The 243,793-nt window shown below is 42.3% G+C and overlaps 5 protein-coding genes and 2 non-coding genes across 20 annotated transcripts in view; 6 read left to right on the top strand and 1 right to left on the bottom strand.

The window, feature by feature from the left end:
- The first annotated feature begins 363 nt into the window (after positions 1 to 363).
- LOC140912617 (tumor necrosis factor receptor superfamily member 10B-like) lies at positions 364 to 14,332 on the top strand. 3 transcript variants are annotated; one of them, XM_073347290.1, is made up of 11 exons: positions 395 to 488; positions 1,017 to 1,730; positions 2,716 to 2,821; positions 4,330 to 4,461; positions 4,689 to 4,800; positions 5,458 to 5,531; positions 6,196 to 6,315; positions 7,809 to 7,834; positions 10,040 to 10,369; positions 10,889 to 10,943; positions 12,789 to 14,332. In XM_073347290.1, exons 2-11 carry the CDS (start codon positions 1,728 to 1,730, stop codon positions 13,085 to 13,087), a joined length of 1,257 nt encoding a protein of 418 aa, XP_073203391.1. In that variant the 5' UTR covers positions 395 to 488; positions 1,017 to 1,727; the 3' UTR covers positions 13,088 to 14,332. The 3 variants fall into 3 exon arrangements, with proteins under 3 accessions (XP_073203389.1, XP_073203391.1, XP_073203390.1); XM_073347288.1 differs by lacking the exon at positions 1,017 to 1,730 and having other exon boundaries at positions 364 to 488; XM_073347289.1 differs by lacking the exon at positions 395 to 488 and having other exon boundaries at positions 784 to 1,730.
- A 3,633-nt stretch (positions 14,333 to 17,965) lies between these two features.
- Positions 17,966 to 67,463, top strand: CARS1 (cysteinyl-tRNA synthetase 1). Of its 2 annotated transcripts, XM_073347286.1 has the most exons (23): positions 17,966 to 18,100; positions 25,868 to 26,113; positions 35,263 to 35,354; positions 36,225 to 36,313; positions 36,681 to 36,777; positions 37,773 to 37,871; positions 39,062 to 39,211; positions 40,387 to 40,527; positions 41,387 to 41,475; positions 42,964 to 43,085; positions 44,472 to 44,584; positions 45,440 to 45,568; positions 46,457 to 46,586; positions 47,304 to 47,407; positions 48,838 to 48,935; positions 51,268 to 51,457; positions 51,912 to 51,980; positions 54,950 to 55,031; positions 62,520 to 62,600; positions 62,962 to 63,029; positions 64,540 to 64,599; positions 66,004 to 66,087; positions 67,138 to 67,463. In XM_073347286.1, exons 1-23 carry the CDS (start codon positions 18,076 to 18,078, stop codon positions 67,270 to 67,272), a joined length of 2,493 nt encoding a protein of 830 aa, XP_073203387.1. In that variant the 5' UTR covers positions 17,966 to 18,075; the 3' UTR covers positions 67,273 to 67,463. The 2 variants fall into 2 exon arrangements, with proteins under 2 accessions (XP_073203387.1, XP_073203388.1); XM_073347287.1 differs by lacking the exon at positions 25,868 to 26,113 and having other exon boundaries at positions 17,967 to 18,100.
- Positions 67,464 to 80,594: 13,131 nt separating this feature from the next.
- On the top strand, positions 80,595 to 137,021 carry NAP1L4 (nucleosome assembly protein 1 like 4). Of its 6 annotated transcripts, XM_073347272.1 has the most exons (16): positions 80,710 to 80,797; positions 87,935 to 87,966; positions 91,664 to 91,725; positions 95,713 to 95,812; positions 101,686 to 101,827; positions 104,195 to 104,281; positions 107,622 to 107,756; positions 108,594 to 108,665; positions 113,907 to 114,046; positions 116,917 to 117,062; positions 124,263 to 124,285; positions 124,660 to 124,779; positions 126,135 to 126,164; positions 127,617 to 127,673; positions 128,931 to 128,968; positions 135,706 to 137,021. In XM_073347272.1, exons 2-15 carry the CDS (start codon positions 87,953 to 87,955, stop codon positions 128,934 to 128,936), a joined length of 1,134 nt encoding a protein of 377 aa, XP_073203373.1. In that variant the 5' UTR covers positions 80,710 to 80,797; positions 87,935 to 87,952; the 3' UTR covers positions 128,937 to 128,968; positions 135,706 to 137,021. The 6 variants fall into 6 exon arrangements, with proteins under 6 accessions (XP_073203374.1, XP_073203373.1, XP_073203372.1 ...); XM_073347273.1 differs by lacking the exon at positions 128,931 to 128,968 and having other exon boundaries at positions 80,595 to 80,793; XM_073347271.1 differs by lacking the exon at positions 128,931 to 128,968.
- Positions 105,592 to 105,717, top strand: LOC140913961 (small nucleolar RNA SNORA54). Its single transcript, XR_012159722.1, has one exon. It is a non-coding gene; the product is annotated as a small nucleolar RNA SNORA54 (small nucleolar RNA).
- Positions 112,218 to 112,337, top strand: LOC140913960 (small nucleolar RNA SNORA54). Its single transcript, XR_012159721.1, has one exon. It is a non-coding gene; the product is annotated as a small nucleolar RNA SNORA54 (small nucleolar RNA).
- Positions 137,022 to 176,158: 39,137 nt separating the features above from the next.
- On the top strand, positions 176,159 to 178,558 carry PHLDA2 (pleckstrin homology like domain family A member 2). Of its 2 annotated transcripts, none has more exons than XM_073347284.1 (2): positions 176,159 to 176,694; positions 178,133 to 178,558. In XM_073347284.1, exon 1 carries the CDS (start codon positions 176,274 to 176,276, stop codon positions 176,670 to 176,672), a length of 399 nt encoding a protein of 132 aa, XP_073203385.1. In that variant the 5' UTR covers positions 176,159 to 176,273; the 3' UTR covers positions 176,673 to 176,694; positions 178,133 to 178,558. The 2 variants fall into 2 exon arrangements, with proteins under 2 accessions (XP_073203385.1, XP_073203384.1); XM_073347283.1 differs by having other exon boundaries at positions 176,159 to 176,706.
- A 1,833-nt stretch (positions 178,559 to 180,391) lies between these two features.
- The window catches only part of SLC67A1 (solute carrier family 67 member 1), a 141,098-nt gene continuing 77,696 nt past the window's right edge, over positions 180,392 to 243,793 (bottom strand). For all 5 annotated transcript variants that reach the window (XM_073347278.1, XM_073347279.1, XM_073347275.1 and 2 more), the window contains 6 exons: positions 219,647 to 219,762; positions 217,384 to 217,494; positions 213,326 to 213,426; positions 192,259 to 192,360; positions 187,312 to 187,432; positions 180,392 to 180,704 (listed from right to left, as the gene is read on the bottom strand). In XM_073347278.1, coding sequence (XP_073203379.1) covers positions 180,517 to 180,704; positions 187,312 to 187,432; positions 192,259 to 192,360; positions 213,326 to 213,426; positions 217,384 to 217,494; positions 219,647 to 219,762 — 739 coding nt within the window. In that variant the 3' untranslated portion in view covers positions 180,392 to 180,516. The remainder of the gene's footprint in view (positions 180,705 to 187,311; positions 187,433 to 192,258; positions 192,361 to 213,325; positions 213,427 to 217,383; positions 217,495 to 219,646; positions 219,763 to 243,793) is intronic.

Genomic DNA, 243,793 nt, shown 5'->3' with positions numbered 1-243,793 from the left:
GAATTCATCATATTAGCCAGGCTACTTATAATGGAAAAAGGGAAGGCAATTTTAAGTTAAGACCCTCCGCTCAGGGAGTGGGAGGGGGGCTGTCTATAAATTAAGGAAAGCAGGGAGGGGCGAGTGGATCCTTAATTTTGCCTGTTTGATGCAGTTACAAGGGGAGGGGGGGGCGCCAAAGAAAATCACTCAGAACTGTGTTCCCTTATTTATGCAGAGAAAAGCAGGGGTGGAAGCCGGGGTCCCTGGTGCTCGCGGCGGCAGCCGGGGAAGGGGAGCGGGCGGGACAGGCTCCCTCCGGCGCCCTGGCTCAGCGCCCTTCCGGCGGGGTGGTTCTCGGGTGACTAATTACATCGGGGGCAGCAGCCGGAGAGGCGCAGGCTCCGCCCAGGACGTGAGAGCCGGGTCCTGTGGTTCCGGGCCCCGCGAGCCGCTCCCCGGGACGCGCCATGGGAGCCGGGAGCTTCTTGCTGCTCCTGCTGCTGGGGGTGAGTGCGGGGGGGCAGCGGGCCGTGCTGATCGCCGGGCACCGGAGCACTGCAGGGGGGCTGCCCGCGCCCCTGCAAGCGGCGGCAGCCGGGGAACGCCCAGCCCCGCCCGCCGGCTGCCCGCGCCCTGCCTCGGCCCACGGTCGGGCTGGCTGAACTCCCGGCATCGTTCCCTCCGCCTGCCTGCGGGCTCCGGGCGCGTCTCTGGGCGCCGGGGGCGCGACACCGCTTGGGGGGCGGAAAAGGGTTTGGGGGAGGGGGAGGCGGAATCCGCTGCGGCCAGGTGTTTCCCGGCAGCCGGTGCAATCTCCCCTGCGTTTGGGGGACGGGAGTGTGTGTGTGTGTGTGGGGGGGGGAGATGGGTCTCTCTGGCTTTAAGAAAAACTTTTCAAACAACAGACACTAACCCCCTGAAATGCGGCTCTGAGCCGTAAGGAGGGTGGCCAATTTTGGTTGGACCTCTTCCCCGAGGTTTCATCACATGACCTAATCTGTAACTAAAGATGAATCATTAATTTCTGGTTTCAGAGGAACAGCCGTGTTAGTCTGTATTCGCAAAAAGAAAAGGAGGACTTGTGGCACCTTAGAGACTAACCAATTTATTTGAGCATGAGCTTTCGTGAGCTACAGCTCACTTCATCAGATGTTTACCGTGGAAACTGCAGCAGACTTTATATACACACAGAAATCATGAACCAATACCTCCTCCCACCCCACTGTCCTGCTGGTAATAGCTTATCTAAAGTGATCAACAGGTGGGCCATTTCCAGCACTTTCCAGATTCCAGGACTATTCTGGAGTATTGGTTGGTAACCTTAGTCATGAGGCACGTGGGCTTGGTTTTATAGGGGATTAGGAGAGAATATCAAAGTTTTCGTTTTTTTTCTGCATCAGAGCAAAGGTGTGTCTGGAGCTGGCTTGATTGCTAATCAGTGGAGATGAAACAACCGAAGTGTGTATTTATTATTTATTTTATTTAGTAGCAGTTTTTCTTTTGCTAGGGATCCAGTTTCTGAGTGTGTGTTATGGGCCTGAGATGTGGGTGTACTGTATATTTAGTACAAAAAGGCAGGGAGAAGTATTATAGGTCACCTGTAAAGAGAGGGAAGTTGGGGGGGGGGTTGCCCCTTTTTGCTTCTGTATGTTGTGTGAAAGTTGTGATACTTTTTTTTCCCCTCTTGTTTTTTCATACTGGAAATTGAGGTCCTTGGTAGGCTGGAAGACTGCGGAACTAAAGCAATGGTAATGAGAGCTAATAGTGAAAGAGATGTGGAGTTCTAGTCACACCATCAAACACTTTCATGTTGCTTTTGTTCGTTTGTTTTAACATTTATTTAACTTGAGTTAACACTGTTGCTCCTTCTGCTGAGGTACTAGATCACACAATCGACCTGCTCTCAAGCCTTCCCTGTGGGTCCTTCTGCAAAATCAAGAAAGACCAAACTTGATATTCCTGACTCTTCCACAGTTGTGGGAGGGGAGAAAATCTTAAAACCCCAAAACTCCTTTCAGGCTTCCTTTATACGCTGGAAAGGGAACAGGCCTTATCTTAAAAAAAAAAAAAAAAAAAAAAATCTTTAAGCATTCTTGCAAAAACAAAGCCCACCTTGAGATTATAGTGTGATGGGTTTTGGTGGTGGTTTTGTTTTTTTTTAAATTGCTCATGCCCCTATCATGCTGTTTTACCCTTACTGAACTGTTGCAGTTACTTGTGACTTGAAAGCTTAACAAGAGGGAATTTGTGTTTCCTCTATTTCTTGTTGAAGTCTTTAGAATAACCCAATATGTCCATAGGCCTCTCACTGAGAATGGCAGAGAATCCTGTGGCACCTTATAGACTAACAGACATATTGGAGCGTAAACTTTCGTGGGTGAATACCCACTTTGTCAGATGCATGTAGTGGAAATTTCCAGAAGCAGGTATAAATATGCAAGCAAGAATCAGGCTAGGGATAACAAGGTCAGTTCAATCAGGGAGGATGAGGCCTCCTTCTAGCAGTTGAGGTGTGAACACCAAGGGAGGAGAAACTGCTTTTGCAGTTGGCGAGCCATTCACAGTCTTTGTTTAATCCTGAGCTGATGGTGTCAAATTTACAAATGAACTGACGCTCAGCAGTTTCTCTTTGAAGTCTGATCCTGAAGGTTTTTTTTTTGCTGCAGGATGTTCAATGTCATGGAGGCGGGTGGGGGGTTGTTGATTCGACACATTGCAGTGTATTTTCCATAGGTTCAATCATCAGCAATATCTGAGAGTAGAGCCGAGCCCAGCAGCCACAACTGTGGTGATGGAGAATATCTGCATCAAGACTGCTGCTGTAAATACTGTCCTGCTGGTAAGCACTTAGTGATCTGTAGTTCACTTGGCTAACAAAGCGTTTTTCAGAGATGATGATTGTACTGGTTGGTTTTTGTGCTGTAAGATAAAACCAATGAGAGAACAATACATGTTTGCAAAAGCCAGAGAGGGCCATTTTATGCTGTTCCTCCTCCTCTTCAGCGGTGCAGCTCACTTCGGAATGGTGTCCAACCTTCCACTAAATAGGGTGTGCCTGGGTGACCTTGGCAGTCGGTCAAGAAACGTGGGCATGCTATAAAAGGCAGAGTCTACGTCAGTACTGAAGGAAGCTGTTCAAAGTTAAACAGCTTTGTTTGAACTCTTGAAAACTGAACCAATGCCCTGACCACTCGTTTTATTCCCCCAGCATCACCTAATCGTAATAATGCTTTGTCAGATACAAACACTCGGTACCGATAGTCAGCAGAAATTTTATGTATTTTAAATCAACATGCAAAACTTTTCTTTATTTTGTAAACTATATGCATGTCCATCTTGGAGATGGGTGTAAAATTCATTCATTCTTTATAGGGCCCTTTGCTCCTTGGCACAAAGCTAAGCGAATTCTATCCTCAATTTGTTATAATCTCATCAGGTTTGCCCTGTGGATTTTCTAAACCTTGTGAGTGAATTTAGTACTCAAGTGTCAAATTTGCCTTTGCACAGAGACCTTGAACAAGGCATATACATTATTTGAATGTGACTTGAGCCCTGTTTTAAGGACTTAGGCCCTGACTGTGCAATTGATAGCAGATGGGCACAGAGGCCTATCTGAGCGCTCTCAACAGTTCACCCATGTGGTATGAACTGCAAGAGTGGAGCCACAAGTAAGATTTAAGTGCAGTGTAGGCCTCATGTGGGGTGGATTTCACTCAAAGTGAGGAGCTAATGGCACTGGTTTCAGAGAGAGAGAGCGTTAGCTAGAGCTGTATGAGCTCCCCTATACTTTATTTACCACATCAGTCTCACCTGAGGCACTTTCACTAATCTATTCCTAGCCTGTTCTGAGCGCAAACTGTTAGTGGTGCTGAACTATGACAAACTGCTTATTAATAAATAGGGACGTGAATACGTGTCCAAATAGAACTAAGAAAAACATTGAAACAATTATTTTATTGCTAAAACCTTCCTTTTGGAGAAGAAAAATACAGGCATCTTTATTAGTAGAATATTTCAGAAAAATTACAAAAAAACAGGGAATTATTATTGATGGGAATTTTTGTAAAACATTTTCCCCTCTATCTATAGAGGAGGAAAACCCGCAAGCCTATTGGCCTCTTATTACTAGTTATTTATGTGTTTTTTCTAATGTTATCTGGCCACTGACGTCTAAGTGTTCTTCCTGGTTTTGTTGTGTATACTTAAACTCATTCAGCTCCACTCCTTGCAAGGAGAGTGGCTGAAAGGAGTCATGTTGCAGTATGCTTGAATAACAGTTAACTGTATCCTAATACTACCCGAGATATACAGCTTTAGTGTTGAATTTCTTCTTCTCCCTTTATACAGGCACTTATGTTAGTAAACACTGCAAGGTTCCACATACAGAAGGAATTTGTTACCCTTGCACAGATGGAGAGGATTATACTGCTCATGCAAATGGCCTAGATGAATGCCTTCGATGTAAACTGTGCAAAGAAGGTATAGTACAAAGCTTGGGCTGATCTGTAAATACAGTTGGGTTGTTTTGGGCAAAAGCTTTGGTGGTCTTTGTTCCGCAGAAAAATCTGTTGTCTTAATCCCCTTTCTTATTTTCATAGATTTAAAAACACTTACGCTTTTTTAAATAACTGATGCTTGGTAGAAAAGGAATCACAAATTCAGCTGGATTACATTTGTAATTTATATGATTAACTTACTTTTCTCAGATCAAGTAACTGTGAACACCTGCACTTCGATGAGTGATACTGAATGTCAGTGCAAGCCAGGCTATTTCTGTCCGACTCAGGACTGTGAGATGTGTTACAGGTGCAAGTCAAAGTACGTATAAGATCCGATTTAGGCAGTTGCCTTCCATATAGTACAGTCAAAAGTAGAACCTAGCTCCTGTAAATGCTTACCCACATGTTTACCTTTCGACACGTGAATAATCCCATTGAAGTCAACGGGGCTGCTCGTGCGTTTGAAGTTAAACCTATGCCTGAGTGTTTGCAGGATCAGCGCCTAGAACTGAACGTACTGCTGTCCTGTTTGAGGCTTCTGCCTGTACACAAACATTTCCTGATTCCTTCACCTGCCACATTTGAATAGGCTTTGGACAGCTACCAGTCAGGACAGCTAATGTCAGTTGAGCTACCCAGAATTTTATAACAAGGGGCCAACTGTTGAAGGAGACTAATTAAGTACGTGATTAGTTAACACTTCTTCTCAGTATTTTTTCCCTTTGAATAAATATTTGTGTACGTTAATCTCTCCCCGTGGGCGTCTGTGTTTTTGCTGTGCTGCCACATAATCTTCTAGCATCCTTTTTTCTTCTGTTTTTCAAGCATTCTTTCTTAGTGACTGGTGAGAAAAGACAGTTTGTTTTTTTTTAATTTGCACATTCTGTCCATGTATATAAATTATTCCTTGAGAGTAGGAGTGAGCACGAGTACAGATTTGATTGCGTAACCATTATATTTTTATCATCAATTTTAGGTGCCCAGAAGGGAAAGAAATTGTACAAAAATGCAATGCTACAGTTGACCTGGAGTGTGGCCATCCTCCCATAGGTACAGTATAAATTATGCTAAGGGAGGTCTGATGACTTTCTGACTCTGTAGGTAATTCAGAAGCAGAGTATAAAAGTGAGGCTTTGAAATCCTACTGTTAAGTGTTTGACGAGCCCACGTAATTCACACTAGCAGCCGCTAGATGGAGACAAAGACTTTCCAAGTGTGAGTTGTGTAACCAACCAATATTTGTGGTGATATTTAAACTAGCACAGGGGACTTGTCTTGGTGGAAAGGATTACATAGTGGACACGCCTTTCCAAAGTGTCACGTTCACACAGTTTAAAGCTATAGGTAGCATGCCTTTCAAATACTCAGTTAAGTATTAAAACGTGAAAAATATCTGTATTGTGGCATAAATCTGAAAAGATATAAAATGTATTGAATTTCTTTTCCCCTGTAGAGCCTGTAGATGCCCTTCTACTAGCTTTTAATTTGTACCGACACACACCAGCACCTAGATACCCTAATGGTGTATTAATATCTGAGAGATGGTGGCGTTCTTGGGGCAGAGACTAGGGGTGTCACTGTAACAAACTGCTGAATTTCACAGGTGTTGGTCTCCGTTTTTATCTGCAGCATCAACATTCTTACACTGCAAAAACAACTGTCTTATGAGTGGCTTTAGTATTTCAAGCTTGCTTGCTTTTTTTTTTTTTTGCAGGGACTGCGAATGCTGCAGGTTGGATTGGTGGGGTCATCGTTATGTTCGTTCTTTTTGTGGTTGGGTGCCTTCTTTTTCTTTTCCTTAAGAAAAGGATATCCTATAATAAAACAAATAAAGGTAATTAAAATTCCTTTCCATGGATAACCTGAGATACACAAAGACTCAAGTTTCCAAAGCTAAACAAAGTAAAAGCTGAGGTTGTCCTTATGGTTTCTGTCCGCCCTCGCTCCGAGCTGCTGCACTGCTTCCGGAAAAAGCTGGCATGTCCCCGTGGTCCCTGGGGAGGGGGTTGCCACACGCTGCCCCCACTCCAAGCACTGACTCTGCAGCTCCCGTTGGTTGGGAACTGTGGCCAATAGGAGCTGCGGGGGCGGTCCCTGTGGGCAGCGGCGCATGGAGACCCACTGGGCCCCCTGCCTAGGAGCCACTGCCAGGGGGGTGTGCCAGTCGCTTTCAGGAGCCGCCCAAGGAAATACTGACACCCTCTTGCACCCCTGCCCCACCAAGCGCCTGCACCCCACACCCAAACTCCCTCCCAGATCCCAACTCCACACCCCATCCTGCACCCCTGCCCCAGCCTAGAGCCCACACCCAAACTCCCTCCCAGAGCATGCACCCCCTCCTGCATTCCAACCCCCAGCCTAGAGCCCGCACCCCAACTCCCTCCCAGAGCCTGACCCCACACCTCCTCCTGTACCCCAACCCCCTGCCACAGCCTGGTGAAAGTGAGTGAGGCTGGCAGAGAGCAAGCAATGGAGGGAGGGGGGATGGAGTGAGCAGGGGGCAGGGCCTTGGAGAAGGGGCAGTACAGGGGCATGGTTTCAGGAGGGAGGCAGGGCAAGGATCTTTGGGTTTGTGCAATTAGAGAGTTAGCAACCCTGCTGGGCAGGCATGTGAAAGCCCTGGCCATGCCAGAAGAGCATGTCTGGCCAGCACAGCCGGCAGCTCGCTGGGCACCAGCCAGCACAGGTGCAGCACTGCCCAAATGTCGGGCAGACGTGTCCGCGCAGGCGTGGCTTGTGTGTGCTTGGAGGCCCATTGACTGTTCTGCCCTTGGGCCCGGAATTGCTGTCAGTGGGCCTGCTTCCATCCTAGCTGTGTCTACAGCAGGAGTTTTGGTTGATCTAATTATTTTGCACAGGGCATGACGTTTTTCACAGCCTTGAGTGATATAGCGTGGTGACCTAAGTTTCAGGTGTAAACCAGGTCTCTGACTAGCTTTTGGAACTGAGGCCTAAAACATTTTAAAGATCATAGAATCTCAATAGATTACTACAATTAACAGAAAAGATAATGTTTATTTGTTGGAAAGTGGAATTTGGCTGGACTTATTAGGTGGAACTAGACCCCAAATAGAACTCTGTTAATATCTATCTAGTACGTACAGTATGCCCCAACCATTTGTGCTCCAGTAGATTTGGCCAGAAGGAAGTCATTCAGTTCCTTGAACTTGTCAGCCTGCTCTACAGGTTACCTACATTTAAACTTCTGGTTGAGATTGAGAATCTGTGTCAGAGAGTTCTGCAATGTAACCAATATACTAATTCAGCTATATTTAAACAATGTAACTTAGTAGAGAGATTTTAATTTATATTCTTCATACGTTTCAGAAAACAAAGATGCAGAAAAAGATGTGGTAAGTTTCCTTTGGACACATGCCACTTTTCTTTTACCTGTATGTTTATTGCATAAAAGTTCTTTTAAATTAAATTGAAACTGTTTAACTATAGATGATGCACCCCTTTAGTCACTTTCTCTGCCCTGCTTGCTGTTGTGTATTAGGACACTTTTCTTCACTTCATACAAAAACCCAAAACTTTTATGTCATCTAGTTCACTTCCTATTAATGTTGGATTGTTCTCTACCATATAATGTATTCTTTAGTGTCTTGTTTAGTTTTAAATGCCCGATATGATGGAGCTTCCAGTACCTCCCTTGGAAGAATATTTTAGAGCTCTAATATGTCTGTCAGGAAGCCTTTCCTGATAACCTAACTTTTTCATTCATTTCATTAACTACATACCATTATTTCTAGTTATATCCTCTTGCAATGTCTTAAATAGTTCCGCTTACATATTAGGGGTTTACACTCTTCAAATGTATATCAATAGTTATATCCTCCCTCAGCACCCAACCATTAGTAAATGCTTAGCTTCTTTCTCTCACTTTAAATATAACTGGTGTTCTTACACGAGTAGTTCCATTTGAGGTTGTTAGAACTCATAAAGTGACCAAGATTTTTACCCTTAATCTCTGCTTGTGAGTCAGTCTCTGTATGGGGTCCTGATCCATGCTTGGTGTTTGGAACACTGTCACAATACAGATAAATAATAGCCCCATCATTTTTGCTGCTCTGCTTGGAATACTGCAGCTGTAAATATCACTGTGATATTGACATGCCAAGAACTGCACATCTTACTTAAAGACAACCTGCTTAAGGAAAATTGTAATTTGTAGGGAATTTTGGCAAAATCTTCAGTTTCTCCATTAGGTATGTAAGGAGCTTCAATTTTTATATTTGGGTTAAAGTTTAATACTAGATATCATTGGAAGGCACAGATAAGACTGTCTTAGTTACCTTTTTAATACAGACTTTTACTTAAATAAAAGTAAGAGACACAGTTCAAAGGCATTTGTTTATTAACTGCTGTTCTAAGACAAATTTAAAAAAAAACACCCCCACCTCAATTCTGCAAGATGCCTTAGGGAAGTCGGTCACTTTAAACTGTGTGTGACAGTTGAGGTCCATCGTAAGTGCCTCAACTATCTAAGCACCCAGCTGTGTTTTGTCATTGTTTTTGTTCTGAACTTGCAGGGTTATTTTGTGTGTTCTGTAAAGGCTTAGCAAAGTAATAGGTTACGATAAAGATGCAGAGAGAGGGTTAAACTGGGGTAGTGGTAAGAGCTGTGGAAGTATTCTGCTCAGGTTCTCACAGGCCCAGAGCAGATCTCTCTGTTAAAATGATCAGTAGTGAAATAGTTAATATTTACATTTTAAAATGCAATTGTTAAACTTCAGAGTTAATACCAAATGTGGCTAGCTCACCTCCCTGCCCCTCAGCCCACTTGGCATGGGGTTGGTTACGTGGTTGGAGAGTGTAGTTTAGTGATAAGGGAGTTATTGTAGCCTTTTTTCCTAAACAAAAGAAAAATAAAAAAAATCCTATTTTCAACAGATGTGGCTCTCTCCTTGCCTAACTACAGAAGCTCACATGTAACTTCTTTGCCATTCTGTAAAGGTCTAGTGATTAAAGCTGCTCCTGTTTGTCACTTGTTAACACTGTAGCTTCTGAATTTTTATGTGGGATGTCTTGCTCACAATGAGGCATTAAGTATGAAATGTTCTTCCACTGCAACAGGGGTAGCCAACCTGAGCCTGAGAAGGAGCCAGAATTTACCACTGTACGTTGCCAAAGAGCCACAGTAATATGTCAGCAGCCCTGCTGATCAGTGCCTCCCCCTCCCTCCCTGCACCTCCCAATCAGCTGTTTCGTGGTTTTCAGGAGGTGTGGGGTGGGGGGAGAGGAGCGAGGGCACTGCAGGCTCAGGGGAGGGGGCGGGAAGGGGTGGAGTGGGGGCAGGGCCTGTGGCAGAGCCAGGGGTTGAGCAGTGAGCACCCCCCGGCACATTGGAAAGTTGGCGCCTGTAGCTCCAGCCCCGTAGTTGGTGCCGGTACAAGGAGCCGCGTATTAACTTCTGAAGAGCCGCATGTGGCTCCGGAGCCACAGGTTGGCCATTCCTGCACTGCAAGGTTCTTGAGAGCTTGCCTACAAAGCTATGTATGCTTTAATAAAGCACTCTTAATTAGCACTCTCTAATAAGTCACTCTTATTCCTTACAGGAGTCGGAGGATAGCACTGAAATTTTCTTTGCACCAGAAATGGAGAATGCTAATGCTAGTGCACCCATTTTAGAGATCCAAAACTCTGTTCAGAGTCCACCAGTTTTAGCAGTTAATAGTCCTGATTCTCTACTAAGAAATGAATTGCCTGAGGATACCAGTGTTGCATTTTCTGAGAGAAGTGGCCTACTTCTAAATGGTGAAAACAACTCATGGGAAGAGTCTTTCCACAGGACTGCAGGATATTCAGCACCAAACAAGCGTCCAGACAAGCCCAATTTTGTCTCCCACCCTGGACAGTCAAATGGTGGGATGTCCGTATCTCAGACGGTAAGTGGGAAATGCTCAGTGTGTCATGAAATCTGTTGTGTAATTTCATGGAAGAAAGGTAATAGCTTCTTCTTTTAACATCTAGAGCTCCCTGGCTTGCAGAATGAATTGGTAATAAAATAGACCCCCATCACCCCCCAAAAGGATATGAAATATGCTTTTGCATTATCTTAAATTTGGATATTTGTTTGAGGTGGTATCAGAAATTTCCATCACTCATCCAGTCAACCTAGAAACATTGTTTAATTAAGTGACTGCTATGCTCTTCTTTCCACTGCTTAGTACCAACAGGGAAGACACTTTTCTTGTTAAGGGATTATTAGCTAGTGGCAGAGCTGGATTTTCTGGCTGGGCAGTTTTATTCAGGTGTTTGAACTTGAGTTTATTCTGTGAAACTTTTTTGAATTCTCAGACCTACCTTATAGATACTGTGAAATCAAATCACCAGATCAAGGATAGTGATTATAAATAAGCAAAAAATGTTTTCTGTTTGAATAAACATGGGTGTTTATATTGCAGGTCAGGGATTCTGAAGCCAGGCCTCCTATAAAAGTTAAAGAGCTTTCTCGAGAAGGTGAGTAGTTCAAGTAGCCCACCTTATTAGGGATCTAAAATTGGTCATAGTCAGCAGAGTACTGGGCAAAATGTGACTGTCTGAATTCATTGTACATAGCTGAATGAGAAAATAGATATTTGTATAAATGTTTACAAAAATTTTGTCCTGCTTACTGTATTAGCACTTCTAAACTGCAGATTGTTTGCTGCATTTTAATTATTTTTGTACTTCTAAAAAACTGCTTCAAAAACAAAACAAAAAAAACCTCATCGCACCCCCCCACATACATTTCATAGCAAATAACTATTTATACAGAAGGACATCTCTTTTGCATAATGTATTCATAGGGACATGAGACATAGGACTAGAAGTTACATTTTGGGTCGCAGCGTCCAGTTTCCTGCTATCACAGGCCACCCCCATCATATACTCTGAATAGTGATCTTTAACAACATGAATGTGTGTCAATAACCTTAGGAACAGTAGCTTTTTAGAGCTAATCATGCTCTAGTAAAAGGTCCATTTATGTACCAGCAGTGTAATCCGTAGCATGCCATGTAAGGACACAGAGGGGTGTGTTTTGTGGTTTTTTTTTTTGTACTGCAGCTTTACCATTCAAACAAATAAAATGCCAGGGTGTATCAGATACCAGTGAACTAGTATAGTGTATGGCACTGAAGGAAGTAAACCATGTTCTGATGGAGGGTACTGGTGATATCAGTCTTACCTTGGCAAACTATATCATACTGATAGTTGTGTAGATGGGTGGGTAAAATTAATTGCTAAGAGTGATCAGAAAGCCATCAAAAGTGAACAAGGACCTTAAAACTACAGTGAAATCTGTACAAAGGGCATCTTCAATAGACAAGCTCCCATCTTAAAAGACCACTTTGAAGTATGCATAATGACATCTTTGACCTTTTAAAAAGATGGTTTTGAATAGGAAACCAATTGGTTACCTGTTCCTTGGGTGTTAACTTAGGACAGGCTTCACCACTTTTGTTGAACTGAATCTTTTTATTGTATTGACTTTCAATAGTATACATGAGTTTTTGTTTTTAATGTAAAACAGTTCAGGTCATGCTAATCAGATTCCATAAAATATATGGGTACAACTTGATTTTAAAATCATACTCTCTGCTCCTGTCTTACACTTGGGGCCTGTTTACATGGTAAAGCAATGTGCACCAGAGGGGTGTGAGTTCTAAAGTGAACCTGTTTCACACTAACTCGCCCATGTAGACCCCCTTGGCACACACTAAAAGTCCCTAATGCACGTTAACATAGTGCAATTTGACCCACATTAAGGAACTTTTAGCACGTGCCAGCAGTATCTACGTGGGCCAGTTACCATGCAATACGGTGGTGCGCATAAGAATTCATACCCCATTGCTGCACAGTGCCATACTATGTAGACAAGACCTAAATTGTATATTAAAGGAATAAAATGACTACATTTAGAACAAATCAGTTATGATTTTATTACAGCATAAGAAAATTTCAGGTTTAGATGTTTTCTGAAGTCTATGTAATGGTGATTTTCATCTTCTACAGATAGCTGCCATGCAAAGTAAAACATACCTCTCTATTTGTATTCCCAATTTATCAGTAGCTGGTTGAACAGATACCGTATAGGCCAACAATGCAGTGTGGGAGGAAATGGAGTATATTGCTGAAATACTCTCAAGGGTTTATTTAAGCCCTTAAATCAAATTATGTGCCAAGGAATGTTAAACTACAAAGGGGAAAGGTAGTAAAATGGCAAGTGACCTGGATTTATCTGAGAACCTATACAAGTGTACATAGGCATCTATAGAAATGGTCATTTTAAAATATTCAATGCTTTTTTTTTTTTTCCCCCAGCACTAAGTGACAGTTTTTATTATTTTATGAAAGAAGTGCCATCACGGAACTGGAACATGTTTATGAGAACTCATCTAACAGATAATGAAATATATAACACAACTTTTGAACATCCAACAAATATTGAAGAGCAATATTATCAGATGTTAATCATTTGGAGAAACAAATTTGGAAATGAGGCTTCCATTATTAAATTATTAGATAGCCTATGGAATATAGGACTTAGAAGGTCTCATGAAAACATAGTAAACCATTTAATAAGTAAGGATATTATAACTATACTAGAGGCCGAAGACTAATGAGTATACTATTATCAACAAAAAAACCAAAGCCAAAAGGATCTGTAAACTCTATAGATATGTTTCTATGCACAACCTTGCTTTAGTGCATATTGCCATTTTTTTTTTATTGTTGGTTTAAGAAAACTTGAAAATATCAACATAAAAACTACTGGTAAAACAAATAGAGAAATGAGTTCAGGTATCTTCACTGCAACTCGTGTCCTCTAGAATAGCGGAGTCTCAGAAATGTATCTTACAGGACTCTACTTGACATTTGTTAAACGAGACAAGGATTCAAGTTGCTGTGTTCACTGAGAATGTGTCCTGAGTTGTAATACATTAAATAAACTTGGGTACCCTTTTCATGTTCAGCTGAGGAAAGAACATAAGTGTATGTTAAACTATATAATAAACTTTGAACACTGTTATGTCTTGGGAAATGAGAACTGTAAGGGTAACCTCACAGTGACTGGATGGAGTGATTTGTTGTCATTGAAGGTTTTGAAGCATATTGTCATTTTATTATCTGCACTGATAAACTGGACCAAACAACATCCAGAATCTTAATTTATTTTTTATATGCAGTGAAGAATGTACTTATGAGAACACTGTAATATGAAGAGATTTGTAGTTTTAGGCCAGAATGGAGCATTAGACCATCAAGTTTGATCTCCTCTATAATTCAGGTCATTAAATTTCACCCAGTTACCTTTGTACTGAGCCAATAACTTATGTTCAGTTAAAGCTTATCTTCCAAAAAAGCATCCAGTCTTGAAATAAAGACATCAGGAGATGAAGAATTCACCACATCCCTTGATAATTTGTTCCAAAGGCTAATTGCGCTCACTGTAAGGAATTTATGCCTTATTTCTGATTGGAATTTATCTAGCTTTAGCTTCTAGCCATGATTCATCTAGCAGAGAAAGGAAAAATACGAAAGAGCCCTTTAGTACCTGGTATTTTCTCCCCATGAAGGCGACTTGGATACTGATCCAAGTACCTCATCTTTTTGATAAGAAGAAAGAGCTCTTTAAGTCTTCCACTGTAAAGCATTTTCTCTAGCCCGTGAATCATTTTTGTGGCTCTCTTCTGTAACTTTTCCAATTTTTCAACATCCTTTTTCAAGTGTGCACACCAGAACTGTATGCAGTATTCCAGTCTCACCAGTGCTGTATACAGAGGTAAAATCACCCCGCTACTCTACTCACTATCCTGTTTATAAAAAGAAAAGGAGGACTTGTGGCACCTTAGAGACTAACCAATTTATTAGAGCATAAGCTTTCGTGAGCTACAGCTCACTTCTTCAGATGCATATCGTGGAAACTGCAGCATCTGAAGAAGTGAGCTGTAGCTCACGAAAGCTTATGCTCTAATAAATTGGTTAGTCTCTAAGGTGCCACAAGTCCTCCTTTTCTTTTTGCGAATACAGACTAACACGGCTGTTACTCTGAAACCTATCCTGTTTATGCATCCAAAGATTACATTGGCCCTTTGCCACAGCATCACACAGGAAGCTAATGTTCAGCTGTTTCTTTAAATCCTTTTCATAGTCACTGATTTCCAGGAGACAGTTCCCCATTCTGTAGGTATGGTCTGCATTTCTTGTTCCTAGATGTATAACTTTGCATTGGGCTTTGTTTGAATGGGCTCAGCTTACCAATAAACAGCCTATACATCTGTTTTTAACAGTACTCTTAAATGCTGTATTTTTATTGTCCAATCTTAAAATTATGCAAATGGAATTTCTACTTCATACCTATTATGATGTACTTTATATTTTGCTATTAAAAGATTTTTCACTCTTTTAAATGTGCTGTCATTTATGAATAAATATTCGGTCTCATTCTCTCTCTAATTTTGAAGATTTTTTTAGTAATTGGGCACTGTGCTTTTTAAAATAATAATAGTAGTACTGGAGCAATTCTGTTTTAGGGAGTTAAATACATTGAGCTAGCCAGATTAATAGTCTGCTTTTTCCTGTCCTTGGACTGAATTGAAGAAGTGATTAGTGACTATTCGTGGTGGTTATGGGATTGTGTATAATATCCCACACCCTTCAGGGGTGGCTTGTTGATTAAATTCACAATTTGTTTACCACGGCCTCTTTTAGGCCTGTGTGCATTAAGGTTTTAGCTGCACTAATGTATCTGTACCAGCTGTGTATCTGATTACCAAGGCAGACAAGCATAGATAAGGAAGGGAAAGCAATTTTAATAATGTTGGCTAGGAATCATCCCCACTTCTTAGATAAAACAAACTAAACTAGATTCCTTGTGAGATGTGTTTGGTCACAGGGACCCCCTTGGGACTGTCACCTGACGTGCTGGAATTCTCTCTGAGCCCGTTTTCCCTGCTAGCTTGGGACTCCAGAGTCCTGCCCTTTGAGCCAGACATGCTAGCCTGCTGTAACCTGGTCTGGTTCATGCCCCCAAAGCTGTAGCCTTTAACTAAAAACTGCTCAGCAGCTTACTTGCCTCCAGCACTCAGATACCCAGCTCCCAATGGGATCCAAACCCCAAATAAATCCACCTTACTCTGTATAAAGCTTAGACAAGGTAAATTCATAAATTGTCCGCCCTCTATATCGCCGAGAGAGAGAGATGCATGGCTGTTTGCTCCCCCAGGTATTAATCACTTTTGTTTATTAATGAACCCCAAGTAAGTGATTAAGGATGAAAAAGTAGGATTTAAGTGGTTTCAAGTAATAACAGACAGAACAAAATAAGTCACCAAGCAAAATAAAGCAAAAACCTGCAACTCTAAGCCTAATACATTAAGAAACTGATTACAGGTAAAATCATCACCTTCAGAGATGGTCCAATAAGCTTCTTTCACAGACTAGACTCCTTCCTAGTCTGAGCCCAATCCTTTCCCCTGATACAGTCCTTGTTTGTTCCAGCAGACATCTTAGGTGGAAAGCAGAGGTGTTCTCATGACTGGCAGCCACCTTTGTTCTGTTCCACCCCCTTTTACAGCTTTGGCATAAGGCAGGAATCTTTTGTCTCTCTGGGTACCGACCCTCCTTCTTAATGGAAAAGTACCAGATTTAAGATGGATTCCAGTATCCTGTGATGTGGTCACATGTCCTGTGAGACCTCATTCTTCATTACCCATGGACTGGCCCACAGGTACATAGGAAAGCTTGCAGGTAAATAAACCCATTCACAACTAATTATCCTAATCAATGGGAGCCATCAAGATTCTAAGCCACCATTAATGGCCTACACTTTGCATAATTACAATAGGACCTCAGAGTTATACTTCATATTTCTAGCTTCAGATACAAGAACCATACATACATACATACAAATAGGAATAGATTCAGTAGGTTATAACCTTTGATACCTTACAAGAGACCTTTTGCATAAAGCATATTCCAGTTACATTATATTCACATTCATAAGCATATTTTCATAAAACATGGAGTGCAACATCAGACCTCATGCATGTTTTCTTGATGAGCTGGAAGAAGAGAGCAGATAAGTACAAATCTGGATTTGAATAAACTTTTCACAAAAAAATGGGGAAACTGTCATACTTGAACAGAGCATTGCCTTATCTTCCTAGCAATGACCCTGGCATGCTAGATCCCTCAGAATGTGGCAAAACCTGCTGCACTGCATCTAACTCCTCTGTATTTTAATTAAGGTGCATCTGTCTATTTGACTTCTATCTGTATTAATTTTCAGCTATGTAATATGAACCCAGGCTTTCAGCTTGGATTTGCAGAGTTGAAGTATTCCCACAGTGCTAGGGCTGCCTACAACAGTTCTCTTCTGCACACAGAATATCTATAGTCAGCCAAGTGCCTTCTACAATTCAGCCTCCACCAGCTCTTACCTTAAACACCTTAAGCAGCTGTGTCATTATTATAGCAACCATGATGGCATGGGTCAATTGGATGAATAGAAATTAGAATTCTCTGTGGTGTCAACTCTTGTGTGATTTTATCCTGACTCTTATGATAGTTGATGTTTTCCTTAAAGCCCCCGCTCCTGGAGTCATCTGATGAAAGGGTTTTCTCCCCCCCCCCCAATCTCCTGCTGGTAATAGCTCATCTTAAGTGATCACTCTTCTTACAGTGTGCATGATAAACACCCATTGTTTCATGTTCTGTGTGTATATAAATCTCCCCACTGTATTTTCCACTGAATGCATCCGATGAAGTGAGCTGTAGCTCACGAAAGCTTATGCTCAAATAAATGGGTTAGTCTCTAAGGTGCCACAAGTCCTCCTTTTCTTTTTGCGAATACAGACTAACACGGCTGCTACTCTGAAACCTGATTCAGAGAGACTCCCACCTTCCGTTTTAAAATAAATGCACGTTTCTAGCCTTTGTGGTTGTGGCGAGAAGCTGCCTTGCACATGTGACCTGAGGGTGCCCTAAAGGCTTAGCAGCCAGAAGGCAAATATAAAGAACCCATGATTTTATTATTTATAACTCATTATTTTATGCCAATATCAAGTTTTTTGGGGGGAGAAGGGAGTCTGACTCATGGGGTTCAGCATGCTGGGGGTGGCAGCACTCCCCACCCTGCAGAGAACATGGCCTCCTGGCTTGGGGTGTGTGCAGGGCCTTCCCACATTGGCTCAGTGGGGAGGGGCAGCAGGGCAGGGGAAGCTCCCAGGCTCTAACTCTTGCAGGGACAGGGGAGCTCAGCCTCCCTTGCCAGCCCCTCCTCCTCTTTGCAGGGACCAAGCTGATCGAGGGGGCGGAACCTCACAAGCCCCGCCTCCCAGAGCTGCAGGCAAGGCCAGAGAAGACCAGTGAATCCCATTCGCGCACGCGCACCAAGCGCTAGTACCGGCGTCTCAGCCCCCCCCTCCGTCACGTGACTCCGTTGGCCCCCGAGGTGCGTTTCTCCCCGTTGCCCGGTTACCCTGCGGTCACCGGAAGTGTCGTAGAGAGGCGGAGTGAGGGTTTTCCATCCGGACGCGGTCTTGCATCAGCCTGTGAGAAGAGTCGGCTAGACGCGGCAGAACGAAGGAGGAGGAGGAGGAGCAGGATGGCGACAGCCGGCGGGGAGCCCAGTAAGTGCCAGGTTCCGGGCTCGGGCGGGCGCGGCCCCTTTAAGGCCGCTCAAGGTGCAGGGCCGGTGGGGGTCCCGTCGGGCAGGTGCGCCGTGCCATGGCAACGGGTCGCCGCGTCCTCGCGCCTGGTGCCCTGCCAGAGCCGAGCGCCCCGGCGTCCTCGCCGCCCGGCGCAGGGGCTGCGCAGTGATGTCATAGCGCCCTGCTGCTGCTGCAACGTGCCGTGAGGTCATTGCACCCGTAGCCGTGGGTAGTGATGTCACCGCCACCCGCCGTCACCGTGGCTCATGAGGTCACAGTGGGGGAGCGTGATGTCACCGCACCCTGGTGCAGCGGGGTGTCATGATGTGCCACCGTCCGGCTCCGGCTCATCCCGAGGGGTCGCTCTGCCCGCATGTGGCCTGGCAGCTCTCTGTTATCCTAGCACTGAACCAAACCGGTGCTGTGCTGCAGGACCTGGGATGCCCTGTTCTAAGCTGCGGTGAGCCTGCAAAGGCCAGGTCCGTGTGTTCTAGCCATGGTTTGTGGCATCAGATGTTTCCTTTTTTTCTGATATGTCTGGAAGGGGCAGTATGAATTCTGTGCGGTTTCGGGAGCTCCGCGACCTAGTTTAGCTCATGTGAAGGTCACTCGGGTATGTTTCTGCCCTATAAATCAGCAGTAGTAGGACACACAGGCTTGTCAGTTGTTGGGACTGAGAAATTTAAAGATATTGGATTTAAAGATTCAGCTTTCAAAGGCACAAATGCCATTTAGTTACCTAACTACCCTAGGTGCCTAGCTGTTGTTTGTGCCTTTGAAACGACACCCTGGAGGGTTAGAAAAGATGCTATCCTGTAACAAGTCATATGGATCCCAAGCTTCTGAGGCAACTGTGTTGGGTTAGTGGTAGCACAGTGAGATGACTTACTACTGTACGAGGCAAAACTTGGGGTACCAGCAATACAAGCCTGAAGTACCATTACTGATATGTAAGTGGCTGTCATATAGGTTAAATATCCTTAAATTTCCATGTTGTCCCTTTTTCTTTGTCTCTTAAAGTTGCTTTTTTTCCTGTTCGTTAATCATAGTACTGTATGTCAGTAGGACAGACTCTTCTAATGATGGGCTCTACAAATTATAAGAATCAGTGCAGTACAGGGTTTGTTTCCGAGGGATAAACTTGGCACACGTGGTTGTGTTTAAAAGCGAAGGAGTGACAGTCTGCATTCCAGACCCCTGACATAAGACCTGTTCTACAGAATAGCTCCTACAATCTCCCCATGTGAGCCATATAGTGGTACATTTTGTGTGCTCCTTCCTTCTGTCTCTTACGATTCAGGAAGCCTCCTCTCCAGGGGAAGGTTTTTAAATAAAAATGTTTGGTTTTGTAAGAAGAGTTCTTTTATCCAACATCACCAAAAAGTCTCGCACAGTAGGATTGTCTATGCTTAAATATGGGGCATGGATATGCAGGACATTGTTAATTAATATGAGAGCAACAGCTCAGGTGCTGCTGGAGTAATTGACAGTGTTCTATCTGGGAGCATCTGGTGTCCTTCCAATCTTCTAAAAACACCAAGTTTTTAAAAAATCAGGGTTTATTTTAGTAGAACAGTTCAGAGTTTTGCGCTTTTAAGTTATTATTTACTATATATATATATATATATATATATATATATATCACATCCGATGAAGTGAGCTGTAGCTCACGAAAGCTTATGCTCAAATAAATTGGTTAGTCTCTAAGGTGCCACAAGTTCTCCTTTTCTTTTTATATATATTATAGTGCAGCCCCATTGTGCAAGGCACTGTACAGACATAAAACAAAGTGATGGCCCCTCCACACTTAGTGAAAATATTACTGGTAGTTCTGTTTTACAAGTAAGAATAATATTCTTATATTTATGAAGTGGCTGCTAGTACACCTTTTCGTTTTCTGATTTATTTTCAATAGCTTAAATAAGATTAATTGAAATATCAAGGCATGAGCTTTCTTGAAAACTTTTGGTTAAGTTTATTATAAGGGCTACCAGTATTACTTATTGCTTAAAAGTCCACTGTTTAGTTCTTTAAAATTTAAGTTTATTTTACTTAAAAATATATATTTGCATAGTCTAATCACATTAAACATTTTTTCATGAATTTTTGTTTTGAATTTAAGTATTCTCCTCCAGTGTTCCACCAAAGTACTGTAACTTTAGGTAAGTCTACACTGCACATGCAGTGTCTAGAATACATACACTACTTGCCCTCCTAGCGCGGGTATTAATAGCAGTGTAGATGGTGAGGCACTGCTTAGGCAAATAGAGTACAGGCATGACTGAACGCTCTGGGACGTACTCAGCTCTATCCCTACATGGCTCTCTACAGCCCAAGCAGTGCCTCTCTATTTATGGGGCTATTTTTAGTGATGTCGTGTCCCGCTACCTCCCCACTGCTGGAGCCCTTTTCTGCTGCAGGAAGCTGCAGAGACTTTCCACCGCAGGGAAAGGCGCATGGAGTGAGGGAGCTGCTGGAGGTTTTCTTCACAGCCTCCCCTCTGCCAGAACCTTTCATCGATGCATGTAACTACACACCACAGTGTGTACACAGTCTGCTTTTCACTGTGGCATGTAACTGCACATATCCTACAGGCTGCTGTAAGTGGTGTGCAGTGTAGACCTAACCTTTGTATTAGTTAAGGAGAATTTGAAAGTGAAAATGACTAAAAAAAACAAAAATGAAACTGACGACAATAGCTCCTGCTTTATTTGAGCCTCCCATCTTACAATCCTTATTGCCAGAAAACAGTTTATGCCCCCAATATACATCATTTGCATTGAAATATCATCTATTTATCTGAATGAATTTCTGTGCCCTCCATTCTATTTGTGTACATTCTTTCATCCAGCTGTTGCAAAATTGTTATGAAAATGTAGTAAGCCAGACACCAAATCTACTCATCCACCTTTACTATGTGGCTGAGGATAATGGGCGGGGGAATGACTCCTCTCGGATGAGCAGAATTTTTGCAAGGCTCCTGTAATCTTTTCAGTGACCAAGATGAGTAATCTACAAAATGTAAACAGGCAGCAGAAATGGTGAACAAGTAATCTGAAGTGGTGTGAGTAATACAGCACATTATACTTTTATAAGTACTATTTTTAAAGTGCAGATCACCCAAAAGAATGCAGAAGAGAACCAGACCTTTAAAGTGTCTTTTTTTTTGTATATAAAATAAGAGTGTTATGAATTGGTATGAATATTTGTAATCGTTTCCGATTGCCAAAGCCTTTGCAGACAGCAATCTTCTCTGCTGCAGAGATTCCCAAACTGTGCCCATTTGGCTTGTACAAATCACTAACAATGTTAGAGGAACTCCACTGAATGTGTTGAGCCCAAAATATCTGGTACCCCTCTGAAGTAAGGGATTCCCATATATTTGTGTGTGGGTATCCTCTTCCTGTCTAATGTCCTTTCTATCCCTGCTGTGCTGACAATGTTTTTGACAGCATAAAGGCCTTACACTTTGTTTGTGGGATTCTTGTCTTACAAAAGTGACACACTGATGACATTGGTATCATTTAAGTCAAGCTATCTAACTGATGTATTGCATAACAAGATTTCAAGGTTGTTTTTCTTTTTTAATCTTTCATGTAAATGGTATGTAGAAACTAATATGTCTTAATCATCAGCTTTGTGTCTTATTTCAACATTCCATACAAGGCCACAATGTCATATAGCATTAGGTGTTATAATTTTCCATATATGGAAAGTAGAACATGTTGACAATTATATCACATGGAGGGTTCATACACCTATATTAATTAGCATACCAAAAAGTAGCACCGTATTAGTCTCTGCAGTGAAGCTAAGTGGTGCTAACCTTTTTAACACTGGGGAAATTTCAGATTTGCTGCATGTTAATAGGTTTCAGAGTAGCAGCCGTGTTAGTCTGTATTCGCAAAAAGAAAAGGAGTACTTGTTAGAGTACTAACAAATTTATTTGAGCATAAGCTTTCATGAGCTACAGCTCACTTGTGTTGCATCTCAACTACTGATGTTCAAAGTGTATATTTAAAAAGAGAGAGCTGCCATTGAGTGATTTAATAATTGCCAATGGATCATTCCAATCAGATGAGTTTTAATCCTGTGTTCAGTGCTTCTACAGCATTCTTGTTCTTCTGTAGAGAAGAAGCTGCCTATCTTGTTGAATACTAATAGATTATTTTATATATTTTTTTCAGCATGGACATTAATACAGTGAGAAATAGGATGGTGGGCTTTTTTTCATTGTGGTATAAATCAGATTTGAACTTGGTACACCAATTTTTTTTTTTTAATTAAAATAGTTCAGGCTTTAAATGGGTGTGGTGGTTGGTTTTTGTGCTTGAGAAGTTCTGATCACTCCAATCTGAAGTGTTCTATCTGTACAAAAGATATGGCATGAAAACTAGCAGTGCAATCATTCCCATTCTGCCTACTAATATGCTTCAACCTTGTTCTGGAAGGATCACATCTGAGTTTGAGAGGGGGATGTTTTATTCTTTGTGTTAATTCACTTGTACTTGGGACTGCCACCAAGAATAGTAAATGTGGAGGTGACTTCTGGTATAGCTGTTGACCATCAGGATGAACCGGACAGAAACTAGTGTATTTTACATGTATTTTACAATCATTAGATTGTAATGACTGTTGAGTTTTGGCTGAGTTTGAGCAAGTAACCTAACAGTAAAAGACCATATCTTATTAACAGTCCTCTGAGCCATCTAGATTCCCTTGCATTCAGAAGGACACATGTGCTTTTGTATCTCTCAGTTAGTTGATGGGTTTGTGTAAACAGGAGACACAGGATACTATACAACTTCCCTTTCCAAATGGTTTCAGGGTGTGGAGGAAAAAGATCATTACTCAGACATACGAAGTCTCCTTAAATCAGTTAAAGTTCACACCTGCAATAATACTTGTCAAAAAGAGTGGTGCCGCCTCCTTAAGAGTTTTTTTTGAGACTTATGTGTTGTGATATGAATCTTTCTCCTAGGGAGTATGTTGTTTTCCTGATCTTTCATACACACAATATATCATGGAGCTCATCTGGCCATTCAGATTTCAAACTGATCAACCAGTTTACATCTTACATTAATGAATGTTTCAGTTTGTAAACATCTACTAGAGATAAGAATAAATTTCCAATATTTACAAACATGAACCATTTAGATAGAAATTAAGTTCATGGGCCAATCTTAATCCCATTTATAAGATTGCACATATTGTCTAGTTAAAACTACACCCATCCATTTTTCTTTTTACTTCTTATCCACCATGGATAATACTGCATTGACTTAAATTTGAGGGAGATTTTTAGTGCATTGAGCTGACTCTTTGATTTGTGTGTGTGTGTGTTAAGTATGCAAAGCAACTATTGTGACTATGATTTTTCTGTGACTGGTTCTGTTCATTGCAGAACTTGAAACATCTGGCATTACATCCTGTGTATATTTTAAAGGGTCAAATACACTTGTTATCTCACTAGCATTTATACATCATCTCTCTATATTACTGTCTTCTCAAAAGGTTGCTTGATGTAAATAGACAATACATGCAGTATTAGATATGATTTTAGAAGTGTAATTGACTAATATTTTCCTCTTTGTTTTATAATTCTAACTGCCACTATTCTGCATTGCTTCCAATGATTTGCAGGAACCAAATGAGCCGCTGAAATATTCCATTAAAGCGAAACAATTATTTTGTTCCCCATAGGAAATGGGCCGCACACAAAATCTCAGTCTCAGCTGATAATACCTACACACATCTGGAAGAATCCCCCCACCTTCAGAGTTCCCACACCCACTTGTAGCTATTGTTTTTCCTTTCAATAAGCTTAGTGCTACGGAAGCTATATGGAAACTTCCCTTGTAGAACAAGATTACCATATTGTCTGAGAAATAAAAACTTGGTTTAGTGGCCTGGAACATGGGATTTGGAGACAAGAACTCATGTTCTAATCCTGGCACTGACACCAACTTTTTGTATGATCCTAAGTACATATTAATTTTTCCTTTTCACTTATGTGCCTCACGAGACAGTTCGTTAATGTTTGTACAGTGTTTTGAACATGGAAAGCACTCTAAAGTGCTAAATTGTTAGGGAAAGATTTAAGGCTGTGTGGACTTAATGTGAGTGCTAGCACAGATTTTATAACTGCCACTGAGAGCAAATCACAATGCTTTCTATACAGCTGTGGTTCTCAAATTCCACCCCCCCCCCCCCAAGGACCACTTGAAAATTGCTGAGGGTCGCAGCGAATCACTTAATGATCTTTCCAAATGTTGTTTGTACCATTAGCTAACTATTGTGAAGCGCTTTGGATAAAAGCGCTATATAAAAATAACGTAATAATAAATGTGATTTTGTTCTATAAATAAAAGCAAACAACTCACATTTTAATATCCGTAGTCTTCCCTTTCTAATACAATGGATGTGCCCTCTTTCTCCTGCCATGGCAGCCCCGAGCTGGGGCTGGGAAGCAAGGGGGGTCTCTCCCCTGCCATAGCAGCCACAGAGCTGAGGCTGGGGAGGAGGGCTATCTTTTCCCAGCAGCCGCAGCCCTGGAGCTGAGAAAAGTTGCCTCTTTCTGTGGCCACCGCAGTCCTGCACATCCCAAATTCCCCGTACCCCCTCTTCTAACCCCACTGCCCCCTACCACTCTATTTCCCCCAAGGCCACCACCTCACTTTACATGTGAGCCTGCACAGCTCCACTAATGAGGTGGGTGGCCCTTCATTTTCTTGTGTGCAGCCGCCCAGACATGCAACTTAGAGGGAACTATCTGCAAACCACCTAAATGGAGCTCGCAGACCACTGGTGGCCCATGGACCACAGTTTGGTACTCTGCTATACAGTACCTTATTGTGAGTGTGCCTCCCAAACCACAGAACTTCTCCCTTTGTAAATGTGCTATGCTCTTTTAATTATAAAAAAGTTACTTAGTGCTTGTAAAATAAACTGTATAAAATAAAGCCTGTTTTACATATGCATGATGGAAAATGAGCTGAGTAAGTCAGAGGAAAGAATGGGGGTACATGTGAGGTAGTCTGCCATCTCTTCTGTCCATTAATATAACTCCTGTTCATTTTAATGCATATTACATACACATTTGAGGAAAGAAACTGATGCAGGGGACATGCAGGTAGTAGCACCGATGGCTGTAATTTAACATTCTGCAAACATCTGTGAGTCAGAGCAAGTAAGGGAAAGTGGGCATCAAATTAGGACCCCACACTTAAGCCCCAGTCCTGCAAAGATTTAAGTACAACCTGTATATGTTGTGAGTAATTCCATTGACGTTAATATGACTACTCACAGTGCATAAAGTTAATCATAAATGTGTACATCTTTGTGGGACGAGGGCTTTAGTGGACTAAGAGAGTGAAGTGCTGATTAAACCCACTAGGCATGGAAGATCCTTTATAACTGTTATACATTGTAGTTTTGTTTTCATGCAAAAGACCTGGGTCTGTGCCTTTGTCTCTGAGCCATGATTTCCCCCTGAAATTTACCATGTAAAAAAATTGTCCTAATATTTAAAAAAAAAAAAAAAAGAGACCATTTAGAACAGCCTTTTATGGTTGTTCATTACATTTGACAAAATATTTTTCGCTCAAATTTGCTGTCAATTTCTAGTATACATCTGGTTGTTTCAATGATATTATTTGCCCTAATAGCTTTGGGATATATTTTTGGTCATAAGATGCCTTTTTTACTTTAGTTCTGACCATATGTCCTGTACCTCTGTCTTTGCAGCTTCCAACTACAGTTTCATTCTGAGCATTAGTGAAGAGGAAGCCAGGCTGAAGGCTTTGGACAAGTACCTCAGCACTCGTAGTTATATCCAGGGGTTCACATTTTCACATGCAGATGTGGAGGTATTCAGACAGTTTTCGAGGCCACCTATGGACCAGCATTTCCATGTTGTTCGGTGGTACAGGCATATAGAAGCAATCTATGGTGGCAGCAATGAAAAAATTGAACCTTGTAAACTTCTGACAAGTGAGTAGTGACATGGAATTGGTGGGCAAGTTACAGATTAGTAGACATTTTGTTTGTTTGTTTATTTTGATTGCAGAGAACCTCAACAATTGCCCACCTATCCTATCGGTGATTTTACACAATATTAAATTTCACAATATCAAAACAATATTTAAATCCCATATAACCGACCGCAGACACTCTAATAATCAAACCAGCAGCAAGTATAAATATAAACCCTTCAATATCCCCTCATCCTCAAATGGCCAAGGAAGAAAAGGGTGGCCTTTGGAGATTGTCCAGAAGTATGACAAATCTGGGCTCTGGCAGAGTAAGGGGGAAAGCAAATTCCAGAATTAGAATCATAGGACTGGAAGGGACCTCTAGAGGTCATCTAGTCCAGTCCCCTGCACTCATGGCAGGACTAAGTATTATCTAGACCATCCCTGACAGGTGTTTGGAGATTATTAAGAGCAGGTTAGACAATGATCTTTTTGGGTTCAGAAGTTAAGCTGACTGGTCTGCAATTCCCTGGGTTGTCCTTATTTTCCTTTTTATAGATTGGCACTATATTTGCCTTTTCCCAGTCTTCTGGAATCTCTCCAGTTTTCCAAGACTTTTCAAAGATATTCGCTAATGGCTCAGATATCTCCTCAGTCAGCTCCTTGAGTATTCTAGGATGCATTTCATCAGACCCTGGTGATTTGAAGACATCTAACTTGTCAAAGTAATTTTTAACTTATTTTTTTCCTATTTTAGCCTCTAATCCTAACTCATTTTCACTGGCATTCACTATGTTAGACATCCAATCACCACCAACCTTCTTGGTGAAAACCGAAACAAAGAAGTCATTAAGCACGTCTACATTTTCTGTTATTGTTTTTCCCCCTCATTGAGTAGCAGGTCTACCCTGTCCTTGGTCTTCCTCTTACTTCTAATGTATTTGTAGAATGTTTTCTTGTTATCCTTTATGCCTCTAGCTAGTTGAGAGCACCTTGCTAACAGTTTCCCCCACCTTAATACCACGGAAGTTAGGTGTCTCTGCAGATCACAACTGTGGAAGAGGTGGTTCCTTGGGTAACGCGATCCCATAGAGTTTAGGAGTTAAAAGGGGAAACCAGCATCTTGAACTCCACCTGGAAACCCACAGCCAATTAGTACAGTTCCAGTGACACTACATTATGTGCTTCTGATATGAGGCTTCACTTAAACAGATGCTATGTTCATTCTGCATTAGCTGAAGTTTCCAGATGTTCTCAAGGTGTAACTCCATGTAGAAAGTATTACAGTAACTTAGTTTCAAGGTGGCAAAATCATGTATAACTGTGCCAAGGTCGATGGTAGGATAAATGTGGCTGTTTCTATCAGATGAACAGAAAGCTGGGTGCCATTAGTGTACTGAAGATATCATAGCACTTGGCTCCTTATGAAATCTCCTAGTAACCTTATGCTCACATAAATAAGAGAGGGAACAGAATGGAACCCATCACACCTCATGTAACAGGGCTCTTGGAGCTCACAATTGCTATCACTACCCTCTGAGTCCTTCCAAATTAAAAGGAGTAAAAACACTGCAGAGTGACTCCATCTGTTCCTGCTCGGTGATCGGAAATATGTCACTAGCAGTGTAACACACACTCCAGATTACATCATTAGCAAATTACCACAAAGTTCTACACTGGGGTGTAGCTAGTAATGTGGCATAATTGATGGATTCAGAGGTATTTGAAATAGTGAAGCTATTTCCTTATTTGTTTTATTTGATATTTTCTCCGCTTACAGAAATTAATTATCAGTGTTTTTAATAATAATAAAAAAACTAACCGTTGGGTATAAGACATTTGTCATAGATCCACAGGAGCAGTCTCTTGGAGGAGCCTCTTCAATGTGCTATCCCCCAGGGGGTCTCACTCTTCCTGAAGGGTAGGCCATACAGTCTCACCATCTCCTGAGAATGAACTGCTGGGGCTTCAGCGCTTCTGCATCACACCATAAGCCCGACTGAATAAGTCCAACTGAGATAGACTCCAGGTTAGGGACTTGTACACTTTTCAGGGTCTAATGCACGTCACACAGTATTTGCAGTGACACTCAAACAGTGGTTTCAAAACAGCAGGGTTTATTAGTCAACTGGATGCACAGCACTGAAAGTCTTTAGGTTTGCATTGTGATATAAAGGCTAAACCATAGTCCATTCTCGTCAGCCCAGAGCAATTCACCAGTCAAGCTGTAGTGAACTCCATTTTCAGGCTCTGTGTTTCTCTCTGACTTCCTTCCTTAGTCTGTTCCCAGATGAGCGAGCTCCCAAACTTCTTCCAGAGCCCACACTTATCCTTCCCCCATCACACCTCTTAGTCCTTTGTTCTTGAGCTGGGGCTCTGCTCAGCTTCCCTGCTGAGAAGTGGGGAAACCCTCTTAGAATCATAGAATATCAGGGTTGGAAGGGACCTCAGGAGGTCATCTAGTCCAACCCCCGGCTCAAAGCAGGACCAATCCCCAACTAAATCATCCAGCCCTGCCTGGCGAACCCTTGAAGCCTGCTCGCGGCCCCGCAGTGTGCCCCAGATACCTGGTTGAGAACCACTGGTCTACACTACAGGGTTAGGTCAATGTAAGCTGCCTTGCGTCAACTTAGCTGTGGAGGCATCTTCACTTGCATTTGGCTCCTGCTGACGTAAGTGCCTCTCTATGCCAATTTAGTAACACCACCTCCCCAAGTGGCATATTCACAGTCGATGTAATTAGGTTGACGCAGTGTCAGTTCAGATGTTGTGTTGCTTATATCGACTGTTACTGGCCTTCAGAAGCCATCCCACAATGCCCCACACTGATAATACAATCGATACAAGAGCTCCACCAACACAAGGAACCAAGTGTGCACACACACATAAGTGATTTAATAACTGCGGTGGCTGTATGTCAACAAAAGTTAGGTTGACATAATTTTGTAGTGCAGATATGACCTAAGAGTGTCAGAGCTAAATACGAGATTGAACAGATAATTTAACTTAAGTAATTAACACAGGATCACTCAAGGTAAAATGCTCCTTTAATACATCTGTAGTCAAAGGACAGAAACGGGGTGTCAAGGTTCCTTCCCCACTCTGAACTCTAGGGTACAGCTGAGGGGACCTGCATGAAAACCTCCTAAGCTTACTTTTACCAGCTTAGGTTAAAACTTCCCCAAGGTACAAACTATTTTACCTTTTGCCCTTGGACTTTATCGCTGCCACCACCAAACATCTAACAGGTATATAACTGGGAAGGAGCCCGTTTGGAAACGTCTTTCCCCCCAAAATCCTCCCAATTTCCTGGGGAAGGTTTGATAAAAATCCTCACCAATTTGCATAGGTGAACACAGACCCAAACCCTTGGATCTTAAGAACAATGAAAAAGCATTCAGATTCTTAAAAGAAGAATTTTAATAGAAGAAAAAGTAAAAAGAATCACCCCCATAAAATCAGGATGGTAAATACCTTACAGGGTAATCCAGATTCAAAACAGAGAATCCCTCTAGGCAAAACCGTAAGTTACAAAAAGACACAAAAACAGGAATCTACATGCCATTCAGTACAGCTTATTTTCTCAGCCATTTAAAGAAATCAGAATCTAACGCATATCTAGCTAGATTACTTACTAAGTTCTAAGACTCCATTCCTGTTCTGTCCCTGGCAAAAGCATCACACAGACAGAGAGAGCCTTTGTTTCTCCCCCCTCCAGCTTTTGAAAGTATCTTGTCTCCTCATTGGTCATTTTGGTCAGGTGCCAGCGAGGTTATCCTAGCTTCTTAACCCTTTACAGGTTAAAGGGTTTTTCCTCTGGCCAGGAGGGATTTTAAAGGTGTTTACCCTTCCCTTTATATTTATGACAGGGGGGCTAGTAGGTTACAGATTGTGGTAACAAGCCATAAATTCAATGTCTTTATTAAGACCATGATTTCTAGGGTATAGCAAAGTTATGAACTACAACAGACTAGTGTCCATCCAGAGAGCAGGACAGACCAGGCTGGGACAACAAGGAAGATGAGTTTACAAATTTCTCAGACAAAACCAACACTGAATCTGTTATTATTTGGTACAAGTGAAAGTTCTGTCCTAAGCAAAATAATGGGGCAATTTTACCATTTGCCTGTTTTTCACTATTTAGTCCTATGAACGCTAGAAGCACAAGCAGCCAAAAATAGGAGAAATTCAATCTGAAAGAAAATAATGAATATGGCAATTCACTGCACTAGACATTTGAAAACTCCAGGTTTGGGGACAGATGAGAGTTCATACAAAAAACACTTTGACCTATCCCAAGAGCACTTCTGAAGAAAGCTAAAAATACCTCCCATCCCAAGACAAGAATATGCAGAGACTCCCACAGAAGGTAATGATGAAAGAGAACAAAACAAAAGATTGGTGGTGCTAAAAGAGGAGACAATCTTTGGATTATTGTGGCATGCTTGTAGCACAGTACCTGGTGTGCAAACAAGAATACAGACTTATAGTTACAGTTAATACAAATTTAGAATCTTATTGAAATGTTGCATCTTTAAAACAAGAGACTGGGAGGAAAATATATGTCTTTAAAGGTGACTGCTGTTTAAATCTAATTGCTATAATCCACAGTTTTACGACAATAAAATTGCTCCTAAGAATGCAGAGTTCTATTTTGAGTGACTAACCGATGTTTTCACTAAGGACTTAGGACAGAAAGAATATAAATGCAATGACAATGGCAGACTAATGAAGTTTAGTCTTTAATTAATTCAAACGTCCAATTAATACTATCCCCAAAGAAGACTATTACCAAGACAAAAAATCTTTTTGTTGATCATGAGGGTCAGTTCCAGGCAAAACATCTAACTCAGACATGTGCATTTTAATTCTTTATTAAGAAGTAGTAAATATCTCTATTAGAGGATTACATTTCTTCTATAAACAACTCAGTAACACAGTATGCAGGAACTTAGCACTGTGATCTGAATAAGAGTGATCATCACTAGTCACTGTCTTGCTCCTAAGTGGGTGAGTCACTCTGTTCAGTTTTCTGTTAAGATGGATCATTTTTATTTAAGACTCATCAGAAGAACAGCCGGCTAGTGAATTTTCAGTGTGTGTCTCTTAAATTGTTAAGTCCTAAAATAAAATATTTCAGCAAGAAAAAAAAAACTGCTTTCCAGTACACACACGCGCGCACACACACAAAATTTTACTTGGACTTACATCCACATTCCATTGGCAAATATGAAATTTTAGCTAACAAGAGGAAGCCTAAAACAGCAGATCTTGCAGAACTTAAACTATCATTTACGTACATTTCTCAGGATTGCAAAGAAATCTTACTGAATGTGAACCAGCTGAAGGCTTCCTGAATCTGCAGACAGCTCCAGTGTCTCTGCTGCAGCCTATAACTTTCCCAAGCAGAAGCTAACTGAAATTGATAAGACAGATCAGTTTTACAAATTAAATCAAGAACCCCTTAGGCCAGAAGTGGGCAAACTATGACCCATGGGCCAGATCTGGCCCACCAGCCGTTTTAAGCTGGCCCTTGAGTCCTGCTGGGGAGCGGGGTCTAGGTTGATGGTTGCTGGGTGTCAGTGTGTTGGTGATTGGGTTTTCCATTGTTTTTTGCGGGTTGTCCATGGATGTCAATCAGCGTTGACCAATATTTGTAATTACCCTTTCAGTCCGCTTAGACAGCTAAGCAACACTCCACCTGCTCCCCGTGTCTCCTGGTCTGCCTTGAGAGCAAACATAATCCTTTTCCCACCCCCAGTGCAAAGTAAGGGGGAAACAGGTTCACATAAGAGTCATAAAAAATATTACCAAAAAATCCTATTCTGTCACAGATGTATACAGTTTTTGTTTTGACACTGTGAGGGTCCAGTCAATTGGAGCCATTCAGTTTTTTTGCAAAGGGTTACAGAAATACAGATTTTGTATACTGTACAAGTTTATAGTAATGTAAACTGTGTTATTAACAGGGTAAATTAACATTTCTGAAAAGAATGTAGCTTTTCCTTGGTAATTAAACAATTACTGTTCACGTGAGGAAATGTGAACTGGTTAATCTAGGTTATTTTGTAACCTCTTGGGAGTTTGTCATTCTTCTCTGATGCTTTCCTATGCGCCAGCTGCCCTGAAACAAATGCTTTATAGTGAGGTCCCTGCTCAAGAAGTCCTGTAATAGTTATTATATTATTTATAGTACTTAGCTCTTGTACAATGCTTTTCAATAGCTGCATGTTAACACCCAATCTTTTTTGATCAAGGTTATTGAGAAGGTGGTGCTGCATTAACCCCAGTAGCATCCTGTCATCATACATGTTGTGAATGCCTACCAGTCTGGTGTTAATTGTTAGTCTGGCACGGACAGGTTTGGTTTTGTTGACTGACTACACCTACCAACAGACACCGTGAAGGTTCCCGGGCTGATTTGTTGGCTCTGGCAGTAGTCTTTGATAGCACTAACTATAAGTGTTTGTTGATCCACCCACAGAGTTTCATGGGTGGCGATAGGATAGCCCATCTGTAGGTTTGTGCCTTTCTGTCTGAGAAATCTTACAGGGCGGTAATTAATCTGCCTTCTCCCAAGGTCTCCTTTTTAAGATATCTGTCTGGCTGCTGGTAAAGATTGTGAGATACTATGTCTTACAGTGTCCAGTAGGCAGATGATATGCAGCGCTGCAGTGCCTTTTCATAGAACTTGCATATTGCTCTTTGTATTGTCTTAGTATCTAACAGTGCTAGGGATGTGGATGAGAACAAACTCGCTTAGGCTTAACCTAGAGAAGACCAAAGTGATGGGAAGAAGCATATAGATGAATGGGCTGGAACTGTACGTTGATCTTTTATTGGAAGTTGTATGTTTGAACTTTACCATTATAGTCTATATATCATTGCTCCTGGATTGTGAGCTGACAGCTTTGGCACATAGGATCTTTTTTCTTCTGTGATTAATTTGGCTGTTGCCTTCATCACAGTAATCCATGTCATTGTAACCTTTGTAAATCTAAGAGTAAACATTTGTCTTCTGGTATTTGGACTCCTTTAGGGATAGGCTGGTTTTGTACTTGAGGTATGTGTTAACTTACATCTCATTTACAGTAAAATACTTAGAACTAATGATACAGCTCCGTGTACAGTATACCAATATAATATTTTATCCTTGTCTGGGTCAGGATATTACATTAAGCCTCTCTTTTCCAGTTACCCAATTGTTCAAAAGGATAGTGGGAATTATATATGAACTGATTATATATAATCACTTTTTGCAATTGATTATTGTGGTTCTCAGTTGCAATACACAAAGGAAGATATTTCCAGGGAAACTGAGTGAATGATGGGCATGCTGAGAGACAAAACATGAAAGCCATTTTGACAATACAAGTTACAAACAATTGGATAATATTTTAGTTGCAGGTAAATTGCATCCCATATAAATTCTTAACAACAATACTGAAATAAATGGGGAGGGAAAACTTGTTGTATTTCTCAGTTTTCTGTCTTGCTGTTAATCTTCCAGTTTTGATGTAAGTTAATGTGTTAACTTAATATTCACACATCACATCACTGAAATACAGCCACAGGTGGTATGGAGCGTGGAGGCCAGATGCACAGCACACAGCAGCTTCTTGGAGGAGATGATACTCTGTTGCTACTTGTTTTTTAAGCACATCAGAGGTGTAATACCTAATGGAAGCATAATGGAAAAGAGAGAGTCCAGTTCTGCTCAGTGCTTATGTGCAGGTGGGCAAGGAAAAGGGAGTATATGAAGCCTTTTAATCCCTCCAGTTCCTCAGCGCAAGCAGCAGGGCACCCTTCCTGCCTTACAAATGCTGAGAGTTGTGCCCAGCTATTACCCCAGCACTCCAGCGGGCTCACACTGCATCCTCAAAGAATCATGTTTAGAGGTGTGTCCACGCCTCCCATTTGGCACGCTGTAAGCTAGGACATATGATATGCTCCTTTTTAAAGGGGTCTTAAATATTGCCTGGCAATGCATTACAGTGCTTTGGCCTGAACCATCCTGCTATCTAAAAGCAGGGTAGCTCTGTATTAGGGCTGTTCAGAAAAATTTCTACAGAATTTTTCTGTTGGGAAATTCAAGTTCATTGAAATTGAAATGATTCATGAGAACATGTCAATTTCAATTGGAATTTTGTTGTGTTTCTACTTTTTTGTTTCATTTTCATTTTGTTTTGACTTTTATACTTATACTTTTATATATTTGAATATCCTACTTAATATTTTGTATTTTGACATTATTGAAATGTTTCATTGTTTTCATTGTACTAGAAATTTCAAATTTTCATTCTGATTTGAAATGAAAACAGATTACTCAAAGTTGGAAATTCCCACAGTATGGAAATTCCATTTTCTGATCTGCTCTACACAATGTTAGAACTATAGCTAGTACTACACTGATCTTCATCCTCTCTCTGGCCCCTTGCTCCTTCCTCAGAACAGTACCCTCAGATAAGGGCTGGATTTTGTCCCACAATTTATCATACTTCTTCTTTTACCATAATGATTCTGCTACCTGCAATAAATAAATCAAAGACTAGATTGTGCCTTCTATTGAATGTGCTCCACTTAGATATGGATTTGTAGGAAATGAAGATGTTCAGAGAAGCTGTGTGTGATAAAAGGAAGAAGTACTTTCTGAGCTATGCTGTCTGCCCTTTTCTCTTTCTCCCACTAAATATGTGTTCTTCAATACTGACTCTGGACTTTGTGGAAATTTTTCTAGGTATTACCTGAGTTTTAAGATATGCAGTCTTATTAGGGTCAATGGTTTTACAAAGATAAATTGTTACAGATCTTTTTGAAAACCTAATTACCTCAATGATTGACTAAATTTCAAAATCTTTGTACATGCTTTAATGTACACTGTATTGCAGTTTTTTTCTATGTTTTAGATTTATAATTTGAAAAGGGATATAAACTGATGGCAAGCAAGAGAGTAGAAAATAAACTTGTACTAGCTTCATGGGAAGGTCTACGTAATATAATTAGTTTGGGCTACTTTGAATGGAGCTGTTTCTGTACATCCTATAAAAACATTTTTTCCTTTTGAAATAATTTAAGGCAGTAACGTGGAAAATCCTTTATTATAAATCCATATGTCTGTTATAATGATCTTTAGAAGTTTCTTGAGGTTGTCTTTACGTTCTTTTCTAGGTAAAGGCAAACGTACGCAGCCCCATTGGTCTTCCCCAGAAGGAACAAAACAGTCTAAACTCTGCCTCTACAACAGCCTCACGCGCAACAAGGTGAATGAATGAAAAAAAACTGCAGGGTTTTCTGTAGAGATGCAAATATAATTGACCAGTGACATTTTTTTAAATGGCTTTCATATCTATTCGCAAGCTTCTGTGACATACTAAATAGATGTATTACTTTGCTGAATCTTATTAAATATGTGTCAAAGATACCTAGTTTAGTCAAATATGTTTGTAAACATAGAAAGTGGTATTATATTCCAGGTATAGTATATGACTGCAGCCTTCCATCACCCAAGAGCCCATAACATAATACAACATCATATACACAACCAAATCAGAATTTGTCTTGTTAGGGCTTGTCTACATGAGAGAGTTTTACCAGTGTTGGTATAACAGCTCCATGTGGACATTGTTGTTCTAGTATGAGTACCTTTTTTGTTTGTTAGGTTTCAAGCTAAATAAACATTCTTAAGCACCATAAGCTAAATCCAAAAAAGCCATTCTTTTATATGGGAATAAGAGCATCCAAACTGAGAGTTATACTATTGTAACTATATTGATTTAAATTCTCACCTCAGGTTATACCGAAAAAATGTCTCCTTGTAAACTAGGCCTCACTCTTCCCTTTGCATGCATGGGTAATATTGGCTAAGGGTTAAATGAAGATCTGACCCATCTGGCTGTCTACACTTTGATATCACATTTTGTAGACTGCAGCTAATGGAAAAAAAATGAACTATGTTATCTCTTTTAGGTCGTGAAGTTAGCATTTTTTTCTTACAGTAAAATTGAGAGTGTAATTGTTGTGTGTTAATCCATAATCATATTTGCTTGACATGCCTGTGCTCCTGATGTTGCTGCTCCGAGACCTTATGTCTTCAATTTCTTCTGCTCACTGTACCTTCCTTTCCATTTAAGGATGTATTTCAGCCCCAGAGTGGCAAAAAAGTGACATGGTATTGCTGTGGCCCAACAGTATATGATGCTTCTCACATGGGACATGCCAGGTACCACAGAGTTTCTTCCTTGGATAAAAAGCGAACAGTTTATATTGTAAGCAACTAAATAACAAAGCTGAAAACCTCTAGGAATATGTCAAGCCAAGTACAGTGAGTTAGACATATTGCTGGATGACAACTCGGGTACTCTAAGATGGAAAAAGAAAATTACCATTTATAGTTGTTATGCAATGAAAAGCCTGTTTGTAGTGGGGGGAAAGTTAATATTGTTATGGGAACTTCAGTTGGGAATTTACTGACTTTGGGATTTAAAATCTCGTTCAGTGCTGCATTAACATAGTTCTTGCATATAATAGATGTGTATATGAAGTATTTGCTAAGTAAAAGTAAGTTCTGTCTTTTGAATTTTTTTTAGGTCATACATCTCATTTGATATCCTGAGAAGAGTGTTGAGGGATTACTTTAAATACGATGTCTTCTATTGTATAAATATTACAGATATTGATGATAAGGTAAGGTGTCTTTAAAGGTGCATCTAAATGACAATAAGTTGACCAAGCCCAGGGATTCGGAATCAGTATTCATATAGTGTGTTTTATCAATTTGGTAAGGCTAGACATCTAGACTAGTAACTTTAATTGCACTATGTAGCCTGATTCTAATATCTGTCACAAAGACATTGATTTTCAGTCACTGGATCTCATTCAGGTTTAGTATACTGTCTAGACTTTAGCAAAGCATCTAGTAATTTAGATCCATGCTGCTTTTGTGTACAAGTAGGCTTGGCAGAATTCAATTTTTGTATATAATTTCAGTGAATAGTATCTGTTTATTTTTAAAATTTTCCCCTTTTTAATCAAATTTTAAATTTTCACAGTTGTACAGAATTGTGAGTTAGAAGCATTTCTAATTTTCAGTTGTGGGAGGGGCCGAGCCAGACAATGCGGGGTGGTCAGGCAAGAATTACTGACAGTAATGATAGTAAATGTTGAAATTCAGAAAGTTGAAGCTTTATAGCTATTAAAACCAAAATTGTCAACTTCAGATATCAAAGTATACAAAGGTAAATACTCTTAAATCAAACTCTTAAGTTCTCAAGCAGCACTTTTCTTACTTGCCTGTGTTTAAAAAACTTTGATTATCATGGCTGGAAATATTTTGTGTCCGTTTCTGTGTGCATGATGAAATCAACCAGTACCAACATCTACCAATTTAAAAATCTAATCCTTCCAAGCTGATGTATAAGTGAATGCGGTTATAGACAATGAAGATTAACTGTCCTTTTTACAAAGGTAACTTATTTTACTGGCCTGCTTCATTATTGGTTATTAATGCATTTAATTTCATGATTACTTTATTTGATGTGCTTCAGTGGTGCTAATTAGATATGTAATTTTTGTAGCTTGTTGAATTTAGAGGGGTCCTGCTAAAGTGTGTAGTAGCAAAATACATTGGTATTTGGACTTTGCCCTTTTTAGAAATATGTTTTAATATTCTTGCCTTGTAGATCATTAAGAGAGCAAGACAAAATTATCTTTTTGAACAATATAGAGAGAAGAAGCCACCTGCAGTCCAGCTATTTGAAGATGTTCAAATTGCTTCAAAGGTGAGCTCATAGTTTTCCTCTGCTCATAACTTAGGCTCTGATTCAGTAAGGTACTTTAAGCATTTGGGGAGTTCCACTGATTATGTAGGACTGCTCATGTGCTTAAAATTAGACATTTGCTTAGAGTACCTTGCTGAATCAGGACCATCCACAGGAAAACTTGTGATGCTATATTACTGGAAATAAACAGCCATCTTCACATCCTGTAGAATTTTTGACTATTTTTTAAATCTGCGCCAGACTTTTCTGATGCTTTAGGCATAGAATTGCATGTGCAAAATGCATGCTTAATTTTGTCCCCAAACATGTAACCTGTATGTATGTGTGTACTATTTTGAGGAAAATTCAGATGTTGGCTGCAATATTACTTGAGCTTCTGACAAATAAAAACACAAATTTAAGGAAAGGCCATGTATGAAAAGTATTTATGTAGACTTTCTTTATGGAGTAAGTTTGAATATGAATTATACGGCCTACTGTGCCATTGACATCATTGAGCTTTTGGTGCTACAGTTTAGGGGATGCACTGGGTTGAGGATGAGTTTTTGGCCTTTTTATGCTTCATGAATTGAAAAAAAATTAGTGATTCTCAACCTTATGAGTTGAAGCACAGAGCTGGGAGCTAGGGGGCTTGCGTTTTATGTCTGTCACCAACGTGTCACTTAACTTTTCTGTGCTTGGAAATTTATCCCATCTATAAAATGGGGATTATCATGCTTATTCACTTTTGTAGAGAGCATTGAGATTAAGGGAAAGTACTAAATAGTTATAATGTTGTAAAGGTTAAAAACAACCACTATCTACAAGGAACACGTATTGTGATGTAGCTGTTTAATTCAGATTTAGACAGTCAAATGTGGATGGCATTTTATATTCCCATATCCTTTTGGACCGTTAAAACTAGTGGCTGCCTTATTGCTCCTTTACTGATGTTGAGCAGTACATTATTCTCTGAGTAGTCTGATAGATTTCAATCTGACTGCATGTGGGGAAACATACTACTCATCTCAAGTAAGGAATTATGTGCTCAGAACATATTTTACATGAGGAATATACAGCCATTGAATAAGCTGTGCTTGTAACACACCAGACCATGAAGAAAGTGCCAATAATTCTGTTATCCAGTTAAAGTTCTTGGCTTGATTTTTTTTTTTCACTGTACATTATTTCATGAACATTTCTTAATGTAGCCTTTTTCAGCTATGTTAAATGACACCACTGATCCAGATAAAAAGCAGATGCTGGAAAGAATTCAGAATGCAGTGAAGTCTGCTGTGGAACATCTAGAAGAAGCTGTGCAAAAGAAACTTACTGGAGAAGAGATCAACAAACATGCTGAGGTCAATATGAATGGATTTTAGATCTCATTGGCTTGTAACAGTTTTCTGAAACATATTTTATAAATGGTCTGAGAATTTCCCAATACTTAACATTCAATGCGATAAAATTGTATCACTGAGCTCAATTAAATAGCTTTTGTATGCCACTCAGACCAGCTTCGGACCTCCTCATAATCTTCTTTTTTGATAGCTGCTATTTCCAGTTTTCTGTAAAGGATTTTCTCCCCCACAAAAAGACTCGTATCTTTCCCCTTCTTTCATGGAATTTCTGTCTTGGGGAGGGATTCATGCCATAACTTGTTGTACATACAGCTCTGTCCACAGCGCACGTGCAAATATCTTTGACAGTTTTATTGCTGTGCTGCTCAAGTATTTTATGCCTCTTGTTCACCGAATTGATGTTTCCAAATTATTTCAGAAATATCTTTCCTCTGGATGAGGGCCTGAGCAAAATAAATGGAAAGATTCCTATTGACTTCATTGTCCTTTGGATAAGCCCCAGTAAACACAACAGATATTGTAACTAATTTCTCTTGGTAATTAGAATCCTGGATGGTACTGCCTCTCTTTCAAGCTGTTTGGTGCAATAACTGCTGGGGGCACAGACTGTGTGCTCCCTGCCTTTGTGAAATGCATCCTTTTTGGTCCAACTTATGTAAAGTTCATCCAACTACTAAAAGATGGGTGCCTTTATAAATGTTTTTGTTTTTAAAAATAAATCTATTACGTCACCAAAGTAGTTCTTTTTAGGCTGATTCTATATATCTGTCTTCAGAATGTATGGTGTAATTGTTAATGGAGTGTTAATGGAAAACTAAAGAGAAAATAGGCTGATATTTAGGGAGCACTTTTTTTTACTGAACTATCTGTATTCATTTGCATGATATTTCTCTTCAGCAAAATGCAAATCCCTCAGCACTTCTCTGTATCTTTTATCAGAACACCGTTAAGACTCTCCAGATGTAAATTATGTACCCATCTTCTGTTCACTCCAAGCACATGGAAGGCTACATGGCTGCAAAGAATGATAGGTGCAGGAATATTCATGCCCAGGCGAATTAAGTGTGAAAACATATTTTCTATGAAAAGGCATTACAGTCTAGGCTCATAAATAAGACTTTTTCTAGATTTGTATTGCACTGAACGGTTATATGTATATAATTTTCTTTTCATAGAAATTGTTGGAAGAAGCAAAAGATGTGCTGTCCGAGTGGCTAGACTCCAAGTTTGGCAGTCAGGTGACTGACAACTCCATATTCTCTAATCTCCCCAAATTCTGGGAAGAGGAGTATCATAAAGATATGGAAGCCCTCAATGTAAGTAAACAAGCTGTTCCATTTTTATGAACGTTGTATGTGCCAGACATGTGTATTGCTGGCTGCACCCTCAGAAGGCACTGAAAAAAAATTCAGCAACTCGATTGTGATCGAAGGCCTTAGCCCACCGCCTTATTGATGATCTTTAACCTGCAATGAACTGGTAGTTATTAAATCAGCATATTAAGACCCTGCTGTACTCTTCTCACCAGTGTAGCCACCCTGCAACTGATCATGTTAACAATAGTTCCTGCCATGTGGAGATCAGGCACTTCGTACTGCATATCTACACCCCATCCCTTCCCCTTGACATGAACTGGGCAAACTCATCAGGGTGGGTGTCTCATTCCCTTACCCATTAATAAGGTCCATTTTCCTTCCTCAAATGTTGCTAATTTCTGCCTTTCCCCATCCTGTTGTCCCAGGCTGAGTCTGGAATTTGAGATACATGGCTGGGGTCACTAACTGCATCACCAGGGGCCCTGCCAACGAACATCAGCATTTAGCATGAGTAGCTCAGAAACATGGTAGGGAATAATTCCTGCCCAGCCAGAGATGCCACAAATTGAACAACTTTCATCTCCTGCAGCAGCCAGACCTTTAGTAACTTGGCTGATGGGATAAGAAGTTTAGAAAAGAGGTCCAGTTGGAAACTAGGAATTAGAACACCTAAGTTCTATTTCTGACTGCCACTTGCTGTGTTCCTTTGAGCAAGTCATTTAACTCTGCCTCAGTTTTTCCATCTTTATAAAATAGTTATTACCTACCTCACAAGGAGGACGAGGTTTAATTGAGATTCTGGCATGAAAAGTGGTGTGAAATGCAGTATATATAAATGCCCTTTTATCTTTATCCATAGGTGTTACCTCCTGATGTCTTAACTCGGGTCAGCGAATATGTACCGGAAATTGTGGCATTTGTTCAAAAGATTGTGGATAATGGTTATGGGTAAGCGCCTTTATGGGTTGTGTGCAACATTACAGAATTATCTCTGCAATTATTGTGTAACAAAGCAAAGCTCTAATACTGAAATAATAGTTCTGCAATATACAGTGGAGCCATCTTACTTTGTTTCTATAAGCAGTGGTACAAAAGACTACATTCAAGCAGTGTTTCTTTGGGATAAAACTAATCAGCTTGTTCCTTCACACCCAAGCAATATTCTCAAACCTGATTTAAAAAAAATTTTGTTACTGTGGTTTTCATGTTCTTTTACAAACGGAGACTTCAGATCATAAAAATATAGGGTGAAATTACAGCCCCATTTAATCAATGGTAAAACTCTGATTGACTTTAACAGGACCAGGATTTTACCCATAGTGTTAGGCAACAATTTTTAGAAATGGAAGTGTAAAATAGGCCACTAAATCTTTATTTAGGCACTTAAGTAGAAGTGGTTTCGTTTTTTTCACATGTGCAGATCTGCTTCTCCCATCGACTTCCCCAACTCTTGCTGTTGCTTAGTACCTTTGAAAATCAAGCTGCTTCTATGTAGGTGCCTAAATATCCAGGCATCCTGACTTAAAAGCTTTTTCTGTTTGTAGCTTAAGCGGGTACAGATTTACTGTATGAAAAGATTTTCATCACAAAAACATCTTACTCTAAACAGTTTAAAAAGCAAATTGTTTTTTCTAGAACAGCAGAGAAATTCATACACTATGGCTCAAACTGCCATTGGGTGTCTAATATACATGTGCTGAAAAACTTCCATTTATGCCTGTGCTCAAGCCATAGGAAAATTGACCCTGTGCTCTGAGTGGTGCACACTGCTGGTGGTTTTGAAACAGAGAAGGAGGGGGGGAAATCCCAAGGATGACCCATTAAAACCATGACAAAATAAATTGGCCAAATAGAGGAGGACAAAATTGATTGGAAAATAAATGAGAGACACAAGGTAGGTAAGCTAATGTCTTTTAATGGACCCGAAGAGCTCAGTGTAGCTTGAAAGCTTGTCTCTGTCTCTTCTGCCAACAGAAGTTGGTCCAATAAAAGGAATCTCACCCACGTTCTCTGTCATATAATCTGGGACCAACACAGCTATAACAACACTGCAAACAACCTGGAAAATAAATGTAACTTGTAATTGTTATGTTATTGCAGACAATCAAAAGATGGGAGGAAATGTTAACATTTATAAAGGAGAAATATCTAATAGTATCCTTTTTATATCTTGCTAAAATATTTATTTAACAAATTTAATTTTAATTGGCTTTCCTAGGACATATTTACCTTGGCTTTTTACAGTTTTTACCTAAAGTTTTTACCATGCACTTTAACAACTTAGGACCAAATTCTGTCACCCTTACTCATGTTGAACAGTACAATACTCTTCAAGTAGTCCTGCTGAGGATCTTATATAGGATGGATAGAGATACTTATTGCTGAGTTTTAGTTTTATATTGATAAAGGTTTTGTTAAATTCTTTTAACCTTCTAGTTATGTATCAAATGGGTCTGTCTACTTTGATACAATGAAGTTTGATGCCACTGAGAAACACTCCTATGCTAAGTTGGTTCCTGAAGCTGTAGGTGATCAGAGAGCTCTTCAGGAGGGTGAAGGTAATAAAATCAATATTCACTTAAGTTGCTATCAGCATGCACAACGTCAGATATTCCCATTGACTTGGTTCAGGCCCATTAGAAGAATGGAAAAGTTTTGTAGTCTCCACATTGCACTTCCTTTATTTTTGGAGTCACAAATGAGTAGAGTTGGGCAGGAAACAGTTTTCCTGTCTTGCAAACAATTTTAAGATTTTGAAACAAATTTCTGTCCCAAGTCAGGACAAGACATCAATCTCAAAAAATGTTATGAACCAAAAATCTGAAAGGGGAAAAAAAAAAATCTGTTCGCATCAGTCAAAACATTTCAATTTCGACCATTTTTTATATTTAAAAAAAATTATTCTAGCTTAAATTTTGAAACAAAAAGTCATTTTGAACTGGGAAACCAGAATCTTTCATTCTATGTTGAAATAGGGTGTTTCAACAACTATGAAACTTTCTTCTAACAATTTTGAGTCTTAAAAATTTGTCAAAATTGACCCTTTCCTGCAAAAGGTTTTGGTTTCAATTAATCAGCCTTTGATATAAAAACATTTGGTTGAACAATTCCCAATCAGCTCTACAAATTAGCTGTTTTCCTGAAATCAGTGACCAGCACTGGGATTGGATCAGCTCTTGTTACAACTTGCCGGCTTCAAATGTAAATTACTTTTATATATTGAGAACTGTTCTTCACATTGTAAATATTCATGTTACTGTGCTGAGCTAAATGGGTGCAGCCCTCTTTTAATTAAAACTTGTAGTAGAGGGTGATGCTAAAATTTGCAACAAAGCACGATGCCCATGAGGAAATTAATAATTCTATATTCAGTGCAAGGTTTGAATGGTCTGCAATAAATAGTACATGGGGTCACGTGTTGAATGATAAGGATAAAAAGAAATAGTGAATAGCTACACGTTCAGTGATTACCATCCATCCTGTGTCATCTCCTGAATGAGACAGAGATGCTATGGAAAAAATAGTATGTGATCATGTAATTAAAGAACAGATCATAATGCATATGCAAAAGGGACCTGAATTAAGGTTGCACAGGCAACCTTTATTCTGGCATTTTCTAACTTCTGACTTCTTGAATTTGCAACCTTAACATTTGGGGGGCCACGGGAGGTTGTAATGCTGTAATTATGAATGCTGAGAGAGAGTAGCAGTTGAATCACATATTTCAGGGCTTAAGAAGCTTCACAACTAACACTTTTGTTGGTAGTCTCAGAAGAGGCCATGGATTAATCAAGAAGCAAAGGATTGCTCTTTTCAGTTGTAAATTTTTAGTGTGGTTTTTTTTTGTTTGTTTTTTTGCATTGAAAGTTACAGCAGAAACAGGAGTAGGTAACGCTAATGTTTAAAGACAGTATAAATATATACAAAGTTTTCTCCATTGACAGGTGACCTCAGTATCTCAGTTGATCGTTTGAGTGAGAAACGTTCCCCGAATGATTTTGCTTTGTGGAAATCTTCCAAACCAGGAGAGCCCTCATGGGACTCCCCTTGGGGAAAGGTAAGGATCAGTGTGTTCAAACCACACACATAATACAGAAGCTAATCTTTCTACAGCTTATGAATATCATCTGTACTAGCCTGTACAACAAATGATCCAGCCTCATCTTTCATTTAATGAAGTCGAGATTGCAATAATATTTTGTTCAGTAGCATTGCTGTGTTCATTTAATATCCTATACAGTGTAGTTAGCCAGTTATTAGCCACTTCTCAAATAGAAGTCTGTGTGCAGAAATGTTGTCCATTAAATCAATATTACCAATGTACCTCTAAACATGGGGATCGGTCTACCTTGTCCACTTTCCCATTATTAACCTCCCAAAGTTTCAGTTCAGTATTCTGTGCTCAAATCAAAATGCCTGTTGGAATGAGTGGGGAGAAGGTTCCACTCATCTGAAAGTAGTTTGCATAAGAACGAATGCCTCACTTTAAGGCAAGGGTTCCAAGACTTATAACCCCGAGAATAAATGCAGCTTTCCCTTGTGATGTTAAGAGAGACAAAACCATTACTTGAATGCAATACTTTATTTTGAAAGTATTAGAGGGGCCAGGACTGTGTTCTGTATATTCATCTGCTCATAGATACATTTGGCATGTATGATTTATTACAGTATGGGAGATCTTGAAGTTCAACACTATTCTTATATCAAGGATGATGATGATTAAAAATCTGTTCTCCCTCATACTTCTATGTCATATTAATTTATTTGTATTTATTAGTGGACAAACCAATGAGGGAATGATACAGACAAAGGTGTGGATAGAAAGTAGTTTCTCCTAAGAAGGGTTTCTGTAAAAAACCAATAACAAAGAATATTTAATCTGTACTGAAATCACTTGTTTATCTCTAAACAGGGCCGTCCAGGTTGGCATATTGAATGCTCTGCTATGGCTGGATCCATTCTGGGAGAGTCGATGGACATTCATGGAGGGGGCTTTGATCTTCGATTCCCTCACCATGACAATGAATTGGCACAGTCTGAGGTAGGTGACATGTTCACCATCTGTCTTTAGTTTCTATTATACAAAAATTATACCATTTTTAGATTTGACTGAGACTTAAAAAAAAAAAAAGCCCAGAAACCCCAAACTCTTAAAGTGTAGTTTCTCTTAGCTGGTGACTGTCAACAGAATAGTGAAGTTGATCATATCCAGTGTGGTGATGAATGCACAAAGGAAAAAAACTGAAAAACAGAATTTTTTTTTTCCTCCTTTTTTCTTTGGTTACTGTAATCTTGGGTATTTGTAACTACAGTAGGTACAAATGTTTCAGGCAGAAATTATTTTTAAAGCTGATAATATCCCTTTAATGAAAAGAATAAAACTTTTTCAAAATAAAAGGCAGAAATAATCTAAATAAAAGGGAGACTTCATTAAACTAATGTGAAATTATATTTTGTCGCTGTCTAATGAGGTTTTATCAACTCCAGCACGTCATCAGATTCTCTTAATTTAAATCCTGCTTCTTTTTTTTCCTTTTATTTAAAACTATGCTCAGGTAAAATACTCATGTGGTACCTGCACGGAATCCAGTGCTGCAGCTGGATCTGCACAAGTGAGAGTCTGCATCTATGTGGAGTCCACTGAAGTCAGTGGAGCTCCGGGCAGATGCATGTGTCATTGCACATCCAATTGTAGAATTGGGGGCATAATCTGAACAGTATTTTCGCTCTTAAAAGAGTAACATTTTGTGATTCCTGATCATGTTTAGGAAATGTGCCTTCAGAAAATCCTTTTTGTATCATCATGGTGGTTTTGTTTTGTTACATTTTTTTCCTGTTCAGAAACCTTATGTGTGTGGACGTGTGCTGTTGTTTTTAAAAAAACAAAAAAACAAAAAACTTATCCTTTCTATTTGTGGTTTTGCTGCAGGCATACTTTGAAAATGATCACTGGGTTCGATATTTTTTGCACACTGGTCATTTAACAATTGCTGGCTGTAAAATGTCTAAATCTTTAAAAAACTTCATTACTATCAAAGATGCACTGAAGAAACATACAGGTAAAATCTTATTTGTGGCAGAAACACTTTTTAAGAAGCTTGTAAAATGTATTTTTTAAGAAAATTTAAGCCAAGAAAAATAGCCATTTAAAAAAAAGCCATAAATTGAACATTATTTCTTGTATAAGTTTCCTGATTAAAATGGGAATTGGCAAGTTTGGGTTCTTCAGTATTTTTTTTTTTTTGGTAACTGAATTTGTGCTTAACGATTCTTTTTCGTTCATATTACAGTAGTTTAGGAATATAGAGCATTGGAATCAATTTCAAGCTAAGTCAATTTTGTGGGTAAGAGAGGATGGTTAAGGCACTAGCCTAGGTCTTAGGAGACCTGGGTTCAAGTCCATACTCCACCACATATTTCCCATGTGATCTTGAGCAAGTCTCTGAGGTCCAGATTTTTCAAAGGCATTTAACCTCTTAAAAATGGAAATAGACATGGAGTGGATTTTAAAAAGTGCCTTTGAAAATCCCACTAGGCACCTATCTGCTTCTTTCAGCAGCGAAATACTTCTACAAATCTGGCTATTTGCTTCTCTGTGCCTTCATTCTACATCTATAAAGTGGAGACAATAGTATTTCCATACCTCACAGCAACATTGTGAGGATAAGTACATTAAAGATGATGAGGTGCTCAGATATTATCATTTTGGAGTCATATAAATATATTCGATAATGATGATTTTCCATCTGCATCTTAAAATTCCTAATTCCTAATAGCACGGCAGTTACGGCTGGCTTTCCTGATGCACTCTTGGAAGGATACGCTGGATTATTCAAAAAACACCATGGAATCAGCTATTCAGTATGAGAAATTCCTGAATGTAAGCAAGCTTTCCTCTCTTCTTCTTTATTCTTTAAACTTTGTGCTATCCTATCCCCCAGTAATGTAAACCAATCCCAAAAGGAGCTAACTGCACTCAACTCCACTGAGCTCAGTGGAAACTCAGAGCTCAGAACACTTCTCAGGGCTGGGCCCATTTTTCTACGACTATGGTGAATACGATGACATTTTTTGTGTATTGTGGAAAATCAAATAAAAATTGATTTTAAGAGAGGTAGCACATTATCCAGTATAACTACATTTAAAATTATAAATTATTTACGGTTTTTTGAGTTAAGGCTGCTACTCTCTATTTATAATTCTTCATGCAGCAATCTGAGACCCTTCGCAATTGTGTGGGCAGGAAAACGAGCCCAACCTAACAGCTTCCAGAAATGCTGTCTTAGTGAAATACATATTTCCTTTTATGCCAATAATACCTAAAGTGGTGAGAAAAATATGAAGAGATAATTAGCTATCCAGGTGGCACAAGAATCACACACATTCTGCTGAATATATCTGGTGTCTTTCATTTAAAAAAAATATTTTTAGTATCACTGCCAGTATCTGCTCCTTTTCCCTACTTACACACATCTGAAAACCACCACACAGTTCTGCACAACAGAAATATCTTCTTAAGTGAGGCCTCTTCCTGGAATAAAAAGACTGGTGCATGTCAGGGCTGAGGTGCATTTGCCGAGCTGTCTGGAAAAACTTGCATGGGTCCTGTGCACTGCGAGCAACTCAGATTGCTCCAGCTAAGCCTTGCCTTTTCATGAGCGGTAACTTGACGCACTGTTTTTTGTTTTTTTAAAGTGTGCTGTGTAATTAGTTTTGGTCTGTCAGTTACTGCTAATGATAGTCGGTTTATTGTGGTGATAGTAAAAGCATTAAGCAATACACATTACTAACTGCATCAACACTAGAATGAATTGTTGCTTTAGGGAAATACACAAGTCTAATGAAGGAAAGTCATTATGTACTAGAATCAGAAACACAACAAAAAGACTTTTCTTCCAGACAACACAATTCATATTTTCACAACCTGAAATACAGTAAGCAAAGGAGAGATTCATAATCAATGTAAGTTATCATTACCTCATTTTGTCCACAACTGACAAGATTGTTACAGGGACTCCAAACTAAAAGATCATAGTTCAAAGAAATTAAATTGCAGTGGTTTGTTGTTAATGTCTAATATGTTGTGTTAGGTCACAACCTTGACAAAGAGCAGCTTAACGCTCATAATATAATACAGTGGGTAATGCAAAATAAGTGTATTTTTCTTATTTTGGGAGGTCTGTAGCAGATCTTTGCTTAAATTGTATCTAGGCACAAGTATTAAAATGGCTAACTGAAAATTTACTTTGGTATAGTAAACACAGGTTTGTCTGAGTTATGCTGATTTCAAACTGCATCCTTCTTTTTTAGGAGTTCTTTTTAAATGTAAAGGATATCCTTCGGGCTCCTAGTGATTTGATAGGCCAGTTTCAAAAATGGGAATTTAGAGAAACAGAGCTGAGTAAAAGGTGAGTGAGCTACTTTTAATTTCTGCATTAATAGCCGTTTATATATGCACACTTAAGATTCCCATTTTTCTAACTGGCATTTCCTTTTCTTGAAAAAGGATCTAATAATACTTTACGCTCTTACAGCAACCTTCCACTGAGAATCTCAAAGTACTTTACAAGCTGATGCGTTTAACCTTGCAACAGTTTTATTAGGTATTTTTCAGCATACAATACATGGAATTAATCACATCACTTCTATTGACATTCATGTGACTTGGGTGCCTAATTTTTGAATGTCACTCTGTATATGTGTGCTGAAAGGGAACTTCTTTCTGTTTTGAATCTCCTCTAGGTTATGTGACTATCAGGTGTATACTTAAGAAACTATCTGAGAAGGGGCAGATCACGCTAATGTAATGTGTTTCGACTGTACTAATAAAATAATACTTGGCACTTACAACATTTTGAAAATGCAAAGTGCTGTGGGGAAACTGAGACAAATGGAAGTTAAGTGACTTGCCCAAAATCAGAGAGCAACGATAAGAACTCAGAAGTTTCTGACTTTTGACCTTACCCTCAATCCAGTAAAACAAAATAGTGATATTGACATTATGGTCTCTTTCCATTTAGATGATAATCCTTCACATTTTAATGAAATCCCACTTCAGTGGCTGTAATTTAAACAGTGCATGATTTGATTCTTCTTTTTAAAGTCAAAGCAACATATAGTTAAGTGTGTCCTTGGGAATTACCAGAGTCATTGTGTCCGCAGTGCTGGAAAGACGGGTACCTGTTTCTTAGTAGCAGATAATGCTGCTTCTGGATTTTCAACTTTGAATAGCAGGCAGGTGGGGCAAATTGACTGTTAAAGGGGAAAAAAATCAAAGCATAGAAAACATTGAGTAAAGGAGAGTGAGAAAGGAGAGAACTAGATACAGGAGGGAGAAAGAGGATAGGAACAGGAAAAAGAGAAGTATTGGGGGAAGAGAGCATTTCCTTCCTCCTTTTACTTGTCTTTCCCCACCTCCTTGTCTTTCTCCTTTCCCTTCTCTTTCAAGTAGATAATGCCCTTTTGGATCTTAAATAAAAAAACTACTTCCTTAAATCTCTATTTTGCCTGAAGAAATGGGGGACACATACCATATGTATTACAAATCAATTCATGAACAGTTTAAACAGTGTTTCCATGGAAATGTTCATGATTAAGGCTGTGTGTCTGTCACAGAGGTTGCAGAAGTCACGGATTCCATGACATACCACTACCTCCGTGACCTCTGACCCCAGGGCCGCCCAAGCAGCAGGCCCTGGGGTCAGCCACACTGGCTCCTGCTGGAGCAGCCCCACAGCCAGACATTCCAGCTGCACCAGCCGCTGCTCGGGCAGCTGGCCCTGGGGGCCACCCGAGTAGTGGCCCTGGGGGCGGCCAGAGCAGCCCCTACTTGGCTGCTCCTGGACCCAGGGGCTACCCAAGCAGTTGCCGGTGCGGCTGGACCCGGGGGCAGCTGCACCAGCTCCTGCTCAGCGGCCCCCGATTGCTGGCCCCAGCAACCACCTGAGCAGTGGCTAGTGCCACTGGCCCTGCGGATGGCCTGAGCAGCAGCCAGAGGGGCTGGCCCCAGGGGCCCCCCCAGAGGTCCTGCAGAGCAGCAGCGCTCCAGGGCCCCCCAGGTAAGATTTAGTTGGGTATTTATAGAAAAGGTCATGGACAGGTCACGGGCTGTGGATTTTTGTTTATTACCCATGACCTGTCCATGACTTTTCTAAAAATACACATGACTAAATCGTAGCCTTATTCATGATACCTGCTTGGAGTGGCTTCATAACATGTAGCTTCAGAACAAGTTTCCTTAAATCGTGGCATTGTGTAGGAATTTATGTAACAGAACACTCAGCTGGCACACAGTGAGAGTAAGCAGCACTAAAATGAAGCAGTGAAGAAGGGAAGAGACTGAACAAGCGAATTGTACTGCTTCTGCAAACATACAGAAAAGTGAGCTCTGAAGATATGCTAGGTCTGGTTTGTCCTGTCACTATTACCTGTCAGATAACCCACCCTCTCTGAGACTTTGGCAGCAGTATAGAATCAATATTTTATTATGCAGGTAAAATATTTTAACAAAATCACCTATATCATGGACACCAACACCTGTCTCTTAATCATCTTTTTTTTCCTTCTTCAGATATCAACTATGACCAAAGAAAGGGAAATCCTCCCCCTCCCCCCCCCACCTCCCCCACTTTTGCTCCTCTTATGGAAGCACTCCAGTGTACTGATGGAGCACACGAATTTTGACATTAATGTTATAATGATAATATCAATTGTGAACTTGTCTGCTTTTCTCTGATTTAGTTTTTACGACAAGAAGGCAGCCATTCATGAAGCACTGTGTGACAACATTGACACTCGCACTGTCTTGGAAGAAATGCGATCTTTAGTCAGTCAGAGCAATTCCTATATTGCTGCTAAGAAAACTGCCAGGCAAATGCCAAACAGACTGCTGCTAGAAAGTATTAGTTCTTTTCTCACTCAGATGTTAAAGGTAAGTGGTAGTGAGATTTTACATTAAATTAAAAAAGAATAGCTGCCATCACACTACGCAGCTGCTACGGCAATATTTTCCAGACATGTATGGATCAGTACAGTCATTCTGTAGATCTTGCCGGATTCTAAAGAGCCAGTTGCTTAAAAACAAAATCGTTACATTTTATGTATGGGGGGGAATACAGTTCTTTATAATTTTGTTTTACATTAATTTGCATTTGGTGGATGGATAGTTGACAGTGAAGTTGTGCAATCAACATCACCTAAGGCAACATTTGACTGTCAACTATTTAGGTTGCTTTAAGAAGAAAGAGCAATCTCCTAGTAGGATGCTGGAATATGGATTAGATGAGCCTTGTGGCCTCTTCAAACACCAGTATGTCTGATTTCGGTTAGCCTCCAGATATCTTCTATCATATGAATGTGTCTTTAATTTCCTTTTCCTTGACTAGATCTTTGGTGCCATAGAAAGTGATGAAGCACTTGGATTCCCTGTTGGAGGAAATGGCCAAAACATAAATGTAAGTGGAGAACAGAGTACATTCTACTAACTTATTCTGACTACATATAGACAGGTTTCAGAGTAGCAGCCGTGTTAGTCTGTATTCGCAAAAAGAAAAGGAGTACTTGTGGCACCTTAGAGACTAACCAATTTATTTCAGCATAAGCTTTTGTGAGCTACAGCTCACTTCATCGGATGCTATAGCTCACGAAAGCTTATGCTCAAATAAATTGGTTAGTCTCGAAGGTGCCACAAGTACTCCTTTTTTTTTTTTTTTTTTTTTTGACTACATATAGTACTTGCTAAAATAAGTCTCATTACAAGTAACTACATGTATTAATATTATTTATACAAATAAAAACACAAAATTACACTGATTAGGACTCATTGAAGCATACCAAAAACTAGCAGGGAGGCAGTTGGATTTTGATTTCAGTCTCACTTTCTGATCGCTTTGTAACCCATAATAGTTAGTTAATGGATAGTTAAAAGAACAACATTTGTCTGGCGTCTATAGGCAGCCTTGTTCTGTTCATCCAGCAGTACTACTGCAGTGAGGTATTTCTGCTGAGAGCAATTAAGACACACCTTCTGGGGGATGCTGATAAAGTTCTGTCATGTAGGAGCAATCTTTGGCGGGGAATAGGAGTGTAATGCTCCAGAGTGAGGGGAGGCCAATGATTATGGTCTTTGTACTGGAGCAAAATCTAACCTGAAAAATGGCACTATATCTTTAAAGTGTTTTCCTTTAGCACGACATCTGATGCCAGCATTTCGAAACATGGTCACATGAGACCATTCAGATTTAAGTGAAGTACATTTAGAAAAATATTTTCTGTTTCCTGTAAAGAATAGCAATGAAAACATTCACAGAATATCCTATCTTTGTATAGAATAACAAAACAAAACTACACCGCCCATTTTAACTCACCAAGAAAAAGAACTTCCTGTGTTGGAGTCGAGGCAAATGAATGAACACCCAGACTCTGTCTCTGTCTAGCTAGGTATTCATATGGTCCCCATTGCTGTAGCACTGAGTGCTATAGCAGTGGACTAAACAAACATTTACTAGGAGGTCTGTACCTTTTTCTCTTTTCCAAGACTGTATGGGAGAGAGGGCTGTGTGAAGAAAATGGTGCTGTTCCATATCAGAAATCATGAATATTGGATTTCTAATTTAGGTCAGCATTAGCAAACACTATTATCTCAGATTCCAGCAGAAAAGCCAGGACCTTGTTAGTAATCTTTCATAGGTGAGATTAAAAATTTATTTTTTAAACAGTCCTCACAATGCTAAAAGCAAATGTGCCTTGCAGAAGGACTGGCATTAGTGCGGAACAACAAACAAAGCCTTTCACTTTTAAATACCGCCAAGGATAGGAGGCATCAAAATGAGCTGATCTTGGAGGGGGTTTTAACATCTGTTTGTAAAATCCATGTAATTCTTTATATCTCGTCCTTTGTAAACAAACACTCTGGCAATTTTAAATATGAAAAATGAATGTCATCAGCCAAGCACATATGAACAAGCCTATAGTTTTGTTTTTTAAAGAAATAGGCTTTCATTTCCAGCATCCATTACAGTATATTACTAATTATTTGATTTTTGACAGTGTCCTCCTTAAATTTGCTACTTTCCTTGAATCTTTTGGCAGCTTTCCTTCAAGGTTTTCTTCGTCTTAGTCGTCTTCTTCTTAGCAAAGTTATCCAGTTGAATGTCCAATTACTTCATTTGGGACCTGATCCATAGCCTCTTGAAGTCACTGGGAGTCTTTCCATTGATTTCAGTGGGCTTTTGTTCATGCCCACATTTTCTTGTCCATGACTGAACATGAGGGGATGAGTAAAAACTGAAACAGGCACTCTCTCAACAAAAGCATAGTCTTTGTTTGAAAACTTTAAAAATAATGACTAGTATATATCCAATGCTAACCCCTTGCGGTTCAGTAATTCATTCAAAATCCATTCTTGTCACCTTGCAATCTGAAAAACCCAGATTCTAGAAGACTTAGGTTTTCAAGTGAATTTAGTGATGTTGCGAGGTTCGCTACTCTGGAAAGCAAACTCCTCCATCTGTATCCACAGAACAGAATACAGCAAAGGTAGTGGCAGTGCATGGTTCCCCATGCCACCCTGCTCATGTACCACAAGCTAACTTCAGTGAGAAAAAGAGAGTGAGAACAAGAGTGTTGTTCATTCTCTATGGCTTGCACCATTCTTGGTCTTTCTGCTGAGACTGCCAGCAGTTGTGATAGTGGTTTTTGTAGTGTGGATTCTTATTCATGACGATCTGGACTGAGCCCATCAACTCATTTCATGTAGGCATTTCCACCTTTTAACTGGGTAGGAGCCCTAACACACAGATGTTGGGGCTCCCCCAAGACCTTTTCCACTCATTTCCAAGAACTCTGTTCACCTCCAGTCTCACACAGGTGCGGTGCTGTTGTGTGAACAGCAACAGTTCCTGTTCCCCAGACAAAGCACTGGTCTTCACTAGCCTTGCAAGCAGGAGTCTTCCTGTGTTGTGGTGGTTTTTTTTTTTTTTTGTATTATCTGAGTTTATTTAACATTACTTTATTGCCATAGCAGAGCCTAATGATGCAAATCATCTCTCTCTCCTTGGAGACACTGAAAGGAAATAAATACTGTACTAGTAACCGAAGGTTCGAGGAAAAACTTCAGCCCAAGTGCATAGTGAACATTGTGTGTGTGTGTGTCTTACAACAGTGATACAGAATGTTAAACATGAAATGCAGTTCCTCAACTGATTTAAATAGTCATAGCTCTGTTGAAGTCAGTGGAACTATGTCAGTTTTCGCCAGTTGAGGATCTACCGTGAAGAGTTAGCTTCTACTTTATACTATATCCCTTTTAGCTCCAGAGAAGAACAGAGCGGAGTTTGACCCCATAAGTGCATACATATGAAACAGTTTTTGAATGGTTTGAATCTAAATTATTAACTAATCATAGAAATGTTTTGTTCGACAGCTTGAGTCTACAGTGATGCCATACCTACAAGTATTGTCTGATTTCAGAGAAGGAGTGCGACAAATTGCCAGAGAAAAGAAAGGTAAGGGTTAACTTTTTTCAAACATTATTGTAACTGATTTTAAGAGGGGGGGAGAAAAAATTAAATGTCGTTTTTTGATTATCTGATTAACATAAATAGCATCTCTGCTTTGAGAATAAAAATGGCATATTTATCTGTACCTATACACATTTCTCTGTGTATACAAAAGTAAACCAGAGTTGGTTTAAATCTTTGCCAGGTGTCCTTTTAATTATGATTATCTTTTCTGATGCTTCTAGATATGTTCATGTTAACCTGTTAAAGTATTCAGAATTTCCTATCATTGAGAGAGGGAACACGAGGAGTATGAATGTTCTGTTTCCTGTAGTGCCCACAGTGTGCTAATTGATTGCAAACATAAAAGAAGATGTAGTTCCTGTCCTGAAGGGCGTGCACATTTTAAAAATTGTAAATTGTAATTATTCCTTTTATTGGAACCTTCAACCACTTTGAGTACAAACAGGCTGAGTTGTTTCTTCGTGGTTTGATAGCATAGTCTGATCACAAAACCCCAGATAGTATTTTGTGATCTCTTTGGAGTATTCATAGGGGAGTTTGCTGAAGGTTGTTGTGGACTTTTTTCTTCTCCTTGGAAGCTTTAATGCTGCTTCGTGATTTGGCAACAGAACTGTATTGTGTTACAAATGGTGTTCTATTAATCTCTTTTTGCTTTTGCTTGTTGATGAGCTCCTACTGGATTTCTTGTTGTTCTGCCTACTATTCCCCTTGGGTTTTTATGCATCTTCAACGTATATTTGATACTGTTTTTTTTTTTAAACTAATGTCATGACTGAGAGAGAGTCAAAGTAGGAAATATTGATTTTTTTTTAAAATAAAAAGCCTTTGATTGAGTAGATTGATAATAGCTAGCAAGCAATTCTAATTCTGTTACCATATTGAAACGTACTAGCCAGAACAAACAGAATAAATATCTTACAAACACAAAAATGCTTCCAATGATGTGATCATTCAGATATAATCAACAAACTTATTTTGGCGTAGTTGATCTTACAAAATAGTCTTACTGGTTTCAAATTTTATGTATTTTAATTTTGATTTTTTTTTTTTAAAGTTCTTCAGCTCACAAGATGAGTGAGTGCCTTTTACTATTTGAAACATACATAAAATTTATTTTTTCTTTATGCAAAAAAACCTCAGCAGTTGAGATCAGCTGATTCACACTCTAATAGTTGAGGTTTGAATATCTAGGGGCTGATGGTAGTATATTTTCAGGAGAAGAAACCCAGCTCTGGAACTCATTTACCCTGTTGATCCAACAGAACTCAGATTTGTTAATTTTATAGGGCTTCTACCTGAAATTGAACTTTTAAAATGGTTTTGATTAGTGGTTGGGAATATTGCCTCTGAGTTTATACTTTCTTTTTAATTAGGGTTGTTGTAAATTAAGGGGATTTCTTCTTTTTTTTATAGCTAATTGCTGGCAGGATAATGTTAAATATGAATAATAGTGTTTTAATTTTGTAAATGCACCCAGACTCTTAATGTTAATAGGTATGAGTCTTTTATAAAACTAACTATAAAAATAAATGCAACTTTTTTGCCAATAAGGCAATCCACAAAGCATTCCACAACTCAGGCACCTGTGATCTGGGAATCTTGTCAGAGGACCAGAGGGAGCTATAACCAAAGTGTGTATTCAAACATTATTGAATAAACTCTGTCTTCAGCCAGAATGCCCTAATTGTAGGACATTCAAACATCATGTGAAAAAAAGTCTTTATCCATTTACAAGACTGGCAGACATCTGAATCGGAAACCTGCATTATTCATTCTTAGTAGAGTCTTGATTAACTGTGAATGTTTCTATTGATGATGATAAATGGGGGAAAGAAAAATACCAATGGTGTTTGCTAGGTGTACAGTGGGCAGAAATGGCTCTAAATAAAATGCTTTTAATAATATCCAGGAAAAGTGGTGAGTTTTTAACTCATCCCATTGTGTCAAGTAACTTCACATCATGTGCCTTTAGGTTTTGTTTCAGTACTTGGGCAACTGCAAAGTTCCTGTATCTCTGCCTCTTAAAGCATACACATTATAGCAGATTTTCTGATCTGTCACAGGCGTTCTTAATGCGAGAGAATAATTCTGTTAAAGCTAAACATCTATTCAAATGTTTTCAAACACCATTGACTCCTTTTTTGCTTGTCCTCTATATTTCTAACTTCATTCTTATTTCTTGGATCCCAGCTAAGTCTATTACCTTACTGTAAAGTCTTCCATTACTGAAATCTTGGTATTAAGGAATCTGTCGCAGTGTTTTATTAGATGGTGGGTCTCTCCCTATTCTACAGCCAGAACAGAGTTGGGAGAACCTACTCATATTTTCCTAATATATCAGATAGACTAAAAGTAGAACTACGCCTCCATCTTTTTTACTGTGCATCCTCTGTCTTCACTGTTGGCTATAATGTATATTGCTCATTTAATCTTTCAGGGTGACTTATGAATTAATGCTCTTTCTCCCCCCTACCCTCCCCCCCCCACACAAAAAAACAAACAAACAATTGATTTTACTAGTTCCTGCCCCCAGCTCTTTTTGGCTTCTGAAACCCACTACCTTGAAGTTCACAGCGGATGTGAAGAATGGGCTAGGAGCATCCACAGGACTGTTGCCTGGCAGCTGGTTCACTCCTAATCAACAATGTGCACCTGGACAGTGTCACTGAGACCGCACCAAATCTGGTTTTCCTATCCATTCCCTTCTGTGGACAACATCAATCTTTGGTGAGAGTGACAACTTACAGTTGGTGCAACTGAGATCCAAAAACAAGTTCCCCACTGTCAGTTAAAGCCTCTTGCTGGGATGGTGCTAACATAGAGAATTGGCACAGTTCAGCCCTAAGGCAGTGCATGAAGCCATTATGCTGACACTTCTATAGGCACCAGTTGATAACCTTCTCTTATAAATTAAGAATTTCTCATGTATAAATTCCTCATTCTCCTCTACCCTGAAGAATTTCTCCTGCTTCTTATATTTAATTATTCATAGGTTCAGACTGGTAAATATTTATAACTCAAGCAGATACTGCTTTTGTTATACATTCAGTAGATCTATCATATTAATTCCATGCACGAGATATTGTCAACACCTTCTAGTATTAACAGATAATGGGCTAAACTCATCTGTGGTTTCACTCGTTGACTTTGTTAGACTTACACCAAGGATGAATTTGGCCGGCTGTGCCCACCTAGCCAGGATACAGAAAAACAAATAATTCACTGGAGATAGACTGCAGACTAAAGCAAACAGTTCTTCTTAAAATGGAACATTTTCATATACACACAAAGGCCAGGGTTGATTCCAGCTCCTCAAGAAAGGAACAGATGAGACACAAGTTCATAACACCAAGCAAAGGCAAGGACTCTGATTTTAGTAGTTTAGACAGTGAGGAGGTGTGTATCTGCACTTATATGTGCCAGTGAATAACTGAAGAAAATAGACCCTCTAAAATAATAGCTTACATTATCCCAATTACATACTTTGATTCCCGTATCTAAGCCTCATAATTGATGCTGAAGACTTTCCCTGGTATGTGCAAGGTATTGAGAATTATCATCAAATGTTAGTGTTTCTTATACAACATATCCACCAAGAACTACTTGGAAGTGTTGTTTAGTATATTGAACCTACTGAAACATGGGTGCAAGAACAATTTACTTGGGGGGGGAAGAATCTACTTATTAAAAACTCATGATATAAGTTGACCCAAGTAATCTTGTCACCATCAGCCTCCTCTAGGAAAAAATACTTACTGTGAATCAAACAAGGATACTAAATTTGGATTGACAGCAACATAAATACATCCAGAAGCTCTAATGTTTGTATTTGCTCTTGGTGTGTGAACCACTTCTGTTTGTTCTCAAGTAACCAATGTATTTCCTCTTTTCATCACTTTCTTTTATTTCTGAGTAAATACATGTAGTTTTTTCCTCTCTTTACTTCTATTTTTGCATGAATAATAAATCTGAGACCCTGATTGCTTGTGATCATTAACATCCAATGGCACTTCTGCAAGAAAAGAGATTTTAGCTGTGCTGTCCTAGCCAATTTCCAATTCAGCTAAGTCACATTCTCCTAAAATCAGTCAGTGCTTCTGCAAGTGACTGACTTGGAGAAGGCTAGAGTGAAATGGATAATGAACAGAAAAGCACTTTGGGAAAGATTTTCCATAGAAATGGCCCGTGCCTTTATTAGCACAGCTTTGAAAATGTGTGATATTGGAAGGATACCGGAAAATAGCTTCTCCACTGTCCTGTTGTGTGTAGGTGGGATAGATGTGATTCAGTAGGGCAGTGGTTCCTGATTTCACCTGTTAGAAAACCTCAGGCAACAGGTAGGTGGATTGGCACTTCCCTACATACTCTCATGCCATGTCTTGGCAGAGTTCACAGGATTTAAGGCCAAAAAGGACCATTCTGATCATTTAGTCTGACCTTCTGCATAACACAGGATAGGAGTCCACCCAGTAGTTTCTGCATCAAGCCCATACCTTCTGTTTGAGCCATTGTTTACCTTTAAAAAAGATAACCAGTCTTGATTTAAAGACTTCAAATGATGGAGAAGCTATCAAATCTCTAGATACATTGTTCTAACGGTCAATTATCCTCACTGTTAAAAAATGTGCACCTTATTCCTACTCTGAATTTGTTTAGCTTCAGCTTCCTTGCTGTGTCCCTTCTAATTTCTGTCTACTTTCTCTTTTCCTCATCTCTCTCTTCCCCTCGTCCCCTTCTTTCTTGTGATGTCCTTTTCTTTACTTCTTCCAATTTTATTCACTTTTACTTTTTTTTTCCTTGGGGGAAGTTTTAGTGTATTTTTCCCTTCCAACTCATTCTGCCACTCATCAGCAGGCTACAAACTAATTGGGGCATGAGGCATCTTTTGATAGCTTTCTGTTGCTGGGACACCTGCTTTTGCAGCAGAGCTATGTTATGAGAGCGAAGACAAACACAATGCTTAGTGTGACAGACCGCTTCCTATATCTACAGTACTATACACAACCTACTCCTGTGGCTATTTTTATTAGGGGACCACACATCACAGGAGCAGAGAGGCTCAAGTATTTTCCTAGAGCATTAATCACAGCAATAAACTCACAAAGAGCAGTCAAGTGGCTCCAGGCAGGGTGGTTCTGCTGCCTTGAACCCTTTCTTGTCCACTCCACTCTGCCCCACACCATCTTAGACTAGGTTAGGAAATGCTGCTTTAGGGAACACTGCTGTGAGAAATTCTGAAACCGCAATTCAGTATGGGAAATAGAGCTACTAAGAAATGCTACCATGAAATAAGGCCATGTTTTCATTCATTTAGCAATCAGCCTGAAAGAGAGAGTAGAGAGGAAACAGTAATAATGGAAAAAGGCACTTAAATATCTAGAGATTTTTAATATATAAAAAGCTAAAATAAAGCTCTGTGTAGTTGCATTCGTTCTGGTCAGCTCTGGTTTCTTTCAGTAGTGTTTGCACTTTCCTGTTTTGCGAGCCAAAACTAAAACTCAGGCAGTCCTGCCAGAAAAAACATGCTTTTAATTTAACCTCCAAAATGTTGTGCTAGAAACTAAATGTCTATAAAGATTTGCTAAATATTTATCTGAATTAGTGATTCAATATTAAACATTAAGCTGCCTGTCTTTGAAATTTCTCTTCCCCCTTCATTTCTAGATTCTTCAGCAGGGTTTAGAGGATTTGACTAAGGCACTTGGAAGTGGACATTAGCAGAGCCTTAATATATGTTTGATTAGGCGGGGCTGGAGATTCAAAATATATTTGAACAAAAATGTTATTTCAAGCTCCAGCAATTAAGATTTCTTGATTAAAAATCTCTTTAATTAAAACTAAAGCATGTTAAATTATTTCCCCTGACTGACATGATCAACTGATAGCTACATAGGTGATGTGCTTCAAGTCTTTAGAACGTATATTACTATTAACCCATCCTTCCTTGCTCACCTGTATATTTCATTCATCCATCTGTTGCATCACATCATTAATGTATAATGTAAACTCTTTGGGGTTGGGACTGTCGTTTTATTGCATGTATGCTGCACCTAGTAAAACAGAGCCCCGATCCTTGATTGGGGCTTTGCTGCATTACAAATAATAATGGTAGTAAACATTTAGGCAAAATATATCCTCAGTTTCACCATGTGTAGTTGAGTTAGCCGTCTGTGAAAGAGACTTACGGTCATGACAACCAGTTTTTTTACATAACTTGCAGTGATTTTTTAAATTATACTTATTAGTGACATCCTGGAAGATAACTAGATGTAGCTGGCAAAAAATAGTGAGTATAGCTTTTTGTGTATAAAATATTCAAATTATAGCTCCACTTTTACAAAATTGTTTAAATAGTTAATCAAGTGAAGGAAGAAATGGTTTTGATAATTTTAATGAGAAAGGAAATGAGGGGACATGATCAAAATATATACAGTACTGAAAGGTACAGAGGAAGTCTCTTGAGTTCTGAACTCAAGAGTAAGGAGACATTCAATGCAATTAAAAGATGGCAAATTCAAAACTAATAAAATGATTATATTTTTTACACAATGAATAATTAGACTGTAGAACTCGTTGCCACAAGAAGTCATAGAGGCCAACAGTTTAGCAAGATTTAAAAAGGGACTGGGCAATTATATGGATATCCAGAAGATCTAAAGTCATTACAACATCATCATTTTGGAAAGGATATTAAACTTCATGCTTCAGAGCTTAAGTCAGTCTAACTATTAGAGACCTGGATGAGACCTAATGTGAGAGGGCAGATTTTTTCACATCTGACTACCGTGAGGTTCTTACATATTTCTCTGAAACATCTGGTTTTGGCCACTGTTTGAGACCGTATACTGGACTAGATGGACCTCAGATCTATAGTATGGCAATTCCTAGGCTCGTTCTTAGAGGAACTATTTGGACACCAAAAGTTGCTATTTTTCATTGTTGTATGGAATGGTGAAGAAGTCATTAGTAGGGTGCTAAAGTACTTTTAATATACAAATTCACAAGGTACAAAAGGCTAACTTCACAAAATGTCTTTTCTTTAAATGCTGAGATGAGGAATTCTATTTAGGGCTAGAAATCATGCATTGTAATGCCACATGACTGGAGGTCTGTTTAACAGCAACTGCGAGACTCTTGAGACTCTTGAGCCTCTGAGCAGTTACATCACAGAGCTGAGGTATCTTGTTGTTTTTTGGAGTAGTAGCAGCATCTTGACAAATTCCAGGTCTATCTAGCAGAAACATGCTTCTCTGTCTCACAGGGTCAAGAGATTACACTGATCCAGAGGAAGAAGGAACTTGTAACCTTACTTACATCTATCACTTAAATAAACAAACTAGTAAAGAAATAAAAGAAACTGGTCTAACTGTAGTAATATTTTACTTGCATTAAATTACTTGCAGCGTGGAAGAGAACTAAATTTTCATTTTAAACTAATATCAGAACTTCTAATTTTTCTGTGCCTTGTAGTAACTGAAGTACTGCAGTTGAGTGATGCTCTTAGAGATGACATTCTTCCTGAGCTTGGAGTTCGATTTGAAGATCATGAAGGTAACAAACTGTCTGCCTGTATTGTAAATTGTAGCTATTGCTAAAATTTGGTGAATTCTTTTCTTAAGATATTGAAAAATGTCAATATGATCAAGAATAATCAGGAATCCTTGTCAATCTTACTGAATGCACAGAGCTTTAACAAATTTAGTTTTTAAACTTTCAAAAGCATTCAGATAAAATGTACGTTTGCATCTCCTTGTATGGTGCTTAGCTCCTCAGTCATTTCTAAATGGTCATTTTGGTGGCATTTGCATTTAACTTAGTAATACAATTTGAAAAGACTATTGCAGGATGTGTTTCAAGAAACGTTTGTGGTACCAGACATATAAGTGTTTATTTTTCTTTGTTGTTTCTCCAGGACTCCCAACTGTGGTCAAGTTGGTGGACAGGGAGACCTTACTGAAAGAAAGAGAAGAAAAGAAAAAGGTTTTAAATTATTTTAATTCTTTCATGTTAAACTAGTTTGTGTATTATATTATTTTGCACATGTAAAGTAAAACACACATTCTTATTGACATTACATATTTCCTTGCTGATTTGTGAGAGAAATGGCAATTTTAACACAAACAAAATGGAAAATAGCACACCCAAATTGATAGCAGAACTCAAGTGGCACTGGAGAAAAGGAATTTGAGATAATTGCTTGAAAGTATGCTATGGGGGATTTAAATATCTTTTCAAGTTTCAAAAGGCTTTATACAATTATGATGTGCTGGGTATGACGTATTTATTCTTTTGTCTCCCTGGTAGAGTAATGCCTATGAGTAAAGTATTCTTATTTATTTGTCAATACAAAACAAAGGTAAATATTTCCATACAGTTAGCAGTACTGATTTGACATCTGCTGATAAAAACAGAATGAAATTGCTAAGTCTTCATTAATGTAGCACTGAATGAGGCAGGATTCCTGTGGAAAAAATAGCATGTGATCATGTAATTAAAGACTGAATCATAATGCACACCCCCAAGGTGACTGAATTAATGCTGCACAGGAATCTTAATTCTAGGATTTCCTGACTTTTGAGTGTTTGACTTTGCAACCTTAATAGTCTTTTAATGTAATTTTTTGTGTATACATTCTCTGTTTTAAAATAAAGTGAAAAAATGGCAATTCCATCATTTGGAGTCATACTGACTAGAGCTAGTTTGGAAAATTTTGTTGTGTTTTTTCCATGGAAAGTTTTTGACTCTTTGGCAAAAAATCAGAAACGGAAAGTTTTTAGCCAAAAACATTAATATATTGATTAGGAAATGTCATAGTGCTGCATGGGAGTTGCAGTTCAGGTCCTTGTGCTCTCATTCTTTTCTGTGGCCTGGGCTCCCTGGCTAGACTATACATCTCCCCTGCTGAAGTATGCTCAGTACTGAAAGAATCTTTGGAGAATTTAGCTGTCAGACTCTAACAAGTCTGAGCATGTGTAAACTGAGACTTTCCAGAGATTCATAACTTGGCCAAATTTGGACAGCTTTTTCCCATAGGAATAGCAAAAGGCTCATCCTGTTACAAAGATGACCTTCCTCCCAAATTTCAAACCCTTTTTTCAAAGCATGGAGGACCATGGTGCACTAGAGCGTCTCAATTACAATTGTAAGGATTTTTTAATGTGGGCCTAATAATGCATTGATCCCTAATCTCTTTCTGAGTAATGGCTGAAACACTTCTGTTGAAACTTCCCAAAAATATTCCGGCTGAGGCAGACACCAGGCAGGGAAAATTTCAGTGTGAAGAGTTGGTTTGGCAAAGGTATAAGCGACTGAAAACAGGGTCTTATAATAGACGCATTGAGCAACAATAATTATAGGTGTCATTACCAGTTTTGTCTATAATCAGATATCTAAAACATAGAGCTACTTAGCTGACATTAGTAAGAAATAACCTACTGCAATGGTTTAATTTTGATTAAGTAATGCTGTTTTTCAATTTGACTTTTTATAGATTGAAGAGGAGAAAAAAAGAAAGAAAGAAGAAGCATATAGGAAAAAACAAGAACAGGAGGTAAATATTCAAATATCTTTTTAACATACATTAAAATGGGCATTATGTTTTTGAAGATGTGCGTTAATGGCTATATTCTTATTCAGGCAAAAATACACTGTGGGCTGAATTTTCAGTCCAGCCTCAGCTGGCCCTCCATTTTTAAATTGTGTTGTTTTTGTTTTTGGTGAGTGAAAATTAATGGGGTGGGCAGTTTTTTGTTCACAATTATTTGTGCTTACAAGTTAGGTCACTTAAATGTTCAGGTCTTTGTTCAGATTTTGTGGTAAGTTTTTTTTTGTTTTGTTTTGATGTGGCCATCAGAGATGGTACGTGCTTCTTAAAATACCTTGTAGCACATTTTTTAGTGAATAGCTGTGAGTAGGATACAGCATGCACAACAGTTTTAGAGCTCTGGCAATTCAGGAACATTTAACTTAGAGAGGCTTCTGTCTGTGTCAATTATATTTTCTTCCCTCTCTTTATTATTGTATAGATATGCATGAAAACAGCATCTTTTTCCTTAAGAGTCCATCTGTTCCTGCTACTTATGCTTCACCTGAGTCTAATTTTCTGTGAAGACACATTCATCTCCATAGCATCTAATTGTGATTAGCACAAAGGTTTAAGACTCCAGGTGAGGAATAAGCACCAGAAGCCAGATGCTCTCTTGAAGAGCAAAGATCCTATTTCCATGCAAATTGCACTAGTAATGCAATACAGGAAAATAAACCTTCAAAGTATGATCTACAGGGAAAATTGTCTTTAAATAGGATGTTTCCTTTTCATGAATCTCCAAACAGCTTTATCCATTCTTTTTAAAATTGTTTATGATTTCATTGCTTTTAATGATCTTGAGAAGCCACCATTTTCAATAAAACCAAAGTTTAATTTTCCTTTAATATGGTTTAGTTATTTTGGGCCCTGATCCTGCTATGACCTGCATGGAGCCCTATTCAAATCAATAGGATTTCTGCTTGGACATAGGGAAACATCTGCAATGAGCTCATTGCCAAATAGCTTACTTTTTATGTTTGTACCTAAAATACAACAAGAGCTCAAATTAAACAAAAAGTACATCTGGCTTCTGCACCACATAAGCTGACTATTTTGAGCTGTAGCAGGGTTGTTTTTTTTTGTCTTAATTGGATTCTAACTGATTAACTGTTGCAACAAAGTACTAAATTAATTACTTATTCCCCCAGACAGATATGTTCAAGATTCATATAGAGTTGTCCCTCACTGATGATTCCTTTCTCTCCACATAATGGAAAAGTGTGATGTGGGTCTCCTTGATTTGCAATTTAGATGTTCCATGCATCAATTAATGTACACCCAGGGACAGCTTTTCAGAAAAGGACAAGTGACAGTGTAATTCGTTAGGATGCTAATTAACTGTAATATAATGCATATTTTATATTGCAGGCAGCAAAACTGGCAAAGATGAAGATTCCACCACATGCAATGTTTAAATCAGAGCTTGACAAATACTCCAAGTTTGATGAAAATGTAAGAAACATGGGGAAATTTTCTTTATGCCAATTGAAAAATAAGAACTTAATAACTGACTAAAATGCCTGATCATTTCCTCACTGAAGTCAATAGTGCATTACCAGTTAATTTGATGGGAGCAGGTTCATGCTCTTAAGTGTTCACTGAATTGTACCACATTGATGCCCTGTGTAAGGGTGTATGTAAGAGCCATAACTTTTAGGGGGTTTCCATAACATGGCCATCCTGCTACTGGGCAAGACTTCTATGACTTTTGGGATAGAAATCTTCTTAAAGATTAAATTGCAGAAACTTCCTGTTGGGAGGCAAAGATTGCGCACACACCCTGTCTCCCCCCTCCTCTCACTCCAAAACCTGGCAGATTCAGGGGATCTGTTGGAGACCCAGACCATTTGCATGGAGACTCTGTCCACTGTGCCTCCTCTCCCTCTCCCTGACAGCACAGCTCCATTGGACCATGCTAACAGGTTCTCTCTGTCCATTCCCTGGAGGGTGAAGGCTGGTGCTATCTGGGAAAGGTAATTGTATTACCTTTTCTGAGTAACAGCTGCTATACCAGCACTAAACCAACATACATTGCCCCCCAGTCTCCTTCCCCAATGTGAACCCTTGAGTGCCCTCTGCAGGTGAGCAGGAATGGTGCTATGTAGGCAGCTGAGCCCCTGCCGTGCAGAAGTGGTAATGAGCACATGGATGACCCTCTGTGCACAAATCATGGGGAGATAAGATCTGGGCTGAAAAGAGCAGTCTCAGTATGACCTAGAATATTTTATTGCATTTGCTTTAAAATCTGGAGCTTAATAATAAGCTGATATGTCTTGAATAGTGGCCTAAAGCTCCTGATTTACACAAGCCCTCTACTATGGTGCTATGTTCATTCATTTAGAATGTTTTATATTAATTATGCTGTTACTCCCTTCTATCAGTAATGCATGATTCTGGTGGAAAGAGGTGATAAAATTTAGCCACGAATTTATCAGATTGACCAAAGTCAAACAAAGTATCTGGACGAAAATTTCTAAGATATTAGTGTTCTTAATATTCCAGGGATTTCCTACCCATGATACAGAAGGCAAAGAACTCAGCAAAGGACAAATGAAGAAACTGAAGAAACTTTATGAAGCACAGGAAAAACTTTACAAGGAGTATCTACAAATGGTTCAGAATGGAACTGGAAATTGAGAACAAAACCAGGACATTCTTCTTTTTTAAAATAAAGGCGAGAGCTGGGTTATTATAGGAACAGTAAAGAGCATATATTGATGCTCATATTGTGTTTACATGTTCTACTGTGGTCAAGCTAAAAATACTTGTTTACCTGGATTAATATATCATCAAGTTTAGAGTGTCAATAAAATTTTATTATTAAAAATAAAAAGAGCCTGTAGGATGTTTGTGTCACAATCATTATATATTGAACACTTCTCTTGGGGAAGACAGTGTTCAGTCAAGAAACCTATGTGGATTTGCTGCTTGTTATAACTTCTTCAGGCCCCTGGGTAATTTCTCATGCATGTCGCTCTTTAGCCAACTAATATCCAGTGTAGCTTGTGCTTTGGAATAGTTAATGTCACAACAGGTAGAACTTACTGAGACCTACAGCAAAGCTAATCAATTTGTCCCACAGTAAGAACCATAAATATTTCTCAAATTATTTCAATGACATTACACAGGCAGAAAGTACCATAAATAGTTCAAGTAGGATGAATCTGTTGCAGTTTTTCAAAACCCCAAATATAGACAAATAAATCTATGGTATAAGCAACAGTCATTTCCATAAGCTGGACTGTCACAGCCCTCACTTGGCCAAACAGAGCAAGAAGGTTCCTCCCTGCTTGGCCCAGCTCAGCTTTTAACTTCAGTCATGGAGATGAGTGCAGGGGCGAATCATCTGCTCTGAACTGTGGGTGGGGAGAGAATGGTCAGGTCTAGACAGTGGGAAGAGGCCTGCTCTTCCTCGCCCACCCCTCACTGTCCAGAGGAACAAAGGTGCTCCACATAAGAGTGAAATAACTTAACCTCCTCTGAGCAAGATGGAAGCAAGGGAAAAATTGTGAATGTTAAAATTCACTGTCCGGACTGCTCCGAGAAAAGGAGTACTCCTTTCCTTTTTGCGGACACAGACCAACACAACTGCTACTCTGAAATCTGGTCTGCTCCTGGGACAGTGCAGTTTTGCACTCTAATGAACTAAAGCCATCTAACATTAGAATTTGCAGTGTTTAAACAAACAGATGACTGCGTCTTTAAAGACCCAGCATGTTGTTTGCTTTCAGTCCCGTGTTCCATCTTATGTGAATTCTATAGCTCAAACAAGATGTTCAAAAGTAACTAGTGATTAGATGCCTCAATTTTTGGGTGCTCAACCTGAGACATCTTAAAGGGTTCCGATTTTCAGAGATTGAGAATTTAGCATTCTGAGAACGCAAATTTCAAGTTGTGTATGCCTGAATCACTGGACACTTCTAAAACCTTGTCCTTGGTGTCTGGCGATAATCTACATTGCAAGAGGGGTATATGTTAAAACACAACTACTTCAAATTCAGGTGACCTTAATAAAAAAGGTTTCAGAGTAGCAGCTGTGTTAGTCTGTATTCGCAAAAAGAAAAGGAGGACTTGTGGCACCTTAGAGACTAACCAATTTATTTGAGCATAAGCTTTCGTGAGCTACAGCTCACTTCATCAGATGCATTCAGTGGAAAATACAATGGGGAGATTTACATACATAGAGATCATGAAACAATGGGTGTTACACACTGTAAGGAGAGTGATCACTTAAGGTGAGCTATAACCGGGGGGCGGGGAGAGGGGAGAGACTGAAGTGTTCTCCAACTGGTTTTTGAATGTTATAATTCTTGACGTCTGATTTGTGTCCATTTGTTCTTTTACATAGAGACTGTCCAGTTTGACCAATGTACATAGCAGAGGGGCATTGCTGGCACATGATGGCATGTATCACATTGGTAGATGTGCAGGTGAACGAGCCTCTGATAGTGTGGCTGATGTGATTAGACCCTATGATGGTGTCCCTTGAATAGATATGTGGACACAGCTGGCAACGGGCTTTGTTGCAAGGATAGGTTCCTGGGTTAGTGGTTCTGTTGTGTGGTGTGTGGTTGCTGGTGAGTATTTGCTTCAGGTTGGGAGGCTGTCTGTAAGCAAGGACTGGCCTGTCTCCCAAGATCTGTGAGAGTGATGGGTCATCTTCAGGATAGGTTGTAGATCCATGATGATGTGTTGGAGAGGTTTTAGTTGGGGGCTGAAGGTGATGGCTAGTGGCGTTCTGTTATTTTCTTTGTTGGGCCTGTCCTGTAATCAGGAGGTTTATTCCCCCACCCCCACCATTCCTCAGACATTCTTGTCAACTGCTGGAAATGGCTCACCTTGATTATCACTACAAAAGGTTGTCCCTCCTGTTCCCACCCCCCCCCCGCTCTCCTGCTGGTAATAGCTCACCTTAAGTGATCGCTCTCCTTACAGTGTGTATGGTAACACCCATTGTTTCATGTTCTCTATGTATATAAATATCCCCACTGTATTTTCCGCTGAATGCATCCGATGAAGAGAGCTATAGCTCACGAAAGCTTATGCTCAAATAAATTTGTTAGTCTCTAAGGTGCCACAAGTACTCCTTTTCTTAATAAAAAAGAAACTGCAGAATGGATGGCCTAAATAGAAAATTTAAATAGTGGTTTTCCTGTGGGACATTATCTAACTTACCAGAATGCCTAATGTCTAAACATTTAACAACAAGGAAAAAAAGGGGGGGGGGGGGCATTTAATATTGTTTGTCTAAAGCATTGTCATCTCAATGAACATTAAGGCCTTCCTTACTACCATTTGGTGGGCAATGAGAAACAAACATAAAATGCTTTCATAAATAATGTTAAAGGGGTAATGTTAGAGTACAGACGTTTCTAACAGTGTACACTGTTATAAGGACAATAGGTTTCTCAGCAAGATATGTTTAACAATGCATGACGCGGTGTCTCTCATCATGCTTATCTACATATGATAGAATAAATTTAAGGTAACCCCATACTCTCGTTGACATTTGTTTCCTGTGCATAAACTAGGCAACACCTGTTTAGATTCACCTTTCTTTGCTGGGAACCCCTAAAACCAGTTCTCTTGCTGGGCTTCTGCCATTGCTGCTGGAAACCTGTAAAACCCAGCACCCTTCACAAGCGATGACCCCATGATGATGGCCTAGGACCATTACCTTGTATGGTAGAGATTAATTTTCTGGCAGCATGAATGATATGATGGTTGTAAATAGCAGCCAGTCACATAGAGCTTCTCAGCAAAATTTGACACAATGAACCATGCATAAGATATTGTAGCAGTGACTAAGGGATGTTGCTGAAATGTCTGGCACTGCCTTTCAATAGTACAAGGCATTCCTAGAAGATAGAATCAATCAATAATAGTGGACATGTGCCTCAAGATACTGGAAATTCAGCATCCCTCAAGCTATCCTGTAATCTATGTAATTTAACATAGGAGGTTTACCAAGATGATGTCTGAGCAGGAAGGAGCTCTCCTGAGATACACAGACGCAAATGTTCACGGTGAGCCTTCTGGCCCCAGTGTGGATGTGAGTGGTGAGGAGATGTCTGATCTTCCAGTTAGAGTGCAGGTGACCTGGCAGCTACTTCAGCATCCATATCTCCATCTCAAATGGATGTAACCATGCACATTCCTGAAGAAAAGTGTAGATCAGAGAAGAGTATGGTGGAGGCGCAAGAAACAGCTGCTGCTGAGTTTAGTTTCTTAAGTCTAGATGATCCAAGACTGTAGCCTGAGGGACTTCCTTGTACTGCATGGGGCACAGCAAGTGAAAAACTTCATGTTCCCCAAAGACAATGAAAATAGAAGTTTCCATCCAACAGTTTACTGGTGTGAAATCCCCAGTGGTGACAAAGTGGAGAGGCCATGGCTTATGTACTCAAAAACCCAGAATAGTGCATACTGTTTTTGTTGCAAACTCTTCCAGTCTAATGTTCCAGCCACATTGGATTCTACAGGAACAAAGGACTGGAAAAATCTGGCTAGAAATCTGTCATGCCATGAGAAGGCAGCAAATCACCAGAGAGCATTCCATAGGTGGAAAGAGTTTGAGATGAGACTAAGGTTAAAGGCCACCATAGATGATCAGCATCAAGAGACGATTGCATCAGAGTGTTGCAGAGCAAAATGTTCTGAAAAGGCTCATTGCCATTGTGAGAGTGCTTGCTACCCAAAACCTAGCACTGCATGGCACTTCAGATAAGCTCTATGTGCCAAACAATGGAAACTTCCTTAAAATTGTGGAGCTGATGGCTGAGTTTGATGCTGTATTCCAGGAGCATCTAAGAAGAGTCACCACCCAAGAAATGTACACACACCACTACCTTGGAAAAACAACTCAAAATGAGATCATACAGTTACTGGCAACAAAAGTCAAACAGAAGATGGTGGCAGATCTGAAGTCAGCAAGATATTACCTTGTTATTCTAGACTGCGCAACTGACATCAGCCATACGGAGTAGTGCATATCATTTCATGGTGCATTTTGTAACAACAACAGAATCTAGTGAAAATGTCCCTGCAATGGTGACTGTCAGAGCATTTTCTAGAATTTATTGACACTGATGATACTACAGGAGGTGGTATGACAAATGTGCTTCTGAAAAAGCTGGAAGATACGGGAATTGCGATAGCTGACATGAGAGGTCAGGGCTACGATAATGGTGCCACCATGAGAGGAAAGAACAGAGGAGTCCAGACATGGATCCGAGAGTTAAACCCTTGAGCTTTTTTTGTCCCATACAGTTCTCATTCATTGAACTTGGTGATCAGTGATGCAGCATCAGCTTCTAGTGAGGCTGCTGAATTTTTTAATGTAATTCAAAGCATCTATGTATTTTTCTCTACACCAACTCATCGATGGCAAATTTTGAAGCAACATCTGAGAACATCCTTTCTGAGTGCCACATAATGGGAAAGTCGCGTGGAGGCGATAAAGCCTACCAAACACCAAATTGGGAAGATAGATGATGCCATAGTTGCCCTTATGGAGGATAATGCTATGACAGGAACTGTTCGTGGGAGAACAGTGGCAGAAGGAAATGGAATCACCAGAAACATACATAACTTCAAATTTCTGTGTGGTTTAGTGTTGTGGCATGACATACTGTTTGAAATAAATGTTGTAAGCAAGAGACTCCAAGGTGTTGACCTTGATACGTGGAGTAATGGAACAACTAGACAAAGTAAAGTCATACCTACAGTCTTACCAGTCAGATAGTGGATTTCAAAACATTCTGAAGAGTGCACAGAAGTTGGCAGAGGAACTTCACACTGAAGCTATTTTCCCACCCATTCAAGAACACAAGAATCACCAAAGAAGACATTTTGATTACAAGGCACGGGATAATCCCATAAGAGACCCCAAACAATAATTCAAAGTTGAATTCTTTAACGAGGTGCTAGACTGTGCAATACAGTCAGTTAAACGTTTCATGCAGCTCAAGGAACACAGCAGTATATTTGGGATGATGTATGATATTCCAAAACGCCTCACTATACCTGAGGAAGACCTACACCAGCAATGCAGGGCACTAGAGACTGTGTTGACACATGATGACATGCGTGATATTGATGCGAGTGATTTAGGTGATGAACTGAAAGCCCTTTCAATATACATTTCAGCAGGATCAACTCCAAAGGCTGTTCTGGAATATATGTGCACAAATAAGATGACCACCCTCTTTCCAAATGCCCTAACACTTTCTGTAACAGTTGCCAGTGGAGAAAGCAGCTTCTCCAAGCTGAAGTTAATAAAAACACATCTACGCTCCACAATGACACAGGAGAGGCTGGTCGGCCTTGCAACAATCTCAACAGAGCATGAGCTGGCCCAGACTGTGGACCTTCAACAGGAAGCAGTTCAAATCTTCGCAACCACGAAGGCACGGAAAGCACCACTCTGCATAGTAAACACTGGCATTTTTATCTGTTTGAATAATCAGACAAAAGTGACATTTGCTGTTCAGGCATTTGAAAGTTAAGTGTTACTTAAAATTTTTGAACAAGGCATTTTAAGTTGTTAGGTCCCCTTTATTGAGGTAGGTAGCAGAGCAGTACCATGAGAGGAGTAGAACAGTAAGAAGGCAGAATTGAGACTTTTCAAAGTTTTTGGCCCAAGCGAGGGGGCATAGGGGCATCATTTGAGCTCCCCACCTCTGGTGCCAAAATGTTGTGGGCTGGCCCTGATTGCTATCCAAAAAAAGCCTGAGTTCCCAATGTCTGGGGCTGTACTAGTATAGCTGATAGGTAGTAACACACGTTGCTTTCCCATTTCTCCAGAGTATACAGACACTGTACTCAAAATCCAAACGTAATGGTTTCCTACAGTTTGGCTTTACTGATAACTGAAATACAAAAAGACTCAGCCCGAGCTTTCCCTCTCCGCTTGGCTGTTGCTAGTGTTCCCCTGCAAGACCACTGTCCCTTCTTCATCAAAGAAATGCTCCTACTCCTCATATATATCTAAACCGGACGCATCTGTTCCAGCCCCAAGGTGACTCTGCAAGATATCTCTAATGTTTATGCAGGATCACTTGAAGGAAGGACCCTGCTTCCCCATGCAGAGTCCTAGAATGTGCCAGTATGTTACAAAAGGTTAGGCAACTGTCAGTACAATAATTCATATATCCTGGGGTCTCAACCTGAGGGAGAGGACTGAACAACCACCCAAGGAGACAGAGTACTAGAAATGTACTAGTTTACTTAACATTTGTAGAAGAGAGAATAAGTATTACAAGATTGTGTCCTCCTCAATACTTTGGCTGTTACACATTCTGTCCACAGCCTATTTAAAGTAGGGGTAGTAGCGTTTACAGTAGTAACTGCTTTATTGTTAAATACACCCTTGCACATCCATCAAATTAATTCTTTCCCCAAGGAATGCCATGTTAGAACAAAATCTGATTAACAGCAATAGACATGTTTTTGAAATAAAAATAAACAGCCTGGTTCTGCACTCACTAAAGCCTATGTGGTAAGACTCCTATTGACTTCAATGGGAACAAGCTCTGGCACAAAATAATTTATTTGAAAAATACTTTTAGCAGAGTATTGGGGATACTTCTACAGAACTTTTATGAATAACAGCCATAAAGATCTAGAAGAATCCAAAACAGCCCTGAGTCATAAAACAACTGAACAGAAATTTTAAATGGGAATGCCTGAACACCTTCTGGGACCTCTGCAGATCCTCCTTTCTCTACAGTACTGTATTATTTGAGATTTGCAGGGAGTCAGAGAAACATGTGGCCTCGTTCTGTTTTTACTTATACCAGTGAGAACTGAGAGAAAATCAACTGACATGAATGGAATTACCCTGGAGTAAAGCCAGTGAAATTGAGAAGAGAATTAGGCCCATATACTTGTTAGTGACTGGAAAGGGTCAGTTTGGGTGAACAGGAAGAGGATGTAAGCAAATGCTATATCTATATACACATACACACACGCACACTAGTGACTGACTGTGTCCATGTTAAATTGAATTCTCTTTACCAAACTTACAGGATTGATGCAGTAGTTCAGCTCTTTGAATTTTATTTCCTCATTAGCCTCATTTCTCTAACTAAAGTATTAATACTTAATGTAACTGTTGTTTCATCACTTATTGCTGTATCTTTAAATCCCTGGAGCAACTGAATTCATCCAAGATACCTATCTAATCAGTAATTATATTATGTGGTAACTGACTCTGGAGATTAATTACTAAAACCTCAGGCTTAATCAGGAGGATTGAGTGATTGAATCAGTTCTTTTTGTAAAAGAAGTGCCCAGTGAGAGGCCCACAGATGTTTAAGGTTTAAATATTTTTGCCACACAATGAAAACACCCCCCGCCCCCCGAGCACGGCAAGTTTCAGCGCTGTAAAGTGGCAGTGTAGACAGTGCACCTGCTCTGGGAGCTGTACTCCCCTCATGGGGGTGGGTTTTTTATAGCGCCGGGAGAGCTCTCTTCCCAGCTCTGGTGCCATGGCTAGGGAAGACATACCCTTACTTTTACTTTTAGCACTTTAAGCTTGCAAAGCACTGTACAAACACGAGTCAATTAATTTTCACAATGGGAAAGAATCATACCTGTTTTTACAGATTGAGAAACAAAGACACAAAGTTTGAAGCCTAAATTTTCAAGTGACTATTGATTTTAGGTGCCCAACTTGAAACACCTTAAAGAAGATTCCTTTTCAGAGATTGGGAGCTCAGCACTTTCTGAAAATTGGACACATGTAGGATGTTTTAAGTTGCTTTAGATGCCTTTAATTTTGAATGTTCAATTTTTAGACTCTTAGGGCCTGATCTTCAGAGCTGCTGATCACTGACCGCACCTAATGAAATCAATGAAGGTACAGGTATACGGCACCTCTAAAAAGCAGGTGCAAACTGTTCAATACTTGACACTCAGGGCTTGGCTACACTTGCTAGTTAGAGCGCATTACAGTAGGTCCAGGTGCCCTAACTCACGACCAATCCACACGGGCAAGGCACACACAGTGCCTGAACTCTGCAGCTGGAGTGTTCCTGGTAATCTACCTCCACGAGAAGCATAACACTTGTTGCAACTCGGCTGAAATGCCCCAGCGCCAGTATGAAGGAGGTGTTGCATTACTGCGCTTTGATCAGCCTCCCCAAACGTCCCATAATCCCCTTAAATCAAATGGCCACTGAATATGCCCTTTCAAAGCTCTGTTTCTGATAGCTCTTACCCGGGACAAAGCAAGCCATTAGTGTGGAATGTTGCTTGCTGTGAGTGAGAGAGAGAGAGAGGTGGGGGGGAGAGGGGTCTGAACTTACAAGACAGCATGCTGACACACTCTCAGCACCCCAAAAACACACATACACACAACACACTCCACCTCACCCCCCACATTTGAAAAGCATGTTGCTGCCACTTGAATGCTGGGATACCTACCACAATGCACTGCTCTTTGTGACATTGCAAGAGCTGCTGATGTAGCCATACCAGTATGCTTCCAGCTGAGAGTGTAAACACTCAGCAGCGTTTTCCCTGCTGCGGTCTCCGAAGGCTGGTTTAACCCCCAGCGCGCTACATCTGCAAATGTAGCCATGCCTTCAGTGTGTCACATTCAGGCCTTCTGGACTGATTTCCAACATGGCTCCCCCTCCCTTAAACTAAAGCTGTGGATCATCAGCACTTCTGACAGGCGCACCCTTAGTGAGCTCACCATGCTCATACAGGAAGCCTGCAACAGAGCTTGCCTTAACCATTATCCTTCCCATCTATCTTTATGATCATACACATTCAGGCGGTGCAGCAAAAGGCAGGTGTCTATTTATATAAGGAATTCATTTGCAAATTGGATACAATTAACTTAGGCTTGAATAGAGACTGGGAGTGGCTAAGTCATTATGCAAGGTAACCTATTCCTCCTTGTTTTTTCCTACCCCCCCCCCCCCAGACATTCTTGTTAAACCCTGGATTTGTGCTGGAAATGGCCCAACTTGATTATCATACACATTGTAAGGAGAGTGATCACTTTAGATAAGCTATTACCAGCAGGAGAGTGGGGTGGGGGGAGGTATTTTTTCATGCTTTGTGGGTATAAAAAGATCTTCTGCACTTTCCACAGTATGCATCTGATGAAGTGAGCTGTAGCTCACGAAAGCTTGTGCTCAAATAAATTGGTTAGTCTCTAAGGTGCCACGAGTCCTCCTTTTCTTTTTGCGAATACAGACTAACACGGCTGTTACTCTGAAACCTGTCATTATGCAAGGCACTGCATTTAGCCGTATGGAGTGGAAATCTATCAACTGCATGAAAAAACTTGCACAGATACAGACAGACATCATCTTCCTTTCCAAATGCAAACAGATGGACATCGTACCAAAAGGACTGAAGGTAAAAAATCCATTACAATCTACATACTACACAGACTATGTTGACAGCTTGTGCCACACGCTCTCAAAGAAACTGCGGAACCACCTGATCAACATCCTCTACAGCAAACAGGGAAAGATTAAGCATGAGCTCTCAAAAATGGATACTCTCATAAAAAAACAACCTTCCATACAAACTTCCTCGTGGCTGGACTTTACTAAAACTAGACAAGCCATTTACAACACACACTTTGCTTCTCTACAAAAGAAAAAGGACACTAAACTTTCTAAACTATTACATGCCACAAGGGGCCATAGCAATGGTTCCCTCAACCCACCCAGCAATATTGTTAACCTATCCAACTATACTCTTAGCCCAGCAGAAGCAGCTGTCCTATCTCGGGGCCTCTCCTTCTGCCCCTCCACCCCCACGAACATGATACAGTTCTGTGGTGACCTAGAATCCTATTTTCGACGTCTCCGACTCAAGGAATATTTCCAACATATCTCTGAACAACATACTAATCCACAGAGACCTCCCTACCAACACTACAAAAAGAAGGATTCTAGGTGGACTCCTCCTGAAGGTCGAAACAGCAGACTAGACTTCTACATAGAGTGCTTCCGCCGACGTGCACGGGCTGAAATTGTGGAAAAGCAGCATCACTTGCCCCATAACCTCAGCTGTGTGGAACACAATGCCATCCACAGCCTCAGAAACAACTCTGACATCATAATCAAAAAGGCTGACAAACGAGGTGCTGTCGTCATCATGAATAGGTCGGAATATGAACAAGAGGCTGCTCGGCAGCTCTCCAACACCACTTTCTACAAGCCATTACCCTCTGATCCCACTGCGGGTTACCAAAAGAAACTACAGCATTTGCTCAAGAAACTCTCTGAAAAAGCACAAGATCAAATCCGCACAGACACACCCCTGGAACCCCGACCTGGGATATTCTATCTACTACCCAAGATCCATAAACCTGGAAATCCTGGACACCCCATCATCTCAGGCATTGGCACCCTGACAGCAGGATTGTCTGGCTATGTAGACTCCCTCCTCAGGCCCTATGCTACCAGCACTCCCAGCTACCTTCGAGACACCACTGACTTCCTGAGGAAACTACAATCCATCGGTGATCTTCCTGATAACACCATCCTGGCCACTATGGATGCAGAAGCCCTCTACACCAACATTCCACACAAAGATGGACTACAAGCCGTCAAGAACACTATCCCCGATAATGTCACGGCTAACTTGGTGGCTGAACTTTGTGACTTTGTCCTTACCCATAACTATTTTACATTTGGGGACAATGTATACCTTCGAATCAGCGGCACTGCTATGAGTACCCGCATGGCCCCTCAGTATGCCAACATTTTTATGGCTGACTTAGGGGACGAGAGCTGAGGAAGCGTTGTTCTAATGCCCCTACTCTACTTGCGCTATATTGATGACATCTTCATCATCTGGACCCATGGAAAAGAAGCCCTTGAGGAATTCCACCATGATTTCAACAATTTCCATCCCACCATCAACCTCAGCCTGGTCCAGTCCACACAAGAGATCCACTTCCTGGTCACTACAGTGCTAATAAATGATGGTCACATAAACACCGCCCTATACCGGAAACCTACTGACCGCTATTTCTACCTACATGCCTCCAGCTTTCACCCTGACCACACCACACGATCCATCGTCTACAGCCAAGCTCTATGATACAACCGCATTTGCTCCAACCCCTCAGACAGAGACAAACACCTACAAGATCTCTATCAAGCATTCTTACAACTACAATACCCACCTGCAGAAGTGAAGAAACAAATGGATAGAGCCAGAAGAGTTCCCAGAAGTCACCTACTACAGGACAGGCCTAACAAAGAAAATAACAGAACGCCACTAGCCGTCACCTTCAGCCCCCAACTAAAACCCCTCCAACGCATTATTAAGTATCTACAACCTATCCTGAAGGATGACCCAACACTCTCACAAGTCTTGGGAGACAGGCCAGTCCTTGCCTACAGACAGCCCCCCAACCTGAAGCAAATACTCACCAGCAACCACATACCGCACAACAGAACCACTAATCCAGGAACTTATCCTTGCAACAAAGCCCGTTGCCAACTGTGCCCACATATCTATTCAGGGGACACCATCACAGGGCCTAATAACATCAGCCACACTATCAGAGGCTCCTTCACCTGCACATCCACCAATGTGATATATGCCATCATGTGCCAGCAATGCCCCTCTGCCATATACATTGGTCAAACTGGACAGTCTCTACGTAAAAGAATAAATGGACACAAATCAGATGTCAAGAATTATAACATTCATAAACCAGTTGGAGAACACTTCAATCTCTCTGGTCACGCAATTACAGACATGAAAGTTGCGATATTACAACAAAAAAACTTCAAATCCAGACTCCAGAGAGAGATTGTTGAATTGGAATTCATTTGCAAATTGGATACAATTAACTTAGGTTACCTTGCATAATGACTTAGCCACTCCCAGTCTCTATTCAAGCCTATTTCCCCTTGTTTTTTCCTACCCGCCCCCCCCCCCCCCCGACGGTCTTTTAAACCCTGGATTTGTGCTGGAAATGGCTCAACTTGATTATCATACACATTGTAAGGAGAGTGGTCACTTTAGATAAGCTATTACCAGCAGGAGAGTGGGGTGGGGGGAGGTATTTTTTCATGCTTTGTGTGTATAAAAAGATCTTTTACACTTTCCACAGTATGCATCCGATGAAGTGAGCTGTAGCTCACAGAAGCTTATGCTCAAATAAATTGATTAGTCTCTAAGGTGCCACAAGTACTCCTTTTCTTTTTATTTATATAAGGTTATCTTAACACTTGCCTTAACAGAAATGGATCACTAAAATGCATTGAAATTGCACTAAAAACAAGTAAGGTCCAAATTTTAGATACCTGATCCTGCAGGCTCTAAGTCAGATAATTTTAATCCCATAGGAATCTATGCTCTCACTGGGGCACTGTATATGTGCCACTCACTACAGGGTAGGGCCACTAGCAGGACTAAGGGTTTACAGCATCAACCTCAGAAGCTGTGGTAACTAAATCCTACTGATTCACTATACTATTGTAGGTTTCAGAGTAGCAGCCGTGTTAGTCTGTCTTCGCAAAAAGAAAAGGAGGACTTGTGGCACCTTAGAGACTAACCAATTTATTTGAGCATGAGCTTTCGTGGGCTACACCTCACTTCATCAGATGCATACCGATGAAGTGAGCTGTAGCTCACGAAAGCTCATGCTCAAATAAATTGGTTAGTCTCTAAGGTGCCACAAGTCCTCCTTTTCTTTATACTATTGTATTTTTCCTAGTTAAAAAAACAAACAAGGAGTTGTTGTGGCACCTTAGAGATTAACCAATTTATTTGGACATAAGCTTTCGTGGGCTAAAACCGACTTCACCAGATGTATGAAGTACAAGACACAGGAGCAGCTATAAGCCCATGCTCCCGCCCCTTATGACCGGGACGCGCGCGGAGCCGCGAGCGCGCGCCCCTCCCTGCCCCTTTCTCCCGCCCACACCGAGCTGCCCTCGCGCCTTGATTGGCTAAGCGCTCCTGCGCCGGATAGTCAACATGGCCCGCGTGCACAGCTGTGGCTGTAGCTCCTTGCCGGCCAATCGAGGTGGGCTTTACTGTGCGGGTTGCCTGAGCGTCGCCCAATGGGAAGCGGCCTTCTTGACGGCAGCGCAGCCCGAGAGAGAGAGTCTGCCTGAGAGGAGCTTGAGCGCCGCTGGTGGGGCCGTGAGGAGACGCGAGGCCCGGGCAGGTGAGGGTCGCTGGGGCCGGGCCGGGCGCCTTGTCCTTTCCCAGCCGTAGCTGGGAGGGAGGCTGAGGGGAGCGTTAGCCGCGGGAGGCCCCCTGTCTGGGAGCGAGGCCCGCCCGTCCTCCCTGTTCGCGGTTGGGCCGGGCGGAAGCGGCCTCCCTAGCCTGGGGTGGGGCTCCGGGAGTGGCGTGGGAGGCCCGGGGCTCCCTACTGGAGCGGGGCGGGCCTAACTCAGAGCGGGCATCGCTGCGCGGAGCTTCTTTCGCTGTGCCGGGAAAGTTCGGCTTCGCGGGGCGGATGTGGGGGGCGCCTGAGTGATCGGTAGGCCTGGGGTGAAGCTCCCCGGCCCCGCGTGCTTCCGCTCTGCTCCCTTGCGGGGAGGCCGGGGCCCGGGGGCGCTCCTTCCCCACCGCTCTGTTCCCCTCCTTGCCACCCCGTCTCTTCTCCGCGTGCCCTGGACAGGGGGTTCGCTTCTTCTACGCCCCTTCCCCCGTGCGCGCTGCTGCCTCTCCCCGGGCATGCTGAGCGAGTGCGGAAGAGTCTGATTACCCTACTCGGTTGCTAGCCGCATTGAATAGCCTCAGGCGGGCTGGGCGTTGCTCTTTGAGACGTTCACAGCAGAAGGGCAGAGGAACAAGTATAGAGACACGAGGGGAAGGAGAAAACAGCTAAATTATACAAGTCACCTTGACTTATTGCCTGCTGTGTGGCAAGAGTAGACCTTTAAAAGGAGTTTAAATATGGCCAAAGAAGAGGTCATGTGAACCAGCTTAAGGAATTTCTGTCCAGTCCCTATTTTTAGTCCTCTTAAGTTTCCCCAGTAGGAATATAAAGTTGATACTTGGTTGCTGCCTACAGTTATGTATAAAATGTTTAACACAGAAGTTGTAACTTTTCTCTGTGGTTTGGTTTATCCATGAGTTGGGCCCTACCAAATTCACAATCCATTTTGGTCAATTTCACGGTCTTACTATTTTAAAAATTCTATATTTTATGATTTCAGTTATTTAAATCTGAAATTTCATGGTATTGTAATTGTAGGGGTCCTGACCCAAAAAGTTGCAGGGGGAGGCTGTGACAAGGTTATTGTAGCAGGGGTTGTGGTACTGCTACCCTTATTTCTGCACTGCTTCAGGTGGTGGCACTGCCTTCAGAGCTGGGCGACTGCTGGCCGGGAGCCCAACTCTGAAGGCAGAGCTGCCACCAGCAGCAGAGTAGAAGTAAAGAGGGCATGGTATGGAATTGCCACCCTTACTTCTGCGCTGCTGCCTGCAGAGCTGGGCCCTCAGTCAGCAGCCGCCACTCTCCAGCCGCTCAGCTCTGAAGGTAGTAGCACAGACGTAAGGGTGGCATGGGTATGGCATTGCCATCCTTACTTCTGCATTGCTGCTGGCGGGGCACTGCTAGCCCACAGCCACCACTCTCCAGCTGCTCAGCTCTGAAGGCAGCACAGAAGTAAGGGCAGCTATACCATGATCCCCTTTAAAATAACCTTGTGACCCCCCCTGCAACTCCTTTTTGGGTCAGGACCCTCTCTCTCAGTTTGAGACACTCTAGTCTCCCCCATGAGATTGGTATAGTATAGGCTAAAAGCACACAAGACCAGATTTCATGGTCTGTGATGTGTGTTTTGTTTTTGGGGGAGGTGGTGCCAGCCTGTGGGGACCTGGAGCGGTTGCCCCAATTTGCTGTCCCCTAGGGGTAGCTCTGATGCCTAAGGGCCAACCAAGACTGGGGGCTTATTGAGCTAGGTGCTGTAGAAACAATAGATGGTACCTGCTTACAAAAATGCTTACAGTCTAATTCAACAAGACCTGCATGCACATGTGGGTATAAAACAAGTAGAGTGATCGAGGGGGGAGGGATAGCTCAGTGGTTTGAGCATTGGCCTGCTAAACCCAGGGTTCTGAGCTCAATCCTTGAGGGGGCCATTTGGGATCTGGGGCAAAAATTGGGGATTGGTCCTGCTTTGAGCAGGGGGTTGGACTAGATGACCTCCTGAGGTCTCTTCTAACCCTGATATTCTATGATTCTATGGCATTAGACATGGTGGTTATGCTGTTTGTTTCCTTTTTGAGGGTGTGTGTTTGCTTAAGAAGGGATAATCTAAATGGAAATAAGAGGGAAGGGAGGAGAGGGGGCAGGGGAGTAAAGGGGTAAGAAATTAGATAGGTGTGGATTGAGGTTTAGGTGAAGAGACTGTGAGAATGGGGGGTGGGGATTAGGAGGTAGGAGGGTTAGAATAAACAGCCAATGAACTCAGGGGTGGAGCAAGTCCAGACAGAACTACAGAAAGTTCTCTGAGTTAGCAGCCGTGTTAGTCTGTATCTGTAAAAAGAAAAGGAGTACTTGTGGCACCTTAGAGACAAACAAATTTATTAGAGCATGTGCAAAGGTCCAAAGGTATGCTTTGGCTTTTTGGCTGCTTCTTCCCCTACTGGCTGGAGTCTCTGGGCTGACTCTTACAGAACCCCCATGATGAGGTGGGAGACGGGAGGTACCACCTGAGTCCTAGTGCACCCAGAATGGGAGGATTCTCCCCTGCACAATTCTGGATCCAGGGGCTAACTGAGTGGAGGGGTGGTCTGGTCGTGACTGGGCCTCATTTTACCACTCTTCCCAGTGCAGAAGGCTCAGCTTCTTCCTCTGTGCATTGGTTTACATGCAACTGTAAGGACTAGAAAACCTTTATTTAAACAAAATGAAAGCTTTCTTTTTCAAAATGCATTTCCTCTTGTGGGGTGGTGCCTCCTGACGTTAAGCTTGCAGGACCTTTTTCAAAGCTGTGCCCATTAGGGGTGAACAAGCCCTCCCTTCTGTAGCTGACTTTTGTTTTGGGGCCCTACATGGGATGAGACCCTCCCCTACCCCCCAATCATTTCCATTCCTATGCTGCTTCAACTAACCTGTATTGTGTCTGGTTTGCACCAGGCAGACTTTAATTGCAGCGATGTTTCCTAGGACTAGTGAGGTGGGGTTTTTTTGTTTTGTTCTTCTTTGTTTTAATATTCTGTCACTAATGACCGTAACTTGTCCTGCAAAGTTTATTGGTGGTGATGCCCAAGAAATAACTCTCTTGATTCTAAGTTCCAATATCTGAGTGGCAACTGTTACAAAACTGTAAACTGAGCTTGCTTATCATGGAAATAATTATGGCAGTAAACATGGAGACTCCGTGATATCACTTAATTTCTCATTGAAATGCACTCTGATTGGTTGTCTGACTTGCATTTGAAAACACCTGATTCTATCATACTTAACTCTTCAAGAACATTCTTTTAATATTTGTCCCTTCAACACCTAAGACAATCACAGGCAATTCTGTGATCTTTGTAGGAAGAGCTTTTTTTAAAAGTTGTACTATTTTTTTGATTCCTGTGCATCTCAAGTTTTCTCTAACTGGAAGAGCTCTGTTTGAAAGTCCCTTTTCAATAAGTTTTGAAACACTGGGTAAGTTCCAGAAGACTAGAATAAAGCTAATGTTGTGCCAGATTTTAAATAGGATAAACAGGGTGACCTGGGTAACTATAGGCAGGGCAGTGAGTCTGTCACATAGGTCACGGATTCCGTGACTTTTCGTGACCTCCATGACTTCTGTAGCAGCCGGTGCTGGCTCAGAAGCACAGCAGTTTGGGTGTGTGGGAGGGGCAGAGGGTTGGGGAGGTGCGGTTCCCGGCCAATGGGAGCTGCGCAGCTAGTGCTTGTGGCAGGAGCAGTGTGTGGAGCCCCATGGCCCATCTGCCGCCTAGGAGCTGCAGCACCTGGAGCTGGGTAGGAAGCCCCCGCTAACCACCTCCAGCACCAGTGGGGTCCTGGGCCAGCGCCCCCGGACTGTCTCCTTCCCCCCCCCGAGCACCCGCAGCCCCCCGTGCGAGTTTTAGTTAGGGGTATATAGTAAAAGTCATGGACAGGTCATGGGCCATGAATTTTTGTTTACTGCCCGTGACTTGTCCATGACTTTTACTAAAAATACCATGACTAAAACATAGCCTTAATTACAGGCCAGTCAGCCTGACATTGATCCCTGGGAAGATAATGGAGCAGCTGATATAAAATTCAGTTAATGAAGAATTATATGGGGGTAATGTAATTAATGCAAATCAACATGGATTTATGGAAAATAGATTCTATCAAACTCACTTGATATCTTTTTCTAATGAGATTGCAAGTTTGGTTGATAAAGATAATAGTATTGATCTAATATACTTAGACTTAGGACCCCATAACACTTTGATTTAAAAATTAGAATGATATAAAATTAACATACACATGTTAAATGAATTTGGAGATGGCTAACTAATAGGTCTCAAAATATCCATTTCATGATATTTCCCATTTATAATTATATGTTTCTATTGGGTCCTGCAGGAATCTGTACTTGGCCCTACACTATTTAACTCTTTTATTAATGACCTGGAAGAAAACATAAAATCACTGATGAAGTGTGCAGATAAGACACACACTGCGGGAGTGGTAAATAATGAAGAGGAAAGGTCACTGATACGGAGCCATCTGGATTGTTTCAGAAGCTGTGCTCAAGCAAACGATGTCTAATATGGCTAAAAGTCAGTATAGCCTATATTCTTTGTTCCTAGACATATATATTGACAGGATGGAATGCTCTATCCTGGGAAGCAGTGACTCTGAAAAAGATTTGGGGGTTTTGGTAGATAATTAGCTTAACATGACCTCCTGCAATGTTTGGAGGCATAGACATGGGAATCTCGAATAGGAATAAAGAGGTTATTTTACATCTGTTTGGCACTGGTACAACTGATGCTGGAATATTGTGTCCTGCTCTGGTGCTTGAAATTCAAGAAGGAGGTTGATAAACTGGAGAGAGTTCAGAGAAGAGCCATGAGAATGGTTAAAGGATTAGAAATCACACCTTATAGTGACTGAGCTCTTGAGTCTGTCTATTTAGCTTAACAAAGACAAGGTTAAGGGGTGACTTGATTGTAGTCTGAGTATCTAAACAGAAAATAAGTATTTAATGATGGACTCTTCAGTCTACCATAGCGGTTCTCAACCTGTGGGTTGGGACCCCATAGTGGGTCACAACCCCGTTTTAATGGGCTTGGCAGGGCTGGCGTTAGACTTGCTGGGGCCTGGGACTGAAGCCCGAGGGCTTCAGCCATGGGCAGAAGGTTCAGGTTACAGGCCCCCCCACCTGAGGCTGAAGCCCTTTGGCTTTGGACACCTCCTTCCCCCGCTCTGGGTGGTGCGGCTCAGGCTAGCTCAGGCTTTGGTCCCTCTTCCTGGGGTCATTAGTAATTTTTGATGTCAGAAGAGGGTTGCAGTGCAATTAAGTTTGAGAACCCCTGGGAGCAGAGAAAGGTATAATGCAATGCAATGGCTGGAATTTGAAACTAGACCAAGTCAGACTGGAAATAAGGCATACATTTTTAGCAGTGAGAATAACTAATCATTAGAACAATTTACCAAGGGAAGTGGTGGGTTCTCCATCACAAATAATTATTAAATCATGATTGAAAGTTTTTTCTAAAAAATATGCTGCAGAAATTTTTTTGGAAGTTCTGTGGCCTTTTATATCGGAGATCAGACTAGCTGGTAACAATGTTTCCTTCTGGCCTTGGACTCTGTGAATGCCCTAAATTTCTAAATTCTGACACCTTGAATTTCTAGGAGATATGTAAGTGCTTGATACTAGAATATTGCAGCAGGGGTTGTTGTCTTGATGTTAATTTATACCTACCATGTAGGAGATTAGCCTTCCTCAGAGCTTGCTTGACACATGGCAACAGTCAAACTGGGCCTTAGGCCCCAATCCACAAAGGTACTTAGGCACCTATATCCCAGCCTTTGGCTCCTAAGTAACAACTGTAGGCTCTACTGTGATACACACAACTCCAACTGACTTCTGTAGGGGCCTAGACTTGGTGTCTTGAGTTTTCAGGGTAAACATTCTCTAGGTGCAGAAGTTTCTGCTTCTGGACACACGCATTGCTGCCTCACTTTAGGTTTCCTGAACCTAAACCTCAGATCAGTGCACGAACCAGGGGAAGATAGGCATTCTCCCGCCTAGCTCCCATGCGGAGCTTGATAAGGTAGGTGTCCTCAGAGGCTGCATACCACATCAGGTTTCATTCAAAATCGGTCTGCTGAAGGAGGAAGAGGGGGGTGGTGCCCACCTTAACTTCTAGCCCATTGGTTAGAACACATACGTGGAATGTGGGAGACCTGGGTTCAGTCCCCCCCACCACCTCCTGGCCTCATGAAGGGAGAGGATATGAACAAGGGACTCCTACCTCTCAGGAGAGTGTTCTAATCGCTGAGCTGTGGGATATTCTTATGTAGGGCTCCCTAAATAGCTCCTTTTGAAGCTATTCCACTTGGGATGAATATGCAAATAGTCATTGGGTCAGAGACAGAATAAGATTATAAACTGGTGTTTAGGGCCAGGTATGAGGTTTAGTGTGGGGCAAGAGATAGAAGGAAATGCTGGAATACTGCATGCTTTCTCTCCTCAAGTTAGGAAAGAGTATGGGAGGAAAAGACTAGGAAGTGGGGGAAAAAGGGAAACCTTGATCATTAAAACTTCTGAGTCAGGAGTATTTCAGCTCTTTAGTTGTACTGCCCTTTGTCAGGTTTGTGTTTAAGAATATGTATGTGTACTCCTGTTTGGGACAGGAGGTGAATGAGATGACTAAGTACTGGGTAACAGAAGAGGAAAAAATACGTTTTTTTTTTTAGAAAAGGAGCGGGGAACCTATATAGGAGGTTTACTAAATAGAACTATCTTACTGATACATAACCTAGGTTTTAACACTTTTGTTTTTAGTATATAGCTCAGGTTTTATGATGCCAGAGGAACAGATTACAGGCTGCAATACTTTTAAGGGATGTAAAGAGCTATTTAACCATTTAAAAACAAATATTCCATGAGTTCACATCATAGAACAGCTGCTCATAAACTTACATTCAGATGTGATGCTTGGTGTGAGTAGTCCAGTGAAAGATGTACAGTATATAAGATCCTGCTGATGGCTGTTGGTATATTGACTGTTCCTTAGCAGATCCTGCAGCTATTATTGCAAGCATCTTCAGGTTTTAATCAGATTTTGATAATTTTATATAACAGTATTTTGTCTCCTAAACATTTTATATTTTATTTTGTAGGTGGATACAAGCATACAGATGGCAGATAACAGGTAAGTCAGAATGCTCTCAATATCTGTTCTAAACAGAAATGATTTGCTACTTACCTATCTTCAGAGCTCACCAGTATCTTAGTATGTGATTCTTTCATGAAACTTGGCAAATCAAAAATTGAGAAGGTTAGCCAGAACATTTAATGCTTTCTTCCACAAAAAAGGAAAATGAATTGGTGCATGGGAAGCGAAGAATGTTGCACAAATGGTCATGTGTAAAATCACTCTGTTCTTAGTATTGTCTACTTCTGAGGGCATTCTGCACCTAAAAATTCTGCGCACAATATTTTAAAATTCTGCAAAAATCTGCCAATTTTATTTGTCAAATAAATGTGGAGGCTCCAGCATGGCATTGGGGAGCACAGGCCACTGGCTGCACAGAGGTGGGAGATCACTGTGCAGCCTTCACCCCCCCCCCCATCCTCCCTTGGCACACGGGCTCAGCGGTGAGGCTGAACCCAACCATGGCACAGTGCAAGGACAGGGCCAGCCCTATAGAAACAGCCCAGGGTCCTGGCCCTCCATGCCAGTTGTGGGCAGGCAGGCTCAGCAAGGCAGGATCCTAGTGTGGGGGAATCCAGGTGTGGGTTGAGAGGGTTCTGTGTGGAGCAATCTGGATGCGGGTGACCCGGTGGAGGATCTGGGTGCACAGGAGCTTGTTGGAGGGTTCTGAGTACAACAGTAATGGGACTCTGTAGTGGGGGGTCCAAGTGAAGGTGGTTTGAGTTCAACGGGGGTGGGTCTGGGTTGCAGCGGGGATAGAGCTTGGCAGGGGGGTCTGGGTGTGTGGGGCTCAGTGGAGGATCCAGATACTGGGAGGGAGTGGGGCTCCAGTAGGGGATCCAGGTGCAGCTAGTTGGGGCTCGGTTGAGTGGGAATCTGGGTGTGAGGGGCTTGGGGCAGTGTAGGGGAAGTGGGGCTGATCAGAGGGTTCTGACTGCCGGGAGGTGGGGTGAGGCTCAGCAGGAGAGTCTGGGTATGAAGGGGCCTGGCTGCACGGGGGTTGGGTGGATAGGGGAAGCAGCTCCCTGTACAGGGATCTCACTCCCTGCAGCTGAGGAACGATGGGTGCAGGAAGCAGGGGAGTTTGCAGAGCTTCCTACAGCCAGGGGAGAAATCTGCAGGTGGGTCTGACCCAACCCCAGATGCTGTGCAGGGGAAGAGGAAGTCCCCTTCTCCCCAGCCCAGCCGGGAATAGCAGCAGAGCCCAGCACAGGGAAGGAGCCACCTGCCAGGTCTTCACTGTGGGGCAGGGGGCGGGACTGGGGATTTACCTCTCTGCCAGCTGCTCTGGGCACCTGAAACATACTGCTGGGGAGGGCTGCATGACCGCTCTTATGGCTTCCGTTTGTTTCCCCCATCAGAAAGTCATTTTTCTGCCGGGAAGCAAAGAAATCTGCAGGGGACATCAATTCTGCGCATGTGCCATGGTGCAGAATTCCCCCAGGAGTAATTGTCTAGACTCTGAATAAAGTATATTACAATTATCTTAAATTTTAGATGGACATTTAGAAACAAGGAAGTGATTTTATCAACATAGTAGTTTAAGTGGTACAAGTACTTTTTTCAGTTTGCTGTTAAGGTAGGTTTTTTGTTTTGTTTTTTTTTTTAGAAGACAACCTGAAATTGCAACTCTTTTCTAATTTGTTAAAAGTAACTGCTTTTACTGCGATTCAGAAAAAAATCCCTCTTGATCCGAGGTTTTACAGGTATAGGGAAATAATCTGAGCTTTGAGGCCCTGTGCTGTATTTAATTCTTCTGATTGCATGCTTTTGTACAGTCCCAATATTGCTCTTGCCTCAGTTGGGAGTGAGTCCCCTGTGTAATTACTCTGTTTTGTACTAATAAGATGTTGCTTATATTTTAAATTTCTGAGGGGAAAGAACATATAATCTTGATCTTGTAGATATCTGGACGTGATGCACATAACATTATTCCTACACATGAAGGACTTTGCTTCCACCAAAATGTAATGTTCTAAAACTAAGTTTGTGAACTAGAGTTTTAGTAAAAATACACTGGTCTCTGAAACAAAGTTTACATATTAATAGCGAAGGTTCAGCTTTAACTCACTTGCCCTAACAGCTCTTTTTTTACCATCTTTAGGGCAAATCTGATTCTCAGATTTCTCTAACTGTGGTAATCAAAGTGTCTTCTTTGATTATTTAATTAGAAATATATTCAGTACATATGAGTAGGGAAATAATATAAAACTGCATCTGGCATGTATTTTTTTACTTTCTAAGTTTCATAGCTGCTAGTGTATCACGGCCCTACTTAACTTGCGATATTGCGGAATCCGCAATTTCCGTGATATTAGGCTTCCAAAGCAGTTTTGACAGTGGGAGGAGCACCAGGCGGCCAACAGCGGAAAAGTAATGGACCACAAATAATATGGATCATTATTACTTTTCCGAAATTTCCCATGGGTTGTCTGCAACTTGGCCACAATTTTTTTGATAATCATCCTGCAATTCAAGTAGGGCCTTACATATTGTGCATTACAAGCATATGAACACACTGCCCTGAAGAATTTACAGTCTAGTTAATAAACAAGAGCTTATGAAAATGGTAAAAAATACATTCCTTGCATTTGAATTTAGAGATGATTTTTTCAGTGGATTCCCAAACCATGGTCTGTGAACCACCAGTGGCATGGGGAGCACTTGCTGACCAGCTACATGGTGCTGGTCCCTTTTTGTCTACAGGAGCTAAATTGAGTAAAAGATGGCTAAAATACTTCCATTTCCCTTTGTCACTTTTCTGTGTAAGTAATTGCTGTAGCTGCAACAGGGTTGTTATGTGGTTGTGAATGAGTGAGGAAGTAGTCTACATGAGCGCAAACGGCAGTGGAGATGGTTCACAAGATTACCTTTTAATAAGATATGGTTCACACTGTGTGATAAGGAACCACTGACACAGGCCAGTCTGCACTGCGGGTATTAAGAGACATACCTGCTTACGTTTGACCTCTCTGCGCCTTCAAGTCTAAATTATGTTGCTGGGGAAGCTTTTATAGCCAGCACATCTCCCAGAATTTGGTTTTAAGGGGATTCATATTATTTTTTCTTTGTAAACGTAAACCTTGATTGTCCCTGAATTTAGGTTATCCAAATTTTAATAAATCCCCAAATATGCTTTTCTGAAATTCTTCTTCTCGCAGGACTTTCTGGGTGTTCTGTTTTAGATTCTCCTGTACAGAGAGGCTTTGAATGATCAGTTTTATCTCTTTCTCCTTCCCTCACCATTTAAAGAGTTTGGATTGCTCCCCACTCTTAGATGAAAATCAAATAAGCCTTGCACTCTCAAGTGCCTTGTGTTGCAACATCCTCCTGGCCAAGGGAGGATGCATGCAGCTCCAGGGTCACTCAGTTCATGTGAGAACCTTCCACACAGGGAGTTAGGTGCTGACTCTACAGCTCCCTCAGCTTCTTTCTTTTATGAGAGAAAACAATTAGCTTGATATCCAAACTCTGATATCCAGGTCTCAGCCATCTGAGCACAAGGTACTGATGACAACAGATGTCTTTTAATGGGATCTGCATATTTTAAACTTTTGCTGTGCATCATACTTTAAAAACAGCATTCCTTTATATGTAATATAAAATACTTTTAGTAATTTCATAATTAGATGTAGTAACAAATATTGAGCTGGTGTTACCTTTTGGTGTGTAAATCTAACTTTGGCTTCTTTAGTAAAGCAGAAGATGCTGCCTCAGATTCTGTGGAAGCTGCTAAACATGCAAGTGATAAAAAAGGTAAGTGTGAATAGTAAGTAACTGTATAAGGTTACGCTAGTAGTGGTAAGCCTCCTGTTTCTCTTGTACACTGAAATCATTTTCTATACAACGAAGTGTTTACATCCAAAATTGTGTATGCATGTGTATATTTAAGGCTCTGGTAGTGACCTGTAGTTAAGGCTGAGAGGCCATTTCTAAGTTTTGACCAAATCAGTTGATCCAATTTTGTTCAAATGTGAAAACCCTTATCTTTGATGAGAACACTTTGCAACTAAATAAAATGACGACAAAATAGAAACTTCAGACTGGGCTTGTAAAGCTCTGGCAAGTTTCTTCAAAGTTTGAAGATCATTAGTTGCATATCTTTAAAGTTATGAACATTTTAAAATGGACAGTCTTTTGTGTACATCACATCTACAAATACATTAGAAGCAAGAGGAAGACCAAGGACTGTGTAGGCCTGTTACTCAATGGGGGGAGGGGGGAAACAATAACAGAAAATGTGGAAATGGCAGAGGTGCTTAATGACTTCTTTGTTTCGGTTTTCACCAAGAAGGTTGGTGGTGGTTGGACGTATAACATCGTGAATGCCAGTGAAAATGAGTTAGGATCAGAGGCTAAAATAGGGAAAGAACAAGTTAAAAATCACTTCAACAAGTTAGATATCTTCAAGTCACCAGGGCCTGATGAAATGCATCCTAGAATACTCAAGGAGCTGACTGAGACGATATCTGAGCCATTAGCGATTATCTTTGAAAAGTCATGGAACAAGGGGGGGAGATTGCAGAAGACTGGAAAAGGGCAAATATAGTGCCCATCTATAAAAATGGAAATAAGGACAACCCAGGGAATTAAAGACCAGTCACCTTAACTTCTGTACCCAGAAAGCTAATGGAGCAAATAATTAAGCAATCAATTTGCAAACATCCAGAAGATAAGGTGACAAGTAAATGTCGGCATGGAAATGTCAAGAACAAATTGTGTCAAACCAGCCTGATAGCTTTCTTTGGCAGGGTGTATCTTGACTTTAGTAAAGCTTTTTATACTGTCTCACATGACCTTCTCATAAACAATCTAGGGAAATGCAACCTAGATGGATCTACGATAAGGTGGGTGCAAAACTGGTTGGAAAACCATTCCCAGAGAGTAGTTACCAGTGGTTCACAGTCATGCTGGAAGGGCATTACGAGTTGGGTCCTATAGGGATCTGTTCTGGCTCTGGCTTTGCTAATATCTTCATCAGTGATTTAGATAGTGGTATAGAGAGGACACCGATAAAGTTTGCAGAAGATACCAAGCTAGAAGGGGTTTCAAGTGCTTTGGAGGATAGGATTAAAATTCAAAATGATCTGGACAAACTGGAGAAATGGTCTGAAGAAAATAGGATGAAATTCGATAAGGACAAATGCGAAGTACTCCATTTAGGAAGGAACAGTCAGTTATGCACACACAAAATGGGAAAATGACTGCCTACGAAAGAGTACTGCAGAAAGGGACCTGGGGGTTATAGTGGACCATAAGCTAAATATGAGTCAATAGTGTAACACTGTTGCCAAAAAAAAAACCCCACCATAATTCTGGGATTTATTAGCAGGAGTGTTGTAAGCAAGACATGAGAAGTAATCTTCCGCTCTATTCCGCACTGATTAGGCCTCACCTAGAGTATTGTGTCCAGTTCTGGGCACCACACTTCAGGAAAGATGGGGACAAATTGGAGAAAGTCCAGAGAAGAGCAACAAAAACGATGAAAGGTCTAGAAAACATGACCTATGATGGAAGATTTTTGGGGGGAGGGAGATAGAGAAGACAGAGAGGGGACATACCTTTTCAAGTACGTAAAAGATGGTTACAAGGAGGGAGAAAAATTGTTGCACAGGCAACCTTAATACTGGCATTGCATAATCTGGGTGCTTTGCGACCTTAAATTTCTTTCATAGGTGTTTTTGGTAAATTTAGAAATACATTTGGGCCAGCACCAAGCACCTAAATGCTTTCAAAACTATATTTTAAAAAAGCGGCTTTTATGCTTAAAGGCCAGCAGTGGAAACCACATGCTTCATATCAGGCTTCCAATCCCTACTATTAAATTGAATCAAAAATCTTTCCAAGGCTTTGGAAGTCTTAAATTGCGTGTGAAGCTTATTAAATTTGAGCAGGCCACTAAAGGGAGAGAGTTAAAAAGCATAGATTTTTCTGGTAAGAGTACCTTGCTGCTTCCCATGGAGAGTTTAACTTTGGGAGCAATGCAATAGATCTGAACTCCCATAGTGGGACATGGGAAAACATGATCTTTCAGGTAATTGGCTCCACACCATCTGAGGAGTTTGGTAAATTGTAACCAGAATCTTGAATCGTATTTGGAAATGAACAATGGCCAGTACAGTGCTCATAGGACCTTGCCATGCTCAAAGCTGGGCTGCTACATTCTGCATTACTCAAAGCTTTTGACAGTTTTCAAGGACAGCCCAGTTAGTTTGCAGCCTGGCCAAAAATATAACACAGCAGTTTTCTGTTCTCTTCCCACTCCCACCTCCTTTTTAAGACTGGCTCAAGCTCTTTAGCCAGGCTTAAATGGAGGGTAGAAAACTTGCAAGTTCCAGATGCTATTCAGAGAACATTATGAATCCACCACGCCCTGAACCTTGATTGCAAAGGTTGGCCATGCTTCTCAACTGGAAAAGATGCAGTTGGCATCCTCAAGTCATTCTCATATGCAAACTAAGGAAATGTGGTCTACATGAAATAACTATAAAGTGGGTGCACAACTGGTGGATAGAACGTACTCAAAGATTAGTTATCAATGGTTCGCTGTCAAATTGGGATGGCATATCTAGTGGGGTCCCAAAGGGGTCAGTCCTGGATCTGGAGCTGTTCAATATTTTCATTAATGACTTGGATAATGGAGTGGAGAGCGTGCTTATAAAATTTGCAGATTACATCAAGCTAGGAGGGGTTGCAAAAGCTTTGGAGCACATGATTAGAATTCAAAATGACCTTGACAAATGGGAGAAAAGGTCTGAATTCCCCAAGATGAAATTCAATAAGTAGAAGTACAAAGTACTTCACTTAAGAAGAAAAAAAATTCAAATGCACAAATACAAAATGGGGAATAAAGTGGTGGTACTGCTGAAAAGAATCTGGGAGTTATAGTGGATCACAAATTGAATGAAAATCAAGTATGTGATGCAGCTATGAAAAAGACTAATATCATTCTAGGATGTGCTAACAGGAGTGTGGTATATAAGACATTGGAGGTAATTATCCCACTCTACTCAGCACTGGTGAGGCCTTATCTGGAGTACTGTGCCCAGTTCTGGATGCCAGATCTTAGGAAAGATATGGACAAAGTGTACAGAGCGTGGAGGAGAGCCACAGAAAAACTAAAAGGCTTAGAAAACCTGTTGTATGAGAGACAGATTTGGCAGGGGGTAGAACCCTGGGCATTTTTTAGGCTTTAGAAAAGACTGATAAGCCTTCAAATATATTAAGGGCTGTTATAAAGAGGACAATGATCAATTTTCCTCCATGTTTACCGAAGGTAGAATAAAAAGTAATTGGCTTAATCTGCAGGAAGCGAGGTTTAAATTAGGAAAAATGTTGTATGTGTAAGGATAGATAAGCTCTGCAATAGGCTCCAAAGGGAGGTTGTGCAATTCCCATAATTGGACGTTTCTAAAAACAGGTTATACAAACACCTGTCAAGGATGGTGTAGGTTTACTTGGTCCTGCCATAGCACAGGGGACTAGACTTGATGACTTCTCAAGGTCCCTTCTGTGCTACATTTCTATGATTCTGGGATTCTCCATATGCATTCTCCTGCCCATCAATATCGCTTCTCTTTCTGGTTTGAGTCTGAACCAATTTTACTGCTGTTGACAGTTCAGCACAGTAGTGATTATAGTTATGATCCAGGGGTTCAATAATATTGCTTAATGGTGCTACCAAAATATTTAATATAGCACCAAATCAATCCAAATGTATTAAGAATGTTTTTATTTTCATAGAAAAGCTAGCAGATCAAGTCATGCAAAATCCACAAGTCTTAGCAGCACTGCAGGAGCGACTTGACAATTCCTCTCACACTCCTTCAAGCTATATTGAAACGTGAGTACAATGCATATCAGACTTTCAGCAAGACTGAAAAAATAACAGACCAGATTTACTATTTAGTCAGAAAAATAGAAATGGCAGAGTAAGGAGTGTTGCTGCTTTAATAGATGGTGCAATGGCCAACATCTTAGAGAGGATGACACAAATTGTCCTAGATCAGTTCCACAAACTATTAACTTAAGATTGCATCCTGATAGGAGAGTAGTTCACTTTAGTGTTTAGTTTCTTAACTTGACTTGGCTTTTATGTCAAACTTCAATTCCCCTTAACTGGGTTTTAGATCACTTCTCTGAGGCTATGTCTACACTACGAAATTAGGTCTAATTTATAGAAGTCGTCGTTTTTTTAGGAATATATTTTATACAGTCTATTGTGTGTGTCCCCACTGAAGACCATTAAGTCGGCGGAGTGCATACACAGAACTGAGGCTAGCGTTGACTTCCAGAGCGTTGCACTGTGGGTAGCTATCCCACAGTTCCCGCAGTCTCCACGGCCCATTGGAATTCTGGGTTGAGATCCCAATGCCTGATGGGGCAAAAAAACATTGTCGCGGGTGGTTCTGGGTACGTGTCGTCAGGCCCCCTCGCACCCCTCCATGAAAGCAACGGCAGACAATCGTTTTGCACCTCTTTTCCTGGGTTACCCGTGCAGACACCATACCATGGCAAGCATGGAGTCCGCTCAGCTCACTGTCACCATATGTCTCCTGGGCGCTGGCAGATGCGGGACTGCATTGCTACACAGCAGCAGCTCATTGCCTTGTGGCAGCAGACGGTGCATTACGACTGGTAGCCGTCCTCGTCGTCTCCTGGGTGCTCTTGGCTGGCCTTGGTGAGGTCTGTCGGGACGCCAGGGCAGACATGGGAGTGACTCAGGTCATTCTCTTTAAGTTTTATCTAATGGAGATTCAATCCTGCCTGGAATATTTGCTGAGGGATAGCTCAGTGGTTTGAGCACTGGCCTGCTAAACCCAGGGTTGTGAGTTCAATCCTTGAGGGGGCCATTCTGCCTCAGGCTGCTGTCCCAGCCAGCAGCACCACGAGCACCCAGGAGACAATGACAGCCAGCAGTCGTACTGCACCATCTACTGCCAGCCTACCCCTTGCTCCCCCCTCCCTCCCTCCGTGAAAGCAACAGCCAACAATTGTTTCGTGCCTTTTTCTGTGTGGGCGCCATATTGCTGTCAGCATTGTCATCCACTCGCTGCTTCTGCTGTGACTCTGCGCTCCTGCAGACGCCGTACCACGGCAAACATGGAGCCCGCTCAGATCACCACAGCAGTTATGACTGTTCTAAACACCACGTGCATTATCCAGCAGTGTACACAGAACCAGAATCTGCAAAAGCAGGCGAATAGGCAATGGCAGCGCAGTGAGGAGAGTGAGGACATGGACACAGACTTCTTTCAAAGTATGGGCCCCGGCAGTGTGGACATCATGGTGATAATGGGGCAGGTTCATGCCGTGGAACGCTGATTCTGGGCCTGGGAAACGAGCACAGACTGGTGGGACCGCAGTGTTGCAGGTCTGGGACTATTCCCAATGGCTGTGAAACTTTTGCATGCATAAGGGCACTTTCATGGAACTTTGACTGGCTTTCCCCTGCCCTGAAGCGCCAGAATACCAAGATGAGAGCAGCCCTCAGAGGTCACAAGTGAGTGGTGATAGCCCTGTGGAAGCTTGCAATGCCAGACAGCTACCGGTCAGTCAAGAATCAATTTGGATTGGGGGCTGCTGTGATTCAAGTAGCCAGCGCAATCACTGAGCTGCTGCTGCCAAGGGTAGTGACTCTGGGAATTGTGAAGGTCATAGTGGATGGCTTTGCTGCAGTGGGATTCCCTAACTGTGGTGGGGCAATAGATGGAACCCATATCCCTATCTTGGCACCGGAGCACCAAGGCAGCAAGTACATAAACTGAAAGGGGTACTTTTCAGTGGTACTGCAAGCACTGGTGGATCACAAGGGATGTTTCAGCAACATCAACACGGGATAGCCGGGAAAGCTGCATGAAGCTCGCATCTTCAGGAACTCTGGTCTGTTTCAACAGCTGCAGCAAGGGACTTTCTTCCCAGACCAGAAAATAACCATTGGGGTTGTTGAAATGCCTATCGTTATTCTTGGGGACCCAGCCTACCCCTTAATGCCATACACAGGCAGCCTGGACAGTAGTCAGGAGTTATTCAGCTATAGGCTGAGCAAGTGCAGAATGGTGGTAGAATGTGCATTTGGACGTTTAAAAGTGCGATGGCGAAGTTTACTGACTCAGACCTCAGCGAAGCCAATATTCCCATTGTTATTACTGCTTGCTGTGTGCTCCACAATATCTGTGAGAGTAAGGGGGAGATGTTTATGGCAGGGTGGGAGGTTGAGGCAAATCGCCTGGCCGCTGATTACACACAGCCAGACACCAGAGCGGTTAGAGTACAGGAGGGCACGTTCTTGGGCTTCTGGGTGAGGAGGCCATGGAACTTGGGGAGGAGGGCAGTTGGTTACACAGGCTGTAGCGGGGGTCTGTGCTCATGCTGCCTTTCCTGCACCTCAACCATACGCTGGAGCATATCTGTTTGATCCTCCAGTAGCCTCAGCATTGACTCCTGCTTTCTGTCAACAAGCTGATGCCATCTATCATCTTCAGTCCGCCACCTGTCCTCGCGTTCACATTGTGCTTTCCTGGACTCTAACATTGTCTGCCTCCATGCATTCTGCTGGGCTCTTTCAGTGTGGGAGGACTGCATGAGCTCAGAGAACATTTCCTCACCAGTGTGTGTTTTTTTTTTGTTTTTTTTTTTTCTGCCTTCTAATCTTCGCTAGCCTCTGGGAAGGAGATGATAGTGTTAGCGTTGAAACATTTGCAGCTGTGGGGGGGGGGGAGGGAGGGAGAGTAGTAGTTAAAAAGACACATTTTAGAGAACAATGGGTAGACTCTTTCAGGCTGAACCTTGCTGTTAACATTACATAGCACATGTGCCTTCGGTACAAGGTCGCATTTTGCCTCTTATATTGAGGGTCTGCCGGTTTGGTGTGGGAGATCGCACACGCAGGGCCAGCGAGCAACAGAATTCGGCTTGCAGGCAGCCATGGTAAGTCACAGTCTTTCGGCTTCTTTAACCTTCATAACTTGGAAATGGTTTCAAACAGCAGTGCCCTCATTTCCCATACCAAACAGCTGTTGGGTTGGCAGTTTAAAAGGAGGGGCTGCAGTTTTCAGGTTAAAGTGCAGCACAAACCAACTTAACCCCACCCCTCCCCCACATCTCTGGGATGATCACTTCACCCCTCCCCCCACCTCTGAATGTCCCCTTAATAAAATTCCCGTATTTCAACCAGGTGACCATGAATGATAGCCCTCTCCTGCGGATAACACGGAGATAAAGAACGGATGTTGCTTGAATGCCAGCAAACACCGGGACCATACGCTGCCATTCTTTGTTATGCAATGACTCCAGACTACATGCTACTGGCCTGGCTTGGTAAAGTGTCCTACCATGGAGGATGGAATAAGGCTGCCCTCCCAAGAAACCTTTTGCAAAGGCTTTTGGAGTACCTCCAGGAGAGCTTTATGGAGATGTCCCTGGAGGATTTCCACTCCATCCCCAGACACGTTAACAGACTTTTCCAGTAGCTGTACTGGCTGCAAATTAATCATTAAACACGCTTGCTTTTAAACCATGTATTATATTTACAAAGGTACACTCACCAGAGGTCCCTTCTCTGCGTGGCAGGTCCGGGAGCCTGCCTTGGGTAGGTTTGGGGGGTACTGGCTCAAGGTCCAGGGTAAGAAACAATTCTTGGCTCTCAGGGAAAACAGTTTCTCTGCTTGCTTGCTGTGCGCTATCTTCAACCTCCTCCTCCTCACCTTCCTCATCCCCAAAATGCGCATCCCTGTTGCGTGATAATCCATTGACAGAGTCAAAGCACAGGGGTGGGGTACTGGTGGCTTCACCCCCTAGAATGGCATGGAGCTCATCATAGAAGCAGCATGTCTGGGGCTCTGACCCCAAGCGGCCGTTAGCCTCTCTGGTTTTTTGTAGGCTTGCCCAAGCTCCTTAAGTTTCATGCGGCACTGCTGCGGGTCCCTGTTATGGCCTCTGTCCTTCATGCCCTTGGAGTTTGTTTTTTTTTAAATGTTTGGGCATTTCGTCTTTTGGAACAGAGTTCTGATAGCACAGATTAGTCTCCCCATACAGCCATCAGATCCCGTACCTCCCGTTCGGTCCATGGTGGAGCCCTTTTGCGATTCTGGGACTCCATCATGGTCACCTCTGCTGATGAGATCTGCACTCACCTGCAGCTTGCCATGCTGGCCAAACAGGAAATGAGATTCAAAAGTTCGCAGGCCTTTTCATGTCTATCTGGCCAGTGCATCTGAGTTGAGAGCACTGTCCAGAGAGGTCACAATGAAGCACTCTGGGATAGCTCCCGGAGGCCAATACCGTCGAATTGCGACCACACTACCCCAGATTCGAAATGGCAAGGTCGATTTCAGTGCTGATCCCATCGTCGGGGGAGGAGTACAGAAATCAATTTTAAGAGCCCTTTAAGTCTAAGTAAATGGCTTCATCGTGTGGACGGGTGCAGGGTTAAATCGAAATAATGCTGCTAAATTCAACCTAAAATCGTAGTGTAGACTAGGGCCCAGATTGCTTCTATCATCATCTGTCTTCTCACTGGGTTATGCTTGGTTTTTAGAACTGAGTTCTCTAGGGTCAGTACTAGGATATAAAGTGAAGGTTCAACACTTCTGGAACTTTTCTTTCTGTGTGAGAACAGGCTAATCTGTTCAGGGAAGCTTTTGGAGGTTTGGTTCGTATCTGGGAATTTGGCCTTTGTTTTGTCAATGTATATATTTATATACACTTCTATCCCGATATAACACGGTCCTCGGGAGCCAAAAAATCTTACCACGTTCTAGGTGAAACCACGTTATGTCAGAGTAGAGGGATTAGAGTGTACAAGGAATAATGTGCTTTTGAAATTTTACAAGGAAAGATATATTTTTATTCCTTTAGGATAAAAATGTTTGTAAACTTGCAAACTAAATCATTTTTGTTAGTAGGGGCAGAGGGTCTCGGGCGGGGGAGCATGAGGGAGGCAGGGGCTGAGCGAAGCGGTGGCAAAACCGCCCAGCCTGGCGGAGCGTGCAGCACCCCCTGGCTAGGGCACGGAGTTGGGGTCTGGGCTGCAGCACAGACCTGCTCCCTCTGGCTGCAGGCACCCGGGCTGGGGCATGAACTTCCAACCATGAGCCACCCCAGGTCGCTGCAGCCTGGCCGAGCCCTGCTGCAGCCCTGCCACGCTGCCCCTGCATGTCTGAATCGACCCCTGTTCCCGTTCTCCCCCATGGCCCCATTATCCATCCTTCGGCCCTGGCCCGACACTCTTAACACACTGATGCGCTGATCCACCGGAGCGCGCAGCCCTGCCCCCCCAGAGCGTTGCTTTACTGTGTTGTATCTGAATTCACATTATATTGGACCGCGTTATTATCGGGGTAGAGGTGTATTTCAGGGTACAGCCCCTGAATACATGCTTTTCTCTACAAAATACACAATTTTCCATAGAAGGGTCGTTGTAATTGCACAAACTTGGATGTAAAAAAAAGTTATTTTCTGCCATCTGAAATATTGGGGAGGTTGATGGTCTAGGGGATGGGAGATAATAGTATCAAGGACAACATGGATAAGAAAAGATTCTTATAAAGCTTTTAAATGCCTTTTTAAAAAAGGAACGTGTATGTGTGGGGGGTTTATGAATAAACTAAACCTTCCTATGACTAAAGAGTATAGCTATAATATCAGGATAATGTACAATGAATATTAGATGTGAAGAAGCTAACCTTCTAGACTTACAGAGCTGTTTATTTCTAGGTTACCAAAAGCAGTAAAAAGAAGAATTGATGCCTTGAAACAACTCCAGGTGAAGTGTGCCCATATAGAAGCTAAATTTTATGAAGAAGTTCATGATTTAGAGAGAAAATATGCAGCCCTCTATCAACCCCTTTTCGATAAGGTAGGAAGACTATAATGATCTTCTCAAAATTGCTGTTTTCTCTAATTTCCTTTGTTTGGCGGTAAATAGAGAAGAGTAAAATAGAAACAAATTATCTCTCCTTTCCCTGTATTTTTTTTTCCCTCCAGCTGCCTTAAAGCAAAGCTTGGATTACCAATCTAGAACTCTAGCCCTTGTTCTTTTCTCATCCTATCAGATGTTCCATATTGTAAAAACTATACTTCCAGTGATAAAGGCTGGAGTTAATTACTCCTTTAGTACCTCTGAAGAGGAGAACTGCTGGAGAGCTGTGTAAAGCACTCTTTTCTACTCCTCTGATTGTATTAAAAACTCGAAGACTTGTAGACAATTTGTCCATTTTAAGGATTCTATAGCAGATGCAATCGCATATCTAAAGCATGTTTTTGATATCACTACTCCAGCATCAGTCAGCCAGTTAGATCTTCTTCTGCAAGGTCTGGCATGCAGACAAGTTGACTATATGTTAAAAAACAAACAAAACCTCCTAAAGGAATGAAACGGGCTAACAAAACAAGGCAATACCTGTAAAATCCCTGTCAGATTCCTGAACTTGTTACTGGGTATAAAAGAAGGTATATAGTATATATAGCATATCCTATACTTCGGCTCTTGGGTTTATTAGAACTGTACTAGATAGTACATTTTAGCAACTTTTCTAGATCCCAGCCTCCTTGCTTTAAAAATTGTTTCAAAAACCAAAACAACATACAAACCAAACTGATGCTATGACCATATTCATAAGTCACGCTTTCTTTGGTTTACATTCAATAATGAGAAAATAGCAAAAACCTTTCAGGAGGTGGGGGGGGTGTACATTTTTTCTTAAATGTAGACCTCTACACAAAGTAGACAAAGATTCTTCTCTTTGACAGAAGAATTCCTTTAATTGGTGGAGAACATTCTTTAGTACAACAGACTGCTTGTTAATGTCAACTTTTGGTTCTTACCTCAGTTTTAGCTTTGGGTAAAAACGTTTACCATGTTAGATATAAATAATAATGAACTCTTTTTGGAGACAATTTCATCCTCTATCTGTTCGTGTCGTCTTTTTCTTTGCATAGCTAATGCATTTTTCTGTATAATCGATAGGATTATAATTGAACTTCTCTTAAATGTGAAGTGTATTTGTGGCACTGAATTTCCTGACATTGACCATATAAAAAACACTCCAGTTTTTGATAGTGGGACAGATTCTCAGATGGAGCACAGCTTCTCTACTCTGGAGCATTGGCAGAATCTGGCTCAAGGAGGCTCATACTAGTGTTGGGGAATCTTCTGGTGACGTAGAGCTAGTATACTGGTTTTGCACTAGCTCTATTTGCTTTTGGCCAAGTGAATGTGGCTGGTGCTTTTACTAAACCCTGCTGGTCTCTGGCTGCATTTTCAGCCTCTTGGTGGTGTTGGCAGCCTGTGTAACTTCAGCCATTAGGCTGCTCCAAAGTTAAGTTGAGGACTTGTCTGGTACAGAGCCAGTGAAAAAGTGAACTTCATACCATCTTTGCAGTCTCCATCTTTCCTCTCCAGTGCTGTGATCCTCTGCTGTGGCTGAGGATTTGGCTCTTTTGTATGAAACTTTTTCTGCTCCCCTGTTGTGTGTAAGGATCTCTAGCAAAAGTGAAACTGATGCCTGGTTTATACTAGGAAATTAAGCGACAGTTATACTGACCTAGGGGTATGAAAACTCAGCACCTCTGAGCTATGCAGTTAAACCAACCTAACCCCCACTGTAGACCGTGCTAAGTCGATGGGAGAAGCCTTGCCGTCGGCGTAGGTAGTATCTTCCCTGAAATGCTATAGCAGCACAGCTGCACTGCTATTGTGGTTTATTTGCAGACATACCCCAACTGCTATGCAAGAGTAGGAACAATGAGACTGTATTTGATGGAACTTTTTTTTATAGCCAAAGTACGTGAGCTAAAAGTTATTTTTGCTGACATTCGGTGATACCTAATGAAATTGTAGTAAGTACAAAACAGACAATTGTGACTTTCACTTCTATTGTTTTCACTTTAAAGATAAGTAAATCTAGTTCTGTTTTGTTCATTTATGTTGTAACTTACTGTTAATATATGTGGTAACCACCCTAATAAGTTGTCTGTTACCTTCATGCTCTTACCCTAATAATCAGGGATACTTCACTATCCTAGTAGTGAGTCAATTGTTTTCCTTGGTTTTTTTTGAGGATTGTTTTGCAAGCTGGGAGTCGTTATGAGAGAATTAATTTTGTATTTTGCCAGAGGCAGTAATTTTGCCCAGGCTTTTATAGCATCCCAGGGAATTGTTCAGAGTAACCGTTAATTACTGCTTTAATATTTTCTCCCTTAAATGTATAATTCTTTTGTGCAGAGAAGGGACTTTGTCATTGGTGAGGCTGAACCTACAGATGCAGAGTCAGAGTGGCACAGTGAAAATGAGGAGGAAGAAAAACTAGCTGTGAGTAGAAACTAATGATTAGTTTGAAAATTTGATAAAGTACTAATTTTGTTTATATAGCCTGAAAGATACTATCTTAAATCTAATCTCTCCAAAATCTAGATTTCGTATAGAACTCTTGTAATAAGCACATGCCTGGACTGAACACAATGACATATAGGACTTGTCTACATGAACAATTAGTTCATGGCAAGTTGGGCTGTGAATTTAATCTATCCTGTTCGAGCCCACCATAGACTGTCTGTGGACCCTGCTGACATGTATTAACAGTTTGTTAATGCTCTTTGATATCCACCCTTTTTCAAAGAGGACAAGATTAAAGCGTATTATCAAACTGTTAATGTGTGTCAGCAGGGTCCACACAGATAGTTAGTCCACGGAAGGCTAGTGTGGCGTAGCTTCTCACTCTAGCTTGCTGTGAACTAAATGTTTACATAGACAAATCCAAACTTTATTCAGTGTTCTAAAATCATAATCCAGTTTGCTTTTAATTTTTCATGTAAGCAAAAATACTTAAGAAGACTTAATTTAAATAACAGGAAGGGAGAGGAGTTAAGGGCCAGTGTTGGCACAAGAACAAATGGATATAAACTGGCCATCAGTAAGATCAGGCTTGAAATTAGACACTACTTGGATGGATAGAAACCTGTGAAGTTCTGAAATAGCCTTCTAAAGGGAGTTGGGGAGGGGGGAAAACTTAATCTGTTTTAAGGCTGAACGTGGTAAGTCTGTGGAGGGGATGGTATGATGAGATTGCTAAAAGCAGTCGTGGCTTGCCCATATGCCATTGTAGACAATGTCTCCAACAGTTGGAGACAAGACAACAGATGGGGAGGGCTCTGAGTTACTACAGGTAACTTTACCAGATCTGTGTCAGTGATGGATTTTGACCACATACTCAGCGTTTAACTGATTGTCATATCTGGGTTTGGGAAGGAATTTTTCCCCAGGTCATGTTAGAAGAGAGCCTATTTTTATTCTGTTTTTTTTTTTGCCTCCCTCTGTAGCTTGGGGCACTGGTCTCTTGCAGGTTTGAACTAGAGTAAATAGTGGATTCTCTGTAACTTTGAAGTCTTTAAATGAAGATTTGAGGACTTCAGTAACTCATCCAGGGTTATGACCCTACTACAGGAGTGGATGGGTGAGGTTCTGTAGCCTGCAGTATGCAGGAAGTCAGGCTGGATGATCATGGTGGTCACTTCTGGCCTCAAAGTCTCCATTTAAAATTTAAATTTCAGAAATTTACTGAATTTTTACACCAGTATATTGCCATCAACCAATACTGTTTAATGGCTGTTATTCCTTATCGTTTGCACTGTTCGTAACCTGTTGACAGTATCTTTCTGCTGATGGGTTCCATTCCAGTGCTACATAAATCACCAAAGTAAGAGAAGGCTGGCTAGCTAGCTGGCTGTTCTTTATTTTGGGGGACATAACTAGCTTTTAGTACTATGAGTATGGATTTGACAAATAGATAGCTCATACTTTGGTAAAGTGTATTGTAAAAGCAAGTTTTATTCCAATAAAAAGCATGCTGGCTGCTGGATCTTTATATATTATCTGTGTTGTAGAAAATATTTAGTTTTAAGAAGGCTCTTCTATAGCTTCAGCACATTACATTTATATTTAATGAGTTTTAGGAACTCTCAAAGTTGTTGTTTTTTTTTTTTAAACCTTTCTGAGGGGAAGAAATGTCTTTAAATTTAAAAAAGTTTGTGTTGCTTTTCACTCTTCGCACGTATGCACTTTTTCCTTTCTTCCTGACTTGTTCTCCATTTTCTTTAGTCATTCTTATCTCTTTGCAAAATTAATACTACCCTCATTCTATATTTACTAGTCATTGTATTTGATGGTAATCCACAATACTACCACAAGCACAAACGACAAGGTGTCTAAATCTATGGGATGAGTGGCAACAGTTTATGAAATTACTGGCATGTGTTGAGGACCACCTTTTGGTAACTTCCAGTAGTCCTCAAGCAACTGAAGTTTGTAGTGCTTTGAGACTTCCTTTTTTACCTATTCTTATGTATATACACAAGTTCAATTAATCTTATGAATTGCTGTAAATATTGCCCGAATTTGATCCTCTGGTAGTAGTAATAAATTGCTGTTCCCTGCTCTTGACTCATCACTCAAATAGCAGATCTTGTTGGAGGCAATTTTAAGAGCTTCTGGTGATGCTTCCTAGTGGTGGGAGTGCAAAGCAGCAGATTTCTTCATGATCAAGAACTGGATTTGCTGTGGTGTTGGATGAGGGCACAGTAGCAGGGGCGTGTATTAGCACAATCCCATGCTGAATTTTAGTTCTGTATTAAAAAAAAAAAAAAAAAAAATTTCAACATACAACGAGCAGCTTTCATATATCTTTTAATATATTTGAAGACTGTGGAGTTGTACCCCAAAGAGAAGAACCCGGACAGTATATTCTGTAGGTACTTTTCATTATTACATTGTCATGACTTTTATAGCAGCCATAAATTTGCCAGGTCTTTCCTAGAAGACTTGGAAAGACAGTCGCTGCCCCACAAGCTACCAATTTAAATTTTAGGCAAAGCACAGTGAAAATGACAAACAGAGAATTGGTCTAGGTCTTGCCCTGTAGAACAGTAGTACATCCACTTAGTTTAGGCATGTACCTGTCTTTAGGTTTTATTATTTTAGTGTATTTAAAAAAAAAACAAAACCCTGAGTATAGCGAGTGAAATTGGAAACTTATCTGTTTGTATCTTGTTGTCAAGAATTCCATGTAAATTGAAAGCACTTTAAACTAGTGCCAAACCAGCAGCAGTTGTAAGTACTTTAAAATTTACAAATATGGAAAGACAGTTGTAAATCAACATGGGATCTGTTTGATGTGATTTGTAAGTGGAATTGACTGTCTTGGTTTAAAACCATCTCTAAGAATGAACTTTCAAGTCACAATTTTCAGGAATCTGACAGCATTTTAAGCATCTACAGGAGAACTTAAGAGTTACAAACACCTCCAGGAATGGAAGTTGTTTGTAACTCTGAACAAAACATTATTGTTCTTTGAAAAGTTTACAGCTAAACATTGACTTAATATACCTTTGAAACTTTACTTTGCAGAAGAAAAATGCTGCTTTCCCTTTCCTTTTTTAGTAGTTTGTTTAAACAGTACTGTACTGTATTTGCTGGTGCATGCATGTGTACGCACGCTGCTGCCTGATTGCTTACTGTCGGTTCCAAATGAGGTGTGTGATTGACTGGTCAGTTTGTAACTCTGAGGTTTTACTGTAGTTTTTTATACTAAGTGTGGAAGGCTCTTAATTATGGAGAGTTTGTGCTTTTCTTAAACACTTCTATGTTTACTTCATAGGGAGACCTCAAAAACAAAGTAGTAATAGAAGAGAAAGAAGCAGCAGCCGCAGCAGAAGAGTCAAATCCCAAAGGAATTCCAGACTTCTGGTTTACAATCTTTAGAAATGTAGATATGCTAAGTGAATTAGTACAGGTAAGCTAATTCCATTTGAAAAAGCTAACTTCACCTGCTTTTTTTTCCCCAATTACTAGATGATTCTTGAGGAAGATGTGAGTAACCAAGAGCTTGCAGTTCTTGCGAATCCTTTACCTGGTTCTTTGTTTGTTACTAAGTGAAAGTTTTTGATAAATAAGATCTAAGCTGTTTGGAAACTGGTTATTGCAATTAGTTCTGCATCCATTAGAGCATATATTCACAGTCTACTCACAAAACAATTATTCCCATACGTTTTTGCCACTTTATTTCATAAAGGTTTAGGTCGGGGTGGGCAAACTTTTTTTTTTTTTTTTTTTTTTGGCCTGAGGGCCACATTGGGTTTCGGAAATTGTATGGAGGGCCGGTTAGGGGAGGCTGTGCCTCCCTGTATTGGACTGTATTTGTATATTTGATACATTTTTGTTGCATTCTGCCCTTATACAATTTATCCTATTAACTTTCTGTTAATATTTTGGAATAATCCCCTAAAACCAGTCATTTTTATACATCTGTCACGTCATGCCTCTGCTTCGCAGTGGAAGTAGTAATTGGATTTTTCATCTTCCAAGAAGTTTAATTTTCAGTCACATGCTACCCCAGGAGATGGCAACTTTAACTTCAAAGATAAGATGACAGATTTCAACAAATGAGAATTTGGCAAATGACAGTTCTAAACTAACTTCAGAGAACTTGGATCTGAATTTCAAATTTATCACAAACTTGTGATCAAATTACTAGGTTCTACATAGCTCACTGCTCTGAAGTGAGCTAATTTAGATTAAAATTTGCTTTTCGAAATACTGCCTACTCAAACTTTTTTCCCTTTCTGTTTAGGAATATGATGAACCAATCTTAAAACACCTGCAGGATATTAAAGTGAAATTTTCTGAACCTGGACAGCCTATGGTACGTATTGTTTGTTTTTTGGTTTGTTTGTTTTTTTTGTGTGGTGTTTTGTCTTTTTTTTTTTTTTTTTTAAATAGCACACAGTAGCGACGGGCGATGGTTCAATATGTTTTTGATCTCTCCCTGCATACAGCCATCAGTGTGAAGATATGGGGTATACTGCTCTGACTAAAGATTCCAAGCTTCACGTTCTTAGCACAGATTTGTAGTCGTTTTTCTTGCCCTTTGTCTTGTAGTCTAGTCAGTCTTTATCATCACCTTCAACTCTATTCTACCTCCTCTTGTTGCCCCTTTACTTAGGTTTAAAAAGAGTGAACTAATTTTTGTATTGAAAAATTGAAACAGCTACTTATGCCATATTTAGTGAATGTTATTCAAAAAGAATCATGTGTACTGTTCATCACATTAGAAAAACTATACCTTCCCCAAAATAAAAAATGGAAATCAGTGTGACGTAAGTTGTTAATTTAAAGTAGTAATGAAAAATATGGTAGAGATGGAAAAATACAAAATTTTGAATGAAAGATATTTTTATATAAACTTTTTAAACTGCACTTAGAAACATTTTTTTCCAGATAAATATACACTTAAAGTTAATATCAACACAGCAGCTGGGAGAAGTGATTCCCAGCTCAAATAGACATACATACACACTAGCTAAGCTCATGCTAATGCCTAAAATAGCTGGGTGGCCACAGCAGTTTGTTACCCATTTAAGTAGTCCCACTCAACCTGCTGCAGTCATACTTGTGTGGTTAGCCTGAGCTGCAACCCATGGCTCCATGGTCACATTGCTATTTGTTGTTTCTAGCTTAAGCCGAGCTAGCATGCTTAAGTCTACCTGAGCTGGGAATTATACCTCCTAGCTGCTGCATAGATGTGTACTGACTTCACTTTTTTTTTACAGTTTGTCAAGCTTCTAGTGCAATCTTATCTGTGGAAGGAAAAAGCTAAACTACTAGTGGAGTTTATAAATGAGCACACGCAGGGAATCATTTGGCGCTTACCTTCAGAAATTAACTTAAATCAGTATGTCTGGCTCATCATGATTGAACTTTAAAACATCTAGGTTATCAGGAAGCCAAAGTCTTGGCAACTACACCAGAGAGTATTCATGGACTTCAACTGTAAATCTACAATTTTTGAGACCGTTTATTGAAATAGGTTTCAGAGTAGCAGCCGTGCTGGTCTGTATTCACAAAAAGAAAAGGAGGACTTGTGGCACCTTAGAGACTAACAAATTTATTTGAGCACAAGCTTTTGCGAGCTACAGCTCACTTCATCGGATGCATTCAGTGGAAAATACAGTAGGGAGATTTATATACACAGAGAACATGAAACAATGGGTGTTACCATACACGCTGTAACGAGAATAAGGTGCCACAAGTACTCCTTTTCTTTTTATTATAATAGAAGTCATTGCCTTGACAGTAGGTCATGCCAATCCTCTTTTGAATCAAGCACTGCTTGTCTCAAAGATGTTTGTCATGGACATCTGCAAGGCAGCAACATTTGCAAAACATAATTGCTTGCATTCAGTTTCCATAAGGAAATCCCATTTTGGTGCCTTAACACCGCATAACTTGTTTTTGTACTTGTTTGGATTTCTGTACTGTGGAATTCCTATTCTTTCAGGGTGTCCCTTACTTAAAGTGGCTAAACATCTCATGAGTGTGTGGTTTTTGTTGTTTGTTGTTTAACTGGTACATCCTTCAGGCTACCTGTGTTATCCTGGATATTTTGGGGAGGTCTTTGTTCTGTGTGTGTTTTTAAAATACCTATTCAGGCATCACTGGCTGGCCTAGTTCAGGGGTTCTCAAATTTCATTGCACTGTGACCCTTCTGACAAGAAAAATTACTACACGACTCCAGAAGGGACCGAAGCCCGAGACCATCCAAGCCCCACCATCCTGAATAGGAAGGGCCAAAGTCCAAGCCCCAGTACCCCAGCGCCAAAGCTGAAGCCAGAGGTCTTCCGCTCTAGGCGGGGGGCCTGTAACCTGAGCCCCGAAATCCAGGGCTCATGCTCTTTTGGCTTTGGCCCTGGGTGGTGGTGCTTGGTCTTCAGCTTTGGCCCCAGCAAATCTAAGCCAGCCATGGCAACCTCATTAAAATGGGCTCACGACCCCCTTTGAGGTCCCAACCCACAGTTTGAGAACCCCTGGCCTATTTGTTGTCTGTTTGTGTTTTAAAAAAAAAAAAAAAAAAAAAAAAAAAAACTTTTGTGGGATGGGATGGAGGAGACCACAACCTCCCTGAAGTTTCTTTCCATCCCTCTGAATTTCATTCCTGGAGTATCTTCTTTAGAGAAGGCAAAAGTACTTGCCTGTAACTGCTTTTTTGAAAGTATCATTCTGACAAGATTCTTGCTCATGTCCCTTCAGACTTCTTGACGATGTTGTTGGTTTTTGCACGTTGACCCTGTTTTTACATTTTTTGTAAGGGGATGGATGTCAGAGAGGAAGCTTTCTTCCTGCAAAGTTGAAACTGACTACAGTGTTCTAAGGGTAATGGTCAAACTCATGCTGGCTCAGGCTGGCCAGGAGAGGGCCTTCCAAATGCTCCACCTACTATCACTGCTCTTAAATGAAAAAACCCTAAGAGCTTAGAGCTGACATTGTTTTGTTAGGTAGCTGAGACCAGGGGTCCTGTCAGAATATTTTTAGAAAAATCAAATTTACAAGTAATCTTGTTTTCTCTCAGCTACCACAGAGTAAACTTCTTTCTGGTTCTTATGCATTAATACATTACTGTGGCTTGAAAATGCTACACTGGGATGTTTGTCGAATAAATTACTCAATTGGGTTTTTTAATCCTTGCAAACTGACTTTAGTCTGTAATTTTTTTCCTCAAAAATATTTTAACTTCTATTCACAGCCTCTCTTCACACTTCATTGTGTGACTGTTTATATTGTTGAGTATTGTGACAGTGCAGTTGTCCATAATAAAAGGTGTGTGTACACACACCAGACTTGTTTCATTGCAGGACAAGTAGCAAAAAAGATGGACTTTCCCAAAAGCTTTAATGATTACAAGAGTTGGAGAATAATTTGACTTCATTCTGTGAGGTGCCCCGGCTCTGTAAAATAAAACAATAGCTCAAACTAATTGAGGGAGTAAAATATAAGGGAAGGAGTAGCCATTGAGGCAGACAACGCTAATAACTTTAGCGAGAGACTTAAAGAGCTCTCAAAGCAGGGAGAATGGTCCAAGATGTATGCCAAGTGAGTTTGTCACAGAGGGGCATACAATACCATATGCACAATGGTCTGTTGCCTGCCAACCTAAGATACAACCAGGAGATCCCAAACTTGGTGGGTTGTGTTTGAGCACAGAAACAAACCCTTTAAAGGGTTCTGATTTTTTTATCCAAATAAAACTTCTTAAAGTGTAGTTCAGAGAACGTTAATTAAAACTCTTCTGTTCTGCAGATAATGTCATACTGTCACTCAGCTTAATTTTCTGTAGTTTAAAATAGCTTAAACAAAATTGCAATTACACTTGGTTTTTAGGGCTGGTCAGATTTTACCAATCTATTTCTTTTCTTGCCATTTGCACTGTTCGTAACCTGTTGACAGTATCTTTCTGGTAATGGGTTCCATTCCAGTGCTACATTAAGTCCAATAACAGAAGACTGACAAACTCAATGTCTCTTCTAGCTTTGGGACAAACTTCATAAAAAGACACTGAAACTCTTACCCACTTTACAGGAAAACTGCTCTCTGGTCTTTTATAATAGTGACTTTCTGAAAAATGAGTCACTAATTTGTAATAGTAACAGCATTGTGTGTAACTTCAATACTTGGGATTTTTTTCATTGCAGAAAGTACTCACTGCCTAAGTATGTTATGAATTACCAGATTCTAATAAAACAGTTTCTCTGCTTCAGAGGCATAAGCTGCAAACTAACTAATGGAATTATCCGTAATTTTTGTTTTGGACCAAATGTGACCTTAGCATAGTTGCTGCAGTTCAAGAAAGGCAGTTTTTAAAGGAATATAATCAAACCTTGATACTGAGGAGTCATGTTCATACTATAACTTGTTCTGTTCAGTTTATTTTAAATGTCAGATACATCTTGCTCACAAATGACCTCAATAAATCTTAGTCTTCAATATTTAGCGAAATTAGTCACATTTTGTAGGGGAGATTGTCTTCCAGTCTTAACTGTCAGGATCCTGTAGCTAGGTGCTATGCTCTCAAGCTACAGTGATTCACTTTCAGAATATCACTTCAGTAAGTGGTTTTCTAAATAAATTGGAGAAGGTTTCAAACTATACGCATGTCAAAGAACATTTAATATATTGCTCTGATTTGTTATCCTGAAGAGAGATGTAATGATGCCATACAAAATAGTATTGATATAACTTCATTCTTATTTTTTTATATATCTGGATTTCTTAATTCTGTAGTATTTTTCTGAAAACTAACTTTTATTTTTCTGGAGGAGGGAAGGGTGTTGGCATTCCATTGTTGTCTAATTCCATTTCAGATCTGCTTCTAGTTGCACAACACTGCCAGCCCTGCAAATGTTCTCACAAATCAACAATAGTAAGATTTTTGCTGGCAAAATGGCCATCAGTTATCCCATGTAACATGAGTATTCAGTGGGGTTGTATAAGTGTTTGTTGCAATTTTTAAAATTTTTTTTAAATAAAATACAAAAATGTTTTGTTTCTTAATGAACAGTTTTGATTTTTTTAAGATTCCATTCCTTCATGCCCATTTTTTTTTTTTTTTTTAGTCACAACTATTAAATTAATTAAACCTGAATTTGTGGATTGTTTGTATCCCTCCACAAGGCATTTTCTGGCAAGTTTACTACTTGCCAACATTCTCTCGCCCCCCCCCCCCCGCCCCCCCCTCGGTTCTCACTAGTGACAGATACTCAGCTTGACTTTTAGAGCCAAGGCTGAGTTTGTATAAACTCTGCAGAGTTTACAAGTCTCCCCCTCACCTTTTTAGTTTTACAAACTTAGTAAGATGCAATGCCTGTTCCTCTTAAAAAGAGGATCAAAGTATTATCCAAGTCTATTTCTGTTAATTATTGTACTTTAAAAAATCATTACTGTAGTCAGTAGATATGTATTTAACACATGCTCTTTCAATTTCCTCTTACCTGTATTTGTTCAGAATTTGGTCATCTTACTGTTTTTGGTAGTGGTGGCTTTTTGGTTTTTTTTTTTTTTTTTTTTTTTAAAGTCGGGTATAGTTTAAAACAATAATGGACCTGTCTTTTAGTCTTTCTCATTAGAGTTCTACTTCGAGCCCAATGACTACTTTACTAATTCAGTCCTGACAAAAACCTACAAGATGAAGTCAGAGCCAGACAAGACTGATCCCTTTTCGTTTGAAGGCCCTGAAATAGTTGATTGTGAGGGGTAAGGAAAATCTTTGTTTTAAAAATATTTTTGGAGCTTCTAGTCTGTATTCTCCCGGACTCTATTTTTTTATCTTAGTAATGGTTGATACTAGGAAAAAATCTTGTGGATGAAAGCATGAAGCTGGTAGTATAGATAGTGAACTCTAACAGTTTTATTCTGTACAGATGGAATATAATATGCATTTAAAACTGTGCCTCTCCTGTTCAAGGGATTAGTAGTGAGGATACAAGTCTTTCAAATTCAGTCCAGGAAGGTAGTGGCTAAAAGTTGTTTTGGTTCAAAGTTAATGGCTGGTCTCGGTCTAGTCCTTATTGGGCATTTGCCTGCCTCACAAACACTACAATCACAATTGGCATTAAATTAGCATTCTTGAAGTTCAACAAAAAACTTTTCAATAGTCACGTGTAGGCCTGGCAGAACTTGATTTTTATATAATTAAAAGAAATTGGATATTTATTTTTAAGCATCTTTTCCTGATTCTTATGAATTTAAATTTTCGGTTGTTGGAAATTAGGGGGGGGGGGGGGCTCAGACAATAAGTTAACAGTGGATGCTGAGATTCAAAAAGTTAAAGCTTTATAACTATTAATGCAAAAATTGTCAACATCAGTGTCAGAATACACAAATTAAATATCCTTAAATCCAGCTCGGAGTTCTCAAATAGCATTTTCTTACTTTGGCTATCTGTAATTTGTTTTCAATGGCAATTTTTTTCTCCATTTGTGTGTGCAGCAAAATCAATATTTACTAATAAAAATGTAATCCTTCCAAACCTAGTCAGGTATGAGCTATCCTCTAAGTCCTTTTTGACACGGTCCATGGAAGATTGAGGTATGTTGACAAGTGTGCTGAAACTAAGGTACCCTGCCAATGTGCCTCAAGTGTTCAGAATATTGCAAGCAAACATTTATATTTGGAAACAGTTGATGCAGGGGTCCCCTGGTGGAAAAAAGAGAAAGTAAGAGGGACACTTTATGCCAGTGGTTAGGACATCTACATGGGAGGTGGAAGATCCTGGGTCCAGGCCCCCTGCTCCAATAACCCTTTCCTTATTTATTCAGAGTGCAACAGCTTCAACAGGAAGGTGTTTCATTTCAGAATATCCCATAGGTCAATGGCTAGAGCACTCTCGTGAGAGGTGGGAGACCTCTCTGTTCAGATCCTTTCTCCCACTCTCTGGTAGAAAGTGGGGAATTGAAGTGGGTCTCTCACATTCCAGCTGAGTGCTCTTATCTGCTGGACTAAAAGTTCTAAGGGGGCACCACCCCTTCCTTATCGTCGTGCAGCTGGATTTTGAATGGAGTCCAACCTGGTAGGTGACATCTGAGCTTGCCTACTGGATCAGGCCCTACACATGATTTAAGCAGCTGAACACCTGTCTTCCCATGTTTGTGAATCGTTCTGAGACTTAGGTGGGAGATGGGTGTCTGGACACCTAAAGGAAGACATCAGTGTGCATGCTCATAGGCAAGAATATATGCAGTAGGAAACTTTTGACTCTGAAAAACATAGGCACCGAATCAGCTTAGGTGCCTACAGGATTTGATGGCAGTTTTGTGGATCGCAGTGGAGCCAGAATTGGAACTTGGGTGTTGAAATGGGAGACTAGGTGTCTAAGGCTATGTCTACACTACGTAGGGTAGCGCTGAAACGCTGCTGCAGTCAATGCACTGGGGGCTGATTTAGTGGGTCTAGTGAAGACCCGCTAAATCGATGGCAGAGCGTGCTCCAGTACTCCTCCAGGAATGAAGGGACCGTAAGGTAAATCAACGGGAGAGCGTCTCCCATCGACCCAGTGCTGTGTAGACACCACAGTAAATTGACCTAAACTGCATCCACCTCGGCTACGTTACTCATGTAGCTGGAATAGTGTAACTTAGGTTGACTTAGCGCAGTACTGTAGACATAGCCTGAGTCAGGGGTTTAGGTGCCTAAGTACATTCATGGATCCCACACTTAATTACTGGGATCAGCAGAGCAAGAAAGCAATTGTTCATTGACCCTATCCATGTAACAGCTAATTATCAAATTGTTCTGTGAGACCATCTGTGGAACAAGATGTTTTTGGCCACTGAACTGTTGGCTAAGTGTGCCAAGCAGCCTTCTTTAATTAAGGGTTTGTTTCAGTTAGGACAGAACTGTTCATGCTGCAGCTCATTCAGTGGTACCAGTAGTCATGACTAAACTTGATCTAGATGTAGCCTCTCACTTGAGGTGCAGGGAGAACCAAGTCAGGTGACGTTCTGGCAGCAAGGACCGGAACACCAAGCAGTTTCTCGTTTAGTATACACTGGGCTCAGTTCTTTGGTTGTTTAGTCCAAGCTGTGCTTTGCACACGACTAGGGCAGGGGACTGTAAATATGGCTGTCTCTCCTTCACAGTTCCCTGATTCTTGGTGCAATGGGACTACTCTGATCCCTGGTATGAGCAGATATTGAACTGTCTCTTAATTTATGCTTGGCTGCCTGCAGCTCAAAGGGAATGTGCCAGGAGCATAGTGACACTCTGGCCATGCCCCCACTTCCCCACCTAGGGATTCCCTGACAGCACCTAGGGATTCCCTTACAAAAACAAAATACCTGGCCAGATGCAGAAAGTTTATAGCTTCTTTTCATTGACAGAATTGTGCAAAAAGGTGTGAACAGATATTTGGCTCCTGCATTTAAGAAAATGTTGGTTTGTACACTGAACATTAGTCCTTGTAACTACAACATTAATAAATTCAATATGTTCAAAATAGGTTTAGCATTTTGTAAAGCCGTCTCAATTATCTATGCCTCGATTTTTATTGCACTAAATGCCTTATTTCCCGTCTTCCCCCAAATGTCTTTTTGCATTAAAGCCTTTATTCCTTGTGCTGTTTTTAGGTGTACTATTGAATGGAAGAAAGGAAAAAATGTTACAGTTAAAACAATCAAGAAGAAGCAGAAACACAAGGGTCGAGGCACAGTTCGAACAATTACCAAACAAGTACCCAATGACTCTTTTTTTAACTTCTTCAGCCCCATAAAAGGTAAGCTTGTTTGAGCAGCAAAAAAACCTGGATTTTTGCAGTTACCCAAACTCTGTTTTTACAAAAGTAGTTTCTTCACAGTGGCTATATTTAGGCTATATGTTGTTCTGCCTTTATGATGTGACTGTGGTAACATTTAGCCACTCATTTGAAGATATTTATATCAGTCCTAAGCAGTGGGATTTATATTGGGGGAGTTTGAGTACTGAAACAGACTGGGTGTTGTCACTCTAGTTTTGACGCTGTAAATATCTGGAGCCTGAAACAAGTGCTATTTATTAGCCTGAAAAAGCTGTTATTTGCTAATAACTAAACTCAGATTTTGCCTTGACTATAACTATAGCTAGAGTAACTCATTTAGCAATAAGCTAATTCTACAGGGAATTATTAGCTGAAGAACAGTGTAGACAGGACTCCTTTTGTTAGCATATTGTGCCTGGCCCATGTTCTTAATATTACTAGTTTTAAGGATATTTTACTTTTTACCACAGGGTGGCTCCATACTTCTATTCTAGATGTAATGTGTGAAGATTTCACATCCAATCTCGGTTCAATAGACCAATCTCACTTAAGTCTTCAGTAGTTACATCCTGTTCACCCTGTAATTATGTTAGGGTTTGCTATAGTGCCTATCATTGTATCCAAGTGCTAATCTGACCAAATTAAGCAAAATTGCTAGTGCACTTCAAGAGGCCTTGTGCTCTTTTCCCTTTTCTGGGTAGTAAGCCCTGTTTGCACCAGGGGGGTTTCTGCAGTTATGTTTATCTGCCATACAGAGAGATAAAATACATACCTGTGACTGCCATATCCTAATATATGTTATGTGCATTCTTTTTTGGTCTCTATTTGATATTTTGGAACACCTATTTGTATACCTTGAAATAAGAGTAGTAATAATAATACCTTGCTCTTTATATGGGGCTTTTCATAAGTACCTATCACATTATGTAAGATATAAATAGTAATGCCACCAAACATTATTTTATTTTTATATAAACATCCACTTTCTTCAAACAAGACAATCACAAATTGCGTGATTTGTACCTGGATTTGGGATGTTGGGGAGGATATAAATATAGTGGGCTAGATTCTTTGGCATGCCAGAGCTCCATAATCTGAAAAGCAGTGCAGATTTGGCATTATGCTACTTTACTACTTTGACCCTGGGGGTATCCAAAGACCACATTAGCACCCCTGTGGCTTCTCTAGATTGCAACAGGGGTCAAACTTATGCTGGCTGGAATGGTGCTTTGGAGACCATTTTGCTGACCCCAGGGTTGCTGGAACACACTCCAGCTACATCACCACTTGTCCCAAACTTGCCTCTGGAGCAGGACCAGCTGGTGTAGAGCTAGCTGGCTTTAGAGGATTTCCCTATGATAGGAGTATTCCCAGTGGCTCAATAACTTAAGTTTCACTTGTGCTGTTATGATGCAAAGAGGATTTAGCCTGGGCTGCAGGTTTGGTCACTACATACTGTTGTATGTCATTCAAGATGGTTTGAACTGTATTAACATAGAGAAATTTCTTCTGCAAGTTATACCAGTGTGTATTCTGTCTGTCTGGAGTAAATATGTGGCTCCTTCAAATGCCTTACAAATCTTGGTGCTGGCAAACTGATACTGGTGAGCTGTAAGGTCAAAGAAAATGGCACACATTTCGCTTAATACAGTGTATGCATAATTCTCACATATGTTCTCCTAATGCTGCAGACTGCTAAAGTTGGAAGGTATTAAAAAAAAAAAAAAGTAGACTTGTTTAATATTTTAAACTATACTTAACTAGATTGTAAATAAGAGTCCAACCATCTGAGATTGGTCTCTGATGGCAACCTCCAACCTTCTCTTTAAATATGTGAGTTTTTGAGAAGTGTTTCATCATGTGAACTTCATAGATGATGCACTGACCAAAAATGGTCATAGGTTTTTTTTGGTAGACATGTCTCCTTTTGTAAACTGCCTGGTTAATCCCTTGGTAGCACCAGCACATGTTGTATGGTCTCTCCAAGTCTTTCATAATTAGGCTTGGAAGGATTGGATTGGATTTTTGTCAGTAAATGTGGATTTCAGAGTGTAAACACAAATTAATGAAAACATTTATTTTCACCGATTTGAAATTTACAAATAGGCAAAGTTTTAAAAAAAAAAAAGCTGCTTGAACTTCTTACCATTTGATTTTAAGGAGATTTAATACATATTTTCATATGTGGTGGTGATCCCTATAATTTTTGTGCCACTGAAAATCTAACTCAACATCTTCAATTATACAAAGAAAATTAAACGTGAATTCTGCCATGCCTATTCATAATACATAGTTCATGTCTGGAATAGAAAATACTTGCACGTGGAATGTGTGTAAATATAGTATGGCTGTCAATCGCAGTTAACTCACATGATTAATTTTTTTAATCACGATTAATTTTTTATCGATTAATCAGTTTTAATCGCACTGTTAAACAATAGAATACAAATTGAAATTTATTCAAATATTTTTGAATTTTTTCTACATTTTCAAATATATTGATTTCAATTACAACACAATACAAAGTGTACAGTGTTCACTATTTTTAATGCATATATTTGCACTGTAAAAATGATAAAATAGTAATTTTTCAGTTCACTTCATACAAGTAGTGTAGTGCAATTTACAAATGTAGATTTTTTTTTTGGTTACATAACTGCACTCAAAAACAAAACAATCTAAAACTTTAGAGCCTACAGGTCCACTCAGTCCTACTTCTCGTTCAGCAAATCTCTAAGACAAACAAGTTTGTTTACATTTATGGGAGATACTGCTGCCGGTTTCTTATTTACAATGTCACCTGAAAGTGAGAACAGGCATTTGCATGGCACTTTTGTAACTGGCACTGCAAACTATTTTTACATGCCAGATATGCTAACCACTCGTATGCCCCTTCATGTTTTGGCCACCATTCCAGAGGAAATGCTTCCATGCTGCTGATGCTCATTTAAAAAAAACTATGCACTAATTAAATTTTAACTGAACTCCTTGGGGGAGAATAGTATGTCTCCTGCTCTGTTTTACCCGCATTGTGCCGTATATTTCATGTTATAGCAGTCTCGGATGATGACCCAGCACATGTTGTTCGTTTTAACAACACTTTCGCTGCAGATTTAACAAAATGCAAAGAAGGTACCAAGGTGAGCTTTCTAAAGATGACTACAAAATTTGACCCAAGGTTTAAGAATCTGAGGTGCCTTCCAGAATCTGAGAGGGAGATGATCTGGAGCATGCTTTCAGAAGTCTTAGAGCAACACTCCAATGTGGAAACTACAGAACCTGAACCACCAAAAATCAACGTTCTGCTGGTGGCATCTGACTCAGATGATGAAAGTGAACATGTGTTGGTCTGCACTGCTTTGGATTGTTATCAAGCAGAACCCGTCATCAGCATGGACGCATGTCCCCTGGAATGGTGGTTAAAGCATGAAGGGACATATGAATCTTTAGAGCATCTGTTACGTAAATACCTTGCCACGCCGGCTACAACAGTGCCATGTGAATGCCTGTTCCCTCTTTCAGGTGACGTAAACAATAAGCGGGCAGCATTATCTCCTGCAAATGTAAACAAACTTGTTTGTCTGAGCAATTGGCTGAATAAGAAGTAAGTCTGAGTGGACTTTGTTTTGTTTTTGAATGCAGTTATTTTTTGTACATAATTCTACATTTGTAAATTCAACTTTCATGATAGAGATTGCATTACAGTACTTGTAAGAGGTGAGGTGAATTGAAAAATACTATTTCTTTTTTTTACAGCACAATTTGTAATAAAGTGAGCACTGTACACTTTGTATTCTGTGTTGTAATTTAAATCAATATATTTGAAAATGTAGAAAAAATCCAAAAATATTTGAATAAATGGTATTCTGTTGTTCAACTGTGCAATTAATCATGGTTAATTTTTTTAATCTCTTGACGGCCCTAATTTATAGGCAGATATAAATTTAGATATAGCGGTAATACACTAATTACTTGCATCAAGCAGGGTTTCATCTTGGCTTGCTGAAGTCATTATGAACAAAGACAGTAGTGGCAAAAGTTTAGACTCTGAAGAGCAGTACATTGGCATCTCATATGCTCCCCATGTGCAAGTGAGAATTGATTTATACCAAATTGTCACTTCTGGAGTGGGAGCTAGTGCACAATCTGTTGCTTGTGTGTGGTCTCATTAAATGATAACCAGTCTCTCCACTTTTGAAACGCAGGCACCTTAAGCCCTGCTCATGCAAAGAGAACTCTTGCTGCACGTCAATGAGGCCCTAGTAGATGCAGGATTCTGCCTGTTCAGTATTAATCACAGGATTGAGGCCTTAATTTGTAGCTAATATCAGTATATAAATACTTCTTGGAAAAGATCTTAATTTTCTGGTACGGCGGTAACAAAATCAAGGTATTTAATTTGTCAAGTGTTAATGCAGAGATAAAATATAGATGGCATTGGTTGAAAAGTGTGTATCTTGAGTCTTCGTATGCCATAAGTACCCAATGTTCTTTCTACAGAGGTGACATTTCCCTGTGCAAACATCTGGATGTGACCACATAGGAATGGCAATGCAGGAATTTAAATTTTATAACTTTTATATCTTCATTATAATGTGATTTGCAGTGACATTTAAATTGAATTTAACATGGGTTAGATTTAGGCCTTGTCGACACTACTGAGTTTTGTCAATGCAAGTTATGCAGATGATCAGAAACCAGTATTACATCGCTTGTGCATGTTCACACAATGTTCCTTCTGTTGGGAGAGCGCATCCACTGTTGGTGCTCTAACATAGGCAAAGAGAGCAGTTCTCTTGTAGCTATTCCACTGTGCTACTTGCCACCTTCTGCAGCTAGGAGTTGTGGGAAGGCGGAATGGTTTGCAGTGCATCATGGATGATGGCTCAGTGTCCCATTATGTAGTTTTTTCTGTCCCATCATTCTGTGGGCTTCTCACTGCGTTTCACGGCATTTTTTAACAGCCCGTTTACTGTGTGCTCACCATCTGTGTCTGAAAGGATGGATTCTGCACTGCTCTCTACTTTTGTGATCACTGTTATGAACACATTGCAGCTGGTCATGCAGTATCTCATGAGCATCCAATCTGGACAAGAATCGGAGGTGCCTGACCTGCTGTGTGCCATGGAAAGAACACATTACTTTTGGCATTCACAGAGCAGCTGCACATGGTGGACAGTAACTTTTGGGCTTGGGAAACAAGCACTGGGTGGTGAGATCACATTGTTATGCAGGTCTAGCATGATGAGCAGTAGCTGTAGAACTTCCGGATGCAGAAAGCCACCATCCTGGAACTGTGTGTAGAGCTCTCCCCAGCATGGCAACTCAAGGACACCAAAACTAGAGCTGCCCACTCAGTGGAGAAGCGTGTGGCAATTGCTGTGTGGAAGCTGGCAACTCCAGGCTGCTACTGATCAGTCACAAATCAGTTTAGAATCAGGAAGTCCTCCGCTGGGGCTGCATTATCGTGAATGTGCAGGGTCATTAATTGCATCCTGCTACAAAGGACTGTGACTCTTGGCAATGTGCGTGAAATAGTAGATGTGTTTTTGGTAATGGGATTCCCTAACTGCGGCGGAGTGATAGATGGCGCGCACATCCCAATTTTGGCCCTGGACCATCTTGTGCTGGAGTACATCAATAGTACATCAGCTCCTCCGTTACCCCTGATTTCCCCTAAGCCTTTGCAGTGCTTCTGAGGGGTACAGGAAATATGGTTCTATACTGTAGTTTAAATGAATTATTACTCAGTTCTATATTAATATGCCTAGTAAGGAATCTATTTGTCAAAAAACATTTCCTGAATCTTTTTGGTGGTCTGTATTGTTACAGACATACTTGCTGACTGGTATTTTGAAAAAAAATACCAAAATAATTGAAACTGGTATGATTATAGTGTGGTGTTTTGACAAAATATGCAGAATTGTAAAATATTGTGCGCAGAACTTTTAATTTTTTGGTGTAAAATTCCCCCAGGAGTACAGCCTGCTGTGTACTCCATAATGTTGGTGAGGCTATGGGTGAAAAGTTCCCCTGGTGTGGACGTGGATCGCCCGGCAGCTGATTTTGAGCAGCCATTAAACAAGGCTGTTACAAGGGCACAATTGGAGGCTATTCGAATCAGGAAGGCTTTGAGGCACCATTTTGACAATGAGCTCCAATAATGTCTTTCTCTACAGCACTCTGCCATGCTTTAACTTGCTGCCTTGCATGAAAATTTTGGTAATTCCTAACCACAATTTATACTCAGCAAATGATCAGATTGCCACTGTATATTAATTTAATCAGCAACCACCATGTATGGTTTCAGAGTAACAGCCGTGTTAGTCTGTATTCGCATGTATGGGAGAATTATAAAGATTGATTATCTTTCAGAGTGTGTTTTTATTAAATACCGATTAACAATACACACAAAAGGCTTGGTGGGAAGGAAGAAACAAATGAAGGGCACTGTAGGCTCTTATGGCTGTGTAGTTGCAATAATTTTGGAAGCTGTCCAAAGATGGGGAGTGAATGGCGTACTGAGGCAGGTCGGGAAGTTGCAAGGAATGTGTGGGAGGAGTTGGGGAAGGCATGGAAAGTAGTTCTTTGTTCGTTGCAGTGTGGGGGGCTGAGCAAACACGAATTCTGCTTGCAGTGTGATTAAGGACGTCAACATCTCCGTTTTCTCCTCCATAACTTTTATCATCTGCTCCTGGCCCATTAAAATTTTGCTTCTGGCTCTCCTTTCTGTCCTGCCTGGCTATTTTATAATTTTCTTCTAAAGCCTTTCTCTATGCCCTGCATTCTTGTTTTTTGGTTTCTAAGGATTGGAGCACCTCCCAAAACCTGTCCTCCTTGCTCCTCCTTTGTTGCTTCCTTATCTGTTGGCAAAGCAGGAGAGTTTTGTTGGTGGATGGAACATTGTACTGTGTATACCTTCACTGTTTTGTTGACGAAAACTGACTTTTGTCGACAAAACTGTAGTATAGACGAGGTCTTGGACTGAAACTGAATTGTTTTCCTTTCAGTAATGCTAACAGTACCCGCAGGCTTTACAATTCTAATGTAACAAACACTAATCCACACAACACTGGTAAGAACAGAAACCTTCTCATAGCGCATTCTGCAAGCTTGAACAACCAGATGGGCTGGGTTTTTCAGCGTAACATGAAATTTTTTTCCTCTTTCTATTTGTAGTGTCTGGGGATGGAGAGTCATTGGTAAGTCTCACTTTAACAAGATTTGAAATCTCTTTACTATATTTTTGTCCTAAAGCTCCCCTTCCTAGGCTTTACTCAGATGCATACATCAGTGATCACACACAAATTTCTCCATTAGTCTGACTTTTGCCTACTAAGAAATCTGAGCTAGAGCTTCATTTAAAATAACATTCTTTCTTCACTGGCCCCTGCACTTTCCCCAGTAGCCCATTTCTTCCACGTCATCCCCAATATCTCTGTATTACAACAGCCCTTCTTGGTAAGAGGTCACGTTGGCCACAGGATATCACTGAATCATGATGAACAGCATTATGTCTGCATAGTGTTGCATTTCCAGTAGTAATTCTCTAAAATCCGATTGACTTGCTTTACAGGATGAAGATTCAGAGTTTACTTTAGCTACAGACTTTGAAATTGGGCACTTCTTCCGTGAAAGGATAGTCCCTCGTGCTGTACTTTATTTCACTGGGGAAGCAATAGAGGATGATGATAACGTATGTATATTGCTCACCTATCTTGTATGTGTTTATACTTGTGGCTGAAATAGTAATACCATTACTTTCTCAAATGAAATAAAGTAGAATTGGTTTTTCTTTGCATGGAATAAGTTACTCATCAGAATCAGATACACTCAGAGAATGCACTGAATAGGGTCACATTGCCCTCCCCCCCCCTTTTTTTTTTTTAAACCTTCCATTGACTGCCTAGGACTTCTGAAATCAGGTAGAGGGGGTTCTTTTGGACAAGGCAACAACCACAGTATCCCTATTATTGGCGTAGCCCACAGAACTGATCCAGGCCATGACTGTGCTTGCTGAGCTGTAGCTGCACATTTGATTGGACCTCTGAAGCAATACAGCATCTAGAATTTGGTTTGCTTGAGTGGGCAACTTCATACTTTTTTGGAGGAAGTAGGAAATATAGCATTTAAAACACTAGCTCAAGGCAGAAGAGAGAGCTTCTGGACTAAGGAAGGATTGGCCTTTTTTCTTTAAAGATGTGTGTATTTCTAAACTGTATTGCCTTTACCAGTTTGGTTTAGGCAAATAATTTTAAATACTGCTTTGAAATGAGAATTTTTTGTAGTATCTTGTCTTCAAACAGAACCGAATTAAAAAATAACGTAAAATCACTTATGCTGAATACTCAAAAACGCAGCCGAAAAGAACACCGGTATACTGCTTAAACTTGCATTAGTATAAATATACTAGTCACAAGATGGTAATAGCATCCTTTATTTGTAAATTTCTTGCTCTTAAGTTTCTCCCTAATGCTGCTTGAATGTTCAGTTTTTTTAAAAAATGTACGTTATCCAAGAAGCATATTCATTATTTGTATTTATTCCATGAGTTCAATTTGTAAATTAAAAGTAGGGCTTGTGGCTCTTCCTTTACTTAAACGTATATTCTGTCTATATAATTTCTAATGATTATACCCCAATCATTGTCTTGCTGAGCTGAGTGAAACTGCATATCTTACTATACTACACATGTCTGAAAAGCTATATTCAGGATTTGGTGTCACCCTTCTTCTTGATATAAGATTAAATGACAATTGTCATGGAGGCAGTATTGTTTAGAGGCTACAATGAGTGGGAGAACGGGATAAACTGGGAGTTGGGAGACATTGATTATAGAATTCTGTTGTTACCAACTCTGTGTAGGACTTTAAGCAAATTACTTAGTTCTGTGTATCCCCATCCACACCTGTAAAATGGGGTTAGTGCTTTAGAAGGTAAATTAAGCATTTTGAGATTATCTGAAGGGTACTCTAAGTGCTTGCATGTGCTATGCCTATTTTAGCTAATTGCATAAAACATTCTGAAAACCTGTTTTTATTTTTGTTTTAGTTTGAAGAAGGAGAGGAAGGAGAAGAGGAGGTGAGATGCTTATTGTGTCGATTTTAGATTGCTAATCCATATTCTCCTTTCTGAAATAGTAATAACTAGCCCCAAATAGGACAAACAAGGAAGTGTGTATTTCGTGGTGCCATGTTCGTACTCCTCTACAAAATAGTCATTATAGCTTAATGTTAAGCAACTGTAAAATCTATACAGATTTTAATTTTTTCCATAGGTATATTCCATAAAAGCACACATTCCAATTATGTTCAGTATCTGAGCTGCACTGTCAAAATACAGTTGTAACTCTTTAATATTTGACAAAGGAGTAATTGATTGTCACTTCCATTTATTTTAAACCATGACTTAATGTTGAAATTGTTTTGTGGGCAGATGCGAAGATTGCATTGCACTGAAAAATGTTTTGTGTACCTGTTTATCAAGTTAAACCTTGGGCTGTAAGGAAGGCTAATGGGAAATGCAATCCGAGTTAACATGCTGTGGGGACACACGCTGGACAAGACTTGTGAACTGTCTGTTTTAACTGTTCTAGGGATGAGGCTTGGTCCTCAAAAATTAAATACATCCTTTTAATTAAGAATTGTTATAAAGGGTTTAATTAGGTTCACAGGCAGTTTTGTATTATGGCAACCACTGTGCTCAATTTTTTCCAGTGTTTCTGGAGCAAAAACATAGTGATAGGCTCTGTACAAAATCTCTGCACTAAAATGAATATAAAAGCAACATTGGGGACAAATCAGTGCCTTTGACAGATATTAACTATTTATTTGAATTTTGCCCCTTTCACCATGACGTGCTTGAGACTCTTTTTTTCATAACAATGCCATGGTAATATGACCCAATCAAGTACTGGAATGCTTAGACTGGTGGCCTCCTTTGACCTGGCAGGTCACATCATGCTGCCTCCTTTTCCCCTGCTTCCACAGGAGTCCTAGGTTTTTTTGCAGTGAAAAGCTTTAACTCTTGTAAAAGCAGATGTGACAGAGCTAGCCTATCTGCCTCCATCAAGATACTACAACTTGAGGTTAGGCATGTGCAAGAGGAGGAACGGAAAGGATCCAGGTGTAGTAAAGAAGCATGTGTGTGGGGCACATGACTGTTCAAAGAAACAGATAAGATAAGGGTTGAAATGGAGGAACAAAATCAGACTGATCCGCTAGCTGGTTTTCCAAAAGTACAAAACTCAGAATTGTGTTACAGGCACAACTTTTTAATTTTTTTTTTCTTTTTCCTGTGCAATTGCAGTAACTTCCACTGGAATGTTACATTCAGATCCACACTGACATATGAGACTTTCTGGACCAGATGACTGGTTGTCTCGTCCAACCCAAGTAGATTTATTTTTCACAGCTGACACACACACACACACAGGAATGCAATAGAAGGCACTGTATAGTTGGCTTTGTGCAATGTAAGCAGTTGCTTTAATCTAATTTTAATTCTTGTTAATCTCTCTTCCTCTTATCATAGGAATTGGAAGGTGAAGAGGAGGGAGAGGAAGAGGAGGATACAGAGAGTGATCCTAAGGTTAGTTTTTTTTGTTTGGGCATATATACTTATAGTACATTAGAATTGTACAAACTGTAACCATGAACAACGTATCAGGATACTATGTTGTGATCATTCTCTTCATTCCTGTTCTTTTACACTTTTTGTATTGTGAAGGGAGTTAACTTCTGAACTGCAGACTTTCTTAAATATTTTCCTTAAGTTATAAATTGCATAAGTAATCGTTTTTATTTGACATGTTAACTTTCTCACTTACCTACACTGGGGAACAGATGTGATTGATATGGTTACCACCTTCCTGTGTAAAATTAAAGGTCAATATTTAAATATTTCCAAAGAAATCAATTTACAGGATGTGTAGGTAAAAATCTTATACCAGTTGAAGTCTAGTTTTAGAATGAATTAGTTTCTTTGACAAGTTTGCTAGCTCTATCTATTTCTCCTATAGTAACTCTGCTCCTTTCATTGTGGTTGCCTTGCTGAATCCCACACACTGCCATCATGTCATTGTGTTTAACCTGAAGAAAAGCTGAAAGCTAGTACAAAATATAAGGTTTAGTTTAAAACTCGTGAGATATGGGCACTGCTCCCCCTTTTTACTCAGTTTTTAGCCATAATTTAGTCACCCGGACAGTTAGCAACTAAAGTTAATGAAAAGGGGAGGAGACTGTTTTATTCATTTTGCTATTAAAGTAGCATCTTTCCATTTCTTTAATGGCAATAAGTATATAAAACTTGCAATTTGAGATCATGGTACTGATACACGAAGCCTTCCAGAATTTATCACAATATGCAGAGTCTACTATTAAATGCTTTTAGCCTCCATGCCAAGAATCAGTCCTGTGTCTTGTAAAAGGCAATAGTAAGTACAGTATTAAAAGAAGTCTGTATTCTTGATGAAATATTTGTTTGAACAGGGAAAGAGTAGCACTTGCAGAAACAATATTTCACACTCCATTTTCATGGCTCTCCTGAACAGAGAGCTGGAGGGCAATGATGGGTTAGCTGAGAATTAAAAACTATTAGTACTGGAGTAATGGTGTCAAAGATACTTCAGGGGAGAATCATACCAGTTACTGTATTCTTAATTACAGTGGCCATACATGTTTGCGGAGATGCAGATCTGTCTTCAATAGCATGCCCTGTGGAGTGTGGTATTCTGCAGAACCATGTCTTAAGCTATCTCAGAACGTTGCAGTTGTTGCCTCCTGTATAATTTTGTACATTTCACTTTCTTTCATGCTGACAGTTCCTTTCAATTTTTTTTCCATTTAGGTGTAATTTAAGTCTGTTTATCATTCATACATTTCTAGGTAAGGTGGAATTCCATTCATACCTAACTTCCAATGTGTAGCCCATGCAATGTGGTTTGTTTATAGCTACCTTTCTGGTTTAAAAAAAAAATTAGGCAAAACTGAAGTTTTAGGCCTCATTTGCAGTTCAGAAAAGTGTAGAGAGAAATCTGTGGCTGGATACCTGTGAATCATCTCCTTAGAATGGATTTGTATCTAGATTATCTTCTTGCCTCCCTATTGCAAATTTATGCTTACATTGTAGCACTCCAAGGTAACATTACATATTGAATATACAACATTCTCAGGACACAAGTTTATACCTCTGAGACTTGTCACAAAGATGTTTTCTCTTGTACCTGGGTTTATACTGTGTCTTTTTAGTGTGACTTTTAGTTGGTTTTCATTGATAGATCTGTATTTACAACACACTTCCAAACTCTCTCCTCTAGTTTGCTCCTTCTCCACTCTGGTTGAAACTCTCCTCATGAGTCACTGACTTATTCTGAATCTAGGTGTCTTATCTATAATCAATCTCTGCTGTCTCTGACGGCTACCCGGTTCTCCGGAGATCATCTTCTTTCTTGGGCTTCTGTGATTCTTTACTTTCCTGGTTCACTGATCCTTCCTTTGGTGTTGCTTTCATTGGATCCTCTTTCTCCAGTGCTCCCTTCTTCCCCCTCGCCCTGAGTGATCTTGTCTGCTCACATGGGATTTTCTCAAATCTACCTGTTACTTCTCTTTCCTAAGGCTTGTGTCTTTCTGTTTTTCTATTTCCTCATAGCTGTCCTGCTGCTTTCCAAAACACATGACAAACTGGACTCGTTCTGCCTAACCTTCTCCCCACACCCCTGGATTTGACTGTGATTGATCACTCCACTGTACTTCCTATCACTCAACCTCAGCACTGAGCTTATCTTGTGATTTGTTCTCTACAAATCTAATTGCTTTGAAAACCAGCCCCGACCCCCACTGCCAAAATTCATTCATGTCATATTCTCTCACGCTCACCTGGACTCCCCAACTCTCATCTCCCTATCAGGGGCTCCCCATCTTTCAGAATAAAACTTAAATTGGCAAGGCTCCAATCCTATCAGTACAAAAAGTTTATCTTCCATTTCTCCCATCTTATCCACTTCACTTGGCCGACTCTTCTTGCCGCCTTCCTTTTTATTCACTCTCTGTTCCCTATGCCTGGAAAGGCATTCCATTTCTGTTCACCAAGAATCCTTGCTCTCCTTCAGATCTCTCCTCCTAAATCCACTTTTTGCCTAATTGTCCACTGACTTCCATTCCTGTGCTGTCTACTCCTCCCTTCTTACCTTAGCTCATTTGCTGTATAAATATCAGGATATACTTTATTTTCTTGCTTTGATTTGCTTTTTTTTTTTTGTTCCCTACCCACATGTCCTAAGTTTGTCTAATTTAGGTTGTAAAGTGTTCAGGCAGAGCCATGTCACTTTAACTTGTGTAAAGCAGTGTGCAAAGGGTTGGTGTTGTATAAAGGTGTTAGGTTTAGAAAGGCTGTATAAGTAGCCAATTAGTTGTCTTGTAACTGGTACACTGGGTGCCTTGGAGGACGCTTGTCCGCTTACTGGTTGAAGGCGTGAGTATGATGTCGTTGAGGGGAGAAGGATAGCTAACTAGCTAAATTCAGATAACTAGCATAGTTCTGTCAGTACTCCAGGGCTGAAATCTCCACTCCTGAGGATGACAGTTGATGCTTTGAAATACTTGCTCCATCTTCAAAGCAACCTTGGCAGAAGCCTCCAATACTAAGCAGCAAATCTGTTTTTGATGACCTGTGAAAGATGTCTTCTGTATATAGGATGACTGGAATCTTTCAAGAACTCCCATACTCTAGCACAGTTCCTCACATACATTTACTGTGAAGTTACTTACAGCTTGTTTGATGCTTGCTTTTTCCTCCATTCCTTAGGATCATACCTTGGGTGACTTATTGAGGGATAATAGTATCATCAAGATTTGACATCTTGACGTGATGTCTGAGCCTTGGGGGTGGTGGGGAGCTAGTTAACTCTCCTAATGTGTAGTCTAGCTTCCAGTGATTGATTAAATGCCTGGTTTTCTCCTTGCTGTGCCTGACTCTGAGAACAAGTATTTAGTGCTCACTACCTTTTGTTGATCCCACAATAGCTGGTGACCAGGTTGCTGTTAAGGGTACAGAAATAAGTGGATGACCAGCTATCAGAGATGCATGTCAGTCCAGAATATGGAACAAAATGGATTACTCCATTGTATAACACTGGGCGCTTTTTTGCAAAAAGACTGGTAAAAATTTAGAGAGGAGGAGTGGAATATTCTTTGAATCAACCAGCAACATCTATTGTTTGAGACAAGATAACATTAAATAGTGGTGGAAAGGTGAATGACTGCATCTACAGTCAGTCATATCTTTTGAATAAACGTATTGCTAATATGAATCAAAGGATTGGGAATCAAGGCATTGACACTAACTTGCAGAATTTTATTACTTTATTATTAATGAGCAGAGACATTACTTGAAATATTTGCTGGACTTTAAATGTATATCAGTTCAGTGCTCTGAAAGGGTATAGTTTTAAAAGCATTTAATCTGCAATGCTTTGGGGATGTACAGAAGTCGGGAAAGCAGTTTGACCAGGGAAGTTTGTAGTGTCTTGGATCTGTCTTGTTCTTCCCCTCCTCCCCAACACACTGCAAATTTGGAGCTACAAGTAAAGCAGAGGACCACTCCTTGAATGTAGAGCTCAGTGAATAACTCAGCTCTGATCTATAGTACACAGCTAGGCCAACGTAAGGCAGCTTATATCAACCTGTGTCAGTGTATACGCTACAGCCTTGCTCCTGCCGAAGCGAGTGCCCTACACCAACGTAACTCAAGCCCTACGTCTCTCATGGAGGTGATGTTTGTGTAGTTAGGGCGACGCAGTGTCTATGTAGACAGTGCATTATTTACATTGGTTGTTGGCTGTCATTCTTGTCAATTTCACGGCTCCATGTTGGAGCTGTGAAATTGACAAAAAAAGTCCTCCTGTGCAGGGAGACAGGTTGCTGCCCCGGGACCCTGAGGCTCTCTTCAGGGAGCAGGGAGGCAAGATCCTGAGCTCTAAGCTCCCCACACTGATCTTCTTAGGTCAGTGGAAGTGCTCCTAGTGAGGAAGGGTAGTATGGACATTAACCACTGCAGTAAATACTGTGGTGGCTGTAATCTGGCCTAATATAGGTCGACTTACGTTTTTACCTTTCTCTATTGGCTTGAAGAGCCACTTATTAAATACATGTTCCCTTACAGGGTATAGTCAAATGCCCTTTAACCTTTTCTTTAAACTACACTAGATTCTGCTTAATAGTAATCCTGATATTAGCTACTTCTGGTTAATTGCAGTGTTTTACTGAAAATCAATCTCATCCCATTAGCATCTGTATTAATAGGATTTGGATGTTAGCAACAAGAACAACAAGGAGTTTGGTGGCACCTTAAAGATATTAACAGATTTATTTGGGCATAAGCTTTTGTGGGTAAAAAACCACTTCAGGTGCATCTGAAGTGGTTTTTTACCCACAAAAGCTTGTGCCCAGATAAATCTGTTAGCCTTTAAGGTGCCACCAGACTCCTTGTTGTTTTTGTGGATACAGACTAACAGGGCTACCCCCTGATGTTAGCAACAGCGTGCCATTTATTAGCAACCTATCCTGGAAGAAAGGTGCCACCTGCAGGGAGGTTTTCAAGGCTGCGGCCAGGGAAGGAAGGTGCTGGGTTTTGTCTTCTCTGATTGCTGCCTCGCAAACCTGCCTGTGAGTAGTGCTCAGCACATGCTACTGTCCAGCAAACCTGCCTGCATGTAGTGACCACATAGGAGGTAAGAGGCTGCAGACTGGGAAGGGGGGCTCAGGGCAGACCAGTAGCAGGAAGAAGAGCTGCAATTCGTAACAACTTCCCAATTTGGGGGTATTGTTAGATTCCTAGGCTGCTAGTGGATTCCTAGGCAACTGTATCTGTAAAGAAGATCACTTTGCGTCTGCACCTGACAAGGCAAGTGCAACTTGGATGGTTTTATGTACCTTAGTACAGCTATCCATGCCTCTGTCATTTCAAGGCTAGACTAGTGTAATGTTCTCTGTGTGGGGCTACATATTGAGACCATTTTGGAAAGTGAAACTTAGAGAACATCTCTGTCAGCTTGCTGAAGAGAGCCTTAACTCAAGAGCAAACCACTGGTGCTATGTGATCTGCACTGGTGGAGTTCAAGGAGTAAAGGAAAGCGCTAAATACTTTGGGTCCTGGTTCTTTAAGAGATCACTTAGCTCCCTATGATACTTCAAAAGATGTAGATGGTGAAGATGCTCAAGATAAACCAACCCTCCATTCACCCACATTTGGATGTGGGTCCCTACTGGCAGGGTATTCTCTATGAAAAGGTGCATTGTCTTGGACCTTCCTAGTCTGGCAGAACCAGATCTGCTAACCTTCTGAATATGCTCTATATGTAATCTATCACCATATTTTTTTTTCCCTCTGTGCTTGGAGACTGGATTTAGTGAGGCAGGCAAATAAAGCTATTTACTGTGTGAAATACTGGGGTTTAGATCATTTATATTTCAATTGCATTTAACAGGTAAATTTTTCAGAAGCACCTAATCTACTTTTTAAAATGGGACTTAAGCGTCTAAGTGCCTAAGAGAGTTCATTGAAAGACTGTGAGATTTAGGTGATTTTTACATCCTTGCCCAAAGCACTGTATTCCTGTCTCTTGAAAAATAAAACTATCCTAGAGAGATACAAACAGATTTTCAGTGTGATGGAATAGCATTTAGAACAATATCTAGGTTTTAACATGTGACACTTACTACAGAGGGAACTTTACAATATATATGCAATTTCATGCATCTTGTTGAAATTATGCAACAGCATTTTATTTTTTAAATGTTTTTATTGCTGTAAGGTGGTACAAAACATAGATAATAAATAGTTTATTAGAAAATATAATACACAAGGGTTTTGTCTTCATGAATAAAACTGAAATAAAATAGTTTTTCTCTTTGAAGCAGTAACATCACTACTTCCCTTTCCTACCTGCTTAAAGGCTGTTATATTAAAAAGATCTAAAGTAGGATTAAAATATAGTTTCTAAACCATTATAATGTTGTAAACAATCTTTAGTTCATCAGTTAAGTGTTTGGGTTAAATTTAGCCATATTTTGCAATTCTGATGGATTATGTCATTAATACAATCTTTCTCTTAACTGACGTTTCTGCTGTCTATTTGAAATGACAAACTGCTGTCTGTTGACTTGATATTTATCTCCACTATAAAGCAGTTGTTTAATGAAATGTTCTTTACTTCCAAAATAGGCTTTTTTGATGGCTAGGAAGTTGTTCATGTTCTCCCTCTTATCCACAGCTAATCAAACAGTAGTACCATGTGATTACAAGTAGTATCTGTCAAATAGGCTTTTTAAAAAACAAAACAACATTTCTTTGCTGTTGCTGCGTTGAGTGTGTGAGGTTTCCTTCTTGACAGGGTAGGCACCCGATGTTTGAGGCTATATCCGTGCAGATTGATTAACTTCTGTGTCCTTTGGAAACCCAGACAGTTAGGAAGAGGCACTTGGGCACCTGATGATGAATAATTAATATAACATTTATTCTTTATGCTTCCTTTTTTACAATATGAAATGTTCAGATTTGGAATAGTTAACAAGTATAAATCATTTTTACAGTCAAAGTGGTACATTGTCTTGAAAGATGTCTTCCTTAGAGCTATTTTCCTTACTACTGTAGAGTTCAACAAAGCTGTGTTTGTGTTTGTGTTTAAAAAAAAAACAAAAAAACAGAAAACCAATAAAAACACAAATCCTATATCTAGAGTAGACATGGGTAATGAGAGAAACAAAGGGAAGTATATGCTCAGATTAAAATATCCTGCTATGTTGTGTAAAAAAGTAAAGCTAAGCAGTTGGAGCATTTAATCAATGCACCTTTCTTGTTAGTTTTTTCCCCAAGGCTTTTTCAAACCCTATGCTGTTGTAGGACTATAGATGCTTTTACTTTCTGAATGCTCTGATAGATCAGATTAACATTTGGCAAGAAGTGTCTGAATGAGTGTTAAATGGTTGAGTAGTTATTGGCTAGTGATGCAGAAGGCATCTGAGGGGAACACAGCCTGTTAAATAAATACTTTCCATCATCTCCAACATAGAGCCCAAGACTTGAAAAAACAAGTGCATTGATTTTTTTCAAAAGTGCTGAGGACCCTGCATCTCCCATTGACTCCAGCACTTTTGAAATCTGGGCCACTTATTTAAGAGCCTACATGTGGACTCGAGAATTTGTTTTTGAAAGTCTATGTTGCCAGAAGCTGGGAATGGGCAACAGGGCATGGATCACTTGAGAATTACCTCTTCTGTTCATCTGTACCTCTGGGGCACCTGGCATTGGCCACTGTCAGAAGATAGGGTACTGGGCTAGATGGACCTTTGTTCTGACCCACTATGGCAGTTATGTTCTTAAATGGTAGAGAGAATACAAGTATAATAGAATAATCTGAAGTGCTGAGCAACTGTAGGTCAATGGGAATTGTAGTTAAGCACTTCATGATTTAGCCCGTGTTTACCTGTAGCTTTCCTCCCCAGTAGACTTTTTTGGTGGTAACCTATGTAGTTGCCTATGAAGGATGCATGACCAAATTGCCCTGAGTGAACTACCATTGTAGGCTTCTTCCTTTTTTTAACTTTTTTTTTTCTTCTCCAAACAGAAAGATTCCAGCCAACCTGCTGAGTGCAAACAACAATAATAAGGAAATACCACTTCAGAGTGATATTTGAACAACTTGTAACAAATATGTTTGGATACCTGGCCTGCAGTTCAGGATATTCCATTGCTGCAGCACAATCTTATTAACAATGCTTAAAATTAATTTGTTTTCAGGTGCATGATTTTCACTAACTTTCATTTTCTTATTTTTTGCTTAACTTGTACAGTGGTATCTTCACTGCATTTGGGAAGTATGAGGTTTAAATAAAGCACACTCTACAGCCTTTGGTACACTGTAGCTAAATAATTATCTGTAGGCTTTCTGATGAGCCTTTTGCCCTCTTCATAGGGAACTAGACCAAACTTAGTCCAAACTACAATGTAAAGACTACCATTTTCTGGGTAAACGTTGAAATTGTGGAATAGCATATGTGCTGAGAAGCTAAACTAAACTAATTAAATTTATGATAGCTAAAACAAATACAACAACATGACTTGACTTTTGCTAGTAGTTCTCCTTTTTTAATATAAAATTTTCCTGCAACCTACAAATCAGACTAGTGCTTGAGCAGCTTCAAATGTCATATTTATTCTCAGTAAAGCCAATTAAATAAAAGTAATTCTTCATTAAAGGGGATGTCATTTGAGATTTATGTAGTTCACTTTCTATTTATTTATTCATGTTTGTAAGTACTTTGACTGAATTAGTGCTTTTTTAATAGTTTTTAATATACTTGAAAATATTTTCCTGTTTGCATAAAATATGGGTACTTGTACAAGGAAAATTTTGATTTGGTCTCTCTGAAGGTAGTAGACAAAAGAAATGAACATGTTTCAAAATGACAGCTCTTTTGGGGAAAAGCATAAGCATACAGGCCAAATTATTGCTGTTGATGGAAATGAGTTGCAGCCAAAGAACCAGAAATTTTCCAGTAGTCTTACTGCTTAATATCCAGCCTGGGAGGGGCTTTCATTCTGAACATATAAATTAACAAAATTTAACTCAGTAAATCTGAAGTTCTGTTTTACTTGCAACACTCAAATTACTCTGTTCCACAGTTTCTTGTTTTGTTTAAAACTCTGAAGTCTTCAAAGCTACCTTATGTTGTTGTGCAGAATTTCAGGTGCACATTTCTAGTTTAAGCATCCAATGCCAACCTCTGGCAGCAGCTGAATAGCAGCTGTATCAACACTGTGACCAGGCATGTAGAGAGTGCTCCAGCCTTACCTTACACATTTGTAACTTAATACGGTGTTTTCAATTTGTACAGAATAGTTAATAAATATTCTATTAAAGTTGTGAAACATGGAAAGCGATGCCTGTCTTGTTCGTTTTTCCTGTATTAACTGAACACACCCATTTGATTTCCTATTTTACATGCCTCTGTATGCAGTATGAAAAGAGGTGTGCCAAATGGGCAAAAATTTATGACCACCTAATGGTGTTCAGCTTCTTACTCTAAATCCAAATATTTAGAGAAGGTTTGAGGTGATTATGTCTAGTGGGCGTTATCCAGGGGTAACTACATTTGAAGTACACATACATAATCATATTTATAACTTCAGATACAAAAATGATGCATGCACACAAATAGGATAATCCTGTTCAGCAACTCATAACTTTCCCAATGACACCTCACAGGACTTACCTTGTACAAAATGCATCATAATTATGCCACAATCCTATCATATATCACTGTGAAGACTATGGTGTGCAGTGTCAGACTTTCCTGCATTGAACTGAAGTTTTCTCATAAAAAGTGACCTTGTAAAAATGCGATTGTAAGGGTTCTTTATTTTGTCTTGCTCATTTGCATAATCAAACTTACTCAGTTGGCAGATTTTTTTCTCAACTGCCAGAAGTCTCACCTTGGGCTCTGACATGCCAGCTGAATATTTTCCTCCAGTCACCAGCAGGAAAGACTCTGGAGGGCAGGTTATTCCCTCAGCATCACCTGTCCACACCCACTATAGACTGAGGTTGCATGAGTGCCAGAGGACACACTTTGTTACCAGTGATGCACGAGATGGAAACCCAGTTTGATAGTCCACCACAGCCCAGGATAAGTTCTACGGGGCTAGCAGAGAAGTGTTTACTTGCAAAATGGAGCAAGCTTGATGCACATAAGGAACCATGCAGTACCACTGTTTCTTGCTTATGCATCATGGATGAAATGTGTATGTTAAAAATGAGTGACTAAGAGAGACTAGGGAGTTCTTTTAAGAAGGGTTTATTAAATGGCCCCAAAAAACCCCATGATTCCACTATCCAGGTAGGACAACTTTGGATAAAAGCCTATCCTGATAGAGTGGCAAAGTGAAGGTTGCAATTAGAAATTAAAGCAATATATACCAAATGGGAAATAGCAATATAAAATTAGAAGCTATGCAATATTGAAAACACTTTGTCCTTATCTCTGCCAGCCATGGATTTTCTTCTGATGTCTTTAAGTATGCTAGAAACAAAAGAAATCCTAGAAATGGTTTGGGCCATTACTAGATGGAGATGGTAAAATTGTTCATGCTAAACACAAGTATGGTGGTTTTTTTAAAAAAAATTGTTTTGGGTGGCAAGAAGCAGGATGATGTACTCATACTGGGTAAAGAAGTAATTTCTATCCATGGGTAACAGGATGTTAAACATCTGCTAGGAACAAACATTACACACTGTAATCCAGTCACCTCACTCTTTCTATCAAAAAAAAAGAAAAAAAAAAAAAAAAAAAGACAGACTGAGCTCTAAGTCTCAGTAGAAAGCATTTTCTCCAGTCTTCAAATCATTTGTGGTTCTCTTCTGCACAGTCTCCCATTTTCACTATCTTTTTAAAAATCTAGACAAATGTAGAACTGTACACAGTATTCCAGTATCTGTCTCACCTATGCCCTCTACAGAGGTAAAAATCACCTTCCTACTCCTGTTTATACAGCTAAAGAATTGCATAGGTGTTTTGCCACAGCTACATAGAGAGCTCATATTGAGGTACTTGTCCACAAGGATTTTAGGGGTCAGAGTCACTGCTTTCCAGGATACAGGGCTCCATTCTGTAGGTATGGCTTGCACTCCTAGTTCCTAGATGTAGAACTGCATTTTGCTGAATTAAAAACATTTTAAAAAAAGACCCAGCTTCTGCTGTGATCCAGATCCCTCCATACAACTCCCCTGTCCATCATTTACCTCTCTGACAATCTTTGTCATTCACAATTTATCAGCAGTGATTTTATGTTAACCTGAAGATCACTGATCAAAATTTTGAATAGCAGCAGAACCCCACTAGAAACACCCCCATTCAGTGATTCCCCACTGACAACTACTTTGAGATATCATTAGCCTGCTCCAAGCCATCAGTGTGCACTATACAATATCAGTAATCAGAATGTTGTGCAGTACTCAAACACCTAATGTCTAAGTATATTACATCTACACAGTTACCTTTAGCAAAACTTGTAATCTCAATAAATGAAATGAGGTTTGACAAAACCTAAAGCCATGTTGACTTGCATTACCTATCTTCTTTTCCTTTAGGTCTTTATTAACTGAATCCTTTATCAGCCCTTCCATTATTTTGCCTGGGATTGAGGTCAATATAGCCAGCCTATGGTTACCCAGGTCATCTCACTTGCCCTTTTTGAATACTGGCACTCTTGTCTTCAGGAATTTCCCTGGTGTGCTAAGATTTATTTACTGTTATCAAGTCTGAGATGACTCTTTTTGGACTCTTGTGTGCAAGTTTTTCAGGTCTGCAGATTTAAGTACCACCTTTTATAGGGAGAAAATAGTAGGGTACTAAAGGAATTAAGATCTACCAGAAAAGGGTCCAAAAGAGCCAGTGGCTGGAAGTTGAAGTCTTTTAAGTTTAAGTGAGGGTGCTTAATCAATGGAACACACTACCAAGGGAAATCGTGGATTCTCCAGCTTTTGCTGTGTTCAGATCAAGACAGATGTCTTTCTTGAAGATATACTTTAGTCAAACACCTGTTGTTTGGTTCAATATAACGGTAACTGAAATGTAGTGGTGTCTGATGTACAGGAGGTCAGACTAAACATAGAGATCCATTCTGGCCTTGAACTTTCTTTGGGAAAATTTTTTTTTAACATAGGGTACACTAAGAGTTTGAGAACAAAAGAGAAATCGAATTTTGCCATTGTTTGTAGTATGTTAAGTATACAGAGTTCCATTGTAAAATGTTTGCAGCCTTTAATCCTTGAAAAGCCTAATTTTAGGGCCAAAACTAATTGTGCTTGTTCTCAGCCCAAATATTGGACCTTCTGGAAAACTTGTACTTGATATTGTACAGCTTTTCCTGAGTTATTTGGGGTGAGAGGAATAACAATCAGCAGTAACTCAGCTGGCTAACAAAGCTGTAAGCTTGTATGCTAGTCCTCTGAGGACCAATTCTCCCATCTAATATTGAACCAAATGCCTGATATTCTATAGCATGCAACTGGCTGAGTGTATTCAGTGGGCAATAATATCCTTTGGCTTCCATTTACTGTCCTGTTCATCAGCAGGAGTCTGGGCAAGGACGTGGAGATTCCTTTAGGCAGCTGGGGCAACTTTGGAACTGAAATCCAAGACAAAAATCTCAAATGGGCAAAACACTAAAAAATATACTACAGGGAATAATCCTGCAGTGGTGGAGACAGGGCCATGAATTATTGTGATTGACTTACGAGGTTTTTGCTATCTGATAGAGGAATTGCTAGACCAGATCAGAGCTACGGTCCAAGTCCAGTCAGAAGGGAGATCTACCACTTCTAACACAAACCCTCTGAACATTTTCAATAAAGACAAGGTGGGTGAAGAAAAATCTCCTGTTGCAGCATCTTGGTACATTGGATTAGTGAATTCTAAACTTCTATTCAACAAAATAAGTAATCTTCTGTGTAAGTACCTGTAGATTGCCACTGCAGGGACCACGGTTCTGCCTTATCCCAAAGTCATTTTAAAGTAGCTTACCTACAAGGGCCAAATAGCTCTCTGTGCACAACCAACAATGCCAGTAAAAATCTCATTTTCACAGTACATGTAACTTTGTTTAAAGAGATGTATTAAACTAGTTTCAGTGGGGCTAGGACCAGGAGTCAGAGGCGTGTTCCATTAACTATAACCAGAAAATAGTGAAGCAAAAAAATGTAAGATTAAAGAAAAAGATTCAGTAGGGAATTTTTAAAAAGTCCCAGGTACGGCAGCTAGACTAAATTGACATTTGTAGCTATACTATCTATCATGGTAGGAAGAGCACTTCTAGTGTAATTTTTAAGAATAAATGATCTCTCAAGTCCCGTGTTTCACTTAAACAGTGCTGCAATAGGTGTTCCCTCCTGTGAGAGAGGACCATTCTAATTCAGGCCAATTCCATGCAGGGAATTGAACACGGAGGACTGTAACCCTGATAATGACCCTGTACTGGGTAGGGAGCCAGGGCAGAGTGGATGGCTGGGGTCACGGATGCCTGGTGGCAGGCTTTGTTGCTGAGTAAACAAGTTTATACTTCAAGACTTTACCAGAGCATTGACTGCCTGAGGCTATGATGAATTTTCTCATAAGTATGTTATGTAATTGGCTGTTAAAGCACGCTACATCTTTGTCTGAAGCACCGTCACCCTTTTCTTGTTGCAGACAGGATATCTGCCTAGATGCACCATTGGTCTGAGCAGATAAAAACTTAAACATTTTTTCTGTCTAGGTGAGTCCACAACCATGGAACCATCTATTCAGATCAACCATTTAAATGCAAACATTCCACGTAAAATTACAAAGCCACTGGGGATGTTGAGAGCTGCAGACTCCACAGCCACGTTGCTCACATAAAGTTTAACTAGTGACACAGGCATACCTTGAAAATAAATGGGAGCCTCTTAGCATTCCTAGACTCTCTATCTTTGTAACACTAATAGTGAACTAAGAGAGGTCTTTGTACTTGGTATCGTCACATGCGCATGCTGTGATCCCAAACAGTTCTAGCCTCTTACAGCCTGTGGACGGAAGCCCAAAGTTATTCCCAGAAGGCAGTGCTGTTTGGGGGAAGTGGCAGCCTCCTGCTCTCCAATAATAAACAGTCACTCACATGGGACAAGTGTCCAAACCATCAACCCCCCACAAGTTGGTGCTGATGAAGCTTGTTGCACAGAGCGAGCTGTTCATTGACTGCCAGATTTGTTTGTAGCCCAATTTTCTGCTCTGCTGGTTCACCTCTTGCCTACACAAGAAAATTACTCTCCACCCAACAGCATGTTCACCTCCTACACAACTCACATTACTCTAGGGTTTTTACCGTGGGAATCTGTACAGCTTCTGATGCCAAACCCAGCCTAATAAAAGCACACCAAGCATGGTCTTCACTTGACTGTATGTAACACACTAACTCAACGTTTTTTTCTCTGCAAAAGACTATAATGCTTTATTAAAATACCCCATCCTCAGTTGTATCCTCTTCTCTCCCTGCCCAGGCCCCCAACAATATATGAAAGTTAAGCACAAAGGAATACAGGAAGATCCTGCCTTTGTAGTGTAGGAAAAGTGCAATTTGGGGAGAGAGGATATGATTATTCAACACAAGTCAAAACAATTGGCCCACCTTTCAAAAGGTACCACTGTAGGTAGGGTGCATCATGCAGCCACAGGAACGACTTTGGCAAAAGGAGAATGTAGCCTGATACTAGGACATGGAGCTCAATCTCCTCCAGCGAATGGCAATAGGGATGCTACCATTAACTGGGTGCTCTCCTTCGACTCACTATGTACACTTTAACATTGGTGCAACAGTCAGATGTCTCAAAGGGCTGCAGGTGCTCAATTTCATTACGTACCAAGGGTTATTTGGGTACTGATCTTGCCATTTGGCTTATTTGCTTTGTAGCAGATGGCCTTGTGTTACAGAATGTGTGCCATATCAAAGTTTCGGGAGGAGGAAGCAACTAGGACAGTGAATGCAGTTCTGCTTTGAGCTTTCTTTCGAAGAGGTTAGACCCAAACATTCATTTATGAAACAAATGTTGAGCAGCCTCTAAAAATGGCTGTAGATACAAATACTCATAGATGTTGAACAAAAAATTGCGCATAATTTGGCAGTTGCATGTGGTTACTTGATTTGCACATATAACTCCACCTCTATGGTCTGTATCGTTATATGTTGCATCCTCTGTTTCGGTGAGGGGACGAAAAGTTTGGTTCATAGTGTCTTTGGTTGCCTAGAGAAAGGCTCTTCTTGATTAAATCCATATGCTAATAAAGTTCAATATCATGAACACTCTCGGTTTATAAAAAGAAAAGGAGTACGTGTGGCACCTTAGAGACTAACCAATTTATTTGTTAGTTATAAGAGCAACACAACCTACAAATGTAACCAACCATTCCATATGAATGGAGCGAAGCAAAGGGGATGGAGCTCGAGGAGGGGCAATAATATAAAACGGAAGCGTGATAGAAGTACTCTAGCATCTACTTTGGGCATGCTTGGAAGTCATCCAATTGCGAAGAGTTCCATATTTGTCTATCTAGTGCATCAGTTTGTGCCGAAAACTAGAAGTGGAGGTGCTAATCCAAATTCTTGACAAAACTTAATGATGGAATGTACCCCTCTGAATTAGGAGCGTGAGTTTATACGGGGAGGTGTCTAGCTAAAAAAGGGGCAGACTGACTTGTTCTAGACGTTTTAATGCAAAGCAGCGCCAATTAAGTAAGTTATACCTTTATATATAAAAAGGTGAAAAACTCCCCAAATGCATTGCTTTCAATCTCAGCCTCAAATGCACTACTGTTTAGAATAAAATAGGACAAATAGCAGCACCTTGAGAAAAAGATGGGCTTTCTCTACATGAGAAAATGGAATCATTATTAGGATGAGTGGCGGTTAATAACAGGGGCACCTGAGCTGGTTCTAAGTGCAGTTCACCTGTAAGTGTTGACAAGGCCTAACTGTGTCTGCAGTACACAGTAGTAAGCTAACACGCAGTAAGGTAACTGTTTAAAACCTGCTGGGCTCAGGGTTTAGAAAGGCTGGTGTCAGGAAGATAACATCTGGGCCATGCAGCAGGCCAATCGCTAAAAGCATTGTCTGCTGCGTATTCACGACCGTTAGTTTTAAGTTTCTGGTTACACTCCATGTTGTTTTGCATGGCGCTCAGCGATTATCAACTTTATAGTACTCACCAAAAACAGAAGATGGACAAACCTTTTTGTGACGGGTACTACCTGGAACTGGGGTACCACTGAACCCCCCCCCCAAGCCTGGGGTCCCTTTCACACTGTGCTGCTGTGACAAGCTGCAAAGCCCTCCAGCCTACACTTTCACCAGCATTCACACAGATAGGGACACACCCAGCTGCAGTTACACACAGTCAAGCTAACCACCAGCTTCCCAGCCGAAGATCCCCCAGAGCAGTACAGTCCTGCCTTGGTCAAATCTGGCCAGTATATGGGTTTAATACCCAGTCCGCCGCTCCCTCAATGTGAAGAGAACAATGCACACTTGTGCTAACCAAACAGAGATTTCCCCCAAGCACTCCAGTCAAAGCTCACTGGTTTAAACTAAAACAAAAACAAGTTTATTAACTAGGAAAAAATAGATTTTAATTGATTAAAAGGGATAGCAAACAGATCACCGAGCAAATAAACAAAAAATACAAACTAAGCTTAATATACTAAATAGATTGGATATGAATTAGCAGATTCTCACCCTGAGAAATGATACAAGCAGGCTGCAGAGCATTAAAGGGCAAGTTGTTCTTGCTTTACAGCATTGGACACCCCTGGTGTTTCATACACAGGCTAGAAAGCCCTTAAGCTTGGGTCCAGCACTTCCCCCAGTTCAGTCTTTGTTCCGCAGGTATTTCCAGGTGTCGTCTTGCATTGGGAGTGAAGAACCACAGATGATGTCACGCCCTGTCTTATATAACTTTTGCAAAGCTTGGTTCACAACCCAGTCTGTGGCAAAATACTGACATCCCAAGATGGCGTCCAGCTTCATGTGGCCTGGTCACATGTTCTTGTGGAGTCATAGCAGCCATCACTCACAGGCTGTCTGTAGCATTCTCAGGAAGGCTCAGCAGGTGGGCGATCAGCTTCACCTAAGGCCTATTGTTTTTAACCTAATGGCTCATTTCTTTGAATAGACCCTTCCCAACCAGCTATCTAGCCTGAATGCATCTTGTCTTGTGGACATTACCCAGATGTAACTACATCTGAAGTACAGATACATAGTCAGTATTTATAACTTCTGATACAAAAATGATGCATGCATACAAATAGGCTAAGCCTATTCAGCCCTTCATAACGTTTCCAAAGACACCTCACATGACTCATCTTGCACAAAACGAATCATAATTAGGCCATAATCCTAGCACAATAATAGCACCGTGAAGAATATGGGGGGTGCAGTGTCACACTTTCCTCCTGGTACTTAAGGCTAGTCCAAGGATGACTGCACAGAGCTGAGCGCTGGCCAGGCGTAATCGGCTGTAGCAATCGCTAGGTGAAAGGTGCTCCCTCAGCTCCAGTCAGCTGTTGCCTGGATCCAGCACTAAAGGAGCTGTGCTAGAGAAGCTCTGTGTGGCTTTTTCCTAAAGGCCTGACTGTGAGTCCCGTTCTCCTAATGCTGAGCAGTTACCTGGGTGGTCCAATGACTTCAGGTGGAGTACTTTGTGTGACAGCTCACAAGCTGGGCCTCTGTGTTTAGGAATTATGCAATTTAACCCCAGGGTGCACGGGCCCTTAAATGCCAGTGAGGACAGCCAGGTCTATGCTCCCAGGAAGCGAGGCTTCTGGTGTTTTGGGTTCGGTGCCATGTATAATTCTGCTGTCACTTGTCATCTTTACTTCCTTGAAATTCCTTCTGGTTCATGAAGCAAGTAACCCTTCCCAGCGAATCTCACTTTGAAAAGAAGTACGGTGGGTTGTGATGCAGGAATCCAGTGATCTTTGTACTCAAAACCTATTGCAATTTTTTTCACTTTGGAAAAAAAAAAAAAAAATCTCTTTTGAGCTTATTTGATTCACTGACCATCAGAGGCAGCCACAGCATTTTTGGGTGAAACATGAGGAGTCGTGCACCAGTGAACCTCACCTCCTCCCGTTGTGCTCATACCAGGATGGCTTTAGGATTTTTGTTGCGATTGGTGAGATGACGCTTCAGGGCACCTAACTGGAACCGGAGGGTCACGACCAACTTTGGGGACCCAACCCACAGCTTGCGAACCTCTGTGCTAGCGTACCTAGCTCAGCACGCGATTGATATTTGTGGCCTTACTCCCATTCAACCACCTTTTCCCAGCCATGGTGCAGCAGGCTGTGAGTGCGATTGCATTGCACCAGCTCAGCCACCAGCTAGGTTTCAGAGTAAACGCCGTGTTAGTCTGTCTTCGCAAAAAGAAAAGGAGTACTTGTGGCACCTTAGAGACTAACCCATTTATTTGAGCATGAGCTTTCGTGAGCTACAGCTCACTTCCTCGGATGCATGCCGTGGAAACTGCAGCAGACATTATATACACACAGAGACCATGAAACAATACCTCCTCCCACCCCACTGTCCTGCTGGTAATAGCTTATCTAAAGTGTTCATCAAGTTGGGCCATTTCCAGCACAAATCCAGGTTTTCTCACCCTCCACACACAAATAAATTGGTTAGTCTCTAAGGTGCCACAAGTCCTCCTTTTAGCCACTAGCTAGTATTTCACAGGGGTGCTTTTCAAGCACATCAACAAAGCCTCATGCCACCCCTGTTCAACAGGTAAACTGTTGGATGTTTCTGAGATGCTGAAGTTATGCAAAAACCGTTCATGTTTTCATAAGATTGGCATTTAAAGGCTGAGGCATTGGCTTCCTGCCCCAGTGAGCAGAAGTGGGGAATGAGTATGAATTATCTCATGCTGTACTTTGCTTCATGCTGGTTTCAAAGACTTTGTCAAGATAACAGTGATTCCATTTAAGTTGTGAAGGGAATTTTTACAAGCAGAAAGGGTAAGAATGAGGCTGGAGCACACAATTAAATTGAGGAAATCCTCTGCCTTGTGGTTTTCCATTGCATCTAGGCCATGTCCACACCAGCAAAACAAAAACAAAAAAACCCTAGCGTGCAAGGTTTGTTGGACTCATGGCCATGCTCACACAAAGGTTCTCCAGTCCTTCACGCTTGCAAAGCATCTACTGAAACGGATGGCATCTTAGCTTGCTCAACTATTGGGATATTAGAATGGGTTGGGGTAATTTTACCTTTCCACGTCCCTGGTGGATGCTGGACCACAGGCCCAGAGCCAGCAGCGAGAGCTCACCATATGCTCATTGATGATTTCTATGCAAATCCTAGGGTCCTGGGGTGGACAAGTTAGCCCAGAAACTGGAATTGCAAGAATGTTACACTCCTTTTTTTAGGAGGCTGACATGGAGTTGATTTAGGGTGGATAATTGTGTCAGGTGGACTCCAATAAAAATGGGTAATACTTTTCACTTCTGCTGTGCCTTTCATCTGAGGAGCACAAATCACGTTGCAAGCATTAATTAAAAGCTTCACCAGAAGCAGCTAAGTATTACAGTATCTGCATTTTACTGATTGGGAAACTGAGGCAGGGAGATTACAGGTTGTGCCCAAGGCCACATGTTGAGTCAGTGACGGAGCTGGATTCCCTGCCGCATCTGGTAGAAAATGCCAGGGGATTTCTTTAGGAAGGATGTGTGTCATTTCGGCTCATGTTAACCTAGCTGCCGGTCCATTGCATTTGAAATAATGTTAACTTCTTAAAAGAAAGCAGTTGTCATTAAATATTCCTCTCTCAATAAATGTATGTTAGATGCCCCTATATTAGGGAGGAAAAGGCCTGCTCAGTATTTTGAGCTATACCGTTGAGGTTGTACCGAGCGTCTGGGTCACTCAAACACATTGCACAAGGAGACCTGGTTAGAGGGGATTACAGAATATGTGAGCCTGATTCTCACTTACTTCATTCCTACACTTGGGGACAAGGAAAGTGCAGGACTGGCGGAAGGTGCCTTTAAATCACTCTTCTGGTCTGCGGATGTCCTGCCTGGCTCCCTGTGTAAATTCAAGCAGCCTCAGAACTATTCTAAACTACTTTGCTTCCCATGACTCCCACTGTGTTCTGGGAAGCACAGAATTGCTATAGCACAATATAATCCAACCCTGTCCCTGACCATCCCGCTACACCAAGGGGACAGATTAGGAGCAGGGCTTTTGTATAGACCTGACTTGTGCTCTACACTGGCTGGGGAGGTCCTCCGTACACAGGAGCTTACGTTCTTAGCTGGTGCAAGTTGACTTCAGTGGAGCTACATTGTACATCAGCTGAGGATCTGGCCCAGGGTATTCTCAGGGGGACTCACTTTAAGGCCCCCTTTGCATGTTAGAGCTGTGTAAAAAGGCCAGAGCATAACTGACAACTGGCTCCAGTGTGTACCACTTCAACCATTAAAACTTTCAGCCATGCAGAACCTGGCCTTCTCAGACAAGCCCTGTACTGTATAATTAAAACTACAACTACTATAATAAAAACTAACCTAGTGCTCTCTAGCTGGCAGAGCTGGGCACATGCTGGTCTGGGCTCTACGCCATCAAAGCCCTTTGGAAGCCCAGCTTTTCTTGCACGTTGCCTGGGGTCTTTCATCACTGTTCTGTGCACCAGCATCAGCAGCATTGCCAGTAGACGTGACGGCCCCTTAGCCTTGGCAGTGGAAAGGTTAATGAGTGGAGATGAGCAACTTAGCCCAAAGCGGACACTGGTGGGCGGGAGCAGGCAGCTCCATCCCCCTTTTCCCATAGTGGTGGAAGTGCTACCCTGCCTGTCAGGGTGGAGAATGGCTGACCCTGCTCAATCAGTAGGTTGTGTTGCTTGAGAGCAAGAAGCCTGAAAACTACATTTAACCGGGAGTTGAATTTCAAAGCCAACAATGATTAAAAGGTTGGACTAAGGCAAAGCAAACCGACACCTTAATTGCGATGAGCTTTCTCATCTTCCCTGGAAGCTGCACAAGGTGGAGCCTCTTCCCATGTCAGCTTGACTCCACTTTGCTTTAATGAAGCAAGACAATGAAATAATTCCAGTGTCTAAGTGAGGTAGGGGAGAGGGAAGCCCCACCTTTAAACTGTGTTCCTAGCCCAACAGGGAGCTTTGTGTGTCCAGGCTGTGGTCAGGCCTTCTGGGGCTGGGAATTGTTCACTTTCAAGAAGAAGCAAGCTTTACAGGATCTCCAGCCTCCCCCAGCACAGAGCCCCTGAGTCCTCACCACTTATACTTGGCTGAGCTGATGTCATCGCTATTGACCCAGCTGGTGAAAAGTGACTAGTGATTTTGGGTGTCCACCCTGAGTCTCCTTAGAAGGGCCAAATTTCAGAGCGTGGATGCTCAGCACTTTCTGAAAATCAGGCCCACCCCTTTGATGGTTCAGATTGGACATACCTAGTCACGCTTGAATATCTTGGCTTCAGTATCAGCCAATCTCACTGTTCATAATGATGGTGCCAGTTACTCTGATACAAACTGGCACCTTTATGGCAGGTGTCACCAGGCGGTGCTGTTACACATAATCTGCCATGTTCGTTTTTCTTAGAGCTGTTCTACGCTAACGGTTAGGTCAGCTGAGCTACCTCGCTCAGATGTGAAAATGTCACTCCCCTGAGAAATGTAGTTAAGCAGATGGGTGACAGTAGTACCAGAATGGGACAATAGGTGCAGCCTTCTAGTTTTCCCTGGGGTGCTCTGCCCCAAGGCCTCACCCCCCCATTCTGGCCCTTCCCCCGAGGCTCCACCTTTCCTTTGCCTCTTCCCACCCCCCCCCCACTCCACCCCAGCTCAAATAGTTGTGAAGACACTGGATAGTGAGTATTTGTGATCAACCCATGATTTAACAAATAAAAAGTGAAAAGGCACTTGCATAACAAATATATTTCGGGCAATTGTTTTTGCCTGACAGACACTCCATGAGTGAAAAAGAGAGCACATTCATTAAAAATATGGCGCATTGTGCACCTATTCACTCAGCAATAATTAGCCTTGAAAAAAATCATGGCTTTCTACTCAAGCCTGACTTGGGCAGGGAAAGTCAAGCCCTGTCCTGATATTTTATCATAAGCTTTCTTAAAAAGGCAGTGTTCAGTAATGAGCACAAACAGGTTTCCACACAGCATGCAGCCCAGCTTTGTCTCCCTGGCTGCGTTTGCCACACCCCGGCTGGAATGCTCTACAACTGACAGTGCTAGTGGCTGAAAAACGAACGTCAAGTAATCACAGCTACCATTCCAGAGGTAGCTCTTGCCTAGCTAATCCATGTGGATTACTCTCATCGCCACCTAAGTACTCAGGCTGTGTCCCCTAGCAAGGGCTGACTAGTGATAGACAGCAGGATTTGGCTCCATAATTTTAATTCAAAGCCTTCTTTGGGTGGCTGAAGTTTTTCTTTCAAAGCATTTTAGCACACTTTTTTAAAACTACAGCGTTAAAAACCAATATTCTGTCCTGTAACTTCAAACCAGCAGAAAAGATAAGAATTCTTCCTTATGTGACTTGCGCCTGGTTGTTTCTGACCCTAGTACAGGTACAGTATGTTACTTTGTTAAGACCAAACATGAAGGGGAAATAGGGTGACCAGACAGCAAGTGTGAAAAATCGGGACAGAGGGTGGGGGTAATAGGAGCCTATATAAGAAAAAGACCCAAAAATCGGGACTGTCCCTATAAAATCGGGACATCTGGTCACCCTAGGGGGAAACGTAATCCAGACTGTCATTTTGTTCCTTGCTTGTTCATTTTATTGAGAGGGTTAGAGGTAGCACAGAGGAAGCACAGCAGCTGGTCCCTGTTAGGCGTTACTGCCCAGATTCTCTCTTGCGTTACAGCTGTCTGTGCTGCACCACTCCCTCAGCGCAGCCCTGAAGGGTCTCCTAATGTGTGTGGAGTCTCTGCTGACATTAAAGTCTATGTGAAGTCTAGGACCCGCCCTCACTGCAGTCCTGGTGGGTGTGTAGGGGGCATGGTTGAGCTTCCCTGTACTTCCATAATCCCTTCCATAATTCCACAATTTACCCAGTGGAGCTTCAGACTAGCACACAGCTCTCAGCTTTTGAAGAAGATTGAAACAGGACAGGGAGGCCTCACTTCACTAATGCAGGAGGATGGGGAGTGCTGCTAGCCAAAGTCAGGGAGAGGAGGGGGGGTGGGCTCTCTGCTTTAGCTGAGAAGGGGAAGCAGCTCCCCCTTCAAACCATGCAGCTGTGCCAGAGTCAAGAAAGCACAAAGGGGGCTTAAAGCTCCTTTTGCATCCCTGCACCCTCCTCTCGGGTTGTGTTGTATGCTCCTGGGCTGCCGTTGAGGTACCCTGCTTGCATCCGTGTTCCCAAACCAACCGAAGCATTCTAGAACCCAGCGCATCACAATGAGAGCGAGGCAGGGCTGCACCATGGACATTTATAGAGCTATACCGATTTACACCAGCTGACAATCTGCTTCTTACCCTTAAAATATTCCTGCAGTCCTGCCAGTATCTTGCCTTGGGGAGACTAACTAAGTGACACTGTTACTATTTTATCTGGTAAAGTATATATAATCAGCTGGCAGAAAAACGATCTCATCAGTCATTGATTGAGGCCACTCCTAGTTGTATATTTATTAAAATCCATGACATTTATCATCTCGGAACTTCAGCCAGTGACTGGTTCCAGAGTAGCAGCTGTGTTAGTCTGTATTCGCAAAAAGAAAAGGAGGACTTTTGGCACCTTAGAAACTAACAAATTTATTTCAACCAGTGACTGTTCTCCTGCACTGGGATTCCCAAGCCACGTATTGCTATTAAATATGTCGTCACTTTATGACGTCCTACTGTCGGAAATAAAAGGAGTCTTTGTTGGAATGCCTCGCCCTCAATGTGTCAATGGGCAGTTCCTTCACAGAAGCTATTACACTGGGCCTGAGTCTCCTCCCTCTGAAGCCGGGGTGGATTTGCCCTAAACTTCAGTGGGGTTGGGCACAAGGCACAGCCACTTTAGACAGTCCAGGATTTATTAGACCATGAAGCTGCCCAGCACTGGCAGCAGTTGTGAATAGAAAATATGCTGCAGAAATAGGTCTTCCTGTAACATACCAAAATACCGCCTCCTAGAGAGCCTGCTTCTGCTACCTTTGTTCACGCTGAGTAGTTCCCTTACTGTGCATTTATCCCAGGGCAGAATCTGGCCCTTCATAACAAAGATTTTCCTTGGATCACACGTACCCATTGGCTTAAAACGTATATGATCCTGAAGCTATTCTGACAGCACAGTCCCCATCCCAGAGATGTCCTCATCCAGTGAATAGGACACTGGACAGAATCAGGGGATCTAGGTTCTGTTCCCCAGGTCTGCCACTCAGCTGTTCTGTGACCTTGGGGGAGTCACTTGGCCTGGCGTACTTCTGTTTCCCCATCTGTCCTTAGTGTGCCAGGTCTAGCTAGGCTGTAAGAGTTCTTTGAGCTAAAACCTGGCTCTTTCAATGTGTTTGTACAGGGCATAGCGCAGTGGAGCTCTGATGAAAGTCAGGGGCCTTAGTAATTTGATTCCCACTTCATCCAGATGCATATCACTGGGTCTCAGTAAATCATCCTTGAAACAGGTTGCACATAAAACAAGTATTACATTGCCAATATGAGCCATAGATTAGCATGAGAGCAGAGCCAGAAAAATCAGGTACAAGGTACTTTGCTTGAAATAACTGATTCACATGCTATACAAACACACTTCAACAGTCTCAGAAGCTGTTCTGTGGGTGGGCTGAGTCATATAGATCCTGCCACTTGGACTTTGAGTTTTGTGCCAGATGGAGGAGCAGGGTTTCTTTCAAAATCATCATCATAAAATCAAACCTGCTTTTCATATCTGATTGGAAGCAAATTCAGAACTGAGCCAGATGCAACAGCTGAAATCCCAAAGCCTCCCAACCTTGAAGTTCAGTTCTGGGGTTTGATGCTGTTTCAAGCTTTACAACCGTCCCTGGCTGAAATCCTGATCCCATCAAAGTCAATGCAAAAGTGGGCGCACTGACCTCACTGGGGCAAGGACTTCAAGCCTAGCTAGAATGGGTCAAATTAAAGCAACTGTCACGGCTGTGCAAATAACGATGCCTACAAATCCGAGCCCCGATAAACTTTGACGGAGTTCAGATCTGAATCTTTATAGCTGAGGCCCATCTTTAATTGTAAAATGCCGGACACAAGAAGGGTTCCTATATTAATTTTTTAAACAGGACTAATGGAAGGGGTGCCAGAGAAGAGAGAGGGGCTGAGGCTGCAATGAAAGTTTCAGTGGGTGGGATTATTTTACTGGAACGGATTTTCCCATGTGTTGAACAAATTCCACGTGGTTGCCTGCAGGGCCGTCCCGAGCTATTTTGGTGCCCTACAGAGCCCCTCCGAGGGGGGAGCTGTGTGGGGCCCCAGGCCTTCACAAGGAGGAGTGTGGGGGGCGGGGAACTGGCCCCAGGCATCTGTGGGGGGGGGCTGTGTGGGGCTTTGCCCCAGGCCTCCACCCGGGTGTGGGGGGGGGCCCCGCCCCAAGCCTCCGTGGGGGATGGGGAGGAAGGGGGGCTAGCCACTTCCTGCAGGAAGTGGAGTGACCTGGCCCCAGCCTGCTCCGCTCCCCTGGCTCCCAGGCTTGGGGGGGAACCACTCCACAGCACTCGCCGGCAGCGGGGCTGGGAGCCACGGAAGCGGAGCAGGCTGGGGCCAGGTCACTCCACTTACTGGTGAGTGAAGGGAGCCCTACCGCTCCTGGAGTCCTCAGAGGAGTGGGGGGGGAGGGGGCAGGGCAGGAGCAGAGCAGGGGCAGGGGCAGGGACTGGGGAAGAACCGGAGCAGGGACTGGAGCAGCACGCAGCTGCACAGGGTACCAGGAGCTGCCCTATGCAGCTGCGTACTCTGTGTATGGCTGAGGATGGCCCTGGTTGCCTGCCAGGGAGAGGTTGAAGGAGGGGGAAGACATTGGTGGAACAAAGAACTCAGTTCAAGGAGACTTTATCAGCATTGCATGCCATTTACATGTTCCCTTAAAAATGCACCCCTCAGCTGTCTGTGAGCAGTAGGTACTATCTGCTCAGTATGGGGCTATCTGCTGTTTGGGGTTTGAGCAGCACCATCCAGTCCTGAACCAGTTGCAGATTCATTGCTACATAGCATGCTGTCATATAGCTCTCTCCTTTCTCCCAGGGTTAGGCTCATTTATTTTCTCATTGCTCTTTGATGAAATATCTTTTATGATTCAAGATAATTTGAGGAAGTAGCTTTCTCATAATCCTTTGCCTATCAGTATGAAGTTCTTCCTAATCACAGTTACTCTACTGCCTTTCTCTGGGTCTGGACTGTGCTTGTTCTGCCCAGTTTCCACCTTTTATTTATGGCCACTGATTTCATATTTGGTGAGCATCTGTCTTAGTTCTGCACATTGTGTTGTGGTGAGGTGGTCTGCTGGGGCAGGGGATAATTCTGTGCAGGGATCTGAAGCCATCTAGCTTGTTGTTGCTTTTAGTTTGTGGCACGTTTGTTGCTGTTTTAATTGCTGCGCTAGCATCTTGAGACCGCAGCATCATGGTTTATCTTTCAGATTCTGCTGTGTGGGTGAGATGCTGAATTTTGAATAGATGGATGATCATTTTATTTTACAAAGTCCAGAAGCGAGCAGGGCATCTCCCATTACAAATAAATAGCATAGAGTCCCTGACCTGAAAAGGTTACAATCCAAATGAAACATGGACAACAACACATCAGTTTGGGGGAGACGAGACAGTGGACACAGTAACAAGATTGTGTGGTCTCTCTGCAAAGCCATGCACACAGCATTGATGGAGCTGGGAGGGTTGGGGGCGGGAAGTCCTCTGCTGGTGTAAACTGGGATGTGTGTGTGTGTGTGAAAAATCAATAAAATAAATAGATGTCTTAGAAAAGAGGAGGAAACATTCTTGGCATTAACTCAACTGTGGTCATTTTGCAGAGGTGGCCACCACCTAATGGCTATTAGGCAGGCGAAAGCACTCGCTGTGGCTGCTCTCCAGCTGTGGAGAGCATCTGCTTCCTTTGGGTGAGATACCTGGTGGTGAGCCAGGAAGGAAAGTTGGCTTGGCTCCTGGAATTACATGATGGTCTGTGCACAGGAAACCAAAGGGACTGTCACCACCTGGCAAAACTGCCCTGTGCCAGTACATGGTAAAATCCTGAGACCATCTCCTGGAGTTCTGGTGGCTTTCTATGACTAACCCCTCGCCCAAGGGCAAGAACTGCACTGAACAGTTGTGCAAATGGTATGAATCATCAAGCATTCTCTGGTGTGGGTGTGTATTACTTCTCCTTGGCAACCCAACAGTGCATGTGTTCTCCACCCAGGGCTCGAGACTTGACCTTTGATGGGTTTTCATTCTGCCTAGTTTTACAATGGGATGTGTATGTGTGAGAGAGAGAAAGGAGATCTGAGGCTGAGAGGAGCAGAGAGTCAGCAATGCAGTGTGAGATGCATGAGGAAAATGGCTGTAGAGAACTCACCTAACTCACCCCAGGAAAAGTTCACCCAATGCCTGAAGCTCCATTCAGCAATGGAGCAACACTGATTTACACCAGTTGAGGATGTTTGATCCATTGAGTCTAACGATTGCTACAGGTAAACTCTTTTCCTTTTGAGGAAGAGTACCGCTTGCTGCTGAAGAGAAACCATTTTAGGTTATGGGTTCTCATGTAAGGGATGCTTTGGCACTGTTGCATATCTAAGGGTAGGTCTTCTCTTGCAACATTAAAGCGTTACCGCGGCAGCTCTCCCAGCGCTGTAAAAAACCCACCTCCATGAAGGAAGTAGCTCCCAGTGCTGGGAACTGCACTGTCTACACTGGCATGTTACAGCGCTGAAACTTACAGTGCTCAAGGGGGTGTTTTTTCACACCCCTGAGCGAGGAAGTTGCAGCGCTGTGAAGTGGCAGTGTAGGCAAGGCCTAAGGCTCAAGCACCTGATGCATTAAAGTGAGCCTTGCAATTCAAAGATACACTAGTGCTTGTAATAAGTGAATGGTGTCACATTGTCTGTGTGTAAATTCTGGATGGACATGCCATTGTTATGGATGGTGTACAGAGCTTCCAGGAAAGCAACATATTAATCAGTCTCAGATTTGCAATGATCTTTCTTCCCAGATTTCAGCTACAGTAGAGCCCAGCACAAGATAAATTTTTCCCTGATCGACCTAGAAATATTTCCTTACACCTGAAAGTGTCCTGCTGCTGACCTTTCCAATGTTGTTGATTTTTATATATTATTGTTGGTATTATGGTAATGGCTACGGTAAAGACCCCAACCAAGATCAGACTCCTATTGTACTAGGCACTATACATCCACAAAGAGACAGCCATGCCTCTACAGCTAGCAACTCATTCATTTTTGTCTATGAAGATACTATACCCATCCTTAACACACCTCATTGTTCCTGTGTGACCCAGCTTACCTTGTACAAAAGACTACACTGGAGCTGACAGATTGGAATAACAGGGATGTTGCAGGGCAGGACTGAAATGCATTGGAAGAGCTGTGTGGGGAAAATCTGAATGCTGCCTGCCTATAGCAAGCCTAGCTCCAGCCATTGCCATGAATATCCATGAGCTCTCATATAACCTAGGCCAGTTTAAACACCATTAGACCAAACTGTTTCATGTATCAGCTTTCAGCAGGCTAAGTCCATTTTGTACTGGACAGGTCCCTACACCCCCTACCCCCACCCCATTGCTGCCTTGGCAGAGAAGGCAAAGGCAGAATTAGCCTGCAGACTGAATGACCCTTCCCCAGAGGAGGTGGGGCCCCTCCAGCACACAGGGTATGTGGGACAGCGGGAGAAGCTTGCACTTGCCATGTACACTTCATTGTCTAAGGGTGTCCATCTGGCATCTTCCATCAGCACTAAAAATAGCATTTAAATAATGCCAAAAAATGCACAAAGGAATGGTTTAACACAAGGGCTCCCTGTGAGTAGAGTGCCAACTGAGCAGCATCTTATTCAAGCGGAGGGACCACAGAAGAGTCAGAGAGAGATTTCCTGAAAGCCAATTCGAAGTGACTAGGAATAACAATGCTGACTAAGGCACTTTGGACCAGATTCTGCCACCCTTACTCACACCCAATGGCACCTTGCTCTGCAGCTAGTTCCATTGACTTCTGGTCTGTGCTATTCAGGTTCTTACACTGTACCCATTACCATAGTATCAGAGGATCTTCCAATAGTATTCTAAACAACATGAATCTGTTACCTATGGTTCCTTCCTTTGTTGCTAATGGGACTACTTGTGGCATTAGGTGGTACTCATTATAAGGACATCGAAATCTGGCTGCTAGAAACTAGAGTAGATGCCATGGAAACAGGTTAGTAAGGCTCTATTTGTACTGCAGGGGTTCCTGGAGTCAGGGGTTTGGCATTTCTTCCTTCCTAGCCTGAGTGATAGGAAATGCAATCTGGGTCCATTCTTTCAGTCACCTTCCCCTCTCTCCTAACCCCCTGTTGAGAACAACCATAAATGCCTGGGGAAACCTGCCCGCTAATCACAGCACCCGGCTGTATTTCCTAGTGCTAGAAGCAGAGTGGGGATGGACAAGCCCTGATGAAGTACCCTGATATTTGGACACCTAATTGTGATGCGTCAGGCTGCTCCTCAGGCAAGAGGACCGGCCTCTGAGTTTTCATCATTGGAATTGCTGCCTTAGGCCTTGGATACATGAACGCATTTATTTCTGTACAACTTAAGAGGCAAATTTAAACCAACAGTTATACTCGTATAGCCCCCACTCCCCATGTGGGTATTCTTATTCTGGTATAAGGGGGCCATTTTCCAGTTATCTTATATCATCTGGGGAGGGGTTTAACTTTAAGCTAAAGCACACAAAGCCATTATAATACCTAAATATGAGTGTCCACACAGGGTGTTATACTGATATACAGGTCTCAATATAACTATATCAGCATTACTGGTAAAATGTTCCAGACAAGGCCTTCTATTCTAATAGGGACAGATGAAGCTGTCCAGAATAAATAAGCAACTCATTGAATGAGTGATTTGTGTCTGCTGAAGAGAGACCTGCTTTATTTTTGCGTGGAGAGGGATCTGTGGAAGGTGGTGGGGTTTTGAGCCCCCACTACTGAAACCTTCCTTCTTGTGTTTACTAGTTAGAGCATTTAAGTGGATTCAGCAAAGAACAACCAGGGAGAACTTGAGTTTAAAGCATAGGAAAAGCAGAGGAATTAATGAGTCACCAGAGATAAGAGGTCAGCATCCTTCTCTTATCAGCTTGCATAGTGCTAAGATATGTAAAAAGGTGAGGTCCACAATGTGATGTGCCTTTAAAATTCCAGGGGCATGTGATCAGTGGGGAACTGAGCCACACCCCACTGAAATCAATGAAAAGACTTCTATTAACTTCAGTGGCCTTTGGATCAGGCCTTGGGAGTCACATCTTGAACTGCTATAGTAAATGTTTAGCCTTCTCTTACCCATTCAGTGACACTTTTTTGCCAGTATCTGACCAAGCCAACGCCCACTGAGAACTTCCAGTTACGTTCCAAGTCAGTTCAGAAAGTTAGCATAGTTAAATAAACTGCAGGTGATAAAACAGCTGTGCGGCCACATGAAAAGCATTTGTGTGTTGCCACATATTCTGCATTACTGATATAACTGTAGAGAAATCGCCTCCAGAAAGGGTAGGTTGGACTGTACAGAGCAACTTATCTTGACTCTCCGAAGTTCTTTTGAGATGCAATTAAGTGATACAGTAATGTGTGTATATACATGTACCCCAGTGCATGTTCCCCTACTATTACAGCTACCTGTAACCCTCTCAATAAAATGAGTCTCTTCAGTGATACATAAACTGCTCAAGGATCAAAAGGATTCGGCATTTCCTGAGCACTGTAACACTTCAATCACATGGACCCAGCCTTCTTAGCTGGCTCAGTACCTCTTCCACCCAGCCTTCATACCCACCCCACCCACAGCACACAGCTTCCTTAATTCCTGCTGGAACAGAAGGCTTAGGTACAGATTATTAGCTTCCCATAGGTATTTCCCAATGTGGCCAGTTCCTTCCATTTTATGACTGATCATTTTTACAATAAGGATTACCGAATGAGAAAGCTACTTAGTCATTCTAGCCACATACCACAGGTGCTTAACTCATTCCGCTCTTTTTGGAGGTTCTTTGTTCCACCATCCAGTAATGATAACTGAGCAGCTAAGCAGAGGACCATTTATTGATGCTTTCTGATCCTCAGGGAACTACAATGGGTCAAGCACCCCAAGTAAACAAGTAGTTGGGAGTTTCAAGGCTTTATTCTCATAAGGACTTTGATACAGTATCACATTTCCCTCCAAATTAACCTCTCTGGTTACTGTCTTTCCAACATAAACCTGATTCCTTCCCTGGATAATCCTATCAGAGTCACTCAGGTACACACTGCTTAGTTTTATATTAGATTTCCACCAGTGACAGAAATTATTATTATTGATATTACCATAGCATCTAGGGTCCTTAGTCCTGGACCAGGGCTCAGTTGTGCTAGGCACTGTACAAATACAGAACAAAAAGACAGCCCTGCCCCAAAGAGCTTATAGACTAAGTACATTATACCTCTTTTTAAAAAAATCCATTGCTTTTGGGTTATTAATCTGCACTTTTGTGACATGAAGGGAAAATGTTGGAGTATTCACAGATTAAAGAGCAAGGGGATGTCTTTCTACATTTTTGTATTATACTTTCAAGAAGATCAGTTAGAAGAAAAGGTTCATTGTATGTACATTTTATGTGTTTACTGATTTGAGGCCCAATCCTGCATTTCTGACTTCCAAACTCCCACTGAAGTCAATGGAGTGCACAATAATAAATAAATAACATCAGTAGATCTGAAAGCAAAGGATTGGGTTCTTGATTTGTATTACTTCAGTGCCGCAAGATCACCTTTTCCCCTCTTTCTCGCAAACAGTTAGTCACCACTGAGGAATAATTTTTTCATATGGTCTGATCAGTAGAACTGTATGGTTTTAGGCCATATGCACATTTCCTGACTAGATAAAGGGTGAGTCAGGTTTAAATAAGTAGTGTTTGAAAGAGGTCAAGGTTAAAACTAAAAACTTTTTTCTGTAGGAGAAAACTGTTAACACATCAGCCCCAATGACACCGCCAGAGATGGGAGGATTTTACTATGGAGTGAGAGAATTGGTGAGAAAATCACCCACACATAAAACTGCAGCTCAGGTAAGTGTGACCTTCGAAACCAGAAAAGGGTAATGTTGAGACTCAGTACTTTAGTGCATGCAGCTGATGTTTTCATCACCCACTCACAGCCTTAAATGATGGACATTGAAAAATGACTTTAGCTTAGATCCTCATGAATATAAGGGACCAGATGCTGCTGCCAGTCACAGCAGTGTAAACCTGGACTAATTGCACTGGCTTCAGTGGGATTATTCTTGATTTACACCAGGGTATCTGAGCAGAACCTGACCTAAGGTTATTTTTCTGACATGCCCATTTCCTCTATGTTTATTGCCTTCCTGCTTTATCACTGATTAAAGGACACAATCTTTTTCCATTCACAAAAAATGCCTTGCAGGCTTTATACACCTCAGAATAGATTTCCTAGACATCCTAACTAGAAGGTGATTTTTCCTGGGACATTTCTCACTGTCTCAGAGAATACTTTCTCAACTGTCTGACTGGTGGGTCTTGCCCACATGCTCAGGGTCTAACTAATCGCCATATTTGGGTTCAGGAAGGAATTTTCTCTCATCAGATTGGCAGAGACGCTGGAGTGTTTTTGCCTTCCTCTGCAGCCTGGGGCACGGGTCCCTTCCAGGTTTAAACTAGTGTAAATGGTGGATTCTCTGTAACTTGAAGTCTTTAAATCATGATTTGAGGACTTCAGTAATTTAGCGAGAGGTTCGGGGTCTATTACAGGAGAGACGGGGTGCGGTTTTGCGGCCTGCGATGTGCAGGAGGTCAGACTAGATCAGTGGGTCTCAAACGTATTCGATCGGGCCTCCTGTCCGTAGTCATTTACTCCTCCCCCAAACCCCAAGTACATGTACCGCCACTGAGCTCTGAAGGCAGAGTGGAGAGCAGCGGCTGCTGGCGGGGCTCCCAGCTCTGAAGGCAGCACGACACCAGCAGCAGCGCAGAAGTAAGGTTGGGTGGTGATGTGAAAACGGATATCTGTCAGTGTCGCTTTTCACAGCGGACTTAGCGCACCATGGCCACCCTTACTTCTGTGCTGCTGCTGCCAGCCCGGGGCTGACAACTGGAGCCCAGCCACCTCCTGGGGAGGGATTGGGGGGTGGGGGGAGGAGAGCCTGAGTGGTGGGGCTCTCTGGCTGTCAGCCCCAGGGCGGTGGGGTTTCCGCTGTCTCCTTCATCCAGCCACCTGGGGCTGACAGCCAGAGCAGTTCTCAACCAAAAAGAAAAAAAAGCACACAGCTCACGCCTCCCTTGACACATTCCCATGCCTCCATTGAGAGGCCCACCCCTCAGTTTGAGAAGCAAGGGACAAGATGATCATGATGGTCCCTGCTGATCTTAAAGTCTATGAGACTTTCCTAGAGTGAGAAATTGTTATTTTGTTGGGATTGGGTGGTTATGCTCCATATTGTTTCCCAGGCAGTCTCAGGTCCCAAAGTGGCCAGGAAAGGACCTTGAGCCACAAAGTTCAGATCTGGGCCAGAACTTTTTGAAAACTTAGAGGTGTTTGGTACTAGGGTTTTGGTATGGGGTAAGCCAGCCTGCCAGCCACCAAATTTGAATCCAGATGAGAAGTTCCCCAATATTTGTTTTGAGAATGGGAAATAGGGAGGTATCTGTTCTGGGGTTTGGAGACGGGTCTGTCTCTAAATGCAGCATGATGGTGCTACATAAGAATTACACAAGCAGGAAGTCGGTCTTGATTTTTTTACATACATCATTTCATACAAGATTCAGCCATGCCTTTTTGGATCTCAAACTATTCACATTAAATCATCAAGTTGCTGTGGCCTTCTAGCAGTTATTTCCCCTTTCTTACAAAAAAAAGTGACATCTGCCTTTTATGACTTGTTCCCACTGTCCCTTCCTCACCTTAGATGATTCAGCCCTTAGATGATTCAGTCCATATATAGTAAAGTCCTGCTGAGACATATCCCATGGACTGTGAGAAAGTGAATAACCTCAGCACTGACGATAACTACATTTTTTAGCCCTTAAGTTACGAAAGATTACATCAGAACAATTAGGATCACCCAGCAGAACTTAAGCCAGTGACATGCTTAGAGATGCTTTTGGTATTATTTACCAAGGTGGGGCCAGCTGTTCAGAAAGAATCCAAATAACTGACAGAGGAAAAAGAAGGGGCTAACCTGTTCGAGTTGCACTATCAGTAAATATTAACATAGTAATGCAAAGCAGCCAAACCTGCATTACCCACCTAGAGTCTGAAACAAAAGACAATGGATAAGAGCAATCATATGGCACCTGGGCCTTGTAAATGCCAGATGCCAGAGCTACTGCTCAAACGTATTAAGTTCACCTGTGGGGGGAAAGTTCAACTGGGGGGGAGGGGATTCAAATTTGGGAGAGATGGGGGAAACAAACAGAAAAATGTTAGATTTACCTCTCGTCCCACCTCAATCCGTTCCACTCCTGAGCTTCTCCATCATCTTAGAAACTGGTTTGAAATGTTTACTTTCTGCCACTGGCTGGACAGCTGCTGCAGTTGATCCATTGGATGCAACTGCTGTTCTGCATAGCAGCAAATATGTTTATTACCCCAGCATGACTTGAGAAACTAACAGCTTCACTCCATCATTCCCTTTGTGTTGCCAGTTAGTTTGATTGGCATCTATAGCTGTCCCTTCTACTAACGGAGACTTCAGTTGCTTTATTTTTTAGCTAAAATGACTGGTTTGGGGATTATAACTATTATGCTTAAAATGTTACTTAAAGGAGCTTGGACACTGTAGCCAGCTACTGGGCATGAAGATTGTACATTAAAGTAAGGGGAAAGCATCAACCTTTGGAGAAGAGAGGGGATAGAGGAATTTGAAATCTTGTCTTTAAACATGGCATACCAGCATATCCTGTACATAAGAGAGAACTACACTGGTAGCAGCATAATGAAAATTAAATATGGTACCAGCCCCATGGCCTGTCATCTTACAACATCTGCAGACAAAGGAAACAGAGAAAGAATATACCTCTGCACTTCCTGGTTCTGGCCACAACTGGAAGTGTACATTTTGAGAAATTTTTCTTTTGCTATCTCTAGCCAGAAGCAGAAAATCCTGGAAATCGCACAGGATCACCAGATCCTGTGAGATGTCCACCCCAGTTCTGCAGAATCCAAGAAGGTGGAATCATTTTTCAAGGGGTTGGATAAGTGCCCAGTCTTTGAGGCACTTATTTGAGCTTATCTTGAAGTTCACCTATGGCTAATAAAAACTGATAGCTAACTTTATAACTTTCACAGAATCATAGAAGATTAGGGTTGGAAAAGACTTCAGGAGGTCATCTAGTCCAATCCCCTGCTCAAAGCAGGACCAACACCAACTAAATCATCCTAGCCAGGGCTTTGTCAAGCCAAGCCTTAAAAACCTCTAAGTATGGAGATTCCACCACCTCTCTAGGTAACCCATTCTAGTGCTTCACCACCCTCCCAGTGAAACAGTTTTTCCTAATATTCAACCTAGACTTCCCCCACTGCAACTAGAGACCACTGCCTCTTGTTCTGTCATCTGCTGCTGCCACCACTGAGAACAGCCGAGCTCCATCCTCTTTGGAACCCCCCTTCAGGTAGTTGAAGGCTGCTATCAAATCCCCCCTCACTCTTCTCTTCTGCAGGCCAAATAAGCCCAGTTCCCTCAGCCTCTCCTCGTAAGTCATGTGCCCCAGCCCCCTGATCATTTTTGTTGCCCTCCGCTGGAATCTTTCCAATTTTTCCACATCCTTTCTGTAGTAGGGGGCCCAAAACTGGATGCAATATTCCAGGTGTGGCCTCACCAGTGTCGAATAGAGGGGAATAATCACTTCCCTCGATCTGCTGGCAATGCTCCTACTAATGCAGTCCAATATGCCATTAGCCATCTTGGCAACAAGGGCAAACTGTTGACTCATATCCAGCTTTTCATCCACTGTAATCCCCAGGTCCTTTTCTGCAGAACTGCTACTTAGTCAGTCCTCACCCCGTAGCAGTGCATGGGATTCTTCTGTCCTAAGTGCAGGACTCTTCACTTGTCCTTGTGGGACCTCATCAAATTTCTTTTGGCCCAATCCTCCAATTTGTCTAGGTCACTCTGGACCCTATCCCTATCCTCCAGTGTGTCTACTTCTCCTCCCAGCTTAGTGTCACCCACAAACTTGCTGAGGGTGCAATCCATCCCACCATCCAGATCATTAATGAAGATGTTGTACAAAACTGGCCCTGGGACCGACCCCTGGGGCACTCCGCTTGATACCGGCTGCCAACTAGACATCGAGCCATCAATCACTAATGTTGAGCCCAACAATCTAGCCAGCTTTTTATCCACCGTATAGTCCATTCATCCAATCCATACTTCTTTAATTTGCTGGCAAGAATACTGTGGGCAGACTGTTTGGGGTCTTTAATTCAGCATGTGCGGTCGACTTATTACTATATTGCCCAGCTTTTACAGTAATTTCCAGCAAATGCTGTAGCTGTAACCCTGAACAGCAGACCACAGTCATAAACAGTTATCAGTCTGGAGAAAAACAATTGGCATGATTTTTAACCAACGTGAACTAATTATGCATTCAAGGGCAGAGCCAGCACTGAAGTCAAAGCTGTTTATTACTGTTCCTGTAAAATAAATGTACCCAAATATTGATACTGAATAAACATGGCCTTGGAGACTAAACATATTGGGATATCACTTTAAAATGGTGAGCTACAGTTAAATCATTTCCTGATCTCATTAAACAAGAGTACGTTTTCAATGTATTCTGTGGGGTTGCAAAACAAACAATACCTTGTTCATCTCAGGAAAGCATTAGTAAGGCTATGGGGTTTGTATGGCATGTTCCAAGCAGAAGGAAAGTCAGGTTTTTTGTTTTTATTAGGATAAGTAGGGAGTCAGTGGCCCATCCTATGGGGAAGCATTATAATCCAGCTCTGTCATCTCTGAAGGCTGTGGTTGTGGTCAGGTTGAAAAATTGAATCAAATGCTGTAGCCGGATATCAAAATTATTAAGCAACATCACAAAGAAGATCTAGCTATAAGCCTAAGAAAGGAATCGCTTACTGGAAATGGCACATTTCTTCCCAGCCCTACCTCACTGTTGAATTACAGCGTAGCAGTTTACAGTATATAATAGTGACACCTCTGATTAGCGTCGATGAGACACTTAAAAAACTGTTTAGGAACAAAGAATCTACATCAGGTAAATATTAATAAATTAAGCAATAAGATCTACTTTATATTGCTGATTAATGCATTGGTGTGTATAGAGTGAGAACTTCTCATAGGCTGGGCAAATAAACTGCTGTCATTTCCCTTGTTTTCATGATGCCAAAAATCAGATTTTTGCAGTGTATAAATCCAAAAAGATTCAGTCTACAGGTATTTAAATCACTGTATTCATTAAATAAATATTAAGTATCTCCTACCTCACCCGCTAGCAGTCTTTCAGATCAGTTGTGAACGGGAAGATCTATAAGAAAAATATAATTGAACACTATTTAGATATATTCTGGAATGGGTTTTTCCTTAATTAATTTGAAATTAAAAAAAAAAAGACATTTACTAACAAACATTCACAACTCTCACAGAAATCATCATGTCTATATTACATCTACTTATATTATTTTGAACACAAAAGCCCTAGGAGGTCAGCCATCATGCTCTGATCTGCATTTCTATCTCTTTGTGTGCATATACAGCGAGACAAGGTGGGTAAGAATCTTTTATAGGACCAGCTTCTGTTGAGGAAAAAAGACAGCCTTTCTAGCTACACAGGGCTCTTCTTCAGGCCTGGGAAAGGCACTCAGTGTCACAGTGACATACAAGGTGGAACAGATTGTTTAGCGTAAGTCGTTAAAACATATTGTAAGAGACCATTCAAGGTGAAGAGGCCAGTTAATAGCTCACATGCAGTTGTGATGTAGCTGGTTAGTTCCAGGATTTTAGAGAGACAAGATGGGTGAGGCAACATCTTTCATTGGACCAACTTCTGTTTGTGAGAGAGAAAAGCTTTTGACCTTGCACAGAGCTCTTCAGAAGAAGTTGGTCCAATAATAGATATTACCTCACCCGCCTTGTCTTGCTACTTAATAGCTTGGCAGTCATAGGACAAAAAGGGCAGTTAGGGGTTTACAGATGGTTGTAATAAGCCATAAATCCAGTGTCTGTATTAAGACCATGACTTTTGGTGTCTAGCAAAGTTATGCATTTAAGCTCCCAGGCCTGACCCATCTGAGGGGTCAGATATTGAGTGATCATTTGGGAAAAATGGTCATCCATGGGTGATATGGTGTCTTTTATCATTTTTCTGTGACAGTTCACTCAAGAGTGTACTGAGTGGCTTGTTATTGGGGCATCTAGTGCACTGGATGAGGTGTGTACACACACTAATTTATTTATGCTACACTGGCCATGTGAACCAAGGAATAAATACCTTTGTTTCTCCAAGAATGGAATAAACTGAAAACCAGGGAATAAACTGCATTCACTTTTCACCTTAAACTTTCTCGTGCTTAAACTTTCACTGTGCCCACTAACATAACTCAGATGAGACTTCCGTAATTCCAATCCCGTGAGCAGTTTCCTCCTGCCCCCACCTCCACAACTGCCCTTTAAAAAAAAGAAAAAAAATGGGGATGAGGGATAAGCTGGGCCCAATTCTCCATTTACTTACACCAATGACAATCAGGAGTAACTCCAGTGCAATGAATGGTGTTTCACCAGGTACAAAACTAATGTGAGAGGAAGTTCAGGTCCTTTGTCTTAAATAGGCAGAAGATGAGCTGAAAGCAAGGATTAAAAATTACCCTGGTAGAAACTACAGGGCCCTGAGGAATGTGAGTAATTTCTAGAGCAGTCAGTGGGGGTTATGTGTATCCCCTCGGATAGGAAGGAGAGACAGGGCCACTGAAGGCATTTAGGTGCCTAATTGCCATTAAAATCAGTGGCTAAATACTGAATTTGATGTTCTTGGCTGAAGTATTTTTAGTGAGGTGTGGACCAGAAACCCCTACAAATCAATGCAATGCTGTATCCCATTGGAGAGTTGGGTATCATAGCTAAATGGTATGTAGCCTGTGGGAAGATCCTGAGCTGTTGCAAATTGTTATAGCTCCATAGACAAGGTATACCAGCTGAGGATCTGCCTCTTAGGGCTAAAAACTATCAGGTTACAAAATAGCAGCCTTGAACTCACGTTACAGTCAGCAGAAAAATCTATTTTTTGTGCTATTTCCCCACCCCCCTCACAACACCACCTGTATAGCTGGTTTGCTTTACTTACTATGACTCCTGGTAACTAAAGGGTAGGTCTACACTACCCGCCTGATCAGCGGGCAGCGATCGATCCAAGCGGGAATTGATTTATCGCGTCTAGTCTAGACACGATAAATCGACCCCCGAGCGCTCTCCCGTGGACTCCTGTACTCCAGCTCCACGAGAGGCGCAAGCGGAGTTGACGGGGAAGCGGCAGCAGTCAACTCACTGTGGTGAAGACACCACGGTAAGTCGATTTAAGTATGTCAACTTCAGCTATGTTATTCACGTAGCTGAAGTTGCGTAACTTAGATAGATCCCCCCCAGTGTAGACCAGGGCTAAGGCAACCAGGTTGTGCAGGCAGAAGGATGCAAAAAGGAGTATCACCATAAGTGTTTAAAACTCTAAAACTATTACAAAAATACCTTTCTTCTAATATCCATTAAATAAAATATGTGATAAAGTGGGGAGTAAAAGATTTTATGGGCAGTTGTGTGGGATGACCTACATAACACACTTTTGCTTTCATCGTTCATGAATAATGCATCCACACCAAATTCACAACAGTAAAAGCAAACTACACTCCCATGCATTTCCCCATTGACTTCAATAGAAGATGGTTTGGGTCCCAGTATATAACCAACTTTTTAAAATCGTGCTGTTCTGCAGAACAAAAATTGCTTTAGAAGATTGTTTCAGGGAATTCTTAAAATGTGTGAGGGTCAAAGACAATGGTGACTTGCTATTTAATTTATGAGATAATGGAGAAGTTGTTTTTTTTTAAAAAAGTGTGTGTTAAACTAGGGGAAGCACACATGGAAACAAAATTATATATTATTGAATGAATGTCTGTATGTTTCACAATGTCTTCTGCTGAAAAGTAAACTTTTGCCAACAGTTACAATGCTTCTTACCTGTTACCACAGTTATTTCCTAATCTAAGTATAGGGACAAACTGCTATAGTTCAGATCGCATTTGCCAAGAGTTCTCAGACATTGTATCTAAAATACAGCAGTTTTCCACTATACTTGGAATACAGAATAATGCTGAATGTGGCGAATGCTGTCTATTTAATGGCAACTACTGTACTTACATTATAGTACTCTATATACTGTAGACATAGAGGCTTGAGATGATGGATGGTTGAAGATATAAGACTAATAAACCCAGCTCAGTCTTGTAAAGGAACAAATTCCCATATCAAGTTTACAGGCCCTGAATGATGAGTAGAAAAGTGGGAAACAATGGGCTTCTCTCTCAGCCAAAAAGCAGCCTTACATTTCCCGTATCCACTCCAGCAGTGATGATCTGAACTGCAGTTATCCCAAATTTACTGTTATCTGAAATAGGGTCATGTCCTCCAACATGAAAATTCCCTTTATAAGCCAAATCTATTTAAATCCCCCATGACATTTGGAAAAATCCAGATTGTACTGTACCAGTTAATGATAAGTAGCTGCATTGTATTTGCTACCCCAAGCACTGAAAATGAAATTAACATTATGTTGTTATAAACAAAAGCCTTTTGATAAAAAAAAAGCTCACACAGCCTGATATTTTAACCTCTGATTAAAATAGATTATAGTAAGTAGCAATGACATGGTTTTTTCATTATCCAATAATTTAAATCTACGCCAAACAGGTATTACACCTATTAATGTTAGGTGACAGCAAAGCCATATAGCAGGGTTAAGGCTGTTATTTATTTTGAAATAATTGATTACTGGTTCCCATTTCCTTTCAAATTGTTGAGTTCTCTGTTGCTCTTGCTGAGGCTTGTATCATTAAGATTTCAGGGAAGGGGTTGGAATGGGGGCAGGGAAGGGGTGGGAAGAGGCGGGGCGGGGCCTCACAGAAGGGGTGGAGTGGGGGAGGGGCTGGGGCAGCGGGGGTGGTGGTGGTGGTGGTCAGTGATGCAGCCCTTGGGCAGATGTACTAGTCCTCATGTGGCCCTCACAATCATTTGAGTTTGAGACCCCTGGGATAGACTGACTCTAGTCCTATGCTTGGACTTCTGAAGGTTAAGCAAGAGTCAAATAACCTTGGACAAATTGAATAGGGCTTCTTTTTAGCTCAGGTGTCTGTCATGTCTGTCCTAACAGCTTTTATTGTTCACTTTTCATTTTAGCAGTGCCAACAAGATGACAACATGCTGCTTGTATGTGTTTCGTTATATATACACATTTCCAGTTGGGCGAGGCCCTGCCTTTTTAAAATGACAAACCCGTGGGAAACAACTCCATTAAGAAAACAGAAAGGCAGTACTGAGTGTGTATCTGCAGAAGTGAGTTTCACTGATGAAGTAAGCTGTAGCTCATGAAAGCTTATGCTCTAATAAATTTGTTAGTCTCTAAGGTGCCACAAGTCCTCCTTTTCTTTTTGCGGATACAGACTAACACGGCTGCTACTCTGAAACAGGTCATTGAAAACCAAGTACATGTTCTATTTTTAGAAATCTGAAGTAGGGTATGTGCAAACATGTACCTTCCTGTAGGCCTGATGTTATTTGAACCTTCCTCCCAGGTGCTCCTTTTCCCACTGCTGACTCGATGTCTTTTTCAGGCCGCTCTTCTCTTCCTGGAGCAATGTTGCATTTCCTGTGTCCAAGGTTAATTCCCTCTCCTACTTCACAGCCATTCTTAAAACTGCCTTGTGCTTAGCTGCCCAGCTTTGATCTCCTCCCACTTGCAGTCAGCCCCCCGCTCCATCCTCCTTATTAGTCTGTGTTGTAGCTTTACAAAGTAGACTATGAACTCCTGTTGGGCAGAAGCCTGGCCATTTTATGGATTTTGATAATGCCTTGTACAATTAGTGTTGCTCCATGAGTTAAGTTATGTTCACATAGGACATAGTTTTCTATCGTGGCACAGAGGTTAGTTAGTATTAGAGCATTATTCTCAGCACTGAAATAAAGGAAAAACAATAAACTCGCATACTTTGTTTCCTCCTGAATCACCGATAGCAAAAGAGTATTCTGGATCTTTCATCCATAAAAGAAGTATCACCTTTGAAGCCAGAAGCACTGTAACATTTGATTTCAGGGACAGAATGAATATCTGTTAAAACGTGTATTGATGTGCAGCAGACATGTATTCCCTATTGTGGGTCTGATTGTGCTGCCCTTACTCATGTTTAAAATCAGTGGAACTATTTGCATAGTAAGGGACTACTCACTATGAGTAAAGGTAGAAGAATCAGCACCGCTGGGGTGAAATTCACCCCTGTGCAGAGGGACAGCACAAGCACCACTTAATTCCCGCTAGGCCATTGTGAGGCCTTAGAAGTCACATTGTGTCAGGGACCAGCACAACAGCAGAGGTGCACTTTACTAAAGACATCAAAAAGAAACTGGTATTCACTTTGGGGAGTTCACTTGCATAGGAAAGGGTTTGGTAGCTGCAACAAGTGGATGTTTAAGGTGAAATCCTGGCCCCACTAGAGTTTTGCCGTATTCAGTGGAACAAAGAGTCACACAGAACACATTCACTTTAACTAACCCTGAAAGCATTTACTTTAAAAATGTAAAGAAATATAGCTCATTCAAAAAGCTAGGGGATATGTGTGGAAAGAAAAGCTGTGCAGGCTGCATAATTGATTAAACGTGATTTTTGAAATGGCATATCTGAAGCAACTACAAAGTGCTTGTTACAAATTTTCACCTTGATCCTGGCCCCACTTCAGAGAAGCAGTGATACTTGGTATACCCCATTGTCTTCAGTGGAACTTAAGCAAATGTATTTCAGTTAAGCATGTGCTTAAGTGCTTTCCTGAATTAAGGCTGAATTTTCGAGCTGCTGAGCATCCCAAATGGGAATTCCCTCCCTAAGGAAAATCCTACACTTAACTTTGATATACTGTTTATGGCGTTGTTTAAAATGTAAAGGTGAAGCAGGCAACAAAACCAAAGTATGTTTCTATTTTGTGAAAAGCCTTTTGGTAAGCAGTCACATGCAGCCAGTGACAGACTGTGTGCAGTAGAACCCAGTTATGCGTAGAATTGTTTTGATTTCAGCAGGATTTGGGGAATGCAACAGGTCCAGACATTGTCTGATATTGGCCCATTCAAATGTTATGATAGCTACAGCATTAATACAGTGCATTATATGCTTTTATTTTAATATGCAAAATCTTTTATATTTAATTTAAAACAGACACTGATCAAGTGACAGACTGTACCATGACCTATGGATCAAAGGCCATGGAAGCCTGTTGTATAATGGGGGACTACTGGCATGCCGTTTAATGTCCTATTAATGTTAAGAAAAGGGAGCTGTTAGGTAGGATAAATAATACTAACAATTAAGGAATTTAAATAAATATTACATTAAGGAAAACAAATAGGCAAACACTAAAGTAATGCTAGGTGTCAAACAAAAAACTTACCAGCCAAACAAATGGAGGAAAGTCAGGACAGCAATTGATAACGCATCACCTGTTATCACTCATACACTGCCATTTGTGCCTTAGGTTTTTATGTAAATGTTTGTTCCATCTGTTAGAATAACTGGTCCCAATGGGTGAGAGGAGGATAAGGATTATGGGTCAGTTTAAAACTTCCTCTACTTTCCATTTGTAGCACATGCACACTTACTCATTGCTGTGCTTGCCTGCTCTACTTTTTTGTATTGGAAATAAAAGAAATGTTGACAAGAATCATAGTACCACATAAAGTGATGAAGGTGGTCAGCATAAGTGGGAAAGAAAAATACAGGTCTGTTCACAAAGACAGAGGAAAATTATGTATATTCCCTACTGCAATGACTGAACCAAGAGCTATGTTTTAGTTTTTGATGCAGGGGCGGGGAGGGGGGGAGAGTTTGCTGTGTAAAACCCTTCTCACCATGGCTTATATAATATGAAATAAAAATGGTTACATATTTTACTGCCATTTAACATTAGCTATGTCAAATTTTAGCCAGGGCTTGAAAACAGCCACGACAGGCCCATAAGCCAGGTTGTTACATCAATCGATCTATGATCTTTTTCTCTAGCTTTCATTTAAAAAAACAAACAACAACAAAAACCTAAATGTCTAGAGCAGTGGTTCTCAACTCTGGTCCACCGCTTGTTCAGGGAAAGCCCCTGGCATGCCGGGCTAGTTTGTTTACCTGCCGCATCCGCAGGTTTGGCCGATAGTGGCTCCCACTGGCAGCAGTTCGCCGCTCCAGGCTAATGGGGGCTGCGGGAAGGGTGGCCAGCACATCCCTCAGCCCGCGCCACTTTCTGCAGCCCCCATTGGCCTGGAGAGGCGAACCATGCGCGGCCAGTGGGAGCCCCGATCAGACAAACCTGCGGACGCAGCAGGTAAACAAACCAGCCCGGCACACCAGGGGCTTTCCCTGAACAAGCGGTGGACCAGAGTTGAGAACCACTGCTCTAGATTTTAGGATTGCAAAGAAGCCTCAAAAGAGCTGGTATGTTGGCAGAGAGTCTGAAATACTAGCTCTCAGAGGTATGAACTGCCCCATTCATCAACCAGGAATTAATTCAGGCAGGCCCTGCCCTGTGTTATATAGCAGGTCAGACTAGATAATCACAAAGTCCTTTCTGACTTTATAATCTAGGAATCTCAGTGAGGTGGTGTTAAATCACATCCCCAGTGATGGTAATTCACTCTCCACATTGTTAACAAATTTCATTCCTTATTTAAGGGTTTATTCGCATACAAAAGATATACTGGTTTAACTATATTAAAATGGTACAACCCACCTTCCTCGCAGCACAGACATAATTATATCAGTATAAAGGTGCTTTATACTGCTATCGCTAGACATGTAGAGCAGGGGTTCTCAAACTGGGGGTTGGGACCCCTCAGGGGGTCACAAGGTTATTACATGGGGGGGGGGTCACGAGCTGTCAGCCTCCATCCCAAACCCCACTTTGCCTTCAGTGTTTATAATGGTGTTAAATATAAAAAGTTTTTTTAATTTATAGGGGGTGGGGGTTTGCACTCAGAGGCTTGGTATGTGAAAGGGGTCACCAGTACAAAAGTTTGAGACCCACTGCTGTATAGCCACACAGGCAGGAGAATAAGCTGTACTGTGTAAGGCACCTTTATCCCAATATAACTATGTCCACACGAGGGGTGGTAATGATAGAACTCTGTTGATATAAAAAATAAAAATAAAATAAAATTAAAATTAAAAAAAATCACACCCCAACCAACATAGTTGTACTGGTGTAAAATCTGTACCTAGACCAGGCCTAAGAAAGAAGAAGGAAGATCACAGACCTGCACAATTTACTGTTAGTGACTTCTCATTTTGGTGCTATACCACCAGTTATTTTGTTTCCCCAGCTGAGAAGGATCCAAGCTCAAAGGGCCTAGCAGAGATCTGGGGCGGGGTACATTCCAATCCCACTGAGGGAAAGCCCAGCTCAAAGAGCACAGTGGAACCAAGTAGCAGCACAATCATATTTTGAACATCTGCATATTCAGGAGCAGTGAGAGTTATATGGGCCTGTGGTGCCCGTGCTCCAGGAATATTCAGGGTCCCAGGGTCCCAGCTCCACCTACGTTCATGGCCAGGTCTCTCCTCCAGCCCTGCCTGATGCCCCTGTGCGCCTCCCTCGAGGCATCTCCAGGCCCCGCCTGCTGCCCCCGGGCAATTTAAAAGGGCCCCGGGGCTCCCGGCCGCCGCCACCAGCACAGTGGGGCTAAGGCAGCTTCCTGCCCAGCCTCGCTTCATGCCATTCTCGGAAGCGGCTGGAATGGCCCTATGGCCCCAGGAGGCGGGTGTCTCCGTGTGCTGCCCTCGCCCCGAGCGCCAACTCTGCAGCTCCCATTGGCCAGGAACTGCGGGCCCATGGGAGCTGCAGGGGCGGTGCCTGCAGGCAGCAGCATGCGGAGACCCTCTGGTCCCATTGCCTAGGAGCTGCTGCCAGAGGGGTGTGCGGGTCACTTTCGGGAGCCGCCTAAGGTAGCGCTGCACCCCTCACCCTCTCCCGCACCCCTGCCCCAGCCCAGAGCCCGCATCCAAACTCCATCCCAGAGACCGCACCCCTCTCGCACCCAGCCCCCCTCCCAGAGCCTTAGGCAAGTGTGTGTGTGTGTGGGGGGGCAAGATTGGACCCAGTGTGGGCACCACCAAAAAATTATACAAACCTGCCACCCCTGTGCATATTCTACTGTAGCAGAATCTCATTCACAGGGGTGTAGCATATTTTGTAAGTGGTGTGTGGGAAAGTACTGCTCCCTTCCCGCCTGCCTCCATCCAACCCCTAGATTTTAGCCTTGACAATAGCCCTTTTAATCAGGCCTCTCAGAATACCTTAATAAGTAATGATAATAATTAATACCTGGCATTTACCCAACTGTTCATGTTCAAGGTGTTTTACCAACTTCTGCCTGCTAGAGGACGGAAAATTTTCAAAGGATGGAAAATGGACAATTTCATGGGGGGCGGGTGTCGTCAAAATAAACAAAACACAAAACATTTCCTTTTTTGGACCCCCTCTACTTGCATTTGTGATGCACCCATCACGCTATCATTTAGGTACTAAATCTTAACTAACCTTCCTAATTGTTTCAATTTCTTTAGTTTTTATAGTTTAAAATGCAATTTGTTCTGCAAGCTGCTGAATCTGCCCTCAGAAATGCCTGCCAAAAGCAAATTTCACATGAAACAGAAAAAAAACCCTTCTCTCCAAACTACCAGGTGAAAATGGAGCTTTTTGCACAAAAGCAGATCGATAGCCTTCATCCTGCCATTCATTGTGCGTGGAGTGGGTGGGTTTCATACAGAGTTCAGCAGACTTTTCCAGTCTGATGAATTATAAGATCTAGGCCTTGGATGATCAAAGTGCTGTAATAGAAGATAAGAGCTTCCAATGTGAGAAAGTGTCGTGCATTCTTTAATGTAGCTTAATAGAGAAAGCCTAGATAGCGTGGTGATGGGCACTTCAGAAATGCAGAGAGATTAAATAGGTTAGGTAGGTGAGTGGAGGGCTGCCCTGGACATATGGGGGGGGGGGGTGGAACATTTCATGGCCAGGAAAGGCAGAAGTAGCCTAGAGCCCTTCTCCATTTGTCCCTCCTGGCATGTGAGCTGGGGAGGATCCCAGATACCTGGCTGTCAGGAGGACAAAAAATCAGGAACCTCAGCCCACAGGTTTCCAGGACAGAGAGCCGGTCTGGTGACTTTTACGGTTAAGGTGCCTCCCCATCCCCCAACATCCGGCCTGAGCGCTCAGCCCAGCCTGGAAGAGGCTTGAAGCCTTGAGAAAGTTCCAAAGGCCGCTGCAGGGCTGAGTCACCCTATGGGCTGGGCAGCAACTGCATTCCTGAGCAGAGTCACTGCTTGGGGGCAGGCAAGGGGAAGAGTGGGAGAGAAAGGAGCCAGGTGAGGGGCTAGCCAGATAGAGGGGACGGGGGAGGGCAGACGGGGGGGGGGGGAGCGGTAGAGGGAAGGAGAGACACACAAGAAGAGAGAAGAGGCTTGGGGAGGGATGCCAATTTTGGTTGGAGGTATTCTTGGAGGTTTCATCACATGACAGTCTTGAAGTAAAGATTAATCTTTAATTCCAGGAGACTCCAGGACTATCCTGGAGGGCTGGCAACTCGGAGGGGGGGGGCAGAGGGAATGGGGGAGACTTGACACAGGTGGGAGGCTGGGGGAAGGGAACGAGTAGAAGAAAGGGGGAAGAGGCGAGGGAGTGGCGCAGAAGGGGAGCTGTAGAGAGGCAGGCTGGGGGTTGATGGAGGCCAGGCAGGGAACAGGGGTGGAGAGGAGAGGGGGTCATGGAAGAGGCTGAAGAGGGACGGGGCGGGGATGCAGGAGGCGGTGGGAGATGAACCGGCCTGGAGCTGGAAGGCAGTGTGCCGGCGGTGGCCTGGGGCCAGCGGGGGAGGAAGTGCCGGATACAGGCGGGGCGCGGGGAGGGGAGGGACAGGGCCGGGCTCGGGAGGCCGGGGGTGGGTGCCAGCAGGGCTGGGGAGGGAGTGGCACCGGAAGAGCCAGGCGCTGACTCACCAGAATAAATTGCTCCTCATCCAGCACCCTTCGCTCACTGCAGCCGGAGCCGGAGCCGCTGCCGAGTTCGCCGGCTCGCAGCGCGCTGCCCAGGGAAGAAGGCGCCGCAGAGGGAGCCCGGGCGCGGCCGGAGCGGAGGATGAAGATGCCGGGCGAGGTGATCCGGGAGGGCGAGCTGGAGAAGCGCAGCGACAGCCTCTTCCAGTTCTGGAAGAAGAAGCTAGTGGTGCTGACCAAGGACAGCCTGAGCCTCTTCCCGGACGGGCACAAGCGCGCCCGGGGCAAGGAGCTGGGCTTCCACTCCATCCTCAAGGTGGACTGCGTGGAGCGCACGGGCAAGTACATCTACTTCACCATCGTCACCACGGACCGCAAGGAGATCGACTTCCGCTGCCCGGACCAGAGCTGCTGGAACGCCTCCATCACCATGGCGCTCATCGACTTCCAGAACAAGCGGGCCATCCAGGACTTCAAGAGCCGCCAAGAGCTGGAGCCGGCGGCGGGCAGCCCGGAGCGGCGCCTGGCCCGGGCGCCCTGAGCAGCCCGCGGGGCGGCAGGAGGTACGGCGGAAGGTGAGCCCCGGCGGTGGGGTGGGGGGTGGGTCCGATCAGCGCCCCTGAGCCTGCCCGCGCGGGGCTTGGCAAAAGGCTCCGTTTCTCGGGCTCCGTTGCCAGAGCTCGGGCTGCTGCGCTGCGCCTCAGTCCGTCTCCATAGAGCTGCGCGGGGGGCCGAGATCACCGGCCGGCGAGCTGGCCACGTGCTTAGCGCGGGAGGCATTTCTCCCCCTCACCCCCCACTTCCAGGCTAGCGCTGCTCCCGGCCTTTAAACAGCGGCTGCCAGCCCCTGAGAGCACGTGGGCGCCTCCCGCCTTTTCACGGGGACTCCCACCGCACCTGCCTGGGCTCGACCGGCTCCGCCCGTGGCGCTCCGACGGAACCGGCACCACCCGGCCTTCGGCTGAAAGACCCCCCCCCCCACTCCCAGACTCTTGTATCGGCTAGAAACGCAGCCCTGGCGCCTGCAGGCGGAGGCGCGGATGGAATTAGCCGAGCCGGTCGGCCCTGGAGGGGTTGAATGGACTTGGCCCCGCAGCGGCCCCTGCTGGGCAGTGCAATTTAATGATTCCCAGAAAGCATCAATATGCCGGTGGCTTCTTATGGAAATCACTAGGGATCGTTTTACTGCCACTTCAGCATCCGGCAGCCTGGGATAAGAAGTGACTGTCTAGTAGCTAGTGTGGCAAAATATCTCCATTTTTCAAGAGGAGAAAGGACGCAATCATGGGGATAGGAGAATCGCTGTTGGGATCCTGCCTGCCTCTGCTCTCTCTCTTGGGCTGGGGACCTCCTTCTGTGGGTCTGACACTGGCTGGGTCTCCCTGGGAAGACACTCACATCCTGTGGTTGAGGCACTCAGCAGCAGCTGACTTGGGTTTTAATGCTTGAACTGGGGAGGCCAGGCCCTCTTACTACTTTGAGGGGCTACCTCACTTCTGTCTTATTCAAAACACTGGGTGGGCTGTGTTGTATTAAATAGGTTTGCCTGTTTCAGGCTTTCATTAATCACCCCCTTATCCTTCCTCCCCACATAATTCAAGCAGTGGACATTGACTTTTCATGCTGCAGCTTTTGACTGGAACGTAATACTAGCCTTTAGACGAGCGCCAAAGCTGCTCCTTAAGCCACTTTGGCCAGCAGAGAACGCTGAAGTGTTGTAGACTTGGCACTCCATTTTGGAGACTGAGCTTTTTGTGAGTGTTGCCTACCAGGGATCTCTGGGTGATACTGTGCATGGTTACTAACTAGCAAGAGCAATTTAATAATTATGCCATTTAGTTGAGGAAATGTGGAGAGACACTTAACAGGGGCTTCTTTAAGGAACTCTGTATATAGGCTGGGATTTTTAAATATGAGTGCCAAACTCCCGTAGGCTCTTACCCCACAAGAATATTGCTGTATTGTTGCACTTCTGACTTATTTTCTGTTTCTCTCTTTTAGAATATACCGCTGGATGATAAACCAGATCGAATGTCTTGGACTGAAATGGGACAGGGTACCAATGAAGGAAAGCAAAGAAGGTGGCTGGGAACAGTTGAGTTTCCTCCAAGTTTGAGGCTGCTGAGCAAAGAGCCCTGAGCTTCGCTCCAAGATGCATTTTAAAAACCAAAGACTCTTTCAAAAGGACTTCTGGTGAAGCTTCAGCAAGTTTTTAAGTGGCACAGCTTTGCAAACTCCTTTCATCTATTTATGAGATGCAAAGAATATTCAGCACCCATTGGTGCAAAACAAACCCAATTTAAATTATTTGTGGTATCTATATGTATTTATTTTGATGAATGTCTTTAAGCAGATGTCTTAATATTGCTTTTGCATTAATGTGTCCATTCCAAATAAATTACTTGAAATGTTCACATTTTATTACTATACACTGCGGTGCAGTATGTTTATTGGTGCAGGTTGCAGAATAATAGTTCATAGACACCATCTGGAAATAGGGCTATACTAATGTATCCAGACACTTCTGTTAATAAAAATACTCATGTGCTTTAATAACAGAAAACGGACATGTCTCTAGGAAAGGGCCTGCTTCAATTGGTCTCCAAGCAGAAAATCGGTTGCATCTAAACTAGGAATTGCTATACTGTATCAGACCACTGGCCCGTCTAATCTAGAATTCAATGGTCAGGATTAGTTGCGTCTGAAGAAGGTGCAAGAACACCTGCAGTCACCAGTTACAGAACAAAAGTGCCTTCCAGAATGCTTCCTCTAATACCCCCTGCTTTCTTAGCCCAGAAGAAGAGGGATAACTGAACTGGTTCAGGATAAAATAAAGACCAATCTATATAATCTCAGGGGTTTGGAAAGGTTTATATAATAAGTTCCCTGATATTTCACATCTCTATATGCAACTTTTCAGTTTCTAGATCCAGCCAGGATCAGCCATGCTGAATGGAAGAGGCTGTTCTCAAGGGATTTCCAGCCTAACCAGAGGCAGGAAGTACTGTTTTATCAGCTTCTTCTTAGGACACTTTGCAGAGCCCAAGGGTTGGAGAAATAGCTGAACTTCTTGGTACCGTGCTTATGAAAATCAGGTCTTATGAGACTTGTCACTAATTAATCTACATTTCCTTGAGAGAAATTCTGTTAACATACAGCTATCCCTTCTCTGCAGCTAGAAAGGGGAAGTGCAACTCAGTTTCAGTGCCAAATGCATTTTTCCTTGTAAGATTTTTCCTGTGTAGTGTTTCTTACTAATGGTCTGAAACTGAAATCCTTAATTAGGTAAAGTTCCCACTGACTTCCACAGAGTCTTGCTTGAAGGAGACCAGAGAGTATTGGTGGAAACTACAAAGATTATCCTGTGAACAGCATGTAGGAGGGTTAATTAGGGGCCAATTAAAGCATAGTTCTAATAAGGAGCTAGTGGAGGGTGTGGCTTAAAAGGGAAGTGCTTGCTCATCCAAAAACTGGGAAATGCTATGGCTATAAACTACTTAGGAGGCTTTATAAGTTATGGACTAGCTGCTTTTTTCCCACTGGATGAAATAGGTTTCAGCTATCTGTTGGTTGGACCAGCTTGAAGAAAGTCTTGGTTCTGATCCCCTATGTATAGGCTGGTGGGGAGAAATGCTCTGCATTGAGGGGTTTGTGCCTTAAAGCAGGATACAGTACTTAGGTTTCCTGAACCTACAGGTTTTTCAGTTACCTGTACTGCAGCCTGGAATACCCTCCTAAAGAGGGGTGGGTTTCTTTTTTCTCCAGGTGGGGTTAAAGCATGACTTAAATATGGATTCAACTGGTCTTTAGGACACCACGTCTGAAAAAATCTGGATGACCTGCCTTTACTTCCATTCTACAGTGTAAGAGAGGATAGACCCACACCTGTAAGTGGGGGTGGCTGAAATGCAGTTGCTGGAACTTCTGTAACTATTCGCACTTGATATTGTTGTATTGATCAGAGGCCTAAATGAGGATCTGAGCCTCATTGTGCTAAGCACTGTAAAAACAACCTGACCTCCACATTACTCCTAAAGAGAGAGGGCTGTATCCTCACTGGGTTCATTGACTTCAATGGAACTAGGCTGATTTACATCAACCAAGGATAGGGTCCTACCTCTTGTAATTGTGTAGTACACACTTATGTGTGGAGCCCAGAAGAGTCTGCAAACTATCAACGGTGTGGAATATCATTTACTAAGGCTTTGTAAACTGCTTCAATAGCAAAAGTTACTGTATACGCTACTGAAATGCATAGTGCTGGTTTAAGGCTGATTTTATTTTCAATCTGGGTTAATGGAGGCAAAAGTCCTGATATATAATCTATATATAAACATTGCACATTTTAGTTTTTGTAGATAAAGTAGACTTACATGTAGCCTGGCTTACTGAACTCTCTCCTCTTTCTGGGGTACTTTATTATTAAAAATATACAAAAACAGAGCTATATTGACAGTCAGTTGCAAATAACCAAAGGCTGAGACTCCAAACATCTTGTACAAAATTCCACCTAGTGTTGGGCCCACGGTCCGTGTCAGGGGAGGAACAGATGCACATAGCCCAAGCATGGCACCTACAGAAGAGGGGAGAGAAAAAGGGTATACAGAAACTACAGATTAATTCTAATTACAAAGCTTTAATGACAGTTTGTTGAACAGACATAATTTACATGGACTCTGTGTCTCCAGAAGTGTGTAACTTCCACTGTGAGCCATCTCAACTCTCCACTGCAGTGTTCACACAACAGGAATACTGTAGTAAAGGGCAATCAGATTCTGCACTCTTCAAGAAAGAATTCAGTGTCCAATACTGGGAGCTAGGTTCTGATTCTGGAAGTAGTCCTCTTAGTTAGGCTTGCAACTGGGAACATTTATTTAATTAAGGGTGTGGTAATTTACACTTTAGTACTCTGTCACTTGCAAAGCTTGGAAGATCAGACTTTTCTAATACAATAATTAGATGAGACAGCTACTAGTGCATCTCCACCTTACTAAAACAACCTATCACAATTTGTCCTCTTGCTCAGGATATGGGATGTTAAGGATTTGCAGTATAGCAACTTGGCTCTGGGAGGCTGGGTTCTAACTAGTCTGTTCAAAAGATGATGCCCTAAAAAAGCCTCATCACAAACCAAGATTGCTTCAATATGAATGAACACATGCATTGTATCCAGCTCCACCAGATTCTTGTGCCATGCTGGGAGCTTAAAGGGAGCAGGAGCCACAGGCAAAAAGAAAGCACTTACTACTTGGCAAAGTAGGGCCACTTGCATGTGCACATGCAGATGAATGGACATGGAATATTAGCGCACATGTGGTAGGGTGCAGGCACGTTATCCTGCTATTCATATAGGAAAACCAGTATAGCACCAAAATGAAAAGCCTTAGAACAGGACATCAGGGAAGGAGAAGGGAGGCAGCTTGTGAGCTAAGCTTAGACTTTGGTCACATTTTGACCATTTTAAATATTGGTATGTTTGTTTTGCTGTTTGCACAGGTGAGAGAGAACTCTGGATGTAGGCATTTTGACTTTATATAAAGATCCTGCTGCCAGGTGTGGCACCGTACATGGAGGCCCTGCCTAGCTAAATGTGAGCACAAATGTACTACTTGATTCTACTAGTTATAAAGTGATGGAGGACCATGTAACTGGAACAGAACTGAGTCCAAAAGTCTTTAGGGGAGTGTGAATTAGAGGAAATCTGACCAGTCCTCAGTCTAATGCAGATCCAAGCCTGCTGTACTTCTATTCATAATGCTAGTTGAGAAGGGAGTCAATAGGAGGGGGAGTAGTATGCATGTGTGTCTTCGAAAAAATTTTCTGCCAGACATTGAGTACTGCTCCCCATCAATGAGCTGGGTGGATCCCCAAAATTGACCTCTCCCAGTGGGAGCAATCACACAGCCACCAAGCTTCCTGGGCAACTTCTACATTTTTTTTCCCCTCCAGGCATTTGAACTAGACTAATTACTATATACAGCAGCCAAACTGGCTCCCAACAGTTGAGCTGGCACTTTGTGCTGTGTGGGTGGGTTGCGTGTGTATGTTTAATCAGCTATCCATCATCTAAACAGGCTCAGGCTCCAGGTCTGCACCTCTGAAAGGTTTATTTTGCTGAAAGATAATTTCTGTTTCCCAAAGAACCAGATGGCTCCAAATTAGATCCTCCAGTACGAACCACCTCTGATCTTTAGGCAGTTTGAAATCTGAATTTACTGCTCTCAGAATGTTAACTGCCTAACAAGTGTCTGAGGATCAGTACATTAGCAAAAACATCTGCAATGCTCTGTACAGCTCAGTCCAATGTAGAAGCAGCCAAGTGCTGCATAAATTCAAATCCACAAACTTTTTCTCATCCTTTTATTCTGGCTTCTCCACACACTACCCTTCCCCCAAAGCTCTTGCATCTTTGCACCTTTCGCTATTCTCCCTTCACTACAAGTGGCCCACTCTCCTTCTCCCTTCCTTTATTCCCCTCCCAGCCACCCATCATTCCTTGTCCTACGCAGTTACCTGCCTTGCCTACGATTGCTGATTCAGCCATCTTCCTACCTCAGTCTTCCCAACCTCTCTTCTTCTGTAAACTTCAGGGCTTGGGCCCAGAGGCCTCTGTAAGTGAAAGGTGTTGGGGCCAGTGGTTTCTCAATCCCTCTTTTAGTTTAGCTAATGCACCTTTGTGCTGCATTGGACTGCCCCAACTCCCTTCTTTTTGATTTATGTCATGTTACAATGCTATGGTTAATGGAGTTGTCCTACAGCTGACCTCAGATCACAATGCAGCCTAATTCAATGATCAGGGAACAATCAGGGAGGTGGCATATTTTGGACCAGTCAACTGATAGCTGAGTCTGAGCAATGGAGGAAGAAGGTTGGTTATGAAAAGAGGGGAGGTAGGCTCTGTAGCAGGAGGGGAGCCAGACAAGGCTAGGAAAGATTAAGCAGGGCTCCCCTACTTAGCACAAGAGCAGGGTTACCCCAGCACAGCACACAATGCAGCAGTAGAAGTTGGCTGCCAAAAGTTTGGGGATGCCTCAGTGCTGGAGACTGGCTCTGGATTTAAGGATCAATTTGTTTAATCTCCATGGTGAGCTTTACTTCTGAATATACAAGTCAATCCGTAAACCAGTGAGCCCCCTAAACCGGACCTGTGCACAGAAACAACATCTCCATTCTAGGAAGCGAGATTGAGTTCCACCAGGGATTTTAATGCTGACAGGTCACAATCGGGGCTAGCCTGTACTCCCACCCAGCTCTCCCATGCCGATGATGTTACTCCAGCATGCTGCAAAATCCCTTTCTACTTTGAAGAAAAAAATAACAAAACAAAAAACCGCACAGGAAAATGAAAGAAATCATTTCCAGTCCACTCTTTCAACAGAAAGCCCCAGTGACTGGTAAAAAATGAGTGGGAAACACATCAGCCCCCATTAGGAAATGACTTTGGGAAAGCAAGATTTGATGCAGAGATCTGAATGATCTCAGCAAGTGGTAATCCGTACCCATGCCTATTTGGGAAGGACAGGGACGCTTTAATGTTTGGTGACAGTGGAGAAGAAAATCCTCACTGGACAATCGGCTTCCACTAACTTCTATCCAGTCTTCCAGCTCTTTGATAAGAGGAGCACTCTAATCTGGGGCGAGTCCCCTCTTTATCATAAAGGCCTGACCCAGGGCTTATTAAGATCAATGGAAAGACAACAACTGGTTTTAGACAATATAGGATAGGCCTCTTAATGAAAAGATCTTCAGAAGATTCCTTCAGCGAGACTCAAGACAGACACAATTCCCAAGGGAGTTCCTCAAGGTGAACTGGCGAATAGAACGATCTTGCGAATACGAGTTCTTTAAATTAACTGAAAATCTTCAAGGCTAACTCCACTTTCTGTGTTTTTGATGTGAAAAGCTTTAATGTCACAATATCACATCAAGCTTAAGAGCTATTAAAAGGCAGAGATTTATTAACAAATGCAAGTAGAAATGACTAATTTGTAGGGTAAATTTAACATTTGTACAGTTGGGACAATAGTTTTATCTGGAATGTGGGTGGAACGGCTACAGTATGGTGTCACCCCAGATCAGAAATGGGTGGCAGGCATTTTAGTAGCATTGTTTCTCTGGGAGACACCCATACTACATTAGACAGGTACTCCAAAGAAACATCTTACACATTGAAATTGCTCTGCTAGGTCAGATACTCTTGATTTCACTGTTGCCTCTGCCTTGAGACAAAGTTTTAAAAACAAAATCCTACTTGAGATAGTGAATGACTCTCAGGACCCCTCTTTTACTGCGACCTCCTCATGCTTTTGCTAAAGAACTACAATCCTGACCTGCAGCAGCACCTCCTGCCAATCTAGTTTTGAGCCCAAACACAACTCTGCCAATGCACCTCAATCCTAACCTACTAGATCCCCTGCCATTGCAGTTCTGGGCCCATGCACAGCTCTCCAAATGCAAACAATCTTTTCTTGCAACACTTCCCAATGGGCTAGTTCTGGGCTCCATACAACCTCTGCAAGTGCACCTTTGTCCTAAGTTGCAGTACCACCCCTTCCACTGTCCTTCAGCAGAGACTGCCAATTTTGCTGAATTGGGGGTGGGGTGTGACCTAATAATGTACGCAAACAAACGAAGACAACGAAGAGACCACTAAACTCATGCTCACTTGTGACTGAAGTTAGCCTCTGGGCTTTGAAAGAGACGCATGCTCCATTTTTCCTCACAAAAGCCTTTTGAGAGCAGTCTGGATGCTTTCCAGATTTGCGCTATGTTTAAATGCCATTTACTGCCCCTCCTCCACTGCTCTCCCTCAAACATTTCTTGAAGACTTGAAACTCCTGATTTTCATTCACACAGAATCGAGTCCTGGAAAGTTCTGTCCTTAGCTCAATGTGAACTAAATACGTTTTAGCAAACAAATTAAATTCTAACAGAGATTCAATGGCTCAAAGTGCTCACAATGTATGCTGGGTAGATTTCAGCCTTAAATCAGGCTAACAATGGGACATTCTCATCCAGAAAAATCCCAAAGTGCTTTACAACCTTTGACAGACTGCACAAACTATGAGTTAAATTTCAACTGGGCTCTGTATGGACACCTGCCCATAAAGCTGCAGCCGGAGTGGGGAGTGCAGGATAGAATCTGACTGGACCAGTTATGGAGCTCCCAAAAGAGGACGACTCCACAGATATTTGTGGAGTGGAGCCATGGAGGCAGGGCTTAAGAGAGCAGAAGCATCACCTGCAGATAGGCACTAACTCATCTTAATATGCCCCATTCCACACAAAAGGACCCTCTACTTCGAGCAAGAATAATTTGGACAGAGATGGTGGGGGCCAGGGAAGGCTTACCAGAACATTGCTGTGGCAGCACAGATGTGTGCATACATTTTCTGGCCACATCTGAAGGAAATAAATATACATGTCCACCACTGAACCTCTGAACAGCCTCTTCTATGGCAAAATGCAACAACTCTTTTAACAGCGCAAGGAAACATCACAAAATAGCTTAAGTAAAAGTATTATAACCAGCTGCAACTAAAGCTGTAGCTGCTCCTCTGAGGGGTGTATGGATTAGGGTGGCTGGCTCTGTGGGTGACCATCAGCAGTTTCACTGTGTCTTCACATAGAACAGCGAGGCTGTTAGGCAGGAGTCTTTGTTTTGTCCAGTGTAGATAGGACAATAAGGTTGCTTGGCAAAACCCAGGAGTCTGCTGGGCTTAGCAGCCTCTCAGTTGCCCGCTACCATTGTGGAAAGGAAGGTTCAGAGTGTCATGCTGATGTTGGTACAATATGTATGGCCCTGCATCCTGGGAGAACTCTTTCACTGAGGGAAGGCACGGACATTCAGATGAAGACTTTTTCAGGACCATGACCCTTCCTCTCCAATATTGTGGTCGCCAGTCACTTCCTTTATTAGAATACACAGAAATCATGACTCCTTTTAAGATTCATATCTATGGTGACTCTCTGGCTGAACAGGGCCCCTCATTTACAAGAATATGCTACCATGTTTCCATTCTGAGCATTTATTGTTTATCATGGTGTCCCATAGCCTGGTTTTGCATGAAAAGAAGCACCTGAGTGACAGGAAAGCTGTGTGGACCTTTCCTTGTTGGATCCAGACATATGGCTGGGTATTTGCAAGTGGAAGTGCAGGCAACAAGAGCCTGAATGACTATGAGGAACGTACAGTCAAAAATGGAGTGTTTGGTCAATATTGTACAAGCTAGTCCTTTGTTCATCCTGTACCTGCTCATCCTTGTTTCTGACATAAATTACATGCAGTTGTTTGAATAGGATTTCTCAGGGAATGGCATGTTTCTCAGAAATGTGCCTTAGTGTAAAACAAAAGCTGCACAACCACACTACAGCAGTGTGGCAAGGGTGCTATGAAGTGTGACAACCTTAAGATACGACTCAAGCTAACTAGCTGTCCAATATTGTAGCTCTTCCTTTTATCCTAGCCCCTTCAAGGGCCAAATCTATTAATCTTAATCCTAAATCAGTGGACCAAACTGTGGGGCGAGCCCATCTAGGGGCAGCGCAAAGGAGAGTTCAGGGGGCTCCTGGCCCTGCCCCCAGCTGTGACCCCAGCCTCAGCCCTCTTACTCCTGTCCATGTCCCGCCCCCCAGAGCCGTGACCCCACTCCGGGGGAGGGGGGCACGGACACGGGGAAGGGGGGAAATGAGGTAAAAAGTTTTGGGATCGCTGTCCTAAGTGCAGAGGGCTGACACAAGGCCTTGTGATTCACCTAAGCCTTAAGCATAAGTAAAGCTTTGCACAGATCCTCTGCAGCAAGGTGGATTTCAGTCTAAGTAAAGGCTGCAGGATTCTGCCTCTTGTTATGCTGTCGTCAATTGATGCTGGTCGCTGGCTCACTTGTAACTCTAGTCCTGCTCCTTCTGACCAGCGTTCATTGGCTGGTAGAGATGCGGGACTAATACAGGTTACGCTTTGTTCTTAGTCAAATTATGCCTGACGGGATGTGCTGGGAACTCGGCATTCTTCCCACAACGCTCTAAGTCGTGGTTGGCAGCACAGCACCAGCACAGCTGCATTTATGCACATGCCAGCTCACAGCTTGAAACCTCGGGCTTTAAAAGTCACAAGGCCCAGAGTCTGAGTGTGAAGATTGTCTAATTAAAAAAAAAAAATCTCGTCTTTTAACAAGTCTTACCAGTGTCAGAAGGAGGGACGGACTTGGTGAGAATGCTGTCTGTAATGATGCCCATAGTGCAGAGTGCCAATACCATGGGGAGAGCAATGACGCAATAATGGAACACGTTGGTCATCAGCACCTGAGTGACAGAACAAAATATACCCTGTCTATTAGAAAGCCAGCTCCTGCGCAGCACGAGATACAATCCTACCTGGATTTTCATAAGTACATAGTGCACTAGACTCCTGGTTGGTGTACGGTGGTGAAGCTCTGATGCAGCAAAACAGATTTGCACCAATAGAAGATCCAGCCCATTCAAATCACTTGTGTTAAATTTGTGTTGAATACAGTATTATAAACATTCAGTATATGTAAGAAACTGTAACCGATACATTAAGGTAGAACCTCATCTAGTTTTGCTTTGCTAATTCACAAAGCGTGATAATTCCCACAATCCCCCCTTCTTCCCCCAGGCTGTGTGCTCCACCTCTCAGGAAAAATTTAATAGCAGGGGCCTGTAGTGCAGTCTCATTAAGTTCTCATTACTTATACAAAACAGGCTTCTACAGCACCCATTATAATGCATCATCATAAATAATTAAAACTAAACTTTGCTTGTCAAAATAAATGAACACAGTACATTATGTAATACTGTACCCTTGGGATCGCTAATCCTGTTTGTCAGTATACTTGCTAATGAATTCACTGAATTCAGTAATCTGGAACGGGTCTCCCACATTAATAAGGACACATTAATGAGCATAATTAGTGAGTGTAACAATTTTCTTATTGCACATGTTCTGAGCAGAGATGTCATTTCAGAAGTTTATTACTTAAACAAAAGTACAAGAATAAACTTCTTATGCAGTGGGGCTAAACCAGCTCTGAATTCATTCACAATCCCTACTGGTCAAATGAATGGATTTCTCTGGAGCACGGAAAGGAAATTAATGCCCCTCCTCCCTCACTCTGTACTGGAACTCTCTTATCCTATGTTTAATTTCGAGGTGTGTTTCTTTTACTGTCATCTGGAGATCATTTATATCCTTTGTTAAGCTGGAAGTTTTACTCATTGGATCATCCTGCATGGCTTTTCCTTTCATAAAATCCAGTCAGCGTCTCTTGGTTACAGAGGGAAAACAAGCCCAGAAACATACCTAACTCATGACCTACTCATGCTGAGGTTTAAAACATTGTCCTGACTGGATTAAAAAGTATGTATATATTCAACCCCTGTCTGGAGGCAAAGGTAGATAGGTGCCTTAATTTCCATGGGACCTTTGCCTGAGTTTTGAGTCAGGGCTACAGAATATAGCCTTGGTGCACAAAATATTCAGACCAGTGGATGGATAATAAGAGCTACTTTGCTAGAGCAAATGCTTCCAGAGCTCATGCAGGGATCTCAGGAGAGAATGCAGCTTTAACACTCCCCTGACCCACAGGAATTGTCTGCCACTTGGGCAGTGTGGAGGCAGCAGGGAGTAGATGGAGCAGAACCATGGCTTCCTGCATTAGACGATAAATGTTGGACGGGCCCTTCAATAACAAACAACAAAAGTGGGGAATGACCATTAAAAGCAGAGGGAGTGCTGGGGAGAGTGCTTTCCCCCACTGAGGCTCTATAGGAATCAGGGTTGGAAGGTCCCAGTATGAACATGACTGCCAAACCTGGGATTTATTTTTCAGATAGGGAGGGTTGTGCCTGGGGTCCCAGGATGGGGGCTCAAAGGCAAATGGATGGGAAACAGGAGAAAAGGGGCAGGACAAGTCAAAACCAGACACCCCCAGAGGAAAACATCCCTCATTTGACTGACAAACCTTTCTGCACCACCACCCAGACCCCTGTTAACGCGTAAGCCTTCCCACACCTGCAAATGAGAAGCATCATCTTCTCTGACCACTGAATGCTCATCCCAGCTGTTCAAACTCCCCACGTCTCCCAGCTGGCCCACCCCTGCCCCATCTTCAACCCCCGGGTAATAGGCACCCATCATCTAGACTCCTTTCAAGCTGCAAAATTATCCTCTTAGGTCATGAAAAGCCCCACAGAGCACCTCCTGTGCTACATGCCAAAACCCTTCCAGGGAGGTGTTTAGGTTTCTTTTTCAAACATCTGCTCTCTCTACTTGCTTCCACTCTTGAGGAAAAGGCTTTGTTTTGCACACATGGCATCCATTGGCAGGCCAACAATAGCAAGTACATAGTAGGAGGAAAAAATTAAGTTGAACTATCTTTAATGCTCATTCTTGGAAGGGAGGAAGGGGGAATTAAAGTCATAAACATTTTATGAGCCCAGATCTGTAATCTGAGTGCTGGGGTCAGCCAGGGCCCTCCTGACACTGCGACAAGCTGCCTCAACAAGGCTCATCCCTGTCGGGACCTCCATTATGAAAAGCCACCCCGCATGCAGATGTTGTCTTGGCAGCCCCTTGAACAGAGCACTTTTTAATAAGCTCTCCTGGGTGGAAAGGACTGCAGCTGTATTTTCCTATGAATAGTTGTCATAGGAAGTCATTCCTGACCCTTGTCTCTCAGGTCCATCAGGCTGTCCCAAGCCCCCTAGGCATGTCCCAACTGCCAGCTCTGAAGTGAATTCACAGCACAGTTCCCCCACAAAGTTAGTAAGAACTTCTTTGGGCTGGATTTCTTCCAACCATGGCTTATTAATCCACAGTAAGTAGGGCAGTTATGTGCACTGCCCTGCAACAACACTGTGATCTGTCCAGAGGAAATTTAAATTATGCTCTTTAAATTACTCCTTTTTTAGTCTTCCTCATTATTATTACTCAAAACATGCCCAATAAATGCATGCATCCCACTCCTACTGCTTTGGATGGGTTTCAAGTCTTTTAAATGACACCTCATCTAACAAATTCATTAAACAAAGAGTCTGAATGAGAGATGCCGTCTTGCTTGGCTCATGATGTTCTCATTATTGCCTTTACTCATTTCTCAAGCTTCTGAGGTAATTAAAGTCTGGTGCATGGACAGGAATGTTAAAATGTTTCCATCAACCTGCTCCATCACTCCTGAGATAGCAAGACTAAGGCGGGTAATTGGGCTCCACTCAGGTTCTGCATCTCTGGCGGTGCCATTGAAGTTCATCCATTAGGCTTGTTTCAGGCCAGCTGTGTGTGATGATGATGATGAATGGTATGCTGGACTTACGGCAGCACAGTATGCAACCCCATGTAGGATTTTGTGCTCATGATTTTGATTCCTCAGTTCTCTGGCTGGTAGGGCTTAGGAAGCCTTGCTAAGACAGGCCATTTTATCTGGGTTGAGCAAGGAAAGGGTGATTTGCACCCCTTTTGTGTGACCCAATTTGGTTCTTATGCAGTCTCTGGGTGGAAGGACAGGTCAGCACAAAGCAATCAGGTGACTTGGCACAAGGTCACCCAGTGAAACGATGGTTTACTTTCTCAGACTAAAACTCCAGAACTTCCTGGCTCCTAGCTCTGTGTTCTAACTTGTATAGGGGACACAGTGTTGCCTAATAACTCGAGTATATGTCTGGATGTCAGGAGACCTGGATTCTATTCCTTACTCTGGCATGGATTTGATATGTCCTCTTGGAAAAGTCACTTAACCTCTGTGCCTACATACAAGGTTACAGTGTAACAGGTATGTGAAAGAGACTTGTCATTTTTGCCACTGTAACACAGCCATTTCATTGCAACATGACACAATAATCAAATGCTAGTTAGAGGGTTCAAGGCCAAACCATTCAGTGAATTTCTAAAGGCCGACAGCTGAATCTATTGTCATTTTTCTCTGTTATCCTCATCCAAGACTTCATGCACCCTGGAGTCTTGGCAGTTCAAGACTGAGGTACACAAAAAGTGTTCTATGTTTCATTCCAAAAAGGCACTAATCTTGATTGTTAAAAACAACGAACCAAAATGACCAACCCCTAATATCACCAGCAAACTTTTGTCGAAGTGTGGGTTTTTTGCCTGTAACTTTCGCTTACTTTCAGAGACATTCAGGAAACATAACCAAGCAAAAACGGAGTGTAAGATTTTCAAAAGCATCGAGTTACACAGGCCTGTTCTCAACATGGTTTGTACTGGTATGACTCTTTGGGTTAGGTGTGTGGGGAATGTGTTGTGGGGTTTTGTTACTGTTGATTTTGTTTACCAAAAGAGTTATACCAGTACAACCCCTAGTGTGGTCACAGTTAGGGCTTATCTACATTGCAATGCCTTGGTTGGTATCCCTATGCCGGCATAGTCTCCTAGTGTAGACACAGCATAAGCCAACAGTAGTTCTGACAGCACGGTAATGTCCCTGAATTAGCTAAGTGGACGGAAGCACACTTCTGTCAGCCCAGTTGTTTTTACACTGGGGATTTTGCTGGCATAGTTGTATGGAACAGCAGGCATGGGTGGGTGCGTGTGATGCCAGCAAACTCTGTTGGGTAGATGAGGCCTTCCAGCAGGATAAAGTTTTCTTATAGTAATACAGCTTATTCCTTTTCCCATATAGGAAGCACCTTTATACCACTATAACTGCATCCACTAAGGGTTGTACTGAGTTAACAGCACCAGTATAGGCTGAGAGTATAACTTATGTGTAGACAAGCCCTTTAGGAATACAAGTTTCACTGAAAGTCAATGAGCCTTTTGACCCTAAGTCACTAAGGGCCTGTCTAGGCTACAAAGCCATATTGCTTTACTTCATTAAAGCAGTACAACCTCTCTAACGTGGGCATGGCTATATTGGTTAAAAAGGTGCTTCACGTCAGAATAGCCACGCATGTAGGGGGAAGGGGGATAATTATGCTGATAAGTCATACTAATCACACTAATATAACTGCATCCACACGAGAGCTGTTACCGGTATAGCTATATTGGTTAAAAAGCTCCCAAAACCCACACCCCTCATCAATATATTTACGCCAGCGTAACTTTTAAATGTAGGCCAGGCCTAAGGATCTTTTAAAAATCCCACCTCTTCTCTTACCATAGCAAGGCCCACTCCACTGAAGACTAAAACACTCAACATGATCAGGTTCCTCTCTGTAAAGCGACTTGTTAGTCTTCCAATTACCAGACCCTGGACAACCTAGAAAAAGAGCAAACACACATATATGTTAAGTACTATATGAAATATCTTATCGGGCAAGCTATAGGGGTGGAACTGTTGCCAGTGTTTCAAGCAAGGACCTGGGAGTCAGGACTTCTGTATTGTGACCGCAGGTGAGCTACTGACTGCCTATGACTTAGTTTTCCCATCTGTAAAATGGGAATAAGTGTAGGTCACTATCTCAGTGGGTGGTTGCAAGACACAGTTCATTAGTGTATGTAAAGCACTTGGACCTGGAAGGCATTTGGGATTCAAAGTGCTGTATTCTGAAATGCATTCTAGATTAAATTTACCCTGCGCAGAGGACCAGCATAAAACCTGTGTGTCACTTAAGACCTCTATGTAGGGTTTAAATGGGTTTAAAAGTTTTGTATTCCAATGATAAAGCTGCACAAATCTGCCAGAAAGATACATGATATCCTCTAGGGTGTGGATTTTCCCATTAAACTGTGTTATTACTAGAACTGGTCAAAACTTTCAAATGAAGTTGTTTTTTTGGGGGGGGAGGGGATGTAAAATGCCTTTTATACCAACATGAACATTTTTACGACATATAATTCATTTTGGTTGAAATTTTTCATTTTGATAAATGTTGCAATTTTTTTCCTAAAATTTTCACTTTGATGGGGGGGAGGAGGAGGAACACACTTGCCTTTCCTTCTCTTCCTGTGTCTTAAAAATATCATAAACATAAAAAATATGTTGCTATGGGTTTTAAAACTGGAAAAAAGTGAGAGAGTTGGTTACTCTCCACCCCGAGTGGGAGGGAAAAAATTTAAACAATTTTTTTCATAAAAAAAATTAAAACTCTCATGAAAAATTTCAAACACAATGAAAAACCGTATCTTTTGACACTTTTCATGATATACTCACCTTTTTCCATCCAGCTCTAGTAATTATGATTTTGTTTTGCATTCTCCCCTCCCCCAAGAGTGAGTAAATACTATAAATATAAATTAGAAATACCAAATAGATCATCTTCCTGATATAGTGCTTCTGAGTGCTCAGTACACTCCTCAGACAGTGTAATAAAGATTTTCATTTCAGGATAGGCATGATAGAAACATCTGTGGAATACTGGAAAAAGTAATGAATTTTTAACAAAAAACTGAAGGGACACTAGCAACAGTTATTCCCAGCCTTTGTCTTGTCTATAACGATTGTAAGCTCTTTGGGGCACAGGTAGTGTCTATACTGAAGCACTACAGCAGCACCACTGCAGTGGTGCAGCTTTGCTGCTGTAGCTTTTTAAGTGTAGACACACCCATACTAAAACGCCTAGGACTATGAGACCTTGATCTTGGCTGGGACCACAAAGCACTACTGGAAGGTAAAGACAGCAACATTCAGTAACTACATTAAAAGAATGTTGAGGTTGCCAAGTCAAGCACTCTAAAGTGAGGAAATACTAAAACTAAGGTTGCCCATGTAACCTTAATTCAGCCCCCTCGTATGTATGCATTATGATACAAGCTTTAATTACATGATCATATGCTATTTTTTCCATAGGGCACCTGTTTCACTGAGTTCACACGATGACCCTTTGCTGGGGATTAATCAGGGTTGGAGACTGTCTGATCCCTGATTCATTTGTTCAGAAGTGAAGAAGGCCAGGACTAACAGGAAGGGAAAGGATGATATCATGGTGAAGGCAGCTGAATGCCTCCTTGAAGAATTTGATTCTCTCTGCTTCTATCTCTGTGATGCTGGGCAAGTCACTTAAACCAAAATTTTCAAAAGTAGCCACTAACTGTATGTTCCTCAATTTCTGGGTGCCCAACATAAGACACCTGGGGCTGGATTTGCAAAATTGCTGAGCACTCACAGCTACAACCGAAGCTGAGCTCGGAACATAAAATCCTATACAAATGCTAAATACTCTGAAAATTCAGGCTCTTGCGCCCAGCCCCACAAAGGTATTTATGGAAGTTAGGAGTCTTTCTGGCTCAGAGCTGTGGTGCACCAAAACTAGTGGACGTTTTTGGTCTTAATCTCTCTATACTTCAGTTCCCCACCTGTAAAGTGGTGATAATAACAGCATCTATTTTCACAAGGGCGTTGAGAAGATAAATTCATTGATGCTTGTGAAGCACTCAGATACTATGGTGAGCGCACCACAGGTATGACCATGAGAAGATTAATTATTGTGTATTCAGTGCCGGGCTTGTTGATGTGCAGTAAATGAAAACTGGATCACCCACTGAATGTGAAAGATAGAAAAAAATATTGAATAACTGGGCTTCACTGAATGAGGCAGAGATCCCGTGGACAAATAATATGTGATCATGTAATTAATGACCTGGCACATTTTGGACGCTACTAGGTCAACTAAAGTGTGTCATGTGAGGTCTCAAATAAAAGCCAGTATCACACTAGTCATCAGGATTATTGCAAAATGCATGTACGGATGTTGTGTAAGGATTTATGTATAGAAACAGAAAATTACATTCTTAAAGTCATTGTCTATGGACCGGTCACCAGCAAAGGTGAAAAACAGGTTTTCTGTCAGACAACAAATGTTAATCTATCCGGCTGTTTACATGTATATTAAGTATTGTATAGTTCACAATGGGTCTCCTCTCGCAAGGCTAAACTGGATGATAATACATACTGTAAAATCTTCAGAGAGAGAATAGTAACAGGAAGAACCAAACTGTGTGGGGGTATGGGTGGCACGTAAACCACCGGCTTGGGGAGGCTAGCCTCCAGCCCCACCCCTTCCACCTGAGGCCCCGCCCCTTTCGTGCCCCTCCCCCCCGGAGCCCAGAGGCGCCCCCGCCCCCACTGCAACTGTTGGCCCCCACCCCAAGCTAGTGCCCCCAGCCCCGGAGCACTGGGGGGTGGGCAGTGCGACCCTAGCCTCCCCAGCCCCGGAGCGCCAGGAGGGCGGGTGGTGCAGCCCCAGCCCAAGCCGGGGCCACCGCACAGGAAGAGCAGCAGAGCTGGAAGCAGGAGTGGGCCTGGGCACAGAGCATGGACTGGGCCACACCTGGCTATTTGGGGAGGCACAGCCTCCCCCAGACTATGATACCCTCTGTCCATAGTGGGGGGGAGGAGGGAGACCCCCCCCATCTTGAGGTGCACATCAAAGATTTGCTCTAGTGTATTTGGAGGACAAAGACGACACCCTGGCATCCTTCACTGAAGAAGTAAATTGCATCCACTTCACGGAAGAGGAGTCTCAGGCAGGCCTGGCTGAAAACACTGGAGAGAACTTTGGATGAGATAAGCTTCTTTGGACAGGAGGGGAACTTGTTAGTAAATGTTAGTCTCTAGGAAACATGTATGTAACCATGTGTTTCCAATCTTCTTACTCTCTTGAATATATGTTTATTGATAATGACCTTATTCTTGCTTTCACTAGAAACATATCTAAGTGCTGTGGTGTTAAGTAAAGTGGTGATCCCAAGTGGAATCTTAGAAGCTGGCATGTGCTGTTCCTCTGGGAGCAGCAGGCCTGGTAATTCTGAGAACGTTCGGTGCGTAAGGGGCTGGGCACTACAGGGAATGCTCCCGAGGACTCAGGGGTTGGTGTGTGCCTATTGCTAATGTGTACAGACAGAGGGAGGCCTGGAAGGCAGGGCTTGTGTTGCCTGAGGCTGGGGGTTTCAGGGAGCTGATCCACAGCAGGCACAGACAAGACTTCCTCACGCTACGGGCAGGTGATGGTGAAGTGCTTCACAACCTGGGCTACCCCTGGGGAGCATCACAGCATTAACTGGCACCCTCAAGCCCAAAGCAGACCATCAAAAAAACTGAAAAGCAGAGAAGACAACAATGGGGGGGAGGGAATAAAAAAGCACATCTGTGATCAGACCCTCAGTTCAGGTAAATCAATGCCTGCACACCTACTTCAGTTTACACCAGCTAATGACCTACGGTGCTCACTCTTTCTCTATCTCACTCTAATATACAGTATAAAATTTTCTCACTAAAAGTTGTCTGGGGCTACTGCGGTCTCTGTCCTTTGGAGCAGCCAGGAACAGGGTTAAGCTGGAGGGAGTGAGCAGAAATACTTATCATACCCTGGCCCTCTCAGCAATGGGAGGATGGGAAAAGTGGTGAAGTAGCCACATCCATTCTAGTTATCAGTAGGAGGAAGGAGGGGGAGAGGCTGATGAGAATATTGTATTGGAGATGCAGTGAGCCACAGAATAAATACTGTGCGGCACCCTAACATTGGCCTGCAATGCTGTGTCAATATATGGGGTGATTGTCAGAATAGCTGGATGGGCCAGCTGAGGTGGGCGCAGTCTGTCAGAGCTACCAGGCAGCTGGGAATTCTCCCAACAAGGCAGCACCACCAAGCAGACTAAAGTTACAGCTTTGATTAGGAACCTTCTTTGGGGTCATCTGGTTAGGCCCTTGCTTGGAGACGCCATTTGATTGGCATGGGCCTATCACAGGACTTTCAGGGAATGACCTCAGTGCTCACCAGCTCAGGCATAGGGATGACTCACTAGAAAGAGGCTGAGGGAGACCAATTACAAAGCATGCTGTGCAATGGCAGGAGGTGGTTAGTGGGGTGATCATAGTGCTACAACCAATTTGTGGCACCATTCAATGGAGGGAGGAGAAGTGGCTGAGTAATGCTTCTCTAGGCGTACCTTTTTAAAAGTGTGCAGTCATTAGCCTTTTGCAACATTCCAGTCTAACTAATCAAATCTCAAGGAGATGCATGCCACGAAGGCCTGTCACTGCTGGATTGGACCTGCAGCTTTGCTGAGTCACAGCTGCTTACCCAACAGGTATTGTAATGAGATCTGGAGTTTGATCTCCAGGTGACTGACTCAGCCACAGTGAGTTTCTAATACAGTATTAGAAATTTGAGCTGCTCACTTTTTCACATTGATCAATGCAAGTCTTAATTTTCTCAGACTGGAACCAAGAGTGCGCCTTTATTTAATTGGGTTACACCATACAAATTCAGCCCATTCCCTGCCTCAGTTTGTCTCTTCCTTATCTCTCTCCTGCTGTGGTGACTGGAGCTAAATGCACAGCAAGAATTAAAAGGCTGTCCTGTCCCAAAGTCTTCCACTAGTATATGGAACCTGGGACATCCCTCACAATGAAAATATGCTACAGGAACTCCTCACTTAAAGTTGTCCCAGTTAACGCTGTTACGTTGCTGATCAATTAGGGCACATGGGGCTCATTTAAAGTTGCACAATGCTCCCTTATAATGCTGTTTGGCAGCTGCCTGCTTTGTCCACTGCTTGCAGGAAGAGCAGCCCATAGGAGCTAGCTGGTGGGGGCTTGGAACCAGGGTGGACCGGCAGCCCCCCATCAGCTCCCCTAAATTCCCTGTGCAGCAGCCACCCAGCAGACTACCAATTGCCGGCAGTTCAGCTGTCCCGCCCCCCCACTGCCATGTGCTGCTCCTGCCCTCTGCCTTGGAGCTGCTCCCAGGAGCCTCCTGCTTGCTGGTGGGGGTGGGGGAGCGCAGGAAGAGAGAGGCTAATGTCAGGGTGTCCCCCTGCCCCCTGCTCTATGGAGATGGGGTAAGCAGGGGTCAGGAGCAGGACTCAGGACGGAGGGAGCGTGCTGGCAGCAGGGGCTGTCTCAACTTGCTGATCTACTTAAAAAGGCAAAAAGAAAAGGAGGACTTGTGGCACCTCAGAGACTAACAAATGTATTTGAGCATAAGCTTTCCTGAGCTACAGCTCACTTCATTGAATGCATTCAGTGGAAAATACAGTGGGGAGATTTATATACACAGAGAACATGAAACAATGGGTGTTACCATACACACTGTAAGGGGAGTGATCACTTAAGGTGAGCTATTACCAGCAGGAGGGGGGGGAACAGGAGGGACGACCTTTTGTAGTGATAATCAAGGTGGGCCATTTCCAGCAGTTGACAAGAATGTCTGAGGAACAGTGGGGGGTGGAGGTCGGGGAAATAAACATGGGGAAATAGTTTTACTTTGTGTAATGACCCATCCACTCCCAGTCTTTATTCAAGCCTAAGTTAATTGTATCCAATTTGCAAATGAATTCCAATTCAGCAGTCTCTCCTTGGAGTCTGCGTGACCAGAGAGATTGAAGTGTTCTGGTCACGCGATTACAGACATGAAAATTGTGATATTACAACAGAAAAACTTCAAATCCAGACTCCAGCGAGAGACTGCTGAATTGGAATTCATTTGCAAATTGGATACAATTAACTTAGGCTTAAATAGAGACTGGGAGTGGATGGGTCATTATGCAAGGTAACCTATTTCCCCTTAAAAAGAAAAGGAGTACTTGTGGCACCTTAGAGACTAACCAATTTATTTGAGCATTTCCCCTTGTTTTCCTAGCACCCCCCCTCCCCAGACGTTCTTGTTAAACCCTGGATTTGTGCTGGAAATGGCCCACCTTGATTATCATACACATTGTAAGGAGAGTGATCACTTTAGATAAGCTATCACCAACAGGAGAGTGGGGGTTTGTTTGGGGGGAGAAAACCTGGATTTGTGCTGGAAATGGCCCACCTTGATTATCATACACATTGTAAGGAGAGTGATCACTTTACATAAGCTATTACCAGCAGGAGAGTGGGGTGGGGGGAGAGAAAACCTTTTGTAGTGATAAACACCCATTTTTTCATGATTTGTGTGTATAAAAACAAACATCTTCTGTATTTTCCACAGTATGCATCCGATGAAGTGAGCTGTAGCTCACAAAAGCTTATGCTCAAATAAATTGGTTAGTCTCTAAGGTGCCACAAGTACTCCTTTTCTTTTTGCGAATACAGACTAACACGGCTGTTACTCTGAAACCTGACTTTATGGCACTGAAAAAGCAGCAGCTGAACGTCAGTATTATTTCAATCTTTGTGTTCTGAACTCCTTCCTTGCATGTAGCCTCTGTTTTAAAGAGCATGCCGTGGGCTGTTTTTCTTGGGCTTATTCTCACCCATATGGTGCTAACCTTTGTCCTTTGAAGTACTGTGAAAAGAGACCTTGCAGAAATCTGGTCTGTCATCAGTGAACAAAAGAGGAAGGAAATAGTTTGCAAGTGAAATTACAAGAGCCGCCCATGGCTGTGTACACATGCCATAGGTGAAACAGCTTTATCTTTTCTTCTTGAAAGACAGATAAGCCGCTGAACCGCCAGTGGAAATATTGATCTGGAAACTCCCAGCAAATACTTTTAAGCAGTGAAATCTCTTTCTAACTTCCATGCTCCATTTGCAATTTAAGTATTTATCCACAGTACAACAGTCATTGGGTGAGAGAGGGAATGACTCTTTAGTCCAGTGGTTAGGGCACCCAGTTGGGAGGTGGGAGACCCAAGGTAGGTGGACACAGCGAGCAGCTGCCCAAAGCAGCATGTCTCAGCACAGGATTACAGACTTGGGCTTGCAGTGCTACAGGCCAGTGCTAAAAATAGCTGTGTAGATATTCAGACTCTGCCTCTTTAGCCCACCCTGCTCCCTAAACTTCAGAGCCTGAGCCTGAATGTCTACCTAGCTTTTATTTTCTTCCATAGCACAAGCCTCACAAGCCCGAGGATGTAGCTCCGGGACTCAGTGCTGCTCACTGTGTAGATGCACCCCCAGAGTCCAGTGCAGAGGTGGGCAAACTACAGCCCGCAGGACCATCCTGCCCGGCCCTTGAGCTCCTGGCCTGGGAGGCTTGCCCCTGGCCCCTCCCCCGCTGTCTCCCCTCCTCCGCAGCCACGCCGCCCTGCGGGCAGCAGGGCTGAGCGCCCTGCTAAGGGGGTGGCAGCAGCACACGTGCGGCAGTGAAAAAATGGGTAGGAGGTCCTGGGGGGCAGTCGGGGGGCAGTCAGGGGACAGGGAGTGGTTGGATGGGGTGGAGGTTCTGGGGCAGCCAGGGGACAGGGAACAGTGGGGGTTGGATAAGGCGTGGGAGTCCTGGGGGGCCTGTCAGGAGGTGGGGGGTCACTCAGGGGATAGGAAGCAGGGGCATTAGAGAGGGGGTTTGCACAAACCCAAACATCTTTTCCCCACCCCTTCTCTGAGGCCCTGCCCCCTGCTCATTCCAGCCCTGCTCCCTCCGTTCCTCGCTTTCCCGCACCCTCACTTTCACCGGGCTGGGGCAGGGGTGTGGGCTCTGGGCTGGGGCAGAGGGGTTTGGAGTGTGGGAGGGGGCTCCAGGCTGAGCCTGAGGCAGAGGGTTGGGGTGCAGGAGGGGGTGCGGACTTTGGGAGGGAGTGTGGGGGGGAGGGGGCTCAGGGCTGGGGCAGGGGTGCAGGGGGTTGAGGCGCAGGAGGAGGTTCGGGGTGTGGGCTCCGGCTCTGTGGCACTTGCCACCATTTCCAGGAGCCACCTGAGGTATGTCCAGCAGCGGTTCCTAGGCTCGAGGTGGCCAGGTGGCACTGCGTGCTGCCCCTGCCTGCAGGCACCTCCCCTGCAGCTCCCATTGGCTATGGTTCCCCATTCCTGGCCAATGGGAGCTGCAGAATCGGAGCTCAGGGCAGGGGAGCAGGCGAGACCCCCTGGCCACACCTGCATCGAGGAGCCGCTGCTGCTGCTGGACATGCCAGCTGCTACCGAGAGCGGCGCGGAGCCAAGGCAGGTAGGGAGCCTGCCTTAGCCCCGCTGCATTGCCGGACTTTTTAGCAGCCTAAAATCTCCCGGATTGGCGTCAGTAGTCTCCAGGAGATCAAGCCCGATTCCGGAAGACTCCTGCCAACTGGGAGGGTTGGCAACCCTAACTATGATGCTCACTGTTGCAACACCTAAGCCTCTTTGTGGATGCCATCCAGAGCATTTAGAAAAAAACAACACAGCCTAAGTATATGTCTACCTTTCCTAAAGACTCACTATCCCCATAGTAACCTGGGCAGGCCTAACTTCTTCATACAGTTTGGTGGTTGCCTACATCTTAGTCTGGTTCCTCTGAACAAATTCTCCTTATTAACTAAACCACTGTGCTCATACAGTAGACATCCCAATAATCAGGTCAACATACAATATACAGAAGTTATTCCAGAACAGCTCCAATTCTGTCAGCAGATCGAGGGGAGAACTGTACAACCACGGATTCATCCACCTGCACTCTACAGAAGATCAGCAGGTACCATGTCATCTATAAAACACTGAACATCCACTGGGTGTACGTGCGACTCATTCACAAACCAGATCAGCAGCCACAGGGCAACAACAAACAAACAAAAAGAGGAAAGTGTGGCTTAGTACAGGCCCTCCGCCCCTTGAATTTCAGGGCCTGTACAAAGCCCTGGGAATGTCGATAAGTAAAGCCTGCTTTTTTACTTTATCAGATGGTCACAACTTCCTGTCACAAACACCTTTTGCTTTGAACCCGCTACTTAATGTTTGTGAGATTGAGGGAAGCATATCAAGATGCTGGGTGGTGGTGGGAAGGTACGCATATTGAGTCCCAAACTGCTGACCATAGCATCTTGCCTGAAAGAATACAGAATATTTTATATTTTGCAAGCTCCAGGGTGTCATTCATCTTTTCTATTGGCTTAAATTCTTCAGATCGGGGAAACTGAAGAACTTCATGTTTGTTTTCTTAAAACCCTCTTTCATCAGGTAGATTTTCTGCAGGCGTACCTGTCTATAATTAAAAACCCAATCCTTTACTCATTTGTTTGTTGCCCAGAAGAGAAAGCTAGAGGGACAGACTGAGAGTATACATAATGTAAATCTTTCCTCCCAGAGACGGTCTCTCGAATAATCCCGTAACAACTTCTTGCTTCCCGAAGCGGTGTAATTGGAGATACAATTTGTTTGACAAGAAGACATAAATTTAGTCAAAGGACCAGTTTGTCTGTATGTGTAAACTCCCCCCCCCCACCCTTTAATTTTAAAATCACATCTGGTGCTTAGATATCAGTTACTTGCCAGCAACTCCAGGTGCTTCATTTGTCTAATCCTCATTCAGCATGTTCAGAGCAGATACAGCATCATGCCCTAGACCAGGGATTCTCAGCCTTTTCCTTTCTGAGCCCCCCCCCACCGCCAACGTGCTCTAAAAACTCCGCAGCCCACCTGTGCTACAACAACTGGTTTTCTGCATATAAAAGCCAGGGCCAACATTAGGGGTAGCAAGCAGGTCAATTGCCCGGGGCCTCATGCCACCGGGGTCACCACAAAGCTACACTGCTCAGGCTTCGGCTTCAGCCCCAGGTGGCGGGGCTCCAAGCCCAGGCTTCAACCCTGTGCGGCAGGACTTTGGTTTCTGCCCTGGGCCCCAGCAAGTCTAATGTTGGCCCTGCTTGGCAGCCGCCCTGAAACCTACTCATGGCCCCCCGGGCGGGGGGGGCTCAGAAAGGAAAGGGTGCCTAACTCAGACCCCTGGCTGAGAACCACTGCCTAGACTTTCTCCATATACTGATGTTTACAACTCTACAGAAAACTGGAGCCTAACATCTTTCCTATCAGGCCAGCTGCAATCAATGGTGCAGTGTAAAATGACTCTCTGGAGAGAAAGGAGATAAAATTTACACCTTCAAGCAAAAATTCTCATAGGAGCCAGGTCTACATTACAAACTTGTGCTGGCATAGCTGTGTCGGTCAGGCACATGACTCATGATAGACACAGCCGTGCCAGCAAAAGCCCCTGCTGTAGATGTAGTTATACCAGCAAAAAAGTGTGCTTTTACTTGTAAAGCTTAATTTGCTTGGTGGGGTGGGGAGAGGGGTGGAATATGCTATGCCAGCATATGCTGGTATAAACTGCATCCCCACTAGAACCACTTTGCCGGTATAGTATAAAGCACTCCTAGTGTAGACATGGGCTCAGTAAATGTACTTTGAAGGAGGTTTTGTTCACATCTTTTCTGTGATGAGACCACTCTGAAATCAGAATAATTTTACACAGTCCTGACTGAGAATGGTTGTGTGTTACTGAAGGCACGCCAAGCCCTTGACTAAACAGCCTACAGTGATCAGCTCTCTATGCCTGCTGTAATATATTGTAGATTTTAGGGAGTCTCCCTGACACTAGCTGAGTAGCGTGGAGGTGGCTGCTTGCAAAACTCTTGACCTCATTTCATTATCTTTGATCAGAAGTTCCCGTTTGGATTTATATTGGCATAACCACAATTAATTACACATCATCAGGATATCACAACTTCCCTATTACTCTAGACCCCTGGATTTCTTCCATTAAGCTACCCGCGCTACTTTCACCTAATTGCCAGACCTCAGCAATTCCAGTTTTGGTCATATCTAGTTCCTGAGGGGCTGCTTCATCTCCTAGTCAAATAATTCTTTGTTTTCATTGCCTTTAAGACACTGCATTCCAGAACCCTCTTCTCATTTTCTGATCTGATTTCACTCTTCCTTTTCCCAGGCCTCAACTTTCTCCCCCTTTCCCCCATCACTTAGCTTTATTTTACAGCTGCACAGCACTTTCCAATATCCTGTGCTATTAACCTGTGATCTTTGCTTAACTGGGAACAGATGTAGCTGAAAATAAATTCTAAGCTGCCATTAAAAAAAAAAGTTAAAACAACCCAACTTACCCTAGCTGTTAGAAACCATGATCCAAAGCCCAGTGAAGCCAGTGGAAAGACTTCTTCAATGGGAGATTGAGCAGGCCTACATAATGCTCTTTATTTGTAGATGTCAAAGTTCTTCACAAAAGAGGGTAAATATCATTACCTTCATTTCACAGGTGGGGCAACTGAAACACAGAACATTTAAGCAGCTTGCCCAAGGTCAAAATGTGGGTCAGTGGCAGAGCTTGGAACAGGACGAAGGTTTCCTCCCGTCCAGTGCCCTATCCACTACTCCACATTACTGAGGTTTTCTGGAGAGGACATTCCTGGGCCAGATCCTCAACTGGTGGAGCATCAAGTTACACCAGCTGAGGTTCTGGCTCTTGTAGCTGGACACCAAGGAAAAGAGGATGAGATAATTTGATACCTTAACTTATTTGTTGAGCCAATTAATGATATACAAGCTTCATGCCAAAGAGGTCTCTCTGATGGGTGTTGCTCTATGAGACATGGAACGTTTCATTTTGATCAGATTGCAAGTACTGGATTGGGGCAGATTCCCTCATTAAGTTTTAGAAGATGCCTTTTTAAAATAAATCTATTTTGTTAACATTTTAAAGAAAAACTCGGAATGAAGATGCACCAGAGCCCTGGGCTATGGATTAAGAAAAGAGGCCCAATACATTAGAGATAATTTAAGATACTATTGTATAGCGAGACAGTTGGATTTAAAAACGTGGCCTGGAAGTGTGGCTTCTTAATAAGGCAAGAGAATCAGTAGTCCTCACAATAGCGTATCACTGAAGACAATGCTGGAATGAGACTTGTTGACCCTAGCCATTTGGCATGTGACCAGCTGTGTTTGTGTAACACTCATCTGACCCATTTACAACAAACACAGTTTGAGTTCAGACTGCTACCTTTCTGCTTTGCAACCGGGGCTGAATTGCACTTGCCTAAGTAGTTTATATCAGTGCATTGTGGGAAAATCATGACAGCTATCCTATAGTGTCTCCGCATGGGAGAGAGTGCCCAGAGGACATTCACCAGCACAACCTGGGCCCATGCACTCTTTGATATTCTACAGCACAGAGAGAGGGGGAAGGAAGGAAGTCTAAGCCAAACTGGTTGCACAGGCTCACATGGTGTTGGGAGGGAATTCCCTTCTCTATGGCAAAAGAAAAGGTGTGCCAAAACAATTGCAAGATGACAGCAGCATACCAGACAATGGTCACTAACCAAGTATGAACCACATGGGACTGTGAGGACACAATCTGTGGTCAGAGCCAATCATGCCACCAACTGGATACAAGCTGCATTAAAACTTACAGTGTAAGGCCTCTGCTGAAGTTTTGTTCATTGGTAAAACAAATATGAGTGACGCTAAGGGGCAAAGTGAGTCAGACCACCACAGGCGAGGGAGGCTCCCTGGCTGCAGTTATACTGCACAAGTTGTGTGTTTGGGGAGCCTGGACTCACAGGGCTGTTGAAGGGATGCACCCCTCTTGCATAGCAGAGAAAATCCGGCACTGCAGAGGCTCCCTGTGAACCAAGGAGCAGCTGAAGATATGACAAGATTCTGATTAAGGCTTTGAATCTACTTACTAAGCGGTAGGGATGGAACGGGGCTAGTACAGTCCTCCCTCTGCCACAGGAGTGCTGCGGGGCTCCATCAGGCTCCAAGGAATAGCTCTGCATCTGCTCTACAACCTTGGAAGGAGGATTCTGTTCTCCCCTGGGCTAAGCACTGGGTCCCTGGATGTGGCCCTATGGGTATGTCTACACACTGTTTTCAGACCTGTGGCAGTGAGTCTGAGAGCCTGGGTCCACAGACTTGGGCTTGTGCTACGGCTCTACAAAGCGCTGTGCAAAGATACGGGCTCAGAGTCTGAAGACCGGGGTGGAGGATGGCTTTCAGAAACCAAGCTCCAGCCTGACCCGTGACTTCAGAGTGCTGGCTACACAGCTATTTTTAGAGCATTAGACCAAACCCCACTAGCCCACCTCTGTAGACCTGGGCTCTGAGACTTGCTGCGACAGGTTTTAAAATACAGTGTCAGCATACCTTAAGTAGGTTCAGAGTAGCAGCCGTGTTAGTCTGTATCCGCAAAAAGAAAAGGAGGACTTGTGGCACCTCAGAGACTAACCAATTTATTTGAGCATAAGCTTTTCGTGAGCTACAGCTCACTTCATCGGATGCATTCATACCCTAAGTGGCCAATGCTGTGATTCAGTGGCACTAAATCCAGTTTGGATCTTTGGATCTGTTCTTTGAAGCAGCATTACAGTATTCAGGGAGGCTCTCATTCATACTGACTAGTTAGCTGTTCACTAACTGCTCTGAAGTCCTGGATGACTAGAAAAAGGCTAATGTAGTGCCCATCTTTAAAAAAGGGAAGGAGGAGGATCCTGGGAACTTCAGGCCAGTCAGTCTCACCTCAGACCCTGGAAAAATCATGGAGCAGGTCCTCAAGGAATCAATTCTGAAGCACTTAGAGGAGAGGAAAGTGATCAGGAACAGTCAGCATGGATTCACCAAGGGCAAGTCATGCCTGACTAATCTAATTGCCTCCTATGACGAAATAACTGGCTCTGTGGATGAGGGGAAAGCAGTGGACGTGTTGTTCTTTGACTTTAGGAAAGCTTTTGACATGGTCTCCCGCAGTATTCTTGCCAGTAAGTTAAAGAAGTATGGGCTGGATGAATGGACGATAAGGTGGATAGAAAGCTGGCTAGATTGTCGGGCTCAACAGGTAGTGATCAATGGCTCCATGTCTAGTTGGCAGCTGGTATCAAGTGGAGTGCCCCAAGGGTCAGTCCTGGGGCCAGTTTTCTTCAATATCTTCATTAATGATCTGGAGGATGGTGTGCATTGCACCCTCAGCAAGTTTGCAGATGACACTAAACTGGGAGGAGAGGTAGATAAGCTGGAGGGTAGGGATAGGATACAGAGGACCCTAGACAAATTGGAGGATTGGGCCAAAAGAAATCTGATGAGGTTCAACAAGGAGAAGTGCAGAGTCCTGCACTTAGGACGGAAGATGCCCATGCACCGCTATAGAATAGGGACCAAATGGCTCGGCAGCAGTTCTGCAGAAAAGGACCGAGGGGTTATAGTGGACGAGAAGCTGGATATGAGTCAACAGTGTGCCCTTGATGCCAAGAAGGCCAATGGCATTTTGGGATATATAAGTAGGGGCATTGCCAGCAGATAGAGGGACTTGATCATTCCCCTCTATTCGACACTGGTGAGGCCTCATCTGGAGTACTGTGTCCAGTTTTGGGCCCCACACTACAAGAAGGATGTGGAAAAACTGGAAAAAGTCCAGCGGAGGGCAACAAAAATGATTAGGGGACTGGAACACATGACTTATGAGGAGAGGCTGAGGGAACTGGGCATGTTTAGTCTGTGGAAGAGAAGAATGAGGGGGGATTTGATAGCTGCTTTCAACTACCTGAAAGGGGGTTCCAAAGAGGATGGCTCTAGACTGTTCTCAGTGGTAGCAGATGACGGAACAAGGAGTAATGGTCTCAAGTTGCAATGCGGGAGGTTTAGGTTGGATATTAGGAAAAACTTTTTCACTAGGAGGGTGGTGAAACACTGGAATGCGTTACCTAGGGAGGTGGTGGAATCTCCTTCCTTAGAAGTTTTTAAGGTCAGGCTTGACAAAGCCCCGGCTGGGATGATTTAATTGGGGATCGGTCCTGCTCTGAGCAGGGGGTTGGACTAGATGACCTCCTGAGGTCCCTTCCAACCCTGATATTCTATGATTCTATGATTCACTTTCACTGTTTGAACAAGCTACCTACACAGAGGTGCTATACGTATTACTTACCAGCTGGTCAGCTTTGTGCTTGTCTAGGAGAACTGGGAATCACACCGTCCAGTTCAAATGCAGATGTACCCTGAGTCGCTCTTCATTGCTCTTTTAGAGATAGGCAACAAGAGAAATATTTTCTGCCAAATATCCTCCCCCTAGATTGACACAAGGCTATTTTTAAATCTCCTTTCCTAATGCTTTAGGCCAGTGCTTGAACTGGATGAGTGATGCCAAGAAAGGGGGGGGGGGTATTTATTTATGCCTCCACTTCTCACTTGCTGCAGGCTAAAAAAGGGAGAAATGTTCGAAGAAAAAAAAAAAGACAGCATAAACAGTTGGAGTATAATATCTTGAGGTAGGGGGAGGGGAAGGAAGAGGACCCTATCAGTTTTTGAAAGGATTGGGGGCAATAACCATCACTCCCTGTGGGAGGTGATGGTGGGGGGCAGAACCATCATTTTTGTATGGAGGAAAAATATCAGTATTGCCAACCACCAGGATTCAAAAACCAGGGGTCACACCTCTAAAGTCATGAGATTTGCTTAAAAACCTTGAGTTTAACATTAATTCTTTTTATTTGCCTTCCAGATTTTGAGCCATGGGGGATCATATTTTGAAACTTTTCACTGCAGCCAGGGTATTCTGGTGGCATTGTGGGAATATTGGCCACCGCAGGCTCTGCAGACCCAGGTTCTAAGTCCCAGGTCCTTACAGGACTATATTTTAGGGACTGAGCGGCTAGGCAGCAGTTCTGCAGAAAAGGACCTAGGGGTTACAGTGGATGAGAAGCTGGATATGAGTCAACAGTGTGCCCTTGTTGCCAAGAAGGCTAACAGCATTTTGGGCTGTATCAGTAGGAACGTTGCCAGCAGATCAAGGGACGTGATCTTTCCCCTCTATTCGGCATTGGTGAGGCCTCATCTGGAGTACTGTGTCCAGTTTTGGGCTCCACACTACAAGAAGGATGTGGAAAAATTGGAAAGAGTCCAGTGGTGCGCAACAAAAATGATTAGGGGGTTGGAGCACATGACTTATGAGGAGAGGCTGAGGGAACTGGGATTATTTAGTTTGCAAAAGAGAAGTGTAAGCAGAGTCAGAATGAGCTCCACCCTGACATCTGGTGGTGAAGTGTGGCAAGTTGTGGAAAAGAACTTCAGGGGCTGATCTCATTTGCATAGGCACACCCACCCCGCCTAGAATGAGGCCATAGCTGCCCAAATGGTCACTTTGGCTGCTGTGGGATCCCCAGTGTCTCTGTTATTGGGGCAGGAAGAATAAATTGTTATTACCCTGATTATGGGAATCAAGGACAGTGGAACTGTACTTGGCCTTTTGTTATGATGGAGGGACTCGCCATCAACGAAGTAGCACTCGCTAGGCAAGGGACATGGGTTCCAAAACTCTGTGAATTGAGAGAGGCTGGGGACAGGCATTAATACTTGGTGGCATGGTGAGGGCCTTACATGCTAATTGCACTTCCTCCTCTCTCCACTGTGGAATATCAGAGCTAATTTTGATTCCATTAGGAGTCTAGTTACAGGCTGCTGAGCTGAATTCACTTTGGGCTAATGGTGCATCAGCACTGAGGCTCCCCTACTACAAGATGAAATCACAAAAGAGCTAAACTTACTAAGAGCTGAAATCACTGAGTGTTGTATTAAGTAGTGAGGGAGCCTGAAGATATATGGTGGAGCAGTTTGCGGGGCGGCTGGCAGAGCCGAGTATTGCAGTTTGCAGGATGGCAAGCAGAGTGGCTGGTGGAGCAGAGCAGTTTGTTGGATGCCTAGAGCAGCTCATGGGGCAGCTGGCAGAGCAGCGCCCCATGGAGAGGTGGGACCATCAGCTTTGGACCATGTAAGGTGCCCCTTAACCCCTGCCCCCCCTCCCCCCCACCTCCACCCAGGTTGGGAGGTAAAACCCTGCAGATAAACTTTCGAACTCTGGGGCTGCCCTGACCAGGGACAGAGACTTTTAGGTCGTGAGACTTTTGGGACTTTGGGTTGCTGGACTCTAGAACCAAAGGGAAAGGACATGCCCCAATTGCTCATGGGTTGTGTTATGAATCCTGTTGGTGGTGTTTCCCCAACATAATGCCACATTGTTTCTCTCTGTTATTAAAAGGCTTTTTGCTACACTCAGAATATGTGCTTGCGAGAGGGGAAGTATTGCCTCTTGGAGGCGCCCAGCGGGAGTGGTATATATTTGTCCCAGGTCACTGGGTGGGGGCTCAAGCCGGTTTTGCATTGTGTTATTGGAATGGAACCCCTAGATACTGAACCCAGCCCTTGTTGCTGCCAACTCTGACAGGCAGAAGGGTTACAGAAGAATGAGGGGGGGATTTGATAGCTGCTTTCAACTACCTGAAAGGGGGGTTCCAAAGAGGATGTATCTAGACTGTTCTCAATGGTACCAGATGACAGAAGAAGGAGTAATGGTCTCAAGTTGCAGTGGGGGAGGTTTAGGTTGGGGTTACCTAGGAAGGTAGTGGAATCTCCTTCCTTAGGAGTTTTTAAGGACAAAGCCCTGGCTGGGATTATTTAGTTGGGGATTGGTCCTGCTTTGAGCAGGGGGTTGGACTAGATGACCTCCTGAGGTCCCTTCCAACCCTCATATTCTATGAAAGCTAGGAACTACTTTAAAAAAACCCTGTAACCCTGAGATTCTTCTGCAATCACAAGACTCCAAGAGCCGAGGCTTTAAGAAAGGCCTCAGATATCACAAGGCTCACAATAAAATTGCAAGAACTGGTAATGCTGTATCTGATTGCATTTTGGGGGCTGGGTGGGTGGATAAGGGCCATACCATCACTTGCTTCCCTCCCGCAAATCTGCACCCTTCTCTTGCCCCTGCGTGTGTGGAATGTGTGCTAAGAACACAGCAAACCACAAATGCTGTTCTCTTCCCAGTAAACCAGCTGCTTTATTGTTTCTGAGACACAATGGGGGGGTGTGTTTGGCTTTCCTTATAACTAAACCATTTTGTTTTGAATATACACAGAGAGATTTAAAGTAAACGCTGCTTGATTTCCGTCCCCCCCGCCATTCATTTCTGTGATATCAGCATCTACCTTTCTACTCTATCCCTTGAAAATGAACAAATCACAGGTCCATAGATCCTACATATGGGATAAAAGGGAGTCTCCTGCATCATCTTTAATCTGCAGAGCTCCTCAAAGCAAGTTAGACAGACATTTTATAGAGAGCAAAATAAGGAAATGAGAAATCTACTCTGTAGCTGAGGATCAAACCGATGTGGTTTACTGAAAAGTACATTACATTTGTTATGAATAAAGCTTTAATTTACTCAGTGAAGTAGGAAGTCCGTTCAGCAGTTATTCATCAGCATTCATTCATTTAGAGAGGTGGAATTCACTTGCACCTTAATCACACACATATGCCTACAGTATCAACCAACATTATACCACAGAAACAAATATATCTGAAATGCCAAACTAAAGAAAGGTGCAGGTACACAAACAAAAGGGCTCTGCTGGACAGACAGCACACCTGGAATAAACTCAGTAGAAAGTAATTAAAAAATTAACTCCATTATGGCCACTGTCTACATCAGATACCTTTGGACTGGTTTATTTAAAGACCTGATCTGAAGAGAAAACACAATTCTTGCTAAATATCAGCATATTTTAGGCCAGATTCTCAGGTGGTAGAGCTACACAGGTTTACATCAGCTTAAGATTTGGTCCCACTTATCTAAAACTTGTAAAAGTGAGCTACAAAGTAAAAAAATAAAACGTGAGCTGTTCCTAGATTTATGAACAGGATTCTTTTACTAATCAGGATGGTGGAGGAGTAGGGTTGGGAAAGCACAGGAATTAGTTTTAACATTATTTTCTTGCTTCCCTAGAGAATTTTCCTGGTGCTTTTGGCTCAATGCCAATAACCCACAATGGGACATCACAAAAAAATGAAGTCTCACTGCAGCCCACAAACCCCATGGTATTTGTGATGTACAGAATGATGCATTCAAGGATACATTCAATGAAGCAGCATAGTTCCATTTCATGGATGGGAAAATAATTACCAAAAAGGCTGATTAAACATAATTTCAGTTAAAAAAATTAAGGTCTGCAAATACTTATTGGGTATAGAGTTTACTAATTGACATGGTCTTATTGGCTTTGGTGGGACTATGCCTGATTATTAAGCACTATAGCCAGCAGTAATTATTTGCAGGACCAGATCCTTGGTTAGCATAAAAATCCAATTATTATCAGGATTAGAAATACAGTGCCACCTAAAGACCCCAACCAAGACTGTAGCCCAATTATCATAAGGACCATGTAGACACACAGTGATAGACAGTCCTCGCTGCCAAAGGACTTGCAATCTAAATAGACAAAAGAACTATCATGGCTATTTTACACTACCACCATTTTACAGATAGGGAAACTGAGGCACAGAGCAATTAAGTTACTTCTCCAAAGTCCCACACGAACGGTGTGGCACAGGCAGGAATTGAACTCTGATTTCCTAAGCCCCAGTTCAATGCTTTAACCCCAAGATGATAATTTAGGGTAGAACTTAACTCTCATTTTTACCTATAAACTAACTGTTGACATTTCTGCAGTTGCTTAAGTCTCTTCCTCTTTTCTGAGAAAACTTTGGGACAGTACAGTACCATTTGATTTTGTCCCCTTTACCAACTGGCATAGCTGAATTTTCCCACTTCTTCACTCCCCTCTCCTACTGGCTGTATTCCCTTGACAAGTTCTCCCTCATTACAGGGTTTGTAATGCACTAGTCAGTCATGCTCATTTCCACAGAGTAGATAGGGTTCCTCTCTCAGTATTCAAGGCCCCTATAAAAATACTGGGTCAGATCATCCACTGGCGTAAGCTGGCAGAGCTCTGCTGAAGTAAATGGAGCTCCGCCAATTTATACAAGCTAAGGGTGTGGCCCATCGAGTTTAGAGCAAGAGCTACACTTTTGCTGTAGGACAATATGTCAGTTCAACACTATGGCCTAAAACTCCATGACAAAAGTCGCCAAGTGGAAGAATATTTTCTAGAGACACTCCATTCTCGACAACTATCGGAAAGTGTGGAAGAAATGCTTATTTATAATTATTTTCTAGGTTCCAGACAAATGATCTAGTCAGTGCCCTCCACAGCCAAGAATTACATTTCACAAGTATTACCCAAAATGGCTTTAATGGTAACCCTCTGCCTGAAGCACTCTGAATGTACTGCACCAGAAAAGGTGATGAAGTGCATGATTAGATACTAGCAGGTGGGACTTTCTTCCGCTCACTTCCTGGAGCTTTTGCAGGTCTTGGCAAAGTCTTGCCTGCTATTGGCTGTGTGTCTTAGGGCCAGCCTACACTAGAAGCGCTATATCAGCGCAGCTGCACCAGTGACGCTCTATGCCGATGGGAGAGCGCTCTCCCGTCAGCATCATTACTCCACGTTCACTAAAGGTGGATGCTATGTTGGCAGGAAAGCATCTCCTGCCAACATAGCATCAGTGTGGACAGCGCTTAGGTCGCTGTAACTGGCGTTGCTCAGAGGGGGTGTCTTTTTCCATACCCCCGAGTAACATACGTTATATCAACATAAGTGATAGCGTAGACCTGCCCGTATGCGCTAATTGAATCTAGCTAAAAACTGGAGGTTCTCCGGAGAGCACTTGGCTGCTACATGACAGATACACCAGGTCTGATTATATTGTCACGTCCACTTACCATTTGAAGGACACCAAAATATGACATCAGATATCCAGTCTGTGCTGCCTCTAGCCCAAAGAAATTCATAGAGATGATGGAAAACATAATCAGGAACAAACCTACAGAGTGTATTAAAAAGAAAATATCTTTAAGGGGTTTCGGAATATATTTATAGGGCAAGTAAAGGGCCAGACCCTGCTTAGTTACCATTGATGGTAGACAGTGGAGTTGCTCTGCATTAACGCTGAATGCAGACAAGCAGACAAATATACTTGGGGTTTTTAAAAAAAAATCTTTAACCAGTTCAACTATTACCTTTAAAAATATAACACTGAGGAAGTTAGATATAACCATGCTGATTAGTGGAAGCAGTTCGCATGGTTTTATTAGGCCAGACATGCTAACCTTTAGGATAGCACAAGAAAAACATTTTTTGTTCAGGCAAGATTGTAACCAGGGGATAATTCCTTATTCCTTTTGCCGAACTTCAGATTTTCACCATTGGATTTGGCGTCCCAGAAACAGTCTAGGGACAGGAGATTAAATACAGTGGTTTCACTGTGCACAGGGCGAATGACTTAATTGGCAGGGGAGTTTGTCTCTCATGCATCTCTAATGTTGTCAGCACAGAGAGGCAGTCAAAGAAGCATGGATGGCCTCAGGCCACAGTGGGCCTGCTTTTCATTTACTGTATTTTACACACACACACACACACACACACACACACACACACACACACACACAACTCACTAACCCAGCTACAGCAGAAGGATTTTGCCCACATTTCCTGTGACGCTGAGAAGGATTATAATTATCTGTCTATAATGCTGTATACTCACAGGGGTTCATTTTGTCCACCTGTTACAAGCATACAACTAGATTATTTTCACTTGTAGCTTTAGAGGCATTTAGACAGGGAAATATATTTTTCAATGGAAGTCCACAAAAAGGAGACGCTAACTAAAGGCTATTTTGTACAGAGCATACTGTCACACATATTAGACCTCAGTGGGTGTAAATCAGTGGAACTACACCAATTCACTACAAATAAACATCTGGCCTATTGACCACATCAGTTCATAACTTTTCCAGTGCACTGTCTTGGCTGACCAACAGAACTAAGATGGCTGCTGAAGTTCCATCCACTGTCCACCTTGCACTGCTTGCGATGTAAAGCTAGACAGTATATTTAACAGCTATTGGCTAGCATTATGGGTGGGGAGAGAGGTGTGTTCACTATGGCCAGAATTTTCAGCGGAGCTGAGCACTACAGTCAGGGCCAGACTTCCAGAAGACATTTTTTAAAACTTAAAAAACTGACCTTTATTTAGGTGCCTACATGGGAGCTGAACTGCTTTGAAAATCTGGATGTAATGACCTAGAGCTAAATTTTCAAAGGTATTTAGGTGCCTAAACATGCAGATAGGCAAACAGTGGGATTTTCAATAAGTGCTGTAGTCCCTTTGATTTCAATGGGAGTTAGGTGCCCAGGTGCTTTGCAAAATCCTACCGGAGCCTATCTGCATGCTTAGGCACCAAAATATCTTTGAAAATCTGGACCCTAAGACACTTTTGAACATTTTACCCTTGATCTGTTTTGCTTTCTCTCTCTTTTACATACTCCATTTTAATGGGGCATTCCCTCCCCCCTTCCCCCCCCACTTAAGTTGAGAATGAAGCACTGTCATGTAGTAAAATACCCCATCTTGTTCTTAGACTGGCAGATAGTCCCACTATTAGAGGTACCCAAACTATATCAGCCTATCTGTCCATCACCGCCCTGCCTTAAATTTACCTTACTTAGGAAGGTACTTATGATCCCACACAAGTTAATTTTAGTGAGTAACCACTGCCAACTTGCCTCTATATACATTAGAAACTTGTTTACAATGTAAATAGAAGCAGGTCTGTAATTTAGATGAATTAACTAATATAATTATATGGTTGCAGAAGTGAGATGAAGGTAAATGAGAGTTTAGCCTCAAGCAGTGAGGTGTGAATAAGTGGACAACAGCCAAATCGCCTCAGGCTGTAATCACCTGGTCAGTAACTTGATGCGAGACCTGAAAAGTGAAGTCACGTGTTGCTAGAGATTTAATAGGTAGAGCTCTTCTGTGTCAACCAGCTACTTTCCCAGTGTGGCACTGTGCTTCTGGAGGGACAGTTTTTCCGATGAAACATAAGATGGGATCCTGGCCACTCAGGATTGTTAAAAGTTTCCATGACATTTTTTTTAAGTGTTAGAATATTAGCCACTGTGTCCTGTCCAAATCCCATCTTAATTCATTATATTTTGCCTACTTAACATTTCCCCTTTAGTTTTTGAATAGCATTGTTATTCTTTGTTTTCCCCTGTAAATATGGTACATTGCTGCTTGTTCCACCCTATGGGATGATGCATTTTGGCAGTGGGTGACTAATACCGAGATATAAAGTGCATCTGGGGATTCTTTTGGAAGAAAGCTGCTAAATGTGGTACATATGAGCCATTATGTTGCAGATTGTACAGAATTATAGCCTCAGGGTCACACAGTGACATTTTAAAAGTTAAAAATAATACCATGAGCCAACACCTTGAAATTAGGAATCCCCTTAAAAATATCACTTTACAATCCTGCCTGTTTTGTAAAACAGATTAATTCTATGAATTTTCCATTAGGCGAGTGTAGTTAAAGGCAAGTAATATTTTTGGAAGAGTTAAGGGAATTGCATTTTTCCTTTGGCCTTACTTGCATACCGTTCTTTTCTCCAGTGGGTTTTCTTTGGACAGGGGTGTTAAGTTGCACAGAACTCAGCATCTCCAGTCAATGCCAAGTGCGTGCAAAAAGAGAAATGCAGAAACCCCTTACTTAGAAATCCTTCACAGATTCCTGTAGAAGACAGTGAGTCTTGTTTCTTACATTACCAGGACACTTTCCAGGGAATAGTAAAAACATTTTATCAAGCCCAGACAGGCTGAAATGCCATCTCTGTCTTTCAGCCACTCCTAGTAATTCTGCTTTGATATGCAAGTTAAGTTTAATGTTACTTAGACATCAAGAATCATTTTTAAAAGGGCCGCCTCCTTTTTTGAGAGTTTGCAAAAGTTGTGCACACATCCACCTAACACAGTTCCTGTGTTCATAAACTGGCACTTTCCCAAAGTCTTTCGGCACACAAAAGTGAAGCCTTGAAATTGCGTGGTCCAGAGGGATGGTACTGATCATTTGCACACTTAGCAAAAAGAACCCTCAAGAGTCTCCAAGTGAAAAAGGCACACCAGATTATTCAATTCATCACTTCCTGAGTTCCGGGTCTGTCCCCTTCAAAAGATTGTGACCACTGCTTTAGATTCTGACCCTCTCCTTACATCTCAAGTAGTAGGGTGAGCAGATTCTTTGTACTTGCACAGCAGCTTCCTGACACAACATATGGGAGGAGAAAGGGTTGTACCATTCAGTGAGGAGGGGGAATATACATTAATAAACAGCACAGACAACAGTAGGGGAAGTCATAAGAGCTGTCAGTTCCCCTATACGTATGTATAAATGAATGCAGCCAGTCATGAATGAATTCTGCTGGTCCAGCAATCTCTCTTCTCATTGTTGAAAATGTATCTTTATTTTCTTATTATTTTATTTGTATTGCAGCAATGTCTAGAGGCCACAGCTGAGATCAGAGTCCCATTGTGCTAGGTGCTGCACAAACAGTCTAGCCCAGTCTCTGAGCTGAAGAACTTAGACTAAATAGACAAAACAAACAAAGGATGGGAGAGAGAAAGTTTCCTTATCCTCATTTTACAGATGGGGAAGTGAGGTAGAGATAATACATGATTTGCCCAAGGTCACACAGAAAACCCGTGGCAGGAAATTTGTTATAAATTCAACTTCAGATTTGGACCCTATATAACTGTGAGTGGCCTGTGTTGGAATATGCAATGCTGAATATGGAATAGCTCCAGCAGAAAAAAAAATAGTCCTGCTTCCTTTCTCCTTCATCAATGACCAAATATAAAGGGCTTTCAGATACACATGAAAAGCAAATCTACTGGCTTTATACTTGTCATTTTAAATACTGCGATGATCACAGAGAATTACCTGTAGGGAGTCCGGAAAGGACCTTGATTAAGAACACTTCCTTTACTCCCGGAAGCTTCAGCAGGCGTAGGATTTCCTTGAGACTAAACACACTGCTGGAATGCGATGTGCCTATGAAAATGACAGACAGAATAACAGTCTATTTACAAGGACAAGAAGCAGGAAACAAGAAACGATACATCATCTTATTACACTCACAACCAACTCTCTACAGGGAAAATTTCTTCCTTCTTCTCTGCATCATGGTTCTCCATTGCCTGTTTGGGTTTGGTTCTATGTGCATGGAACCCCACTAGCATCAGGGCGACGTTGGTGTGCAGAGCAAAAGCAGAATATCCAATAGACATCTGCAGTGTGGGTCAGTGACAGGCAGAGCTGATTGGAGAGGACAATGCTGCATATGATTCAAAAACTTATAGCTTTCCCTTTTAGCATTCCCTCCAGCCCTTATAATTGGTCACATGGTGGGACATTCTCATGACATTTCCACCTTCTCACCTGTCCCAAATCTTTTTTTATTTTAGCTTCACACAGATTTTCCAAATTGTATCACAACTGGTACAACTTGGAAAATGTGTGTGAAGACTGCACATAGAACCAAAGTCTGAAAGACGGTGCACCATAAAATACCACACAGAAATAAATGACAAGGTCTGACACCTTTAAAGAAAAGATAACCCAAGCCAGATCTTCAGCTCGTATAAAATCAGCCTTAAGCCATCAAAGTCACTGATTTATAGCAACTGAAACTCCACCCTTGACACTACTGGCCAAGATGCTGTCCACTCTATAATCCACCATGCACAGAACTCCCATTCCAGCCAAGGGGAGTTGCGAGTGTGGAGGTCTTGCACATTGGGCCTTTTATGCACAATAATCCCCTTGCTAGAGTCACCTATGTACAGTGGGGAATCGGTGCTCAGGATGGGGCTTCAGGCTGCGCTGTAAATATTCTTGGTTTTGTGGCCTTCGTGTTATCTGAAGAGTTTACTGGAATGTAATCCATATGGTTGAAATTGTTGTTTTTGCATTAGTGGGTTTTAAAAAAAAACCTCTGAAAAGAGTTTCTGTGATTTGGCACAGCGGACTAGTGAATGCATAGGACTGGGCATTAAGTAGAGAAAACTAAGTTTAACGGGGTAGTAGAGGCTGGGTGTATGTCAGTGGAGAATTGAGCACTTCTGTAAACAAACTGGGTTGCAACTGTTACAGCTATGGCAATTTCCTGCAATATCCTGGACAAACCTTACTGGATTAAGTGAAACCTTATTGAATTACGTTTAAGTATCTTAGAAGTTCATTGCAGTCACGAGTGCAAATGTTTATGTATAATTGTGGGATTGTATGCCATATCTCTAGGGGGGAAACATGAATACTGTAAACCCTAAGAAGTGTTATGAGCTTCAAAGGACTCTTTAAAACAGGGGCAGGCAAAATTTTTGGCCTGAGGGCCACATCTGGGTATGAAAATTGTATGGCAGGCCATGAATGTTCATGAAATTAGGGTTGGGGTGCAGGAGGGGGTGAGGGCTCTGGTTGTGGATGTGGGCTCTGGGGTTGGGCCAGAAATGAGGCGTTCAGGGTGGGGGAGGGGGTTGGAGTGTGGGAGGGGGGCTGAGGGGTCCAGCTGGTGGTGAGGGCTCTGGGGTGAGACTGGGGATGAGGTGTTTGGGGTGAAGGAGGGTGCTCCAGGCTAGGACTGAGGGGTTTGGAGTCTGGGAGAGGGCTCCAGGCTGGGACAGGAGATTGGGGCATGGGTGTGGGGGGCAGTGTGAGGGCTCCGGCTGGGGGTGCAGGCTCTGGGGTGCAGGAGGGTGCTCCGGGCTGGGACCGAGGGGCTTGGAGGGTGGGAGGGGGATCAAGGCTGGGGCAGAGTTTGGGGCATGGGAGGGGCTCAGGGGTGCAGGCTCTGGGAGGCGCTTACCTCAAGCAACTCCTGGAAGCAGTGGCATGTCCCCCCTCCAGCTCCTACGCGGAGGGGGACATGCCATTGAACTGTTTGAGCAGCCAAGTTGCACAGCAGATGATAATGGCACAAGCTTAGGCCTCTGGAAATCTGCGTTCAAGCAGTGAATGGGTTCCAAGTGAACACCAGTTCGATGGTTTCATCATCATCGTCAAGAAAACCCTTCTCATTTGATACATGCTTGGCACCATGGCCACGTCTTCTCAGATGAGGGTGAGGGATCAGCACTTAGCATTTAAAACTGCCGAGCTACATTCCTATAGCGCTGAAAAGTTGCCAGAAAAGGTAAACACTCACGCTGCTGTGTAGCTTGTTCCTTCAACTTTGGTTTGGTGTGAGCAGGGATACAGGTCATTACTATCACTGCACTTATGAGACTTGCCACTACCGCAAGATATGACGGAAAGTACGTGCTGTGAACAGAAAGAGTAATTAAGATATACATACTATGGACTGAATTACACAGGACTAACGCTGTGATCCTACAAGCACTTAGGCATGTGCCTAACTTTACTCATACGAATAATAGTAATAGTCCTAATGAAGTCATGGTGAGTAAGGCTATGCATGTGCTTAAGTGTTTTCGGGATTGAGGCCTTATTTGAATGCTCATGATCTGACCATGTAATTCCTTCAAAGATGGATTTTAGTGTAAACCATGTTACAGTAGAGTATTAATAACTGGCATTAACACAGTGCTTTTTTAATTTGTAAAGCTCAGAAAAAATTGCTTTCTTGGCAAAGCTGCTTAGAGATCCTCAAATGAAACAACGGAATTGTTAATTATGATCAATCCAATCCCACAGTGGGCCAAACTCTGTCACCTTTATTAACATCGAGTAGCGCCTTATTCTGCAAGAAGCCCACCTGATTTCAGTGGGAATCCTCCAGGAGGAAGATCCTACTGAACAAGAGTAATGGTGGCAGAATCTAGTCCAACGAGTACACCGAAGCTAGGACACTAGATATGCAAAACCACAAGATAGGATCCATGTAAGATGACAAACATCATTTTAAAGAAACCAACCGTCTATTTATCTTAGGGTAACCACTTTGTCACTCACTGTCCAGAAACAGGTATAGACTACCACCTTTGATTGGTACCCTATGTCATCTCTTAAGATGCCCACAACTAAAAGGCTCCCAGTGAGTGAAATAAAGCAAAACTATTTTCCACTCAACCACCAATGGCCCAAGTTATTGTTATTTTGGATCTGCCCGTATATTGCTGGGATGTGGGATGTTGTTAACAGATCAGGGACTGCTCCCCAGCGGTTCTCACAACAAATTTTTTGGTGGCCTCAGAATGTGGCTACCAACTCTTGCTGGAGGCCACTCTGACATTTTCCCCTAAAATACTTAATTAACTTTTGGCAAAACAAATAAATATACACATGTACATATGTATCATTGGAATTGCATGTACGGATTTTTGCAGACTCAAAAATAATGTACAGTTGTCTCTATTCTTTACTGGACATAAACAGAATAGAAACACAAATCAGGTGCTTTGCATGTTCTTGACTTTTTTCTTGTTTCTTTTGCTTTTTTGGTGCTTTTTTTTTTTTAGCTACTAAGTTTGTACATTAATATCACTTTTCACAGCAGATTTATTCACTCCCGGCAAGCCTGGGGACAAATTAAGTCCTAAATGGAGAGGTCAGTATGCAGGCAGTGGGGGACAGGGGCGATGGGGCACTGGGGCAGGCAGTGGGGGCCAAGGGTGATGGTGGGAGGTGGTGAGCTCAGGGCCAGAGCCCACCACCACTCAGCTGGGGAACAGAGCCTGAAGCCCTGTGGCTGGAGCTTGCCAGTGGCTGCATGCTCCTCCAGCTTTTGTATCTCCATGGGGGGACAACCACTACTGGTGGCCCCAGGGGAGGGGCCGTTGCTTTGCCTCCCACCCCCAATCATCGGCCAGGAGACTGTGGCCACAAGAAAAGGCCCTAGTGGCCACACCCAGCTGCCATGGCTGCATTTGAGAAATGCTTTAGACAGCTTTCTGTGGCTGGGGAAGGACAGTGTTGATTATTATCATTTTGAAGTCAACAATACTTGCTTAAGCACCACTTAAGCTCTCAGAAGAGAAGGTGAAGAGGTGACTTGAGATTGATCTTTAAGTAACTGTGACGGGTTGGGTCACAGAAACCCCCTTGGGACTGCCACCTGATGTGCTGAGATTACCTCTGAGCCTGTTTTCCCTGGCAGCTTGGGACTTCAGTACCCTGCCTTGTTGAGCCAGACACGCTAGTCTGCTGCAAACATAGACCCAGGTCTGAATCACGTCCCCCAAAAGCTGTAGACTTAACAGAAAACGGCTTAGAAAGTGCTCCTGTCTCTAGCACCCAGATACCCAGTTCCCAATGGGGTCCAAACCCTAAATAAATCTGTTTTACTCTGTATAAAGCTTATACAGGGTAAATGCATAAATTGTCTACCCTCTATAACACTGATAGAGAGATATGCACAGCTGTTTGTTCCCCCAGGTATTAATTACTTGCTCTTAATTACTTAATAAGCAAAAAGTGATTTTATTAAGTATAAAAAGTAGGATGTAAGTGGTTCCAAATAATAACAGACAGAACAAAGTAAATTACCAAGCAAAATAAAACAAAACATGCAAGTATAAGCCAAATACAGTAGGAAACTAAATGCAGGTAAATCTCACCCTCAGAGAGATTCCAATAAGCTTCTTTCACAGACTAGACTCCTTCCTAGTCTGGGCCCAATCCTTTCCCCTGGTACAGTCCTTGTTTCAGCTCAGGTGGTAGCTAGGGGATTTCTCATGACTGCAGCCTCCTTTGTTTTGTTTCACCCCCTTATATACCTTTGGCACAAGGCAGGAATCTTTTGTCTCTTTGTGTCCCTACCCCTCCTAAATGGAAAAGCACCAGGTTTAAGAGGGATTCCAGTACCAGGTGACATGGTCATATGTCCTGTGAGACCGCAAGACTTCATTATTCATGGTCTGACTCACAGGAAGGCTTGCAAGTAAACAGAGCCATCTACAGTCAATTGTCCTAGTTGATGGGAGCCATCAAGATTCTAAACCACTATTAATAGCCCATACTTTGCATAACTACAATGGGACCTCAGAGTTATATTTTATATTCCTAGTTTCAGATACAAGAATGATACATTCATACAAATAGGATGAACACACTAAGTAGATTATAAGCTTTGTAATGATTCCTTACAAGAAGCCTTTTGCACGAAGCATATTCCAGTTACATTATATTCATAAAAAGAAAAGGAGTACTTGTGGCACCTTAGAGACTAACGAATTTATTTGAGCATAAGCTTTCGTGAATTTATTTGAGCATAAGCTACAGCTCAGTGAAAGCTTGTGCTCAAATAAATTTGTTAGTCTCTAAGGTGCCACAAGTACTCCTTTTCTTTTTGCGAATACAGACTAACACGGCTGCTACTCTGAAACCTGTCATTATATTCACACACATTAGCATATTTTCATAGAATAATATGGAGTATAATGTCACAGTAACTTCATAGGGAGAAGATTTCTGATACTAGAGAGCTCCTTAATCTATCAGACAAAGGCATAATAAGTGACTGGAAGTTGAATCTAGACAAATTCAGGTTAGAAAGAAGGTGCTAAATTTTTAACAGTAAGAGTAATTAACCCCTGCAACAATTTACCAAGGGATATGGTGGATTCTCCATGATTTGAAGTCTAAGTCAAAACTGGATGTCTAAAACATATGCTCTAACCCAACCACAAGATGTAGGCTTGATGCAAGACTTTCACCCAATAATTCCATGGCCTGTGTCATACAGGTGGTCAGTGTCACTAGATGATCACCATGATCCCTTCTGGCCTTGGAAACTAGGAAAACAGAGCTTAACTGATGCAATGGCATTGCGCTGGCCCTCTGAACAGGAGTGACTGTTACCCTAGATCACTTTTCAGGTTCTGTAATAGTCTACATAGACTTACACATGAACTGTACGAAGCAAGACTCATCCATAGTAACTGGAATATTCTGCCAAAGAATACACAAGAGCCAAAACAACATGAAGTAGCTGTAATTTGCAAAGCATGCCTTTTTATGATGGTGTAGATAGCCACATTAATGCCCAGTTATTGCTGATGTCATGAGATATCAGCAATAACCATGAGCTCCCTCACAGAATAACGAGCTGTACTAATTGTATAAGTCTCAGGTCTTTTCCTAGACAGACAAAAGTGTGGCCTGAATAATTCTGAGAACTTCCATTGTTATTATTAAAATTAAAAAATGGGACAGCTCAGTGTATTCATCTGAATCCTTGAAACATCAAAGAACAAATTCTACATAGGCATTACTGTAGGTAGCAACTGCACAAATAAAACAAATCTTTTAGTTCTGTATTTATTAGTTATATCAACCTCAAATAATATCTTCATGTAAACAGACATACCGCAGAGAGTTACACTGACTTTATTATGTCAACCAGTTCTCCCGGACCACAAAATCAAACATTTGCTGTGTTAAGATTTTAGCAAGAGATTTTATAAGATCTTGTTTGCCAGTGTTCCATTTTCAAGTTCCAAACAAGATTCAAGACAGGTACCAGTCAGTAAAAATGGAGGATTTCCCTCTGAAAATCAAGTAAACAAAGTACTAAACCAACTCAAGCACCAAATCTACCCACCAATTCTTTGCCATGATGATGGGGTACCCCCCCCAAACAAAAGCAACCCCCTAGAGATTTTACACACCAGCATCCCCCCACCCCTCAAAAAGTGACTTGCCTTAAGCAAACGAGTAAGTGGAATTGTACAAGGCTGAACTCAATGATTTCAGAGTTCTGTAGCAAAAACTGAAAACTCATTCAGGAAAATATAAAGCTCAGGAGTAAGATTATCCAAAAATACCTAAGTCACTTAGAATCCTCTGAAAATATCACCCTCAAACCATAACTTCTTTCTGGCACTTTATTTTTTAATTTTCCAAGTATCTTTGCCCCTTTTTGAAAAAAATGGTGAAGATACACCATTCTTGTTGATAGCTACATTATTTTTTCTCATGTGGAAGGGGATGGATTCCATAACTGTAGCTAACATATTTCTTGAGCGCATTATAATGCATCTCACATTATTTTTCTTATATAAAGTAAGATTTTTTTTCAAAAGAGGAAGTGAGTTCAGTGCCCATGAAGACTGGTGGATCGACAGATCAAGAGATTGAACTCTTTATGTAGTTATATTGATTTTAATTAATAAATCAACAGATTTCTAAATTTTCAGAAAATTCATTTGATAAGCACTGTAATTTTGGGGAGGAATGGCTGCATTCTTCATACATAACATAACATGAACTCAACTTTGACTACGGAGCCATTACTGGCACCTCCAACATAAGGTATACCGAAAGACATTAGCTTTGAAAGCTTCCCCTACCCACAGAATTAACATAACCCTGACACACAGGAACCTGGTGATGACTTCTAGAGGAGAAAGGAGCAGAGCAGTCTCAGAGCCCATTCAACCCTTGCCTTCTCCAATGAAACCAACAACAGTGATGCCAGTTGTAGTGATTGGGCATTAGAAGCCAGGCTGAGATCCACAAACTCATTTCACATAAGTCACAAACCAGCCATCAGATGATAACTACCTACAGTTTTTACCAATCTGGGTGGTCTTTAAACTGGTGACCCAGAGATGAAAGACTTAAATATCTTGTTACCTAATTCCTAAGTGCCTAAATTTAAGCATTTAAATAAGTGGGCTAATTTTTTGATGTACTATGAATCTATTGATCTCATTAGGAACTGCAGCTGCTCCATACTTCTGAAAAATTAGGCCCCTTATTTAGGTGCCTCGATAGGGATTTGGGTGCCGAAATCTACACATTTGAAAAAGATGGGCATAGTTCCTTTCACCAGTGTTTTGTACCCTCAGAATCAGAGTTGACATTTCAGCTCCAAAGAGCTTATTCTCTAGAGTTCTGATCCTGCCTCACAGAAGTCAATTGACGTTTTGCCAATTACTTCAGTGTAGCTGGATCGGGTTATTTCTATATGAGAACATTCCAGTGAGCACCCTGTAAATATGTGGGTTGATACAATAGATAGTTTAGACCAAGGATCAGCAAGCTTTTTCAGAACTGGACCTCATTTTAACAGAGCAATCGTCGGCCAGGCCACCTCCCCTTCCAATCCATGATCTGACAGTCTGTCTCCCCTTCCCATTCACAATCTAACCACATCCCTGTGTCAACTTCCACAACTGGTTTAATCGAAAAGTGAGACAAGGAACATAATGTATTTATAGCTGTGTTTTATTGCAATTTAGCAACTGGAGATAAATTTGAGAACAGCACCATGGGACATGCCGGTGCTCCATGGACCATCCAGAGTCCATTTTGGGTACCTCTGGATCAAAAAGATAAACATGAGTGACAGCTCTCTTTGTGCACAGAATGCAGGGTCTGCTCAGAACTATGAAAATAAGAAACAAAACAGAAGGGAAAGTTCTGGCTGTAGCCTTAGATTTTTCCAGAATTAATTTTTCAGCTTGCTGGTAAATTCGGCACTTGGTGGGTGTTCTTTGTTTCAATCAAGCCTTTGACTTGGAAGAGAAATAGTCACAGGGTGGCATTTTGCTGTGTACTCAGGGAAGTAAATATTGACACCCTTCTCAGCTTCCCCAGTCACCTGGCACAGTTTTCATCCCCATGAAAGGTTCCATTCTCTTTTAGCAGTGCAAGGGTAATGACTGCTATTTCGTTGTGCTTGAACAGTTTGTGATGATTGCTCTGTGGGTTATGTAGGTGAAGACTGGAGGCAGCCAAGCAGATTATGGAAATACCAGGCTACCAAGACATACCTGACTATTTACACTGCTAGGTGACAAGGTAGAGTGTGCAACAGCCCAGGCATATTGGGTGTGTGCACTTATTCCTGGAAGCATTGTACATAAAACCCATGGGACTGAACTGACAAATAGTCTTTGCAAACATACCAGGACTGAAGTCCTGGGGTCAAATTGTCTGTTGGCAGAAATGGGCAAAATTCCACTGAGCTGTGCCCAGTTACACCAGCAGAGAATTTGGCCCCTGGAATTAAACAACACCTTAGGTAAGTAACTAAGATGCAATTACTATTATTTGTAGACTAAGAATATGCTTTATAATTTTTCTGTTGGGCTATGACCAGACCCTCACCCTGTGAGGGTAAAAATGCTCTAGAAAAGACCCCTATATTAGTAGAGGATGGACTAGATGTTCTAGTAAGTCTTTTCCACCTCTGTTTTCTGTAATTTTATGAAGTTTCTAGCTGCCTTTGGAGCCTTAATTCCTCCTGGCCATTTGCAAACAACCCTGTGAAAGTCTCAGCACCTGTCTCTGCACCCTTGATCTTTTTGTGGGTCACCTATCGGAAGCTTTGGGGACAGGCTGTTTTAGCAAGCTCCTTGAGGAATGGTGATTGAGTCAGGGAAGCCTTTTCCCTCCACTTTAGCTATATCATGTTGTTAAAAACTCACAGAGATATTACAAGCCCTATTGTCCTACCAATTTGAAGTGTTCTGGACTTGAAGACTGGAGCTGGGCCTGTGAGGAAGCAAGGACACATTATTCTCTCCTTCATGAACCTCCTCAGGAGAAGGTGGGAGGCCTGCAGCCATCAGTGGAATCTCTGTCCAGTGACTGGACTCATTGAACATTTACCCCTTATGTTACCACTGTCTACATTTGAGCCAGGAGGATTCTTGGGATTTGCATGATGAGTTCTACCAGATCAGCTCAAAAGATGCCTCACCCTGGTTGAGCCAATAGGAGTAGCGCTGAGCTGGTCTCAACTGGAACAATGCTTAGTGAGGGGACTTGAAGGCCAACAGTCGATAAAACAATGGTTATAGTGCAACAAAACTGGTCTTTCTTGCCTGAGACAGGTAGGCATTTTGATCTTGAATGCACTATTTTCCCTCCTCTGCTGTATCTGTGACTGCGAGAGGAGGAGGAGGACGGAAAGGAGAACCTTCTGGAAGGAGACCCCCCAAAATGTCTGAATATATCCCCACCAGTTTCTCCTCCATCTGAAGCAGCGCTCTGTGTTTAGAAACCAGATCCATCAAGTCCTATCCTGTCTTTGCAGTGTCCTACGTGGATTCTGGGTGGAAATCCTACATCACAACCTGGGATGACGTCTTTTAATAAACTTCAGTGCCTGATTCATAATAATTTCAACATGTGGTAAGAGGTGTGCGTGAGGTACAAGGCATATGCTGAGCGGCCATGCAGTAACTAACCGGGGGGAAAGTGCCTTTACAAGGCACGTACGACACACTGTTTATATTTTGTGTAAACTGCTGAAACTAAGTCAGCCTGCTGTAAACATTTATATTACATGACTAGTTTTGCAGCCTGGGGCAGTTCATAATGCGCCATTGGTGGGAGGAAATGGTTTTCCATCTGGAAGCCCCATCCTTATACAAGCTCGAAAACAGAACTGACGACCGTATTTACGATCAAGGAGTAATGTCATGGTAAAAGAATTAAACCCAAAAGAAAATATTATCAATCAATGCTGTATGAAAATGGTTGAATTCCTTTCCATGTAACGCCTCAGCAGCATCTGTAAACATTTTAAGATAACAGTAAATCCTAAAATACACCGAGTTTCCGGGATGATGCAGTGAAGGAGATGTACTGTACGCTATCCCTCAAGGAATCAAATGGATTGTTGGCTAAAGTTTAGTCTTTCCCTTTCAATAGCTTCAACATCAAAAATATGTTGATAACGAAAGCATGCATGTGGCTCACTGAAGTCTGGGTCCATGTAAAGTAAGGTAAGTTCAGTCACTTTCTGCTTAGCATTCCAACAGCTGCTCCTGGCTCTGAATGCAAAGTGCTGTGTATAATCTGTGTATCACTGCAAAATTAAATTTTAGAGCCGTAGTTCATTTCTTTGTAGAAGGTTGCCATTCCCATTTATCATTTCAGGATTCAGTGATCAAGGCATGTCTCTCCAGAAAATGGATTTTTTTCCCCTTTCCTTTTTTCTTAATAAAGTTAAAGCTGAGTGTGAAAAAAATTCAAATTGTTTTTTAGTGACTCACTCCTACTTCAAAACAATGCTGCATAAAGCTCTCATTCATGACAGCTACAAATTCGTTGAAGTGCTCTAAGAAGACTTAACTACTCCTTTGATTGTGTTCCAGCACTATCTGCTCAAACACTTAAGGCTTGAACGAGGGGACAGCTGTAGGTGAAAGAAGTTCACTGAACACAAATCCACTCTGCTAAAAGCAAAGAGGAAAAAAAAAAGCACTGTAACAATGTCACAATTTCATCATTCTCCAAGTAATATGTCCGTGTTCTTTACAAAACAGAGGGGACAGACCAGCCCTTCATTAATGGAAGACCAAGCATATGCCTAATGACTCCATGATCAGTGAAAACTACAGTAACTAGCATGTGTGGAGGATGAGAAACTAAGGTTTAATTCAAGAGGATGTTATTTTAGAGACTAACCAATTTATTTGAGCATGAGCTTTCGTGAGCTACAGCTCACTTCATCGGATGCATACTGTGGAAACTGCAGAAGACATTATATATACACAGAGACCATGAAACAATACCTTCTCCCACCCCACTCTCCTGCTGGTAATAGCTTATCTAAAGTGATCATCAAGTTGGGCCATTTCCAGCACAAATCCAGGTTTTCTCACCCTCCGCCCCCTTCCCCCCACACAAACTCACTCTCCTGCTGGTAATAGCCCATCCAAAGTGACCACTCTCTTTAAAATGTGTAACCTGGATTTGTGCTGGAAATGGCCCGCCTTGATTATCATACACATTTTAAAGAGAGTGGTCACTTTGGATGGGCTATTACCAGCAGGAGAGTGAGTTTGTGTATGGGGGGGTGGAGGGCGAGAAAACCTGGATTTGTGCTGGAAATGGCCCAACTTGATGATCCCTTTAGATAAGCTATTACCAGCAGGACAGTGGGGTGGGAGGAGGTATTGTTTCATATTCTCTGTGTATATAAAGTCTGCTGCAGTTTCCACGGTATGCATCCGATGAAGTGAGCTGTAGCTCACGAAAGCTCATGCTCAAATAAATTGGTTAGTCTCTAAGGTGCCACAAGTACTCCTTTTCTTTTTGCGAATACAGACTAACACGGCTGTTACTCTGCCAATCTTTGGTCCATGTAGCTCAACTTTAACCTCAAAGATCAGCCCACCATAGCTAAGATTCCTGTGACAGACAAATGAACCGACACAAAGCGTCACCCAAAGCCTGAACCTAAAGCCCCAATTTTTTGTTAAGGGTAGAAAAAAAAATGCAGATGGCCTCTTTTTGTTTTTGAAAATGTCACCCAATGTCTGGGACTATCATGTACATATATTGTTACAACGTATCTTCTCCACAGAGGGATGGTGGGGGCAGGAGGAAAACCAGTCTGGCTGCCAGATTTATGCTAATGTGTCAGTACAGGTCATCCAGTTGCACTCACACCACTTTTATTCATGCTTCTCTAATGGCCAAATTTCCCCCTTAGGTGGGATTATGCAGTGGAAATTCTGACACTCGGACTTGGCTGTCCCCAGAGGGAGAATTTCACACAAAAGCAAGACTAGAAAATGGCATGTGTTCTCCTCCTGACCTCCCCGCCTAAGCAAATGCTCCTGTTAGAATGGCATGCAGACAGAGTGGGGATTAATGCTAGTTAAAGCAGCATTAAGTGCCATGCAGAGCCTTGCGGGGAGGGTGGGGGCTTGCTACAGAAAGGGATCTCCCTTCTAACTCACATTAGAAAATTGTGGTGGTGGACCTGTCACAAGGGCAGGGGGCATTTAACTGCCCCCTTCCAATGGCCTTACCCACGTTGCATCATTGCAGCCCACTTTTCAGATGCTGCCCAAGAGTAGGGTCCCTTTGATTTTTCATCACAACTCCTCCACAGACATGTCCCCGTTAGCTCTCTCAGCCACATGCGCTATATTTGAACTCCAATTCAGAGTTACAATGCATAGCTTGTCCCAGTCACCAGAAGCAGGAGGGAGTGATGGGATTTGTTAATTCCTCCTCACCTGATGTGAATAACAAAACAAAAACAAAAAAAACCAGAAAACAGCTGTTGGCTTGGGCTGTCACCTTGAGTGAATGGAGTAAAAGCCTTTTCATCGCACATGAAGAGAACTAGATCACATCCAAGACTGGCTCTTATGAAATCTAGCACCCACCCATATACCACGAGCTACTCACAGTCCTCAGGTGAATATCTACACAATTCTTTATTTCTGGTGGCAGCCGTATTCTAGCTTACTCAGGATATTTATTAGACCGAAAGATGGCCCGGTTCATTTTGCAGTAGCCATTTGTTCATAATCTTAGGCAATCTGACACTATTATAATTCAATATTGATTTTACAGTAGCGTCCAAAGGCCCAGATCAGGATCAAGGCCCCATTATGTTAGGCACTGAACAAACACAGAGGTAGACATGAGCCTTGCCCAAAAGTCTTAAAAATCTAAGATTGGCGGCCTCTGTTCATAAGAAGCCTAGACCTGGAACAGGATGGGTGTTACAGATCAGCACTGTAGTGCACTAGTGTGGTGTGTGTAGGGGAAGAGACAGGATTCAAACACTAGATGCTGCAAGTTAGAACTGAAGTGGAGTGGCAGAACTGGGGCAGGAATGGAACAACACAGGTTACTAGATCACAACTAACGGGGCTGTATTAAACAGGGCTGTATCCTTAAAGGGCAGCTTTAAGTGTCCTTTGTGCTGTCAGCACAAAAAGGTCCTAGCCTGGGCCAAGATTGGGTCCATTGTGTCTGAGTGTCTATACGGAACATTATATTTCAGTACAGGATATTAAATTAATACACTGGCACTCGCATAGGGCCTTTCATCAGAGGCTCTCTCTACATGGAGGATAGTCTGTATGAATTGATATAAATGGCTGAGTATTTTAGGGGTGGTGTGGTAGCGAGGCTGCATGCCTTCCACAAGCATTTGCTAGAAAGGAAATCAAAACAATAAAAAGAGGTTGAGATAATTGGTTTCTTCTGTAGCAAAAAGCCTGAGTATAACACATCCTCTGCTTTTCTGCCAAATGAATGAAATATTTGTGGCATGCCTGGGAGAATGCTATTCCCCAAGGCAGCTGAGAGCAGCGTGTCTTTGCCAACCCATTTACTGCTTGAATCCAAAGCAGGGCTCTTCAGAGGAACTCTGCTAATTGCAGGAAGAGGCATATCAGTTACACTTGAATAAGATGTGGGTGGATTGCACATTTTGCCCATAATCCAGTGTCATTAATCTTGAGTGTCAATTATTTTCATGCACGCGGCGCTGGTAAAAGACCACATTTCAGAAAATGATACTTTGCTAATTCAAAGCTGGCACTTGCCTGTGTTATTACTGCTTTTCCCGCTGGTGTGTCTTAGACAGTTCTGCTCGTTTCTTTATCTGTGCACAGAAGAACACCTGCACATTTAAATTCATTTACAACGAACGGAAGAATAAACTTCCCTCCCTAAGAAATTTTACCCAGCTGGCTAACCAAAGACCTCCCTCTGCTCTCAGTTATATCTGCTTGCTTCATCCTCCATGTACGGAAGAGAGAGAGACCAAGCAAGGATCGAGACAGGCTGGTCTTGTGGTTTAAGACACTGAACGGGGTACTCAACATCTGGGTTCAATTCCTAAGCCTGCCACAGGCTTCCTGTGTGACTTTAGGCAAGTCACTCAGTCTCTCTGGATATGTCTCCATGGGGATAAAAGACCAGCCACAGTTGACTCAGACTTGCGGGTGCTTGGGCTGTGGGACTAAAAAAAAAATCTGTGTAAACATCCAAGGGTCCCAGAACTCAGGCTCCAGCAGAAGCCCGAATGTCTGTACCGGGGTGGCCAACCTGAGCCCGAGAAGGAGCCAGAATTTACAAATGTACATTGCCAAAGAGCCACAGTAATATATCAGCAGCCCCGCATCAGCTCCCCCACCCCACTCCCAGCACCTCCCACCCACCAGCAGTCCCACTGATCAGCGCTTTCCCCCTCCCTCCCCGCACCTCCCGATCAGCTGTTTCATGGCGTGCAGGAGGCTCGGGAGGGGGAGTAGCGAGGGCCTGGCAGGCTCAGGGGAGAGAGTGGGAAGGGGTGGAGTGGGGGCAGGGCCTGTGGCAGAGCCAGGGGTTGAGCAGTGAGCACCCCCCTGGCACATTGGAAAGTTGGAGCCTGTAGCTCCATCCCCGGAGTTGGTGCCTATACAAGAAGCCGCGTATTAACTTCTGAAGAGCTACATGTGGCTCCTGAGCGACAGGTTGGCCACCCCTGGTCTACACAGATTTTTCAGATCCATGAGTCTGGGTCAGCTGACCTGGGCGAACCGTGGGTTTAGCATCACTGTGTAGATGTAGCTTCTTTGTTCCAGTTCCCCACCAGTAAAATGGAGATAATAGTGTTTCTATACTCCCCCCTTTTGTCTGTTCTTGCCTATTCGCACTGTAGGCTTCTGGGGGATGGAGTGTCTCTTAAATGTTTATACAGTGCCTAGCACAATGGGTCCCACTGCTTGGTGGTTCTGTAAGTGCTACAATTAACAATAATAATGTTGATGTCTAAATAAGACCTGACGCATTCCAAGGTAAAATATATTGATCTGGAATTCTGATTATTTTTACTCTCCAACTATTACAATTATTAAAATTCAAATTCCTGGTGCATCTTTCCCTGCAGACATTTTATTTGTATTAATAAAGTGTACCTGTGTGCAACCAGAAAATCCAATACAGTTGTTGTGTCACCTCAGGTGACTCTTTTGGCTCAATTCATAGGGAGATTGCAAGGCTTAACTGGTCAGTATTTGTAACGTCTTTGAGATCGTTAGATGCTATAGAAATGCAAATCATTATTACTATTTAGCTATACATATTTTATATGCAAGAACATTTCTGACTGGAATGGTTTGTCATATTATCTGTGTGATGTCAGTTTCATAGTGGATGGTACAACTTGCAAATATGGAGTTTTTTTATTATTATTGTTAACAATCTCACAAACTACTCTCACAAGTTAGCCATATGGCACATTATTCAGATAGTCTGGGTGTGCCATTGTGTAAGCACTCCCACGTACTGCCTGGTTAGAAGGTAAGCTATGGCTTATCTAGTGACTCATAACCGAACACATAATGATTAATTATGTTACAACATGTCTAACTTCATAAAATGCTGTAAATGGTAAAAGATCGACTAATGAGGTCAAACTTTTGTTAACCATCACAGACCTCGTAAAAGTAATGTGCTTCAGAGAAAGGGTTCTTACAGACTACGTAATATCAGCAGGGCAGGAATGTGGTTGAGTTTTTGCTACAATGATTTGGACTATATTCAGTACAAAGCAAGATCCAGCTCACAACATGGGTATGGATGGGATGCAAATTTTATACCAGTTAAATCAATCTGAGACACAGATTATCCTACATCTACCTACTGCAGGATTTCTTGACCTTTACTCTGCAGTATCTGATATTGGTCCCTTTGTCAACAAGATACCAAACTAGATGGACCCCAAATCTGACTCAGTATGGCAGTTTTTATGTAAAATTAGGTGCTCTTAGAATCATAGAATCTCAGGGTTGGAAGGGACCCTAGGTCGTCATCTAGTCCAACCCCCTGCTCAAAGCAGGACCAATCCCCAACTAAATCATCCCAGCCAGGGCTTTGTCAAGCCTGACCTTAAAAACTTCTAAGGAAGGAGATTCCACCACCTCCCTAGGTAACGCATTCCAGTGTTTCACCACGCTCTTAGTAAAAAAGTTTTTCCTAATATCCAACCTAAACCTCCCGCACTGCAACTTGAGACCATTACTCCTTGTTCTGTCATCTGCTACCACTGAGAACATCTTTGGAACCCCCTTTCAGGTAGCTGAAAGCAGCTATCAAATCCCCCCTCATTCTTCTCTTCCACAGACTAAACATGCCCAGTTCCCTCAGCCTCTCCTCATAAGTCATGTGTTCCAGTCCCCTAATCATTTTTGTTGCCCTCCGCTGGACGTTTTCCAATTTTTCCACATCCTTCTTGTAGTATGGGGCATAAAAAAGGACACACTACTCCAGATGAGGCCTCACCAATGTCCAATAGAGGGGAATGATCACGTCCCTTGATCTGCTGGCAATGCCCCTACTTATACACCCCAAAATGTCATTGGCCTTCTTGGCAACAAGGGCACCCTCTTGACTCATATCCAGCTTCTTGTCCACTGTAACCCCTAGGTCTTTCTCTGCAGAACTGCTGCCTAGCCATTCGGTCCCTAGTCTGTAGCGGTGCATGGGATTTGTCCATCCTAAGTGCAGGACTTTGCACTTGTCCTTGTTGAACCTCATCAGATTTCTTTTGGCCCAATCCTCCAATTTGTCTAGGGCCCTCTGTATCCTATCCCTACCCTCCAGTGTATCTACCACTCCTCCCAGTTTACTGTCATCTGCAAACTTGCTGAGGGTGCAATCCACACCATCCTCCAGATCATTTATGAAGATATTGAACAAAACCGGCCCCAGGACTGACCCTTGGGGCACTCCACTTGATACCGGCTGCCAACTAGACATGGAGCCATTGATCACTATCCGTTGAGCCCGACAATCTAGCCAGCTTTCTATCCACCTTATCGTCCATTCATCCAGCCCATACTTTAACTTTCTGGCAAGAATACTGTGGGAGACTGTGTCAAAAGCTTTGCTAAAGTCAAGGAACAACATGTCCACTGCTTTCCCCTCATCCACAGAGCCAGTTATCTTGTCATAGAAGGCAATTAGATTAGTCAGGCATGACTTGCCCTTGGTGAATCCATGCTGATTGTTCCTGATCACTTTCCTCTCCTCTAAGTGCTTCAGAATTGATTCCTTAAGGACCTGCTCCATGATTTTTCCAGAGACTGAGGTGAGGCTGACTGGCCTGTAGTTCCCAGGATCCTTCTTCTTCCCTTTTTTAAAGATGGGCACTACATTAACCTTTTTCCAGTCGTCCGGGACCTTCCCCAGTTGCCATGAGTTTTCAAAGATAATGGCCAATGGCTCTTCCCCTACCATAGATCTCCACGGTTAAAAGGTACGTTGTGAAGCCTCTGAATGTCCCTCTTTGAAATCTGAATTTTCTCTCTCAACCGGACTCCAATCAAGTGAATAAAATTTCCAAACTATGTTTTCTCTTTTTAAAAACAAAAACAAACAAACAAAACCAGTGTACTTTACACTAAGATAGCAATCGGAATATAAAATGCTAGTGGAGACAAGGCACAGGTAGTTTTACCTTGATTAGTTAGTTGAGGTCATTCTTATACCCCCCTCACTTAGGGATGATCTCAATTAGCTACATCAAGGTAAAACTACCTGTGCCTTGTCTCCATTAGGATTTGGCAGTGAGAGTGTTAACCTGTTATAAAAAAACCTTTTCTGCGGCAAAAACATAGCCTTAGAAGTGTTTTCAGCAGGTGATGCCATTTCAGTTTTACCTCAGAAGCAGGCATTGCATAAAAAGAGTGAGTCATTTAATTTAAACAAGCAGAAGAGTGCAACCATTAATTAAGGTGTAAGATTTGCCTGCTTGGACAGGTTCTTTATGTTCTAGCCATAAGGGTCCCTTCTGTTACTATATTTACAGAGCTTTTCCAATTGGGTATTTTGTTTGTCTGATTCCATAGTGATGATGGCTATTGCGTGTGAAATATATTCAAAAAGCAGATTGCTCTGCATTTGATATTTGTGAGTTTAGCCAACTGGCAATTCAACATTACTATTCCCCCAGTTGGTAGCATAAATACTTTCTATTTAATGAAAGACTAAGAACCTCAAATGGAATCTTTTCCTTTTGGCCATCTTATTATAGTAAATAATAATAATAATAATATCTAGTAAAACAATGAAATAAGATAGATAGATAGGCAGGCTGCCAATGAAGCACAGTTAATGCATGCAATTAACACAAAACAAATTACCGTATATACTCGTTCATAAGCCGAATATTTTTGGTAAAAAAGTGACCATCAAAGAGCGGGGGTTGGCTTATAAACGGGTCTACACCAAAATTTGATTATTTTAAACTCTATAAAATCATTGAATTGAATATCTAATATATTGTTTTGTTTACCTGGAATGCCTGCAGGCATGGAGCTCCTCAGTTCCCAGTGGCCGCAGTTCGCTGTTCCCAGCCAATGGGAGCTGCTGGAAGTGGCGCGTTGCTTCCCGCAGCTCCCATTGGCTGGGAACGGCGAACTGCGGCCACTGGGAACTGAGGGGCTCTGAGCCTATGAATGCTCCAGGTAAACAAAACGTCCCGACCTGCCAGCAACTTACCCTGCCGGGAGCCAAAGTTTGCCAACCCCTGAAATATAGGGTCGGCTTATGAAATGATCATACGGTTTTTACTATTTTTACCTATCAATCTTGGGGGTCGGCTTATAAACGAACGGGCTAATGAACGAGTATATTCGGTAACTAGATTTAAAAAATCATCATGATTAATCACAGTTTTAATCACCTAGTACAAGTCCACTCAGTCCTACTTCTTCTTTGTCTTAGTGATGGACTGAACAAATTTATTTACATTTACGGGAGATAATGCTGCCTGCTTCTTATTTACAATGTCACCTGAAAATGCGAGATGCTGTTGTAGCCGGTGTTGCAAAGTATTTATGTGCCAGATATGCTAAACATTCATAGGCTTCTTCATGCTTTGACCTATAGTCTCCACAGTTTTACACTGTTTTGTTTTTGAGTGCAGCTATGTAAAAAAATAATAATTCTCCATTTGTGTGACAAAGTAGGAATGTTCTTAATGTTTTCTCTGAATACTGTATGTGTGCCTCAGTTTCCCCTATGCAGTTCTTAAGTATCTAGGCAGTGGAATAAGCTGTGTGATTGTTGCAGAGCCTTAGAGGGCCAGTGTGATGCTGTCTGCACAGAGAATGGCCAACACCCTGTCTCCTGGCAACTGATGGCCTGGGCCCCTCCTCTGCAAAGGTGCCAACTGAAGGTCATGGAGAACAAAGAGATCACATGGCCTCCAGGCCTGGGAAAGAAAAAGGCCAGAGGAGGGCTGGAGAGTTCAGTGTGGAGCTGGCTGGGGAAATGGAGGGGGGCCCAGACGGGGCTTTGGCCTCCCTGGCCCCAAGATGGACCTGACTTAGGGCTCCTGTTTCCTGTACCTAGAAGCTGTGTTTTGGATTGTGTTCCTGTCGTCTAATAAACCTTCTGTTTTACTGGCTGGCTGAGAGTCACGTTTGACTGTGGAATTGGGGTGCAGGACCCACTGGCTTCCCCAGGAGCCCTGCCTGTGTGGACTCGCTGTGGGAAGCGCATGGTGTGGAAGGGGATGCTGAATGCTCCGAGGTCAAACTCAGGAAGGTCAAAGCTGTATAAGCTTCTTGCCCTGGAGACAGTATGCTCACAGAGAGGAGGCATGCTCCTCCAGAGTCCTGACTGGCTTCATATGGAGTAGTTCCAGAGCATCGCCCGGAGTGACAATTTGTAAGTTGCACTTTCCCAATAAAGAGATTGCATTACAGTACTTGTATGAGGTGAATTGTCTGAAAAATATTCTTTCTTTTGTTTATCTTTTTTATAGTGCAAATATTTCTAATAAAAATAATCATATAAAGTGAGCACTGTACACTTTGTATTATGTGTTGTAATTGAAATCAATATATTTGAAAATGTAGAAAAACATCCAAAAATATTTATAATAAATTAAAATTGTTATTCTATTATGGTTTAACAGTGCAATTAAAACTGCGATTATTGAGACTTTTTTTTTAATCTTGTGATTAATTGCGATTTTTTAAATTGTTTGACAGCCCTGACACACACACACACACACATTGAAGTTACCTTGTACACCTTGTAGAGGTCAGCTGAGAAGAGATTTAGCAAAGTCCACAGCAATCAAAGGTGTGATTGCAGAGTTGCTGCATGTTGTTGCTGTATTTTTAAGTGGATTTCAGTGCTGCCATGGAAACTAAAATCCTCTAGGCACAGAACAGACACAGAGTGACACAGAGTAGGCAATGGCATTACAATCTTTCCTTCAACCATAACACCAATGCACTTAACTCTCAGCGGGAGGTACAATTTCTTGGGGGAAAGAGGCTCACTCATTCTCTGTAGCCTGTTCAGTCTTTGACCCTTCTACTGAGACAACCCCATCAAGGACACCACTTAGTGTAATTTGCATTATGCTGTAGTACTCTGTACATGAGGACTTGTCAGCCTCTTTCATCTTAATAGCGAGACCGCCTCATGGACAACCTCCCCTCCCGTTCTGAGGAGCTACCTCCTATCCTGTTCATGTTCAAATGACCTTCCTGTGGCAACAATTACTGATATGGAAAAATGTTCGCGAAGTATTTTTTGTTGTTTTTAACTGTAATTTAGCAGCTGGAAAAAAGGAGGGGTGAGCACTGTGCTCCAACCAGCACAGTTTGGAAGCCTCTAATGGACATATCTATAGGGTCCACGATCAAAGAAATCAGCCTCAGGTACAACGGGCTTTCACTGTATTTATCAGATTTGCATTTCAATCAATCTGTTGTTTCAAGAGCCAGAGACCCAACATGTCCACTTTGGAATTATATTTCTTTACCACACATCTATCACATGGTTGTACTTTACAAGGGTAGAATCTAGAACTAACCATATAAGCCAGTGACTGGCCATTCTTTTTGAACCTAGGGCTAGAATGATGATAACAGATTGATGCTTGTGAATGGTGATATCTTGTGAACTCTCCAATTTCAGCCATTTCTAGGGATTTTTTTTTTTTTTTAAGGCTGGTGCACCAACTGTGCCTGAAAAATGCAAATGGGCTGATCAGGCACTTACACACCTGTTTGCCCACACATTCACTACAGTTTTACACACAAGCCTTTTTCTGGGCACAGTGAGTGAAATTGCTCCTTTTGTCAGCATGCATTTATTTGAAAATTTGGACTCTAGAGTGCTTCCAAGAGCTTGGAATAAGTACAGCTGTACAGAATGGAAGAGAAGGGGTAGCTAAGTAATACAAGGATGTCAAGGCCAATGTTCTCTCTAAATTTTTATGTCCGTGTGCGGAATTAATTTTGTTATGTGCACCAATATGGAGGTGATGTGTGGTGGGGACGGGGCCGAGGGGTTCAGAGTGTGGGAGGGGGCTCAGGGCTTGGGCAGGGGGTTGGGGTGTAGGGGGGTGAGGGCTCTGGGGTGGGGTCAGGGATGACGGGTTTGGGGTGTGGAAGGGAGCTCAGGACTGGGGCAGAGAGTTGGAGTGTGTGTGGGGGGGTGAGGGCTCTGGCTTGAGGTGCAGGCTCTGGGGTGTGGCTGGAGATGATGGTTTGAGGGTGCAGGCTGCCCTGGGGATGCAGTGGGGAGAGAGGACTCCCCTCAGCCTTCTCTGTCCCCCGCCAGGGCAGCTCCGGGGCCGGGGTAGAGGCGCCTCTCCCCACCGGCGCAGCCCTTGATAGCCTGCTGCAAGGCCACGCATCTTAGAGTGAACTTAGGTCAGGGCTCTCCAGGACTGTTTCCCCACACCAACTTAATGCGATAAGATCTAGGAAAAGCATGTGATGGAGCCCACACTATCCGATCCTATATTGATATTTTCAGGGAAAAACTGTTCCTCCAAGCAATAAACACAAAAATCCTTGTACAATGTTTTTCTTTCTTAGCTCTATTAGGTACTCATACAGCCCCCATTACTGTAGTAGAATCATAGAAATGTAGGGCTGAAAGGGAACTTGAGGGGTCATTTAGTCCAGCCCCTGCATTGAGGCAGGACCAAGTAAACCTTAGACGATCCTTAACAGCCTCAGGGGTTCGTCCAACCTGTTCTTAAAACCTCCAACAATGGGATTCCACAACCTCTCTTGGAAGCCTATTCCAGAGCTTAACTACCTTCTAGTTAGAAAGTTTCTCCTAATATCTAACCTAAATCTCCTTTGCTGAAAATTAAGGCTGAAACTTCTTGTCTTACCTTGGGCAGACAGAGAAAATAACTGATGATCATCCTCTTTATAATAGCTTGTAACATATTTGAAGTACCTGAGCACATCTCAACCTTTCATGTCTTTATCCTCACACCAGTCCTGTGAAGTAGAAAGTGCTATTATTCCCCATTTTACAGATAGGGAATTGAAGCACAAAGAGGCTAAGTGATTTGCCCAAGGTCACACAGGAAGCCTCTATATCTACTAAGTCCTAGGTTAGTGCCCTACCCTGCCTTCCTCTCTATTCTTTCCTTCCCTTCATTAAAATCCATTTTAGATTTTGACCCAGCCACAAAGCTAATGAGATATACAGGCAGTGCATGCATTTAATGGTTACAGCCTTGTAACACATTTGTAATGTAAAGTCTGCAGGAGGCAGTTAAGGGGAGTCCTTCTTAATAAGGCTCCCCTTGCAGAGTTCCTCATTCATCCTCTTAGGGGTGGGGTTGAAGAATGAGCTTTGAGGCCTGCTCACAAATCTAAAATGATCCCAAGGAAACCTTAGGGACCCCTGGAATTAGTTGGAGGCTGTGTGCCCCTGCATCTCACAATTCTCTGCTTCCTGTCTGAGCCAGTCCTACAAATATTAAGAGGATGCGCTAAAAATGCCGTAGGACCCTCTCCAGTCCTGATGAACACTGCTCCTCTCACGCATTTCTGGGAGACAAGGAGTCACCATGGTCAGAAGACACTCTGTGTGCGAGAAGCTCAGCACCCTGAAGGACTGGGGCTGAAGTCAAATGGAATTGAGGGTGCTCAAGTACTTAACAAGATCTGGCACAGTGTCAGCAGACTAGACGTCCTATTGGGAAGGAGCCACAAAATGGCAGCTCCCAATGGCAGACACCGGAGTCGTATACAGTAGGTGTGGTATTAATCAGTGTCAGGAAGGTACTAGATTTTATCAAAGCAGTTTGTCTTTAATAAATCATCAGTTAGCAGCAGGAGACAAGGTGTCCAGGAGAAAGGTACAGTGGTGTAAGTTTAATATCAATGAGTTTATCTCTACATTTAATCATAGCTAGTATTTAAACTGGCTTCAGACGAAGGCAGTTTTGTACAAACCAAACATCAATTAAATGAGAGCAAACAGCATTTCCAGATACGGGGAACAAGCTCTATATACCAGATCGCCTTAAAGCAAAATGCCATAGCATTTGGAGCAGCAAGTTATACAAGCGGCTATTTTTCTGTTGCTTTAAGTTAGGGGGATGTTTGTATTTAACTCATTTCATAGATCTATAGCTTGTTAAGTGGAACCACTACAAAAATGAGCTTTACCGAAAGATCACCACCTGGCAACAAAACTTAATCTGGAGGAATATGAAAAACAGTTGCCCAGAGGTTCAATCTGCAGCAGGCCGAATGCCACACACAGAAACAGAGCAAAGTTACAAAGGTGTGTCAGTGGGACAAGCAAGCGAAGATGGAACCCTGTCAGGTGCACAGCAGAACTGATCGTGTAATGAGACCAAAAGAAAAAAGCACCTCTTGAAGGTCAGAGCTAATGTGACTAAGAGACTTGCACAATTCGAAGGCGTAATGTGGCTGTGGTGCACTGGGTGGGGTGGGGGTGGGAATATGGGGATAGCTAATCCCCATTCTTCATTGCTCTGGCCAGCTATGTTGGCACAAAGGGGCTGTAAGGCAGATGAAAGGCCCACCTCAGGGGATTTCCACAGCACAGGTGACTCCTAACACTTGGCACACAGCCAGCTTTGCAGTGCCTCCAGGGCAGTCCTGGGCGCAAGATGCAGCTCAGGGAGCTTGGAGGAACAGGCAGCATGTCAGGGGCAGGAGGTGGCATAGCCGGGGCAGACCTGTACCCTGGCAATTCTGTACCTCAGCAAGGCCCCATAGGGGCTACTGAAGAAGGGTCACAACTTAATCTACCCTAGCTTGTGCCAGGGGCTTCACTGGCCTCCACAACCCCTGAATAGGAGAGGTGCAAGCTGCCTCCTGCTCTGTCCCTGCATGGCACATGAATCGCTCTTCCCATCATTGAGAAACTTCACCCCCCACAACTCAGGGGCTGCATCCACTAGACAGCACAGTCATTGCTGCTGGTTGCAAGGAAAAGAACCAAGCGGGAGCGACTGGTCAGGATATGCCTCAACATGTCTAGCTCCCTTTCTCTGATTGGTCCAGACTCCCCAGCAACATTACAATTATATCCTCATTCCTCAGACCAAGATAAAGTTCAAAGAGACAAGAAAACCCGTTTTAATCTGTTGCCGCACAGCAACGTCCTTGAAACGGAAATGAAACAATTCCAAGAGATAAGGCGAGGGAAGAAAGTAAACGCTCCACGGCAGCTATTCTTTAGTCATATATCACCACAGGAATAAAAGCTCTGCTTCAGGCATTTCATACTGCGTTCAAGGAAAGGTGTTATCCCTCTCAACTGGAAGGCATATTTAATTTATGGCTCCCAATCAAAGTTTGTAGTTACTTTCTCCCACTGTAGTACCCACAGTAATATTGTCCCCTAAGGCTACAGAATATTACCCTACGGCTAGGCGGTAGGGTTGCAAGATCCAATTCAGTTTTGATATCTAATTTAACAATGAAGTTTCGGTATCAATAATCTTGGTCTGAGATACTACGGAGACGAGCACCATAGAAATACCCTTAAATAAAATGTGAATTATTAATAAAACTTATACCAAAAAGTGGGTTAAGATTTTTTGTCTTTTAGTCAGTTCAGTCCCATTCAAAGGTGCTGGCTTATTTGACTTCTGTGGAGGGGGGCAGGCCCAGCTCCTAAACAACAATGACCTCCTCCGCAGAGGGAGAGGGGAAGGGACACAAAGACACAGATCCACTAATGAAGAAATAAAACATAGACTGGGACGAGGTCAGACATGTAATAAAAGCCTGCCAGTGGGGGACACCAAGCAGAGAACCCCTTGAAAGATACTAGGCACCTTTGTAAGGGTGGATGGAGGCCCACCAAAAGGGAAGGGGAAACAAAACAAAACAACCCCTCCCCACCCAAGGAGCAACTAAATGGCAGGTGACAAATAATAATTTAAAAAAACAACCAGGAATAGGAGTGAGGTCACGTGTTCCAAACAGGGATCCAGGGGAGACACTAAGCAGAGTCCCTTGAAAGTTATTTTCCTTTTTCAATCCCAGAATGGTGGGTGGAGCTCACCTGTACAACAGAAGCTTACCCTCTCAAATGGGGGAGAGGCCAGAGAACCCTGGAGTTAACCGATTACGGGCAACCAAATGACAGAACCTACCGGGCTAGGGTGCAAGTCACAGGATCAAAACGAGTGATCTAGAGGGAGACACCAAGCAGAGAACCCATTGAAAAGCACTCGCTTTGCAGCCTTGCAGAGCAAGGCCCCTGGTTTCTCCATACAAGTAGTATAGAGAATGGTTAGCGACCACATACGTTTCTCCACACTGCCTCATTAATACTGAGCCTCTTTCTGCTGATACTGCCAACAAGGATGCCAGTTGCT

Source organism: Lepidochelys kempii, chromosome 6, assembly GCF_965140265.1.
Source record: "Lepidochelys kempii isolate rLepKem1 chromosome 6, rLepKem1.hap2, whole genome shotgun sequence".
Lineage (NCBI taxonomy): Eukaryota > Metazoa > Chordata > Testudines > Cheloniidae > Lepidochelys > Lepidochelys kempii.
The sequence above is the reverse complement of the archived record's forward strand: the minus strand, read 5'-3'. Positions and strand labels throughout refer to the sequence as shown.

Excerpts from the sequence above, each read along its gene's own strand:
- LOC140912617 (XM_073347288.1), top strand. The coding sequence starts at position 450 with ATGGGAGCCGGGAGCTTCTTGCTGCTCCTGCTGCTGGGG. Across the intron at positions 2,822-4,329 it reads CTGTAAATACTGTCCTGCTG|GCACTTATGTTAGTAAACAC; the intron begins GTAAGCACTTAG and ends CCCTTTATACAG. Across the intron at positions 5,532-6,195 it reads GTGTGGCCATCCTCCCATAG|GGACTGCGAATGCTGCAGGT; the intron begins GTACAGTATAAA and ends TTTTTTTTGCAG.
- CARS1 (XM_073347286.1), top strand. The coding sequence starts at position 18,076 with ATGGCGACAGCCGGCGGGGAGCCCA. Across the intron at positions 43,086-44,471 it reads AGCTCTTCAGGAGGGTGAAG|GTGACCTCAGTATCTCAGTT; the intron begins GTAATAAAATCA and ends CTCCATTGACAG. Across the intron at positions 44,585-45,439 it reads GGGACTCCCCTTGGGGAAAG|GGCCGTCCAGGTTGGCATAT; the intron begins GTAAGGATCAGT and ends ATCTCTAAACAG.
- NAP1L4 (XM_073347268.1), top strand. Across the intron at positions 95,813-101,685 it reads CCTTCAAGCTATATTGAAAC|GTTACCAAAAGCAGTAAAAA; the intron begins GTGAGTACAATG and ends GTTTATTTCTAG. Across the intron at positions 114,047-116,916 it reads GAAATAGTTGATTGTGAGGG|GTGTACTATTGAATGGAAGA; the intron begins GTAAGGAAAATC and ends TGCTGTTTTTAG.
- PHLDA2 (XM_073347284.1), top strand. The coding sequence starts at position 176,274 with ATGAAGATGCCGGGCGAGGTGATCCGGGAGGGCGAGCTGGAGAAGCGC.